Consider the following 243,545-nt stretch of genomic DNA (forward strand, 5'->3'; position numbering starts at 1 on the left):
AAGTAGCAGGGTCCCTGGTCCCAGACTGGCCACCCCCTTGACAGGTGAACCCCCACCTCTGTAGCCAAAATGATGGGGGTGTCGAGGGCCTGGCAGATCCTCTGGTGGGAGGCCACCTATTAGTGCAGCAGGCCTCCTGCGGCAGGGGTCTGAGGGCAGGGGTCTGCAGGGCAGGGGTCTGAGGGCAGGGGTCTGAGGGCAGGGGTCTGCAGGGCAGGGGTCTGAGGGCAGGGGTCTGCAGGGCAGGGGTCTGCAGGGCAGGGGTCTGAGGGCAGGGGTCTGCAGGGCAGGGGTCTGAGGGCAGGGGTCTGCAGGGCAGGGGTCTGCAGGGCAGGGGTCTGAGGGCAGGGGTCTGCAGGGCAGGGGTCTGAGGGCAGGGGTCTGCAGGGCAGGGGTCTGCAGGGCAGGGGTCTGAGGGCAGGGGTCTGCAGGGCAGGGGTCTGAGGGCAGGGGTCTGCAGGGCAGGGGTCTGCAGGGCAGGGGTCCGAGGGCAGGGGTCTGCAGGGCAGGGGTCTGAGGGCAGGGGTCTGCAGGGCAGGGGTCTGAGGGCAGGGGGAGGCGTCTGCAGATGGCAGGCGAGCCCAGGGAGGCAGGGTGGTTGGACTGCTGAATGCACACTGATTGAGGGTAAGCAGGTGCCTTCACGAGGCTGCCAAGTGCACTGGTCTCGAGCAGGGCTCCTACTTGCCCTCAAGCACAGACCATCGAGGGCGCCACTGCCCTCACTGAGGCCAGGCCCTGCAGCCTCGGGGAGAAGCCCGCTCCGCTCCGGGGGCTGCTGGCTGAGTGCTCCTGTGTCCTGAGGAAGAGCCTTGCAGGAGGAAGGTGGGCTTAATCAGGAGAAATTCAGGGAGGTATAAACATTTCTTTATTTGAAAAATATGAAGAGAAACTACACCCTTTCGAACGTGACTCCAAACAGAAAACGTGCACTCGCGACAAATGGAGGGAAATCACTCAAAATTGCAGCTTACAGTTCGGTCTGAACCCACCCGCGCTCAGTGCAGAACGTTACTGACGTTCTATGACTGAGGCTGGGACAGCTAACCATGAAGTGGCTGTCACCAATCCTGGGTCAGAACCCCCAACCCCAGAGCTGACCAGCACCGCTGCATTCTTTTTGGCAGCCAGAGGGCACTCTCTGTCTAGGACTCGGCTTGCTCGGAGTGAGGCCACCCCCCCCCCTGCCCACAGCACTGGGTCCCACCCATGTGTATGTGGCAAGTATGGAACACCCACCTGGGCTACAGAATGCTGCCCCACGGTGAGAACTCTGGCAGGAGAGAACAGGGTGGGACCAATGGCCCCCTGCTGGTGCGGGACAAATCTCTGAGGTTTGTGACAATGGCCTGACTGCTGGGTTCCCACTCTGGCCTTTGGGGTCAGGGTGGCCAAAACACAGAGACAGAGCAGATGTCCCGGTAATTTCCCAGAGACCACTCAGGGCAGTGACCGCGCCTATGGCTGCTCCCAGCAAGATTCATAAACCATCTCTTCCCTTTCTGCAATGGAAGCGGGAACGTGGGGCTCCCTGGAGTGAGCACATGTCCAGGGCTGCTGGCATCACCCCGTTAGCTGATGAAGGCAGCGATGGCCACCACCTGCAGGACGGCTTCCAGGCTGTGCAGCGTCAGGCGTGTGGCACTGAGGACGGAGTCGGCCCACAGCACGAGGGTCTGCCAGAGCAGGAAGTAGACACACAGCAAGGCACCGGCCACCGTGAGGACCAGGCTGGCGGCCAGTGGTACCTCAGCCTCTGTCAGGTTGCCCTTGGTGCCTGCAGAGAACAAACATGGTGAGTGCCAGGCTGGGGACGACTGTTCCAGACCCACAACGCCGGTGCGCCTGGGAGGGCAAGAGGCTGCAGATCACCAGCACGCTCCACTCCCAGCACAAGGCCACCACACAGGACTCAGTGTCAGGAAGCGGAACATGGAATGTGCTCCTTGGTGAGGAAAACCAGTCTCGGGGTTGGCTGTGGTGGGACAGGGAGGTCTGGCTTCCTGAAACCTGTCCCAAGTGCATTCTGACACTTTTCCCTAATTCCAAATGGACTGAGGGTATTTTGTTTAAAATTTCGAAAAATATTTTACTCTGGGCAAAGGCCAGCCTGAATAATTTAATGCATACTTATAAAAAACAAAACTGCGTGTTTTAGAAACAAATGGGTCCATCATGGAAAATGCTGGTCCCCAGCTGCAGCCAGCTGACTGCACGTGCCCAGGGCACTGACAGCCCGCCAGGGGGGCACATGGAGAGGGCAGGCAGGCAGATGCCCACCTCTGGTGCCGTTGGCCACCCGACCATGCACTCGAGCCCTGGCAGACACTGAGGCCCAGCATGCACGCAGCAGGATGGCCGAGCTGGCCCGTCTCCCCTGATGACGACCATGGGCAGAGCTCGGCTTCCCTGTGGGCCTCGGTCTCCTCGCTGCTATCTGTGCGTGTGTGGGCGGGACGTGCAGAGGCCCTAGAACTGCCGGCAGAAGCAGGACGGACAGTGTGGTCACAGTGCTGGTGTGCACGTGCCTGTGGCACGGAGCCTGAAGCCCCGGCCCCTTGCAGTGAACTCTGGGGAGGGGCAGAGGGCCAAGGTGACGCCGTGCGTGTGTGTCTGCGCTGCTGGAGCTCCTGCACCAAACCATATAGGCGCCACTTTCCTGCTGGGGACAGGACAGAATTTTCTAGACTCTTCTCCAGACCGCTGGCCAACGGAAGGGGCAGCAGGGGTGAGGGAGGAGGTCCGGCTCCGACTGAAGTGCTGTGACCCAGTGGCTTGTGCAGGACGTGCTTGCCAACCGGAAGCGCCTGTCCCAGGACGCTGCCGTCTCTTAGACAAAGCTTCTCAATAAACTAATTAATATTTAACAACACTGTAAGGTGAGCCTGAAAGCAACTGGTGAAGCAGTTAAACCCCGAGCGTCTCTAAGAGCCATACTCTAAAATGACGCCTGTTTTCAAGATTCACAAAGCTAATTCTGTCCTAAGTGACTTCCAATTCTCACGACCATCAACTCACCCAAGTACAAGCGAGTTGCTTCCAGAATCCCCAGCAGGAACAGCAGAGTCAGGTCGAGGACCAGGTGACTTGGAGGATAACTGAAAACCTGACCTGCAGACAGTGGGCAGAAGACCAGAGCTCAGGTTACGTGGCAGGACAGCTCTACCAGGCCTTTCCGCCCCCGACTTACTTTTGTACGACTTACTTTTGTACGTGACCATCAGGAGCGTAGCTAGGAAGTAAAGGGCGCCATAAGCAGCACTGAGATAGAGCATCATTTGCAGGGGGACCGAGGACAGCTGGCAGGTGGTTAAGGACTCGCCCAGCAGCCCTGGGGGGCGGGCGGCAAGAGAGGGTGCTGCCCCACCTAGAGGAGGCGTGCAAACACCCAGGCACAGCTCAGGTACCCGCCGGTGGCCATGGTGCGCGGACACCATCCATGCTCCTCCTAGTGTCACAGGAGCAGCGGTCCAGGTGGGCTGGAGGGCGGGGCTGGAACCTCCCCCAAAGGGACACCTTGGCCTAGAGCAAGTGGACTGGGCACGACCTTGGAGACTGCAGCACTCTGGGCTAATTGGGTGGTGTCACCCCGACCATGGCCCCGGTGACAAGAGAAGAAAAGATTTGTTTTCTTTCAATAAAATATACTTCTCATTTGGAAGGCAGTTAAATATCCGCCACCCACTTTCCGGAGCTCTGTACCACCTCACATTTGTTCATGCTACAAGGAGTCCTGAAGCACAAAGCGAGGGCATCATTTCCCTGCCCCTGCTGGGCCACCACAGGAGGTGCAAACCAGCTGCAGCTCCACTCCCAGGCCAGTGCATCAACTCTCGAAACCTGTTAGTGAACACCCTTCGGCTTAAAAGTGGAATTGCCACTTAGAATTTATAGAAAAGGGGGCTGGGGGTAAAGGGGTAAAAAGCAGGAGCCGAGAGATGACTTCAGGGGGGGAACCGCGGAGGACACAGCAGCAGGATACGGCCGTGGAGGAAACGCTCCCTGGAAGAGAAAGTGTCAGTGAGGCTGGAGCACCGTAGGCCTTGGGAGTGAGACATACGACCCCAGCCTCACTCCCCTCTGCTTGCACTATGGAAAGAAGCCCGCATGCATTTGGGCCTGCAGCTAGCTACCTTTCCATAACCTCTGTGCCCGCCCTGCCAAGGAGGACCAGACAATCTGCTTCTCAGAACCTGAGCCTGGAGACAGCATGTACCTGGGAGCTCGGGAGCAGAAGCAAAGCTCGGCTCCACCTGAGGCCAGACCAGCCAGGTGGGGCACATTCCCGCTCCTCAGCCGTGCCGGCTGGAAGGAAGATGCCGTGGAAGGCAACCCAAGGCTTTGCCCATCCTCTGTGGTTTCCGCATTATTTGTCACACGTGTATGAGATGAAAACCCTTCCTCATTCAGGTTACAAGTTTTTCCATCACTGATAACAGACATTTTGCTTTCCTCTGGAACTGTATTCACTGCCCAATACCCCTCCAAAAATAAGAATTTCCTGGGCTCAGTCTCTTTAAATCGTGCCTTTCTGGGATGTTCTCCCATCCCCACAGCAGCTACACACGTTTCTTTAGGCTGAGATGATCTTGGAGTGAGCGGAGCGTCTCTGCACGAGAAACAGTCCTCAGAATCGGACTCATCTGTGGTCAAACTTCCTGTCTGAAGAGGCTCAAGCTATTTGCACATCGAGGCATGCTGACACACCAATAAAGATTTAGAACTTGGCAAACATCCCGGTAGGAGATTCCAGCTGCACCACGGTGAGAAGGCGGGCTGTTCTTGTTCCGTTCCACTTCCTCTCTAGTCCAGAGGGGGCTGGAGAGAAGCGCCTGGCCCTGGTGTTTTTGTGGAGACGTCAGATCCCTGAGCAGATCTGGGGCCCTCTGTGGACCCTCACTTGGGTGGGGGCCGTGAATCGGGCAGCATAGGACACTAGTGACAGAGATTCAAAGCTGGGCTTGGAGAGCTGGCACAGGCTGGGGTGGGGGGGAGGGGCGGTAACGGGGCTCGGAGCACTGTCTATTCGCCTCCCGTTACAGGCAGGGTGCACTGACACCCAATCTGTTCTTTTCCAGGCCCAGGGTGCTGAGATCCCTGTCATTATTTGGGTGGGTTTCAGGTTAATTGGGGTTTTCCTCTCTGTTGATCCTTCTCTTCAAGGTCAGCTTCAGACACACTTCAAATCTATTTGCCAGTTGCCCATGTTATAGATTGAAATTGTGGGGCTCAGGAAAAAAATACTGTATAAAACCCTTAAGCAACGAAAGATTTAAATAATTAACATTAAGGGTAGCTACAATCGGCTATGCTGTTGTAACGATTTCAGACTGACAGGAGCTCATCTTCACTAAATGTAGCTGGGGCTTTTAGGAGTTCGCATTTTTTTGTCCGTGATTTCATGTAATGGCAACATGGCTGTGAGCGGGTGTGTCAGAAGTGACCTGTGGGAGTAGAACAATGCTTTGCGGAAGTGATACACAAGTGTGCCAAGAGATCCTGTTTGGCCACAAACTTCGTTTTTCACCAAATGAAAATCCACAACCCTAATTACTGGTGGCCCCGCAACCCCGTATCCAGAGCTCTGAGTCAGGCAGGCAGTGGAGACTGCTTCACTCGGGATGGCCTGCTTACTGCTTCGGTTTATTCCTTCCTCGCATGACAGCTGCGCGTTGGAAACCGGACGTTTTTATCTGACCGGGTGAATGCTGAAACAAACACAGTCCCCAGGCTAGAGTAACCCAGCCCACTTTTTATTACACACGTGGTGAACATAAACGCTGTTAGCTGACTGAGTGGTCAGTACTTTACAGGAGACAGAGAAGGGTACGCAGCATGGTGACCCGAGCAGGGCACATCCCAAGACAAGGGGGGCCCACTGGCTCCTGAGCTGGGCGTGTTTCACGGTGTGCGTTAAAAACTCATAATTTGTCCCACACACCAACGTTTCAGAGAAGTGTACAACTGAAATATATCGTGCCTGTGACCAGCTTTCAAACCAGGGGTTTGCCACGGCGACAGGGTGCCCCTCTCGTCCTCCCCGGACCCTGCGACAACCTGCTTCGCACTTGCCGCTGGCCTTGCTGCCCCTGCAGGAATTCTCAGCAGAGCCACACAGTAAAACAGCACCACCACCCCCACCCCGCCCCGTGCTCTGCTCCCAGGGCCCAGCGCCAGGGTGGAGCCGCAGGAGCGCCGTGCTCCCCCGGAGGTCGCACACAGGGCTGGCCCGAGACCACAGACTTGCACCCCAGTGTTCCCTGCAGCACCAGTCACCTCCAAAGTGGAAACAGCAACAGGTGGGGGGAGCACCAAAGCGCGGCCCGTGCACGCAACCGAACACTGTTCAGCCGTGAGGAGGGACGCAGTTGCGGGCACGGGGACAGCCCTGCGCAAAACGAGGGCGGCGCAAGGCCCAGGCGCCAGAGCGGCCGGACCCCGGAGGGCGGTGGGGCTCCCAAAGAGCCGCAACGACCAACGGCCAGGCTGCTCAGCTGTCCAGTTCCACCGAGAACCAAACCACACCGACCCCTTCCCCGGGACGGCCTCCGCGCCCGCCCGGGACCCCTCCCCGAGCTCCTTCCAGGATCCCCCAGACCCTCGGGGAACCGCGCCGCGCACCTTACCTCTCCGCGCAGCCGCCATCTTGCTCCGGCTCCGCCCGCCCAGTCCGCCGAGATCCCGGCAGCCTCTCGGCCCCGCGCCGCTCGCGTCCCTTCGGCCATTTTCGCCTCTGATCTCGAAGGGGCCCGACAGCGCCGCTTTTCGAGACTTGACTCGGAGCTGCGGCCGAGGCCCGATTAGCCGGTCCGGCAGCGCTCGGGCACTTTCGGACAAGAGGGAAAGGAGTCGCGGCTCGGGAGGACGGGGGCTCGGGAAGGTTCGGCTCCGTTCGGCTACGCTCGGACGGACTCGGCTCCCGCTCGCGGTGGGCCGGGCGGAGCCTTTGACGTGAGACTCTCCTGGCCAGGCCGCGCTGCGTCGGAGGCCGGCGAGCGTCGGTCCCACGGTGGGCGACCCTGTGGGCCGGGGCCGACGGCCGGCGCGGCCTCCTAGGCGCTGAGGAGGGCTCGCTCAGAGCCTCTCGGAAACCCTCGTGCGGCCTCGGACCAATTCGGACCGCCTCGGCTCCGCACTTCGGGCCGTTTCGGCCCTCCTCGGTTCCGGACTCCTGGCCGTCGGCTCTGCTCGACTGGGCCGCTTCGTGCGGGTTCGGCCTCTGCTCGGGCGGCCTCGGCTGCGCTCGGCCGTCGGCCTCAACTCGGCTGGGCGCGCGGCTTCGGGTGGTCTCGGCTGGGCTCGGCTGGGCTCGGCTAGGCTCGGCCAGGCTCGGGCGGCCTTCCTCGGGCGACGCGCTTCGGGCTCCATCCCGACCTTCGGGCGGCCCCGGCCGGCGCCTTCGGACGGGCTCGGTGGAGTCCGGATGGAGGACTCGGACTCGGCCGCCAAGCAGCTGGGCCTGGCCGAGGCGGCAGCCGTGGCGGCCGCGGCCGCTGTAGCGGCGGCGGCCGCGGCCGCGGCGGGAGGCGAGGCGGAGGAACGGGTGCTCAGCAGGGACGAGGACTCGGAGGAGGACGGGGACGCCGAGTCGGAGCGCGAGACACGGCGGGTGACGGCCGTGGCGGTGATGGCCGCCGAGCCCAGGCACATGGACATGGGCACCGAGGCCCTTCCTGGCCCCGACGAGGCTGCCGCGGCCGCCGCCTTCGCAGGCAAGTGCCGCCCGCCCGCGCGCACCTGCCCCGCACGCACCCCGCACAACCCGCCCACACCTGCCTCACACGTCTGCCACGCACCTGCCCTGCAAGACCAGGCCACAACTGCCCGACGCACCTGTTTCCATACGGGCACGTGCCCGCCCACCCTCCCTGAGCACCTGCCTTACACCTACCTGCCTTGTGTGCCCGGTCGTTCCTGCACACCTGCCCTGCTCGCGGAAACCTTTTTCCTTGTGCCAGTCCACCCCTCGTGTTCAGCACTCTGTGCTCTTTCTGGAAGCTTCTCGGCATCTGCTGCTTGCCCTGCCTGTCTGCTCCATCTGTCCTGGGTGCTTGTGACAGGCAGGGGTAGAGGTCACACATGGGTCCTGTCCTAGCGGAACCTGAGGCCTGGGGGTGGGCACCTCTGGACACCCTGAATTCTAAGGGCCAATTCAGGTGTGACGTGAGGGCTGGACAGCAAGACTGTGGTCACCCAGCTTGGGAGGGCTGGCAGCTTCCTGAGGCAGTGACCGCCAGAGGTCAGCTGCCTGCCTGTCCCTCTTCTCCTTTATGGATCGTCCCAGGGGAAGGCTGGCACAGGCTGCTGGCCCATGTTTCATTCCTTGCCACACAGAACATTCCCATTCTCAAGTTTTGTGGCCTACGGAGCCCCTGGCAAGTGGTTCAAAGCGCCCCTTAGAGGTAATCCCAGACGGTGGCCCAAAGGAGGTAGAGACTTTCCTGAGGGTGTACCCCTTCCCAACTGGAAGTTCCCCAGGGACCCTGGAGGACTTGGTACTGAGTGTCCCAACCCTTGGAGAGCGTCTTGAGCTCTGCAGGTTTCAGAATCGAACAGCAGCTTTCCGGTCACGGTGTGTGGTCCCTGTGTGTGTGCACGAGAGGGTAAATCTCATTCGGTGTCCATTCAGCCCATAGGTGGGGCTGGCAGGGGCCAGCACCCGTGGTCTGTGTCTGGTCTGTTGGGGGTCCTCGGAAAAGGGAAGGAAGAAGGCTTGTGGCTCTTAGGTGCAGTTTTCATCACTAAGCTGGTTTTAACATTGGGATTTTGAACTGAAGTTTTTCTTCAGGTGTTTGTCCTTTTTGCACATTTTTTTCTGAATGTGGACATGTGATGTCACCCATCACAACATCAGGGAGCTATATTGATGTTTTCCTGCAGAATTTTACGTAGTTGTGTTTTGCATGTGTTAAATCGGTAAAACTTTTTGTCATGAATTACTGAGGTTCAGTAGTTTCCAGGTGTAAGTAACTCAATAGGACACGTTGCCTGCTGTGGCCTCCTCCTTGGGCAGAGGGCAGCTTGCCTGGTCTTTAGACTGAGGTGTGTCCAGACAGGGGTCCCTTCTGCATGTGCTCACTGGGAGCACAGCATGTGGTCTGGTTGTGGCGACAGATGCAGGATAGGTGTGTCCAGTGTAGTTGATGAGTGTGGGTTAATGGAATGTGCAGAAGTCTTTCCACGAGTATTGTCAGAGCACCTCCCACGTGCCAGAGACTGCCTTGGGCATTCTAGAATGCTGTGTGACCTGAGGGGGCCACTGCCTGGTCACGGAGGAGCATGGGTGAAAGGCTCTGTAGAGGTGCTGTCATGGCTGAACAGTGTGGGCACCGTGAGCGGGCAATGAGCCGGTGAGGGAGGGTTTGGGGGTGACAGGTGGGAGGGGGGATGTAGGGCAAGTGGGGTGCAGCACACCTGTGGACACGGCAGGGGGCCAGGGACACAGGCAGGTCACCTGATGGTGTACAGAGTAGGTGAAGGGGGGGGCAGGGCCACAGGGAGGGGAAGACCTGCGGGATCCCCTCCGGGAGGGGTATCCTCCCTGAAGGGGGGCGAAAGTGGGAGGGAGCTCCTGTAGGTGGCGCTGCTGTGTGATCCGTGAGCCTTTGCCGCCTGCGGTTTCCTCCTAAAAGCGGCCAGAAGCCAGGGAGTTGGGCAGAGCCTGGGGCGGCCCAACGGGCGCGGGGCATGCTGTCTGCGCGGCTTTTCACTGCCGGGAACGGCTGTCCTGGGAGGCAGATGCCGCTTCTCTCCTGGAAGAACCTGATCATGAGACTGGTCTGGAAGTACTGGTTCAGCTTTTGCGTGAAAGTGTTGGAAATGCAGACACCTTCGTGGGGAGCCCCGTGGTCGGCCGCGTGGGAGGCCTCTGGCTCTGACTGCACACTGAGTCAGGCTCCTGTGTTGCAGAGGTGACCACTGTGACGGTGGCCAATGTGGGCGCCTCGGCGGACAACGTCTTTACCACATCGGTGGCAAATGCTGCCTCGCTTTCGGGACACGTTCTGGTAAGCCGCCCAAAAGCACCCCAGGGCCTGCTTTAGCTGCGACCCCATAAGGGTGGCCCATCTCCCCAGAGCTGGGTGCCCAGCGCCAGGGAGGGCACAGCTGCCATGCTGCTTTCAGGGCCTTGCCGCTGGCTGGGGGAGTGAGAGCTGAAGTGGACCCAGCCCATGAAGTGTGGGTGGGCAGAGGTCCCCTTCCCAGCTGTGTGGTCAGGGACAGTGCTCCTGCCTCCTTGCCCGATGGCCACACAGTGGCCCAGGGGTGGGAGCTGCCAGCGTCTGCCCATGTCCAGCCTCTCCTGGTCATGCAGTTCCAGACACTTGACGGGTCCATGCCTTTGCGCCCCGCAATCTGCACTCGTCACCTATACAGTCCCCTGCCTGCCACACGCCTCCTCACACGCTGTGCACAGCTGGTCACGTTCCCAGCAGCGTTTGTGCCCAGAGCCAGAGCCTTCTGTGACTGTTGCATCACCTGGTTTATCTTTTATATTTGAGGCCTTCCGTGATTTGGAGGGACAGCCTGTTTGCAAGTGGCAGATGCCAGGGGATGGGCTGTCTCCAGCAAGGGGTCTTTTCCTGGAGCCTTTGCCAGAATTGTTCCTTACGGTTTCTTTTCAGCCTAGAGGGCACACCTGGGAGGTGCCCGCTGGCAAAGTTATTGTCCTCGGGATGGCAGCAAACAGAAAATTCTCCCTGTAATCACAGTGGGGGCGGGGAGTGGACACAGACTCAGTGCAGGTTTAAGAAACGCGGTTTATTTCTTGTGTCAGGATGCACTCAGACCGCTGCGACGCTTTTGTGCTTCCAGCTGGTCACTCCTTTGTGGCAGCAGGTTCCGTCCCGTCTGTCTCCGCAGAGGGGAGTCCCAGAAACTACTGGGGTCGTGTGGGAAACTGACAACAGGGGAGGGGTCTCAAGTGTCTGTGTGCTCGCCTGCCTCGTAAGGAAAACACTTTGATTCTCAAACGAGCAGAAAACAGTCGTTTTCCAGTTGCGAGCCGCACGTCCTCAGTGGTTGGGCACGTGCAGTGTAGACACGCTGACAGGCACTGCCCCAGTGTGTGCGCATGCGTGCATGTGCTATCAGGGCCCCTCGGCTCCATGATAAACTCCCACCCGCACCTGCAGGTGCGAGGAGGTCTCACTCTGGCCTGGCTGGTTTTATCCTCAACCCGAGAGCATTTGACCATCCCAGAATGCTGGCTTTGGGCAGGTGGCTTGGAGGCCTCTGGCCCATCCAGAGCTGTCTGAGCAAGGCCCTGATGGCTATCTGAGGCGGGTGCCTGGTGGGCAGCGGGCTGGGCCTCAGCTCCAGCGGGGACAGGAATGGGGAGGGCGAGGGGGCTGGCCCAGAGGAAATTGGCGGGTCACGGTGGCGTCCAGCTGACGAGAGGTGTGCATGCCATGTGGTTTGGGAGGCCCTGGTGTCTGGTGGCTGTGGGTGAAGGGCCTTGGAAGGGACCTGGCGTGATAAGGGGGTCGTGCTCCAGGCCTGGCAGTGACTGTAGACTTGGCCTTGGAAACCCTCCCTTGAGACCCATGGTCTTACAGGAGACGCGTGCGTGGACGTTGGGCGCCTCCTGTTTCCAGCAGGTTTTTGTGGAACACGTTTGTTCTGTAACTTTCACAACCAATGTGGAGCATTTGCTCAGGTCAGCCAGACCTAGCATTGTCCCTTCTTGTCCTTGGCTGTGTGTTTAAGTGACATCTTTGCAAGAGACCCACGAGGCATGGCAGGCATTCGCTTGTTGGTTATAGTTAGCAAGAACCTCGCTGTGGGACCATGTCTCACTGTGAGGTGACATGCCCCGTGGCTGTCGCTGAGACAGCTCATGGCCTGTTCCCGCCTACAGTCTGGTAGGACCGCCCTGCAGATCGGGGACAGCCTGAACACGGAGAAGGCCACGCTGATTGTGGTGCACACGGATGGCAGCATCGTGGAGACCACCGGGCTGAAGGCGCCCGCTGCTCCCCTCACCCCAGGTACCGCCCTCCCGACAGTGCACCCCTCAGCTGTGCGGGCTGCTCTGTGCAGTGGCTTAGTTACGCTTGTGGGAATTTGGGGACGTCAGGTGTGACTGAGTGTCCATGGGAAAGTGGGCTTTTCCAGGCTGAACGAGTTGCCCCGAGGGGAAGGGCAGCACCTCCCGTTGGATGGTCCTGAACAGCTGGAGAAGCTGCTGCCAGAGCCAGGCTGAGTTCTCTGGACTTTTCTGGTTCATCTGGGTGCGTTCGGAGTCTCTCACTGTCACCATGCTTTCTCCGCCAAGGTCCTCAGTCTCCTCCAACTCCTCTAGCTCCCGGCCAGGAGAAGGGCGGCAGCAAGTACAACTGGGACGCGTCCGTGTACGACAGCGAGCTGCCCGTGCGCTGTCGCAACATCAGCGGCACCCTGTACAAGAGCCGGCTGGGCTCTGGTGAGCGGCCGGCGGCCACTGCTGCCTCTGCAGCTCGACAGCCATGCGGGGGATGTGCGAGCGGGAGGGAGAGGTGGGGCAACACCCACGGCCTAGTTCCTGCATCAGCGTGGTGACCTTAGACAGCCGTCACCAGCTCAGGGGAATGTGGTTGAGTCTGCGGTGACCATGGACGTGGCTGAGAGAAGGGAAGTGGGCAGTTGGCTTCATAACCTGTGGGTGCCAGTGGTGAGGGTGGTGAGGTCACGCAGGCCTGGATGGAGCGTCCGAGGAGGGGCGGGGAAGGACGGTGCCGGGGCAGCAGCCAGAGCTGGCCGCAGGTGCCGTGGTGCACGCCAATAGCCGTCCTTGCCGTTCCAGGTGGCCGTGGGCGCTGCATCAAGCAGGGGGAGAACTGGTACAGCCCCACGGAGTTCGAGGCCATGGCGGGGAGAGCCAGCAGCAAAGACTGGAAAAGGAGCATCCGCTATGCGGGGCGGCCGCTGCAGTGCCTCATCCAGGTGCCCGCTCCCTTCCTGTCACGGCAGGAGGTGCCCAGCCCCAGGCCCCAGGCGAGCTCACACTAGGTGTCAGTCCCACTCCCTAATGGCCAGTCACTTACCCTCTGTCTGCTTCCCGATGTTTCCAACGGGGTGACGGTGATTTGCTGTCAGGAGTGGGTGACCAGGCAGTGGGTCCCGTGTGACTGCAGGCGACTTCCAGACAGCTGACTTCCTTGCCCGTCAGCTTACCCTCCAGGGCGCAGGTTTCTCAGTGCTGTTTCAGCTTTGCTTCCGGGGAGTTGGTAAAGATATGATGCGTGGAAGGAAGGAGGTGGGAGCGAGCATGGAGAGAAGGTTCTGGAAATCGTGGTTCTGTCTTTAGGAATGGTGGCTCAGCAGTAAAACTGACTGAGCTCTCGCAGCGCTGACAGCTCACACGCGGGCCCCTCTGACATGTCCCCATTCACTTGCAGGATGGGATCTTGAACCCTCACGCGGCTTCCTGCACCTGTGCTGCCTGCTGTGATGACATGACCTTGGTGAGTGCCCAACATGACCTTGGTGCGTGCCCGCCATGACCTTGGTGCGTGCCCGCCATGACCTTGGTGCGTGCCCGCCATGACCTTGGTGCGTGCCCGCCATGACCTTGGTGCGTGCCCGACATGACCTTGGTGCGTGCTGGAGGGTGCAGCAGCCCCCCCCCCCACCTTGGATAGAGGCACGTCCTTACCTCTAGGTTCATTGGTCCCATGTCCCTGGCACCCCTTCGGATCACCCAGGGCTTGTTAATAGTCTCTCGCTCAGCTTCTGCATTTCTGGTAGCTGGTACCGCGATGGGGGCACGTGGGCGGGCGGCCCCTGAGTCGTGTTCAGGACACTGCATTTCCTTATGTCACGGGAAGCTCCTGTAATGTCACCATCTGAACCCAGAACCAAGCCCTTCCTGTGGTTCCAGCATGTTTACGTGCAATTTCACACTCTGTGTTTTGACATCCGTTCCTGAAATGCTGCCTGTGCTCACTGGTCAGACAGTGTTGAGTCCTCAGCAGTGTCTCCTTGTCCCAGACTCTTTACTGTTGCAGAAAGAATGATTATTCCCGTGGGTTTTTACACAGATTCACGAGTGGGACACTCACATGGAATGTATGAATATGCCAGCTTTGTTTCAGCCTCCTCGGTGTTGACTGTTATATTGAAATGTTAAAGTGAAAAGCTGCTTTACGACACCTCCTTATTTTATTTTCATTGCTCATCCGGTTCGTTATAAGAAGCTCTGAAAGAAAATTTAATTGGAGAGACACGCCAGGTTCTTGAGTGGAAGGCTGAGTATTCTAAACTGTCTAGTTCATGGATGACTAAATATGATTCTAGTGGAGTAACCGGGGGGTACTTTTGTGAAACTATAATGATTAAGTTCGTTTGCAAAAACTAATCGGCAAGATTGGCAGAGATCTTGCTGGAGTGAAGGGGGCCCTGGCTGCAGTCCGCAGGTGTCAGTCTCACAGAACACCAAAGGACCTGTGCACGGAATGCTGCTGACGGGAGTCGGGGGCCCAGGTACTCGGAGCGAGGTGCTGTGTCCGCAGGCTGGAGACTGAGCACGGTAACGACACTGCTTCTCCCCACACTGACCTACAGCTTGAAAGTCCCAGCAGGATTCTTCGTGGAGACAAACAAGCTGACTCTGGACTTTATGTGGAAAGGCAAAGGAATGGGGCAGCCAAACCAGTTTTTTGAAGGAAGACTGAAACTAGAGGAATCACAGCATGTGACCTTATACTTGCTATTTCCTTACCGCAGTCACACCACGTGCGGCTGGCGGGGGAGAGAACCTCAGATCGGGGCAGCCGGAGGCCACAGGGGACTCACCGTGTTCTTTTCAGCACATGGCGGGGGGACAGTTTATTGACACAGAATGAACCTCAGCAAGATCTCACACTTCCACAGGCAAATTCAGAATGGATCACGTCTCCGTATGTGAAAAATGCAACTGAACTTTTTAGAAGAAAATCTGGGAAAATCTTTGAGGCCTAGGGTCTCTTAGATGTGACTCCAAAAGCAGGATTCGTAAGACAAAAACTTGGTAAATTGGACTTCGTCACATGGAAGGACCTCGGCTCCCACCTCAGGAGTGGGGCTGCAAAGAGCTCCATGGGCCTGCTCCCCGAGAATGGCACAGCTGGTGAGTTACAAACACCTGCTGGGTCTCTGGAAGGCCCGCAGGGCACTTGACAAAGTCAGACAGGCCAGGCCAGGCCCTGCCCCTCCCTGCCCTGCCCCAGGGAAGGGAGCTCCACTCCAGACGGATGTGGGCAGAGCACGGGACCTTGTCCCCAGCTCCCAGGCAGGGTCCCAGGCATCGCGTGGGGGGCTCCCCTCCTCACTCCGCCTCTTCTCAGAGGCCAGCTCTGCCCCCACCGTCCTCACCCCAGCGTGGAGGACCCTGCATGCGGTCACTCTGCTAGATGGGTCCGCTGTCCCCGCCCCCAGCTTCACAGCTCTCAGAGCAGTGCAGGTTTTGGAGGTGCTGAGAGGGGCCCCCGTGCTGTGACTGCTCAAAGTCGCTATATAGATCGGCAGGAGGCCTGGAGAGAGGAGTTGCTGTAATACTTTTCCTAAAATGTCCGGTTTTCAACAAGAACAAAACATGCAAAGAAACAGGGAAGTGTGAACCATACAAACCACACAGTGGAAAACAGGCCAGGGGAGGCGCCGCCTGGGAGGGCCCGGTGGCCACAGCAGAGGCGGCTTCCGCGGACCCTCTTCGCGTCCAGAGAGCAGCAGAAAGCCACCGCTGGAGGACTGGCGGGGAGGTCTGGTTAGCTCGGGCTGACCCGCGCTGGAACAGCAGGGTCACTTTCTCACAGCCCTGGAGGCCACTGTCCCGCCACACGGCCTCAGCTTTCATCACCTCCTGCTCCAGACACACCACCAGGGTCAGGCCTGGGGACGCAGTCTAGTCCATAGCGGAAGGCGTGACGAGTGTTGTTTCATCAGACGGGAATTTCAACAGAGACGTGGATGTTACGCAGGAGCCACTTAAAAATTCTGGAAGTAGAGGCGGGACGCCTGGCGGAGCTCACGGAGACACTGCTCGAGTGCCAGGAGCCTGCGACAGGCTGTGGTGTCATGCACCAAGCTGGGGACATGCCGTGGCGCGGTCGTCCTTGAGGGTTTGCAGCCATCAGGCCTGGGGCCTTGTCCACGGGGGCTCGTCTGTTACGTTCATCGCTTCCTCTGTTGTCACTGGTCCACGGGGGCTTCTTGCTTAGTCACTGCAGTGCCTCTTCCTTCCCTGTGTGTCTGGGGACAGAGCCTCTGCTGGACTGTCACCATGTGTAGGGTGGAGGTATCCCCTCCCTTCCCATCTGACTCTTCTCCTGGGAATTCCTAAACATTTGATATGTTGACGATACTCTTTCTTGTTTTCAAGCATTGTTACTCACGTATTCTTTTTGAAATTACCTCGTGTCATTTTGAGGAATTGGTGGCCTAAAGGGAAGTGTGAGGTCTGAGTGCAGCTGGCTGTGGGGGGGGGAGGGGGCAGCCCTGCTGTTCTCTGGCTCCCCCGGAGACGGGTCACCAAATCAGTGGGAGGCACAGACAAGCTAGGGTGTGCCAGCCTGCCCACCGCCTCTCTGCCTTCCCCCCAGAGCGGCCCCGTCCGGCTCTTTGTCCCGTACAAGCGGCGCAAGAAGGAGAATGAGCTGCCTGCAGCTCCGGTGAAGAAGGAGGCGGCCAAGAACATCACGCTGCTGCCAGCCACCGCTGCCACCACCTGTGAGTTCCCACAACACAGAGCTTCCCTTCCCTTTCTCCTGCACTTGTGTCACCACGTAGTGCATGAGCTGTGGGTCCTCTGGGCCAGCAGGGTCTCAGGTCGTCCCGCGTCCCCTTCCTGTCCCGCCTGCACCTCGGGTCCAGCCCCTGCCGGGAGGACCGCCCTCTCCAGAGCCCGTGCCTGGCACACAGTGCACTCAGGGAGAGGTTTCCTGATGTCCTGGGTGCCTCACTCGCCCGCCCGAGTATTCCCTACATGGCCCAGGGCGGCTGGGGGCCATGGTGCCATCCCAGGCCTCCTGGGGGCATCAGTGTCACACCTTCCTGGTTTTCGGTTTTGGCAGCTCTGACTCACTCCTGCTGTGTGTCCAGGAACTGGGACAGGGAGAAGGGAGGGAAAAGCTGGCTTCTTTTTGAAACCACAAAACGGGTGGAAAAGCTTTAGAGACATGACAGGCAGTGACAAGAGAAACGGTTGGCAGGTAGCCCGCTTGCTGGGGGCTTTGCAGAGACCGGAACCCCGACGCTTGATTCACGGGGAACGTCTCTGAAGCCACCTGCATCCAGCACTCTGGCCGTCCTGTGGGCTGTATGCAGGGCCACCTGGACACGGCTCAGCCGACGCACGGCGACCTCAGTGCGGTCGGCCCAGAGGACGTAGGGCAGCGATGCTATGGCGGCACCACTGTTTTTATCTCCAGCTTTGATGAAAGTCTCGTTCTTCGTTCGAATGACAAAGTAGTTTTGAATTGTTTTTAATCTTGTTTCTGTTTTCCAATTCGGCAATACAGTCACGTGTTCAAAATTCAGTGTAAACTGTGTGTGGTACAAGGTCAGCCATCTCTGCTGAGCCCCTGGTTGTGTCCCCACGGGCGCCCAGAGTCACTGGTTTCTTCCGTGTCCTTGCAGAGGTGACTGGAGCGTGTGCGGGAGGCATGTGCTGCGTCCACGCCTGGGCCCCGGGCCCCTGAATCTTCTGGGATCTGTGCCATGGGGCCGGCCGCCTGGGCCCTGCCGGGCCCACCATGTGGTAAAAAGCACTTCTGCTTTTCCAGTTACTGTGACCCCCTCAGGACAGATCACTACCTCTGGCGCGCTGACCTTTGACCGGGCGTCCACTGTGGAGGCCACCGCCGTTATCTCGGAGAGTCCGGCCCAGGGTGACGTCTTTGCGGGAGCCACAGGCAAGTAGTCTGGGCAGTGCCTGACACGCACATACATCCCACCTCACCCCTGCTGACTCACGGGGGTAGCTGGCCTGGCATGTGGAGGGGCCTTGAGCAGGGGGTCTCATTGGTAGGGAGCCAGGCGGGCACCAGGCAGGTGGGAGGCGTGGGGGTGGGGCAGGCAGGGGCCCCTCCATATGCCAGGCCGCCTAAGGATGGGGTGATCAGCTGTGACATAGCCCACCTCACCTGTGACACAGCCCACCTCACCTGTGACACAGTCCACCTCACCTGTGACACAGCCCACCTCACCTGTGACACAGCCCACCTCACCTGTGACACAGCCCACCTCACCTGTGACAGCCCACCTCACCTGTGACACAGCCCATATCACTTGTGACAGCCCACATCACCTGTGACACAGCCCACATCACCTGTGACAGCCCTCATCACCTGTGACAGCCCACCTCACTTGTGAGACAGCCCACATGGCCTTTGACAGCCCACATCACCTGTGACAGCCCACTTCACCTGTGATAGCCCACATCACCTGTGACACAGCCCACATCACCTATGACACAGCCCACATCACCTGTGACAGCCCACCTCACCTGTGACACAGCCCACATCACCTGTGACAGCCCACTTCACCTGTGACACAGCCCACATCACCTGTGACAGCCCACCTCACCTGTGACAGCCCACCTCACCTGTGACACAGCCCACCTCACCTGTGACAGCCCACCTCACCTGTGACACAGCCCACATCACCTGTGACAGCCCACCTCACCTGTGACACAGCCCACCTCACCTGTGACACAGCCCACATCACCTGTGACAGCCCACCTCACCTGTGACACAGCCCATATCACCTGTAACAGCCCTCATCACCTGTGACACAGCCCACATCACCTGTGACAGCCCACCTTACCTGTGACACAGCCCACATCACCTGTGACAGCCCACCTCACCTGTGACACAGCCCATATCACCTGTAACAGCCCTCATCACCTGTGACACAGCCCACATCACGTGAGAAGCTAGGAAACACCGTTTGGTGACTTCACTCTAGACCAGGGGTGTCCAAACTTTTTCAACTTTTTTTACCAAGGGCCATATGCGGTAAAATACACAAACAGCCGGGCCACTCACTCAAGGTGAAGTACGTATTGCCTCACCTGGTTTATTTAAGTAAACTAAATATATTTTTGGAATTTGCTGCGGTCCAATTAAAAATGGGTTGCGGGCAGCAGTTTGGACACCCCTGCTCTAGACCATGTGTCCAGGGCATGTAGTTGTGAATATTCTAGCACCCACATTAGGAAAGCAGAAAGGCTGTGGGAATTCATGTTTGTGCCATATTTTGTTCCACCCCATATGCCCCAAGAACTGTCGCTGCCACTGTTCAGACCCATCCGTCCCCACGTGGCGGGGGCTGCCCTGAGGGTGCAGCTGTGGACAGTTTGAGGTTTAAGGTCTGTGCAGCCAACAGCGGGGTCACGAGGCCATCTTGCCCTCTTCCCATGACAGTGCAGGAAGCCAGCGTGCAGCCCCCATGCAGGGTGGGTCCCGCGGAGCCCCACTTCCCCGGGTACCAGGACAGCTGCCAGGTCGCACCATTTCCAGAAGCTGCGCTGCCAACAGCTCATCCCAAAATCGGTGAGTTTGGAAACATTGAGCGCGCATGCCAGCGTCTGTCCTCAGACTGTCTGAGTGAGGAGGGAGCCCTAGATCAGGGCGGGGCCACCGCCCGTCGGATGAGGACACAGCCACGCTGGTCACTTGCATGTCGTGTACAGCGGCCCCTGCCACGCGACAGGCTGCTTGCCCATGGAGCCCATGTCACATGAAGCCTGAAGCCCCACCGGCCCTCAGGAGGAAGGCGGTGGGTCTGTCCTCCCTGTGTGGACACGTGTCCCCAGGCAGGGCCTCGGTCCCCCCGGAGCTACGGTGAAGGTGCTGACACAAGGACATCCCACTGCATTCACATTGCGCTTTGACTTTTCGTTTTGCATTTTGGACACATTTCGGTGTCACTGCAGTCTTTAAAGGGAGCGTCATAGCCCCAGGTGTGGACCTTTGTGTTCCTACATGTCGCTGTCACAGACCACATGGCAGATTGAACCGTGTTCACAGCTTCAGGAGGTCATGACCTTCTCGTGTCACTTGCTTGTCTCATTCTCTCCTGCTGCCCATTTAAACTCTCCATCCTTGAGGCTCCCTCACTTCTGCCCCTTCCCCTCACCACACCTCTGGCAGCTGCCCACCCAGGTAAGCGCCGGGGCCAGGCCACGTCCGGGGAGCCCTCCCTGTGCACACCAACAGCCATGGCTGCTTGTCCCATGGCCCGCTTGCTCGTTCACTGACTCATTTCAGTGTGGACTGTGGTGTCCTGTTTTAGTCTCTGGGCTGTAACCCGTTACTGCTGTCATGCGGGAGACCCTGCTCGCTGCGCCATTTGTCGTGCGGGGCAGCCTGCGGGGTCTCTGGTCCCGCTCCCCAGATAAGAACGCAGGATATGGTGAGGCTGAAAAGGAACACCCACGGAGCCATGGGTAGGGGAGTCATACCACTATGGTCTCACTGGAGGCTGGGTTCACCGGACGTGCGACCTGCTGTCCGTTTTTCTGCCAACCGACCGACAACTCTCCTCCACTCTCCTCGACTCTGCTCCTCTCCTCTCGGCTCTCCTCCGTAGCTGCAGCAGTTATGTTAGTGGCTAATTGGCTAACTGGCTACAGCTGAAGGCCAATCAGCCACAGCTGATGGCCATCTACTACCCGAGCCAGCACTCTTCCGCGTGAGGCTGAGAGCCTGGAAACTACTCTCTGGGGCTCTGTCCCCACACTCCACCCCTACAGGGTCTCGCCTCATAATCTACGTGACAAGCGTCTTCCGCAAGGATCCCTGTGCCATATTAGCCTACTGACACCTACGGACGAAAAGAAACAGTAGTCTTAAGGAACCAACAATGGCAAATCCCTTCTATCTGGGAGGATACATGCTAGCTTTTTGTCCTGGGAAAGGAGGGTCGCTGCCACTGGCACCTTTCCCAGTTTGTGGTACCAGACCTTTATGGCAGTGCTTGGGGCCCCTTGCATAGTTTCAACATGTAACAGAACAGGGGACCCCATAATAGGCCATAGTGAGAGCACATAGTTTCCTCGCAAAATCATCCCGGTATTGGGACCTCTGTATACTACAGTCACTTGCGGTGGCCACTCAGCCACCACCCATGGAGTCACTTGCAAATCATGAGTCAAACCGGCCCCCCATGGGGCTATCAGGCCCAACCATCGACAGTGGGGGCTTTTGACCTGCCAGGGCCAAGTCCATTGCATAGTGATATGTCCCCAGGCGGACAGTCAGACGATCCATTAAATCATGAATTGAAGGCACTGCAGCGTGCAAGGGTGGCGTCACCTTATTTAACTCCCTATAGTCGACAGTCATTCACCAGGTCCCATCTGGCTTCTTGACAGGCCATACTGGGGAGTTAAAGGGACTGTGCGTTGGCCTCACAATATGTGCCTTCTCCAATTCCAATATTGTACGACCAATCTCCTCCTGTCCTCCTGGCAGGCGATACTGTCGCACTGTAACCACGCGCCAGGGCTGTGGCAATACCTGAGGAGGGTGGTGAGCATGCCCGCGTGTCACCACTTTCACCACCCGGATCCGGAGACGGAACTCTCCTACCGACGTCCGTAAGCTGAGGCCATGTAGCACGTCCACCCCTAGAATATTCTCCAGAACGGGGGAGACATAAACCTTGTAGGTACGAGGAGGGAGCCTTCCTATACCCAGTGGTAAGGAAACGGCTTTCACAGTCACAGTTTTTCCCCCGTAGCCATCAATGCAGATTGCTGGTCCGGGGAACAGTTCTGGGTTCCCATAAACGAGACTGCAGTCAGCACCAGTGTCCACTAGAGCCAAAACCCTCTGCACGTTAGAAAGGGACCAATGTATGGACAGTTCCACGTGGGGCCTCCGGTCCCTGCTCATCCCCTCTGACCGGGTACCTTGGCCCCACCCCTAATCAAGCTGCAAGGGGTCAGCCTCAAGCGGCTGCATGAAGTCCTGGAGGGACACGGGTCGCGCTTTCCCAGACTCCTCCTTTATGTTTCTCCGGAATTGTTGTTCCGGACGCAACTGTTTCCAAAGTTCCAGCAGGAGTGCATTGGGTTGTCGGTCTATTTTCTTCCTATCGACCCCTGCTGCCACGAGATCACACCACATCTGTGCGCGTGTTACTCTCTGAGGCCTGCGACCTCGCCCCTTTACCTTTGGTGTGGGCTTCCAGGTCTCAACTGTGCGGACCTCCTGTCTTAACTTCCTTTGCCTCCGGCTTTCAACATCCCCTAGGGTGGCCATGGCAGTTGTAACTTCATGGATCCGTCGCCCTACATACGGTGTAAGAATAGCAACCAAGGATCCAAAAGCACTCACAGGTGCAGTATCCAAAACCAGATCTCTCATGCTGGCTGTAAAAAGCTCGTCATCTGGGCCCTGCATGTTGAGGTTAAAAATAGCATGTCTCATACCCATTTCACGGATTATTTGAGTAAGTTCCGTATATGACTGCCATTGACTCACAGTATCTGGCAGCTCACCAGCCTGTCCCCATACTGTGCGTACCGCAGCCGTGAGCCACGCCATTAGAGAATGGTTGCCCTGGTTGTTGGCCAACCTATGGCAGTTTTGTAACCTTTGTCGCAGGGACGGATGCACTGTCACGAAGGCTAGCTTTTCCATCTCGCCTGGGGAGCAGAGAATGCTGTCTGCTCCCTCATCCCATAAACGTAATAGCCAAGCCGAGACTGGCTCTCCAGGGCGCTGTCTGTACCGCCTCCCCAGCTCCTGCAACTCAGTGGGAATCTAAGGGGTGTAGGTTGTGAACTCAGTCACAGCTGGGTTGCCAGCAGAAACGCCCCTGTGGCCCAAAGGTTGCTCACGTTTTACCCTTTGCTTCAAGATTGGCCGGGCTTGGGGGTTGGGAGCAACATTGCCTCCACTTGCTTCCTCCGCCTCTGCCTCAGAGTCTCCACTGTGGGGCCCCTCTTCCAACAGGCGGACCTGGGCTTCCAGCGCTTCCAACTGGGACACCTGGTATGGCACCTGGGCCATTTCATGAAGCGCATTTTCCGTGTTGAGACTCAAGGCCGTGAGGAACATCCAGCCCACGCGGCAGGCTGTAGCCTTCTCCTCCTCCGGCAACCGCTCAGCCAGAGCCTGCAGGGCCCTCTCCACACTGGCCGGAGAGCCGTCCATGTCCTCCCACCCCCCCTTGGGGGTCCAACCCTTGAGAACAGTGGCCACCGGACACCACACACTGTGTGGGGGCCACACATCCTCCTGCCCAGAGTCAGACGCCATTCCTACCTGGTCGGAATCTTGCTCACTGTGCCAGGTGTCTGAGTGGGTGGAGGCCTCGATGTAAGATGTCCACAGCCCTCGGAGCCTACAGCAGCAGCCCACCAAAAAGCCGGTAATGCCTGCTGTGGCAAACAGGGCGGCATGCCATCCGGAGGCTCGAGAGGACCACCAATTCACCGAGGGGTCACGTCTCTCCCAGGCAGACTGTGCCCCCCCTCTCTGGCGTGGCTCCTCATGGGCTTCCTGAGACTGCGTTTTCACACGCACAAACTGCTCTACCATCCCTCGGAGAGCCTTGGCCGGCGCCATACCCTGCTCGCTGCGCCATTTGTCGTGCAGGAGACCCTGCTCGTGCGACCTGCTGTCCGTTTTTCTGCCAACCGACCGACTCTCCTCCACTCTCCTCGACTCTGCTCCTCTACTCTCCTCAGCTCTCCTCCGTAGCAGTTATATTAACAGCTAATTGGCTAACTGGCTATAGCTGACGGCCATCTACTACCCGAGCCAGCACCTTTCCACGTGAGGCTGAGAGCCTGTAAACTACTTTCTGGGGCTCTGTCCCCACACTGCCCTGGATTTGGCCCCTAGTCCTTTGAACGTATCCCTACTTTCTGACACAATGAAGCGTTGGAGGTTCGTGTCGGGTTTCTGGAGAGTCCTGACCCTTTTACTGGGGACAGTGTTGCAGAGCCGAGGGCAGGCCCTGGTCATGGCTGGAGCGCTGCCCACATATGTCTTGTGCAACCCACGTAGTGGCCTCACGTTGGCAGTTTGCAACAGGCCACGGTGGGGCGTGTGGGGACAGAGTCCCAGAGAGCAGTTTCCAGGCTCTTGGCCTCACATGGAAGGGTGCTGGCTCAGGTAGTAGATGGCCATCAGCTGTGACTAGTTGGCCATCAGCTGTAACCAGTTAGCCATTAGCCACTAATATAACTGCCGTAGCTATGCTAGGGAGTTGGTTGGCAGGCAGAAAAGCAGATGATGGATTGCGGGTCGTGGGGATCCTACTTCGTATGTCTCACCCGGCCGCCATTGAGACTGGGGTGCAGGAAGACCCCTTGTTGGGGTACTGGCGGATGTTTGCTTTTGTATCTCCAACCCAGCCACCAGCGAGAGTATAGTGGTATGACTCCCCTACCTATGGCTCCGTGGGTGTTCCTTTTTGGCCTCACCATGTCCTGCGTTCTTATGGGGCGAGCGGGACCAGAATCCCTGCATGATAGGTGTGTACACCAGAAGTGACCAGTGCTGGAAGCAGGGCTCCTCCTTGGCGGCCTGTGGAATGCCCAGCAGCACACAGCCTGGGCACGTCTGACCCCAGCTTGTGTCCCGAGCCTCCAGGCCCATCTGAAGCCACAGGACCCATTAAGCTTCCTCCCTTTTCGTCTTTGTGACTTTCTTCTCAGAAAGGACAAGAGGGCTCAGTCCTGTCATTGGTGATCAGGTGACCTCACACGCCCAGGAGCCTTTCTGCATGGCCCGCAGACACGTGACCCAAGGCTCCCACTCATTTCTGTAATTCATTAACTTTGTAACGGGTGGGGGGACACTGGTGAACACTACATAAGTTTCAGGTGTATGTGTCTCTGTGCGGCTACAGCTCAACACCGCAAGTCTAATTTCCATCCCTCACCGCATGTGACCCCCTGTGCCCGCCCTGCACCCTGGTTCATGCGTCTGGTTTACTGTTTGTGTGATTTAATCTGGAGCCACTTCCCTCACCCTGTCATTGTCCTCTCGATGGTCCTGTGAAGGCTCGTGGCTGCCCTGCACAGGCACCTTTTGCTGGTCTGTGTGTGTCATCTGTGGACAGCCGGCTTCCAGCCTCTGCTGTGGAGCTCTGAAGTCCCAGAATGTCCCCACATTGGGAATGTTTCAGGAGAAGACCCTGTGACATTAATGCCTACGCTCCAGGATGTAAAGAGAAGTCAGTGGGGGAGTTTTGATGCCAGGAACTGCATTAATGTCTGCTTTTGTTTGGCTTTGGCCATTCCAGTGTTGACATCCTTGCCGGCCCTGGCGGTCCCGCCCTCCAACCCCAGCAAACCCATTTCTCCCGTGATGGTCAACGGGCTGGAGATGTCGGAACAGCGGCACTGGCTGTACCTGGAGGAGATGGTCAACTCCTTGCTGAACACGGCGCAGCAGCTGAAGACGTTGTTTGAGCAGGCCAAGCAGGCCAGCTCCTACCGGGAAGCTGCCGTGGCCCACGCCAGAGCCCAGGCGGATGCGGAGCGGAAGGAGGTAAGGGCGAGGCCGAGAGCTGCTGCTGCTGAGCTCTTCCCATAGCTAAGTGACAGCTGTTCCTGGTAAGGTGTTCCGGTTTTTATAAGTAAGATCGGTTTATTTCAAAGGGGAACCCGGTTTAGCAGCCAGCCGTCATTTTGAGTTCACCTGTGATGGACGCTGTTACAAGTCCAGGTCAGCGTCACACAGCACAAGCATCCTTTATTCTATTAAGTTTCGAGAAACAGCCTGTGTCTGTGGGCAGCCGCATGACAGATGCACGGCTCCCATCACTGGGTCCCCCTCCTCGGCCCGAGCTTTCTCCACCTGCTCTCAGCCCCACGGCGATAGTCTCCTGGCCCCTGAGGCCCCATCGTGTTGTCTCACTGCGTTCTTGAGAAGTAGTCCTGTGTGTGGCGTCACTGTTGACAAAGCCTCACACCCAAGGGTGTTACTACAGTGGAAAAGCCGCTCACTTGGCCCTTTGGCTACTGTTTCTACATGGCTGCTGCTTCAGGCCGAGACCTAGGGGACAGGTGGCCAACACCAAACAGGTCACCGGAGTTCCAGTAGGGTGGACAGCAGGCCGTGGCCATGGGCTGCTTCTCGGCTCACACCCAGCATGGGCAATGCTGTGAATTATTGGGGGTGGGGCGGCCTCCTGCAGGACGGCTTCCCGGATGGGAGGGGGGAGGTCAGGGAGGATGAAACGCTGGTGCGTTTTCAACGTGAGCATCTCACAGTCAGTGTGGGTTTGGGTTTGTAAACAGAAGTGAAATTGATTATTTCTTCCCACATCTACATAGGAGAATTTTTTTTTCACTTATTCTCAGTTTTTATTTATTTTTAATAGCTTCTCTTTAGTTCAGGTCTTTTTAAAAGATTTTATTTGGGGAAGGGGAACAGGACTTTATTGGGGAACAGTGTGTACTTCCAGGACTTTTTCCAAGTCAAGTTGTTGAACTTTTAATCTTAGTTGTGGAGGGTGCAGCTCAGCTCTGGGTCCAGTTGCCATTGTGAGTTGCAGGGGGCGCAGCCCACCATCCCTTGCGGGAGTCAAGGATTCGAACCAGCAACCTTGTGTTTGAGAGGACGCACTCCAACCAACTGAGCCATCCGGGAGCTCAGCGGCAGCTCAGCTCAAGGTGCTATGTTCAATCTTAGTTGCAGGGGGCACAGCCCCCCATCCCTTGCGGGAGTCGAGGAGTCGAACCGACAACCTTGTGGTTGAGAGCCCACTGGCCCATGTGCGAATCGAACCAGCAGCCTTTGGAGTTAGGAGCACGGAGCTCTAACCGCCTGAGCCACCGGGCCGGCCCATATTCTTAGTTTTTATAGATCAGAGGAAAGGAGAGCTTTTGGGGCCTTCATTTTCTAAGTGATTTCTTAATATGTGAATAATTGTTTTCTTTTACAAAATTTTTTATATTTCACTTATAGTTGACATGCAGTGTCATGTTAGTGACAGACATTTATGTAACTTATGAGGTGACCCCAAGAAGTCTAGTGCCCACCTGACACCATAGCGATTAATTGGTTTTCAAGAAAGAAAACCATTGCTTCTACTCCTGAAGAAAGAGATAATTTAAAAATACTTAAAAATGTATATCCAAACTAATACCTACTTAGTGCTGAATTTTATAGAGAGGAGAAAAGCATGAGGACAAAAAGAAAATTATAATTATTTACCTGAATTATGTGGGTTCAGCTCTGCATCTTCGTAGAGGCCCCTGGCCTCTTTCTCCGTGTGATGTCAGGGGTTTCAGTGTGAGAGCCCAGGACGGGTGCCTGTCACCATCACTGGAAGGCCTGGCCGCGTGCAGATAACTGTGAGGCTGACACTTATGTGTGACGTGAAAACAGAGAAACGAAACCAAACCGGCCAGTGGCTCCCACACCTGAAGTGGGCCGACAGCAGCTGACTCATCAATGGAGAAATGAAACCAGCCACACACACAGGAAACAAACTGTGAATTTGATGCTTTTTTATAGCAAACTTGCCTTCCGGCCAGTTACTTACATGGTGCAAACTTCTGTAGCCGAGATGTTTACGGGGAAGATATTGGACGGGGTCCCGACACCAAGTGGTCCGGCCGGTGCTGGGACCTGCGTTGGCCCCTCTGCGAGGCCTGAGTCTGCTGACAGGGCTGGGTCTTCCCTGAGGTCCGGGGACGGTCTGTCACGCTGAGAGGCACTGGCCCAGCACCGGCCCACGTCTTAGTGTGGTTTCCTTCGCTCTGCTTGCTTCCCCGCTGGCCACGTGGGACGACCCTCTTTTCCTTCAGTTCCCTGAACGCGTTCGTAGTGGCTCCTTAAGTCTTAGCTGATCCCAGCACTCTGCTCACCTCGACCTGCTTTTCCCCTTGAACAGAGATGCAAGTTTCCTTTCTTCACGTGTCTAGTAATTTCTGGTGGTTTGCTGGACACGGGTTTATTTGTGGTGGGACTGTTGGATTCTGTCACCCTCTCCTGGAAAGGGTCGGGTTGGTTCTAGGGAGTCCTTGGGTTCCTAGCTGGTCCTCTCGAACTTGTGGGGGCTTCTGACACTTTGTTAGGTGGGTCTGTGTCACGTTCCTCTGTCTGACACTCTCTTCATCCTGCATGTGGGTGGTGTGGCTTTCCTGGGCTTGGGGCTGAGGTGCTTGCTGCCCCCCAGCCTCCTGCTAGGGCTGCAGCCCCCACGCTGTGCAGGTGGGGGGCCTCGTGGAAAAGCCACCGCGCCTCATGTCCTGCAGTCCCTTCTTTTCAGGGCCAGATCCTCTCCGATTCTGGCCTGCTTTACGTTGCTTTCAAGCCATCACGTTTGTGTCACATGCAGTCGTGGCTGGGAAGGTCCGCCTTGCACAGGCAGCTCTCGTGCTCAGCCGCTAGCCCCACGTTCTCCTCTCCGCTCCTGAATGACTCGTGGCAAGTGTGCTGCTGGGTAATGATGTTTTATGATTTCATTTCTAAGTATTTGGTGTTCATAAATATTGTTCCGGTCCTGATTTGTAATTACTTAATTGCCTGTGGTTTTTGTAATTATAAACAGTGTCTTGATTGTTACTGCACATTTGTATTTCCACGTTTCTGATCGTAGCCCTAACGTGCAAAAGGAAAGTGCACAAACATCTCTTCGTTGATATGTAATTTACACACCATGAGTCACACTGGAGCATCGCCACTGTCTAATTCCGGAACATTTCATCCTCATCCCCCAAAAAAGACCCCGGCCCCTGAGCCCCCCTCCCAACCTCCCCGGCCCTGGCCGACACCCGCTGCTCTGTCTGTGGGCAGGTCTGTTCAGGCGTTTCACGTACACGTGATCTCACACCGGTGGCCTGTGCATCTGGTGTCTCCCTGAGATCCATGGTTTAGCGAGGCCCGTGCCCCCTTCACGGCCGAGTCACACTCCCATGTGTGGACGGGCCACAGAGGCTTTTCTGTTCAGCAGTTGGTGGACATTGGGTTGTTTCTGCTCTCTGGCTGCTCTGGACACGTGTGTACAGCTGTTTGTGTGCACATGTGTTTTCACTTCTCTTGGGCAGAGGAATTATCAGGCTGTTTCCACAGCTTTGTGTGTGGCTTCCAGCTTCTCATAGCCTCACCGGATCCTGTGGTCGCCCGGTTTTCTGGTCCCAGCCGTCCTTCTGGCTGACGGGCTGTGTCGCGGTTTGGGCTTGCGTTTCCTCAATGACCTCTGGCACTGGGCTTCTTGTCACCTGCTTGTGGGCCACTGTGGACCCTCTTTGGAATACTCTCTCTTCAGATCCTTTGCCTGTTTTCAATCGCGTTACAAATCAATGTAATATGAAAACGGAGCTTACTGTATTGATTCCTAGGTGTTACTGATCACGTATCGTGTGGCAGGCCCTGTGCGAACTACTGATCAGGTGTTGATGGTTTTTGTAGTTTTTCTCCCAGAATCAGAAGGGATTTGGGGATCATTTGATCCCCAGGTGGGGAGGAAACCAGCGATGTAAAGGGCAGCAGTGGGGTCATCCGCTCGTGCCCACAGCCCAGGCCGCGCAGAGGACAGCTGCCGGGTCTATCAGGCTGCCCTTTGGTCCGGCAGGTTCCTTCTGGGAACGGCAGGTTACACAGCTGCCCCAGGCACGTCTGGCCATGAAAAGAAGGAGCGTCTGATGTGTCTTCTAATTGTATGTGGAAGCAGAAATCAGAAAACAGACACGTGCATCCTTACTTGGATGGTCCCTGAGTCATGGGTTCCCAGCACACCTGTGCCCCGCGGTTGCATTCTGTGGGCCTCCCTGGGGACAGAGGGACGGGCAGCGTGGGACACTCGGGTTGGTAGCTCCAGTCGTGCAGGAATCTGAACTTTGTGCTGCTGAGGAAGCAAAAGAGGAAAATACTCTTCACTTCTTCTTTCCATTTCCTTTGCTGACCACTGGGCCTTTCTGTCACAGAGTGAGGTTCACGAGTAATGAGACCCTGCTCCCTCGGTGCCCATTCTCGTGTGGGGGGTGGCAGCAGGCGCATGCCGGCAGAACGGCAGGTGTGCTCTTCACCCAGATGGCATGTGACGTTGCGCCCTGCGTTGTCCCCACATAGAACAGCCACAGCTCACGGCCACTTTGAGCCTCACCTCACACTTCGAGGGTCCAGAAACTGAATTCCTGTTAAGGGCTGGCAGGTGGCAGTCGCCAGTGCAGGAAGGGCTGACATCCGCATCCCTTAGGTCAGCTGAGAACACTGATGTGGCTGGATAGGCAAGGTCCCACCCCTGAGAAGCTGGGCTTTGCATTTCATTTGTAACTTCATGTGTTTTGAATAAAGAAATGCAACACGAAATCCCTTTATCCTTAAAATCCTGTTTGCTAAGACGGCTAAAGCTGTTAGGAGAGGGTTCAGCCAGGCCACCCTGCCTCCCCCAAAAGCCCAGTCACGTTTCAGCCTCCTGAGCCTTTGATTGGCTGGGACTGACTGCTACAAGCATGTTTGTCCTTTGTCTCGGCTGTAGATGTGATGTGACATTCTCAAACAATTTCATCGAAAGCTGAGCACATAACCTGATGAGACGTGTCCATCCTCATCTCAGAATCATAGATCACGTGGCCCCGTGCAGCCCAGACACGTGGACACACTCCTCTGGGAACCCTGACCAACAGCTCTGCATGCAGATGGGTCAGCCACGCAGCACTGCCTGTTTCACCTTTGAGCACGAGGTGGCAGGTCTGACCTTCATGGCCTGGGATGACCACAGCCCCTGGACGCCGGGTTCTTGTGAAATGATGGGCTCTCGAGTGAGTCGACTGCTTGGAGAGTGCCCTCTCCAGGGGTCTTATAGGGGCTGGGGGCTCGGAAGTGCCGAAGGCCCCAGCCTGAGCCGTGTATCAGGGAGACCCAGAGTGTCCCTTGAAACATGCTGACTGTGGTGACCTGGGGGTGCCAGTGCGAGCACGTGTGTAGTCCAGGTGCGAGCACGCATAGGTGCCAGGCGTGAGCACACATGTGGTTTAGGCGTGAGCACACGTGTGGTCCAGGCGTGAGCACATGTGTGATCCAGGCACGAGCACACATGTGACCCAACGCACGCATGCATGTGGTCCAGGCATGAGCATGTGTGTGGTCCAGGCATACGTGCTGAGTGGTTTTCTGTCGAGGGCCTTGCTGTGACATGAATGACATCAGCCTACGTGGGTGTGAATTCCCCATACCTGAGCCTACCCCATTGGAGAGCGGCAGAACTTCTTATGCCATTAAATGTTGTTGCAGGTACTCCTGTTTGATTACAACATTGGGAAGAGTTCGGGATCGGAAAGGCAGATCCTGGGAGCTTCGAGTGGGAGAGGCTGCGAGGACCCTTCCCCCACTGCCTTCCCAAGAGTGGGGTGGGTGGGGGACAAAGGCGGGACAGGGAGGGCTGCAGGGATCAGAAAGGGGTCACGAGCCCGTGGCCGGTGCAGGGGCTGGCTGCCCGCTTCACCTTTTGTCTGTGATTTAAAAACCCAGGTTACACAGCTGAGACTGCCAGGGAGGTGGTTGCAGCTCCAGTTGTGGCTGCTGCATTCATGTGTGTGGTTAGCGTGTGGAGATGAATCAGGACGGAGGGAAGTGCCCATGGCAGGGCACTGCGTCCAGCGGGGAAGGCCGCAGGGTCTTGGGCCACCTGCCACCACAGTGTTTGTGGGGGGCCGCCTGCCCACACGCCTTGCTCTCCCTGGAGCCAGCTGTGCAGTGGCTTCGTCTACTTTTCCTCGAAGTGGTTTGTCATTCAAAGTAGAGGGGAAGAGAGTGCATAGGGCCACACACCCACATGGTGCCACCATGTTGTCTGACGTGCACAAAGATACTGCAGGCGCTTGTGACTGGAAAACAGCAGTCACAGTAAACACAGCGTTGTGCAAAGAAGGAGACTGAAATCCAGAACGGAACCCTGGGAGTCTGCTGTGTTTGCACACACGTGAGGGAAAGTGGGGGGCAGTCAGCAGCGCCAGTCTCCATCTTGGAGAGCTGACAGCCGGGCCACCTCGGCAGCCAGGGGCAGGCCTCTTCCCTGTGAGGTCCTAAATTTATGGAAAGCAAAGGTCCAATCACGTGACTTAGAAGGAAAGGACGCAGAATGTCCATTTCAGACCCAGGTGGGGCAGGCCGGGGCTGCATGGTGGCCGCTTGGCCCAGCCCGCCTGTGTCTGCGCCTGCTACCGATGCTGGGGCATTCTGTCCCCATGCTGGGTGCTCTGCGCGTGGTGCAAATGAGGTTCCTGGAATTTGGAGGAAGGCTAATGCAGACGTGCTGCTCGCTCCACCTCCCGGTCAATGACTGCAAACCCTGTTGGATAGAGGAGCTGACTCTGGAGGTGACAGGAGAGGGCACGGCGGCAACGCTGGGGACGGGACACATGTCAGAGCCCTGGGGAACCCTGGCCCCCACCCTGAGGTCCCCTGTGTCTCCCGGCACTGACCGGCTCTTGTGTCCTTGCAGCAATCCTGTGTCAACTGTGGCCGGGAGGCCATGAGCGAGTGCACCGGCTGCCACAAAGTCAACTACTGCTCGACCTTCTGCCAACGCAAGGTAGTGCTCCCGCCCATCCGCCGTGCCCCCTGCCTGCCGTGCCCCCGTCCATCTGCCCGCAGTGCCCCCTGCCCACCCACCATGCCCCCCGTCTGCCCACTGTGCCCGCACCATCCTCAGCTGCCCAGAGCCCTGTCCCCTTGGGGCGGGCCCTGCTCGCCGTGGCCCTTGACCTCATGCTGCTGGGCACCACCCCTGATGCTCCTCCTAGACTGTGAGCCTTGGGGTGACCGGACTCCCATCTCTGTTTCCGTTACTCAGCCTTTCAGTCTCAGGACACAAAAGGGCACGTTTCCAGCATGGCCATCACTAGCTAAGCCTGGCCGAGGGGGAGCTGGGCAGGGGGCAGCCCTTCAGTGTCCCCTTCGTGGCCCACTTAGAGTTTCCCACACTTGAGATGACACCTGGGGTGGACGAAAAGTAGGGAGTCTGGTCTTTGGCGTGGCCCACGCTGCCGGTGCCACACAGCCTGTCGCCCGGCCAGGGATTGCCAGCTGCTGCCTCTGGAGTACTTTCCATTGTCAACAGAAACCCTGCGGTCGCAGGCTGGGCAGGAGGGGTGGGATGACCGCAGGACCAATGTGTGGATGTGGCTGGAGGAATGCGTGCCCGGCCAGGGGCACCCCAAGACCTGCCCGGGCCCCTTGGGTGCTAGGGACAGGAAGTGGAACCACAGCTTTCCTTGCTGCATCACCAGCGAGCTGGAACTGAACGGTAGCCTCTGTGCTGCCGGGCTGTGCCGTGCGGGGCTTGAGAGGGAGCCATTGGCATCTGAGGGGCTGATCTGTAAACGTTCCCTGAACTTGAAACATTGAAACATCGCAGGAAGACCCTGGGTTTGCTCCCCATGGGGTGGTTTTCCAGGGTTCCATCTGTGGCCAGTGAGCTGCAGTCTTGGACATCTGCTCGCCACAGGGACAGGTCAAGTTCTAGGTTTAATCTTGGCAGAGGCCATGCTTCCCTGCTAAGGGTGTTTCCTTTATCCTCCTTTCCTGACACATACGTGCCCTGGCTTTCCTCACATAACCTGACCTAAAGTGAGTTTCCAGAACCTCAGTGCTCATGCTGGGGCCGCAGTGAGCACGGGATGTGGAAGGAGGGGGCTGCAGTGCTGGGTGGCCTCCGTGTGCCTCCTGGGGGCTCCACGCGCTCCTGGAAGCTCTTGCAAAGGCTGGTAATGGAGCTCAGTGATCGGGCTCGTCTTCTTATGCTTGGGCTAGTTTGGGGTGTTGCCTTGAAGACTTCATTTTTTTTGCAAATGTACATGAGGGCGTGTGAGAGAGCGAGAGAGAGAAACATCCTCACTGAGCATAATTTACATACCATAAACTTGCCCGTGTTGAGGGCACAGTTCAGTGCCTTCATGAATTTGAAGTTGTGCAGACATCACAGCTCAGTTTCAGAACTGCCTGTCCCAACAAAACACCCGCAGGCCCAGCTCCGCCTCTGGCGACCACGAAGCTACTTCCTGTAGATTTGCCTTTTCTGGGTGTTTTGTGCAACTGGCATCTGGGCGTCGTAGCCTGTAGGTGCTTCGTTCTTCTGGCTGAGTGCTGGTCTGCGGTGTGGACGCCCGCGTCTTGTCTCTGCGTTCCCACTCTTTGACTGTTGTGAACATTACATACGAATTTGTGAGGGTGGGCGTGCGTTTGTCTGTCTTGGCGAGGAGTGGATTTGCTAGATCACATAGTAAGTTGATGTTTATTAAGAAACCGTGAAAGCAGCAGCTCCGCTTTGTACCCAGTGGGAGTGGGCGGGGCTCCGGCCTGGCCACGCCCTCCCCATGCATGTGACTGGCTGATTATAGCTGCTCCCCTGGGGGTGAGGTGAGTGCACACGCTTAAGGAGCATTTCCCACCACCAATGGCTTTGAGCATCTTTTTAGCTGCTGTTAGGCAGTTGTGTATCTCTTTTTGGGGAAATGTCTTCTGAAATCTTTTGCCCATTTTTAAATTTGATGGGTTTTCTTATTATGAGTATAGAGAGTTCTGTGTATATTCTGGGCACAATCCTTCATCAGATATGTGATTTGCAAACATATTCTCTCTGCCTGTGACTTATCTGTCTGTTTCCTTAATAGGGTCATTTGCAAGGCAAACGTTTTTAACTTTGACGAAGTTCAGTTTATCAAAACAATTTTTTAATGGAGATCATGCAGTTGCTCTCATAACTCTGGACTTCTGCCTAGCTCAAGGTCAGGAAAACCTGTTCTGGGAGCTCAGCACCAGCTCAGCTCAAGGTGCCATATTCAATCTTAGTTGAATGGGGCAGAGCCCACCATCCCTTGGAGGCAACCTTGTGGTTGAGAGCCCACTGGCCCATGTGGGAATCGAACCAGCAGCCTTTGGAGTTAGAAGCACAGAGCTCCAACCACCTGAGCCTTGGGCCGGCCCTGTTTGTTCTTAAACATTTATAGTGTTAGCTCTTACGTTCAGGTTTATAATCCGTTTCGAGTTAAGTTATACGGATGGTGTGAGACGCCATGGTCTGGAGCCCAGGCGTGCGTGTGTGCATGCCTTAAACATGCTGTGTAGATTTACACAGTCTATTTTCAGGAGATTTTCAAATTAAACTTTTGTTCTTTTGATATAATGGTTTCAAGTTTTACCTTTATTATAAAAACGAGACACACATATCGTAGAATGTGTGGGAAACATGGGCCAGCACAGAGGTTGTCGTCAGGATTCTGCCGTCCAGGCGTCCCTCATGAACATTGCACACATGTGTCTGTTCTTCCAAGTGCGTGTTCACTCATTCATGTCACATCACTTTGTGCCAAACCCTGGCCTCGCCATCAGTCCAGGTTACGTCTGTCTTGACTGATGACATGGCCATCCTTCCCTGGCCATCAAGCCTCTTGAGAGCCCTGGTCCAGGCTGAGGCCCCTCGCGTGGTGGGGACACGGGGACAGGACTCACCTGGAGCTCAGCTCCATTTCCCATCTGTGAACAGGCGGATGGCAGCACCTGCCCTACCTGGGGAGCGGGGCAGGTGCTGGGGTCCACTCCGGCCTCCTGTGAGCCACAGCCACCAGGCCCTCCTGCCGACGCAGCTGGTTCCAGCTGTGTTTTTTCATGTTTGCAATTATGAGTAACACCGTGGGCAGCCCCACCAGATGCAGATGTTTCTCTGCGTGTCCGGTTATTGCTTTTTTAGATCCCTGAACAGGGGCAGTAGCATCAGCATGCACGCCTTTCGGGAGTCTCGGTGTTTCAAGGCTCATCCTGGCTGTCTTCCTTTGGAGCGGGTCCCACAGACACGAGGCTGGGCAGGCTGGGCTGGGAGCAGGCTGCCCGGTGGGTTGGGCACACGCTCAAGTGGCTGCAGCCTCGGTGGACCACCATCCCAGGCTCGGCGCCCATGTGCAGGCTTCTCTGAACCGAGGTGACGGCTCCTGGTAACACAGGGTGTGTCCTTCTTGCAGGACTGGAAGGACCACCAGCACATGTGTGGCCAGTCGGCAGCCGTCACTGTGCAGGCGGACGAAGTCCACGTCACCGAGAGCGTGATAGAGAAAGTCAGCGTGTGAGGGCTCACCAGGCCCCTTCTCTGGTGCCACGGGGCTGTCGCAGGCCCAGGACCCCTCGAGGACGGCGGGGGGATGTTGAGAAGTGAAGATCTTGCCGGCCAAGTTATGAACAGGCCTTTGACCTGTGCCCTTGGAAGTGAACTTGTGCTGCCCAGAGGCCCTGAGGAAGGTCAGGGCAGTGGCCAGTGGGCGGGCCTTTTCACGGTGCTTTTTTATCTCTCGGATCATGAGCGTCCATCTTACCCACGGGGTGTGGTGTTCTGTAACATGCGTGTACATACATGTGTCCCAATAAAGTTGATGTCCCTTGCCCCACCTGGTGCAGTTCCAGCCCCACCCCCCCAGACGCCTGGGAGATGGGGCTTCAGTTTTCCTGATCAGGCGGTTGACCGTTGACCCTGGGGAATGGCGAGGCGCCTGCTGCATTTTTCCCACCCATCTGTCAGTGAGGTGCTGGAGCGGAGACGGCAGCTCCAGGTGGCACTGTCCCTGGTACACAGGTCCCTCAGACCTCAGAGCCATCATCCAGTCTCTGAAGTGACTTGCTCTTCAGTGGCCAGCAGGCGATGACAGCCTGTGTGTGACCCCGAAGAAGAGGTCTCACGTCTTCCCTTTAGCACATATCACACCTGATAACTGAAGACCACTCAGAGGCAGGGCTGCCTGGCCTCCCCGCCCTGACCACATGGCGTCGTGGTGCTGGTGGGTGGCCTTGATTCTCAGCGCCTGCCTGGTGCCGTCCTAGCCAGTGGGCGGGACACCTCTGAGGGTGTCGTGTGGCCTGTCTCAGGGCAGCTCCTCATCTCTGCGCCTCCTTACAGCCTGGACCCAGCTGCCCCAGGAACCTTGTGGAGGGAGGTCCAGGGGGTCATCGCCGGGCTGGCACCTGGGGGATTCAGCACCAGCCACGTTTGGACATCAGGCTTGGCTGGCCCTGGAAACGGGAACTGCCCCACCTGCTGAACAACAGTGCTGCTGAGGAGCAGTCTCCCCACGTCTGGAAGCTTCCGTGGGCTTCCAGGAAAGCCCTTGTGGCCCTGGGATCCTGGGAGAGCCATTGCACGTTCTCTCTGCATGGAGGAGACTCAGAGGCTCGGTCTGTGCTTGGAGGGAATTCCCACAGCTGAGGAGACACCCTGCGGGGGCTGCGGTGCAGAGCCTGGCGGCCACCAAGTGTCATCCAGTTTACAGGCCTTGATTGATTCTGATGCTGCCTCTGAGGCAGTTTCTGTGAGCTGTGTGTCGGCCACGTTCATGCCACCGGGGGCATGAGAATTCTCCAGCTCTGCACCTTCAGACTCCTGCTTCCAGAAGGTTCTTCCAAGTTGGTCATGCATTGGAGACTTGCCATTTGGGACCCTGGCTTGGGAATGAGCCATGGGGGCCAGGGCCGTCCTCCCCGGAAGCCCTTTGCCTGTGCTGCATTCGGCCCCACGGACTAAGCTAGCTCGAGTTTCTTTTTAACAAGTGCTGGTGAAGTGGCTGTGCCTTGGCATTTCACCTTCCTGCCTCCATCATTACCTCTGGGAGCCGAAGGCTGGAGAAGCCTAGGTGGAGAATGTTGGGAGTCCAGTGGGGTCTGAACCTGGCCCCACCGGGCACCCATGACTGGCCTCACCAGGCCCCTTCCTGGGAGGTGCACGGTGAGTGTGTTCTTCAGTGTGCAGCATGCACAGAGCCTCATGAGGTTCGCTCAGCCGAAAGCCACATGTGCCTCAGCAGGAGGCAGCTGGCTGCGGGGCCTGCACCCCAAGAAGGAATCCCCCCAAACCTGAGAATGCTAAACAAGCAACTGCAGGTTGGTGCACAGCCAACAAGACGGGGTTCCAGGTGCCCACTTGGCGGGCAGCTGAACACAGCACCCTCTCCATGTGTGGACCAGACACCGCAGGACAGTGATTCCCTGGGCCGGGGAGGGGTGCTCCTGCATTGTGGGCAGCTTACCCTTCCCCCTTTTCTTTAAAATAGAAGCCTCAGGACCACACGCTTTGGGAGCAGTTTTCCAAAGTGCCATCTCTGGGTTTGTAAAGCTGTGTCTACGTAGCTTGGCTATTGGGTGGCTTCTGGAACTTGTTCTCCAGACGCTGGGGGTTCATCGGCAGGCAGGGTTCTGTGTCAACGCTTCTGATGGCATCTCTTACCAGACATAGCCTGAGGGACATACACAGGGCCGGCTTCTGTCAGCTGGTACAGGCCTCGGCCCTTCGGGCACCCCAGGCCCTCCAGTCCAGAGAGCTGCAGGCTGGGGTGGCCTTTGGCATGGGTGGGCCCAGCAAGCGAGCTGGACCAGTGAGGCGCATCCAGGTCAGCCGGGCTCTGCAGATCTGCGCCTGGTCCCCATGGCTACTTTGTCCCCCTCTGTGGGGCTGCAAGAGTCTGCATACAGGGCTGGTGGGGTGGGGTGTGGCCACCAGCAGCTCCCAGCCCATCCACAGCTCAGCCCCCGAGGGGTGTTGCAGGTCGCAGACTGTCAGGAGCATGGTCAGGCCTGTCTTCACATATAGGAGATGGGGACACGGCCTCAGTTCGTACAGAGCCTGGGTGGGGTGGGCAGAGCCGCAGGTGTCCGCAGATGGCAGGTGTGGTGCTGAACGAGGTCCCCTTGGCAGCTCTGCTCGCTTAAAGTAGGCATGTGGGGCCTGCTCTGTGCTGGACCATGGCAGGCCCCGCAGGCACGTGTGGCTTGAGCGTCAGGCCGGCAGGTTGTAGGCTGGTGTGGAACTGAGGGGAGCAGAGCTGGGCAGCGGGGCCAGCAGCTGGAGTCCAGGAGAGTCTGTCACTCCAGCCCTGCCAGCAGACTGACAGCCCCAGTCGACCCCTGTAGCCCCAGTCTTCAAGTCTGAGGTTCCAGGGCAACCACTGCCAGGCCTAGGGCAGGTGTCTGTGCCCGAGACAGCCAGCAGGGCTCAGCTGTGCTATCTGGGGCCCCTCTCTAAGTACTGGGGCTACTCCCCAAGGTGGGGGAGACCCAGAGTGTTTGCTGCAGCTGTTCTCACACTCACAGGCAAGAAATTGCCCCAAGTTCAAGCAGCTATCAGAGCTGGGGTCCTTCCCACGTGCCCCTCCCCACCCCCACTGCCCCTCAGACCCTGTGTGAGCACAGATATGGCGCCCCTCGTCAGTCCCCAGTCCAGCAGGAGATGGAGTGATCCTCATTATTCAGATGGGGACAGGGTGGCCATGAGCAAGCCTCCAAAGTGATGGGGGTGGTCAGGGAAACTCAGAGGAGGGGGCAGCGCAACATAAGCAGGAGGGTAAGCACCACTGGCGAGTGGGCCCCGCCCCTCCACACGAGGCATTTTAACTCCTGACTGCCGGATGCTGTGGACCTCTCAGCTGTAGTTTCTCCCGTTATTGCGCACAGATAGCCCTTAGACTGGGAGGGCCAATGTGAGTCCAGGTTGGGCTTCCTTGTTAGAGGGGCCGAGGGCTGCACCCTCCTCCCCAGGGCTGGGGGGGCGCTGAGCACAGGAGCAGCTTGGGTGGTTCTGTCAGGCCTTGAGCCCTGAGCCCCCTCCCTCCTCCAGTGCCCTGGACATGGCCACTGGGCAGCGGATGGCTGAGTGCCCTGTGGGCCCACTCTGAAGTGCACTCCGGGGAGGAGGGAGGCTGCCCGGTGGGCCTGCTCAGCTCCCCAGGCCCTTCTCCTTGGGGGTTGGGCATCTGGTCAGGGGCTGGCAGAGAGCATGCTCTGAAAAGGCAGCTGCCAAAATGGTGGGTCAGCTCAGCTGTTTTGCAGGGACAGTGGAGGAGGCCACCTTGGCTAGTCCTTGGAGAAGCAGGGGCTACTGCTTGGCCCCCAGTGGTGGCCCAGAATGCTGTCAGGGGCTGGGGAGCTGCAGCTGGTGGCCAGTGTGGGGGAGGAGGGTGTCAGTAGCTGACAGGTCCCTGCAGTCAAACCCAACACCCCCCACCCCACCCCAGGAGCAGTGCCAGTGCCCCCACCTCACTCTGAGCCAAGAGAGGCTTTGTGGGGTCTATTCTCTGGGCTTCTGTTCTCTGGGAAGGAAGGAATTAACTGGCAAGAGGGTCAGTGGGGGCCTGGGCTCCACGTGGATTGGAGGCTCCAACTCCTTGCCCCCCTCCTGCCCAGCCCCACTCGCTATGAGTCTTCTGGGTGGATGTTTTTAGGAAGGAATCCATTTTATTACAAAAGCGCCCCCTGCCCTTGCTGGGGGCTTACCCCCCCCCAGGCAAGGTGGGGAAGTCGGAGCGGATGGGGTGCGGTGGGGTCTGCTCAGCAGCAGAGACGCAGGGCTTTGCGGAAGACCGTGCGGAACTCGACGTTGAAGACCGTGTAGATGACCGGGTTGATGGCGCTGTTGACGTAGCCCAGCCAGGTGACAGCGCTGACCAGCCGCGGGGGCACAGCGCAGGCGGGACACAGCGCCCGGGTGACGTGCACCACGAAGAAGGGCGTCCAGCAGACCAGGAAGGCCCCTGGGGGAGGGGGCGGGGGCGGGGCGTGAGCCAGGGCCCCTACTCGGCCCGGCGCCCTGGGCGCTGCCACCCTCCCCTCCGCCGACCGGGGCAGGTACCCACCGACCACCACGGGTAGGACCCTCATGGCCTTGCGCTCCTGGCCCGTGATCTGGACGCCCCTCCTCCTGCGGGCATGCTCGGCCCGGATGGCCTCGGGTGGCGCCAGGGCCTCAGCAGGCGGCGGGCCTGGGCCGCTGGGCCCGCGGGGCGCGCGGCCATGCAGTTTGGTGCGGCGGGCGGCTTCCCAGCGTCGCAGGCCCCGGAACGTGGCCCAGTAGAGCAGCAGCATGAGCGGGCAGGGCAGGAAGAAGGAACACAAGGACGAGTAGACCACGTAGTCGCGGTTCTCCAGGCGGCACACGGCGGGGTCGCGACCGCGCGCGTCGTTGAGGCCGCACAGCACGGGCGCTGCCACTGCCGCCGACAGCAGCCACGTGGCACCGATGAGCAGCAGCTGACGCCCGCCCCAGCTCTGGCTGTTGTAGCTCAGGGGCACCGTCACCGCCACGAACCTGCGGGTAGTGCTGTGAGGGGCGGGCCCGGGCGAGGGGCGGGGCCAGGCGGCGAGGGGCGGGGCCAGGAGGTGGGCGGCCCACCTGTCCACGCTGATGGCGCACAGGTTGAAGATGGAGGCGGTGCACAGCATGACGTCCATGGCCATGAGCGCGTCGCACAGGCCGGGGCTCAGCAGCCACACGCCGCCCTGGACCTGGGCGGTGAGGAGGGTCAGGGCAACAACAAGAGACACGAGACCCGCTGACTCCCGGGCCAGCAGTCCTGACACGCCCTCCATGCCTCCTTTTATTATTAGAACAGAGAGAGGCGTGGCTGCGGCCCTCGGAGTATCACCGCCTGAGGACCCTGAGCTCTGATGATGGGGAGCTCAAGGTATGGGAGGGGGGCACTCCGGGCAGGGGAAGACCTGGCTGCCCTGGAACGAAGCCCACCGCCCCTGTTTCCCCCCGGGGCACAACTAATGGTCCACCTGTCTGGTTAAACTATCACTGCTCTGGGACAAGTGACTTCACTCTGTGCCCTCACCTGTAAAATGAGGGTGATGATGGCACCCACGTAAGTGTCCTGAGGATAAATGAGTTAAAAAGTATAAAGGCCTAGCACCCCAACCAAGGGCAAAGGAGCAGACAGCCCCCGCCCCCCAATCCCCTTCTGCTGATTTCGGAGGATTAGGCGCTTAAGAGCTGTTGCTGTGACGTCTGTCTGCAGCTCTGAGGGCATGGCAGGTGAGGCATGCCCTTGCCTTGCTAGCCTGTGCCCCAGCCCTGCCTGATCCACTGTGTCCACTTTAGAAAAACCAAGCCTTCCCTCCCCCACAGCCCAGAACACCGTGTCCCCAACACAGCCCTAAGCAGCTTTTCTCTGCCCAAACCGCAGAGGAAACAGAGCCGGCACCAGAGGGGACCCACGCAAGGGCCAGACCTGGTCTGGGGTAGAGAGGCTCCTGGCCCCTGTTGTAGGCAGGGCCTAAAGCCCACACCTGCCCCCCTTCTGCTTTCTCCCCCAGGCCTCCCCTCCCTCCCCCGCAGCTCCTGGCAATTGAGTGTCCTTCTTGCTGTGGGCTGAGTCTGGGCATGAGTGAGGGTCTCTCCTTCCATGGGGTGCACTAGTATGTATGTTGCCAGCCTCACGTGGCTGTGGCGTTGTGCAGTGATGTGCAGTCTCTGTGCCCCAGGGAGAGCCAGGAGGGGTAAGCCTGAATCTGCCTGTCTGTCCAGCTGGCTCTCCTGGGGAATGGAACCCAGCTGAGGGAGGTGGGTGGGTGTGCGGACTGCCAAAGTCGCCTGTTTGTGGGGTCCTTGGTTTGAAGGACAGAAACATCTCTTGAGTAGCAGAGGTTAAGGCAGGAAGGAAGAGAAGAGAGGGACAGGAGAGGGAGGGCGGACAGACAGACAGCAAGACTGGCAGATGGACAGAGAGATGGGGGAGGGATAGGTTCAGAGGCTCCGGTTGTCTTGCTACCAGGCGCAGCGGCCCTGCAACCGCCTCAGCTTGAGACTCCAGAGAAGGCAAGCTGCCTGGTCATTCTGAGTCCTCACGTGGACCGGGGCAGGGGACAAAGGAGCAGGTGAGAGTGTACCAAGCGGTCGTGGTTGCACTCACCTCAGAGTAGACGAAGAGCGGCAGCACGAGCAGAGCGAGTAGGAGGTCCGCGGCCGCCAGGCTCGCGATGAAGTAGTTGGTGGGCGTCCGCAGGGCGCGCTCGGCCGCCACGCTCACGCACACGAGCGTGTTCCCCGCGAGCACAGCCCCGATGAGCAGTATGCCCCCCACCAGCGCCGCTGCTGCCCCAGGCCCCTCCAGTCCCGCCGGCGCCCCCGTGCCGCCGCCGGTGCTCTGCCCGCGTCCCGCCAGCAGAGCGTCTGCGGCGCTGAGGTTCCCCATGGCGCCCCGGCTCCACGCGTCCCAGAGGGAGCTCAGCACCGTGGACAGTGACCAGGTCGCGAATCCGGGAGCCCCGCCCCTTGGGCCCGCCCCAGCCTGGCCTTGAGCCTCGGGGTCCCCCCGGGCTCGGTGGGCCCTGGGGAACTCCAGGATGCACTCTATGTGCTCATCTTGGACTTTTGCGCCGCGGGAGACGGGCCGATGGACAAATGCAACGGCTCAATGAGATGCGAATTAAGCGAGGTGATTTGCACAGGCGGGCCCACCGCAGGATTGGGGGCATGCGTAGGTCTGCGCCAGGAAAAGCCCACGAGATGAAAGGTCGGCGGGATCATACTTCGAGGTTCGCGCGCACCCACGCCAGCGCCGTCCCATCCGGCCGCGGAGACCCCCGGGTCCCTACTTGCGCCCAAGTTGGGCACCCCTCCCCAGGGACGCTTCTGGAGGCGCCCCAAGGCGGAGGCGGATCGGGTTCTCACTCCATTCCGTTCATGCGGCATCGGGAGAACATTCTTCTCAGGCTGGTTCCCCGAGGGGTGGGGAGACTGGAGCAGCCCGGGCTCCAACCGCAGGACCCTGGGGCTCAGGCGCCTCCCCCTGGCGATCCGCGGTGCGTGAGGCACAAGGTCCACACTCACCCTCCCTCCGATACCCCTCCAACCCAACCCTCTCCTACCCTGGCTCGGCTCCCCAGAGTGATTGCAGACCCGGGCCCAGGGCCCTGCATCCCATTCCTGGAAGCTGACTCTCATCTGGTTCACGGGACCACCCTCAATCACCCACCACCACCGCCTCACCCTCCACCCTCCAGGCTGACAACTGAGTGGCCAATCCCACTCCATCACCTCGGAGCCTGTGACCCTGAGCAACTGTGTGCCCCTCAGCCTGGGGTTACAGGCCTGGGAAATGGTGCCTACATCACAGCCACAGGTGAACTAACACCAGCAAAGGCACAGGAGAAGACTCAGGGAGCTCAGCAGTGCCGCTTCACAGAGGAAAGAAAAGCCCCCAGTGAGAAACCTCTCACCCTGCACCCATCACACCTACAAACTCACCTGGCCCATCACCCACCTCTGCCAACACAGGACTGTGGGAGCCTGGGAGGCTGGAGGGAGGGTCACAGGTCCACGCAGATAAGACTGTGTGGGAGCAGACCCATGGCTGTGCTGACAGCCCAGCCCCAACTGTCCTCTGTCAGATCATAGACGTGCACAGAAAGAGCATCCAGGGAAAATGTATTACAGCAAGAAGTCTCTATAGACTTCCTGAAATTGCCATGACATGCGGCCTGCAGCCCCGTCATTAAAGGGGCCCTGAGTGTTGGTCCAGCTGAATGGCTCTGTGGGACCCTCTGGTTCGGGCACCTGAATAATGCTGGCTTCCTCAAAGGAGATGGGAAGTGCTCCCTTCTCTCCTATTTTCCTCAGTAGATTTCATGAAATTGATATTAACTTTTTCTTAAGTGTTGTAATAATTGGCCAGTGAAGCCATCTGGGCCTGGAGTTTGTTAGGTGGGTTTTGACGGTGAAGTCACCTTTTTTTTTTTATTAACACATCTATCTCTTTAACAGACTATGTCTTCTGAGTGAATGTGGTAGTCTGTCTGCCAAAAATTTGGTCTATTTCATGTTAGTTTTCCAATTTATGGGCCTAGCGTTATTTATAAAGTTCCCTTATTATCTTTTTTATACCTACTGTAAGGTCGCTGAGGACAACACCCCTTTCATCCCTTATATTATAAAAGAAACATTGTATGTTTCTTTTTTTCTTGGTCAGTCTTGCTAGAGTTTTATTAACTTTACTGATCTTTTCAAAGAAACATCTTTTGTTTTCATGGATTTTTTCTGTTTTTTGTGTGTTTGTTTTCAGTTTCATCGATTTCTACTCTTTATTATTTCCTTCCTTCTGCTTGCTTTGTACTTAATTTGCCCTTTTTCTAATTTCTTAAGGCCACTCATCTGAGACAGTTCTTTTCTAACATAAGCATTTAATGCTTCCAATTTCCCTCTAAGACACATCCCACACGTTTTTGTGTTTACAATTATGTTCAGGTCAAAATAATTCCTACTTTCCTTAGACTGCTGCTGTGACTCATGGATTACTAAAACTATGTTATTTACTTTCCAAATGTTTGGAGATTTTCCTGTTATCTTTCTATTATTTATTTCTAGTTTGATCCCATTATGGTGAGGAAAAAATGCTTTGTAAGACCTCAGTTCTTTTAAATTCATTAAGGTTCATTTTATAACCCAGAATATAGTCTATTTTGATAAATGTTCCAGGCACGTTAAAAAAAAAAAAAGTGTATTCTGCTGTTATTGCATGGAAAGTTCTGTAAACATCAATTAGATCAGGGAGGTGCTGCTCAGATCAGATCTGTGTTCTTGCTAATTTTCTGTCTGTCTTGTTAGTTACAGAGAAAGGCGTATTGAAATCTCCAAGTATAACTGTAGGTTTTTCTATTTCTTCATCCAGTTCTATTTCTCCGTGTCAGTTTTTGCCTCATGTGTTTTTGATGACTTGTAAGGTGCCTATACACTTAGAATTGTGGCCACAGGGGCTCGGAGTCAAGGGCTGTACACCAAGGGTCTCGAGGGAATTTGGGGGTGAGGGAACTGGCGGTTACAAAGACGAATACATTTTTCCAAGCTCATAGACCTGCACATCAAAAAGAGTAACTGTAAATAATAAATTAAACTTCACAAAAGGGGCAAAGTTAGAATGTGTGTGATCCCAGGTTGCAAACAACAGTTTCAGCTCGGCAAGGGTGGTGAAGCCGAGGCAGCCCCTCCTGGGAGAAGGATGTGCCCTGATCCTCCCAGAACCTCTGCTCAGTGAAAGGTGGGCTGCGAGACGGCCAAGGCTGTGCACAGCCTGAGTGGCCACGCTGTCCCCCGGGGCCAGTGAGTATGTCTGTAACCCTCCAGAACAGGACAGAAGTCAGAGTTGTGGGACCACCGTCACCCTGGTGGTGACGCTTGGGCAGGTGTCAGAGCTGGTTCTATCAACATTTCTGGCAGAGTTTTATGGGATGCTTGAAACATTTAAGAGAATGTCGTTTCATTTGGTGCACAAGACTTGTTCAAAAGTTTAAGAATCTGTTCTTAATCAACAGAACAAGTAGATGGAGCATGAGCAAGGGTACAGAAGAGTCTGAACAAACCATCAACAAGCAGGTGTGTTTGGCATTTATGGCATACTCCATCCAACAGCCGAGGAATGCAGAGCTCCTCCAATAGATGTGGACCATTCACCAGGAGAGATAGCATTCTGCCCCAAAAAAGGGAATGCATCACATTTGTAAAGAATGGAAATCATACAAAGTTCTCTTGCCATAAAGAAATAAAACTGGAGACCAAAAAAATAACAGGAAAATGTCCAAAAATTTGGAAAGTAAAAAACACGATTCTAAATAATCCATGGGTCAAAGGCGATATCTCAAGAGAAATTAGAAAATATTTTGAAGGAAAATGAGAACACATCATGTCAAAAGTTCTGGGATGGAGCTAAAGCAGAGCTCAGAGGAAAATTCATACCATTAAATTTGAAAATGAGAAATGTCTCAAGTCAACACAGGACACCAGTCAAGCACCTAAAGATGAAGAACTGCAGGGTCCTACTGACTGATGCGGGAGAACATCTGACGAAATTCAACACTGTTTATGATAAAAGTGTTCAAGCAAGAGATAGTCAGGAGCCTTCTAGACCTGATAAAGGGCATCTTCAAAACCCCTACAGCAAACCTCCCAATTAATGATGAGAGACTGTGTGGGATCCACCTAAAATCAACACAAGACAAGTATGTGCACTCCCAACACATTTATTGGGCATGGGACTGCTGTTCTCGCCAGCGCAGTCAGGCGAGGAAACCAGGTAAGGAAAGACATAAATAACAGACGTCCAGATTGCATCGGAAGGAGTGAAACTGTCCTTATTCACAGATGACATGACTGTCTACGTAAAACCCCGAGGCAGCTACAAAAAGCTCGTAGGACCTGTAAGTCAGTTTAGTGAGGTTTCAGGGTACAGATCAGCCCCCAGAGATCAGTCGGGTTCTATGTGCCAGCCACGAGCAGTGGGAAGCCCTCCTTCCACACCCCAGTGGAGAACTCAGAGTTGGTATGAGTAACTTCAATTTGACATTTAAATCTTGGTGAAAGCACCTCCCCCCAAAAAAGGACTAGAGAATATTTTCTGTGCTTTGCTTATTCAGAGAATGAAACTATCAACTATCAAGATGAACTAAATTCTTAGCTGTGCATATAATGTGTTCCTTCCTGCATTCTATTCTGGAAATGTGAAGCTTCTTATTCTTTCTTAGAACCCTGGGCCCTGAAATTGGCTGTTATTAGTCCCCGTGCCCCATCCCCCCACACACACACAGAATGATGCCCTATTTGAGGCTCTGAATAGCCATTCACGTAAGTGAGGACCCAGCTTAGGTTGACGTCTTGGGAACCTGTGGGGCCCTCGCTTAGGTCTATGGGTGGAAAGTGGCATTCTGTCATTGTAGCTTGTGTCATATGTTGTCTCTAAGCAATGTCCCAACTGGGAAGGCGAGGTTTGGGTGCACTGTTCACCTCTCTCCTGGTGCTGCTGGTCCATCAGGCTGCAGAGCAAATGGCTGTCTCGGTGGTGGTTCGTCGCCACCCACCCTGGAAAACCCTTGGCACACCACCCCATCTGCCCAACACTTCAGCACGGCCACCATCTTAATGAGGAAGCCTCAGTGTGGCTCTGTGAGGACGCAGAAGGAGTCTGAGTGGTGGGGACAGTGGGTGACAGCGCTTTCGGATGAGAGGAAGGCAGTTACAGAACCCTCTGTGACAGGAACACTAGGACACAACCCATCTCTGCTTGGCTGCAGCCCTGCCTGGCTTCTTCCACTCAGAACTTGCCTCTCTCTTGGTCTGTCCCTCTTGCTGGTGACTGCTTGTGACCACATGCAGTGCGACCCATCGCTCTGGCTGTGATGTGACCACAGAGGGGCAGTATGAGGGAGTTGTTTGGGGTGATGGAGTTGTTCTGTATCCTGATTATGGTGCTGGTTACACGGATCTGTACATCTGTCAAAATTCATTATTTTGCTATATATTAACTTTACTGTATGTTAATTTTTTAAAGCCCATTTTATTGCATGTTAATCTTTTTTAAATGGGAAGATTTTTCTTACGAAGATCTGCCTGGTTAACTGTTTGAGGTGCTAAGAAATTCAACCAATTAAATTAGTATTTGGAGCTTGGAACATTCTCATGAATGCAATTCATCAGTCAATGGTATTAAAGTTTAGAACATTTCAATCTGCTAAGTTTGTGCAAGAACAAGTCACACCATCTGTGTAAAAACACATGCAAAGAAACATCAGCGAGGGAACACAGCACACCTACCAGACAGGCCACAACCCAGAGCCCCAGTGACACTGAGTGCTGGCTGGGAGGACATGGAGCCCCGGGAACTCCCACCACGGCTGGTGGGGGCGGGGTGCAGATGGTGCGGCCACTTTGGAGGACAGGGTGGCAGTTTCTTACAAAACCAAACACACTCTCATCATGTGATCCAGCAATCGTGTTTCTTCGTATTTACCCAAATAAGTTGAAAGTCACGTCCCCACTAAAACCTGCACACAGAGATTGTAACAGCCTTACTCAAATTGCCAAATCTGGAAGCAACCAGGAGTCCTTCAGCAGGTGATGGATAAACTGTGGGACATCCAGACAGTGGAATCGAATTCAGTGTTGAAGAGAAATGAGTTCTGAAGCCAGAGAGGACATGGTAAAGTCGTGACTAAGAGAAAGAAGCCAGCCTGAAAAGGCCACATGCTGTGTGATTCCAGACGTAGGACATTCTGGAAAAGGCAGAACTATGGAGACGGTAAAGATCAGTGGTTGTCACAGGTTGGGGGGGAGGAGAGATGAACAGACGGAGCACAGAGGTTCTTAGGGCGGTGGGACTAATCTGTGTGAGATTGATTGTGGGTACATGTCACTGTACATCTGTCCAAGCCCCCAGATTGTACACCAACAGTGACTCCTGATGTCAATTATGGACTTAGGTAATAACAATGTATCAATACCGGGTCATCAACTGTAGCAACTGTAACAAATGCAGAGCACCAGTGCAAGATGCTGGGAAGAGGGGAGGCTGGGTGTGTTTGAGCTGGGGGAACTATTGCAGCTCAATTTTTCTGTAAACCTAAAACTGCTCTAAAGAAGTCTACTAATTATATTTAAAATGCACGTAAAGTTTAACACAAGAACTAGTTTATAACTTCATTTACTAGGTTTGTGATTTCTATTTCAGGATTTAATGCATACAGGATTTTAAAAAGCCTCGCTTTACTTAATCCCTTATTGATTAAGCATCAGGAGCCCAGCTGCCTCCCCTTTCCGCGTCTCCACCTCCTATCGCCCCTGAAACAGGCTCAGGTCTCCCCCGCCTCGAAAAACAAATGGCGAGGCCCCCAGGCTCGGATCTGCGCCCTGCCTGAAGCTCCCCTCCGCGCAGCCCCCCCACGGTGAGTGGCAGTGAGGTCACCGGTCGGCGCTCGGCCTTCCCCGACGCCGCCCCCTGCCCAGCCGCGCGCTCCGTGTGCCGGGGCCTCTCCAGAGGAGCCCGCGGCCTCGGGTCGCCTCGCCCTCTGTCCCAGCCTTGACCCTCCTGAGCTCATCTCCAGGCTCTGCACAGACGTTCCCGCCGCGCATCCGCGCCACCGCCCCGCCCGGACGTCCCTCCTCCCGCCCCAGCCCCCGCGTGCCCGCGAGTCCACGTCCGGCTGAGCCCCGCCAGCACGCCGAGGGGCGCCGACACGGCGCTGGGGGCGGGCGACCAGCCGGGTTGACAGCTGGGGGGGCGGCCCTGACCTTCCCGCGGATCGATGGGGGAGCGGCCCGGGCTCGGTGGAGCCAGGGCGGTGCTGACGTCCCCGCCCCCCGCCCCCCGCCCGGCGCCGCTATAAAGGGTGGCGCGCGGCTCTGGCAGTGGCCGCAGCGCTTAGCACCCCGGCGCGCCCACCATGGCCCCCGGGGCCCTGCTACTGCTGCTGCTGCTGTCTCCGCTGCTCCAAGGCTCTGCCGGGCGCCCCGCGCCCCTCAGGTGAGTCCACGGTCCCGGGGCCCACACAGCTCCTTGGGCCGGCCTACCGGCCCTGCGTCCGCCCCACCCCTTGCTTGGCCCTGATCCGCTGCGGCGCCGTCATCCCCTCCTCAGGGCCCCGCGACACTCGGACGGGACGTTCACGAGCGAGCTCAGCCGCCTGCGGGAGAGCGCGCGGCTGCAGCGCCTGCTCCAGGGACTGGTCGGGAAGCGCAGGTGAGGCCGGGCCTGGGGCACCCCTGAGGGGCAGGCCCCGCATGGGGGTGACCCCCAATTCCACGACTAATTCTGATTTGGGGCGGGGGCAGCGAGCAGGACGCGGAGAACAGCACATCGTGGACCGGGTCTGCCACCGAGCCTGCTGAGGTCCCCCTCTGCCTGCTGTGGTCCCATTCTCCTGTCCTGCAGGCCTGGTGAGCCCGCCCCCACCACCAGAGCTCCGCCCCGACCGTCCCTCTGGTCCCCTGGGGCACCCCGTGTCAGCAGTGGGCCAGGGGTCGGGGAGTCAGCGCTGGTGACCTGAGGAGGCTGGTTCACCAGGTGGGCGGGGGTCTCCACCTTCAGGCCCACAGCCCCTAACCCCGCTGTCTCTGCAGGATGATGGCCCCGAGGGACCCCCTGAATCAGGCCTGGTCTCCCCGGCTGTCTCTTGGACTCAAGTCTGGGGTCATGGTTTCAGAGCCGGCCATCCCTGCTGAGACCCAGATGAGGTCCTGAGGAAGAAGGAACCTCCCCTCTACTGACCCGGGGCGCGAGCCTGGATGGGGCAGGGTTGGGGGGAAGGAGGGGGTTGCACTTGGCACCAATAAAGGAAGAATTCAGACCCTGGCCTGGCGAGCGCGCTGTGTGCACCGTCTCCACGCTGGGAGACAGCCTGCCCGGCAGAGCTCACAGGGGAGGAGGTCCTGCCCTGGAGCCCAGCACGGGGCCACGCCCAGCTGCCCTTTAAACCAGAGAAGACAGTGAGCGCCTCACCTTCCTCTTTCCTTATCTCTGGCATCAGGGCCACTTCCTGTCCCATCGACTGCACTCCCCAGGGCCCCGCCCGCACCCCTTGTCATCCACTCAGCAAACATTCAGGGACTCTGAGGGGCGGCTCAGGACGTTCCCCAGTTCCTGCCCCAGCCGCCGTGTGCTAGGTGTGTGGAGCAGGTGGGGGGAATGTTGAGGGGGTGAGGAGGCTCAGGCTTGGCAGGAAGAGGTGACAGGCAGTGGGGCTGTGTGTGTGTAGGGGGGTTACCAGGAGGCTATGAGTCCACGCAGGAAGCCAGGCGTCTGGGCTCTCTGTCCAGGGTTGTGGTCTTGGACAAGCGGCTCGACCACGCTGAGCTTGTGGAGCAGGGACAGTAATGACACCCCAAGAAGTGCTAGGGGTGCAGGAGGCTGGTTAGGCACGTTGCAGGCAGAATTGCTGTCACCAGCAGAGAGAACAGGGAGAAGCAGGTGCAAGTATCTGAAGGCGAGAAGGGATGCCCCACTGTCACACAGCCCCTTCCCTCCCTCCTGGCCCTACCGAGTGGCCTCTCCGTAGCCACTGGGAGCCTCTCCAGAATCAGCCTGCTGTCGGGCACCAGAGCTCCAGAGCTCCCGGGGACCTGAGGTGCCCCTGAAGCGCTGCCATTTCCATCACTGTGTCCCTGCCCAGCCCCACCGGGAGGGAGCTGGCCTATTTGCAGGACAGGCAGGTGTGTCCCCAGAATACAGCTTTTTCCTTCCAGATTTAGACGGTCAGTGTGGGGAGAAGGGACGGGACTGGAGGGGAACCTGGGGTCCGAACCACGGGGCTGCCTAGGACTTTGCCCCAACGTGATTCTGGCAGAAGAACCCAGCAGAGGCATCTGGAGTGGGGACAGCTCAGCAGACAGAAGCCAAAGGCCAGCCCCTTCCCTGTCCTCAGTCCCCCAGCCCTAGATTCCCTGAGTCCCTAGCCCCCTGCCCCCTGCTCTTGCCCAGCCTCTCTCATTGGCCCCCGCGGGCACCCACACCGCCCACCCCACCCAGGCCCATGTGTCCTGAGCATTCTGTGAGCTCCTTTCCACCTTATGTCTTCGTGACTGTGGGTTGAGCCCCCGTTGGTACCTGCATGTCACGTGGCTCCTGCCAGGTAACCACAAGATCTCCCTGTCCTAGGCCTGGTGTGGGCTCGGCCCGCGGGAGCCCCCTAGGTGGAGGCCAATCTAAAGGATCATAAAATAGGCGGTGCCGGGCAGGGGTAAAGGTCGTCCGGCAGAGACTGCGCCAGCCAGCACAGGCTACTCAGAGGGTCCCGGTCGCCAGCCGGGCTTAGACTCTCCCGCTGGCCCCAAGATGGGGTCTTGGGTCCTGCTGCTGCCGCTGCTCACGGCCGTAGCCCAGGCCCAGGGTACATGCGGGCTTGGCTGGGGGCGGGGAGGGGGGGTGCGGACGGCGGGCAGGTGTTGAAAGGCACTGACGCTTCTCTACTTTCCAGTTTGCTCTGTGGACAATACCTTCTTTCAAGTAGAGGAGAATACGGAGCCTAGTGGGCCCTTGGTGGACATCAACATCCCTGAGGGCCAGCAGGTGACCCTCGGACCCTCATCCACCCCCTTCGCATTTCGGATCCAGGGCAGCCAGCTCTTTCTCAATGTGACTCCTGACTATGAGGTACAAACGGCAGGACCGGGAGGGGTGGGCCCATGGGGTGCCTGGAGCTGCCAACCCCTGTGGGACCCATGCAGAGAAGGGTTTTTGGGAGTTCTGAAGGCTCTCTGTCCCCCAGGCAGTGACCAACCCCTGTTGGGCCCCAAGGCTTGGTTGAGAGCAGATGCGAGGGGCCAGGGCCCTTGGAGGACAAAGCTGCCTGGGTCCCCAGTGCGCTCTGGACTTAGCAAAGATGACGGGGACCTTGGGCGAGTACCTGCCTCTCTGGCGCTGTGTCCTCCCCTGGGGGATGAGAACAGTGTGCTGTGACCAGCTGCGCAGGTGACCACTAACACCTCTCCGCCCCCACAGGAGAACACAATACTGCAGGCACACCTGGAGTGCAGAAGGGGTGACACCGTGGTGAGTCAAGCCCTGCTCTCTACTTCCTGGGTGGCCCCCATGTCCCCTCCCTTACCCTGTGACGTCAGAGTGCTTGGACCTCTGTGCTCTGCCTGTCCAGGGTTCCTCCCCAGTGACCTCACCCAGTGGTGTGTTTTCAAGTGTCACTCCTGTGCTGGTGATGCCCACACTTCCTCTAGCCCAGACCGCCCTGAGCTGCAGACTCGCAAACCCAGCCACCCTGACAGGACATCACACCCCCAACCTGAGACCCCATCTGGGGAGGCACCTCACCCTCCAGCTCAGTCCTGTCCTCTGCCTGCCCCACGTCCTCGTATCAGCATATCTGTTGGCTCTGCCTCAAGCTGGGCCTCCTACCTCCATGCCCGACTCAGGCACTGGCTACAAGCATCTCCTTTGTGGAACCTTCCAACTGGTCCACTCGCTGCCCTCTCGGCCCCACCCACCCCAGTCCACTGTCCATGTGGCAAGAGGAGCCAGCCCGTGGAGCCCTGCCCAGAACTCGCGAGCTGTTGTGCCTCATCTGTCACTCAGTTGTCACCCCCTACCTTATTCTAAGTCACAATGCTACCCCCTCGCCCCACACACCTTAGCCCCTGACCCTGACTCACCTTTTAGGATGGAAAGTTTCAAAGGCACACACAGTGGGCAGTGTCACAAGCCCCATACACCTGCCAGCTCTGCAGGGAGCCATTGAACCCTGTGGGTGCCCTGCCTACAAACATCTCAAAGTCACTAAGATAAGGATCCTTTTTACACATCACACACCACTGGTTCACACCTGAGAAAAGCAGGGATTCGGTATCACAGGACACCCGGGAGATATCTGGTCAGCGGCTCTGTGATAGGTGCAGCAGGGTCACCCTGTGCAACTGGTTCATATTTCTTAAGTCTCTTTCAATCTTTGGGTCCCCTTTCTGTTCTCTTTTTCCTTTGAGGCTTAGGTTTTGGGATATTTGACTGCCCTTCTGGTCCCCTCTTTGGGGGTCTGGCACCCCAGCACCCGAGTTCCTTCTCTGCAGGGCACTCTTCACCTTCCACACTTTACAAATGGCTTTTTGTTCTTTGTCTGGGACCCCTCTGAGCAGAGGGCTTGGCCTTGTGATGTGCCCAGCACTTGGGATGAGCGGGGGCCCCCAGAGTACCCCTCGGGGGGGACCTGTGGGGAGAAGGCTGACCTGCACCCCGCCCCCCCAGGTGACCCAGCTGCGGGTGTTCGTGTCCGTGTTAGACGTCAACGACAACCCCCCTGTGTTTCCCTTTGAGGTCAAGGTCGAGAGGGTGCCGGAGGTGAGTGTGAGGGAAGCCAGGGCCGCCACTGGGGGCACAGAGGGCTTGTGGGGGCTTGACCACGGGGCTGGGTCCATGGCCAGAACCATCCCCTCCGGCCCCCAGGACACTAAAGTGAACAGCACGGTCATCCCCGAGGAAGAGCTGGAGGCCCAGGACCGTGACAAAGACAACGTCTTGTTCTACACCCTCCAGGAAGTGACCCCGGTCAGTCTCCCTGCCCCAGCCCCAACTCCCCCCGCCATTAGCGTCCTCCCAGGGTCTCAGGATGTGCCCTCCACCTCCCCAGGGGGCCAAGAGCTTCTTCTCCTTGGTGGGTGCAAACCGCCCTGCCCTGCGGCTGGACCGGCCACTGGACTTCGACAAGTGGCCGCACATGACCTTCCAGCTGCTGGTGCGGGTAAGTGGGCCACCCTCACTCTGAGTCCCGGACCCAGAAGGCCCCACCCACACTGCCCAGCCCTGGCTCCTGGGCTGATTGGCAGGACTTGGCTGTTGCAGGACACCCGGGAGGAGAACGCGGTGCCTAGCCACACGGACAACGCCACTTTGGTCCTGGAGGTGCAGCCAGCCGACCGGCGGCCTCCCTGGTTCCTGCCCTGCATCTACTCTGACAATTATGTCTGCGTCCACGCTGAGTATCATGGGGCTATCCCCACAGGCCACAAACTGGTACTGGGGACAGGGAGGGCAGGGCCACGTCCCGAGCTGGGTCAGGGTCAGGGTCAGGGTCTGCCGGCATCGGGGGTGGGGCCTGGGTGCCATGCAGCCAGTTCTGTTGTGATTTTCAAACAAATGTGTGAACATTCCTTGTGATCCAACCTTGCTCGACCACTGTGGTGGTGAGTGGCCAGCAAACTCCTCTGAGATTAGAGTAAGGGGGACGGCCTGGCTGTCCTGGGGGAACAGCCAGGGACCCAGTGAGGGGCTGGGATGCTGGGGGGCCACGCAGCGCTCAGCAGGGGCAGCTGCTCTTCTGACCATCCTGCTCGTGCCATGAGGGGCACACTTAGGCACTGGAGGGCAGGGTCTAGCTCTCCACGCAAGTGGCCACGTCTCCACGTCCCCTGCACCTGTCAGCTCCTGAGACACACACTGTTCAGATCAACCGAATGTTTGGGCAAAATGACTAACTGACAGCGGGTCCAAAGGGGTGTGATGTGTAATCGTGCCCACGACTGGACTGTCCGGCAGGCCCCTGTGGGGGTTCAGGCCTCCTTGAGGGGAGTTGGAGGGGTCGAGCTGGGGCATTCACACCAGTCCCACAACGTCCCCACCCTCTGGGTCCTGCAGCTGGGCCCCCTCATCCTGCAACCTGGGCCCATCTACGCTGTGGACGGGGATCGGGGCATCAACCAGCGAATCATCTACAGCTTCCTGGAGGGTGAGTGGGGACCACCCCCAGCTTCTCTCTCCATACAACCCGGACCCCATCTGCATCCCCACCCAGGGGGACATGCCATGTGGGCAAAGCTAGTTGGGACCTCAGGCCTTCCAAGCGGACAGGACTAAACCCTCCCACTCCCCTCCCAGGAAACGAAGAAGGCAATTTCGTCATCAACGCTGACTCAGGCAACCTCACCATGACCAGAAGCGTCCCCAGTCCCAAGACCTTCGTTTTTCTAGTCAAAGTGGGTCTCCTGACCAGGCCTCCACAGGCCATTCCTGAACCCTAGGCCGCAGGGCTCACCGTTCAAGGACCCTCTGGTCACTGCTGCTTCCCCCTGCCCCCAGGGCGAGCAGGCAGACCACGCCAGCTACTCGGTGACAAAGGTCAGAGTGGAGGCCCGAAATGCCTCAGGGAGCCTACCCCGTTTCCCACTGAGCCTGTACCGAGGCACAGTGGCTCTGGGCTCAGGCGTGGGCGTGGCTGTCAAGGACGCAGCTGTCCCCTCCCAGCTTCTGAGGATCCGAGCCCAGGACCCTGAGTTCCCGGTAGGCCCTGCCTAGGTCTACCTGGCCTCTCCTCTGGGGTGGGTTCGGGGGTTCTGGGGGCCCAGCGCTCACCAGGACTGTGTCCAGGACCTCAACTCAGCGATCACATATAAAATCACCAACAACTCCAACTTCCGAATGAATGGGGAGACTGTGCTGACGGCCGCCCCGCTGGCGCTGGCAGGGATCTTCTATGCGGAGGTGAGGAGTGGGTAGCATCTCTAAGGGCAGGGGTTAAGGGGAGACCTAGGAGGGACAAGCCCCCTTCCTGCTCCAGGTTCAGGCCAACAACACAGTGACATCAGGCACAGCATCCACCGTCATGGAGATTCAAGTATCGGAGCAGGAGCCCACCACCCCCACAGGTGAGCCTGGGGACCCAGGTGACCCTTAAGGGAGGGCTTCTTGTCACAGGCATGCTGGGAGCAGAGGCAAACCCAAGCTGTGTCCCTGGCCCCTAGGCCCCCCTGTCCCCCCCACAGCCCCAGAGGCTGGAGGAACAACCCGGCCCTCGACCAGCACCACTTCGGAAGCCCCCAGCCCCCCAGGGCCTACTCAGGGATCCTCCACGACCAGCTCTGAGGGGGGCACTGGTCCGCGCCCCACCCCAGGCACAACTCTGAGGCCACCTGCCTCATCCACGCCTGGGGGGCCCCCCAGTGCTGGAACCAGCACCTCCCCCCCATCAGCCTCACCCAGCGGGGGCTCAGCACAGACCCCGAAGCCAGGAACCTCTCGGCCGACGTCCCTTGGGTCTAGCAGGACTCCCCAGCTCCCAGGTAGCAACCCCAGATGCCCTAGAGTCATACTCGCGCTCCCTGGCTAGACAGTCCTAGGAGTCACTGTAGGGCAGGGTGGCCCAGGGTGGCCATGCTGACTGTAAAATCCCAACGGGGCTGGTGACTCTGGTCTGGGTGGAGACAGACAGGTCCTGGGGGCCCCAGAAGGTAAACTGGGGAAAGTGCAGATTTGGGACCACTGAACCCCACAACTCCCAGGCCATCCACTCCAGTGCCCCCAGCACTTCCCTCGCCTCACTCTGGGTGGAACCCCCGCCTCCCACCTGGAGCTGCTGGCACAGTCCCCTCTGGCCCTCCCTCCCTTCAGCAGCCTGGCTTGTTCTGTGTCCCCAAGCCTGGCGCAGGTTGGCACGGACCGTGCTTGGGTGCTGCGCTGACAGTGGCTGGTCCTGTTGCCTGCAGGTTCGCCGGGGACAGGAGGCGTCACTGGGGGTATTGACCAGCCAGGTGGCAGCCATGCTGAGGACCAGCGCTTCTCCCAAGCAGAGATGGGGGCCCTGGGAGGGGTGCTGGGCGGGCTGCTGCTCCTGGCTTTGCTGGCCCTGCTCATCCTCATCCACAAGCACTACGGCCCCCAGCTGCCCTGCTGCTCTGGCAAAGCTCTGGTGAGGCCTGGGGACGGGAGGGGGGGGGGGGGCAGGACAGGAGAGGCAGAAACCAGAGGCAGGGATGTGAGAGTGAGGGCTGTGACGGGAAGTGGGGAGGTGGAGAAGCGGCAGGATGGAGACCAGGAATCGGCCGGAAAGCTGGAGAGCAAAAGTGAGGAGGTGTAGACACCACAGGCCAAAGAGAAGCAGAAAAAAGGGGAGGAACTAGTGTGGATCCCTGTCCCTGGGGAGGGAAGGGAATGATGGGTCTGAGCCCAGGCGGGGATCCCGGTTGACACCCTGACTCCCTGGCCCACTTCCCAGGAGCCCAGCGGCTTTGACAACAAGGCCTTCCTCCCCGACCACGAGACCAACTGGGCGCCAGCCCCCAGCCCCGCCCCCGACTGCGCCCTGCCCGCGGACCCGCCGGCATCCCAGTTTCCCGAGCCTCCCGCGCCCCCCAGCCCCCCGCGCCCCGGCCGCGTCCCCGAGTCCCCCGCGACAGCCAGGGATGGAGGCGGCCCCGAAGGCGTGAGGTCCATCCTGACGAAGGAGCGGCGGCCCGAGAGCGGCTACAAGGCGGTGTGGTTCGGCGAGGACATCGGGGCCGAGGCCGACGTGGTGGTCCTCAACACGCCCGCCTCGGACGCGGACGGCGCCGGCGACTCCGGCAGCGGCAGCGAGGGCAGTGGCGACGAGGACGCCGACGCGGACCTGGGCGGGGGTCCCCACGACGAAGTGCCCAGCGCCGACTCTACCTACATGTAGTGCCCCCCCCTCATTGTGTAGAATAAAGTGACATTTCCGAATCGCGGGCGAGGCGTCGCTGGCGCGGGTGGTGGGGCGCGGAGAGGGCGGGCGGGGCGGGCCCCCTGCCCCGAGCGCGCGGGCACCGCTTCCCGTAAACCACCTGCTATGCCGCCAGCCGCGGGGCTTCCCAGGCTCCGTGCCAGGTGGCGGCGGGAGTTCCTCTCGGAGTAACCGCCGCGGGAGGAGGGCGCCCTGCACTGGGGAGCCCTCCCTCCCGACCCAACGCGGAGATTCTCGGCGGGGGGCGGCTCAGGAGCCGCCCTGAAGAGAAGTCGGAGAGCAGGGTCCAAGGACCTTCGGGGGGGGGGGGCACAACGTTGTGGGGTCCCGCGGGAGCAGTAAGCACTCAGGCTCCCAGACAGTGGCCTGTGGCGCGAGTAGAGCGCCGCCCAGTGTGACAGGAGTCGGGAGCAGTGGCCAGGCCCTGGGCTAGGGGCAGCGGGTGGGACCGGTTAGTGCACCACCAGAAGCTGGGGGGAAACCAGGGCCACACAGTGGGGGACAGCCCCGTCCACTGGACTTCCGCCCTCACCTCCACCGCACTGTCCCTTGTGGGTAGGTCATCGTTTTTCCTAATGAAATAGCATCACTAATTCCTTTCCGAATGTTTTCATATAGAGGGTGTTTGAGTATCTTGCCAAGAACCCAAGCCGTACAGCTGCCGCTGGTCGCACGCCCTTCTCTATTTACCCTCTTTTTCCCGCAAAAAGAGGTGCCTGGTTTTCTTTGGGGTCCGGGGAGTCCTCAGCGTATCCCATTGCCCCCACTCCCACCCCTGGCCCCCGGTGTGCAGGGGGTGCTCCCAGAAGGAGAGGAGCGACCGGACGACGCAGGAGCTGAGGCTGGCAGGCAAGCGAGACCGGCCACTCCTGCCGCCCCTCCGCGACCGCCTTCCCCGCACTGTCCCTAGCCGGGGCCTGAGCCTCCACCCAAGAGCCTGCACCCGGGCTCGGGGAACACACCGCGCGCACCCCCTCCCACAGAGAAACATCTGCCGCAGCGCAGGACATCCTCGGCTGCACCTGGGCCCAGAGGCCCGGCCCCGCCCCGGCCCCACGCCTACCGCCCCGCCCCCTGTCGCCTGCCCATATAAAAGCGCTGGTTCCCGTCATCCCGGGGAGAAGAAACTTCCTGCCCCGGCAGCTCCGGCTCCAGGTACTATTCGGGACCCCAACCCCCGCGGAGTCACATGGTGCATCTCCGGGTTCCAGGTGGAGGCGAGGGTCGCTGAGGACCGGCGGGGGTGCTTTTGGGACGGGGAGGCGCCCGCCTCGCAGCTGAGGGTTAGGTTTCGTTTTCCGTCGACGCGCGGTTTCGCTTTCCCCACACCCAGCCCATGCAGCGACTGTTCCCGTCTGTCTCCGCAGGTCCAGCCTGCCCGTCCCGCAGGCCTGGACGCTGGCTCAACACCTGTGACTTCACGTGTGCGCGCTGCCACATCTCTTGTCACACCCATCGCCACCTTTGCCAAGAAACCCACACCTGGGCAACGTCGTGGACATAAACCTTCAACCCACATCTGTGACCCCAACACCTGTAACAACTGGGCCACACTTGTGACATCGGGCCATACTACCTGTGGCGACACATAAGCAGCCCTTCCCTCACCTGTGGGAGCACCTGACTGCCACTCGTGATCACAACCCCTCGCAGTGGGATCATGGCTGCGGCAACAGACAGGTGAGAGCCTGGACCCTCCTACCCGGAGCCCAACCACCGCACTCAGCCGCCGGCTCCCTGACCTGCTGTCTGCTCCGCCCGCAGGGGTGCCCCGCGCGTGCGGTTCGCAGACTGGCTTTTGGACGAGGTAAGCAGCGGCCGCTACGAGGGCCTGCGGTGGCTGGATGCGGCTCGCACGCGCTTCCGCGTGCCCTGGAAGCATTTTGCGCGGAAGGATCTGGGAGAAGCCGACTCGCGCATATTCAAGGTGGGTCCCCAGCTCCGCCCCGGGTGGGAGGGTCAGCCCAGGCGCAGGCCCGCGCTCCCAGGCCCACGCCGTCCGTCTCGGTCCCCAGGCCTGGGCCGTGGCCCGCGGCAGGTGGCCGCTCAGCAGCGTCGCAGGCGACCCTCCGACACCTGAAGGCGCGCTCAGGGTCGGCTGGAAAACCAACTTCCGGTGCGCGCTGCACAGCACACAGCGCTTCGTGATGCTGCAAGACAATTCGGCGGACCAGGTCGACCCGCATAAGGTCTTCGCGCTCACCTCGGAGATGGGCTGGAGAGGTGAGCGCCCGGGACGCCGCGCTCAGGAAGGCCGGATGTGCAGGACAGAAGAATGTGCTGCGCAGAGCATTAGCACTTTGCTCTGTCGAGGGGCCGTCCCCGGGTCAGATCTGGGCAAGGCGGTTGGTGCCAGGTTGTTAGGACGAGCTGGTGGGGCCTCTTGGAACCAGTGAAGGGAGTATGTGCCAGCAGAGTGTTTCAGGTTCCATTGCTTCCCCCACCCCAATTCTCCCTCAGAAGGTCCAGGCATTAACCAGGGCGAGGACCAGGCCCTTGAAGATGCCCCATATATGAGGGTAAGGCGGCTCTGCCCTCCTCGCACCTGGGTGGGGGCTGTCACCGCTCACTGGCTGGGAGCTGCTTATGCTGGCACTGTCTTCCCCTGTAGGGTGAGCTCCCCGGGCCATGCCTGGCAGATGCTGAGAGGCCGAACCCTGCGCCCTGTGCCCCAAACCCTCTTCCCAGCCCAGCTGGCTCTGCTCGGGACCTCCTGCTTCAGGCTCTGCAGCAGAGCTGTCTGGAGGACTACCTGCTGGAAGGTGTGCAGGAGGCGGATCCAGGCCCCACAGAAGCTCCTGGTGAGGGGCTGTTGACGGGGGTGCCCTGGGGAGGGGAAGGCAGGCCAGCAGTCCCTGGGGGTGGGAGGGGAATGTCCAGCAGGGATGGTGCTGGCCACAGCGGAGCCAGTACAGCTGTTCCCACTGTGGTTGTCCTCAGATCCAGAGCTCCCTAGGGGGGAGCTGGACGTGCCATGGACAGTGGAAGTGGCCCCCAGCCCCAGGTCACAGCCCCAGGCCCAAATGACAGGTGAGAGGAGCCAGGGGATGTGTGGAGGGAGGGAGGGACTGGGGGACCAGGTGCCAGCTCAGGCCTTCCCCCCCACACGCAGGCCCAGCCCAGGAGCCCTGGCAGCCCCCCCAAGAGGTGGAGCCCTGCACCCAGATGTCAGTGCCCAGCTGCCCACAGCTCGGTCTCTATGCAGAGCCCAGCCTGGGGGCCCTGGATGTGACCATCATGTACAAGGGCCGGACGGTGCTGCAGGAGGTGGTTGGGCGCCCAAGCTGCGTGCTCCTGTATGGGGCCCCTGGCCTAGCCACTGAGGCCACAGAGCCCCAGCTCGTGGCCTTCCCCAGCCCCGCCGAGCTGCCGGACCTGAAGCAGCTCCATTACACAGAGAAGCTGCTACAGCACGTGGACCCGGGCCTGCAGCTCGAGCTCCGGGAGCTTAGGCTGTGGGCCCGGCGCCAGGGCAAGTGTAAGGTCTACTGGGAGGTGGGCGGCCCCCTGGGCTGTGACAGCCCCTCCACCCCAGCCCGCCTGCTGCAAAGGAACTGCTGCACGCTCATCTTTGACTTTCGCACCTTTTTCCGAGGTCAGTGGTGCCCCTGGCGTAACACGCTGCCCCTCCCCGCCCCTCCCCACACTGCTCCTCCTCCGCTCACCAGAGCCCCATCCTGCAGAGCTGGTGGAATTCCGGGCTCGCCAGCGCCAGGGCTCCCCACACTACACCATCTACCTGGGCTTTGGGCAGGACCTGTCAGCCGGGAGACCCAAGGAGAGGAGCCTGGTCCTGGTGAAGGTGAGAGCAGGGTCCCACCTAGGGGAGGCGACTACTGCTGCATACTGCCTGGCCTGGCCTGACTGTGCCCTCCCCACAGCTGGAGCCATGGCTGTGCCGGGCATACGTGGAGCGTGTACAACGGGAAGGCGTGTCCTCTCTGGACAACAGCAGCCTCAGCCTCTGCCTGTCCAGCACCAACAGCCTGTACGATGACCTGGAGCGCTTCCTGGACTCCATGGAGGTGGAGCAGCCCGCCTAGGGCTGCCGGGGCTGCCCCAAACCCAATAAAAAGAACCAAGAACCTGTGCTGGTGTCCTGAGCGGCGGCGGGCTTGGGGCTGGGCCAGGGAGGGAGGTGACCACCCACCCACCCACCTGGAGGCCTCCCCTCTTCACAATGAAGAAACACACCACACACTTTGGAGCCAACACACTCTACTCAAAGAACACAAAGCGCGGTTCCAGGTGTGCCAGGGAGGGTTGCACCTGGGGCTCCCCAGCCCCACAGGACAGCCGTCCCTGGGCTGTGCCCAGGGCCCATCCCTGGCCTTTGACCTCCGACGACACTGCATTCTGCCCCACAGGAGGTGGTGAAGTTGGGTGCACTTGAGCAGTTATTTACAGAACAGAACGAGCAAAGTGGGGGATTCCTAAACAAGCTGAGCCCTCTGCCCCCAGAGACGACTGCTGATCAGCAAAGGGTTCACCCTTCCAAGCACTGGGTCAATGGAAAAGTTTCTAAAGAGAATCCATTTCTGATAAATTAGCACACAGTGAAACAGTGCAGCTATACATAAAAAAGTCCAGTTTAAACGGAGCACAACAGGTGCCCAGACCACATGTGACACAGGAGTGCTGGGTGTCCCCGGCCAACAGAACTACTCGCGCCCTGGGCCCCAGCGCAAACTGCCGTCAGCCGTCAACGCCCGGGGCAGCGGGCTCCTCACTGGCCTCGGGCCGGCGGTGTTTGCGCATGTGCCGGTATTTGTCCACGTAGGCGCGCACCAGGTTTCCCACCTTCACAGGGTTGATCTCCCCACTCTTGCTGTGGCAGATCTGGGGGGAGGGGACACAGTTACCCAGATGTCCTCCGCGCCCCATGTTCAGAGGTCACAGCCCACATCCCATGGCTTCTGAGCCTCCCACTGAGAAGCCAGCGTGTCATGGCTCAGCCTCGGTCCCTGTCCTCACCCGGCACCGACACTGCTCCGTGCCACGCCCGCACCCAACACCCCGCCCCCGTCACCTTCTGAACGGCCTTGCGGAGAATGTCCTTGTACTCATCCTTCGTCACCTCCCTCTTCTGGTAAAAGGGCTTGATGGCCAGCTTCACCTCCTCCACTGCCCGCTCCTGCACGTGCAACTTCTTCATGTACTAGGAGCAGGGATGTGCGTGAGTGCCCGCCCGTCCAGGGCTGCATGGCCTGGGCAGACCCTGAAGGCCCTTTGGCACAAGGCACGGTGCTTCCCGCCGTCCAGCCCGTGCCTCCCCTGGGGGAAAGGGACGGGCCTCACCTCCTCATTCTTGGCCTTCTCTGCGGCTGGCCGGGCAGTGGCTGTCCTGTCTTCTGAGTTGTTGGTGGCGGCAGCATGGCCAGCAGGCTCTGAGGCTGTGGTCAGGACCGTGGGCACTGGGGCAGGGCTCTGTGTCACCCAGCAGCCCGACAGGGGAAGGCTCCCCTGCAGGATGAACTGGGGCGTGGGCTGGCTGACTGGTGCATAGGGCGGGACGCTCGAGGGCAGGACCGGGGCGGGAGGCAGGTTGGGGCTATAAACCTGAGCGAGAACGTAGTCCGCTGAGCACAGTTCTGATGCAACAGCGCCCCCAGCACGGTGCTCCCCACCCTGTCTCCCAAAGCACCAAGACCCAGGTGCAAGGCCAAGTCCCTCCAGCCCAGGCACCCACCTGAGTGGGGTCAGCGTCAGGGAAGCCAGGCTCTGGAAGCAGGTGACCGGGGGCAGGGGGCTCAGGGAGGGGCGCCTGCTGGGGGGCCGCCATAGGGCCCCCATCTTCAGTTGCCCAGGTCTCTTCATGGGGCTGCTGTGGCCTGTAAAGTTGAGTCCCTGAGGGCAACATGGGGGTGGGTGCTTGGTGGCTGCCCCAGCCAGAAGGCTACATCCTGTGTGGAAAATTCCAGAACAGCATCCCAGCAGCAAGGACCAGTGGCCGGGCCCCAGCCGCCTCCCTGAGCAGACCTGCACCTGCAGTGTGACCCAGGAGCCCAGGCCCCAGCCCACCCGACGTGCCACAGGTGCACCCTACTCACAGAGGGCTCTGTCCTCGGCTGGGGCACCGCCCGCCGCCTCCTGAAGGTTCCAGGTGACTCTCTTCACTGGGGCTTTAGCCCGCGGCCCGGGGGTCTGACAAGGGCCTCCCAATGCGCCGGGCCCTGCGATGGCCTGGGCAGAGGCCTGGGCGGAGGCCGGCTGCAGCGAACGCGTCGCCTGGGGCCCCTCTGCCCAGGGAAGGGGCTGCACAGCGTCTTCACCATGGATCACCGACACCTCCCTTCTGATGACAGCCATGGCCAGGCTGGCATCCTGCTGGCTGGCCGGTGACACACCGGGCTGGGGGGGCACGGCCCGCTCTGGGGAGGAGTCCGTGCTCTCCGGGGAGGGTGGGGAGCTCATGTCATCCAGCTGCATGAGGACGCCTTCACTTGCAAAGTCGTCAAACACATGCCCTGCCTCAACCGCGTCGCCATAGTCCAGGTCCCCCAGCGGACACGCAGCCGGCACCTCTGGGACGGGGGCCTTTGGGGGAGACTTGTTGGCCTCAGCCCCTTCTGGTGAGGCATCAGCTCCCACCAAGGCCAGCGGTCTGGCTGGGGGCTCCCTGTCCGGCCCTGGCTCCTCCTGGGGGGGGGGCACTGGAGAGGCCCCCTTCACCGGCAATTTCCTCTCCAGGGAGCGGGGCCGCAGACGCTTCTCGCGGGAACGAGGCCGCCGGTGATCCCGGGACCTGTGCTCTGCACTCGGGGACCGGTGCCGCCTCCTCTCACGGGAGCCCCGCCTGTCTCGGGGCCGCTCACGGCTCCTGTCCCTTGCACGGTGGGGCCTCCGGGCCCTCTCCAGGCTGCTGGGGGGAGAGCCCCATCCCCGAGCCCTGGACCCCGACCGCCTCCTCTTCCTCCTTCTGCTGTCATGATGCTCAAGGGAGGAGCTTCCAGGGCTGCCTGAGCGGGACCGCCGCCGACCTGGGCCCCAGGAGCCCCGGCTCGGCTCCCTGCCCTTGGCCTTCCTTCTCTTGGCTCGCTCGCGGCTGCTGGAGCGGTCACTGGAGGACCTCCGGCTCCTGGCCTTGGGCCGCTGCCTCTTGGCATGGTCCTCACCCACCGCTGGTGACACTGACCTCGAGCTCCCATTCCGGGAGCGGGAGTGGGAGCCGGAGCGGGAGCCGGAGCCAGAGCGGGTCCTCCGGTGCTCTCTGGCAGGTGCCTGCTTCCTCCTGGCTTTCTTCCGGCTGCGGGAACTAGATGTGGAGCGGGAGCGGGAGTGGGCTGGGGACCGCAGCTCCACGACCCGGTGGGTGGTTGTCGCTGGGATGTCCGGCTCCACCACAGTTACGCAGGTCACCATCCGCTCCTCGGAGACAAAGAAGCTGCTACGGGGTGGCAGGTCCTCGTCCTCCCAGGGCTCCTGCGGGGACGGCCTTTGTGCCTGGGGGGCGGGGCCTTGGCCCTCAAGAGGCCCGTCCTCGCCCAGCCCATCGGGGGGCTCCTCGCCCTGGAGCTTGAGCATGTTGGAGGTAGGCCCCCTTGGGGGCTCGGGTTCTGTCCCGGAGCTGGCCTCCACTGTGTAGGAGGTGACACAACGCACAGTCTGCAAGGGCGGGGCCTGGGGGCTATCGATGGAGATGGTACGTGTGATCTCAGAGGGCAGGAGGCTGGAGCCCAGATGCTCTGGGCTGCTGCCAGCAGAACTGGAGTCGGAACCCGTGGGGTCAAAAGGGTCATAGATCTCACTCTTGAGTTGCTTTGCCTTCCTGAGGGAGAAGAGGGGCGAAGGGCTCTCCTTCCTCTGTGCCTTACTGCCCACAGGCCGGAAGGTGTTGCAGAAGCCCGGGCTGGCGAGTCTGCCGGAATGCGCTGTGTTCCCGGGAATGTTGATCCGGAAACTCTGGAAGGTCGAGCTGCTGCCCTTCCCTCTGGAGGGTCCCAGTGGGGCGGGGGGCTGGGCGCCGCCCCTGGAGTGCATGCTGGGCTCCTGTGGGCCCCTGCCGCTGGGCTCGCCCTCTGCCCGGGCACCGAGGCCAGGTTGCCCAGGGCCCTCCCTGCCTGTCAACCGGCTGATGCATGAACTGGGGATCTCGACGCGCTCTCTGCCTGCCGGGGCTGGGACCTCATCCGCCCACGAGCTGCCACTGCCACCCCTGCTGATCTTTGGTATCCTCGGCAGCTCGGAGATGTCAGTTCTCCTGGGTGCTGATTTGGGGACCTGTCCTAGCCCGGCACTGTTAGATGGCAGGTTACCGTTTGTGATTTTCGATGCGAATCTCAGAGGAAAAGCGTGCTTGCTGTTGCCAGTAAATTGGGGGGTGTCACGTTGTTTAAAGCCAGGACCGTTCACGTCTGACACAGGCTGACCCTGCCCTGATCGAGGGGTCACTGAGGAGTCTGGTCTCACTACGGCCCCCGATGTGAGCACAGGGACACAGGAGGGGGCAGGCCTGCCCTGACAGTGCAACCCCTGGCTTCTGAGGCACCCTGAGCGTGGTGCTCCAGGCTGCAAGCCGTCCCCAGGCCCAGGGCCTTCTCCGCCTCGGGAGGGACCAACCGAGTTTCGCTGAAAAGAAACTGGCGCTAAAAGACAAGAAGGCGGACAGCAGTCAGGCCTCACCCCTCCTCAGGAAGCTCAACTGCTTGCTGAACCTTTAGCGAAAGACTTGCTTTTAAGCTACACTTGAAATCCCTCCCATGTGCTCTGTGGGCAGGACACTGTACCGAGCCCGGGGGTGGCTGCTGTGGGGCTGCCCTTCTGCCTCACTGCCACACTGCTTATGGATCAGGACGTGCCCAAGCCACCATGGACACTTCTGAAGGCGGTGCGATGGGGGGTGCTGTCCATCTTCACAGTAACCCTTGTCCGTCACTGGCCCCATCCCCCACGGCAGGCCTCCCCCCTGCCCCCCCCAAAAAAAAGCCTGCCAGGGCCCAGATCAGTGAGAGGGCTCTGGCGGCTGGCTAGTGAGAACAGGCCAGCGGCGTGACAGCCACGGGGGCTTGTGGGCTGGCCTAGACACTGTCGTCACCTAAGTTATCTGCTCGTGCACCGTTCAGAAAGTGATGGAAAACAAACGGGGCAAACTCTGAGGGCCTCGCGAGTGGGGACGCATGCGGTGGGCTGCCGCGGGGAGCCGCCTCACCTGCTTGCCTGGTGCTGAGCGACCCATCGCGGTGGATGGTGACATCGGAGCTGTCCATCAGCAGCAGGCGCTGGCCCGACAGGATGCTGCCCAACAGGTCGGGGACGGGCACCTCGTCCGGGTCCGGCTCAGTGGCAGGAATGCCTCTCCTGCAGGCAGAGCAGGCGCTGCCATCGGCTGCCCCCACAGTCCCCTCAGTCCCCCCTCCCCGAGTGAAGGGAACAGGGTGTTTGGGGCTGAAATCATCGGCACCACTGATGGGCAGGAGCTGGAAGGTGAGTCTCTACTGGTTTTGCTGGTTGGTTCTTTTTTTCCTGAGGGCTGATATTAGAAAAGACCCAGCAAAAAGCACAGCACAACAGCTTGACTCCCTGCCTGGTACCCCCTGCTGGTGGGCTCTGAGGCAGAAGTGGGCAAGCTGACAGCCCCGAGGAGCTGTGGCCTGCCACCAGCCGCACCATCGTCCCTGCGGCTATAGCATTTCCTCATTGAGAAACCGAGGGGAGGGGCCAGAGCGGTCTCTGTGTCTGGGTGGCTGAGCCCCACGCCAGGACCACTGTCCTAAAACCCACCTGGAGAGCCCCATGGAGACAGGCCTGGCCACGGGCTGGTGAGACCGCAGGGCTGACCGGGACAGAACCCTCCTCTTGGCACTCAGAGGGGAAGCAGGGCTGGCAGACGGCTCTTCACTGCTGGAGGGAGGACACAGGCCGAAGGGAACAGGTGACCCATGCCCGAGCCCAAAGGGACATCTCCTAGTCCATCAGAGATGACATAAGAACTGTGCTACGTGGCAGCACTCAGGACCAGATGGCAGGACTGCATGGGCAGCAGCCCAAGCCTTTGAGTGGGGGTGGGAGTCGGACTTTGGGTGAGGGGACGAGGACGCTCTCCACACCACCTAACTGAGAACGTCTCTCAGGCAAGGATCACCACCCTCACTTTACAAATGGGAACTCTGGGTGCTAACCACGCCCACTATGGGGGGGGGAGGGTGACTGCCCACTGCCACCCGAGCACGGAGGGAGGTGACGCCTTGCTCCCTGGCTGCAGACGGCGCCTGCACAGGACATCCCCTGCGGTCACCTGTCGAAGGGGTCCAGCTCGTAGGGGTCTCCAAACAGAGAGAGAGGGGCAACCCCGACGTCCGCACGCATCACCCCCAGGGAGGGTTCTGCGGGCTTGTGCACCGACAGGATGCAGGCCCCATGCATCGGCATCCGGAGGCCCAATGTCCTTGCAATGCGACAACGAGCTGTGACTTCATTCTGAACCACAGTAATGAAGAAAAAGAATAACTGATCAGCGAGACTGAAATCGAAAGGTTCTAGAAATGTGGTTTTGGGTAAGAAATGTTTACATCCAACACCAGCTGAGTGAGTCAGCGCCAAATCAAAGCCACTGGGCTTCGTGATGTTAATCAGAGTCTTGGGGGGGGGGGCTTCACTCACCAGAGCCAACAACGTACCCCAACAACTACTGTGCCCTGACCGCGGGCCTTTACGCACTGTTGCAATCAGGCAGGATTTTGTTTTGAGCAAAAACTCCACAAAGAAAGGGAAACAAACCACCCAACTGTCGGCTGATCTGGCAACTGTGTTTTAACAACCACTTGAGGAGCAGACGTCGCAGGTACAGACGCTCCCGGCACAGCCCACCCACGTGTGGGCAGAGGTCACGGGAATGTCCTGGCGGGGACAGCCAGGCCCCCAGCTCAGGGCGTGAAGGGGACTGGGGCCACACACTGGCCATACCTGTGGCTTTGACTCACTGCAGGAATTTTGTGTGAATGAAGCCACGTGTTCAAACCCTCCATTTAAACTAGAATACATTTGTACACAAATCTACACTACGTGAATTTACACTGCCTAGGCCATGAGTGTAAATTCACACAAACACACTCGGATGATGGCTGCAAGTCCATGGATTAAATGTTCCAAATGTCTGGTCCAGGACTCGCAGAGGCTGTTTGGACTTTAGGAAAGGGCCACACGGCAGCCGCTTGGCTACAAAGGGGTGACCCAAGGACAGGGAACAGCCTGAAGTGGACAGTGTCACACACATCCGCTCCGTCACCTTGGCCAGGACAAGACAGGCCGCTTTGCAGGACTCCTGTGCTGGTGTTTTCCTCTCAACTCACCCCAGCGACTCCCGTACCCCAGGCACAGTCAGCGAGCTTCCCTGACAAGCTGGTGGCCTGGGCCCATCTGCTCCACCCCACAGGGCCCACCCCTCAGGACACCCAGATCCAAAGGGTGCTGGAAACCTCTTGTCTCCGCCTGCCTCGAGTCTGTGCTACAGAAACGTCCATCGGGTCAGGACACCCCTAAGCAGCACAGAGAGGCTGTTTCCAGGACCCCCTGCCCCAACTGCACCGAGAAATGGCCTGGCCACATATGAAGCGTACCTTTGGCTTCTGCCCCTTTCTCTTCCTCACGCGGCCCTGGCGTCTCTTGGACCTTGTCCCGGAGCCCCTGCTTCTCACGGCCGGTCTGCGCTGGGTCTTCTTTCTGCCCAACACCTTCTTCCGTCTTCCTACAAAGAAGACGTTGGTTGGTGCCCCCCAGTGTGCACCAGCCCCGACCACCCTTGTGACCCCCAGGATGTGCATACACACTGCCAGGACCTGGCATGGGGGCAACCACGTACATGCTTGGGGTCTTCAACAGAAACATAACCCACACCTTAAAGCTTTTACTTCCCCATGGGGGGTTGGGAGAGGCAGCCGCGCAGAGAAGGCCGAGTGACTCTACAGTCCACTTTGGTTTGCAGGTCCCACTTTGAGAACCAGTACATACTTTTGCAGAATCATGAAACAAAATGAAATGAGAAGAAACAAACCTTGACAGTCCAGAGTACAATGATGACTGCCCCTGGCTCTGTACCCCCTTAGGGGTCTAACCAGAGAAGTACTCGCCCAAGAGACGTGAGAACATGTGATTTCCGGGAGCGTTTCTGGCAGCACATATCCTAGGACTGAAGCTGCAGAGCGCCCCGTGTTTGGCCCTCAGCAGTCACCCTGCGATGTTGCATGGACTGCTGGGGGGGGGGGGGCTCCAAGGAGGACAGAGGGACTGGCCTGTCATGTGTGCTACCAAAGCTCACCCACACATCTGACCCCATGCACTCGCCACGGGGCTGAAATCTCAGGGGTCCCATGGAAGGGCGCTACCGAGAACTCCGCGGCCCTGAGGCCTGGTGACTAAACACCAGCCGGGCATGGAGAGCCTCGTTTCTGACAGCCACACGGCTGGGCAGCAGCTGGCGCAGGACAGCCTCCCCTCACCATCCAGTGCTCAGTAAACCCCGGGGTACCACACACAGAAACACGCCCACCCCCTTGGGCAACTTGCAAACACCTGAACCCCCTGAGCCTCCAGGAGGCTGTGGATGGGCAGGGGCGGGCCGCTGATGGCTGACCGTGGGCGGGGTGGCCAAAGCTGACGGTGGGGGGGGGTGTCACAGGACACTTGGGACAGAAGACCCCCACAACCCAGAGGGCACAGACACACGGGGTGCTGCCAACCGCCAACACAAATCTTACTGGGCTCTGGATTCAAATAAACTATTTTTAAAATTCTATGTCACTTATGACACAATTAGAACTTTCGACACCAACTGGCTGTCTCACGGCGCTAAGGAGTGGCCACTCGTTTCCTCAGGTGTGACAATGGCACTGCTCTTCAGTTAAAAAAACACTCCGTTTTAGGGATCCCCTGAGAAATATCAGGCAAAATATCCAGGTCAAATGACGACGATGAAAAGGAGCTGCTTCCAAATAACGTGGGGGAGGCAGGGAGAGGCCAACGGGCCAGGAGCTGATGCGGGCTCCGCTGACACCAGGGGCCTGAGATTAACTCCAGAATCTGTGTGACCTGACGATGGCCTTCAGCTCTGTCCCCTGGAAAGGGCGAGAAACATGCACCCCCGACAGAGCCCTGCGAGCTCTGCTGTCACTAGGCCGCTCAACACATGCACAAGTGACAAGGTTGTCACAGCACCAGTGGTGGGGCCACAGGGCACATGGGACACGCCACAAAGACCCATGAGCCCAAGACGCCACGCGCCCCTGGCGTGGTGACAACAAACGCCAAGCACTTGAGAGCTGGCAAGGATGGGCAGTGTGCTGGGCTCAGGCTACGACTCGGACACAGCCCGTCACACGCCGACCCCAGAAATGAACACTCTTGCACAGGAAAGCTCACAACCACGTGCCACCTGCAGGTGAGTGGCTGACGAGTCATGGTGAGCTCACCCCAAGGAACAGTCCTCCACAACACAGAACAGCAAGCACAGCACAAGACACCCAACTGCAGGATCATGCCACCGCTGAGCGACCGAGCAGGGCCACTCAGGATTCAGGCTGCCTGGTGTACGGACAGGCAAAACCAACCCAGTGACAAACAGGACACCAAGACGCCATGGGGGCCCACCTGTGGGGTTAGGGGCACCTCTGGGAGCAGGACTGGGTGGGGCGGGGGGGCGCGTCTGTCAAACCACGTAGAGTGGATGCACCTCTGTGACGTGTATCTTAATAAAGTTGATTTTTAAAAGCCCAGGTTATTCCTGTGAATAACACGGGAACCTGTGCGTCCACCCTGATTTACACAATCAACGGGAGGGAAGGCATAGGCAGAGCCATAGAGCGTCAGCAACGTGATGCTGGGCACACAGAGCAGGACCCACGCTCGTGGCAAAGCCCCGCCCAGGCCGGGCCTGTGAAGAACAGGGAAGAACGGACTCACCGGGACTTAACTACCAACTAGGGCTAGAACACGTTAAAAGCACAAGATCACCCCTGATTGAATTCTGTCAACTGTCCCCGCAGGGAAGCCTGGGCCGTGCTGTCACCGGCACGGCGCCGCATCCCTCCACAAGTCCTCAGAACGCTTCAGAACTGATTGCAGGGAGAGCCCCGCCCCAGCGGGAAATTGTTGGGGGGACCTGTGTGTGGCCTGCTGCTGTCAGGGACATGCACGTGCCACAGCCAAAGACAGCTTGCCCCGCTCACTTGTTTTCCTTCTCCGTTTGGCGGGGGCTCGCGGCGTCGTGGGCCGCTGATACACGGCGGTGCTCAGGCCGGAGGCGACGGCTTCAACGGTCTCGTCAAGCAGAGAAGATATCAGGTGCCTCGGGACGTGCTACACAACACAGGAGGCGCCGGTCAGCAGGGGGGCCACAGGGCCCAGCAGAGCGAGCGCCCTTTCCCAGTGAGGACGCCAGGCAGTGCCACAGCAGAGGCAGCACCACCACTGGGCACTGGCGGGAGCCCTGAGCCCACCCCGCCGAACCAAGTGCAGAAGCTGAGGTCCCCAGCTGGCATCACCCTCTCGCTTCTAACAGACCCAACTAGTGAGTGATTCCCATGGGCAGGGACCGGGGGGCAGGCCTGGGTGGGAGGGTTGGAGCAGCTTCCCAAGAAGCAGGATAAGGGTGAGAGCCGAGGGGACTGCACAGCCAGGGCCACCACAGGCAGAGTCGAGCCCCACAGCCTGCGGGGGAACACACACGGGAAGGGGAGGCAGACTGGACAAGGTGAAGGGCAAGGGGATGCAAGGGGGACACAGGGTGGAGGCATCTGCTCTGAGGATGGGTGGTGGGAGTGGCGTTTGGGATGATAGGCAGTCTTCTCAACCCATCCCAACTCAGCTACGCCCCACAGGCAGCCGCCTGACCGCAGGAGTCAGCCCGCCCACGGCCCTGCTGCTAACTGCAGTCACTTCTAGGTCTGGGGTGCTGATGTGGAGGCAGAGGTGACAGCAGAAGCAGGGCCCTGAGGGACGGGGACCACCACCTGGATGCCCCTGGCAGTGGACATGCGGTTCCGGTTCACGGTGGCTCGGACGCGCTCACTCTGCCGTGTCCTGGCGATGGCCCGCGTCCGCCCCGTGCGAGGCCGCAGCCGGCTCGCAGTGGGTACCACGTCAGCCAGGAGCAGGGACACCTCCTCCTCAGTCACGGGTTCGGCATCTGGGGACAAAGGAGACCCTGGGCTGCTGCACAGCTGCATGCCTTACCCGTAGGACTGGCTCGGCTGAGTGGCCATGTCCCCTGCTCCCACCCAGGAGTGCCCTGGCCTGCCTGCTCTGGACCGTGCTCCGACGGAGGCAGGGGGTGCCTACCTGAGGTGGGGGCAGCAGCTTCGGAGATGGCACACTCCGGACAGAACCACTCGTCCACCGGCACCTCCTGGAGAGGGGGCTCCAGACATTCCATGTGGTACCTATGGGGGCAAAGGGCCAGTCAGGCCCGGCAGCTTGAACGCCAGAAGAGGGGTCCAGATGCGCCCAGGACAGCGACACACCTGATGACAGACAGCGGCCCCATGCCCACAAGTTGACGGCATGTACAGACGGGGCCTCTGGGTGTCAAGCAGGGTTAAATGAGGTCGTGAGTGGGGCCCTGACCCTCAGGCGAGGAGGGACACAGAGCGAGGGACATCTGCAGCTAGGAACTGACCTGCCAGTCATCCAGCCTGCACTCCACCCAGCCTGCTCAGAGGTCCCCCCAGGGGACACGTGGAGGCCAGCCTGCTTAGAGGTCTGGCACTTCACACCTGAGACCCTGGTCTTCTAAACCAGCGTCCTGCGTGGACAGATCGCTACGGCAGACTTTTGGGCATCCCGCCCTCCAAAGCAGGAGACGTACTTCATGGAAGGACCGGGCTAAGAAAGCAGCAGTACGACCTGGGTGTTCCATGGCCGACTGTCTCATGCCCACCTTCACCTGGGAGGCTGGTCTCTAACAGGGCCAGTTGTCCACTTGCTCCCCACACCTTTCCCTACTGCAAGCGGCCTGGCGAGTACCTAACACTTCACAGTCCAGTCTGAGCTGAGGGAGAAAGAAAGGCCGTGTTTGCTGAAAGTAGGGTTTCCAGGTGGGAATTCCTGCCCGTTCTAGGAATTTTTTTCACTTTCCCGAATCACAAGAAAAGTTGGTCGGGAAATCAGGAAAATGGGCTCCTTGAACCCAGTAATACGCACAATGGAAAATAAACGTACTACTCACAACGTATCTCTTAGACATTTTTCCTATTTATCGCTAGGGTTTCTGGGTGGGAATTCCTGCCTGTTCTTGGGAAAATTTTTTTTTTTGGCTTTTCTGTTCCCGAATCCCGACAAAAGTTGGTCGAGAAATCGGGAAAATGGGCTTCTTGAACCCAGGTGGTTGGTAGTATTGGCTGTCACTTTGTAGAAACAATTCATTGTGGAGAACAGAAAACAGCTTATATCTCGGGAATGGGGACGGGAAAAGTGAAGAAAATTCCTGAGAATGGGCAGGAATTCCTACCAGGAAACCCTAGCTGAAAGTAACAGGAATGCTATCCACGTCTTAGCTTCTATCCAGTCTCCAAGGAAAGGAGTGCAGGGAAGCCGCTGCTGGCAGGGGCCATGGGGGCGGAACTCTCCAGACTTCCTGCCATGGCCCCGGACAGCCCTGAGCAGGCAACACCCAACGCGGACAGCACGCTAAGGCCCAAGGCCCCGAGCCCAGATTCCATTCCGTTTAAGGTCCACGCCTGCTCACGGTGCTGAAACGGCTGAAGGCCCGGCGAGACACAGATGGACAGGAGGGGATCGCCCTCCATGAGCCCTCCTGGGACCCCATTCAAGGCCCAAGGAGGACGGATGTGGGAGCAGGGGCAGGACCCCTGCCTAGGACAGCAACAAAGACTGTGGAGCACCCCCGAACCTCACGGCGACGCCCACCTGAGAAGCTCCTCCCCATGGTCTCAGGAACAAAATCAGGAACAGAGAGGTAGCATCTCATGCCTGGACCTGGTTGAGCCCATGTCCTCACCAAGCTTCAGGGGCTCGAGCAGAGGCCCCAGTGCATGTGACAGGTGCCTGGCCCAAGCAGCCTGCACCCACCGCCCACCAGGACAGTGCTCACTGCCCCACCTGCTCAGAGACTGGCAGCTCCCAGGTGGCCAAGACCTGCCCTCCCAGTCAACGCTAGGGCCACGGCTACGTGGCCCAGCAGGTCCTGAGGTGTCTCCCTAGTGAATAAATACCTTTACGTTAGATTTCAAGTTTTTAAACACCTGAAATGATCCACACCTTAGTTCACGTACTAGTGAAAGAATGTAGCACGTTCACGCACTTACAGACAGCCTATGATTCCGTTTTACAATGAGTAATGGGATAATTTTAGACTTGTGATTTTTAAGCTGAAAGACTAACTAAGAAAATTTAGCAGACGGCAGATATTAACATGTGAGAGTGTCTACAAGTGTGAGAATCCCGGTATTTATCAGAATTAAGGTTTCAGACCCATCAGAATTTTCATGTACTTGACTTGTTTTATCTGTGAAATGATTCAGGCACATAGAAAGAAACTCAATGTCAAATTTATATGTGCACTTTACAACAGTGAAAAAAACTTCACGAAGTTGTAAAAACTCCCGCAATCACTGCTAAAAGTTACTAGAATTAAAACCAGATCTTGATGTAAAGAACGAACAGAGTTAAGAATGACAGGCTTGGTTAGAAAACTTAAGGAGAAACCTCAGCTCTGCGAGTGAAAGCTCCAACAGCCACACGCAGGCTCACCAACCGCCCGAGGACACAGAAGGCACATGACTTGGGTACTCGGCAGCCATGAAGGCACAGTCAGTACCAGGCCAGAGACAAGGGCCACAGCAGGATGAGGCCGTCCCCACCCTCCCGCGCTCAGCCAACTGTTCCACGCCCTCCCTTCCCGTCGAGCCAAGCTTGGTCCTGGGTGCTGGACTGCCTTCCAGGCTCAGGGTCCCCGCAAGGCCACGCTGCTCCAGCTGTCTGCTCACATGCAGTCAGCACTCACTAGGCTCAGCGGTGGAAGGGCACACACTGCACTCTCAGGTATGGGACCTCAGGCCCCACTCCTGTCCCCAGATGCAGAGCACCCAGTGCGTAGGGCCAGGCAGCAGCAGACACTGCCACTAGGAGACCCGGAAGGCCACCCTCACCAGGTCGAGTGAACTGTCAGCTAACATGGCTGCAAGCTGAGAGTTGAGAGAAAGGAGGGGGCACAAGACGTCCTGTGAATGTGTGAGCCCAAAGCATGGGGGCCAAGCCAAAGCCTGGGACAGTCTGCATGGAACAGACACGAGTGCCCAGGGCCTGTCCCCCTCCTGGTCACCAGGGCTTCTGCCTCTTGCTTCACGGCCCAGCTCTCAAAACTGCTACTGGTTGCCCAAGAGAAAGTTCCAGATCTGTGGCCTCCCGGGATCCCTTCACTCCACTCAGGGTGTGTGCCCCGCGGGACTGAGAACAGTTTCCTCAGTTCTTTCACCACCACTTTACAGCAGAAAAGTTTTTCAGATGTACAAAAAAGAACCCCTGGAAGCTTACTAAGGAAAGGGCCTGACTAGAACCAGGCAGATGACACGGTGACAGGCTCCTGGAAGCCAGGGCCTGCTGGACACGGGCCAGTGGCAGTACGGCCAGGAAGCACGAGAGAGACAAGCAGACGTGTGCAGCAGCCACAGGAGCCCCTCCTCCTGACCCTGGCCTGGCAGAAAGGCGGGGTCCAGCATGCACTGCACCCTGGGCCCCAGGCCTGCTGGCCAGGCCCCGCCCTGATTTCTCAGGTTTTCCTTGCCTTTTTTCTGTCTTCGTGTATTACGTGCATCTCTGTGAGCAGCTCAGAGTATTTTGGGGAAAACGTGAGCGTATAAATGCAACAGTAAAAAGAACTGGGGGGCCAGCTGGCTACCGACTGTGTCACGAAACATGGCGCTGAGGGCGGGCAGTGCAGCCGCAGACGCAGGGACGTCCCGAGAAGGGGACAGCAATGCCGCGTGACTTCCCTCTCACGGGCCAGGGCTCAGCAGGCCACAAACTGACTTTCTACACATCAGGACTTGGCAGAGAGACCACCTCCCTCCGCTTCTCCAGCTCCAGGAAGGAGTGCCAGGTGTGGGTGGGCAGGCCAGCTGGTGGGCCCCACACTTACCCAGCGTCACAGCCGTCACAAAGGAGCAAGCGGTCCTCCCGGTCACTGCGGCCACACACCTCGCAGAAGGTGGGGTCTTCCTCCTCCTCCTCTCCGGCTCTGGCATTCTCCACCGGAATCTGGAGGCAGACAAGCACTGCTACTCCCGCATGTGGCAGGTGGACCCCCACCAAGTCCAGACACATGTGGGTCTGCAGTCAGCCCAGAGCAGACGGGTTGGCTTCTGCAGACTTATCCACGCTCAATGGACCCAGGGTTCCGAACTAACAAGCATACAGCGACTTGATGTTTCCTGACCATTTCAGGGTAGTTAACTAGGAAGAAAAAACTGATTCGACAGAAAACAGTGGCACCGTGGCAAGGCCCCAGAGCAGAGTGAGCGCCAGAGACAGCCTGGTGCTGAGGCTGCAGGGAGCCCGCCCCACACACTCCGTAGGGCACGCACCGCCTAACAGATGCAACTACCGTGAGAACAGGAAAGCAACACTCAAACAGCAGGTCTCAATCTTTCGAGAATGGTCACAATCAAGCACACATGGAAACACAGCTACCAGACACGACAGTCACAGCTATGCACTGAGAACGCCCATGTTACAGGTATTCTCAGGGGCATGAACAACCAGACTTCCATTAGTCAAGCCTGACACGTGCAAGGCCTAAGGACATGCCCTCTCCAGAGAGGATGCCGCCTCGCTTCCTGCCCACCTCCACTCCCAGCCCACCCCGAGTAACAGCCTCCACTGCTCACTTCCTCCAGCTGTGTCAGCAGCCCCCCAGGGGACCCGCCCGAGACAGCCCTGCCAATGTCCTTGAGCCAGGAAGGACTCAGGGCCCTCCCGCATGCTGTCCCTCTCCAGCTGGACTCTTGCCCCTGCATCTCACACAGGAAGAGCTCAGGGTGCACATACTGAATCGGCAGTTACTCCAGGAAATAAAGGTCGCCTATGTGGAAACTGCCAACACGCCCAGAGGTCTCAGCTGCCCGAGGCCCAGGCCCCAGGGAAGGAGACCAGAGTGCCCGTCCAGGCACGTGCAGGCACCTGGACAGCAGAGCCAAAGCTGCCACCCCCAGCAGAAGGAGAGCACTGTGCACCCCGCCCGGAGAGCCAGTGTGCGGCTACGAGGCTCAGTGCCTCTTCCACGCTCACAAGATCTAGGCCCGTCCCTGGGAGCCTCTGGTGCTGGCCAATGACAGCAGGTGAGTCACACAGGAGGAAAAGCACCAGCAGGCCCTGGAGAGCAAAGGAAAGCGCCCTCTGGTTCTGCCCTCCCAGAGAACGACTGCGGCCAGGGCCCTTCAGCTTGGTCCCAAGAGCACTGCCTCCTCTTCCGAGTCTGGGCTACACTGTGACCTGGCCTCCACCAGGGCCACCATGGCTCTGGAGGGGGAGAAGCTCTGGGATGGGAATGGAGAAGAAGTCCGGGCATCCTGCGATGCCCCGCCTGCCTTCCCCCAGGACCTACACAGGCCAGCATGGCTGAGAATGGCACTTTGGGGAATTTCTAAAAAGCATCTGGCCAGTACTCACTCATGTCAGGGAGGCAAACACCCTGTGAAAGTGTGTTTTCCCACGAGACAAGGACCAACGCGACGGGCACAGGACAGGGTGGGCTTCTGTGCTGCAGCATCTACACTCACCTTCCTCAAGACTTTACCGCCAAAGTGGGCTCGGATGCAAATGTACTTAAATATAGTGCGGTCGACGGGACAGGAGTTGGCGTTCTGGAAGAAACAAGAACCAAATCAGAACCACTCGCACTAGTCACACGGTCCTCAACATAAACACAGCACCAAGAACTCAGAAGCTCCTGTCACACTGGAAACCAAGCATCTACCACCTACGTGCCAGGCCCTCTGCTGAGTTGCTGGGGACACAGCAATGAGGCAGAAATCCCTGCCTCATGGAAAAGGAAGGAGGAAAGGCTGGCTGCACGCACGCACTGGCATGGCAACACATGCTGCGGAAACTAAATGGTTGGACGAGAGGGAGTGTGGGGCACAGAGGGCTGACTGGCCACCCACACCCTCCCCTGGGGCCTCTGCTCAAATCCGTGGCCAATGCTTCTGTGAGACTGTTGGACATTTCTTAGTAAATTCTGAGGATTTCCTTACGTAGTGTGGACGCTCATCAGATGTTGCTGCACATATTTCCTTGCCTCTGTTAACAGCGTTTGGACACACGTAAGTTCCTAGTTTTACATCGTCTTCGTTAGGTATGTTGCATACACCAAATGCACTTACCTCTGTAACTTTGATGAGTCCTCACAAACTTATGCCCCATGTAGCCACCACCCAAGCCTCCCCCCAAGTCCACTCCCCTGAGTTTCGGTGTCTCTCGCTCAGCACAGGGCTCTGGCCGCACATGTGCTCGCTGCCCCCACCCCGGGCAGGCCTCTGTTCCCGTGCTGCTTCCGGTCTGGGAGCTGCTGTGCACGTGCTCGGGTGTCAGCGGGCGCACCGGGTCCTCCTCGCTGGCTCAGGGCACCGGTGCGCTCACAGTGGCTGCAAGTGTCACATCCCTATCTGCCTGAGGAATACCCCGCTTCCCCACATGCGGACGGACGGTGTGCTCAATCTTCCATCTGAAACCCCCAGGGGCTACGCAGTGCTGTCACCTTGTGGTGACACAGTGCAGGTCCTGGGTGCTCTGTGAGCGGCTGTGAGCCAAGAGGCTCCTTCCCTGGTCCCCGACCCGGGAATCTGGGAGCCATGTGCATGTGCATGGCGTGAGCTGGCCCCTTATCCGTCTCACACACGTTTACAGAAGAACCCCCTCTCGGAGACATGAGGTGTCGCCCGCCGTCCGCTGCGTACACCGTCTCCTCCAGGCCTGGTTTCCATTCTTGCAACAATTCCAGCATAATCACTAGAGTTTAGAAATCTTAAAATCCAGGAGGTGATCTCTACGTTTCAAAATCAGCTTGGCAATTCTTGGTATTTTCTTTCTCTCCTGAAGGAATCCCACGACCATCAAGGGCCCCGGACACTCGGCCAGGATTCTGCTGAGCCTGCATCACCACTGCCCCCCGCTCTAGAATGAGATTTCCAGAAAGCGGGCCTCCTTCACTTGGTCTCAGCTGCTTTAGAAAAGTTATTTAAATGTCCAACACATCATCTTTTCATGACTTAGCTCCAAGTGCACTGTAATTTTCAATCTTTGTCTACCTTGGATCCAGCAATCATGCCGAACGAAGTATTCCAACAGTTCACTTGCAGAATATCTACCGGGGTCACCAAAAAAATGTACACAAGTGGACACTTTGGTCAACGTTGTTCTGGCAGTAATTCGCCGTCATCAGCAGTGTCTGGATGCTGATGGGAACCACTTTGAGCACCTCTTGTCATCGCCGAAGTCAAACGTGACTTGTATTTATCTTTTGTGATTGGTACATATTGAGTATTACAATTTTAATAGCTTTTTCCTTTCTTAAAGCGTGTCTACCTTGTTTTGGTGCTCTCTGTATACTGATGGAGACAGTCAGCCAACACCCTGTCAGTTGCTCGTTAAAGGAAAGCCTCGCTTGTCCCCCAAATCTGATCTGGGCGGCAGCTGCACCAGCACAGAACAGGAACTAAGGAGCAGAGGCAGACACACGCCTCCAATGACACCGCAGGCAGCCAGCAGCCACGTGGCCATGTGGACGGCATGAGTGACGTCTCGGTCCTGGGTCACACACACTGACTGCACAGGGATGCTTCTGAGCTCTCTGGGAAAAAGAGACCAGCAGGCCTAGGTTTTAGCAGCTGTCACTTCCGGTCTCATTGGGTCACACCACAGTATGGAGATCTGCCACCTTCAGTGTCCTCGGTGCAGTTACAGGTGGGGCGAGAGGATGAGGCAGAGAAAGAAAGGTGGAGGTGATGCTTCTTGGAGATGGCGACGAGCACTGGGGCACGTGTCACTTGTCTTTGTACTAATTCTGTGAAATTTTTCACAATAAAACGTTTAAAAAGTAGGCAGGGATCCTGCTCCTAAAGTTCGCCATGAAATCCACTGCAGGTTTCTGGTACGCTGCCATCATGTGTTCCAGGGATGGCCCTCTTTCTCTGTCACCACGACCCAGCCCTCAGTGGACTCTCGCTTGCTGCACCTCGGCAATGGCCGCACGTGCACTCGTCCCACGGTCACCCAGGGCCCCACCTCCTCGTGCAGTGCACACCACCCACAGCCCGAGAGCCAAGAAGGCAGATGCAGTGAGGCCCCAGCGAGGACTGCGCCCCAGTCCCCCGTGCTGCATAGCAGAGGCCAGACCACAGGGCTGTCCTGAAGGAAGAAGAACCCCAAGAGAAGCCGCCTCACCTTGGACCACTCCACGATGCAGTCCAGGCAGAAGTAGTGGGCACAGCTCTGTGGTGTCCCCACGGCCTGGTCCCTGAAAGCATTCAGACAAATGGGGCAGCTCTCGGCATCGTCATCAGAGTTAAGTGCTCCGCTGGCCTCCAGGCTCCCCTGAGGACCTGCCACTATTTCCAAGTCGTCGTCATCGTCTTCAGAATCTTCAGGACCTTGAGAAAGGGGAAACACTGTACCTGCGTGAAGTGAGGACAGGGAGCGAGCGGCCGCAGCTACCCTCAGGAAAGCAGGTCCCCAAACCCCACACTTGAGGGACCCCTTTCCCACAGCTCTGCCAGGTGTGACCGGCACTGGCACCTCACCTCAAGCTGCTTCCACGCTCAGGGGACACCAGCGCAAGCCCACCCTGGGGCAGAATCCGAAGCCCGGAGGCCGGGCCGCCTGAGGCCAGCCCACAGCGCTGACAACTGGCTGACCGCTGAAGTCCCTTCTCAAAACACAGTGGGAACAAACCGCCTGCCTTCAAGTGACACTGCCCGAGAGGTCCCTGATTTTTATTGCTTCTGGGATATAGACAGCACAGGCTCCTAACTAGGCAATCTGGCACAGAGTGCTGGCCAACCTCTGAGTCGGAGAGGCTGAGGCTGGGGCAGGAGACACTTTCATGGCAGCCAACATTTGCGCTTCCGGGGCTGCCAGATGGCTCACTTGGTTAGAGCGTGAGCTCTGAACAATAGGGTTGCCAGTTCGATTCTCACATGGGCCAGTGAGCTGCGCCCTCCGCAACTAGATTGAAGACAATGAGCGGCCGCTGAGCTTCCAGACGGGCGAATGGGTGGCTCAGCTGGTTAGAGTGCGAGCTCTCAACAGGTTGCTGGTTCAATTCCCACATGGGAAGGTAGACTGTGCCCCCGCAACTAAAGATTGAAAATGGTGACTGGACTTGGAGCTCAGCTGCGCCCTCCACAACTAGACTGAAGAACAACAACTTGAATCTGATGGGCCCTGGAGAAACACACTGTTCCCCAATATAATTTATTTAAAAAAAACAAAAAACATTCGCGCTTGCTTGTCTCTCGCTCCCAAGGTCCATTAAAATAAAGACACATGTGCACGTGGATGGACGTGCAAGTGACAGTGTGGCAGCAGGGTCCTTACTGGCCCCCAAGCCTGCCCGTCCAGTCCCTCTGAGCGTGGGCAGCACCAGTGCCCACGGTCCTGCTGTGACGTGGCTGAGAGGATGGGCTCAGCCCATCGTGCCAGCTCTCCAGAGATGTTCACAGGCCCTGCTGCTGTATAGGCAGGGGAGGGGTGGCCACTCAGAGCTCAGGGTGCTCCCCGCCCGGCGACGGCCAGAAGCAGGACTGTCTGAATCCTGAGCCTCAGGTGGGAACCATGGCCCCACAACTCCTTGACGTCGGCGGGCGACACCGAGCAGAGGGACAGCCACCCGCATGTGAACACTGAGCCACGAGACACCCTGTCCCGAGTAGTTATGTTCGTGGTGATTTGTCACACAGGAGGAAACGAATAAACTGGTGTTCACAGAATGCTGGAAGCTAGCTGGCGGCACGCAGAGCAGAGCAGAGCAGAGTGACGCTGACTCTGCTCTACCCTCCGGCTGTGCTGAGGGCCAAGGGGGCAGGAGCAGGTGAGGCTGGAGGACCGGACTCCTCCTACAGGGCCCCGGGAGGCTCCAGAACTGAAGGGAAGGCAGAGCTGGCCATCTGAGGGCCACCAGGACCTAGGCTCATCTCGGACCACAGAGCAAGGCCTGTGACGCCTGAGGGCAGGGACCACCAGACCGAAGGCAGCAGACACAGCAGGTGTGCAAGGCCAAGCCATCGACCTCTCCCGACCTTTTCTCAGGGGCTGCTGGAGACTGGTCCCCACTAGACCAGGGTGCTAGTCTGGCATGGAGGCCAGCCTGCAACCTCAGTGCAGATGAGGGCAGGGTCTCCAAGAAGGGCACGCTCACATGACGACCACACTGACAGAGATGGGAGCGGACTGGGGCCTGGCAAGAAGATGGCAAGGCTGAGCATGGAGGGCTGCATCCCGAGCAAACCAGGCGTGTGTCCAACTCCCTGCAGGACACTGCCCACAGCATGGAGAGCTGGGAGGAGCAGGTAAGAGTCCTAAGGTCTCATCTTCCTGGTAAGACCTGAACAGATAAGACCTGAAGTTGGAAACTCAGCAAAAGCAGTACAAGCAGGCGATGTTCAGGAATAAACGCTCGGGCGGGAAAAGCGGTGAGCTGGGAGAAAGGGCTTCGGGGAAGCGCCTGGCCTGCAGGGCTTAGCTCACGCCCTTGGAGAACTCCTTCCTCGGCACTGAACCACGCCTCCACCAGGTAGATGGGGCTACTTTTCCTGTGTTTCAAAGACTCGGGCCGGTGGGGCGAAGGGGGGTTCAATCAGTTTACACCCTCAGCTACGACTGTTGCCTGCATGCCCTCCCTTCATGTGGGGCCCCTCGCGTCCGCAGGCCACATGCCCAGGAATCCTTCCCTCCTGGGCATTCGGCTCTGTGCCAACTGCCCCTTCACAGCCCTCACCCCCAGCCCCACGCCCACCACTGTCCATCCAGTCCCAGCTGAGATGTGCCTTTCTCTAGAAGCTTCTCCTCGCCACCCCAAGTGCAACAAACTCTTCCCCAATCTGTGATGGCCAGTCCACCCTTCCTGCTGTCTATTATCCAGCGCCCCAACTGCTTCTTTAGGCCACTGTCTTTGCTGCTAGGTAACGGGCTCAGGGACAGTGAAAACGCGGATGAGCTGGCTCCTGCCCTCCATCCAGCCCCTAACCCAGATTCTCTGGACCCAACAGGCCCTGACACCTTCACCTTCAGCCTGGTCGACGCCCAGTACCTGCACCAGAGTGCTAAGTACTGGGGCCCGCTGCAGAGGGAGCCAGCACCTCAACTCAATCTCAGGAATGAAAAGAGCCACACGTGTGACCCACTCTCAGGACACTCTCACGTCCCTTTCAGAATTCAAAATCTAACTTTGAAGAGTATATCACTAACACAAAGTCACAAACTCACACTGATCGGCGCTGTGTCAATCCTGTTCCTTCATGGGACATTACTTTCTGGAACATTCTAATGCAGATAACCACAGCAGCTTAGAAGACTGTGATGGACAGATCATGGGATGCTTTAGGACTTGATGACTATGTCAGCAGGAAAGCAGTGGTGAGCCAAACCACCAAGGGCCGAGTGTGCCCTCCCTCTGAGGAAGGTGATCACAGCTGCCTGGAACAGGGCGGACCATCCCTGGGACCTTGCAGGCCACGCATCAGCCAGGGTGGCTGGAGTGGACAGCAGAGGGGACACCGCAAACGCACCCAAAGCTGATAAGCATGGCCCTCAGGTGGCACAGCTCTCCCTTTACAGCAACGTTCCCGTAACGTAAGTTCAAGGCACAAACGTTAACCAATGAAACCGTGCCAGGAACTTCTTAACAAAGTCACTTCATGCACTTGCCAACTGTCTCGAGGGTTCCAGTCAACAGAGTAGGAGGAGGAGCCCCAGGACGGCCCACTGACTCCTGGCTGGTGGCAAACCTGCCCTGTGCTGGGGGTGCGGGGCGCTCCTTCTGTCAGGTCCAGCCTAGTCGTGCTGTCCTGCGTTCTCAGACATTTTACGCTCCCACCCTCACCAGAGAAGAGACCCATCAAATTGTGTCACCAAACCGAAAGGAAGGATTACAACAAAAGTGAGCCATCGCCCCAACGGAAGGTGAGGACTCGCTGCAGGGACCGGCAGACAAGGCCCGCTGCGCAAAGCAGCGTGTCCCCCCACTGCTCACACCCCTCGTTGGCCAGTGTGGGTAAGTCAACAACTTCACTGAGAACGTTTAGAACACTGTCCCATCACAGCAACAGGAGACACAAGGAAGCTGCTCAAACGCTGGCGCTCTCACCAGAGCCACCTTCCAGGCTGCCCTCCTCGTCTTCTCCATCGGAGCCGTCGCTGAGCTCACTGCCCGTGTCAACCTGAGAGGCCCCACTGTCGCCGTCACTGCTTTCTTCTAGAAGCAAAAATACAGGCCCCAGGGCAGAGTCACAACCAAAGCAGCAGAGTGAGGGCTGACACACAGGTGTCACCAGGACACATGCCAAGGGGGCTGCCAGGAGCTGCCCAGCGGGATGGTGAGGGGGCTGCGGAGACATGGGAGGAAAAGCAGCACCCTTTCACTCTATTCGTATCTGTATGGCTTGCAACAAAAATAAGACAAAAGAGGGACGATCGGTTGGCTCAGTGGGTAGAGTGCGGTGCTCATAACATGAATGTTGCTGGTTCAAGTCCCACATGGGCCAGTGAGCTGCGCCCTCCACAACTAGACTGAAGACAACAACTTAATCTGAAGCTGATGGGTCCTGGAAAAACACACTGTTCCCCCAATATTCTCCAATAAAAATTAAAAAAAAAAAAAGAAAAGAAAAGAATGTACCACTTCTGCAACTTAAAAGCAAAGAGTAATTCTAAAAAAATTTAAAGACAGATGGATAACAGCTAGACAATAGCCAAAACTGAAGTCAGCTTTTGCTGCAGCCAACAAACCTGGCGAGAACAGGAGGAGACCCTGCTTCCCCTGGGAGGCGGGAGGCAGGCCGCGGGCATACGCACGCACGAGGCACGCGCACGCAGCGCGGACGGGAGAGGCGGCCGGTACTCACCAGCATCACTGGCCAGGGCAGCAGCGCGGAGCCTCCGGTGTCCACCCAGCCGTGGGCTTTGGTCCACAAGCTCGTCCAGGCTGTCGTCATCCATTGCTGGACATCAGAGTTAGCTCTGAAAGAAACCAGTCAATAAGGCCCCACTGTGCCGGGCTGCAGAGCTCCCCTGGGAAAGGGTAGTCACTCTGTACATATCACATCCCTGATGACATGTGTCAATATGCAGGACAAGGAGGCTGAGCTGAGAGATAATACACACAAAGCTTCCCTACCGCAAAGCTGTGCACACAGAGAAAGACACGGGTTCTCACCTACAAGGGAGGGCACTCAGTCAGACTCAACTTGTCATCTAATTTAGCCTCAGACTGGTGGTGTTGGAATGAAACGGCTCACATGGAGCTGAGGCAAAGCAGGGCTTGGGGGGGTGGGGGGGTTCCAGAAAGTCCTAGGTGACAAGCAGGGCCCTCTCAGCCAGGGCTGGCATGCCCGGCCTCCTCTGGCCTCGCCCCAAGAACACCTCCGGGTCATCACGGGTCAACACTGCCCAGGAGCAGAGGTCGGGCTCCGCCTCTCAGTGGCCATGTCCTCTCCCTCCTGGGCTCCTGATCTCCACGTGGGGACCCCTGTCCTGCCTACTCTGCAAGGCCACAGCCAGGGTGATGCAGATCGAGACAAATGACCTCCCAAATGTAGTGAGACACAATCCTGCTACTACTCCCCAGGGCCTCCAACCAGGGTCCCCAAATAAGAGCCCTTCCTCATCAGTGTCACTCACCCATTTCCCAGGTGACCCTTAGAGGAACCCCTCACAGGGAGGCATTCAGTAACTCAACGGGACAAAGTGGACACAGTCTTCCCTCTAAGTCCAGTCTCCATGGTCAGAGGGAAGGGGCCCAGAACCGACCAAGGCAGAGGGACAAAGCAAGGACCAGCGGAAGGTGGGCTGGGCCAGCAGCGCGCCCAGGAGCCAGGCCAGGCTCTCATTCCCGGGTCCCACATGCAGGCAGCTGGGGGAGGCAGGCTGTCACCAGCACAGACGGTCCCAGAGAACCCCCTGAAGGGGCCAGGGCCGGATTCAGAGCCAGAAGCCTCACTTCCCATACAAAGCCTGACTCTGGGACAACAGTGAGGGAGGCGAACTGGACAAAACTGTCAACTGCCACATGTTGCTTCTACCCGGACACAGTCAACTTAGAGGGTGTTTTGTGGAACCCCTAAAGTTAAGCAAACCAGCCCCAGTCCCCCTTGACGAAGACTCTGCACCCCCAGTGCTTGGTGACTCAGTGACGCAGCAGGACCCTGCCTGTCCTACGTCCACGGTCTGGCCACGACTCCTGCTAGAGACACAGCTGACAGACGTGACAGGGTCGCAGCCATCAGGAGCACGGCACCTCTCCCGTGGGCGCCATGGCTGCAGTGCTCAGGTAAGAGCCTGTCAGTCTCTAGCCACAGCTATGACCGTTCCCACACCTGGACTACAGGTAAGCTTGGGAAGCCTGCTCAGTACCTACCCTGCTCTGGAGACACAGCCTCGGACGGAGGTCAAGCTGCACCATGAGCCTACCAGTGAACGCTTCGGACAGCAGGAAATGCAGCCCCAAGGCACTTCGGGGCCAGCGGGGCACGCGGCGTGCTCTAGGACAGACCTCACCGTGATGAGACCGTCACGTGCACAAGGTCCAAGGTATGACAAATGACCCCTGGCTTCTCCCATGACGCAGTGAGACGTAGGCCCACCTGTACGGGGCAGTGGCAGGGCCTGCCTCTGAGGACACTGAGGCCATGATGAGGTTTGGCACAGGGGGCTTGCCAGCCATGCCAGCTCTGGAATGAGGCTGGCCTCGATGAGTCCCTGCCCCTGTGGGGCCCAGTGCTCCTTCCCCAGGAGCTTCCCCGGGAGCTGGTACAGTCCAAGGCCTCCTTACAGCCCTCTGCCAGGGTGGCGGGACACTTCCAATTGTGAGGCCGAAATCTCTTCCTGTATCGTCCCACGACAGTAAGTGCTGGCAGCACCCAGCTTGAACACACCTGCCCAGACGGACTCACATTCACACCTCTGCTTGTATGTCCAGACCACGGGCCAGGAAGCCATTTCTGCAGGGCAGCCCACAGCCCCTCTCAGCTGCTGGCCATTTTGGGGGGCACTCAGCCTCTGATTTGCGGGGGCTGGGAAGGGGAAATTAAACCAGAGAGAGTATCTCCCTCTCTCTCCAAACTCAGGGACCCAAAGCACCCACAATTCCAACCATTGTTAAGGAACCGAAAGAGCCTCTGCGGTGGTACCTGGCAACTGTGCCAGAACAGAACCTGCGTGCCCATCGCCAGGCTCCGGCGAGCCTACCAGGCCAACTTGTCACTCTTTATTCACCATCTGCTACAGAGGCCACAAGACGTCAAAACTGTAAACTGCAATGGAAGTCGAAAAGCTAGAGCCCACAGAGCCCTTTGTCCGGCTGACCTGCCACCAAGAGTCCACACTGGAGGGCTGCTGAGACGCGTAAAGCCAGACTCGCCCTGTCGGGGCTTTGCCAGCGGCCTGGTGCAGAGAACGTGCCAAAAGGTGCCAACTGTTATTCTGACTCATTCTTCCCACAGGAGAAAAAAGAAAAACGAATGGTCCAGGGACAGGGGAGATGTGCTAAGTCCCAAGCCAAACCTCACCTCAGCTCAGTGCAGGCGGCCACTGGCCCAAATGCGGCTCACCAGGCAGATCACTATGCTGCCGTCGTAGAAACAAGAAGAGTCCACCAACTCCAAAGCTGCTGTGTCACATGGGCTAGCTACTTAACCTCTCTGGGCTCAAGTCTATCCATCAGTAAAACAGGAAGAACAATACCTACTCCCGAAAGGCTGTTGTGAAGACTACATGAATTAAGGACTAGGAATCCATCCCATCAACACGGGCCGTGGAACGCAGACGAAGCCGACGACCAGGAGCTGGAAACGAGTTAGCAAAGGGTCACACCGCTCGGAGAGGGGAGGGCGACAGCGCAAGGGGCGGGGTGTCACAGAAAGGGCGAGTGGGCTCCCAGCCGCCGGGACAGGAAGGTGGCCACCCCGGAACCCAACTGGAGGCCGAGGGACCTCCCAGCCTTGACGCGAGGCCCTCCGCGCCGGCCGCGGGGTCCCTGCCGCTGCCCGCCAGCCCGACTGCCCGCCCGGGGCCAGCGCAGCGCAGGCCCCACAGCGCGGGGCAGGCCGCAGACAAAGCGCGCGGCGCCCGGAGGCGGCCCTCGCGGGCGGAGCGCGACGGGAACCCCAGGGCCAGCGCGACCGCTACACGTACCCAGAAATTTCACGGCCCGCCAGCCGCTCCCCGGTGCCCGCCGACGCCGCCGGAGCGGGAGCCAAGTCTAGGCCCGGCCGCCGCTACCGCCGCCGCGCGCTCCCCGACCCGGAAGTGCACGGAGCCGGCTTCCGGGAACCTCCCGCCCCGCCCGTTGGCGGGAACCACTGGAACCTGGGAAAGAAATAAAGGCCTGAAGTGGAGGAAGACGCCGCTTCTCGCGGTCGGGGCCTCGAGGCATTGAAAACACTGTTTAATTCTGGATAAAGGTCCAAGAGACCAGTGTCCTTGGAGAACTTGTGGTGTGTAAGCCCGCGCCAGTGGGCTGTCTCTGGACCTCCTTCCCCACACTGGAGCTGGTACAGTCCGACCCTCCGCCGGCCGCCCAGGGCCAATGGGAGCGGTTTTCCGGCACACCTGGGGCCCCGCCCTCAGCCCAGGCCCCGCCCCCGAGAGCGAGTCCCTGCCCCCGAGGGCGGGCCTCACGCGCCAGTCGCTCTGGGACCCGCCGAGGATGGTCTGGCGGCGCTCCGGAGACAAGCAGCTTTGCGCGGTCCGTTCACTCGTGGACCGAGCACTGATGAGCCCTGTATGCGCAGCTCCTCCAAGAGCAGAGCGCAGCGAGGACGACAACCCCAGCCGCGAGTCCCGCCGGGTCCGTACACACGGAACAGTGAACACTGTAAATCGTGCACCGCGTGGTGCGTGAGGAGCTGATTCGTGTTGTGATAAATAGACTAACAGGGTGGGAACCGGCGCTCAGGAGCCGGGTGCCTGGGCCATAGTCAGTTAGGTGATGAGGATGGACCTGGCAAAGCCGGAGCGCTGAGTGCAGACAAGCCGCTGGACCACAGACAGGAGGCCTGCGTGGCTGGACCAGTGCACGGAATGGCCAGAGGGGCCGTCATGCAGGGCCAGAGGCTCTGGGGCGCTGGAGGGTCTTGAGCAGGATGACATGCACTGGCTTACAGGATCCCTTGGGCGGCTGGGTGGGAACAGACTGGAGCAGTCAAGGCCGACGGCGAGGGTGGGGGTGGGGTGGTGGGACCAGTCTGGAGGCCACTTCGGTGATCCCCGTCGAGGGACCATCGTGGCCCAGGTTCAAGATAAGAGCCATGCTCAGGGGAGACCCTGGGGGAACCTGAGGCACACACTTGGGACATCCCAGAAGAGACATTGAGTGGGCAGCCTAAGATTGGAGTTGGGCAGAGGTTGCCCTGGAGATAAAAATATGGGAATTGTATTGTGCTGGGGGTGGGCAGTGGAGGTAACAGCAGAGGACCCCGTCTGAACCTCAAGCCTCCAACGCCGAGGTCCAGAATCTTCAAAGGAGACCAAGAAGGAGCACCAGTGGTAGGGGCTCGAGGAGAAACCCGGAGAGGGGCTTCTGGAAGCCAGGGGAAGAAGGCATTCAAGGAGAAGAGCAGTGGAAGGTCCCTGGTGACCATCAGGACTGCAGTGCGGGGGGGGGCAGAGCACTGGAGGGAACCGGAGGCAAGTACTCTGACAGCAAGTGCCAAAGACTTTCCAGTGACTGCTGCACAGGGAAGGGACAAATGGAGGTAGCCGAGGACTGGCCAAGAGAGGGTTTAATTTTTTCTGTTTATGATGAGAGAGATAACAGAGTACTTACAGGCTCTGGAAAGGACTTTGCAGAAGGAAGAATGGAAGGTGTCAGAGACATGGGGGAACCCACAGTGAGTCCTCTCTGTGAGCCAAAGTGGTAGGACCTGGTACAGCACACAGTGCCTCTTGGGTCACCTGCCAGGTACTTAATCCGGGCACTTGGGCTCACCAGAGCTCAGGAGAGTTTCTCAACTTCTCTGTGCTTAGTGTCCTGGCCATTAAATAGGGATGTTCAGGGCTGGATGGGTGACAGCCGTTTGATGGGGTCCAGCACTGTAAATGCCCTGCACAGGCACCTCCCCCTTCAGCTTGAAGCTTGGCATGTGCTGACTCTTCCACACGTGCCTACCTGCTGAAGACCGTTAGCTGTGTGGACACTGCCCATGACAGTCCATCTGGGCACCCCGCTGGAGCTCCTGGCAAGGAATTGGACTAGCAGCTTCTGGCCAAATTGGAGTCCCCTTGGAGAAGGGCCAGTCCCTCCCACCTTCATCTGCAGCTGCTCCTTGGGGCTGCTGGAAAATTGTCATGATAAACACATGCACCCACGATGAGATGCAAAGAACACTTGTTCAACTGGCATCCTTGGGCAGTGTACAGCCTACCCAGTTATGCCAACCTGTGCATCTCAGATGTGACACCTGTCTCCAGGGAGCTGCTGAGAACTCCTGGTCTGGGTCGAAACTGAACATAAGTGGTACCTCTTGAGAGCCTAGGCATATATCTGTACCTCCCATTTGCTGATGCCCCCCCCACACGGTGACACACATATCTCACCCTCCCACACATATGTGGATACCTTCCATATATACCTCCCATCAGTACTGTCGTCTCCAGTGCACACTGACTGGCCACCCACCTCCCACCTCACGTGCTAGTGCCAAGCAATGACACATATGTGCAGTCTGCCCGCATGGCTCTCACAGACCTGTACCTGAAGGCCTTGCTGTGCTGCTGGTGTGTGCTGCCACCTCCTGCCCCTGCTCCTCGCAGGCACAGGCAGGCAGACATGGCAAGCGTGCTTCTCTCATGTGTACAGGAGGGTGGAACTGGGGAGGGAGCTCCCCCGGCTCACTCCAGCCCAGGCCAGCCCTCTCCCCTGTCATCAGGCCTGCATGCACACACACAAGGCCAGTGCTGGAAGAGAAGGCAGGGCTGTGTTCCCTGACTTAGGAAGGCGGTGTATGAGTGTCTTGGGGCTGCCATAACAAAGCACCACAGCCTGGGGTCCTCAAAACAACAGAAATGTATTGTCTCCCAGTCCTGAAGGGCAGGAGTCCACAGTCAGGTCGACAGGGCCCCGCTCCCTCTGAAATCTGCAGGGAGTACCCTTTCTTGTCTCTTCCAGCTTTGGGTGCTCTGGGTATCCTTGGCTTATGACAGAATCACCCCGCCTGCCTCCATCTTCACATGGTCTTCCTCCCTGTGTGTCTTTGTCACCTAAGGACACTTGTCATTGGATCTGGGGCCCACCCAGGTAATCCAGGATGACCTCATCTCCAGATCCTTAATTTAATTACAGCTGCAAAGAACTTTTTTCCAAGAAAGGTCACACTTATGGGATCCAGGCATTAGGAGGGGGACACATCTTTTTGAAAGGCCACCACTCAACCCACTACAGAGGGTAAGAGACGCATTTGGAACTGCCAGGACTCCAGGACTAAGGGAAGAGCTGGGGGTTGCACCAGCAGGGCAAGACAGGAGCTAACGCCAAGGCACCCTGATTTCTAGCCTCTTCATGTCCCTGAGTCCCAGACATCTTCCCTCCAAACCTCTGCCCTGTCTGCCCAACCCCAACCATGCCCTGTCTTGGAGGTGTGGGTCTCCTCAGGGACCCAACAGACTCCAAGGGGTTCCTTGAAGAGCACATGCTCCAGGCCTTGTTACCCCTCAACTTCTGAGCCCGTACAACTGAGCAGGCTCACCACTCCTCTATGCTCCCTCCCCATCCACACATGGCCACAACCCACAGCATGCTGCACCAGGCTTCACGCTCCTGAACTCCTGGGCAGGGGCACACGCTGCCCTAGAGCCCCAGCACTGGGCAACAGTTTTGAAGGAAGAAATTAAGTGACCATGAGGGTGGGAAAAATGGGCCTTTGCTGGGTTCGTGGCAGCTGGGGGCTGTGGCTCAGCTCACATGGGATGCAGGTAAGTCACTGGGGACAAGGAGGACAGCAGTGCAGTGGTGAGTTGGAGGGCAGGAGGGCTGAAGTGGGCCAGCCAGGGGCCAGGTGGCTGGGGCTGAGGACCCAAGGACCATGGGGAACAGAGGGGCCCTTTGGAGCTGCCTGGAGCCCGGAGAATGGGGTCTCCAGGGAGGATCAGGCTCTGAGACAGGTGCCAGAGACCGGCTCATTTAAAGGAGGAGGGGGAAAAGGGGGAACTCTTGCTGAACTTGGGAGGGGCACAAAGGGCTTATGAGGACCCGTGCCAGGAACAAAAGGGGAGCAGGCATCTCTCTGCCCTATTAGGGGTCTGGATGTGAAGAGAAGGGGGCCAGGGGCCAATGTCCCATGGCTGCCACCTTGGGGTTCCACTCAGGAGTCGATAACTCCAGGTCTGAAACAGTCCATTCTCTTGATTTATACCTTTCAATGCAGCGCCCCGCGCTCCGGACTCAAGACTCCGGGCCTTCCGTGCTGACATATCCCACGGGAGGTACCTAGGGTCCCCAGGGCCGGCCGCAAGGGTGGCGAGGCAAACCTGGCGGAGCTGGAGCCCCCGCCCCGCCCGCCAGACCGCTCCAGACCCGGCGGGGGCGGCGCGGGCAGTACGTGCGTCCCCAGGCCGAGGCCCCTCCTCGGTCCCAGCCCAGGCTACGTGCGCGGAGCCCCGCGGATTCCCGGGGAGGTGCCGTCCCCCGCGCGGCGGGAGGGGAGAGCGCCTCGGGTCGTACCACCCCACCGAGTCGGCGGGGGAGCGGCCGGCTAGGCAGCAGCAAAGTGCGCCAGGCCCCGCCCGGCAGGTGGCGGCCCCGCCCCGAGGCCGACGTGCGGAAAGGAACGCGCCGGCCGCGTCCGCGAGGGGCTGCGCGACGGTGGGCGTGGCGCCCGGCCCCCCCGCCCTCGCGCTCACTGGCTGCGGTGCAGCGGGGCGGGCCCAGCCCGGCCAGTCATTGGCCGCGGGACCCTCGTATTTGCATATGGGCCGGGAGCGGGGCGCGGGCGCGGAGCCGCGGGGGCGCGAGGGGGCCTCGGCCGCTGCCGAAGTTGGGCCGTGAGCTGGCGACGGCCCCGCGCCGGAGTCACAGGTGACGCTCGACGGGTCCCAGGACGGCGGGCGGGGGCGCACCTCAGAGGCCCCCCTCCCCTAAGGACTGTGGGGGCTCGGAAACCCAAGTTGGAGAGGGAGGGATCGGGGTGCGGGACGCCCCCTCCGCCTGCCCGGTGGTCCCTCCAGGCGCAGGGCAGCCACTGCCCACCGCACACTGCGCTGCTTCGGACCCACTGTGCGTGTGACAGCGGCTGATCTGTCCCTGGGCAGCGCGACCGCCCCGGCCCCTCTGTGACCCGGCTCAATCGGGCAGGGGGAGGCTACACCCGGTGGGAAGGCGCGCGCCAGGGAGGGGGGTGGGGGGGTAGAGGGACGAGGCCCTATGGAAGGGTCCTCCCGTCTGTACTGAACAGACACCCAGGGGCATGGGGGAGAAGGGGGAACATTGCGGGGGCGCAGGTTGGACCAGATGCCCTCTTGGAGGGAACTTTCTTTTCCTTGCATGTCACAGGGTGCCAGGATGTGCACAGTTCCTGGGATGGTCTCCTGGATGTCACGGCAGGCATGGGTGTGGTGGTCAGACACTTCGCCATCAGGATTGGAGCCTCTAGGACCAGCCTCCTGAGGGCACCTCTGGGAACTTTCTCAAGAAAGATAGTGACAGTTTTGGCTTTTCTGTGCATTTCTACCACTTCAGCATGATCACTAAGGGAGTGAGGACAGCAGGATCATTTGTGGTGCCTAGCAACACTCCCCTCCGGAAGTGGCCTGCCTTCTCCGCTGGCTGCTTACAAGGCCACGGTGGACATCTGCTGGTCAGCTGCTGATTGTGGAGTGGGCCTAGAGCAGCTTCTGGGCCTACTGGTGCCATGATGCCTGCGGCAGGCCCTGGGTCCTCTCCGAGCTTGATGGCTGGAGCTGGGTCTGCAGTTGTCCAAGAGGCCTGAGGGACTTTCATGGACTTGGACTCCCTTTGGAAGGGCCCTGGCCCAATGGTCACTGTGGTGTCACACCCAACAGGCTCAGTGGGGCCAGGTTCTGCAGGTGACTGTGGGGAAGCTGTGGTGCCCTTGGGGTTGAGAACCAGTGAAGCTGACTTACTACAGGTGACCCTCAGTGAACCCCGGTATGCTCAGCCAGCCCGAGGGCACTTCCCACGGGGGGGGGGGGGTGTAGAAAGGAACACTGAGGACAGTAGGGGCTCCAGCACTATCCGTCAACAATGCCTGGTCCTGAAAGGCAACGGTGACCAGTAACCAGGGTCCTCACACTACGCAGGGTCCTGTGTCAGCTACTGGGGGTGCTGGCCTGGCCTGGCCCTGCCCTGAACTGGACATGTGGGGGGAACTGGGCCTTTTCTCACCTCAGCACAGTTCACATCGTTTTCTACACTTTAAAACTCAAAAGTAAACTTTTCAGCCTCTCAAAGGTTTGCTTAGTGATCTGAAGCACTTCTGCGACTTTTTGGTGGAGTGGGATTTTATCCACCCGAGCAGTCACAGGCGCCTGGCTGCCCGAGGACCCCCTCTGATGTGGAGAAGAGGGCTCGGTAGCTTGCTCAGAGCCAGTAGCAGGCCAGGGACAAGCCCCTGGCAGGCTTCAGAAGAAACAGGTGTCCCTGGGAAAGAGACACAGACCGGGGGTGTGAGCTCCACCAGCTCTGTGCCTGCTTCCCTTGAGAGGTTGGGACACTTGGTGGGGAGCTCGTGACACCAGGGAGGGCTGGGGCTAGTCCTGCCCTGTCCCATGAGTGTAGGATGGTCCCTGGATGGCACCTGGCTTTGCCCTTGCTGGCCTGTGCACTCAGCTTGGGAGGTGACCCCATGCAGGGGCTCAGGGCCGGTGCCCGGAAGTCCATCCAAGCTCCCTGAGTGTGGGTGAGGGCTGCAGGTGAGGGGAGCAGGCCCCTCGGACCTGGTGGTGATTGCCCACAGCCCTCAGCTCCTCCACCAGGGCACAGCCTCGTCAGCCTTTCCACTCGGGCTGCTCCCCATGTGACCCTGTGTTTGGGCCTATCTGGAGCCACACGTCAGGCCAATCCAGGTCCCCAGGAACAGGCTGCTGAGTGTGGTTGGGCTGGGAGCTTTGCAGAGAGGAAGCCTCGGCTGGCTTCCCCGACACCAAGGTTGGAAGTCTCCTGCCACTTGACCTGTCCAGCCACTCCCTGTGTCTGCGCCCCCTCAGGCAGGGAGTCCCCAGTCCTTACTCCCCACAAGCTGTGCTCTTGGCTTCCTTGCTCCTCACGCTTAGAACTTCATGTCCCCTATGGTCTGCCCCAAAGAACTGGGGAGCACCGGGCCTGACTCAGGGGCCACCCCAGGAGACAGCTGACCCCATCCTAAGGATGCCTACCCCAAAACAGCGCCAAGACCCCTATGATCTGCCATGTCCCCGTTCCATCTCTCAATACCACCCATTGCTGCACCCAAGACTTAGAGCCCCCCACAAATTCCAATCGTAGCCACAGCCCTTGGGGCTGGGAGGCTGGGAGCCTGCAGCCTGGCCAAGGTCAGGACAGATTTGGACACCTGCCCTGATTCCAAGGCTGCAGCCACGCAGCAGAGGCTTCACACCCACCTGGGGAGCAGAGTGGCAGCCACACCCTCACAGGGCCCACAAAGCTTCCTGGGCCCGCCCCACGAGCTCACAGACTCAGTTAACCTGACAGGCAGGTCTGGTGTGTCCTCGAGTCCTCACGTCCAGGAGCCACCCCAGAGTGGGCGGCAGCTGTGCTACTGGTGAGCAGGCCAGAGGAAGGGAGGCCAGTGGGAGAGGCATCCAGAAACCTAAGCCAGGGCTGAAGCTTCTTCAGGCCCCAGACCACCCATGTCCAGCAGCAGGTCAGGCTGTGGAGGAGAGCCCCTGGGGGTAGGTGAGCATAACAGACTGAAATGTGAGGCCCTGGGAGCACCGGTCTTGGATCTGACTGGCCACTGACCCTGGAAGAGCCCCTTCTCAGGAGCCATGGCTGTGGCCAGCCCTGGGCAGCTCAGGTACTCCCCAGGCACCCTGAGTGGAGTCTCAAGGGCTAGACCCCACAGACCCTGCCCAGCGTGGCCTCACGACAGTCAAACCAGTCGGCAGTTTATTGAGGTTTGAGTGTCGCAGTGGGGGAGGCAGCATGCACACATGTGGTGAAGAAATCTCCCACGTGAGCACATCCCCACTGACTGAACACAGTGTCCATGACTCTGCCATCCCCAAAAGGAACCATGGCCTTTGGGACCTCGCAAGTTCTGAGCTGGCCATGCCCCAAGCTTCTCCAGGGGGCTTGGCAGAGTTGGCAAGGATTAAGGCGAGAGTCCCCAGCCTCCCCCTGTCCCCTGCAGCAGAAACCTCAGGGATCCGAGGTCTCGGGCCCAGGGCATGAGGGCTTCCAGTTGCACGGGGGAAGGAGTCCTCTACGACCACCGACTCTTCTTCTCTCGTCCAGGCCGGGCTGGCCTCAGCTGCCATCGCTCATGTCACCAGAGCCCAGGGTTGGGCTGGCAGTGGGCATTTACACTGGGGCAGAAGCTACCTCCAGGAGTTCTGCCTTATGGGGGCAACTGTGGAAAAGACACAGGCTGAGAGGCTGAGGAGTCACAGGAAGACCTCATCCCACCCCAGGGGGGAGACAGACGTACCCTCTGGGCTCAGACTGGACAGTAGCGCAGGACTCCGGGGGGCTCCCAGGAGGGGCTTTTCACTGGTTGGAGGCAGAAGATCCTATGGGGAGAGCAGGTCAGTGTGGAGCTGTGCGCGGGTGCCCCACGGACCCGGCTTCCCTCCAGAACCACTGACCTGTGTGCCAGGAGCCCTGTCTGGCTGTGGGGTCAGTGGCAGTGCAGCCCCCGTCTGCTGGATGAACTGCTGCAGGTTACACTGACGCAGCTCCCGGTTCAGCTCCTCAAGCTCCTGGGCCTGGGCCTGGAGCACATGGGACCGCAGCGGGCACAGTCATGGAGCTCCAGGCCTGGTGCTCTCCCTCATGTGATCAGAAGCTAACACCCCAGTCCCCTGAGTCAGGGCTGAGGTCCCGTGAACTCACCTGCAGGGCATGCTCCGCAGCCTCCAGAGCCCTGCTCACCAGGGCCAAGCTGCCCTGCAGCTCCGCACTCTGCCGCTCCTGGGCAGCCAGGTCCTGGCGCAGGCGCTCCACAGCCGATGCTGTGGGCGATGGGGGTCCAGGGGCCTCTGCGGCCAGGTGCAGCTTGGCCTCCAGGGTGCGGGCCTTGGCGTCCAGGGCCTGCAGCCGGGCAGCATGCTCGGCTGTGGCTGCGCTCAGCGCCTGCAGGCGTGCCTGCCCCTCACGCTCCCGCGCCTGCTCCCTCCGCAGCTCCTGTCCCCAGAAGGCCTCCTGGCCCAGCTCTGCAGCGTTCCTCTGTACCCTCTGCTCCAGGCCCTGCAGGTCTGCCCAGCAGCCTGGCATGGGGGCCACTGGGGCCACAGGCTCAGGCAGCACAGGGCTGGAGGCCAGCCAGGGGCAGCCCAGGTTGAAGGTCAGTGCTTCATGGGGTTCACGGCTCAGTGCCAGTCGCGGCTTCGGGGGGAGACTGGCACGGATTGGGCAGCGCTCAGGGGGTGGGCAGCTGTCTGAGGAGGGCCTCCCAGCGAGGCTGGGCCCTGTCCGCCTCAGGACAAACTGGACATCACTGGCAAACTGTCCACAGGTAGCCTGGGCACCCACTGGACACTCCTGGGGCTGCAGCTGCCGCTCCTTCTCCCTGAGACGCTGCACCAGGACAAAGCGGCCCGTCTGGCCTGGGGTGGGGGAGAGGGGTCAGCCTACATCCCACCACCCAGTCCACTGGGATTCAGGTATGGGGAAGAGCAAGAGGGATCAGCAACCGGTCCCACCCTCCTTGAGCGAAGACGGGGCCAGAGGGCCAGGCCCTACCCCAGGTCTACCTGTTGGGCCTGTCTGTCCCTGAGGGGACTCACCTATAGCTTGAGCTAGTGCGATGACCACTTCCTGACAGGTGGTCTGCTCCGAGACCCCACACACCACGCGCTGGACGCCGTCCACCCACACCTTCAGCTCCATGGCCGCAGGTCCTGAGAGCATCCCTGACTGCAGGCGAAGGCCAAAGAGTCAAGCTGCCTAGCGCCACAGCAGCCTGGTCCTCCTCTCCTGCTCCTCCAGGCCTGCCCCTCACCCCCAGAACTGGATCAGGGCAGCCGCCCTGCTCTTCGGTGCCCAGCCCTACCCGCGGGCCACGCATTCCTGGGGTGGGGGTAGTCAAGACCAGCCCCCCTCCAAAGGGGGAACCAGCCGCCCTCCCGGAGCACTCGGGAGCTTTCCCACTCCCTAGCTCCTCTCGCCCCGCCCCGCTCCCGGAACAAGGAGAATCATTAACCAGATGCAGGACTTCCTGCCCCTCCAGTCACCTGGCGCAGAGGGCACTGCCCCTCCCGCGGGGTGCCGTCCCCAGGCACCCAAAGGCGGCGGCACGTGAACTCGGCACCCCGCTGCCATAGGAACGCACCCTCCCCCGCGACTCAGACCTCGGCGGTCCGGACCCACCGAGCCTGGCGCAGGCAGCCCGCTCCCACTCCCGCCGATCGCTGCGCTCGCTCCGGAGGCCGCCAACCCCGCCGCGGGGCGGGTGCAGGTGCGGCGTGATCCCCACGGGAAGAGTTGCCGCCCAGGCCGGCTCCGCACTCAGCAAGCTCCGCGTCTCAGCGCAGCTCACCTGGGCTCCCGCCGGCCTCCGGGATCTGGACTCGAACCGGCTCCTTTAGAGCGCCCAGCGCGGTCTCAACCTGCCTCCTGCCGCGCAGCGGGAGCGCCCCGGCCCGCCACTCCATTGGCCCTCAGCCCGTGCGCCCAGCCCTACGCGCCTCCATTGGTTCCTCGGTGCGCCCCGCCCGCCCCGCGCCCACGTTCATTGGCCACTTTTTATGTGCCCGCCCCTCCCCTCCCCATTGGCTTCCCGCCCGCCCCGCCCCCGGCGGCGCCCAGGTGTGGGCGGGGCTTGGCGGCTCCGAGTGGCGGGTGGAGTCGCGGTCCACTCCCGCCCGGACTTCGGGTCCACTCATGCCGGAAGCCCGCGAACCACGCGGAAGCGCGTCCCAGCCCGCAGCTCGCGGGCGGCGCGTGGGGCAGGTGTCTGGCCCCATTCCCCGGCCCACTTCCTCGGAAGCCGCCCACTCTGATGAGTCTCCTGTCTAGGGAGGGGGCGCCGGCCTGGGACCCCGAAAGCCCGCCAGAGCCCAGAGGGCCCCCTGCCTGATGGGCCCGTCCGACCCCGCTCCCTCAGGGCCCGCGGCGGCCGTCGTCGAGACACACAGGGCTGGGGGGGGCTGTGAGCCCCCCAGGAGAGGGGGTGGAGCTGGTGGGCCGCTGTCCCTCTCTGGCTGCAATCAGGTTGACAGCCCTTGTGGGGGAGGGGGCCCGCCCCAAGATTGCCGGAGACAAGGACCCTGGGCTCCTTGTGTGAGGTTCCTTACCCCCACCCCTTCCTGTCCCCAGTGGGGCCCAGCGCCCTCCTGAGCTGCGGACAAGCTCCTCTGCCTGGCCAGTCCTGCTGTCCCATGGGAGAGCCTCAGCAAGCTCATCAGCTGTGGCCCCTCAGTCTCAATGTTCTGGCCGGCACTGAGCCTGTCTGCAGCGGTCAGACTGGGCTGTGGGGGGTCTTCTTGGCCTGCCCCTGTCCTGCCCCCATCTTGCCCAGCACAGGAGGCCCCACAGGAGCGGAAATTGAAAGTCTGAATAAATGAATGATGAATGAAGGAAGGTGAGGTGGGGGGCAAAGGCTTGAGGGCACTTGTGGTTAGGTCTGGGGCCTCAATTTTGCTCCAGAGTAGAGGGAACAGTTGTCATGGTTATGGGAATGTCCCCAGGGCACCCTGCGGTGGCCGGGGTGGTGGAGATGGACAGGGAAGGTGAGGTTTCTGGCGTGAGCGTCAGCCTCTGAGGGCAGAGGCTGTGGAAGGCACTCGGTTGGGAGTTAAGAGTTCTGCTGGCCCCTCCCCCAGCTCCCCAGGGCTGTCCACTGCTTCCTCTTCTGCTCATCAGCCTGGCCCACTGAGACCTGCACTTAGGTCCTGCTGGCTCGTGGACACACAGAGCAGCAATGCACGCAATCAATCGCCACGGTCAGGCTGGGGAGGGACCGTGGGAGCCTCCCTCAGGGTTGGTTGGGGGTGTTGGGCTGAGCGCTGACCATGGCAGGCCCTGCTGGCCACTCTGTGGTCCCCTGGGCCTGTGGAGATGAGTTGGGCAGCAGCTCAGCTTCTCACAGCTTCTTCTTCAGGCTGGACCAGCCCCCAGGAGGAGGTGGTGGGCCCTGGTCTGGGGTCTCCCCAGAGGCTCCTGGTAACAAACAGCCCCTCCCCTTCTGGGTGCTGGTATCCATGGCAACGCCATAGAGCCTTTCTCTCCCCAGGCCTGCCTGGATTTCAGGCTTCAGGTGAGTGCTGGGGGTAGGGCTCTGGGTCTGGGGGGACATGGGTGTGGAGGGCAAAGGACCAGCACCTCTGGGGACCCTTGCTGTAGGCTGGGGCAGGACCTCAGGTCCCAGAGAGCAAGGGTGAGATGGAGGAGACCACGGGGAATGTAGAGAGCCAGGGACATGTTGCCTGGGGGTGTAAACTGCTGCTCTGGCTTGGTCAGAAGCGCACAGGTGTGGTCACCCACATGACCAGCAGTCTGGTGTCCTATGCGGTTGAGACACACACCCACACCCACCCACCCCAAACACACACGGGCCTCCATGGGCATCTGGCCATGGAAGGAGAGCCCCGCAGAGGTACCCAGGATGCAGGCAGACAGCCCCACCACCCCTCTCAGCTCTTCCAAGAACATCAAGAATGGCCCCCAAGTCTTGCCAAGAGGCTGGAGAAGCCGAGGAAGGTGTTCTCTCGTCCCTGGTGGACAGGGAGTCAGTCAGTGGCCACCTGGGGCCTCCAGCTGGCACGCCTGCAGACCTGGTGACTCCCACATACCTGAAGGACACCAAGCCAAGCTCCACACCAGTAGTCTCCATCAACCTGCAGTAAGGAGGGGATGGAGGGGGGGCTGGTCAGCCACTTGAGCCAGGCCAGCCAGAGGGCAGGGCCTGATCAGGCAGCTGGGCTGCAGGCATTGCAGGCTGTCCCCTGAAAGCCTGGACCCCCACACCCGGGGGCTGCTGTGGAGGCACCGGGAGCTGGAGATCCAGGCCTTGCGGTGTGCCCTCCAGAACCGCCGGGACGCCCGGCATGGCCACATCCTGCAGGAGGTGGCTGGACTTCCACTTGAGAGGTCAGCAGCAAAATACTAGTCCCCCAGCCCTGGCCTGACCCCAACCCCAACCACTGATCCTGACCCTTACCCTGACCTTTGTCTCTAGGCCTAGTCCTTACCTGTCCCTAATCCCCAACCTTAACTGTGAAAAAGTTGATACACTGTAAACCTGCCCGGACCATAACCCTGAACGTGGGTGCTGAACTCCACCCAGACCTATCAGCCTGACCGGGCCTGGCCAGACCTGGCCCAGCCACACTCTATGCCGTCCTTGGCTACTTACCCAGAGGTGGGGGGCACTATCACCCCTTCTCCCAGGAGCTCTTGTGGTCAGGAAAAGCTCCTGCAGATCCAGGTCCAGAAGCTGACTATGGAGTTAAAAGAGCAGAAGAAACAGGCCCAGCTGGTGAGGCCTCAGGAAGCAGGGCCAGGGTTGGTCTTGGGGGCGGGGTCTGAGAAGGCCCCACCCACCTTTGGACCCCACTGGAGCAGGAGAAGGAGCATTTGGAGAAGCAGTTGCTGCAAAACAGCACGGCGCTCCAGCAGCTGGAGGCTGAGCTGCAGGCCCTGCAAAAGTCTTGCCTCCTGCATCTGGCCCGCTCCTCCTGGCTGGGCCGTATGCTACGGTCGTCTACTGGCAGCGTGGAGGTAAGCCTGTGCACTGGATCCATGCTGCTCACTCACGTCCCCTTCCCAGACCTCCTTGGACTTCCCTGATAGCCAGGGTGCCTGGGACAGGGAGGATGGAGCCCCTGGCCCTGCCCACCTGGCACTTAGCAGGTGTGTGCCTCAGGTCCAAGGGAAGAGGTGCCTTGCAGGGAGTGGTGCCCTTCTCCCAGGCTGTGCCCACTGGCCTCCGGGCCCCCTCTTACAGGTGGTGACTGCAGAGACCCTAATGGACCTCAGTGACCTATCTGAGAATGATGAGGCTTCCCCTGCTTCGGAGGTGAGCAGTGTCCCCCACATTCATTCGTGGCTCTGTAGGCATGCAGGGGGCGGGGGGCACATGCCTGTTGCGTGCGTCCTGGCCAGGGTTTCCGGCTGGAGGATGTGGACTGGAACAGCATCGCCCATCGATACCCCAACCTCTTGACTGACATCAAGTTGAACTTGGATCACAGGTAACTGGGCTGGACAGGGACACCCTCAGGGGCCCTGGGAGGGAGGACTTGCCTTGGCTGATGTGGACCAGAGTCCAAGTTCCACCCTTAGTGTCCCTGGAAAAGTCATTTGAACTTTGCAAGTGTCAGTGTTCTGATCTGTAGAACAGGGACGCAGGGAAAGGCTCCTGGGCTATCTGTGTCCTGCCATGAGCCCTTTCCCGGGCCGGGTCCTAGAGACTGGGACCACAAGTTGGGGTGCTCTGCAAGCCTTGGGAAGGCTGGATGGGGGCAGGGCTGGGGTCCAGGAGTGAAGCCAAGCGGCCAGTGAGCAAATGCTGGCCCACAGGCACCCTGGGCCCTGGATGCCCCCAGAACTCCCACCAGCCCCACCACCTGACGACCAGGGCTCAGAGCTATGCGCACAACACATGGAGCGGCATCTCAAGAATGTGGAGTGGAGCTCTCTGCCATTGGGGGGCACCAGCAGCTCGGGGGACACCAGCAGCTCTGGGGGCGCCAACTCTGACTCTAGCAGCCCCCAGCGGGACATGAGGTTTCCAGTGCATGTGACAAGGCACCCGCCCCAGGCACCAGGCCATGCTTCTGAGCAGACAGAGTCGCAGGCCAGGAGCTTCCACAGGGGCTCACAGGCAGAGCCTGCAGGTGGGGTGGGGCGAACTCCCCTGGTTCCTTCCTTCTGTCCTGCAGGGCTGTGATCTCTGCCCAAAGCCCTAAACGGGGTCCGCAACCGCTAGGCCTTCTCTGTACCCACAAAGAGGCCATGGCGGGGGGCCTTCTGGCCTCATCTCCAGGGGTTAGGATGCTCTTGGAGCCCTCCGTGCTCTGGTTCAATCTTCCCCCCAAAAAAGTACTTTGAACAATGCCTCAGCCCCTGGGTCCAGCCACCCCTCCTGCCCTGAATCTGACCCCCCTGCTGCTCCTCTCTCACGTGGACCCTCAGGGCACTGCAGGCCAGCTGGCCTCACAGATGTCCCCAGTGGGTGCTCCATATGGGGGTCCCTCTCACGGACAGGCCTCCTTTCCCTAGATCTCCCAGAAACCCACTCAGAGGGCCTGGGCAAGACCGTCCTGGTACCCAGGTTCTGTGCAACTCCAGACCACCGGCAGCCTGGGCACCGATGGAGGTGAGGGAGTGCGGCAGCCCCAAAAGCAGGGCCAGGAGCTGGTCTCCCAGCGGAAGGGGGGCAGACCTGCCCAATCGACTCGGCCCTTCCTCCCCCAGCCAGACGAGCTCCTGCCTGAAGATCGTGACCGTGAGCCGTCGCAAGAGGTTCGTCCGCATCTTCAACGAGTCACAGGAGGAGACCGCTGACCTGGGTGGCTTCACGCTGCAGCAGCTCTCGTGCCACTCCCCCGTGCGCATGTATCGCTTCCCGCCCCACACGCTGCTGGCCCCGCGGCACCACATCACGGTGCGCCCCCGCTCCCCGCAAGCCCTCGCGTCCCCGCCCCTCACCCGCCCCCTCACCCTCGCCCGGCGTTGTCCCCAGATATGGGGCGAGGGGCCTGACAGCAGCAAGAAACAGCCGCCGTCGTCCCTGGCCCAGGAGCCTATCTACTTCCACTCCAACCGGGGCTGCGTGACTCTCCTCCTGAGCCCCAAGGGCGAGGTCAGTGCGGGTCCCGACCGGGGGTTGTGGGGAAGGTATCGCGGGGTGGGGTGACCGCGCGCCCCTCCTGCCCACAGGTCCTCAGCGAGCACCAGGCCCCGCACTGCGTGACCCCCGTCTCGAAGATCTTCGACGACGATACCGACTTGTCCATTGACCGCTTCCCGCTCCCGGACGCCCGTCCCGGGGCCAACATCTGCGAGCAGCGGTGCACGTCCCGACCCCCGCCCTACGGCCCGGTGCGCGAGACCCAGGCGGGGCGCCTGAGGCCGGGGTGGGGACCGCTACCTCGCCTCCTCCCCAGGCACCGCCCCGCAAGAGTCGTCCTCCCACCCCCACCCCCGACCCCTGACAGGATCGTACCCCCACTTCCGCAGGCCCCGCCCTCGCCAGACCCGCCCCCCACACTTATTCAGGACTTCTCTCAGACCCCCACTTCCCCGTGCCCCGTCCCGCCAGCACCGCCCCTTTCCGCGGGCGGGCTCTGGCCCTCACGACCCCATCGGCCCACCATGACGCGGGCCGTGTTGCCGCGCTTGAGCACCAGCAAGCTCTTCCACCCGCCGGAGGTGCCAGCGCGGCCCGCGAGCGCAGAGACCCACGTGCGGAAGCTCCTGCCCGCGGTCCCCCGTGAGCGCGCCCGGGGACGCGGAAGGAGGGGCGGACGCGGAGGGAGGGGGCGGCCGGCGCGAACCCCCATCATTCTCCCACGCAGAGGGCCGTCTGGGCATCACCGACTGCCAGGCCAAGAAGGAGCACAGGCTTCGGGTGAGTGCCGCGTGCTGAGTGTCTGGGCCAGACCCCTCCCTCCCCAGGCCCCGCCTCTCGCCCCGCCCCCGCTCTGGGACCCCGCCCCTCCAGCGCAGTGCGCCGCTCAGTTCCCGCGCCCCGCAGGTGTGCAGGAAGAGCGTGGACCGGGGTTGCCCGATGGTGGCGCTGTCGGTCCAGAGCACCGCCGAGAGCAGATTCGGTTTCCGCTTCCTCAGCTGCCCGCCCATCACCGCGGACGCTTGCGGGCGGGTGTAGGGCCAGTGTAGGGCGGGCAATTCTGGCGCCTGCGCTCACCGGCCGTCTCCGTGACTGCGGCGGCGGGGCCAGCGCGGGAGGCGGGAGAGAGTCGTGGGAGTCAAGCAGTGCCAGCTGCATAATTTACTGAACCAACGTCACCTACGAAGTAAACTGCATTTCTGTACACCTGAGTCGAAAATGATTCGCTTGGTTTCTGGGTAGCCTGCCACCCCCCAGCCCCACAAATCCTCCAGGGATGGGAGGCCTGGTTACACTCTTTTCCGCCTAGGGCAAGCGCCTCTGCTGAAACAACAATGGCCCAGCGGTGGCTGCAGGGCCTGCCAGGGGGTGGACAGGCACAGCTCGGCCACCCAGCCTGGGGCCCACCCAGCCTCTTCCAGGCCTGCTCCTCTGACCACTGCCCCCGGTTGGCCAGGCCCTGTGGAAGCCGTGGGCAGCTGGGCCAGCGGTGGGGAGCTGGGCTAGCGGTGGGGAGCTGGGCTGTTCTGGGCTCTCATCTGTGCGCCCTCCCTGGTGGTGCAGGTCCCCACTTCCCTCCACTGAGGGGCATCTCCTGTGCCAGGCCCACCTCCCACCCCCCCCAACACACCCACCCAGATGCTCTGGGTTCCATGAGGCTCCCATCACTAAGGGGGGCCCCTTGGCCACAGTCCTGGGCGGCTTGGCAGTGGGTGGGGTTTGGACTAGGGGTGGGATTGGGCTGGGGTGATAGGGTTCAGGTGTGGCAGGCACCGGAGGGCTGGGTGTCTGGCTGCTGGATCCGGTGCTGGCTTTGGGCCTGGACATCCTTGGTTTCTAGGGCTTGGGCCTGAGGCCCCCTTCCAGGGATCTCAGAGCAGCCACTGCAGCCAGCCCCTGATCCAGGCCAGGCCCCGAGCTGCCCAGGGCTCTGAGCCGACGCCCCCGGAACTGCAGGTCTGTGGACCCCCAGGGACTGCTTGAATCAGGTGGCATGGGAAACTTGGGGGGAGAGGGGACCAGGTTATAGCCCAAGGTCCTGGAAAGCTCTGGAAAATAAGAAAAGACCATGTCAGACAAGGTCCCCCCTGCAAGGAATCATCAGGTGGGGGTCATCACGGGCAGAGCAGCAGTGTCCACTGTGGCCCCTCCCCTAACCCTTCACACCCCCTCCCCCCAGTCAGCACCTCTGCCCCACTTCCTGTGCTCCCTCATCTCTATGACCTCTGAACCTTGCTTGGGACAGGACCCACCTCTGAGGAGGCAGAGGCTACAAGGCCTGGGCTCTGGCTTTGGGTCATTGGGTTCTGCCCCAAGGGCCTGCTCCCAGGCTGGTGGCTCTGCTGTACAGCAAGGCCTCAGCTCCCACAGCAGGGCAAATGGGGCAGGTGTGGCCGTAGTCACCTGGACCCAGCCTGGAGTGGGAGCCCTGGGACTCCCTTTTCCTGAGTCTCCACTGTCACCACTCCCGCCACTCATGGCTGGCCCTTGATCCCCCCCCCACCCCCAGGAGCAGATCTCAGGACCCGCCCTCTCTGGCCTCTCCTTCCAGGCAACAACCATTGCCTTGGAAGAGCACAGGCCCCCTAGCCCTGGCCCTGCTCCTTCCCGGCTCCTCCTGATGCCCCCCACCAGAGGGTCATTTGGCCACCCTCAGCCTGTGCCCCTGCTTACAGTGGCCCCTCTCCGGGCTCACCCACAAGCTGTTCCACCAGTCGGTCAGACCCTCCTCCAGGAAGCCTCCCGGCCCTGCCTGCTGGGTGAGGCTTGTCTGCCTCACAGCCCTGGGTTTGCTGCGCTCAGCACTGTCACTCAAGCCACCCCCAGGAGAGGACACCCCTGTCCCTGCCCCTCTCAGAGCCGGGTGAGGAAGCGGGGCTGATCTGAGATGAGGGCCCCATCCTGACACGGTGTGTGGGGACTCTCAGTACCTGGGGCCAGATTCAGGGGGCTGGGGGAAGTCTTGGGCCCGGTCTCATCCTCTTGCTCTTCAGGGCCCTTGTGTGGACGCTGGCGGACTTGAGCCCCTTCCTGCCAGGACTCTAGCTGCCTATGAGGGAGGAGGCAGGGAGAGGGAGAGAGGCTGCAGCCCTGGCCCCCCCAGCCAATCCCAAATGAGTGTGACCCTGGATGGTACCCCAGCATCAGGCTCCCAGGACTAGCTCCTCTGGCCATCCTGAGGACCAGTGACTGCTCAGCCACGACAGCCTCAGCCATGACCCCCCCCAAACAGAACATACAGGGTAGGTGGAAGGGCTCAGTGCAGGGGAGGCACCCACCGCAGGCGCAGGCCCCTCCAGGCCTCAAGTCCAGCCAATGCCAAAACGTCACGGCTGTCTGCAGGTTCAGCCAGGGTCAGGCTGTCTGCAGGACAGGCATTGGTGGCCAGGCCTCCCAGCCTTTGTGAAGGCAGCTGGTCTGTGGGCTCCCAGGCCTGTGAAGGGAAAGGGCTGGTCTGGGGGCTTGGCCTTCGGGGTGGGGGGCGAGGTGGGCAGTAGCCTGGGGGCAGAGAGACATTTATCTGCGGGGGGGGGGAGGGCTGGGGCCCTGGCCCTGGAATGGCTGTAGCGTGGCACAGTCAGGTCCGAATACTGGTCCACTCTGGAAGAGCCCAGGTGCACTGGCAGGCAGGGCGTACCTGGCACTGGTGCCGACGCTCTCGCAGGCCTTTGGTGGGGTTCCCGCAGAGGACTGGGCCGGCGCCTGAAGAAGAAGGTGTGGCTGGGCCTGGTTGGGGCTGATGGATGTAGGGTCAGTCCACGCTGAGGTGGGTCAGTTACCGTGGGTGAGGTTGCTGGCGTCATCCCCTCGGGCCAGGTCCTTGGGAAGCAGGTCTTCGGGTAGGGGCCCTCCGGGGACCAGTAGGGCCAGGGGCCAGGGCCCAGGGGCCCGGGGCTGGGTCTCAGGCATGGATAGCTCAGGGCCGAGTCTCCAAATGGGGTTTCCATGGGGACGATCTGGCCAAGGGTCAAAATCAGAAGTTACCAAGACCATGTCAGCTGGCCAGCCTAAGAGTCCCCCCACCACGAAGACTGTCCACAGACCAGGGGGCCCCACCAGCCAACATCTGTGTGTCCTGAAGCCCACAGGTGGTGGGTGGGTGGGGAGGCTCCTGGCCTGGAGGCAGGTGTGCAAGCTCTGGGGATGAGGGGTTAATGCTGAGAAGTGATGTGACATGCAGCTGTCCATCTCTGGGAGGAAAGGGGCACAGGGCTGGAGACCTCTTTGAGGCTCAGTGGGTGAGACTTCCAAGCCAGGTGGGGCGGCTGCCATACCCAGCGTGGGGAGGAGGCCATCGAGGATCCTGCCCTCCTGGATGGCCGCCTTCACCATGAGCCAGTCCTGGTCCAGCTTCCGGGAGGCTGGCGGGCTTGTGAGTGTGGCTGGCACGTCGTCCAGCACTTGTATCTGGGGGATGAGCCTCCGCACCTCTGCCCGGTAGTTATAGCCCAGCGGCACCTGAGGGGGAGGGGCGGCAGGCCTGTGTGGGTCGGCCCTTCAGGCCAACAGTGTCCTGGGGACACATGCCCCAGACCTACTGTGGGGCGTGGCAAGGGAGCTGGGGTTCGTAAGGCTGCCCTACCCTCCCAGGCTGCTGGGTCACCAGGGACATCGGGGACTGTGCGCTGTCCCCCACACGATCTCACTGTCTAGCTTCATGGCCAGTGCCCCATGGTGCCCTCTGGCCTGGGGAGCTGCTCTGAGCTTAGAGCTCGGCCCAGTTGGCCAAGCAGCAGCTAATAGGCAGGTGGTGTAAGCAGCTGAGTGGGTTCACACAGACCTGCAGGGTAGTGTGTGTGTGTGTGTGTGTGTGTGTGTGTGCGCGCGCGCGTGTGTGTGTGTGTGAGAGAGAGAGAGAGAGAGAGAGAGAGAGAGAGAGAATGGTTCTATATGGAGATGCACAGAGCACACCTGGTTCCACGTGGCATGTGTGCACGTGGCCCTGTGGGGGCCTGACCCTAGCCCAGGAGAACACACTGGCAGCTGCCAGGCCTCCAGCGACACAAGAGAAGCTCAGGGGCCACGGGGCCCAAGCCCAGAGCGCCTGCCCTGCCTCGCACACTGCTGGCTGGGTGCCCACCGCACTCACCTCGTTGTGGGGGTCTGGCCGCAGGCACACCAGGTTGCCCTCCAGGGTGAGCGTGGCCAGCCTCGGGCACAGCTGCAGGTAGCACACCTGCCCCAGGTCCTCCACGCCGTTGCCCTCCAGGTCTAACATCTCCAGCTGCTCCAGCAGGCACAGCGGGCTGAGGTCCGAGATGCAGTTGTAGGAGGCATAGAGCTCCTGGGGGGCACAGGGGCCTCAGCCTGGGCCGGCCTGGGCCCCCCTCCCCCCCAGCCCAGGGCGCCGCATACCCACCTTCAGGGCCGGGAAGAAGCCGATGCCGTCGAGGTCCCTCAGGCCACAGCGAGTCAGCCACAGCACCTGCAGGCGGCCCAGGGAGGTGCCCAGGTCTCTGCAGAGGGCAGGGCCGGGTGCTCAGTGCTCTGCTGGGCTGGACAGCCTGTCTGCAGCCATGACGGCCCTGTGCCATGCCCGGTGCCCAGCCACCACCCATGTCGGGCTGTCTCCAGGTGCAGGGGCAGGTGTGACCGTGGCTCCTGGCACTCTAGGCCACAGGATGGGCTCTATACTCCCCTCCCCGCCTTCCCTCCTTGCTGTAGCCCCCTAGTCTGGGCACAGGCAGAATGCCCCACCTTCTCTAACCAGGCCTGAGTCTGGCCGAGGGAGGTGCTTTCGTGTTGCACAGCTCAGCCCAGCCTCACCTGCTGCCCGCTGCGGGGGTGGGGTGGGCTCAGCCAGGTGTTCTCCCTCCCTTTGTCTCCCCTGGCCTTTCTATGGACAACTCCCCCAAATTACAGCCCCACCCTGGCCAGCTGTTCTTGCAAGGCCTCCCCCACCCCTTCCTGGGCCAGTCCCCTGCCCATGTCCGATCCTCATCCTTGCCACCCCCCGTCTGCTGCTGCTGCCCTGCACGTGGGCAGGCCAGAGCTGTCCACCTTAGAACAACAATGAGGGGCAGACCTTCTGGGCCCCCTGCCTGCAGAGTCCTCTCGACCTGGGTGCCCCATATGTGCTGACAGGTCACGGACCCACTGCTGCGTATCCTTTGATCAGCGTCTGGGGTGGTCTGGAGGTTATTTGTTTGGCATTTTCTCTTCTCCATGCTCCCTCTTCTCACACCTGGAGCTCCGCCACTCACCTGCTGGTCCTGAGAGCGGGTCTCCGGTTCTCACCTCTTCTCTCCCTTCCATCTCTGCCTTTTCTCCTGTTCTCTGGGAGACATCCTCGTCTTCCAACGTTGCTGGGAACGGTCTTGCTTTGGCCGTCGTGTGCTTCATCCCCAAGTGCTCCTCCTCGTGCTTGTTTCTGACCTTTCTCATAGCACGCCCTTCTTGTGTTGGAGATGCAAGGAAGCCGCGTCTTCTTCTGTGTCTCTCAGAATCTTAGCTGACGATTTGTGGGCGTTTCACCGCCCTCCCTGCTCTGCCCTGCCTGTTTCCTCTGGGATCCACTGGCTTGGCTTTGCCCTTTCCCTCTCAAGCTGCAGGTACCCTAATCTTTTAACTCATACTATTAATAGCTTTTGGACACTCAGACTGGGAGTGAGGGTTTGAAGGGCTGCTTGGAAGCATTCAGCCATTAGGGACACCGATGTGGGGGCTTCCCCACCGGATTTTTGGGGACCCGTCACAGGAGGTGGGCTGTGTGACTCCCGAGTGCACAGGTCTCCTGGGGGCTGGCTGCCGTGTCTGCCTGCATTCCAGAAGCGCACCCCATACCTTCAGGCCTCCACACTTGGCACTTGCTCTTCTCCCAGCTTAGAAGGCTGTCTCCTCCCCTCAGTCATGTGAATATGGCACCTTCCCTCTGAGACATCCCACTTCTGCCTGGCGAGGCAATTTCCTCAGGTACTTCTTCCGGTTCTCAAATCCCCTTGCGCCTGTGTCTCATCCACTGGCCAACCTGTCTGTCTGTCTTTAAGTCTCTGTCTGTTGTCTTCCGCTCCACCTCGGCTGTGTTTCTTTGTCCTTTAATTCCACGGACTCCACGTTCATCCCCAGTCTATTGCCTTAAATGGCTTTTCCAATCATCTCTGAATTGGCTGAAATGTGTGACTAGTAGTTTCTTCAAGAGGAGCCAATCAAACCATCTCCCTTACTCTCCAATTCATGCAGAAATGCTGGCTGCCTTGTGCTTGGACAGCCCTTGGCTATGTATGAAGTTCTGGGCTTAGGCCTTCTCCCCACCAGGCTGTGCAGATATCTTTGAGTGTTTCTGTGGAGAGTCTGAGGAAAACTCCCTTGTTTTTGTCCTTAAGAGAAGACTTGATCTCTTTTCTTGGCTGTCCCCAAATTTTATTTTATTTTTTTTTAACTTTTATTTGTTTTTCCAGGACCCATCAGCTCCAAGTCAAGTTGTTGTTTCAACCTAGTGGTGGAGGGCGCAGCTCACAGTGGCCCACGTGGGGATCAATCCGGCAACCTTGTTGTTACGTGCACCGCGCTCTAACCAACTGAGCTAACCGGCTGCCCCCCCCCCAATTTTATCTTTATCTTGAAGTCCAGTAACTTTATTAGGACATGTTTCCACGTTGGCAATTCAGTGTCATTTTTTCACTCTGTAGATGAAAGTTATCTTTTATATCTGATTAGTTTTCTTTAATCTTTAACTCTTCATTCTGTTGTGTTATTTTGGTCTACTCCTTCAAAGAATATAATTAGGTATATGTCAGACCTCCTCTGGCTGCCCTCTGACTCTGGGGTCGTTGAAGCCCCATTCATGCACATTAATTTTGCTCATCTGTATCATTCTTCTCTTCCCACACAATGTCTTGTACTGAGTTTCCTGAGGATCTCGTTCACGTTTGTTTTCATTTCTGTGATGGTATTGTTGTTTCCTTGCATTTCTTTTCAGAATCTTCACAATTCTTTCTGCCTGGTACCTGTGATCCACACCCAAGACACACCGCCATATCTAGCTGCAAAGGACTCGGGAAATCTCAGGATTCCTTTGCACAGCTACCGGCCCAGTTGAAAACGGGGAACCCTACTGTTGTAGAAGACTAAAGATTGGGGGGTAACTCATAGATTTTGTCTCATTTCATATTGAATAGGAAAATTACCAAATACTTGGAACTAATGACAAAAATCAAAACATACACAATATGTGGAACCCTGCCTAAAGCTGTACATAAAGAGAAATGTAGACCTTCAGTATAGTTATCAAGAAACTGGAATGAGGGCTGGCCCGGTGGCTCAGGCAGTTAGAGCTCCGTGCTCCTGACTCCGAAGGCTGCCGGTTCGATTCCCACATGGGCCAGTGGGCTCTCAACCACAAGGTTGCCAGTTCAATTCCTCAACTCCCGCAAGGGATGGTTGGCAGCGCCCCCTGCAACTAGCAACGGCAAGTGGACCTGGAGCTGAGCTGCGCCCTCTACAACCAAGACTGAAAAACAACAACTTGAAGCTCAACAGAACCCTCCACAACTAAGATTGAAAGGACAACAACCTGACTTGGAGAAAAGTCCTGAAAGTACACACTGTTCCCCAATAAAGTCCTGTTCCCCTTCCCCAATAAAATCTTAAAAAAAAAAAAAAAGAGAGAAACTGGAATGATTGGAACAATTAAGTTAAGCATTCAGCTCAAGGAGTTAGAAAAGCACAACAGCAAATAACAAAAAGTGTAAGAAGATGTAATCAATTGAAAAAACATAGGAGATATCAACAGAGCCTGGAGATGAGGCTTTAAAAAATTAATAGACAAGCCTCTGGCAAGACTGATCAAGGATAAAGAGAGACAATGTAAATAAGTATATGGAATTTAAAAACAAGAATAGTTATAGACATAGCAACAATGTAAAACAATAAAAGACCAGTATGAACAACATATATACTAACATTTTGAAAACCCAGACAAAGCTGGCACCAAAAGAAATAGAAAACTTGGTTAGACTAATAACCATTAAAGAAATGAAATGGGGATTACTGCCTCCTCCACAATGTTCTCAGATCTGGACCAGTTTTAAAAGTAAGTTCTAATGAACGATCATGGAATAGACAATCTCTGTCTTCTGCAATCATTTCATATACAGGAAGTTTCAAAATGTAGACTAGTCGGAAAGAACAGTGAAGGGAGATTCCAGAACCAGAGGCGTATAACACTAGGGAATTAAAGGCCTATCACTCATGAAAACTGATGAGAAAACTGCCAAGCAAATATTATTTAAATGTTAGTCATATTACAATAATTCGGCATTATCAAGTAGTGTCACTGCAGGAATGCAAGGGTGAATCACCATCACAGATCCATGTGAGGAGCCCAGGACACTAACTAATAGACTAAAAGAGAAATATCAGTTTCTGACATGTCAGCAGATGCAGAGGAGCTGAGACACGTGGCCATTAAGACCAGGAGCAAGACAGGAATGCTGCCAGTCTCACTGCTCCTTGTAGCACTGTGGTTAGCAGGTGCTCGCCAATGCTATAAGACAAGAAAAAGAAACATGAGGATTGGACGTGAGAGACGGCACTCATCATCTGCTGGTAATGTGATCATCAATACAGAAACACCAACGGAATTAAGAAATTATTTGAATTAGTGGGAGCGTTTGGCAATACTGCTAAATACAAAACAAAGGTACAATACTGCCAGATATAATAGACCCATTTATAAATAGCAACTGTTTTACTGATTTAAAAAAATCTGTTCTCAATCGACATAGTGTTTTTCTACCTTTGCAACAATCAACCAGAAAACACAATAGAAACAGAAGTAGTCGTGTTTATAGAAACGCTCTAACTACGTGGGAATTAATGTGGTTCAGGTTTCAGGGAGCCCTGGGTTCGGAGGGGCTGGTGTCCTGCCCGTCCCTGGATAGCCCCCTCCAATCGTACTTGCATCCCTTGCTAGTGGCTGGTGTAGGAGAGTGTACACATGACACAGTTCTGGCCGAAGACACCAGGAAGAAGGCTGGGAACACTCTGCTTGGTTTTATAATGGACACAGGAAGCACATTCCCTGTGAGGGGCTGAATCGCATCCGCCCCCATTCCTGTGTTGACGTCCTCACCCCCCAGCACCTCCGAGTGCAGCCTGATTTGGAAAGAGGGTCGTGGCAGATGATCAAGATGAGGTGACACTGGACCCGGACTCACATGCAGGGGGAACGCCGCGTGAACACGCGGGTAGAGACGGGCTGATGCATCTACAAGCCCAGGAGCCCCGGATCGCCGGCCACCACCGAGGAGGAGCGGGGAGCGACATGGGTTTCCCTCCCAGCCTCGGAAGGAAGCAGCCCTGCAGCCCTTTGATGTTGACCTCCAGCCTCCAGAACTGGCCGTGGGGCCCATGGGGCTTTGTTGGGAACCCCACCAATGCTCAGGGTGCCCGTGGCCACAGAAGCCACCATGCAGTGTGAGGGACCCAAATGAGGGTGAGGGGTCACCCACTGGGGTCGGGGTGGCTGGAAGAGCCAGCCAAGCTTCTTGTCTGCCCCCGGGGAGGCAGGGCCTCTGCACTGTCCTGCTCGCAGAGGCTCTCTCAGGGCTTGCAACAGGCGGAGGCCCACAGTGCACCCAGAGGGAATAAATAACTTCTCATTGTTTAGGCCGCTGGACACAGGTTTTGGTAACTCGCAGCTGAAACCATCCTAACTGATGAACCGTGCAGAGAAGTTTAAGGACTTCAAGTGAAAGGAGAGCTGTCCTGTATCTGTGGGCACATGTCACTTAACAAACCCACCTTGGCACGTGAACCCTTTTTCAGTTCCATAAAACCAAAATTCTGGAAAGATTAGTGAGTGTGAAATCTGACAAACTATGAAGTTCAAATGCAAGAGCAAGTCTTCAGAACAGCTAGGTCCACTTGGATGGAGGAAAACCAAGATGAGGGTGTCAGGGAGTCCCACATTAACACGAAGCATACAGCGCCGTGGTGCTGGTGTGGAACCGCCCAGCAGACGAGACGCAGCCCGTGAACACGTCCAACACGCGACACGACACGTGGACCTGCAGGGATGGTGAACACCGGCCAGGTGGTGTTGGGAGAAGCCACGTGATCTAAGCTGCCCTTGCAGGTCAGCTGGGTTACAGACTGCACGTACAAAGTGAACCCATGAAGCAAACAGGAGGGAACAGTCTCTCCAGGACCTTGGGGTCACACTCAAAGCACTGGCTGGGACCGACGGGTTGGAGCAAACCAGAACTGCATGTTTCTGTGTAAGTGAAGTTGCCACAGTCAGCGTTAACAGGAAGAGGCGGGAGGGGGGCAGGAGTCTGGCAAGGGCTATGAGGCACCCAGGCTGTGCAGAGAACTCCTACCGTGTTTCCCCGAAAATAGGACCTAACTGGAAAAGAAGCCCTGCATGATTTTTCAGGAGGACGTCCCCGGAACATAAGCCCTAATGCGTCTTTTGGAGCAAACCTTAATATAAGACTGGGTTTTATTTTCAGGGAAACACGGTAGGACCTAACGAGCAACAGGCAGAACCCACCTGAACAGGCAGTGCTCTGGCAAGGGAAGCGGCCTGACCCTCAGTCACAGGAGAAATGCTCGCAACTGAGAGGGAAGCCTTCCGTTCAGTTACTTTAACAATTTCAAAATTCGCCATGGAGGCTTAGAGATTGTGGGTGTGTTTTTCGCCGCCGCAGAGCTAGTACCAATTAAATGCTGGAGAAGCACAGGGGGCCAGCTTGGGCCTCGCCTGCTCCTGCCGATGGCTGGAAAGCAGCCCCACTTATACAGGACACTTGTCTTCACACCAGCGACATGTCCAGGGACTGAATTCCGTCTCAGCTTCTGATGGACGGGCGGCCAGGACATTAAAATGATGTTCCAGCCTGATAATACTGCCTGAGACTTTAATGCGTTTACATCTCTACTGGTTTATTGGATCGTCATATTTAATTACATGGTTTCCTTGTACACATTTTTGTTCCCATCACTGGCAAACACCGTCTGGCCTTTTTGGGATTCACTAACGGAGAGGATTTAAAGATCCATGACATTTCCTCTGTTGTCATCAAGGAACACAACACCTTTCCATAACCTTTATGATCGAATCATTTTTCTTGGAATTGTTTTTTTCCCGTGTTTCCTTGGAATTGAGTATTTTGTTTTGTTCCAGATGGTATATCATATTTCTGGATTTTATAATATCTTTCACTTCTTTTTATGGTTTTCATCCTTTATATGCTTTTTATGTACTTTCATTGGTCTTCGAGCTAATTTGTAAGCCTAACAATGTAGGAATGAGTCTTTGTTAAGCTCAAGTAGTGACAGCCGTCAGGGTATCACTTATGCGTGTATTAAAGGTTTTTCTGAAGCCCGTCTTCCAGACCCTTCCTCGCAGGGCACAGTGTGAGGCAGGAGGCTGGGGCCACCAGCTCTGCCCACTGAACACCAATGCCCTGTGTCCAGGCTTCCAGTGCTTTGTGAAATTCTCTTCAGTGAACATCAGTATAAATGAGGAAGATCAGGGACACATGGAAAGTGAGGTTGCTTAGGAACTGCCCATATCACCTCACTGGCAACCACTGGATGGGGCCCCGGAGGCCTTTCCGACACCAGGAGAATTGTCTGTAACTTGAGTGACCCATCCCCCGCGGCGAGCCTGGCCGCCCACAACAGCGGGCCTCTCATGAAACCCGTTGTGCTCAGAGGCCAACAATGAAGGGCTCTCTTCCTTCCAGCCCCACGAGCTCAACCCACCCATGAACCCGCCCTTAGTTGTGGGTTCCACCTTTCCAGTCAGGGACGGAAGTGCTGCTGTGTTGCACATGGGGTCTGCCCGCAATGGCCGCGCCCATCTGCTCTTCTCCTTATGTGTTCAAGGCACCAGCGCGATCCCTAAGATCCCAGCCCTCCTGGTGCGGGGATCCCCCAAGCCCTGAATCCTTGGTTGGTATTGGGGTGTCCACCAGAGCCCTGCTGGTTGGGGACCCTTTGCTGAAGGTCAGTGGTGCCTTCCGCACCAAGCATGGTGGTCCTTGGAGACCTCATCATACACACCACTCGGCCTGACCCCGACCTCACACCATGGTGTCCCCCTTGGCAGGTGTTTCCAACCGGCCACAAGGATGGCATACGGCTGGCAGGACACCAGGGGCCTCTCAATGGGGACCCACCCGAGATAGACCTCAGCCTAACTGAGCCGTCCTGTCCCGTCAGCCCCTGTAGGACCCTGCCCCCAGGCAGGGTGGGGCACCCTCTCCCTGCCCCCGTGGTCCCCAGGAGGGACACTCACCTCACAGAGTCCAGGCGGCTGCCGTTCAACTTCAGTTGGCTGAGGCTGGGCAGGTACAGCCCTGTGGGCCACAGGGAGAGGTTGGAGGCTGCCCACCTGCCTGCCTGTACCCTCCAGAGGCATTGGCGCCCCTTGGCCCTGCTGCCCACTGGCCACTCTAAGACCCAGTGGCACCAATTCTGTCTGCGATCAGGCTCGAATGAAGCAGGAAGGGCAGGGTGTGCAAGGTGCCCCTGAACCAACAGGGTCACACGGGAGGCCACCAGGCCACTGGACTCCGGGGGGTCCAAAGCTTGGGTCCTGCCCCCAGCCACCTTGCACGGCCCGCCCATGGGCCCCAGACACCCCCAGACCATAGCCTTCAGTGCTAGTAGCACTGGGTGCAGGGCACAGGGATACCTGGCCGGTGTCCCTGCCCACAAGTCCCCAGGAAAGGGTTCTGAGCTACTGACTCCTACAAAGAACAGGGCCCTGGCCCTGTGAAAGTCGCCAGTCCCTGGACAGAGGTGCAGGGTGGGCCCGTGGGGTGCCCTGGTCCAAAGACCAGAGCCTGGCGGGCATGGCTCGAGTGAGCTGGCCCTGACAGGGGTGGGAGTGGACAGGCAGGGGCTCTCACCGAAGTTGCCCAGGCTGTACTCGCGTGTATCGACACACATCTCCAGCGTGCTGACCAGCCGAAGGTCAGGCATCTGGGCCAGCGCCCGCTGCAGAAGCCGAGGGCGGTCAGCACTGGGCACCGGACAGCGGCCTCTCCCTCCCTCCCACTGACATCACTCCCGCTGGCCTCGGGGCTGGAGCAAGGGGCAGACACTTTCCTGCCTTGTCCATGCTAACCGGCCGTGGACGGCTCTGAGTGCGTGTGACATGAGCAGAGGCTGTACTTCAGCTTGGCAGGTGACACCACCGCCAGGGAAGGGCCTGCCCTGGGGGCCTGTCTCCAAGTGAGACCCACGAAGGAACCGATGCGGCCGGGCCAGTCGTGCGGAACGTGGCCGAGAACCCTCACCGTGGGCTGCCGAGCGGTGTTTGCTCGGAGCTTCAGCACCTCCACGGCCACAGCTGACACACAAAATGCAGGGCCCAAAGCAACACACCTATACAACGTGACACTGGATTTGGGACTGCGGTGGAGGAGTGACGTTGACAGTTACTAGAGTTGGAAAGAAGGGGACCATGTCATGCGACAATGGAATTTTTGCTGAAACAGTGGCAGAAAAAATGCACATGATGAACTTGTGACATTGGGCAGAGAGGCCCCAGCAAGGTGTGGGCAGTGTGAGCGGCCACGGGCCCCAGCACCGGATGAGGTGCCTCAAGAAGCGCGTTCAGAGGGGAGTTTGCAAGGAGTGGCCTTGAACTCCGACCAGCAGAGGGAACAACTGAGAAGGGCTTGAAGTGAGAGTGACCCCATCAGACTCAGCCTCAGGGAGGAGCCCAGGACGGGCCCACGCGCCACTATAGCCCCTGGGGGTTCTCAGGAGGGGAGAGTCGGGTCCCCCGGAAGCCCCAGAAACCAGCCCAGGCGTGGCTTTTAGCATTTCACTTCCGCGGGAATTGAACCTGTTAAAAAGCACGTGGGCTCGGGGCCACTGGCTGCGACCTGGACGAGGCTGACCGTGACCGTCTGGGGCAGACATGTGAACCACGTCCACACAGCCAGGAGCCGGTGGACAAGGAAGGAGGCCCCAGGGTGGACAGGAGCCACGCCTGGGACAGAGTGGGCTCTACCCATGGTGCATCCCTAGCACATAGCCTGGCAAACGTTCAGCCAGTGGGTGTCGCAGTGACGGTCCGGAGCTCCCCGCCTCCCTTCTCAAGTGGTGAGTGGCCATTCCCACCAGTGCAGGCTGGCCGTGGGGCCACGTGGACGTCTTGCCTGCTGGGTTCTCTGAGACAAGTCCTTCAGAGGTGAGCCCGAGCATGTGCCTGTACTCGGCCTGCTGCCCACGCCCAGATTTCCACCACGAGGGCAGCCCCAGGCTCCATCAGCCTGGGTCCTAGCCGGACCCCAACATACCGCCTGGATCAGACTCCTGCAGACCCTTAAGCCTGAGCAGGGACGCCTGCCATTGGAGTCAGATTCTGGGTGGCTTGTGGTCAGCGCCACGTGGCCACAGGTGACACGGACAGAGACCCTAGGGACCAGGCGTTGTGGAGAAAGTCCCCCAAGGCCAGCTGCAGACAGCCTTTGAGTCACCATGATTCACCCAGGAGAGGCCCAAGGAGGACGCAGTGACCACACCAGCCCCAATGCCCCCACTTACTCGGACACCGTCCCCCACGAATGAACATGACATGCAAAGGAAATGACAGACACCCCCGTGAGCAGCAGGAATGTCTGCAGCAAACACCACCAAGAAGCCCCCTGGGCTCACCGGACCCACCTCACAGCTGCCTTGCCGGAACCTGTCCCATCTCCTCAGCTTTGGGGAGGGGCGAAGTCACTTACAGCCCCGAAGGGTTCTCAGGTGGACCTGCTTGGTCTGTCCCAGCCTGGCCTGGTGCGTGAGGCCTCTGGTGTGTGGTGCTGGGCACGCGACAAAGCCAGGTCCACCTGTAGGCCCAGCAGGTGCCATGGGGGTCGCTGCCCTGCTGGACCCTCCTCCTGGCACTCCCTGGGCATGGTCAGGCTGGACCCAGTGACACTCTGTCCTGCTGTCCAGGGTGGGAATGAGAAGGATGGAGCCCTGTCCCTGGCACTCTGTCCCCAGCCAGTTGCTTTGTCCACCACAGGAGGCTCCCGCCCATGCACAGACCAGCCGCTGCCCAGAGCCCCCTCAGCGTCAGGCTGTTTTCAGTGTAGCCCAGGCTCCCTACAGCCACAGGGGGGTCTGGGACAGGACCAGCACCCCAGCTCTGTGGACCCCGGTCCCTCCAACGTGTCTGCCTGTCATCTCTGAACCCAGACCTCAGAAGCACTGAAGGTCAGCCTGGATGGGGCCACGCTCTGAGCCTGCCTGCTCCTGGGGCTGGTCAAGCTGGGGGGGTGGACCATTTCTGATGGGACAACTCATGCTGACAGCTCCATGATGGACAGGGGTACTAAGAAGGTGTGCCTGGAGGGCCACATACATCCAGGGGCCTGTGGGAGGGGCCAGTGGGGGGGAATGTTCCACCCACCTGCAGGGACCAGTATGGACCAGTATGGACCCTTCTCCAAGTTGGTCAGGAAGGTGGGCGGGGACCTCAGGCCGCCAGGCTGCATGTTGGTGTGTACGTCACCAAGGAGTCTCCAAGGAACCCCTCCCCCTGTGCATGTCACCCTATGTAAGTGTGGGAGTGGCGAGGGAGGCCCTGGGCAGTGGCAGTGTCCCCAGCCAAAGGCGCACAAGGAGCATGGCCAGGAAGCAAGGTGGGGGTGCGGGGAGGTACAGGGCTGCCCAGTGGGGTCACCAGGTAAGCAGCTGCAGTCACAGGGCTCTGCTGGGCCCTGCTGGGCCTCAGTGGGGTGGGGGTGACAGTGACCCCTCACCGCAGATTTGGGAGGAAGCCTTCACCCTAGCAGCTCGTGGTTTCACTTATTCCTGGCCCTTCGCACCTAGTGTGCCCTGTGCTTGAATGTTTGCACCTCGCCTCCCAGCAGAACGTCAGCTGCTCGACGAGGGGTCCCCTCTCACATTCACAGAGGGTCCTCCGAGCACAATGGGTGCTCAGCAAATACTTGTGGGATCTTGCCTGGCTCAGTCCCTTCCATGGCCTGAGTGCTGGGGACACAGTGGGACAAGGGCATCCATCAAAGAGAGAAGGCCAGAAGGGCCAGGGACAGAGGACAGGCTGGACGTCAGCGCTGGAGTGTCACCGATGCAGGCCCCAGTCCCCCTGCACTCACCAGTCGGGCAGGTGACAGGTACTCCTCCACCAGATGCTCGCTGCGGCCACTCCCATGGCTGCCAGGGTCCTTGCTCTGCGGGCGGGGGTTGTGCTGGCCGTGCCAGCTCAGCTCCCGCACTTGGACACTGGCCAAGCTCGGCCGACGCCCTTGGGTCCTGTCCATTCACATGCAACCTGCCAGGATAGGCAGAGGGCTAAGCCTTTGCTCTTCTCTGATCAGCATCACAGCCCCTACGTGTCTCCACACACAGTAAACCCCCCAAGCACCCCCCACCCTGGAAAAGGCTCTGTCCACCTGGGGGCCTCACGGTCTCTGCCCTCAGCCTCAGCTCACAGGCCCTGCCTGGGCACGTCACCCTCCTGGTGTTTCTCCCCATCTTTCAGGAGCCACATGAGGGGTACTGACGCCAGGTCCACCCATCTGAGGCCCCACTGGGCGGTGAGCCTGGGGGTGCTGGCCTCAGGTCATGCTTGGTTAGCCGCCCACTGACCAGTAACAAGCCTCGGCCTCGGACCCTGAGCTATGCATCCTTCACCTGATGGTCCCTGAGCCTGGGGGGGGGGAGTGTCCCAGGACCAGGCTGGTGGGCATTTCCCCCCACCCTACCCCTGTGCCCACTGACCTCCTCACCTGGAAGCAGCTGCCTTTTCCCACTGTGGGTCAAACATCTGGGCAAGGGGGGTAGCATGTGGTCCAGGTGACAGCTGCAAGAGAGAGTTGCGTTGGCCAGTTCCTGGCCCAGGTCACCTGTCCAGAAATGAGCAGGTGCAGAGGAGGTAGGGACTGGCAGCCTGGGACATGACCCTCAGGTCCTTTCTACCATCCTGACAGGGGCCCTGGCCCAGGTGACAAGGAAGATAGCCAGGTGGGTGAGTGACGCTGGGTCGTTCCAATGCAAAGGCCTGGGCGTCATTCACATCCCCACTTCCCTCTCACCTCTCTCCAAAAAGAGTCCTGGGTCTGCTGCCCTCACTAGAGGACCCCACCAACGTGCCCCATGGGAAGACTACCTATCCCTGCCTCAGGCTTGCCAGCCTCAGGCTATGGGCTGGTCAGGCTGTGGCCCTGGGTTGCCCACGGGCAGCACTGAGGGCTGAGCCCACCATCTTCCCCCCTCTGCACCCGAGAGCTGCTGGTCAAAGGTCCTGCCCACGACTGGGCCCAGAGTATCTGTCCAGTCTAGTCCAAAGGTCTTGGGCTCCAAGGAGCAGAGCCTGGTTAGGAGGTTGTGGTTCCCCTCCAGACACTGTCCCCTCACATTCATGGACTGGCCCAAACCTGTCCCCAGCCTGCCCTACCACTCTGTAAGCCCCCAAGCTGGACAGCTGGGGGCCTCCCCACAGCCCTGGCCTGGCTCCCAGGGTCCCCTCTACCTCTCCATCCTTCACCGCACAGGGAGGGGCTCTGAGGACAGGGTCCACTCCCCACGAGGTCCCCACCATGAAACCCCGTCCCTGCCTCCAGCTCTCCCCAGGGGCAGGGTTTGGGGCTCCTCCCGTCCAGTGACTGGGAGCCCCTCAGAACACAGCCAGGGATTGTAGGTAGGGTCCTCAAGAGACCAGATTTGACATCTGGGGACATCACTGAGTCCCTCACTGGCTTTGCTGCTTAATTCTCGCTCCTGCCTCTAGGCCTGTTTCCCCTCTGGCGCAGGGAGATAGTGAGACTTGAGGCCTACGACCCAAAGGCACACTGGGGTCTTACCTGAGGGCTCAGCCCCGGTGCCCCGGCCTGTGGGGCTCGGCCCTCGGCGCCCTCCGCTACCAGGCTCTCTCGGCGACTCGGGGTTGTTCTTCCGGCCTCGGGGCTTCGGGCCTGGGCGCCCTGGCAACACAGGCAGGACCTCATTTGAATAATCAAATATTTATGAGCCGCGGGAATCTCCCTGGCTCTGCGGGGCCGAGCCACACCCCTTAGCAACGGTTGCTATGGCAGACCAGAGGGAAAAGGCATGGGACCCTCCCCCCCAGGTACAATCCCTCACGCACGTGGGCGCTCCTCGATTGCGAGGGGTGCTGGGGCGCAAGTGAGAAGCAGTCAGGCTAGGAGGTGGGGTACCGACCCTCCAGGTGTCAGCCACCTGCAAAAGCGATCAGTGGTGGAGAATTGCGCCCACCTTTCTCTGGTGGGAGGTGCTGTGAGGGTCCTTCCGAGGACGGGATTTACCTCCGCTGACAAGTGTGACCCGATGCCAGGACAAAAGGAAGCGCCGTGGGAAAGGACCCCCTGAGGACCAGGGCAGTGAAGACCTGGACACCTGGTGGGGAGGCCAGAGAGTCCGTGCCCACAAGAGACCCCACCACCCCCTTTCATTTATCTGCCTTTGCTTCGTGTCTGCGAGCATGTGGAGCGATCCCAGAGCCTCAGCACAGTGCAAGGCACAGCCAACCCGACACCGCCACGACACGTGGGGTCGGCCCTGTAGTGCGGGTCCCCACGGGGCCCGCCACGGTCAAGGCCTGCAGTTGGGTGAGCTCCAGGGAAGAGCACCGGCGCCGGCGCCGGGAGAGGGATGGAAGGGGTGCTGGCTGAGCAGAGCAGGTTGAGCATTCTTTCTTGTAAATAAATAAGGAGAATGTGTTTATGCGTTGCTTAGAAATTTTTTAAAATGTTACAAACTTGCCTTTTTGAGTCTTGAAAGCAGCAAACATATGCACGTTTGTGCTTTGGGTAGGGGGAGACTTAAGTTCGTATCCCTATGGCAATTTTCCGATTGGGTTGGCTGGGCACCGTTTGTTAACTGGGCCACAAGGTGAGCTTCTGCAGGGCTGGACATCGGATTCGGGGGGGAGCTGGGCGGGCCGGCGGTCTGCAGGGCTTGCCCAAGTTGGGGGAGGCTGGTGGTGAGGGGATGCGGAAGAGGACCCCTCCTCGGAGCCCGTAGCGGGGCTGCGCGCTAGGCAAGTGAGAAGCAAGACCCTCGTACGAGATAAGATTGAGCCGGACTCACAGCTCCGCGGGCTCAGATGCCCGCGCCCAGCCCAGGCGCTCGTGCTCCTGCAGCTCCTGCCTCCGGGCGCCCCGCCGTGCCCCGCCCAAGATCCCTGCCGAAGCTGCCAGGCGTGCTGGGATGGAAGAGGCGGCCGTTCCGGAGCTACCTGCGGGGGACGGGGTGCAGGACAGCCGGGTCCCCAGCCACTGGAGGTCCCAGGCTCCTGGCGCAGCCCGGGCCTGCTGCTGGGGCCCGACCCTCGCTCCGGCGGCCCCTCCGCCTTCCCCAGGACCAAGCCCAGGGGCGTCCGCAGTGCTGACCCTGCGGGCTCCGCCCTCCCTAAGGGCTGTTTCTTCCGCTACAGGGCCCCCTCGGTGGACTGCGCCGCGCGGCGCAGGGAGGGCCACGGGGGTGGCGGACGCGGCTGTGCGCGCCGTCGAGGTGCCCAAGAGCCCGGAGCAGGGCTCCCGGAGCAACTCAGGGGGCTCGAGCCGGTAGCCGGCGACTCCGCCCCAGTCCACACACGGCCCCCGGCCCGCTTCCCCTACGGCCCCTAGCTTCCCGGGAGTCCGGCTTGTTCCTGGGAGAGCCCCGGCCCTCCCCGGAGAAGCCGTCGCCCCGGAACTGTGGACCCCAGCGCCCTCGCTCTCCTTCCGCGCCCGCTCAGACAGCCCCCAAGGCCGCGGCCCACGAGGGCCACCCAGCCCGGCACCGCCCTCAGCGCCTTCCGCCCCCGGAAGCCCCGCCCGACCGCGGCCTCTGACGGGCGGGCCGCTCGGCCAACTGGAGCAGGGAAGGGCGGTACTAGGGCGTGGTCCTCTGCCTCCGACCAATGGTAGGCCGCGCTGGGCAGACGGACGGGCGCAGGGCGGGGCGTGCGCGGTCCCGGCTGAGTGTCCGCCGCCCGCGCTTGCGCCGGCCGCCCGCAGCCGGAGCCGCACCCGCAGCGGACGGAGCCCATGCGCCGGAGGAGCTGCGCGCCCCGGTGCCCGCCCCCGCCCGACCCGGCCCGGGGGGCTGTCGCTCCAGTGAGCGGTGAGTGCGGCGGGAGGCGGCCGCGGCCGGTGGGGGGGCGCTGGAGTTGGGGCAGCAGGGCCGAGCGGCCCGGGGCGGGGAGCCACTGTCCTCGCCGAGCGCGCGGGCGCGCGGGGGCGCAGGTGAGCCGCGGGCGGGGTGCTGCGGCTGGGGGCTGGGGGCTGCGGGCGGCAGGGCGGCTTGGGATGCCACTCGGCCTCGGCAGGCCAGCTCTTCGAGCTCCGTGTCCCTGGCTCTGTCCTCCTTGGGACCCCACAAGTGCCCTCAGGAAGGCTGTGGGGTTCCCCTGCGCCGAGGCCCACCCGTGGCCATTCGCTAGGAGGGGTCTCCCACCCGCCAGAGTCCCAAGGACCCCTCCCAAGAGCTCGGGCACCCTGCGGCCATCACACCCAACAGGCGAGTCGGGGTGTAGGAAGTCCACTGCTCACAAGGGCACCCTCTCATTAAACATCAGAAATTGAGGACACCCCGGATGGATGGGGGCCTTGGCCCCAAACCCTTTTTCTGTCCCACCTGTCTCCCTGCCCCTACACCTCCTGTGGGTGTTTTCTTGTCTGTGAGTCAGTGCTTACCAGGGACCCTCAGCCCACATGGCCTCCTCACTCACCTGCCCTGTTTTCTCAGAACTTCTCATGGCAGCAGGCCCCATGGGTTTCCCTTAGTTTAACTTGTGTGGGTCTTCTCCTTGGAGAGTAAGCTGAGCCCAGGAGGGCAGGGGGTCTTTCTGCCTGCCAGTCACCCTGTGCCTGGAACAGCTCCTGGCATGCCGTAGGCACTCAGTAAATACTTGTCGAATGCACCAACATGCCCAGTGGGGCCTGGAACCTGTCGTCGGTTGGCACTGGCCTGCCTGGGCACGCTGCTGTGTGCTCCTCCGTGGCAGGACCTGTTCCCTTAGGGAGGAGGACTGGTGACCTCAGCCTGGGCGCCTCCAGTTCAGGCTTTCTGTCTACTCAGCAACTTCTAATTTGGGTGCGTGGTTGGGAGATGCTCTCGGCTGTCAGTCTGCCCTTGGGGGGCCAGCTCCATGCCTCTCACAGCCATTAAGTGCAGCTGGACGCATTACCCCTGTCCCACCCCTGGGCTGCAGGAGCCACAGGTGAGCGGTCAGCCATTGTTCGGCTGCTACCCTGATGCCTGAGGCTGGGGCCCAGGGGCCAGGCCAGGCCTGGACAGACTGGCCCGGAGAGCTCGAAGGCCTGCCTTGTGGGGCCTGGCATGGCTGATGGTGCTCCCTCGGCAGGTGGGACAGGACACCCGCACAGTGCCTTGTGCTGAGTCCCTGGAGGCGCCATGACGGAGTATAAGCTCGTGGTGGTGGGCGCTGGTGGCGTGGGGAAGAGTGCCCTGACCATCCAGCTCATCCAGAACCACTTCGTGGACGAGTACGACCCCACCATCGAGGTGAGCGGGGCCAACTCCCCGCCCAGCCCTAAGCCTGACACAAGCTTGTTTTCTGCCCGTTGCACCGAGGGGGACCCTCGTCCTCGGACCTGGGGGCACAAGAGGTGCAGGGAGGGGCTCGTGGTGCATATACTGCGTCCCAGGAGGGGTGGAGGTCCCTGAGCAGTGTCCTCGCGCAGGACTCCTACCGGAAGCAAGTGGTCATCGATGGGGAGACGTGTCTGCTGGACATCCTGGACACGGCGGGCCAGGAGGAGTACAGCGCCATGCGGGACCAGTACATGCGTACCGGCGAGGGTTTTCTCTGCGTGTTTGCCATCAACAACACCAAGTCCTTTGAGGACATCCACCAGTACCGGTGAGCTGCCAGCACCCGCGCAGGCCCTGTCCCTTCTGGCGCCCTAGACGCAGCCTGCCGGAGGCTCACACCATCCTCCTTGCAGGGAGCAGATCAAGCGGGTGAAGGACTCGGACGACGTGCCCATGGTTCTGGTGGGGAACAAGTGTGACCTGGCTGCACGCACCGTGGAGTCTCGGCAGGCACAGGACCTGGCCCGCAGCTACGGCATCCCCTACATCGAGACCTCGGCCAAGACGCGCCAGGTGAGCTGGCTCCCTGCCCACCTGTAGCCAGGGCCCCGCCCGCCCCACCAGGGAGCCGTGCTCACCGCCCCTCTCCCTCGACACAGGGCAGCCGCTCTGGCTCCAGCTCCGGGACCCCGGGACCCAGCGGCCCCTCGCGCTGTAAGTCTCCCGGGACAGCAGGGCAGCGAGGGAGGCCAGGGCCGGGGTCTGGGCTGCAGCAGGTCCAGGGGGAGGTGGAGGTCCCTGGAGAGAGCTGCCCTGAGCCAGGCTGGAGCGGTGACCCTGGGGCCCAGCCCCTTTGCCCCCAGAACTCCCCATGGGCCTCTATCGGCCCTGTCCCCTTAGTGGGCTGTGGGGACAAGGCAGTAGCTCACATGGGCGTGGGCACAGACCTGGGGCCTCCCTGCCCTATGGGGAGCTGCTGAGGAGCAGGTGTCTGATGGGGGTCCTGGGGCTGTGGGGTGAGCAGACCCGGCTCCCTGCTTGTGGGTGCGGGCGTGGAAGGGGCTGGGACTCTGCCGGAGCCCGTGGCGGGGTCCCTTCATCTCTGGGCCTCCCCCCTGAGCCGGCCCTTTTCCCCAGGGTGTGGAGGACGCCTTCTACACGTTGGTGCGTGAGATCCGGCAGCACAAGCTACGCAAGCTGAGCCCGCCAGATGAGGGCGGCCCCGGCTGCATGAGCTGCAAGTGCCTGCTCTCCTGAGTGCCCGCCCGTCCCCTGTGCCCCCCTCCCACCCCATGGGCGCAGGCCTGGAGGTGCCGGATGCTGGGGGCAGGGAGGAAAGAAGTGCTGCCAGAGTCCGGCCAGCCCGGGGTTGGTGGACAGAGTGACTGCAGACCTCCCAGGACGCTTTGTACAGACTGTCGTGAACTGATGCCACCGGTGCCCCAGCTGTTACTCCTCCCAGCCATCTTGGCCCGTCGGGCACTGGTTGAATGCAGTAAATTATTTGATGGTCTTGACCCTGGCGTCTGGCCGAGACTGGGCGGCTGTGGTGCGTGTCGCCTCCTAGGAGGCACGGTGCCACCCTCAGCTCTGTGTGGCGCGGCAGAGGCGCTCTGCCTCCCGGGGCGTCCGGTGCCTTCAGCAGAGCCCTGGCTGGTCTGCATTTCACCACAGAAACTCTTCACTGACCTTTGACTGGCGAGGGGCAAATGGAGACCAAGGGCACATCCCATCCCCCCAGGAGGGGGGCTTTCTTAGAAAATGCTGAAACTAGACGGGGCGGGGGTGCTGGTGTCTGCCACTTGGGAGGCTGCCACCTCCAGATGGGTTGCAATTCCTGAGCTTTGGGGACCCTGAAAGGCTGCTGATGACCAGCAGGAAGCGGGACCCGGCCTGTTGGGTTGGTGCTGCACCACCAGTGTCCCCAGCCCAGCCGGGGGCAGCAGCTGGCGGGTTCTTGGAGCCAGACTCTAGTGTCTTCGACTTGGCCTTGGGCCTCTGCCCACTCCGTGCTGTGTGGCCGTTTAGGGCCTGAGTCTGGCCAATCCTGCTGCCCTGTGTGGGAATGGGGCCAGCCTGCCTGCAGCTGCCACCTTGTCACTGGAGTGGCCTGCTGCTCCCAGAGCTACCTCAGGTCACTGGTGGCCACATACTGCTCTGAGAGGGCTCGCCCTGCTTTAGGCCAGAATCCAGGACTGGCAGGGCCACAGGGGGCTCAGTCTTTCTCCTGGCTTTGCGGGGTGCTCATGGCACCCCTGCCCACCCACGGCCCATGTGCAGGCCAGGCTAGGCCGGACCCCTCTGGCTCAGGGACTAGGACTATGTGAGGGGACTGCTGTCGTCGGGAAGGCCAGTGTGAAGAGGCGGGGTCGGCTGCCGGCTGGCAGGGGTCTGGGGGCACCACTCTTCGGACCACCCTTCCCTCTGCAGACCCTGGCATCCAGTTTCCTGTGGATGTGTGTGGCAGCGGGAGTGTCCTGGGCCCCACGGTTCCATCTTTGGCAGGCTGCGTGGGGCCTGTCACAGGGGCCCTGGGGTGGCCCAGGCAGGTGTTAAAGGGAAAGAGACCTAGTGTTGTGGCTCAAAGCCGATGTCTGGGGCCCTCTGCCCACAGTCTTTGGGTTCACTGTCAGGTTTGGGGGGAATTCCATTGCCCTGGCTGCAGCTGGTCCCCAGAGCTGCCCTGTGTTGAGGGCAGGTAGGCTAGACGCAGAGCCTCTGGGCCTCCCAGGGGAGGTGGGCAACTTTGGGCCCTGCAAAGGCCGCCTCATGCTGCCACTGTCCAGCCTTGGGGACAGCCTGGCCGGGGAGGGCCAGTCCTCTTTGGGGAGTGTCTGGGTGCTGGGGACACTCACTCCAGGCCCAGAGGCCTCCTGGGAACATCAGGCTCAGTGGAAGTGAGCAGACTGGGCGAGCCTTTGCCGCGGGCCATGTGGCCCATGCTGCGTGGGCCCCACATGTCCTGGTGGCTGCCCTGGCTGGACTCTGGACAGCTCCCCCGGCGTCTGCCCTGATGCCCCCAGCCCTGGCCTGATTTTCTGAGTCTTAGAGCAGAAGAGGAGACGCAGGGGACCTGGGGACTCTCCCCACCATTCATTGCCCCAGGAGGGGACCCTGTGCTGGACCCCACCTGGAGTGGGGGGTGGCATGTCGTCCTCTGTAGCTCGGCCGTTGATGCCAGATGGTGCCTGGGCGTGGGTGTGTGGTCAAGTGGGAGGGGTCCCATTGGGGAGGCCCAGGCCCCCACCTGCCCTTCAAGTCACCTTGCATAGGTCCTGCTGTGTTCTGATGGGCACCACATGGGGGGGTCCAGCTCTGCCCCAGGCAGTGCCATGGCAGGGGAGGCGGCCAGCAAAGGGCCCCCAACGCTCCACTTCTCAGAGGGTGCCCTGCCCCCATGCTGCAACCTCTGGCCACTGTCCCCACCCTGGCACATGGGTCACTTGCTTCCGTGCGCCCCGAGGACTGTGCCGTGGCCGTGAGCACGCACTCGCCCTCCAGGATGTAGGCGTCCCAGAGCATCAGGGTGAGCGACATGGGGTCTGTGGGGCAGCAGGTGTCAAGGGGCAGCCTGTGCAGAGACCGGCCCAGCTGCCCCTGGTCTGGGCAGTGCCCCTGAGCTGCATCCAGCCGTCCCACAGCCCCCCACCTGGTAGGCCACCCAGGTGGGGACGTGGCTCCTGGACAAAGGTGTCCCCCAGCCCAGTCGGTTCTAAGGGCTAGGCCAGCCCGACTGCTAAGCTGGGGCAACAGACTGCCCCAGGTGAGCAGATGCTGGCTGATGGGCCGGGGCTCGTGCTGCCCTCTGGGAGCCCAGGCGGAAGCCAGGTCCCCAGGGGCTCCTTGAAGGCAGCTCAGCATCCTCGGGAAGGGTCCCGGCCCTGCACCTCAGCCTCAGACGCCCCTTGGGCAGGGCCCGTCCTGGGCAGCCTCACGCTCACCCATCAGTGAAGCTCTGCAGGAAGCACTGGTGATGTAAACCCCAGTGGACGCCTGCTCCTTGTCCTGATGGTGGGCAGTGGTGCTCAGGGCCGCCTGGCTGGTGAAAACCCCTCCCGATTGCAGGGCCCCTGCGGCTGCTCCCAGGGGCCGGGGCTCCAAGCAGCCCCAGATACTCTGCCTGGGACAGCCGGTACTGCTGCAGCTTTGGGGTTGCTGGTGATGCACCTGGAATGAAGAAGCCCCCAGGCCCCCCAACAGATCAGAGCCTGTGCCAGGCATGCAGGGTCAGGCACTGGCAGGTGCCCCTGCTGAACCAAGGCGCCCTCTCCCATGCAGTGGCCCCACTGAGTGCCCACGGCCCCGAGGCCTTGTGGGACACACTCCCCAAAGGGCAGTACTGTCTCTGGTTCTGGGGAGCCGGGGGCTGAAGGCCCCCCTCACCGAGGCCCAGAGTGGGGGTTCCCTCTGCTGAGGGTCAGACAGGCGTCCCATCCCTGGCACTGCCCCTCCCCACATTGGCCACAGTGGGGGTTGTGGGGTCCCAACATGAGGGGCAGAGAGTGCTGGCCACAGGGTGGTGGGGGTGCAGCCATCCCTGGGCTCAGAAGTCAGGCGGGGGCACATGGGAAGGGGACACACTACTGTCTGGACTTCCTCTGGCTGTGGTCCTGGAGGGCAGCTGGGTGGGCGGCCAGGTGTGAGGCAGGTGTGGGATGTAAGGTAGTCCTGAGGATGGGGCTGGGGCGGCGTGGGGGATGGTGCGCTTTGCTGATGGGCGATGAACTGGGTGGGGATCCTCGTGAGCCCCACTGCAGGGGAACTGCAGGGAGGCTCTCCTGGGGTCTGAGTCACGTCCTGTGGCAGGCCCTGGCCACCCACCATACCTCTTGTCGAGCATCAGCTCGGCCAGCGCCCAGAAAGCGGCGTCCTCACGCAGGAACGTCAGCAGGATGCCCGTGGCCTGGCTCGTGGCCCTGGCAGTTGCTGTGGAAGGACACCCCCTTCCCTGATACCCGTGTCCCGGCTTTCAGCAGGCTCCTGGACAGACTCCAGCCTGGCCCAGGCTCACTGGGCCCAGGGTCCACCTGAGATGCACCATGCCAGCCCCGGCCCCAGCACCACAGCAGCCGTGCTCTGCAGGTGTCATCCTCGGGGTCCCATCAGTGAGGCGTGCGGGCGGCGGGGTCTGGAGAGCACACCATGAGTGCAGGCCGTGTGGCCTCAACAGGTGTTTCTCCAGGCAGCTCCTGGGGACCACTGCCTGCCTGCTGCACTCTTATGGAGTCGGATCAGGGTTAATGGGGACTTTGTCCCTGCTAAGTGACCGCTGCTGTGGCGGCGTGGGCTGTGACGGCAGTGATGCTCACGGATGGCCCTGCACTGACTCATAAACTGCAGATGGAGAACCAGGGCTGTCCTCGTCTGAGGGGAGTGGGACCCAGCCCTTCCCGTCTCTGCTTTAGGTCAGACAGTCACCACCCTGCATCCCTGTGACAGCGTGCACTTGAGTCCTAACTCGTCCGTCCCGTTTTGTGACAAATACACGATTTTAAGACGCAAGGGCCCAGGTCAGCACGCAGGGCATGGGGACACTCAGGGGTTGTATGCGGAATAGGCCGAGAGCATGTGGGACAGGGCTGCCGCCTGGGAAAGGGGACAACTACTGGCTGGTTTCGTTTTGTCTGACAAACCCTGATGACAAAAACAGGTGTGGCTCAGTGACATCCAGGTTACATGCACCCTTAACAGCAGGAGGCAGAGGTGAGCCCCAGTCCTTGGTGCCACAGAGACTGAGCCGTTGCTGAGCCTGCGGCGCCCTCTGTACTGCGTGGGTGTCGTGTGTGGCTGGCCAGCTGTTGGTTGTGTCACAGCCCCGCTAATCAGACTGGAAGCAAGACTTGTCATTCTTGGAAGAAAACAGGTCATGTAACTTACCAGCCCCCAAGCAACTGCTGTCTACAGAGTCAGTTTATTTTTTCAGAGAAAGTCACTCAATTTTTTCTGAACCATAAACTTTAGGATAAAAGAAAGGGAATCAGCCAAATACTAGTGACGTCTACAGGGCACCTCAATGCTTTGCATTTTTTAGCATAAAGTCTATACAACGAAACACCAGTTTCTCAGGAGGCCAGTTTGACAAGTTTGATTTCCACCGTTTTCTTCAGTTTGCACACGTTCGAGTTCCGTCTTTGGGACTTCACACCGTGTCATGTCTGCACCGCACAGCACCCTCGAGTGCCCCTGGGGGTCCCATGCTGCCGGCCCTGCTCCCCCTGCCCCTTCCACCCCTTGGTTGGCCTTTTCCAGAATGTCCTATGAATGAATCCTACACAGGTCTGGCTCCCTTCACTCAGTCAAGTGCATGAAAGTGTGTCCATGCACCGAGTGGGTCCACTGTCACTCCTCATTGTCACCGACTTGTCTCCCATTCCTGGCCGAGGGGCACCTGGGCTGGCTGCTGTTCCAGTTCTCAGCCATCACCAATACAGTAGGAACGTTCCATGCAGGTTCTGTGTGCAGATGTTTTCAGATCAGTTGGGTAAACCTCTGTGAGCGCTTTGAGATTGTATGTGACGCTGTTGGGTTTTGCCAGAAGTCACCATCCTGTCCTCCAAAGCGGCTGCCCCGCCCACCCCCCATCCCCACCCCCAGCCTTGGTGGGGGTTCCCGCAAGCTCCACATCCGCCGGGCACTCGGTGTCGCCGGGGCTCAGGGTTGGGGCCGGTCCAGTAGGTGTGCGCCGCTCCCTCGCTGTTGTGGTACCGACTCTTCTTCATGACTATTTGCTATGTATATGCACATACATGACGTGTGTGCACGTATTTATTCTTTGTGGAAGTCGGTTAGAGCTTGTGCCCATGTTTTATTGGGGCATTTGTTTTACCAAGTTTTGAGAACTCTTGGGTCGAATCCCGCCTGAGTCCTTCTTAGATGAACGATTTGCAGGCGTCCTCTCCCCCTCTGCAGCTTCCTTCTCATCCTCGTCCAGCGTCTTTGGCCGAGTGAAAGGTTTACGTCTAGATAATGCCTGTTCTTTAGTTTTCCTTTCACGCAGACAGCCCTTTCCTCTGTGCCACGCCGCAGCCTCTCAGGCACCACAGAAGGAGTGCCCGCACCCTGCCAGAGGCTGGCGGCTTGGCGTGGGCTCGCAGGCCCAGCAGAGCCACACGCATTCATCCGCTGTCCACAGGCTGCTCTCCTGGGCAGGAGGGGCCACCATCTGGCCCTTTCTGGAAACCGTGCTGAGTTGTGCCCAGCTCGTCCTCACACCCCGGGCTCCTGTCTGCACTAGGCCCGCAGGTGGCAGCCATACAGTGATGGACACTTGGAGTGGTGGCTCTGGGCTCTGAGGGCTGGTGAAGGCTGAGTCCCCCTGGACCCAACCTCAGAGGTCAACAGCGACTCTCTGGGTCACGGGGCCCCCTTGTGGAGGAGTGTCGATGCCTTGTCGTTGGCAGAACGACGGACGTCGGGCGGCCACCTTGGGGAGACACATCCATGGCTGCCTAACCGCCCCTCCACCTGGCTCCCTCTGTCCTCCAAGGTGCAGGGCTTTGACGAGCACCTGCCAGGCTCGTCGTGGGTGCACCAGAAGCTGTCCCGCAGCAGCTGCACTGCCGCCCTCCCATGGTGTCCCTGGCAGGCAGGGCTGTCACCCATGCAGCCCTCACAGGCTTCTTGTTGGGACAGGCTGTTGAGACAGCTGCGGGGTGGGCGGGCGATGTGAACACCGAATGGGGGCACAGGGACCGCAGTGACACGATGGTGACGATGTTGTGGTCGTGTGTGACAAGGGTTGTCTACACATGGGTGACACCAGGTGTCCTGAGTTTGGGGTCGCACACTTGCCTCTGGGGGAGGGTGTGGAGAGCATGGGAGACTGGCTGGGCCTGGCTGATGCAGCCTGGGCTCACCATCCTCGTCTGTGTTGTGAAAATCATGGAAATTGTCCAAAATAAGAGCGAAAAATGCAGACATGTGACTAAAAACATCAAAACTGGGTGTCCCCATGACCCTCATTCAGTCTATCTGTGTCCTGGTCCAGCTTGGTCTCTGCTGCCCGGCCCCTCGCTGCACGGCCCTTGGGCCTGTGACACATACATGGGGCTGGTGCCACTCCGGGCCTGGCCCCAGCACCTCCCACCCACCTCCCCACCCCTCTGCGCCTTGTTCTTCCGTGGCTAGGGCAGTGCCACCCCTTAGGGCACAGCTGGCTCAGTGACTCCAGGAGTCTCTCATCCTACCCCTCCCAGTAGTTCCAGACCCAGGTCTACTGCACCCAGCAGCTTTATTTTGTCTGCTGCTGTCACCTCCTCTCTCCTCCAGGGCCCTCATATCCCCTGGGCCCGTATCCCCGAGTCTCCTCACTTGCTCCATAGCAGTTGTGGACACGATGTGGTTGTGGAAAGGGGCATTCACGACCGGGGCAATCTCAGAAGAGCTGGGTGGGCCCCTGGGCTCCTTCACACCCTGTGGGGCAGAGCCCGGGGAGCCAGCAGCAGCCCCAGAACCTAACTGCCACCCCACCAGAGTGGCACTGGGTAAGGCCTGCAAGTTCCACACTTCCATAAGCAAGGAAACACAGACAGGCTGGGAACGAAGGAATAATGGCCCGACTTGCACAGGACTGTCTGTAGAAAACCTCCAGGTATCAACAAAAGCGCGCCTGGAACACCTGAGCTCAGTGGGCTCAGGGAACATAAGGCCGACCCACCAATGGACATGTGGAAGCCAGAACTACAACGTAACTGTTGTACAGTCAGTGCCCAGGAAAGGAGGAACTTAGGTGTAAACTTGACCAGATGTGTACACAACTGTATGCTGAAAATTGCAAAAAATGCTGATAAAAGAATCACAGACGACCCAAACAGACCGGAGATGCCCTGCTTCACGGGTGGAGACAACAACATGCTCGCCCTCCCCAGCAAAATGGGCCGCGGAAGAACTAAGCGTTTGTTCAGCAAAGACCCCATTAGGCAGGTGAGAGGGTGGCTGCAGCTGGGACACAGTGTTTGCAGACCCACAGCCAACAAAATACAGAAGGAACTTGGGGCGCACAACAGTCACCACCCCAACATTCCAATCATAAAATAGGCAAAACAGCTGCACAGTGCACCAAAGACGGCTGACAGGCCCATGAGCTCCTGCGCTCCCAGCCGCGAGGGGCCACTGCTGAATCTTGGTGGACACAGGAAGGCGCAGTGACAGCAGGGACGCGGAGCAGCGGGTCAGCCAGCCATGCTGGTGGGAACAAGAATAAGGGCAGCCCCCAGGAAGCAGCTGAACAGCCACCGTCCCACCCAGCAGTTGCTTGCTTGGGCACTGACCGCAGAGAAATGACAACTTGGTCTACACAGACCTCTGCACGCTGTCTGCCGCGGCCCCTAACGGAACCACCGAGATGTCCTTTAGCGGGGAACACGGTGCACCCAACCCGAGGACACTTGTCAGCAGCAGGAGGGAGGGGCCACTAAGCAAAAACATCCAGAGAACCGGGCTGAGCGGAGAAGCCAGTCCTGGAGGCCACACACTGCAAGACTCCATGTATGTCTGACAGTTAAGTGCATGAACTCATCCTAGAAAAAGTGCCACATACCTCACTGCTGAATATCACTACAGTCACCTTCGAAGGACTCCCCTTGGGAAGCTGTGCACTGACACCAGCGCCTAGTCCACCCTTCAAAGCAATTTTGGATCTCTTTCTGGAATGGCCATCAGGGCTGTCATTCTATTGCCCTTGGTGTCCTGAATGCCATCAAAATGTCTCCCTTTCAATATTTTATCCTTGGGTAAAGAAAGAAGTCATTGGGGGCCAGATCAGGTGAGTAGGGAGGGTGTTCCAATACAGTTATTTGTTTACTGGCTAAAAACTCCCTCACAGACAGTGCCGTGTGAGCTGGTGCATTGACGTGATGCAAGAGCCATGAATTGTTGGCGAGAAGTTCAGGTCGTCTAACTTTTTCATGCAGCCTTTCCAGCACTTCCAAATAGTAAACTTGGTTAATGGTTTGTCCAGTTGGTACAAATTCATAATGAATAGTCCCTCTGATATCAAAAAAGGTTAGCAACATTGTTGCAGTAAGTTTGCAAACTTAATTGTCAGACCTGGTATGCCACTCTTGAAATGACAAAATTACGAAGATGGAGAATGGACTGGTGGGTGCCAGGGGTTAAGGATGAGGGTGGCAGGAAGGACCCTGGAGGTGACGATGTCCTTGTCAGGGCCACATCCTGGTTGAGAGTCCACTGCACACGCGGACATCTGCTGTGGCTGTTACCGGGGAGGCTGGGTGAAGGGTCTTCCCTGTATTATTTCTTACAGCTTCAGGTGTATCTACAAGTTTCAAAGAAAAAGCTGAATTAACAAACAAACGCGCCCCACCGTCCTTCCTGTGCAGCCGCTTCAGCCCCCTCGGGAGCTCGCCGCCGGGGCTGCACCCCCATGGCCCTCAGGGGTGGCAGGCCATGTGCTCACACCCCGAGCGCTCCCGTCCCCATCCTGAGTCCTATAGCTTCCCTCAGGTATCCTGTTTGGAGGTCATCCTGGATACACGAACTCTTGGTCTTTCGGCGCTGGCCACACGGTCATCTCCTCAAAGAGCAAAACAGAAGGAAAGGGCGCCTCATCTTCCCCAAGACCTTGTTCCCCGCAAGGCCGCATCCAGAAAGCAAACCCTGGAGCCAGCAGCCCGGGCACCAAGCAGCCAGTGCTGACCCACAGCTCAGGATGGCTTTTCAATTCACAGCTTCCATGAGAAAAGTGACGTCACCCAACGTGAGCCTTCAGGAAAACGAGGGCGGGAAGTCCCGGCAGCTAAAGAGCAAGCTCCAATTTGCCCTACGGTCCACCAGGAGCAGAGCTGATACCCGCACAGCCTGGCCGTGGCAGTCACAGCTTGTTAAAGGACAGAGGAAACTGAGTGAAGAACCTGGGTGGGGGGGGAACCAAGACCTCCCACTGGAAGGGGCATCTTGTCCACAGGGGTAGGGGTGGGGGGATAAGTAGGGGAGAGGGAAGGAAACCACAGGAGCCGAAAGTCCAAGCAAGCACAGGAACCGTGCCGGGGGACAGGGGATGGCTCCCACTCAGGCCCGGCACTGGAGGACGACGCCCAGCGCAGGACCAGCACTGGGGACGACGCCCATCCATGCATACAATTTTGCATATATACATAAATGAGATCTTTATTTAGTTCTAAAACCACAGCCTTTCCTCCTTTCCATTCTGTGGCTTACACTGTGCCTCTGCCACCTGTGCACGCACCAGCACACGCGCCCTACAAGAAAACTCATGCACACGGCATGCTATCCTTCCTGACATACTCTCAGCATCTGCAGTAACTGCACAAGCCCAGCTGTGTGCAGCCTGGGCACACACAGCAAGCCGACCGCTGGTTCACAGCACGGGGTGCCACCCACCCGCACCCTCCCTCCCCAGCTCAGTAGGACCTCCCTGGTGGGCAGGCTTCCACCTGGCCTGTGTGGCCCAGAGCGCACACTCGGACACTCGCTGCATGAGCGATGCTTAGTGTCCGTCTGTAACGCACAGTGAGGCTGTACATGCAGCCATCCTCTCCTTCAGGGCCTTCCCAAGGCCCCACGTTGCTGTCGCCACAGGCAAGGCTACACCTGCGTCTCTGCACCTGCATCACGTATGCAGGCTTCTGCAGGATGTTTATCAGACGCTGCCAAGTGCTCTTCACACTGCCCCGCTGGACATTTCTAACAACAGGGACATATTTTCCTTTGATGAGTTTTGCTTTTGGTGTCAAATCAGTGAACTCTGTCTAACTTCAGGTTACTAAGACTCTCCTACGTTTTAATCTAAAAGTTTTATTGTTAATATTTTATATTTAGACCTATGACCGATTTTGTGTTAAATTTTTGCAGAAGTTATGAGGTTTATATTGATTCTTTTTTTTTTTTTTTTTGTATAGGAATGTCCAGTTGCTGCAAAACTCTTTGTTGGTAACACTGTTCTTTCTCTCTCAACTGCCTCCGCACCTCTGTCAAACACCAATCAGCTGTATTTGTGTGGGTCCCTTTTTGCACTCTCTATTCTGTCCCATTGGTCTACTCCTATGTGTCCTCCTTCACCAAAACCACACTGGTTTGATTACTGCAGCTCCAGAGTAACTTTTTAAATTGGGTAATGTGATTCTCGCACCTTTATTCTTCTTTTCCAAAATTGTTTAAGCTATTTCAGTTTTTCCAACTTTGCATATAAATTTTAGAATCAGCTTGTGTAGATCTACAAAAAGTCCTGCTGGGATTTTGACTGGAATTGCGATTAATCCACACATCAATTTAAAGAGAACTGATATCTTTACTATGTTGAGTCTTTCCATCCATGAACATGGTCTATCTCTCCATTTACTCAAGCCTTTTACATTTTTTCTTCAGAATTTTGTAGTTTTTATGTACAGATCCAGTGCACGTTTTCTGTGGATCTATACCTAAGTACCTAATCTTTCTGAGCTATTGTAAATGGTATTTTAAACATTTCTTGTTTCCAATTATGATTTTTCTGTCACAATCTTGCATTCTGAGATATTGCCAAACTTATGTATTGTTCTACAAGTTTTCTTATAGATTCCTTGGGATTTTCTACACAGATAATCATGCCATCTGTGAATAGTTGTATTTCTTCCTTTCTGGTCTATGTACTTTTCTTTTTCACTGGAGTAGCAAGGACTTCCCGTATAATGCTGACTAAGAGTGGGAAGAGTAGGTTTCTTTGTCTTGTTCCTAATTTCAGGGGGAAAACATCCAGTCTTTTGCCATTATGTGTGACGTAAGCTGTAGGGTTTTGTAAATGCCCCTTATTTGGTTGAGGAAGTTCCTGTTTTACTGAGAGTTTTTATTATGAATGGGTGTTGGATTCTGTCAAATCATTTTCTGCATCGATTGATATGATGTGTGATTTTCCTTAATAAAGACCATTAACATGACAGATTATAATGGCTGACTTTCAACTAATGAGCCAACCCTGAATTCTCAGGATAAACTCTACTTAGTTGTGGTGCATTATTCTTTTTTTTATATACTACAGAGTTTGATAATTATATTTTGTTGAGGATTTTTGCATTTAGTTCCTGAGGAATATTGGTCTGTGGTTTTCTTTCTTTTTTTTGTACTCTTTGGTGTGGGGATCAAGGTAATGCTATGCCCATAATATGAGTTGGGACATGTTCCCTCCTGTTCTATTTTCCGGGAAGAGACTGAGTAGAATTGGTGTTACTTCTTCATTAAATGCTTGGCAGAATTTGCCATTGACACCATCTGGGACTGGAGATTTCTTTTTTAGAAATGTAACTACAAATTCAATTTTTAAAATGGCTATAGGACTGTGATGTTGTGACTTATAATCAAAACGTACTTTGGCTTTCCTCCACAATTGGCCCACAGCTCCCCGAACACTTGGGATTTCCTAAGTGATAACAGCAATGGGAGCATCTTTTGTTACAGTATTTGGTCTTTGCCCTTAGTTCCTGAAATTGCTTCAGAGCCAAGAAGGTGAGATGGGTGTCTCCTTGTTCATAACAAGCTCCTTTCAACCACACCTGAGTTTATATTAATGAGGGGATTTTTGGAAATCCCCTAAGGATGGGGATTGGTCGCCAGGGGAACCAACCGTGATTATAGGGTTGCAGCCTCCCTAAAAATCCAAAAGGAGGGGGCTCAGAGAGCTTCCAGTTGGGGAGCTAGAAAGAAAGCATCCATGTGTCAGGCCCCAGGGCCCAAACTCCATGGGGACTAAAGCTCCTTTGTTAGGGACCCTTCCAGACCTTGGCCTGTGTATCTCTTCACCTGGCCGTTCATTCGTAGGCTTTAAAATCCTTTGTAATAAACTGGAAATCTAGTAAGTAAAATGGTTTCCTGAGTTTCGTGAGCCACTCTAGCGAATTAATCGAATCTGAGGAGGGGGTCATGGGAACCTCTGATTTATAGCCAGTCAATCAGAAGCAGAGGTGACAACCTTGATTGGCATCTGAAGTGGGGGCAGTTTGTGGGACTGAGACTAACTGCGGGATCTGGTGCTGTCTCCAAGTCGATAGTGTCAGAATTGAGCCAAATTTGTGGGATATCTGGTCATATCCATGGAAAACTGAGTTAATTGCTTGGTGTTGTTGAAAAAATAAACACACACATATTGTAAGGACCATTCCAGTTATCTATTTCATCTTGAGTGAGTTTTGCAAGTTTGTGGTTTTTGAAGAATTGGTCCATTTCATCTAAGTTGTCAAGTTTATGTAGTGCTGTTCTTTGTAGTATTCCCTTCTTGTCCTTTTCACATCGTCATGGCCTGTATTGATATCTTTTCTTTCCTGAGATTGGTAAATCATGTCTTCTTTCTTTTATTCTTGTCTGTCTTATTAGAGACTTATCAATACATTGATATTTTCAAAGAACCAGCTTTTGGTTTCATTGATTTTTCTCTGTTGTTTTTAATTTTGTTATCTGTTCTTATCTTTATTATTTCCTTCATTCTGCTTGCTTTGGGTTTACTTTTTGGTCTTCATTGTCTTGTTTCTTAAGATGGATGCTTAATTGATTTGGGACCTATCTTATTTGTAAGGTAGGCATTTAGTGCTATATATTTCCCTCTAGGTACTGCCTTAATCTGCATCCCATGAATTTTGACATTTTGTTTAGTTCAAAATATTTTCTAATTTCCCCTGAGACTTCCTCTTTGTATATGTATATGTGTATATGTATATGATCTATAAACTATTTAGGATTGAACTGGTTAATTTCTAAATTTTTGGAGAATTTCGTTATCTTTTAGCGAGGGATTTGTAGCTTAATACCATTATGTCGTAGACCATATATGATTTCAATTCTTTTAAATCTGCTAATGTTTGATTTATGACCTAAGCTATGGTGTATCTTGGTGAATGTTTCATGTGCACCTGAAAATAGTGTGTTCTACTCTGTTGGGTGGAGAGTTATACATGTATGTGTGCATGTGCATGTGGATAGGTGAGTGCTGACGAGCCCTGCAGCAGGACGCAGCCACCACACTGGGAGCCCAGCTTTCATACCTGAAAAAAGAAAAGCCACAGGTTCCTCCTCACAGCTTCCTCAGCTGCAAGAGTGGACTGTTGCATTTCATTTCTGGATTACACCTCTTGTACGAGTATCTGTTTGTGGGTGTCTATTTTCCCCAAATTATGAGAATAGGTTCCCTAAGTTAAATAATAAGCAAGCATTTCATACACGCATATGTGTGTGTGCGCGTGTGCGTGCACATCCCCCCCAGAAAAAGATTTATAAACACATCTTCACCTTGGTTTTTTCACTTAACATTTCTTAATTATTCCATATAAGTACATATAAAGCTGCTTTGTTCTTTTGAACATATGCATAGAATTCTGCTGTTTAGAAGTACAATAATATGAATTAATTTTTTAAGCACATGGATGTCAATCTGTGAGGGTATTATATTTACATTTAGTGTCTCTCTCATTCTACCTTTTGTTTCAATAGTGAAAAAGCAAAAAGGGAAAGGCAGATAATGTGTGATATACAAAGTTAACTCCAATGCTTTGATCTTAGGTGATGCTAAATTGAGCAATAGGAAATAGTCTGAGTCATCTGGTTGGCCTTTCCAAAATGAAAGTTCCTGATTTCAAACATCCCCACCCATGTTAACCCATGCCAATTCATTGGATCCCTAGCATCTTTCATGTCTTTAAAAAAAAAATACTGTACTTGTATTTTTAAACTTACAAGTAATAAATTCATATAGGGTCATTGTTAAATATTTGAACAATTAGAGTAAAGCAACACTTCAAAGGTGGCCTCCACGTCCGGGCGGGCCTCTGAGAATCACCACTGAGGTCTGCTGTGCTGACTCTTTTAGTTAGTATGAATCCTAATTCTCTGCATGAATCACATGTATGTACACACACATGTAGTGTTCCCTATCACAGTGAGACACACATCCTGTCCTGGGACAAGGCTGCTTCATCGCCCATGTAGGAAGTAGACCACCCTATTCTTTTCATCGGCGCACAGTGTTCCATGTGACAGATTTACCTGAACTTAATTTACTGTGTTAGGCTTCCAGCTGTTGGCTCTTGGCTCCACCTTGTGCTGGCTGCTGAATTCCAGGGTAGGAAGCCCACAAACTACACTGCAGACACTCACTTCTGGTCAGGTTCCGCCCGTGGAAGGTGCTAGCAGGAGCTACGAGTGGAGGGAAGGGAGAAGCCCTGTGCTCTGCTTCTGGCAGCGCTCTCCGCTGGGGGACTGCCTGCAGGGGATGGCGTGCCCCTGGCCTGGGTGGGAGTCCTGCTCGCCAGCCTCTCCTTCAGAACGGCAGTGGCTGTGGACTCCTGGGTGCTGGGCACCCCTCCACTCTGGGTGGTGTCTCCTGCCTCTCTCTCCTCCAGCCCTTCCAGCTTTTAATGACCAAGTCCCCACTTGATTCCTCTCTGCTTGTCACATCTGAGGGCCTTCTGTCCTCAGGACTGGACACGGGCACACTGACCATTCTCCTGCTTCTGGATATTGGCATTGTTTCCAATTATCTTCTGTTACAAGCAATGAGGTCATGAACACCCTTCTATGGGCTTCCTTAGGACAGACACCCAAAAGCAGAATTGCTAATAAAAACACACAAGTGTCCTAAATTTTGATCGATATGCAAGGTGTCCTCCAGTGAGCTAGTATAAATTGGCATTCCCATTTTCACTGGATGGTAACACCAAATTCCCTAAACTCTCGCCAACCATAAACAATAAGTCTTTAAAATTTTAACTGATGAGCCAAAGGCAATGTATTCTTGTTGCTTTACTGTGCATTTTCTGACGACCAGTAGAACTGAGGGCCGTACAAAGTCTCTTGGCCAGTTCCATTTCTCTTGTGCACTGTGACTTCATACTCATTGTCTATTTCATATGGTGTTGCCTTATTGTTACAATTAGCACATTCTGGATACCAGTGACTTGCTGTTATATAGGTTGCAAATACTTTTATCTGACTTGCCATGGGTTTTTAATTTTTAATTTGGCTGTATTCTAGTTTAAAATTTTTATTTAGTCAAATCTGTCCCTTTGTCCTCTGTTGCTTCAGGTCTTGTGTTTTGCTTCAGTAAACCTTCCAGCGCCAATGTATCCCAAGCAGTAGTCTGTTTTCTTCTAATTCCTTTGTGCAGCTTCCTTACTTCTGTGTATAGCACCAAGTATATTCCCCAAGTGAACCTGCCCCTAAAACTGTTCAATTGTCGTCCTCCTGACACCCCCACTCCCCACTGGGCTGCTTCCTTCATTGTGATCCAAATCCCTGACACACCGAGACCTAACAGAAGCTCCCGCTCTGTTGCACATCCTGTTCTGACACTAGCTCCATCACAGCAGTGGGGCTGTGAGCATGTGCTGTAGTAGCTCTCAGTTTTTAATGAGGTGCTGCCAAGTCTCCTTCGTTGCCTCTTTTTCAAACATTACTTGGCTTTAACAGTTTATTTTCCAGGTGAACTTCAGAATCAGTGTGTAAAGTTCCTTTTAAAACTCTAGATGGGATTTTCCTTTGGCTTGCACTAAGGCTCATTTGAGAAGAATTGATATTTTTACAGTGTTGATTAATCTCATTTGGGAATAGGGTATATTTTATATTTATTTCTTGGGAAGTTAAACATACGCTCCTTCATGTAGCCTACAGATTTATTAGGTTGGGTTCTAGGCAGTGTATGAGCGTCATTGCTATTGTGAATAAAATCTGTTTTCTACTGTATTTCTAATTGGTTACTGGGTGCCTAGGACGCTTTGATTTTCATACATCCAGCTTGTATCCAGGCTCCTTACTCAATTCTCTTACTAGTTCTAAGTCATTTCTCTTGGACGTTCTTCATAGGTACTCATTTCATTTGCAATATCATGGGCAAATCATGGTAGCTGGATCTTTTTTAAGAGGTGGATTTCTGGGCCGGCCTGGTGGCTCCGGCGGTTGGAGCTCCGTGCTCCTAACGCCGAAGGCTGCCAGTTCGATTCCCACATGGGCCAGTGGGCTCTCAACCACAAGGTTGCCGATTTGACTCCCCAATCCCACAAGGGATGGTGGGCTCTGCCCCCTGCAACTAAGATTGAACACGGCACCTTGAGCTGAGCTGTCGCTGAGCTCCCAGATGGCTCAGTTGGTTGGAGCGTGTCCTCTCAACCACAAGTTTACCGGTTTGACTCCTGCAAGGGATGGTGGGCTGTGCCCCCTGCAACTAGCAATGTCAACTGGATCTGGAGTGGAACTGCGCCCTCCACAACTACGATTGAAAGGACAACAACTTGACTTGGAAAAAATCCTGGAAGTGCACACGGTTCCCCTTAAAAAAAAAAAAAAAAAAAAAAAAAAAAAAAAAAAAGAGGTGGATTTCATTTCTTTATTCTCATGCTTTGCATCGCTAGAGTCTTCAGCACAATGCTGGACAGTGCACCAGGCCCCCGGCACGTTCCAGGCTGCGGTAGGAACGTTCCCAGTGCCTTCCATTCATTTCAGTTTCAACCTGCAACCAAAGCTCACTCCAGGAACTGTCACACTTAAGCAGATGCTTTCTAGTCTCTACTGATACTCAAAGTCCACATCACACACAACACAGCTGGTTGCCATCCTCATAACGCAAGTCTTACTTCTTAGTGTCCATGACCCCACAACAGTGGCAGCCTGAAACTTATCTAGGCTAGGGGGACTCTAAGAAAAACAATACAAAATTATGAATACAAAATTAGGTACAGAAATGAATATTTATTTAGAAAATAATCACAATTTACATATCTAAAAAGCTGATTAATACCATAAACAACAAATATTATTTTTCTAGACTTTGTGATTTTTATCCTATAAATCCAGAACAATAACATAACATTTGTATTGTGTGAAATACCTCTATGATGTGTTTCTACTACATTATCTACTGTATACTCTTTGAGCATTTCTTCAGATTACATTTTCATAATAATTTATACAGAAAGGTTGACTGAATTAAAAAATGTTTTTTTCATTGATGTTCACAGCTTCTTATTGGTCACATCCTGTACATTTAAAATTCACTGTAAATTTGGGAAACGCTCGATCAAATTTACTCCACATACAAGTTTCCACTTTCTTAAGAAGTGTCAAATCTTAAAAGTTCTTCAAGGATCTCTGAAGCAGCTCGCCACCCAGGTCCATGCGGGTTGTGTGATGGGCTCACTCATCACTGTCATCAGTATGAAGTGTCAAATCTGGGAGAAACGCACATCTCTTCCCAACATGCTCACTGCCTTCTCCTGTCTCCATTAACTGAATTATCCAACAATTCCAGACCCTCTTCACCACTTCTATTTGACATTTGTCTCTTCCTCTTAGTAAATGACACGATCTGAAAAATTTTCTACTATTGTTTGTGCCTTGAGGTCTCAATAATTTCTACTGGTATCAGTGTTTCATATTTTATTATCTAATATTTCCCTGTTCTTTAAAAAACAAACTTAAAGGTGGCAAAAGACAGTTTGTCCAAAGCAGGAATGTGTAGTTTCTTATTTATATTGAAATATCGCAAAAAATCTGTACAAATGCAGTGAGGATGACACATTCTTAACTTGGGTTTTTCCACATCTGTGCTCCTGTGGAACATTTTCCACATCTGAGACACCCTGTACTCCTGGCCAGAGAGGAAGCATAATGGAGGAGTGGAAAGAGGCTGACTGAGTTAAAATGCTTTAACTTGACAACCTATGATGATGGAACCCTTTGCTAGGTCCCTCTTGGTGCCCTGGGGGGGCCTGTACAAGTGAGGGGTGCCAAACCCCACTGGCTTCAGGCTGAACTGGCACCACCCGTTGGCCTCCCTGGGCCACTGGCAGCTGGCTTTGACCCCCTAGTTGACAGTGAATGCTGGATCCCCTAGTTGTCCAGGGGTCAGCTCTGGGTCTTCCCCCCACAGCATTAAGTACCCACACCAGGTTGTGATGGCTGCCCCTCATTCATCTCAAAGCCCAGTTGGTAAACCCCTGGGTGTCTCACAGGCATCCCCAAATTACTATGCCTAAAACAGTTCCAACCCACCCCTAGGTGGTCGTCTCTGTCCTCCCCTCTCGTAAACAGCCCCACGACACCCTCAGCTACTGAAGCTGACACTCTGAAGTGTCCGTTCCCCTCACCCTATAGCCAACCCATCACCAACTTCAGTCCACTGTGCCTTCAGAACACTGACTTCTCTTTCCCTCTCCCCACTGGACATCCTGATGGGGTCCTGCTCACCCCTGCCCCTGCTCTCTCATAACTGAGCCCTAGCTGTGCCTCAGCAGCCAAAGGCCATCTGTACAACTCACAGGCTGGCTGGCCCCACCGCCACCCTTGCTGGACCCTCAGGGGCTCCAAGAAGATGGGCGGGCTCCGTGAGGCCCCCTAACTGACCTTCATGGCAGCCACTCTGCACCCTGTAACTGGAGTGGTCTGACTGTGTGTTCAACACCCAGACAAGTGGCGGCTCAGAGCAGATTTGATTTTAATTAGAAAAGGAAATCAATGTGATGTTTCTTACACACTGGTGTCATTACCAGCTCCAGTAAGGCCTGTGTCCTGAACAGAAAATCAATTCCCCTTTCTGGCCTCCCCAAGAGCCTGGGACCTGCTCTGTTCTGAGTTGCTAACTCCATGTCAGCAACTCTCACATGCAAAGACACTGTGGGTCATATCTGTTTTTCAGAAATACCTATTGCTGAGCTTCCCAAGGGCTTGGAGTGGAAACCCAACTACAGGCTGCATTTCGTACTCCTGAAAAGAGGGAGGGTCCCATTTCCTGAGATGGTGGAAGAGAGGGTTCAGGACACCCCTCTGCTGAGAACTAACGAGCCGGGCACAGTATTAAGACAAAACCCCATACGCCTACTAGAACTGCTACCAAGGCAGTGAGGAATTGTGAGGCTAACACCCAGAAGAGGGCTCAGTCCGAGGCGAATCACCAGAAGCATCTGCTGAATCAGAAAGCAGTAGCTGCGAGGCTGAGAAGCTGACCAGAACTTTCTACAGATTCCCAGGGCTGCAAGAGAAGAGTGGATTTCAAGGCCTGTGTGAGGAGGCTGGGCCCCCTGTAAGTTCCACAGGCTATGGGTTGGATCCTGGAAGAGCTACACCCCAGAGAAAGAGTAAGCAGGAAAGAGACCAGCCCCAGTAAGAACTGAAGCTGGACTTAAGTGATCCCAACCCCGTCAGGATTAAGATGCTGTGATTGCTAGTGTGCCTAAGCCAGCCGTCTGCTGTGGAAGAAGAGAACATCATCCAGTGCATCGTCCAATCATCAAATTCTCTGATTTCCTAAACATAAAACGTGCAACACTCACCAATAAAAAGTAGTCAGGCATGCCAGGAGGTAAGATGCGATGAAAGAGAACAGGCAATAGACCCAACAGGGATGCAGATAATGGAGCGATCAGACAAAGACTTTAAAATAACTACACTTAATGTACTCAAGGAGCCAAAAGACGTGATTCACAAATTTAGGGAGGGGGGAGACCTGGAAACAAAAACAAACAAATAAATGAAAATTCTGAAACAGAAAAACTAAATTTAAGGACTCAATAAATGGAATTGACAGCAGATTAGATAGAGATAAAGGAGAATTAGTGAACTAGAAGGCAGGTCAGAAAAATTAGAACGAAATAGAATCAAAAGGATATAAAATCTAGTAAAGAGCAGAGGAGACATGCGGGATACAGTGAAAAAGGCCAAGCATATTTTTAATTGGAGTTCCAGATGAAGAGCAGAAAGAGAGTGGGAATCCCACATATCTAAAGAAAGAAGACCTGCGAATTTCCCCAAACTGAAAAAAGATACCTACAGGTTCTAGAAGCACCACGAGCATCGAGAAGGATAAATGCAAGGAAAAATACATCCAGGCAAAGTACAGCAGTGTCGCTTATCTTCAGGGGATCCACTCCAAGGCCCTCAGTGGACTCCTGAAGTCACAGACAGTACTGAGCCCTATATACACTGTTTTTTCCTACACACATATACCCATGATAAAGTTTAATTTATAAATTAGATACAGAAAGACATGAATAACAATAACTAATAATAAAATAGAATTATAATATACTGTAATAAAAGTTGTATGAATGTGGTCTTCCTCTCTCTCAAAATAGCTTATACTGCACTCACCTTTTCACTTAAAGGAAGCATTTTATGGCCTTCCTTTGGCACATCTGAATTCCCAGCATTACTAGTCTTACGCTTTGGACCATTATTAAGTAAAATAAGGGTTAAACACAAGCAATGCGATACTGTAACAGTCGATCTTATAACTGCAAAGGCCACTAAGTGGCTAATGGGCAGGGGGTGTTTACAGCACAGAGACACCAGACAAAGGGAATGATTCACATCCTGGGAGGGGCAGAACAAGATTAGAACAGCCCACAACTTAAAACTTATGACTTGCTTATTTCTGGAATTTTCATTTAATATTTTTGGACCATGGTTCATCACAGGTAACTGAAAGGACAGAAAGTGAAACCGTGGGTAAGGGGGGGACTGCTGTATAGAACTGCTGACTGAAAATAAAGAGAAAATCTTTAAAGCAGCCAGGAAGACAAGCCATCTTCAAAGGAGCAACAATAAGACTGACAGAAAGTATGGAAGTCAGAAAACAATGGAATAACATCCTCAGAGTGCTGACAGAAATAACTGCAAACCTGTAATTCTATACCCAGTAAAAATGTCCTTCAAAAACAGGGGACACACAGAGAAATTTTTCAGAGAAACAAAAACGGGGAGAATCCATCACCAGCAAACTTACATACAGCAAATGCAGTACTCGACGGAAGGTATTCTTCAGGGTTTCTAACTGTTCTGCTCAATGTCGAACCCTCAGCACCTACAACACAGCCCAGCACAAAGGCGCTCCTCAGTAAACACTGAATGGGTGCACTTAGGAAGACAACTGTCAACAGTCACTGACAACGTTACGGGATGAAGCATGACTCAGATTACAAATGTTGCCGTAATGAATAACGTTGACTCTTTCCTGCAAAATCACGTCTGTCCACCTGTCAGTCACAGTACATTTCTCTCCAGCCCTACGGCTGTTGTGCAGAAGCTTGAGACCTAGACTAAGACTTGGCTCCAAGTCACGGAGCCCAGGCCCTGCCCGCCGCGTTCACGCCACGACCCGGCCCCGAGGGGCGAGCTCAAGCCCGGAGGCCGCGTCCTCACCACGTCCACATCCGCGGCCCGCTCACCGCACGCGCCCGTCGGTGCATCAGTCCCAGCGCAGCCGCGCGCGAAACCGGGAGGGCCCCGCCTGGCCCGCGGCCCCGCCCCACCGCCACGTGGGCGCGCCGAAACCCACAGCTCCGCGCCGCAGAGCCGGCGCCCGCCCCGCGCGAGGTCCAGCCTCCGCCGACCAGACCGCGCCCCCACCGCTGGCTGCGACCCGGCGGCCCTCGCCCCGCTAGGCGCGCTCCATCCCCCGTCGTAAGTGGCCGTCTCCCTCCTGGTTGCAGGCCAGTGACAGTCCGCCGTCGTCTCGAGGTCAGTCACTCCCGCAGTCCGACAGCCCGTGCGCCCGTCCGCCGGCCGGCCAGCCTGGGGTCAGCCCTTACCAGCGCCGGCCTCGGTGGGGTCGTCTGCGGACGTGGGCCGGCTGCTGCTGCGGCCCTGCTGCCCCGGCTAGACGGGCGCTCGTGAGGCGGGGCGAAGGCGGGTAGGCGCAGGGACTGTGGGCACCAGGCCACCCGGGCCGGCGCAGCGAGGTGGGGCCGCGCAGGCTGAGGCCGCAGCGCCGCCCAGCGGACGTCGGCGCGCCCGGAGGACGTCAGAGCGCCCGAGTGCGCCTCCGCGCGTGCGCACCCGCCACCAAGCCTACTCCCGAGGCACGCTGGGAGTCCGGCGCGGAGACGTTGTCTGCGCTTGCGTGGTCCGCGATCGGTAGGTCTTTCCCAGCGCAGTCGTGAGGTCCGCCCTGATCCCCTTGTTTGTTGGTGCCCAGCAAGCTACTGTCCCAGTTGGGTCACACTTCACTTTATTCCCGCAAAGAACCGACGACCCCGGCAACCGGTGGGGTCCTCATCCCACGTCCGCACTGTGCTGCCCCCTGGCGGCCACGAAGATTAGGCCAGGTCCGCCGGGAGCACTGCGACGCTGGTGGGGGAGATCCCAGTCGCCCGCCCAGCCAGCACGCTGTCGCTGTGCGGGGCCCTGCCTGCCCCTGCCCCGCCACTCCGGCATCCGGATTCCCTTTCATCCTGCGTTATTCCCCCCTTGCACGTCCCGCATTCTAAATACGATTAATTTAGTTTTGCGTTCCCTTCGTCACTCGAGCTTGAGCTCCACGAGGGCGGGCTGAGGCCTGTGCCCTGCTTCGCCCGCCGATACAGCCCGAGAGCTGTGCCTGGCACACAGCAGGTGACCAGTAGCCGTGGGTTGAATCGATGGATTCCTGCGTGATGGGGACTCGTGGAACATCCCTGTTCTAACAAGTGCACAACTCAGGAGGGGACGCTCTTGAATAAGTAACTGCAGCCGCTTGGCAGACACTCGCGGCAGCTCTGGGCGCCCGCGGAGGTGACCTGCTAAGGCAGTGCCCACCTCAAGAGGTTTTCAAGCGTAATGCTCCACGTCCTGATGTGCAAGTTTAAAACATGAAGCAGTGCACCCTCCAGGGTCGTCCGTGTCAGTACAGTTTTGTTAACTGGCAGAGTACGGATGTGTTACACATTATTTAACCATTTCCTGCTTATAGACATTAGGTTGTTTCCAGGTTTGGGCAGTTACAGAAGGCTGCGAAAAGACGTTTTGAACGTGTCTCCTGCGTTCATACATGAATAGGGCTCTTGATTGATACGTAGAAAGGGGTGCGTGCGTGTTTTACAGAAGCCAACTCGCGCTCCCAACAGCCTGGCTGATTACAGTCTCACCCACGTCAGCACGTCCACAACAAACACTCGCCAGTCTCTCCCACTTCCAGTCTGGTGGCAAAGAAGCGTCAGGCATTTTGTTTCTGCCCCGGAACCGGCCTGCTGCCGGGAGGAGGCGCAGGAAGCGAGACGCGCCGCGGCCTCGGCGGGGGTCGCCCCCCACGCGCGCCTGCGCCCTTCTTGGCGAGCTGGCCGGTGCCCTGCCTGTTCTGGCCGACAAGGCCGCAAGGCCAATCGGGGCCAGCAAGTGGGAAATCAGATGTGGACGCGGAGCTTGACGCTGGGCTCCCCGGAGTGCGGCGACTCTTAATTAGAGGCGACGGCTCGGCGCGCGTCTCGGAAAGAGCCGCCGGGACAGGCCCGCCCCGGGGCCAGTGCCGCCGCCCCGCCGGGACCCCGCCCCGCCCGGCGGCCCCGCCCCCAGTCCAGGCCGCAGCAGCTGGTCGGGTTTGCGGCGGCGCGGCGCGAGGTGAGTTGCAGGTTCTGGGGTTCCTGGGGTTCGAGGGTCCTGGGGTCCGAGCGGGCCAGGCCGCGGGGGACCTTCTGCGGCGCCCCCTGGCGGAGCGGGCGAACTCGGGCGACACTGCGGGCGTGTTCTGGGGCCCGAGAAGGGCGCGGCCGGGCGCCGGGGACCCTGTCCGAGCGCCGTCTGAGCGCGGCCCGTTTCTTCCTAGAGTGACCGCGCCGACCCCAGCCCGAGGCCACCCGGAAACACGCGGAGCCTCGGGCCGGCGCGGAGGGCGGCGGCGGCCCTGGGCGGCCTCGCGCGGACCCCCGTTCGCTCCCGGCTGTTCCCCGCGCCTCGCAGAGGTAACCTGCGGTCCAGGGCTACCTTGCTCCCGGCGGACATAGGTCGTGGGCGCTGCCCCGGTGAAGGCCCAATCCCATCTCCTGCCCTCAGGGCAGGTCCTGCTGAGCTGCTCGTTGTCACACTGAAACCACTGATTAGGGGCGTTGTTCTGCTCCTGGACCCCCGACTTGGGACCCTAGGAAGCAGCCCAGCTGGGGGACTGACTCCCAGTGAGGCGGTGGGCCTGAAATGTGCTTGTCCAGGTTTAGATTAGGGGCCTTTAACCGGGGCATCTTTTGGGCGATGTTGCGTGTTTTCATGGGGTTCTCAAAGGGATCATTGAGCCCCAGAAATTAAGAAGTGCCTTCCTGGCCCAAAGGCCCAACCAGGGGACACCCCAATGTCTGGTGAAGCCTGGGCCCGGGAGGGCTCAGAATCAGCAGGCCGGTCCATGACTGAGGATTCTGAGTCAGGGTTTGGGTGACCACACCCTGGGCTCCCAGCAGGGGCGGGTACGCTTTCGCTCACATGCTCTGGCTGTGGGTTGGGTAGACAACTCCTCTGTGTGACAGTTGGGTGACATGGCCAGTCCCAGATGCCCTCACCCGTTTCAGCAGGCCCATCTGCTGGGACCTGCAAACATGAATTTGCCTGCTGGCCGGCACCCAGGAGTGGAAGTGGAGCCTTGGCCTGGGCCACTCTCCCCTCTGTGGGCTCCATTCAGCAAAGCCAGGCAGTGCCAGGCTGGCACACAAACATGTGAGGCACTGTTCTCAGGAACCCGGGGGTCTCAGGGAGCCAGGACCTCACATGGGGCTGAGTCATCCTGTTGGGCAGGGCCATTTTAAAGGGCAGCTCAAATCGCATCACTTCCAGGGCTTTCTGCAGCTCCTGAATGAAAGCCAGCTCCCTGCATCTCAGCACCCAGGGCTCTTCTCCCAGCCCTACCTTCAGGGCCTCAGGTGTCTTCAGGCTCCGGCTGGTCCCTGGTGAGATTAGGGCCTTTCACCTGCTCCCAGCCCGCCTGCTGGACCTCTGGCTTCTCAGACTTGAGAGCGGTTGGCTCACTCCTCCCCCTCTGGTCTTCCACCTAGAAAGCTCCGCCTCTCTCATCATGAGTGTGGACATCCACTACGAGCAGCTGAGTGACGACCAGTGGAGGGAGCTCCTGCCTCTGATGCAGCAGCAGCAGGTGGTCAGGTAGAGACGCCCTTGCCCAGGTCCTTGCAGGGTTGCCGGTGGGCTGGGGGCCCACGAGTGGGCGTGCTGGGCTCTGAAAGCTCTCAGCTCGTGGACACACAATGTAGACTCTGTGTCACGTGGTGTGAAAGGTTATTCTTGTATTTTACCCAACCATGTAAAAGTGTGAGCCTGTTCCCAGGTGGGCGGAGCGGCCGGCCCGGGTCTCTGGCTCGGCTCCTTCCTCAGGGCCGCAATCATGTCAGGTGGCTGCGTGCAGGCATGGCCTGTCCCTTCGCTGCCTGTTCTCACACACAGCAGTTCCTCAGGCTTCACAACAGATAGCTGCCTGCTTGTCTTAAACTTGTTGGAAATAGACTGAGGTTCACAGAAGAGTTATGAAGATGCTTTGGGGGCTCCCTGTGCCCCTCGTCCCATGTCCCCTGAAGTCAGTGCCCCATCGCCTGGGCCACTGGTGAAAATGAGGAGCCCAGTACAGCCACCTTGACTCCGATATCACCAGCTTTCCCACTGTGTCCTTTCTTGTTCCAGTCAGTGCAGGATCCCACGGGCCATTTGTCGTCAGGTCTCCTTGGCCCCCTCCCATCTGGGACGGTCCCTGTGTCCCTCTTTGTCCTTGGTCATCTGCCTCATGGGTCAGCTCAGGTCTGGAGAAAGTCCCTCTGATGTCTTCTTGTGGTTGAGTCACATATTTTTGGCGAGAACACACAGAAAAGATGCCGTGTCCTATGTGGAATACGGTGCTGTGGGCTATATGGTCACTGCTGTCACGTGACCACCTGTTAGGTGGCGTCTGCCGCTTCTCCAGGACTGTTTTGCCCTTTGGAACGGGTAAACATGTTGGGTGATGTGCCTTGACTCTGCTCGTGTCCTTTTCTGTTCAGTGTCGCCTCCTGACGTTGGCCTCCCTCAGGGGGTGTTGCCAGAATGGTCACGACTAGGCCTTGGTCTGACTGGGGGTTTTAGTGTCTTTACTCCTTGCCATTTTTCATTTGTCCCCCGACCCCATGTTGACTCCATCTCCCACGCAGCTGGGTGGACTCTGTTTTACCGGGTCACGCTGCCCACGCTGCTCCTTGCAGGCCTGGCTGTGCTGACCGAGTCCCTCCCTGGAGACTGGCCAGGGCTTTGGTGTTGGTCAGGTGTGGAGAGCGCTGGGCGCCCCAGCCATCACAACCTGCTGTGTGACCGACATGATCGTCTGGGTGTCCTGTCCGCAGGCTTGTTGACTGTGGCATCACGGAGGCACGATGCCAGGACATGAGCTCTGCGCTCCGAGGCAACCCCGCCCTGACCGAGCTGGACCTCTGCAACAACGAGCTGGGGGATGGGGGCCTGCGTGTGCTGCTGCAGGGTCTGCACGACCCCGCCTGCAAGATCCAGACGCTCAGGTGAGCCACCGGCGCTGGGCTCCCGCCTTAGCCCGGGTCAGCACAGTGACCCCTCACCTTCCACCCTGGGCCCCCCTGCACGGTGGCGTGCCTATGACGTGGGGCGTGGCAGCCCATGACGCCATGTGCTGCCCTGACAGCCTCCAGAACTGCTGCCTGACGGAGGCCGGCTGTGGGACCCTGCCTGACGTGCTGCGCTCTCTGCCCACCCTGCGTGAGCTGTACCTCAGTTACAACCCGCTGGGGGATGCGGGCCTGCAGCTCCTCTGCAAAGGGCTCCTGGACCCCCAGTGCCACATCGAGAAGCTGCAGTGAGTGTGCCCCACCACGCCCGCCCACAGCCCTGCACCCACCTGCCCCTCGGGATTTGGGGGAGGGCCTGCCCTGGGCAAGCCCCTTCCCAACACATGGGCTGCAGGGAGCTTGGAGGAGGGGCTCTCGGGGACCTACATATGTTCCTCTTTGGTGACACTGGGGCTGTGGCCCCCTGAAAGGAGCTGGCAACTGGCCTGTGATCCCGCACTTGACTGTGGGACGGCCTGGCCACCGTGAACACAAGATGGACTCAGCAATGGAGTAAGGAGGCTGATCCAGGAGGCCCACTGAGGAGGCCCAGCGTTTGTGTCCTGGGTCCAGTGACTCCAACGCTTGGGGGGCGCTGGTGGTCAGGGGCAACCCAGGAGAGTCCGGGCACTGCTGTGCTGTCACTGCCCAGCAGCCCCTCCGGTGTCCATGGGCCTCGCCGCCACAGGCCACAGGAGACCAGACAGGTGCCCTCGGCCGGGACGGGTCTGGAGGAGGCTGACCGCCTGCCCGCCCGTCCCCAGGGTGGAGTACTGCAACCTGACGGCCGCCAGCTGCGAGGCCCTGGCCGAGGTGCTCAAGACCAAGCGGGACTTGAAGGAGCTGATGGTGAACAGCAACGAGCTGGGCGAGGCCGGCGTGCGGGCCCTGTGCCAGGGCCTGGCGGCCTCCACCTGCCCGCTGGAGTCGCTCAAGTAAGCGTGGGGCCTGTGGGGGCAGGGCGGGGATCGGGGCGGCGTGGGGCTCCCCGTCCCACAGCGCCCCCTATGCCCCCAGGCTGGAGAGCTGTGGCCTCACTTCGGCCAACTGCCAGGACCTGTGCGGCATCGTGGCCTCCAAGGCCTCGCTGCGCGAGCTGTACCTGGGCAACAACAAGTTGGGTGACACGGGCATCGCGGAGCTGTGCCCCGGGCTGCTGAGCCCCAGCTCCCGGCTCAAGACCCTGTGGTGAGTGGGCCTCTGGGCAGGTGGCCGCAGAAATCCCGAGTAGCCCTGCACCCGCCATTTGACTGGCCCGCCCTCCCTGCTCCCTCCCGGGGCTGTGGCCAGGCAAGGGGCCTGAGAGTGGCCGGGTAGCATGAGCAGTGTTCACGATTGTCACTAACTGTGTTGACACTGGGCTGGCATTGCCCCTGGTGGCCTGCAGTGACGTGTCCCCCCCACAGGCTCTGGGAGTGTGACATCACAGCCAGCGGCTGCAGACACCTCTGCCGCGTCCTCAGGACCAAGGAAAGCCTGAAGGAGCTCAGTATGGCTGGGAACGAGGTGGGGGACGAGGGTGCCCGGCTGCTGTGTGACACCCTCCTGGAGCCCAGCTGCCGCCTGGAGTCCCTGTGGTGAGTGCAGCCCGGCAGTAGCCAGGGATGAAAGTGCCCGAGGGGACCTGTGTGAGGAGGGAGACCGGGGCCCAGTGGGGACCGTGCCAGGGGCCGAGGACCTAGGTCGGCTGCTACACTTGGGAGCAAGGCAGGAGTAAGGAGGGGCTGTCAAAGTGGGGTGTCCCTGGAAAGTGGGAAGGCGCCGGTGTCCTGGGAGGGTGGGGCTGGGGGTACTCAGAGGCGGGGGCCGCAGTCCTCTGTGTCCGTGTCCACAGGGTGAAGTCCTGTAGCTTCACGGCCGCCTGCTGCCAGCACTTCAGCACCATGCTGGCACGGAACACTTGTCTGCTGGAGCTGCAGCTGGGCAGCAACAAGCTGGGGGACGACGGCGTGCAGGAGCTGTGCACTGGCCTGAGCCAGCCGGGCACCACGCTACGGGAGCTCTGGTGAGCGTGCTCCCCGTGAGGCCCTCCCCACGGTCACGGTCCTGCGCCTTCCTCCTCCCGCATGTCCTTGCAGCGTCCCTCTGCTTTGGTTAACTGCCGTCTCTAGTGCTTCCAGAATGAGCTCGGAGGGAGGACGTGGACCCCACTGTGCTGAGCCTCACCCATTGGGGCCCTTTGCATCACCAGCTTTCTCTGGGGCGGTCGTGTTCTGGGGTTCAGTGTTCTTTGCAGATGGGGGTCCTGGCTCATTATCTGAGCAGACACTTGGTCATGCTGAGAAGTGTCGTCCCTCTGATGGTGGTTTCCTCCTGGAGCCCTCAGGAAGCCACGGTTAGGTCTCCCAGACCAGGCCTTGCTTTGCTCTCTCCATGGCTTGCATTTCTGCTGCCTGTCACAAATTTTCTGTGTTCTGTGCCTCTCACTGGTGGCTTTCCAGTGACACCTGGCACCCTGGATGGAGCACAGGTTGGGGGGTGGGGATGGGCAGCCCTGAGCCTGGCCCTGCAGGCTGAGCCCGAAGGTCCCCCAGCTCCTTTCTTTAGCCTGTCCCCATGGCCTCTCCTTGGGCGGAAGCCTTTGTGCGCTCCACGCATCCCATCACCCTCCGCCCCACAGCTTTGCCCTTGGCCTCTGGCTGCCTCCTCTGCCCAACCCACGGGCTCGGCTCTCGGGTGGTGAAGAAGCAAGGAGTGGGGAAGGCCGTCTTCCTCCTGTTGTCCTCGCCTGGCACTGAACACTATCTTTTCCAGAAGGCCCCTGGGTGCCCACCTTCTGCCAGAGGAGGCTGGGACCCTAAGTCCAGGATATGACTGCTGTGCCACCTGCAGGGAGCTCTGTATGCACTTCCCACCTTCATGGTCCATCCGGGGCCACTGGGAAACCCACATACTCAGGCTGAGGTGTGGGGCACAGCGCCGTCCCCAGGGCTTGGTGTGCCACGGGCAGATGTCTCCGGGCTCTGTGGCATGGCGGTGTGGCCCAGGCCGCTTGGCCAGTCAGTGGCAGCCTGGGGGTGTGCCCTGTCCCGACCTCTGCCCTGCTCTCCACCCAGGCTGGGGGACTGCGAGGTGACCAACAGCGGCTGCAGCAGCCTCGCAGCTCTCCTGCTGACCAACCACAGCCTCCGCCAGCTGGACGTCAGCAACAACTGTATGAGCGACCCAGGTGTCCTGCAGCTGGCCGAGAGCCTCCAGCAGCCCAGCTGCACCCTGGAAAAGCTGGTGTAAGTGGCTTGGCGGGCGGTGTGGCCTGGCGGGATGGCAGGGGTGGGGGGCACGGCCGAGGCCCCGGCCCACTCCCTGCCTGCCCTCTGCACAGTCTCTTCGACATCTACGTGTCGGAGCACACGGATGACCGCCTGCGGGCCCTGGAGGAGAGCAAGCCCGGCCTGAAGATCGTCTACTGAGGCCCGGCCCCCGGCTCCCGAAACCCGCTCTGGCCCGTCCTTGCTCCACGGAGGGGGCTGGCCAGCTCCCAGGGCTCTCACTCCACTGTCTTAGCTTTGACTAGAGAATCGCTTTAACCTGTAAGAACATTTTGGACACTTTTTAATTATTAAAGCACTTTTTGGGCAGGAGGGTCCCTGTCCTTCCTTGTGGGGTCCCTGCTCCCGTATCGGAGGTGTGATGCCTTTAGGAGCAGTCCTGCTGCCCAAGACCGCCACAGACTTAGCTGCTTAAAGTAACCGTCTGGGCCGAGCCCCCAACTGGCTGGCAGGACCCAGGCCTAGTCCTGGCAGCCACAAAGCATTCAGTTCTTCAAGGTTTGGGAGGGAGGGCCCATAGGACACCGGGCATTCAGCCCTCAGGAGCCTGGCTCACCATGACCCAGCCTGGCATCGGTCAGCAGCTGGCCAACAGCCCATGTGCTACAAGCCCCTGCTGTGAGCTGCTCCCTGGGCACGGCCGCTCCTGCAGCCTCCAAATGGCTGGACCCAGATGCACTCCTGGCAGGCAGAGCCCACAGCCCTCTGGATGGGAGGGCAGGGTCCACCCTGGAATCTAGCTGGCCTCATCTTGCCGACACAGGTGACCTGTCCTGACTGGCACAATCAAGGGACCCGTGGGGCACAAGCAGCTTGCAGAGGCACTTCCAGCTCACTGCTGCACAGCCTTTCCAAGTGCCCAGAGTTTGGCCTCTAATTGTGACCCCTCCGTGCAAGGAGCCAAGGGTCCTTGGAGGAATGAATGGTGACCCCAGTCTGGGCAGGAAATGTACAAAGTGAGCCTGGAACGGCTTGAGCCGGAAACCATGGGTGCTGAGACCCCCAGACTGCCCAGGGGCCAAACCTGGGACAAGGGGAGCAAGGGACGCAGCACGCTGGCTGTGGGTCACCACCACCCAGAGTAGGGAGGCAGGGAAGGAGGGAGGTGGGGACCCACAGTGGTGACTGGGAGCCAGGCACCACAGCCACCGGCCCATGACACTCATCCACGGGGGGACACACTGCGGGTGGAGCTGAGGGCACCGGACACATGGAGAGCGTCCCTGCGTTGCCGATGGGTAGCAGCTTTTAGAGACCACAGCTAACTCGGCGGTGAGAACACAGCGAGCCTCTGGGGGGCAGGCTGAGGCCCGGTCACTCCACAGGCAACGCCCAGCTGATCGGGCACCCCCAAAGTGAGGGCGGCCTGGAGGGCAATGGAGCCTCAAGGGAGACAAACTGACTGGGGGCAGAGATCGCCGTCTGCAGCCGCCCTCCCCAGGGTTCAGGCAGTGGGGGGCACACAGGTACTCCATGGCCCATGCTCACATCCTCTAGGTTTGAGGGCAGGGTCCTCCAAGAGGCAGAACTGGGCCCCGCCCCAGGACTGGCCAGGCTCACCCTCTTCTGGGTGAGAGGGGGCAGGGAGCACCCTCAGCCGGGATGGGGATTTGGGAATTCAGGGCACTTTTCACTTGGGGCTGACTTTTTCAGGGTCCATCGCCACCCCAACTAGAACCAGCCCCCAGGCGCCCGCCTCCCATGCACCGCCAAGTGTACTAACGCAGCAGGTGGCGGGAACGTGGCGACTCTCAAGCCCCACTGGCTGGCTGCCCGCCCAGTCCTGCCCACTGGACTCTCCCGCCCCTCTGGGCGACGTCCCCGGGGAGGCGAGCATGGGGCAGGGTAGAGGTTGGGGCAGCAAGGATGAGAGCTGCAGGCCATCGTCAATTCGATTTATTTGTTCTGTTTGCTCATGGAGATGACCAACTCAGGCCAGAGACCCCACGACCCCTCTTCCCGACCAAGGGCACCAGGCCTTGGAGTTCCTGACCTAGTACCCCCGGTGACGTTTGCCCTGTCCACACGCCCTCCAGGTTAGCTGAGTTTGAGGAAGGCTTCTGAGGAAATGGCTCAGGGCTGCAGCTCCGGTGCACACCGTCTCCACCATCTCGGGTATCCGTGGGTCACTGTCATTGACACGTGTGGCCAAGGGGCCACTGGGGGCCAGTGGGGAGAAAGGGCCAGGCCGTCTGGCCCCCAGGGCTTGGTGTGGGCCAACCATACAGAAAGGGGACCCAGGGAACCCAGGGCAAGCCCCGGCCATGCCTACCAGCCTGAGAAGTCTCAGGAGCCAGCATGGAGCACAGATGTGTACGTGCGCACACACGCCACACACATGTGCACACAAGCACGCACACGTGCACACACATGCAACATGTACACGCACGCACACATGCCACACACATACACCAACCCGGGTCAGGGTCTCCTTCACGCCCTCCTCAGAGCCCCACTGTGCGCACGGAAACACCACGAGGGCAGGCTCCTGGCAGGAATCACAGGACGAAGGGACAGCAGGCCCAGGCCCCTGGCGGCAGCGAGGGGCAGCGTCAGTCCAGAGCCGGCGCCCCCTCCCTCTCAGCCTCCACTGGCCCGGTGGGCGCATCCGGCCCAGGCAGGGTCCCGTCCGTATTGCCCTCGGCGCTGCCCTTGTCACCACCACTCTGCTGCTTCTGCCGCCGTGTCTCCTTGTACCGCAGGGTGATGTCCCTGGGGGCAGCAGGGCGTGTCACCCCCAGCAGGCCTGCACGGCCAGAACAGAACCACGCAGGACCCAGGCGCCTCTCAGACCCACCCCGGGACACGGTGTGGCCGCTCCTCTGGGGCCCTGGCGCTCACCGCAGGAAGAAGCGCCAGACGGTCCAGGTGAACACCAACACGGAGCCGAGCGTCCAGCACTGGGCGATGTAGAAGGGCAGGGACAGCGTAAGTGTGTGTGGGTCGTACTTGACCACAATGAGCAGCTCCGTGGCGGTGATGGCGGCCACCAGCCAAGCCTGCTGGCCCAGCTTCTTGTGTGGCTTCCTGCAGAGGGAAGGGAGGGCACAGCTGAGGGGGCCCGGGCCCCGCCCCCACCCCCACCCCTGTCCTGCCCGCCCCTGGACTCACGGGTCATCCATGAAGTCGTAGATCTCCCGCATGGCCACGCCACCCACGTTCACGAAGAACACCAGCCGCAGCAGGACTAGGTAGTGCTCGGGGGGCAGCCACAGCACAAACTTCAGGTAGAAGGTGTTCAGCTCTGCCAAAAGAAACTGGGGGACACAGACCAGTGGGCACGGGCCCTGCCCCCCGGGCCATGCCCCCGCGGGCCGCGCGCAGGAGACCGGCCGCCTTACCACCAGGATGATGCCACACACGGCCAGCCAGCGGCGCAGGCTGGAGGCGGGCTTCCACTCAAAGCGCACCCAGCTGTAGGGCGTGAACTGGAAGGCAATCCTCTTCATCTTGCCCCTGGGGGCCAGACGGGTGCTCAGCCAGGGCGCTGAGCTCCGTGCCCGGCCCATGCCCCCAGAGGGCCCCACTCCCCAGTGACACCCACGTCTTTTCCTGGACTGTTCCTGTCTTTTAAATCCAAGTAGAAATGACAGAGCACCCGCACCCACTTCGTGAGCAGGGCGGCCTTCCGAAAAGGGACAGACTGCCCTCTGGCCACCAGGGGCCTTGGAAAGGTTCCCACGGGTCAGATCGCAGATGGAGATTATAGGAGGAAAAATCCTCGCCTGTCACCCTCCTCCCCAAAGACGTGTCATGTGGAGCCTGGCCTGGACCTCAGGGGCCACCTCCAGGCCCCACACAGATGCCCGGGCCCCACAGAGAAGGGCGGCGAGGAAAGCGTACTTGTAGGTCGGAATGTTCCAGAGGCCCTGCCACTTGTATGTCTTGAGGGACAGCCACTCGAGGGTCTTCATGCCGCAGTAGATGCCCAGCCCGTTGCAGATGAGCACGTCCATGATCCACTGGGGGCGGGAGGCAAGTGCCGGTATACCACCAGCTCTGTCATGCCTCATCTGAGGGGACCCTGCACCCATGTCCCTCTCCCCAAGGACAGAGTGGGACTGGGTAAAGGGGGGGGGGTGTGCTGAGACCACGCCCACCCAGTGGGCGTGGCTCCCGCCCCGATGGGCGTGGCCAGCACCTACGTGGTCCCACCAGCACTCGCTGAAGTTGGGCAGCTGGTGCTCCAGGCTGTACTCCAGGAACTCGAACATCACACTCACGATCGTGCACGTCCACCAGTCGCGGATCATCAGGGTCTGCGGGCCGGGGGACCAACGGGGATGCCCACTGCGGGTCAGCCCCATCCAGCCTAATGCCCACCACCCCGGTAAGTGACGCTCAGTGGGTGGGCAGCTGCCCCAGCAGCCTCGATTTAAGACTTTCAGGTGTGTCCACTAGAAGGCGTGCCAGGTGGGGGCCGCAGGCTCGCTCACTCAGGAGCAGGACGGCACAATGGTGGAAAACTCGTGGGGCCCCTCATGGGCCACCACCATGCCCAGGTCAAGCACAGGTCAGGGGCCCCAGTGGTTTTACAAACCCTCTAAACAGCTTGCTCGTCTTGCCCTGGCCCCCAGGCCCTTGCCCACTCCACTCAGACCACCAACCTGTGGCCGGGAAAACAGCCCCAGTCCCCAGGGCGGGCCTGAAAACGAGGGTATCCCGTCCGACAATCAGGTCACCTTACCTTCAGGTACCAGCCAAGAAAGTGTGCAGGTACAAAGCCGTCCAGCTTGTCCTGTGGGCGACAGGATGCAGGCCTCATACACGCCCCACCCCTGTGACAGCCCTGCCCAGGACCAGGTTGTGTGATGTCCCTAGCCCCCCATGCACATGGCTGGGGCCAGCTCCCACCCAACTCTAGGCCCCAGGGGCACCCCCAGAGCCTCTCTGAGGGACAATGCTGGGGTCTCGTACACATGCTGTCGGACCATGTGTGCACGACACACCCTGACGGCCAAGGAGAGCAGGGCCCAGCGGGGACCCGCCACCACCATGCAGTGTGCAGTGCCTCAGGGTCCAGAGCACCCACAGCACGGTAGCACCCATCCCAATCCTTAGCCGCTTCTGAGAGGTGGCGCTGGCCGGCCACCCCCTTCTGGGCGGGGGCTCTTGGGCCCGTCCTTACCCAGACGTTGTGGAAGGGGTCAGTCTCATTGTCTGCATCGTAGATGAGGCAGTTCCCCCCATAGTCCCTCTCCGGCAGCGGGACCCCCAGCCTGGGGTCAACATACTTCAGAAACTGGCGGCCGTCCTGGACAGTCTGCAAGGGCACCCAGGGAGTCACCGCCAGCGGCACACGCGGGGTTTGTGCTGCGCAGAAACCTCCACCAACCGTGTGTGCAGCACACCTTTCCCCCACGCGGGGCCCAGAAGACCGGGGGAGTCCCAAGTCCCAGGTGACGCTCCACACCCCCACAAGACCATGGTGTCGCTGCCCCCTTCCCCACGTCTGTGTGACACACTTCACACGACGTCAGGACAGCCGTTCCCAGACACGCAGACCCCAGCACTAGCCAACCACTCCTGGGATGGCACCTATGGAGGAGGACGACTCCCAGCAGACACAGCCTCACTCCTCCCTCTAGGCCCCTCTGGCCACCAGCTGGGGCTGCCTGTCCACCAGGAGGGGGTCCCACGCACCCATCAGCAGGACCCTGTCCCCCCAACCCCCACCCCAAGTAGCAGCCAAGGGACAAAGGGGAGGAGGCGCCAGGCTGGGCGGGCAGGTAACACTCAGACCTGCATCTTATCACATGACTGAGGGCCCCATCTCTGTCTTGGGGTCTCTGGGAAGTGACCCTCAGACTGTGACAGGGTTAATAACTGAAGTCACCCACTTGTGTTTTGGTGATCACAGGGTCTGAGGGTTATAAAGGCTGCATTCCTGAGTCAGTCGACCAGGTCACCGGGGGGTCAGATTCTCAGACACTCAAACCTTTTAAACAAAAAACTGGACAAACAGAAGCAGTCTGTAGCTGGGCACCTGAGAGCCGATGTGACCCAAGGAGCCAGCTCCAGACCCAGCCACGGCCCCAGAGGTCAAGACCGTGAACTCTCACTCCAGCTACAGGGCCCCCCTCGCTGACAGCTCCCCTGGATAAGGCCGCAGCCTGGGGAAGGAGGGCGTGAGAGCGAATAACTGTGCTTATAGATCCGTGCAGACACTGCGGTCAGGGCACACACGTCCCTGCGGGGTGGGGTGGGGTGGGGGGAGAGGGCAGCTGAGTGGCCTCAAAGCCTCAACCCCCCACCCCCCCGGGCAGCGTCCAGGTCTCAGTCCCTAAGACCACGTCCCATAAAGGACCAGGGCTCCTGGGAGAGAAAGCTGGTCACAGGGCTGGCAATAAATGCCCACAATGGGCCTGGAGCGGCTTCTGGTGCCAGAAAAAAGGGAGTGCTCAAAATACAAGACAAAACAAACCAAAATACCAAGAAGCCACAAAGATGGGGGCATGCGAGGCACACAGAAGCCAACTGAGAGCTCCCAATGGCCAAAGTGACGTGAGCAATGAAATCAGTGAGGTGGTGGTTTGTAAACCGAAGTGCAGCACAGACACCCATTAGTCACACTGTAAACGAAGAACTGAACTCGGTAACGAGCGTCCAGAACTCCAAACCATGTGCTGACGACCCCCATCCAGGAAGGTACCGAGGGACCTGCCTCCCGAGAGCACCCAGGGAAGGGACCTGACACCCCAGCCAGGGCTCAAGGGGCTTCGACACTGAGGGATTATGTTGACCACACGACCGCAATCCCAGTCAGCTCCCGAGAAAAACGCCAGACAAATCCCAATTAACCATGATACCAAACCCCAGGTCATTGCAGGGAGACGGCAGACGGCGTCTCTCGTGCATACACGTGCAGAGCCTCGGTAGAACACCAGAGAACTGTCCGGCAGCAAAGAAAGCGGGTCGGTCGCCACGACCGAGTGGGCTTTACACCAGTGATGCCGACTGGGTTCCAAATACTTCCTATTAATAACAGGAAAACCCACACGATCGCCCCAATGGATGCCGACAAAGCATTGGACAAAATCCAACACCCGTTCAGGATAAAAAACACTCAACAGGTTAGGAACCGAGGAGCGCTTCCTCCATTGGCCGAGGGGCACCTACCACAGCTAACACCGTGCTCCGCGGTGACGGACGGGAAGCTTCCCCTGCAGGCGGGGGCTCGAGCCTGCCCGCCCTCGCCGGCTCGGCCGACTGCGCCAGTTCCAGCTGGACAACAAAGCACGAAAAAGAAGGGAAGGCGCCAGCTCGGGGAGGAAGAGGCAGAACCCTCTGCGTGTGCACATGACGTGACCCAGGACCCAGGGAACACGCAGAAACCCGCCAAACAGCAGCAACTCTTCCAATAAGCAAGTGCAGTGAACTCACAGACACACAATCGATGCTCAGAAATAAGCAGAGTTTCTACGCCCTAATAACGAGCAAACCAAAAAGGGAACTAAGAGAACAGTCCCACTTACAGGACGTCACAGAGAATAAAATCCTCAGGAGTGCAAACACATACTCTGAAAACTACAATACGTTATGGCAGAAACTAAAGACATAAACAAACGTGAAGACATCCTGTGTTCACAGACAGGAAGACAGTCCTGCCAGACACGACCCTACGTGGCCCAGCCAGCACCCCACCTACTCTCATTGCAGAAGTGGAAAACGTAATCCTGAACTCCTGTGGAAATAAACGCAAGAGCACACGCGGGACCAAAACCAGTGACAAGGAGCAGTGGGAGGACACACACGTCCTGGGCTCACTGCCCGCTGGGGGCGCAGCACTCTGCCCCCCTCCCCCCAACCCCCCCACCGCCGGCCAGTCCTCAGCACTATCCAGGTCACCACAGGGGGACTGCGGTAACTCTCCCAGCCCAGAGGGGCCTGGAGACGTGAGCACTAAATGTTCTGTGGGAATCTCGGGCTCAAGAGGGGCATCAGGAGAAAGAGAGCGAATCTGAAAGTATGGACTTTAGCTAACAATGAGGTGTGGATGTCGCTTAGTTGTAACAAATGAGTCACATTCATGTCAGATGTCATACCAGGGGAAGCTGGGCGCAGGACTTATGGGAACGCTATGATCACTTTGCAATTTCATAAACCTGTTTTTAAATACAAGTTTTATTTTAAATAAATAAAATACTGACCATAAAAAATCAAGACAAAAGCTGGTCTTCCAAAACTCATGCAGATGGCCAGTGAGCACACGAGAAGGGGCTGGACACAGCAGCCATCAGCGCGTCCAACCAGCACCCCTCGCCCATCAGCACGGCTGCCATCCAAACGAAAAGTAACAGGGGCTCGCGAGGCTGTGGGGACAGCCAAGCCCTGAGCCTGCGGCTGAGTGTAAAACGGTGGCACCGCCGTGCAGAGGCACAGAACAGCCCACAGGAGCCCCGACCCCCAGACGAAGGGAAGTGTGTGCGCCGAACTGAAGCCAGCACCTGTGCCAAACTGCAGGGTCACTCAGGGGCACAAACAGTGAGCCCACTGAGGTCCAGAACCAAGAAAAGCAGGAACACTAGGCTCTCGGGGCTGCTGCGGACGCTCCTTCCCAGGACGTGAGGAAGCAGTGTGGTCGGGGACATGCGCTGACTGGTAACGAGGGGCCACAGGCGCCTTGGGGAAGACAGCAGTCTCGCCACACAGATGAGTTTTCCACAGCTAGAAAACACGACAGACCGCCAAGCACTACTCCCAATGTTAAGACACTTCATGAGGCTCGTTTTAAGGAAATGGAGTCCACTGATCCATATACTGGGAGAAAAAAGAAACATTCTGACCACCACAATCTACGCAGTGAGCTGAAGCAGCTGCCCGTCGTCCTAAGGGAGAGCTGGCAACTCCAGTGTGTCTCCAGGGAAGACACTGTGGCGTGTCCTGCCTCGGCCAGCAACGTGCAAGGCCGGCCTGGCGCTGCAGGCCACCGCGCTGTGTGTGGAGGGTCAGTCCAGAGCTCCACTCTCTCAGCAACTAACATGGGTGTGAGGGTGTCCGCCAGCACTACAGGGAAGGTGCATTAAGCGCCCACCGACTGAGACTCCAGCCAGAAAGCCTCCACGTGGACCGTGTCTGGAAGTATCCCAAAGGCCAGGCTGTGCTTGGGACACACAGTTCAGACCACAGTTCTCACCCTTCCCAAGGTGACAGCTGAAGCAGCACAGACCCTGGCCTCCCAGAGGAGCCAGCGTCTGATCCCAACACAAGTCTGTCTCGTCCCCTCAACTGTGAGCCACACAGAGGAAAACTGAAACCATGGGGACCATCTCAAGAAAACAAATCTGAGTGAGAGTGTGAACAGTCAGCTTCCACAAGAAGACTTACAAATAGCCTGTCTCCAGGCCCAGGAGGAGCAGCGGAAGAAACATGAGCCAGAATGAAAGGAGAAGAAAGCCAGGTTCTGGGAGCTCAAAGGGGCCTCGTCACGGCTGCAGATGAGCAGCTTTAGCATCCTGTGAACACTCCTTCATCCTCAACCTTTTTTGTAAATATTTGCATACCGTCCTCCCCACTTTGGTCACAAGATCTTTTTCTGCTCTTAACTTGTTTGTAACGTGCAGTGTCAGTGGATTCTTTATATGCCACGGTCTCTGAAAAGATGTTATTACCTTAAAGCTCACAAACTCAAAATGGTCTGAACCTAAGTCCCTGTACAACTCAGTTTTCTATAGGATTTTGACCTAAACTTTTAGTGTCACGTTCCCTCTGCTCCAACATGAACAAAGCTGCAGTTCCTTCCAGGCAGGAGCATTTACGTACCTGGAGGCAGCTGGCTGCACCACAGGCTTTAGCAGAGATCGGGCAATAACAAGTTATGTACAGGCTGGGCTGGGAGAAACCACCTGTTCACCCTCTAGAGTCGCCAGCAGTCTTAGTGAGACTGGGGAGCACAGGGGTCATTACGGCATCAGCGTTCTGCCTACATGACGTGCTGAGCCCGAGCTATGTGCGCCTCTGTTCTGATCACCTCACGTAACTGCCGTCCGTCACTCAATATACTCTTAAAAACAAAACCTCTACAGCTCATTCTAGCCTGGCTTCTTTGAAATTATAGAGGACCACACTGAAATTGGAGGAGGGCTGCTTTAAGGATTACGATGTGCTGTCAAACTGAAACCTTATCCAATTTATGGAAAAGACCAGAGTTGCTTCGCATCACATCCGTGTTTGCTGCATCTAAGTGGAACTTCCGAATTCAGCACTGCCTAAGATTTTCATTAAAACAATTTTCTCATGAAAACAGAACTGCACAGAACTCTTACACGTGTGCGTGTCCATATAAACTGGTGACACGTGGTAACTGTGCACAGACCAGCTTCCTGGATCAGTGCTGTCCTGTCTGTATGCCGTGTGACCACCGGGGAACTGGAAGAAGGGCACACGGGGCCTCCCTGTACAAGTTTTTACAACTTCTTGTGAATCTAGAATTATTTCAAAACAAGGTATTTTTAAAAAACCCTCAAAATTGAGATCTAAATGTAAAATCTACAACTATGAAACTTTCAGAAGAAAATAGAGGAGAACATCTTAGGAACATGGCCATGGCAGACAAAGAAACCTTACACACGACATCAGAACCGCCAGCCAGAAAGGAACGAATGACTATGGCTTCATGAATGCAGGACAAGCCAGCCTTGGAGGAAACGTTTGCAGATCACACATCTCACAAACAACCTTGTACCGGGACTATATAAAAAGCTGTCATAACTGAACACCACTAAGCCAATTTTTTAAAAAGGCAAATGACCTGACCAAGGGGATGTTTGCACAGCTAATAAACACACAGAAGCTGGTTGACGTGATCAGCCATTGGAGGAACGTGAATCACAACTGGCTAAGATGCTGCTCCCATTAACAGTGGTTGAAATGAAAATTCTGACAGTCCCAGGTGCTGACCAGGATGTGAGACGCCCGGGTCTCACAGGGCTGCTGGGAACGCTGTGGCCCAGCCCTCTGGGAGCTGTGTGGCAGCACCATAAGGTCTAGGCACAGCTGTCACAGACGCAGCAGCTGCCCCAGAGACAGCAGCCCAGGCGCACACGGACGGGGCAGGGTGACAGCAGCTCTGTTCACAACAGCCCCAAACTAGAAACAACTCAAATGACTCAGCATCTGGCGAATGGACACACTGTGGCACGTCCATGCCACCAAGACCGCTTGGCAACAAACAGTAGCGGAGTGTTGACAACACAAGCTTGGTGAGTTTCAGAGGCATCAAAGGTCGCGTACAGTTCTGTTTGTAGGAGATTCTCGAAGACAGAACTGGTGATGGAGGGGAACAAATCAGTGGTTGCCAGGGGTCATACGACTCTAAAGGGCTAACACGAGGGAGTTTGGGGGGATGGGACTGTCCTGTGTCCTAACTGTGATGTTTACACAAATATAAACCTATTAAAGTTCACACACCTATACACCTGCCCTAAAAAAGTAAAATTTACCCTCTGATGATAAACCACCAGCCACACACCAACAGTTCTGAGGTTGTAAATAGGAAAGTACTTTGTAAACTAAAGATCACTATCGAAATGTGTGTTCACTAAATTAAGCAGAACAAGGGATATTACTAAAATGGACATTACTGACCACAAATCCTGATCCAACACTTACTAAGGAGGCAAGCTTCCAAGCTGCACCGGCCATCTCCAGGAAAGTGTGCCAGAAGAGAGAAAAAGCACACCAAGCCATAACTGGCCAACCACAAAACAAAAAAAACAGAAAAAGAAACCCAGTGAGGATTGGCCCTGGGTCCACCTCAAACCCTCAGAGCACCTGTGTCGTGGGGTCAGACGTGCTTCTCTCCCCAGGTGTGGCCCCTGCCCAGATCTGGAGCACCTGCCACTCAAAGCGAAGGTAGCCTACCAGGCATCCACCCCTGAACCTGTCTGCCCCGCTCGGCCCTGCCCAGCTCGCCTGAGCCAGACCATCAGGGCAGGGCCCACACAGACACCCGGCACCAGAGGTCCAGGCCCACTGTGCTCCACGCTTACAACAGATTCTGCTGGAGGGTGAGTCTTCCGACAAACGCATCTTCCTGGACGGCCCCCTCACAACCTCTTGCCCACTTTTGTTGGTCCAGTCTTGCTTCTGTGGACCCAAAGAAGGCATATATCTGCCAAGAAGGACTCCCAGTGGTTAATGAAGCTCAAGTTCATAACCAGAGTCTAGCGGCCGTTGCTGACAGATGCCTGCCTCTCACACAATCCACATTTCAGGGTAGAGATACAGACTGAGCCTTCAAGCTCCTGCACTGTGCTCCCACTGTCTGAGCGACCCTAATAAGGGAGTTCCTGGTATGGTCTTTTGACCAATAGGCTGAGACCTGCCATGCCCAATCGGAGCTTCTGACCAGTCACAGTGGCAGACCAATCAGGAACCAGGGTGGGAACTTTATAAAAGGCACCCTCCCCTTTGTCTCCAGGACACACTTTAGATTTCTCCCAGAGGCTGTGTTTCTCCATTTTGCAAGTTGTTCACTTGTATAAAGTTTGTCCTTTTTTCCACAGAAAGTCCCCTCCCAAGCTCTGGAGGGGCTGACATTCAAAACCTTCTCAGTCACCTTTCACTTACCTGCGGGCCACATCATCACCTAAATTCCCCCAGTTTACCCCACCAAGAAAAGCCACTTACCTGGAAGAGGATGAAGATGAGAAACAGTTCGTAGACCACACTGACGCACAGCCAAAACCTCCAGTACGCTACAAAGACACAGAGCACACAGCATTAGGAGCCCAGGCCGCTGTTCCCGGCAAAGTCCGTCTCGCACGGAATCCTGGCCATGTGGCTCCTAGACACGTGTGCCACCTGTTCCGGGCCCCTCTCAGTCCCCAGCAGAGAGACTTTATAAAGCAAGACCTAACTCAGAAAGGAGCACAGTTTCTCCCTGAGTGCGTTTTCTTTCCTTTTCTTCCCTTCAGTCTTTAAATCTTTTCTTTTTCTTGCCTCACTGCAGCGGCCCAGGAGGCTCATAAACTGTGGCCCAGAAGCAGTGACAGCAAACACGCCTGTCCTGTATTTACTAGCAACGCTCCTCACCTTCCACAAGAGATAGGTTTGCAGTAGGTTTTTGGTGGATACCTTTGATCATGTTAAGAAAATCTTTTAATTCCAGTATGCTAAGTTTTTATCTTGAGTGAGTATGAAATTTTATTTTCCTGCATTTGAGACAATCAATGTTTTTCCTTAGTATTAATGTGATGAATTACATTACCACACTTCCTAATGTTAAACCAGCCCTGAATTACTGGGATTAAACCCAATTTGGTCACGGCGATTTGTTTTAGGAAACTATCTTCAATTCCAACCAGCACACTCAGGAACTTGTCCTGGTCACTATATTACAACACTGATTACATGCTTGAAAGTCAATGAGAGTAGCGCTTGAATGTCCTCACCACCAAACAAAACAAGCCTGCAACTGTTAAGAGGTGACGGAGGTGTTAACTAACCCTACTGTGGTGGTCACTTCACCACCTGCACACACATCACATCACCCTGTACACCTTACACTTTCACAATGTCCTGCGTCAACTATATCTCGATACGGCCGGGGGGAAAGAACTCAACCCTCAAAATTGCTTTATCAGCCAGGACTCCTCTGTACCACCTGCTTTCACACCCTCACATGCCAAGCTCAGCTTTTCACTGGGGGACGAGATATAACAGGAGAAGTCTAAAACTAGTCTAAAACGCAAATGATAACTTTTACCTTCTAAGAATCTTGATAATCCTACTTAATAAAGGCCAAGGTATCCATTTTCCCTTAGCTTATGTCTGTAAGAAAAGTCACCAGCCTACTATTAAAAACGAATTCACCTTGAATAAAAAAGGTGGTGCTCACAAACTTCTAAGACCCTGGACCAGGAGACCGCAAGCTGGGCCATGGTTGTTCTAGGAAAATCTTCCTGCAGCCAGGGAAGCAGACCGGAGGACGGTAAGTCAGCTGAGGGTAGGAGGGGGTACCAACGCCCGACGTCGCATCTCTCTCAGCAGCAGCTCACTGCACAGGGTGTCCCCATGAGTCCGAGGGCCAACCCAGCACCCTCAGGGAACTATGCCTCATGTACTGATGGGAAAACAGCCATGGAGATTCATGACAAAGCTGCCTGGCACAGGCAAGAAACACAAACGTGGTGCGTTCTTAGGGAGATTTGCTAACATAGTTCTACACACCGGATAAGCAGCTGAGGTGAAAAACTTATTCTTCAAGAGAAACAGCTCGAAGGCGGGAAGCTTAGAAAGTCCTCCCTGGTCCAAAGGCTTGTGGTGAACTAACTCGGGTCGCCCTCAACTCCAAGGCTGCTGTCCAGTCAGTGCCCAGCCCGTTGGCAGTGGGGCCGCCCCAGCCGCAGGTGCGCTCACATATCAGTCCCAGGGGATCGGAGACGGCGCCTGAGACTGCACTGTCTCTTCCCCCATCGCTGCCTGTCGCCGGAGCAGGCCCTGCGCCCCACCCCGAGAGAAAGGTGGGCAATCTTGGAATCTGTCACTCTCCCTGCATCGCCCACCAGGGCCCAGACCTGCCCACGCCCCCAGTTCCCAGCAGGCCCTCCCCACACATTCACACCCCCAGGATCTCCACTCTCTGCGACTCCTGGGGCTGGTTCCTGGATCCAATATGCGACGCCCCCCATGTTCTTCCTAAACATCGACTCTGAGCATCTCGAGGCCCCGGCACCCTCCCGCCAGATGGACGTACACATTGAGTGGACGCCTTTCTCTTGGACAACACACGTTTCGGCATAAGGACCCCTGCGCACCCTCTGTGGGCCAGAAGATCCTCCTCGCCATTCGTCTGGGTGTGCAGCGCTGACCACGGACTCAATTCCACTGTAAGCTGACTTGAGAAGTTGGAGGATGTCCTGCCAACCACAAGCCGCTTGGGAGCCGATGGGCTCCCCACGTGAACTACATCAGAGACTGGCAAGGAAACGTGGAGTTTACACAAAGCAACTAAACTGAAAGAAGTGCAGAGCAGGGCTCAGAAATGTCACGCTGCCCTCTGCACAGGGGACCTGGCTTAACACTCAGACGGCTCAGAGATGACCAGCATCGCAGACTGGACAGAGCCGAGGGGCCATCTGCCGGGACAAGCAGCTGCCCGCTGGCCAGTCTGGCCCGGCAGGGCCCTGTCTGTCCGGCTCAAGCTGCGTCCAGCACCTGGTACGACCAGGTGCCTTCAGCTACAACCCGCTCCGGCTGAGCTTCCAGCAGCTCTTACTCTTCGTCCCAAATCCATTCAACAAACTGAACTGCACCTGGGTTTCCACTGTGATTCTGGTGGTTTCTGTACTACTTCCTCACTTTTTCCTTGCTCTGGTTAGGAGTCCAAGCCCTTCTGAGGAAAGCCTGGACATGCAGAAGACTGAGAGACACAGGTGGTCCTGCAGCTCTGCACTCAGGGCCCCCCGCCCCCGGCATGGGCTGTGCCCTGCAGCTCGGGAAGCTCACCACTGCCCATGGCCAGGGACCGGGAACGTACCATCCAGCACCCATGCCCCCAACAGGCACTAAAAGGGCAGAGTGGCCGGTGAGGCCGTGGAGGGGCCCCCACACTGCTCAGGGCACCCACTGCGTCCCCTGCGGCCTGCGGACACATCCCTTCTGGAGGGCAATCCAGTAATCTCTCCCATGTGCCTGTTCACGCTCTGTACCCGCCACTTTCCTCCCAGGACTCTGTTAAATGAATCACCAGGTGTGTACACACCGAGCTCTGTGTGAAAATTCACCATAAAATTGGAAACCCCTAAATATACAATCATACGGAGTTGGTTAAATTAACTGTAGTACATTCCAATGATGGCTAAACAAGCAGCCATTAAAACCAGCTGTGAAATAAAAAAATAAAGAAACGCTTGTGTTAGACCTGAAGTGGAAAATGCATGATATAAACCCACACATACGATTCCAATTTTTTAAAGTTATGTATGTGTACACGCATACAAACACATCAAAACTTAACTGGTTCTTTTTTTGTGAGTAGTTTTTATTTTTACTTAATAACATTTTTTGTATTTTCCAAATTTTCTACAAGAAATACACACCCCTACTGAGACAGAAAAGAATCATGTTACTAAGTTGTGACCCTTTGGGAAGACCACGCCCTGGCCCCAGTGAGGCTGGGCCGGGGGCTGGGGGGGAGCGGCAGTCCGAGCACGCCGTCCAGCTGAGGTCCCGGGGTTGGTTAGAACTTCCCATAACTTCGAGGGGTGGGGGACAGAGGCAGGAGAACTTACAGGCAGGGCGGACGCCTCCCGGCCTGTGGCCCAGCCACCTGCTCGAGCCCACTGGACACTCCTGGGGCGCCTGGGTCTGGAGAGCGCCCCTAACCCAGACAGCTGCAGGGCCGGGAAGGAGCAGAGTGGCTGAGAGGGTCAGAAAAAACTCTAGCGGCTGAAAGAGGGGGAGCTTCCAGGTAACTTCAAAACGCACCCCTCACCCTCTTCAGATGACCACAGTGTGGGCCCGCCAGGAAGGGGCCAGGAAGAGGGAAGGGCAGGACATCCACACCCAGCACCACAGACAGAGTGACCGCTCAGAACAGAACCGCCACGCGGGCACACACGGAAAAAGAAAGGGCAAGTTACCTGGATGAGGTCTGGAAAATGGCCCGTCTTTAGCTTGTGTGACTCCAAAACATAAGAAAACCAAAATACTGGCCACAATACCTCTGCAAATAAAGAACAAACAGCCCTCAGTGTGCGTGAGCGCAGGTCCAAGCCAGCTTCTCCCAGGCAGGAGGCGGGACACCCAGGACGCCCACTGCAGTCACAGCCCCAGACCCCAGTGAGGCAGGGCGGTTGGAAGTTGGGCTTCGGGGGCAGAGCTGGGTGACTCGACAGCAGGGAGGGCTGGCCAGGCCAACTCCAGCACCACGGCCTCAGCAACCCCCACTGCAACTCCAACCGCCCGGGGCAGCACCACCGAGGGAGAAGACCCCTCCACCTGGGCTGTGCACTGGACACTGTACGTGCCGCACGTCAGCCACCTCACAGGGTCTCATCTTGTGGAATCCCGTGTGTACATATGTAATAAATTTGGTCATTTTCTCCTGCTAATCTGTCTCATGTCAATTTGATTAGTCCAGCCAGAAGAACTTGGAAAGCGGGAGGAAAGTTATTTTCCCGCCCCCAGTTTGGCAAGCCAGCCAGGGACACTCACTGGGACCCGGCCAGCTCCCTGGACTGCTGCAGCTGGAGGTCAGGGCCATGTCACAGGAGCTGCAGGCGAGCATTCTCACCTTAGAAGTCTCCTGGTCTCTGTCTGCGGGGATGGGTAGGAGCTATAAGTGGTTGAGAGACCTTTGTCTCTTCTGAATTTAGATCGGCAGGAAAAATATTTGTGCAGCTAACTTCTTGCACCTAGAGACTCTAGGGTTTTCTTTATTCTTTCCTCCCAGAGATGTTCTTTTTTCCCTGTGTCTTGCATGTCCTTTGTCCTGAGAAGGAACTATCATGGGGACAGAATACAGGCACAGGCTCCTATAAGCCTGTCGTTGGAGCCGGTCCCACAGGCTGGGGAGTTAAGGAGTTCTCTCCAGACCGCCGTCTGCGGAGACAAACTTGGCTATGGGTCCCCATCTAAAAACCCATGAGGTATTTCTTTCCTTCTCATTCTGTGTCCCGGGAGCTTGGCTTTGTGACCGAGGAAGCTAATCCTCTCCGGTCCCCACCATCAGCCAGGTGCACTTTCTGTGGTGCACCTGGTGGCCAGTGAGATAAGCTTGGGTTCCCAATGTGGCTCTGTCCAGCCATGCCAGCTCCCAGGAGAAAGTGTCATGAGGGGTCCCGGCCATAAGGGCCCTCTGTTGTCTCAGCCTTCGTCCCGTTAGTGCTGGACACATCCCAGCGCAGTCACTCCGGCCCGGGGCCACAAATTGGTGGGTTCGTGGCTGGAGCACCGGACAGTTTTGTGAGACTGGTTAAACCACATGCACCCCACCATCCTGACCACCTGGGTGATGAAGGTCTGTGCTGTCTCCATTTTGGGGAGTAAATTTCTGGGCCCCAGAGGCTGCACTGTCTGCGTCCATGGTACAAATTTATTCCAAGCCCAGGAGGTCACTTCCAGGTAGTTCCATAAAAAGGCTTATTGGTTTGAATTGCTGTTGAGATGAACAGATCCTACTGTCACTGCCCAGACACAGATCCTTCAACTATAAAAACTTCTAAATTGGAAATTTTTTAGAGCTCATACCATAACAGCAGTTTTACTGGTACCTAGAGAGACCAAATTATTAAAAAATGAACATAAAGAAATATAACTACGAGCCTTACAAACAAGAACCAGCTGGGGAAGCCTTACTGAATACTCTGTCTCTGCTTCCCTCCCTTCCGGGTCTTACAGGAGCCAGTGAAAACATCAGGTAAATTAATAAGAGGACGTGGAAAGGCTGAAGGGAGAATCAAGAGACTTGTCCCAAAAAAGTGAAAAAATTGTAAAGGGTATTAAGAAATAAGGTGAGTAAAGGAAACATCGCCAGGAGCAGAACAAAGAGGAAACAGAAAGGGAAGTGGCACAGCACTCACCGGACAGGGTGGGAGTCCAGATGGTGACCAAGAAATGGCATAAACAGAACAGACACTGACGGGTTCAGAAGGTTCTCACACAGCACCCCCAAAGCTTGGGCCAAAGGGACCCGTCAGTCTTCCAATGTCACCGGTAAAGCCTGCTCTATTTACCTCCGTTTGGAGAAATTTAAAAAGCCGTTAAGGCAGAGATTAGAAGAAACCCGACTAGCAGCCAGGTCGCGTAACGAACTTAAAGGCTGACGAAAGGACCAGGGCCTTGGCTGACCCCTCGCTGGGACCCAAAGCCTTCTGACTCAAGAGTGGGAAACATGGCCAGGGGAGAGAAGAGAGAAATGTCCAGGACTCCTTGGTATGGGAACTCGTGAACTGTGGTACCAAGACCCACTGGTGTGGCCTGGACTCATGGCTACGATTAGGTTAAAAGAATATGGAAACGTAAGGTTGGGAAAGAGTATGGAAATTGGAATGTTTAAAAAGGCTGTATGTTAAAAAAAAGTCATGTCGATTTACCTGTATGTTTTATGGGACACTGGCCGTAAACAATGTAAAACCAAAACCCAATGATAAAGTCCTACTGGAGGCTCCAGTTAGGAATGTAAGACTTTTTCAAAGGTTTTCTAATAGCTTCATTGAAAGCTTTGTTGCGCAGGCCGAAGGGACAATCAGAGATAAGAGATACCGAGGAGGCTGTGGGGCTGCCGTCACCCGTCCAGGTGGCCCTCTGCGGGGTCGAGGGCGAATGGAAGGACCACCGTCAGAGACTCCAAAAACCCAGGGGGGCCGCAAGCTCCTGTGAATGGATTGCCTCCTGAGCCCAGTGAGAGGGAAGCAAAACCTCACGGGTGCCACCCTTCAACCGGCTGCGCGCTCACCCCGTGGCTGCTGCCTGCCAGAGGCGTGCAGGCCCTCAATTCCTCCTTTTGGCCATCAGAGGGGTGACTGAAAGCAATGCCGTCGGCACCCTCCTGGGTCCATGCAATTGTTTAAGGCCACCAGAAACATTGTTTGTCCTGACTGAAACCTTTCAAGATAGCTGAAAGGACGCAATAACTTCTTGGTCGGAAATTTGGTAGAGCAGGAAGCCAAGCAGAGGACTCACAACCTGACGGGGATCTCTTAAAGACCCCTCCCTAAGCTACAGCGAAACTATGTCGCCAGAGGGAAGAAGGTTAGGGGTGATGCAGTTAGACCGGTAGGTCAACCTATGCTGTCACGTATGTAGGTTACAACCCAACTCCTTGGGAACGCTGGGCAATGTCCTTATCTTACAAATCTTTGCGAGACCAGAAATACAGCTCTGGGGGCAGTCCCAACCCACCTAGCTTTATCAGCTCCGCTTCCTAAGACTGAAGGAAAAAAATGGGAGACTGGGGTCTTTCTGAAAACACAAACTGCTTCTCTGGCCCAAGACTCCCTTGCCAGGATACACGCAAATTTTAATTGTCTTCCCCACAAATATTAATTATAAAATGCCTTAACCATCTGAGGTTAATGTATTACCCGTCTGACAGTGATTTTAAAACGAAGGCATCTGTCTGTACGTCCATGTGTGGTTGTGTGGTGGTTTCTACCTGCGATGACATTGCTAATTTGTAAAAGAGCTCTAATTAAATGCCTTAAACAAACAAGCACTTACATAAAAATTCTCAAAAATATAATAGAAACTAACCCAAATGCTTTTCAGGATCACATGATCTGAGAAATGTTTGATACTGTGGAGCTGGTCTGAGTTTTGGTTTGGTTAAAAAGGCATGTCTGTGGAGTTACCATCATTTAGTATAATACTTTCATTCCACCTGGGTTTACAAGTCAAATAAATTCATGTTACCTGTGCTGCAAAATTTGTCAAGAAGAAAAATAACTTAGGTTGATTAAATTCTCATAAGTAACCTAAACGTAATTGTTAAGAGCAAGTAAATTAAATAAATGTTAAGTACAATAGAGCTTTTTCAGGTGAACTCTTTATCAATAATTACATTTCATGTGTACTTGAAAATGGTTTCCTAAATCTCTTTGAAACTTTAGTTTTGCTAGCTAAATTAAATGATGGAAATTCAAAGAATATCCAGAGTATTTCCAAATAAGATAAAACAATAACGCATTAATTACTGAACATAGATTTATCTTTGGCTTCTTACCACAGAGGAACTAATATTTGGGTCTCTTAGTAAACATGTCTTGTTCCTCATTGAGAGACCATACTATGGAAAAGCATATATTCCTAAAATTATGGGATGTATTTATAAGTTAATTGATCTAAACAATACTGATGTGCCAGACAATTCACACTGCTTACTTCGTACTGTTTTCCCCAGAAATTAAAGTTTCTAAAGGTTAAGGATTCTAATACCATGTTTCCCCGAAAATAAGACCTAGCCGGACCATCAGCTCTAATGCATCTTTCGGAGCAAAAATTAATATAAGACCCACTATTATATTACTATTATTATACCCGGTCTTATATATTAAAATAAGGCCGGGTCTTAGATTAAGTTTTGCTCCAAAAGACGCATTAGAGCTGATGGTCTGGCCAGGTCTTATTTTCGGGGAAACACGGTATACGTAATTAAAGCTACAAATAACAATAGGGAAAACAACTGTGTACACAGGAAAAATAGGGTATGTTGTGGCTTTGAAAAGAGGCATGAGGTATGGAGATGTGTTTTTGTTAAGGGAAATGAAATTCTGTCCTGGTTATTGCTGAATGAGTATGAGAACAAGAGACAAACTAAAAGGGACAAAGAAAGTTGTAAAAGTTGATGGAAAAGAAATCTTGAGGGAGAATTCTACGTGCGATCAAGCTGGATAAGACTGAATGAAGGGTTTCAAAGAACAAGCTTTCATATTAGGGGCACAAAAACTCGATACCCTTCCATGTGCTGAAAGGACAGAGGTTTCCTGTACCGCTGCTCTGCTCCCGGTAAGACACTGTGGGAAGCTTTCTGCCCAGACAGCAAAGATTTCATGTCTCATCAAAATAATTTCCTGTTCTTACGCTGTCTTAATCGGGTCTTTGATTGTGTACGAAAACCGAATCATCTCAATACTGACAGCGAGCATCTATCGGAAATGCCCTTGCTTACTTTCCTGCAAAGGTGTCAGCGACAAAGCTATAGATTGTGGCACGCGAGGACGAAGCCCACTCTGCTTCTGCCAAAAGGTCCCTTCCTTTTCGAACCTGGTGCCAGTCTTTTGTCGTCTGGATGCCCTTGGAACATGGCAGTAGTCCGCTCCTAAGATGGGTAGACAATGGCTGTAAATTAAGTCCCAGTTGGGCAACTGGAACCCACGCCGGTCCGGTTTCTGGGCTCCCTGGCACACGCTGTGCCTCTGCCTCTGCACCCCTGCTCCACGCCACTGCACTCAAGCTGCACTTCGCTCCACGACCACTCAGTGTGGGTTACCGGCTGCTCTGGTGTAGTCTGCACACCTTCTAGATGGCTGGAAGCCGTCCCCTATCCCAAGGCTGATGCCCTCACAGTGACACAGAGACTTAGAAAAGGTGCTTTCCACTTGGGACACACCTTCCACAATCTGCAGTGATGGAGGCACCACTCCACCGGGCAAACCACGCGATCCGTGACCGAAAGTCTTGCCAACTTCCTGCAATTATCTTCGCCAGTCACCCTCTACCAATAGGCAAGGTCAAGAGAACAGAAAAGCCGGATTCAAGAACGAACCTTAACACAGGACTGAAGGAGCTGATGACACGATTACAATTTTTGTGACTTTTTGTTTGAAATATTGCTGGTTGTTTAGTTTTTGGTTTTCTAGATATCAGGAAAATTTTCTCTTACGCTAGCTATGACTTGGAGCAATTTGGTAAATTACACCTTTGAAGGCAGAATTGAAACATTTGTCTTTCTCTCCTTATTGGACCTCTCCAGAATTCAGAAACCCTCCATGAGCACCCTTATTTTCATGGCAATATTATTATCTACGTACGTTCCCTACAACCCCGCTCTCCTGTAACAGGACACAACTGGAAGCTGGTTAGATGCCAGGCTTTGGCTGGAGGGCTGCCCAGACTCAGATGTGAGCAGCTGGCTTTCAGGAACTACAGCTAAGGCTGACTTCTGGAAGCCAACAAAAGCCTTGGAGACACCCCGCCACCCCGCTTGCATGTTCCCAGCAGCCTCGCTGTGCTGGCACAGACGTCAGTTCTTGGCAGGTGTGGGAACCTCGAGATACTCTGGGGACCCCGAGAAGAGAGGGGCTCACTCGAACACGCGGGCACTGCAGGCGAAGCCCAAAGGCAAGTCTTTGCGCCTTGGCCTTTCTGGCCTCAAGAGGCCTTTTCAGGCCCAAGCTGAGACTCCTTGTGAGCGGTCCCGGCAGAGCAGGTGTAAGAGCCCGGACGGTGGGTTACCATGCCAGCGGCTCCTGTGAAATAGCAGGCCAGGTTCAGGGAACCCACATTGACTCTGCAAACAAGTTAATCCTAACTCAGCTATCTTTGGTAAAAATGGGGGTAGTTTAGAGAGAAATCTTATGTTTCAGTTATGCACTTTGTAGATACAAGTCTAGTGCTGCTCACGGCCTCCTGGGGTTTTTGTTCCCACCTGTAAATGAGTGGATGCTGATTCTTCTCGCTCCGTCCAACACCTGGCTTGGCTCTCGAACACTGTTCTCCCACCCTTTGACTGGAATCACTGGGAACTAAAACTGCCCTTTCCCAGTTCAGCAGGTGAGTGCGGGACGCCTGACAGCTCACCTGCCGACAATCCTCGTGCCTGCTGCAGTCACCAGAGCCATTCCAACCGCACAGCAGGAGCAGCTGTCCGACTCCCCCTGCCTGCCCCATGCCACCTGAGGGAGCTTCGAGACACACACCCAGAAGCCTCCGTGAATCATGCCTCCAGAACCCAGAAACTGGGTGACAGTCCGCTCCAGCCACTGGCTGGTTTTCTTTTTCCGCAGAGATGCGTGCTATTCAACACCTGGGTGCTTGCACCAGGGGCCTCCCTCAGGGACCACCTGCACCACCGCCTCCGAAGTGGGACACAGCTGTCGAACTGAGCCAACCTGCTCTCAGGACGGAGGCTGGCGGACCGGGATCTGGAGCAGCCATCAGCCCGTCTTCTGGAATGTAACCCTTCTTGGGGAGTCTAGTGGGCAGGGCTGAGGACCTTCGGAACAGGGTCCCCACTCTGGCATGCAGCTGTTCTGGGCTGAGGGTGATCACGTCCCTGACCACTCCCTGAGGAATTTAAATCAGCGGGCTTGCCAGACACAGCTCTCTGCGACCTGTCCACAGGGCAGTGCGGCATCTGACTACGAGCATCTGCTCTTCTCATCGTCTGCAATGACGTCTTCCTCATGCTTTGCTCACTATGTCCCCTCCTGTCCCCCGTCTGTGAGCCTTGCGTGTATGTGGGGTTCCCAAATGTGAACATGTAATTAAATTTGGTTGTTTTTCTTGTTAGTCTGATCTGTATCATATAAATTACTAGATTGGCTGAAAGAACCTAGGAGGGTAGAGGACAGTTTCTTCCTTCCCCACAGGACGTCCCACAGTTTATCCATCACCTGCTGAAGGACGTCTTGGTGACTTCCAAGTTTCAGCAGTTACGAACAAAGCTGCTGTAAACACCCGTGTGCAGGTTTGTGGGTGGACCTCCGTTTTCAGCTCCTTTGGGTAAATACGAAGGAGCACGATTGATGGTTCGCAGGTGACTGTGTGTTTGGTTCTGTGAGAGGATGAAACTGCACCGTCTGCTCTTCCAGCAGGAGGTGGGAGTTCCCGGTGCTCCACGTCCTCCCAGCACTGGGTGCTGTGTGTTTTTTAACCACCTGTGTAGTGGTGTCCCATTGTTAACTGGCACCTCCCTGATGACAAATGATGCTAAGCATCTTCCATGGGCTTATTTTCCATCTGTGTATCTCTCCTGGTGAAGTGTCTGTTCAGACCTTCTGCCTACTTTTTAATTGTACTGTTTGTTTTCTTACTGTTGAGCTTTAAGAGTTCTTTGCAGGATGGCCGGGTGGCTCAGTTGGTTAAAGCACAGTATTCATAACACCAATGTCGCGGGTTTGATTCCCACATGGGCCAGTGAGCTGCACCCTCCACAACTATATTGAAGACAACGAGCTGCTACTGAGCTGCCGGAGGGGCCGCAGGATGGCTCAGTTGGTTAGAGCGCGAGCTCTCAACAACAAGGTTGCTGGTTCAATTCCCGCATGGGATGGTGGGCTGTGCCCCCTGCAATTAAGATTGAAAACTGCGACTGGACTTGGAGCTGAGCTGCACCCTCCACAACTAGATTGAAGGACGACTTGGAGCTAATGGGCCCTGGAAAAACACACTGCTCCCCAACAAAATTTTTTTTAAAAAAGGTAAATTAAAAAAAAAAAAAGAGTTCTTTGCATATTTTGGCTACAAGTCCTTTCTCAGATATTTTCAAATATTCCTTACCAGTCTGCGGCTTGTCTTTCATTAACAGTATCATTTATATATGCACGTGTATTTATACACATACATGGGCGTCCCAAGTGTCACCAGCAGTACGTGGATCAATGACGTGGGCTGTATCCACATGGCGGGACACTGCCTGGCAGGGAGCCTGACCACTGACATACAACACAGATGTCACAAGCCGTCATGCCGAGTGAGGACGCGAGGCACAGGGCGCCTGCTGGATGGACGGCCACACTACAAAACTGCACAAAGGGCCGGAGGCCCTGTGGTGACAGGTCAGCGGGTGCCTTGGTCAGCCTGAGGGCAGATGGTGGGGTCCCCTCAGTGCTGGCAGGCAGGTGTGTTTGTGGACACTCACTGAGCTGTGCACTGTAACCGGATACGTGTCACACGAAATTGTCATTGATAAAGCTGACTTAAGAAGAAAACGAAACCCACCCCGCCCCCCCAACAAGTGACAGAACTTGTTAGACTCATAAAAAGAACAATGACACACAAGCCGAAATTGAAAGCTGAAGGAAAACAAACCTATTTCCTAAATTTTTAACAACATAGTGTTAATTTTTGAAAATAAGCATAAGCTGTAGAAAGTATTTTCTATGCAAGAGGCCTCCCTGAGGGCATTAAAAGCTCTGACATGACACTAATAAGTCAGGCCCAGCGGCCTCTCCCAGATCCTGGCAAGGCTGAGCGGGGGTTGCCCCAGGAGTGCCTCAGCACAGACGGGAGCTGCCAGCACATTGGGGGGGGGGGGGGGCACAGGGCTGCAGGTCCAGCTGGAGTCTTGGGGGAGAATGACCGAGCACAGCAACCCATACACCCACGAGGATGGCCCATGAAAAGTGGCGGCATCGCTGCGGCCCTGGAGGCTCCCAGGGAGAAGCTGGGGGCCTGTCCCAGGCACCAGCAGCAGAATCACAGGGCCAGGGGGCGGCTCCTCCGTGCCCCCGAGGTGGGCGAGGACCAGAGACATGAGCTACGAGGAGCCCAGGGTCCCGAAAGCACGGAACTTCAGAGAAGGGAAGGGCCGGGAGCCCCTGAACCTTCCTTCAGTGCACGTGCACTGGGGCTCCGCAGGGAGGGCTCAGGTCCCTGCTGTGCCAGCCGGTCACCCTTTGTGCTCACTGTCCCAGCCTCCTACAAGCAGGGACAGCTCAGGCCAGGGGCCAGTGCAGGGTGAAGGGCTAGGGACATGGTCCCCGGCTGCTGTCGGATGTGGGCAACACGCGGCCCTTCCCCTGAGGGGTCCAGGTCGGAAGGCAGGCATCTGCTGAATGAGAACCAATCCCCTGCCCTCAGGGAACACTCCGCGGACACCCTGCATGGGCCCACTCTTGCTGAGAAGTCACCTTCTTCCTTGTGACACTTCTTGCCCAGTGACATGAGAACTATTCATCTCTGCCCTAATTTCACAGCCACCTGGGGACAGCCCCTTAGTGTGACCAAGTCCTGTTTCTCAGTCCTCCCTGCCCAGCAGTGCCCAGCAGACACCACAGACCCTCCACACTGTGAAATTAACAAAGGAAGCCTCCCAGAAGGTTGGCTGTCACACAGTGGGACCCTCCACAGGAAGGAACCGCCACCTGCAGCCCAAGGAAAGGTGCACGTGGAAACCATCAGCTCCCAGGGCCGTCGCTCTCCTCCGACAAGCTTTCCTTCTAGGGCCCTCCCAACCTCCCCTTTCACATTACAGTCGGGCTCCTCGGGGTTTGCTGGACTTGCCGTGACTTTGCTATGGCTTGCTTGTCCAGGACTGCAATTCTTTGCTATTCCTGAATAAACCCACTTTTGTTGGTAAAATAACTTTTATTTTTAAAGTCGACAACACCCAGCTGCACAAATTACAATAAGACCAAGCTCTACTTACAAATGTTCTCTGGGCAAACAAGGGCCCCTGCCTCACCGCCCCTGGTGTCCAGAGATCCACGCTCCCTCCACAGAGACCTGCTGCCGAGGGCAGTCCTGGGGCCACCCACAGGGCTCCCTCCTCCAGTCCTGGACCCCATTTCCCATGCGCCACAGGCCTGCGGGCGATCGAGGGTGGGCAGGGGCGGGCCGGCAGCAAGCAGTGCCTGGGGAGAGACACCCAGCCTGGGAAAAGAGGAAGATGCTGACTGGGAGACGGTGGGTGGCGGCGGGGGACCCTACAGACAGTGGAGCCAAGAGCTGGTCTTCAGGTGAGGATGAGACCTGAGCACCTCCAGGGAGCAGAGCCCTGAGTCCAGACCCCCTGGCAGCCATTTGCAACCAGAAACGCCCCTGCTGCAGCCAAGGAGCCCGGGGGGTTACGAGACCACTGTGGGTGGCTCTTAGTGCCCACACAGACAGGAGGCCAAGGGCACTCCTGACGGGGAGCCACCTGGTATCTTAACGGGCTGCTGACACGGGCAGAGCACACTGCACTTCCTGGCAGATGTGAAGATCCTCCTTTTACAAAAACAAGGGCTGGCTCCAACGGGAGGGCTGATAAGCCCCAGCCCCATGAACCAAAGCTGACCAGTGGTCCCGACACTGCCCGGCCCCTAGCACCTCCTTCTGTTTGTCCCCACCCTGGTGGCGGTCTCCAGACCCCTCTGGCCTCCTCCACCATCCCACAAGAGCAAGTGGGGCCCAGGGCCTAGGCCTGGACAGTGGCAGCCGCCTAGGCCCCAAGATCAGGAGAGCAGGGGGGCTCCGTGGGCCTGGAGAAGGAGAGGCGAGTACATCCAGTGTTAGGGACCCAATGCGTGAGTGCTAAGAGCAGCTCATCACCCTCCCACACTTGTGCAACTGGCCCAAGTCCACGGGATTCAGGCCAAGGGCACGACCTGCCTACTCTCTGTCTGGAGCTGACATAAAAAGACAGTCTCCACACTCCTGACCCGAGATCATCTGCCTGACAGTCATCTCATGTCTGAAGCGGGTTTAAATTTTCCAAAAGCGTTAGTATCAACAGCGCGTACAACAATGCTCGCTGACAGGGGACCATCACCGGCCATCACAGAGACCCACACACCCCCAGACACAAACTCACAGGCTGAGTGACACTGATTAATAATGAGACACAGATACTGGGTCTTTGTTCCCCTTTCTGGCACAGAGGCCCTAAAGCCTTGGGATTTCCTGTGATGAGCAGTAAAGGGTCTTCCGTTACATGAATGAAGTGAAAGCCCCAAAGGAGGGGGACTGGTCGCCAGGAGGGCTCTCGGCCCCACCCCACCTCTATCCCTAACTTCCAGGAGGTTGAGTCCAATCGCCAGTGGCCAGAGTTAATCAATTGCACCTGCGCACTGCAGCCCCCGTAAAGCCCGGAAGGACGTGGTTTCGAGGGCTTCTGGTGGGCAGAACAGGAGGTGTAGGGAGGGCGGCGCCTGGAGAGGGCAGGGAAGCTCCAGGCCCCTCCGCACACCTGGCCCCAGGCATCTCGGCATCTCGGCCGACGGTCGTCCTGTTACAGCCTCTTCCCATAAACCAGCGACCCAGTGAGGTTCCTGAGTTCTGGGAGCCACTCCAGCAAATGAATCGAACCCACGGAGGGTCCTGGAACCTCCGATCTACAGCAGTCGGTCTGAAGCCCAGGCGATGACGTGGACTTGGGGGGTGCGGGGGGCTTGTGGGACTGAGCCCTTCCCCTGCGGGATCTGACGCAGTCACGGGTGGACCGTGTCAGCACTGAGTTACGGGGCAGGACACTCGGGGGCTGTGGGAGCCCCGCTTGTCCCTCCCATGTCAGAACTGGTGACCACAACCCCTCTTTAGGTCCTGTCCCTGGATCTGCCACAGCACATTCTGGTCTCGTGCGCAAACACAGCGTGGGCTGCAGGTTACAGGACAGACGGTCCCCTCGAGGGTCCCAGGGAAGTGGAAGAGCAGCCTGAGCACAGCGAGGGCCCACAGCGACCCGCCACGCCTCCTGCCCACTGGGCTGGGGGCCTGGTTACCTCTTGGTGTTGTAGGCCGTGTCCTGAGGCGTCTCTTCCAGCAGAGTCACGTAGCCAAGCACACAGGTGAGGATGAAGAGCACGGTTAAGGTGTGTGCGCGCCTGGAACCAAACACAGAAGCGTCAGAGCACAGGAAGCACAGTCACCACCCGGGCACATGGCCTCCGACGCAGAGAATGCAGAGGGAGTCACTGGCTGGGTGGGAAGGGCGCCGAGCTCCCAGCAGAGGCAGGCTGCTGCGCTCAGACGACACCAGGGCAAGCCCCTGCACTGCCGTCTGCCGTCAGAGTGACAGGGCAGTTGGCCAACTCGGCGAGGTTACGCTGAGATGAGCAGCCTCGCGATTCAATCAAGGACCACATCTGAGAGATTGGCGAGGACCACAGCCAAAGAAAGGGGGAGAGGAGAAGGGACACCGGGACCAAAAGGGAGAAGACATGCACCCGATGTGCGGTTCACGCGGGAGAGCTGGCGGAGGCGGCTGTCGGCGGAGAGGGGCTGGGCTCCAATCCCTTCTGTCCCCCCACTCTGGCTTGGCCTTTGGGGCCTGCTGGGGGAGGAAGGCCCACACCCGTCTGGCCCCAGGACCGCAGGGCACGCAGAGCCCATGCTGAGACAAGCCCGGGCCGCCCGGCCCAGCACCCGGCAGGTGCTTGGACAGACGACGCAACATTTCCGAGCCTCAGTGTTCTCATCTGTAAACGAGATGCTTCCAAGTAGGTGTGAAGGAGTCTATAGCCAGCAAAACACCCTCCAGATCTACACATTCTCGGACGGAGGAGTCGTGACAGGGCCCGGTGCCAGCAGGCCTGCTCCGGCGTTGTAAGGAGTTCCCCAAACAGACGGAAGAGGAGGCAAGAAGGACGCCAACCCACCAGGAACGAGGAAAGAGCAAAGCCAAGCAGAGAAACTGCCTGCCCTCCGCTGAGCTCTGTACAGCACGTGTGACCCCAGCTGCTGGGACACGGGCAGGGCCGGCACAGCCCACAGCTGGGGGCAGGCTGGGCGGATCCACGCGGACCTGGTGCAGCCAAGCTGTGATGCTGGGGCAGGGGAAGCCCAGGAGCATCACTGCAGACACCGTGGACATAACAGAAAAACAAGCCGCCAGCTAAAGTGGACACAAGCCAACGAGGTGGGAAAGGGACGGAGACTGGCCACCTGAGTGCAAGCATGGCAGCAGCTACATGCAAGGACCGACAGCACCACCTGAAAGACAGACTGTCACACAGGAATGCCACTCACTGGGCAGGAGCAAAGGTGCACAGGCTGCCGTGTGGGACGAGTCGCGCGAGGAACACCTGTCCTCATCAGGGGAGGCAGTTACAGGGACCCATGTGCCAAAGCTCACGGAATTGAATGCCCTCCGGAGTCACTATTAGTGTACAGTGGCTTCAAAGTAAAGACTCCAAAAAATTAGGAAACGACCGCTGGGTGCAAGGGCTGGACCCAGGAAAGTGTGCTGGGAGGGCAGGGCCCCGGGAAGCTGGGAGGCAGGCCCAGAGCACGACCGGTCCCACAGGCCTTCGAGAAGGCCCTCCCAGAGACCCAGACGAGGAAGGAGTGGGAGCCCCTGGGCCCAACTTCCATCGCCAGCAGCCCTGGGACGCGGCGGGCAGCGTCTCCGAGGGTGCAGATTTCCCAAGTACCCCATGAGCAAGCACAGACCCGGGGCTGTGTGCGGCCTCCTCCAACCAGGCGGGATGGGTCACAGGGCTCGGGTCCCAACACGCTGACCAACAGTGGGCTGGGCGCACAGGAGCACCTGGACGGAGGTGTCCACCAGGGAGACAGGACTGTCCCGGGACCCAGTGCCCGCCTGGAGGGTTCTCACACCGATGAGTGTCTGCGAGAATACGATGTGGTCCCGCTGGTCCCAGGGAAGCCAGGAGACAGATGGGCCCAGGACCCACCCATCCACACCACTTCAGGGCCACCAGCCACTGCACACGCTCCCTCAGGCCCCTCCCGCCCCGCACTGGGAAACACACGCAGCACACACGCTGAGGGGACGCGGGAAAGCCATCTGCCCTGCGTCCTAAGAAACGGCTCCACCCCCTGGTTTCTTTAACATTACTTTCCACAACACAGTGACCCTCCTTAGTCTCTTTAGGTGGCCCAGCCAAGACACACTCCCTGAGGAGCCCAGGGCAGCTCTGGTCCTGTATCTTTCCATGCTCCCAAAACACAGGACTGTCTGAAGAGTAAAGACCACCCTTTGTCCCTGATATCCATGTTCACATGTCACACAAACCACCCCCCGCTGGTCCTGGGGTAGCAGAAGGAGTAAGAAGGGTCCCGTCTGTCCTGTGGGGGCCGGAAAGGGCAGAGGGTAAAGGACCCACAGGGAGGGCCTGGGCAGCACAGTTTCGGAGCAAGACAGGCTTCAGGCTGCTAGAATCAGGTGCTACTGGAGAGTAAGACCTCTGTTATTAAATTAGAATGAAATCCATCTTTCAAAAGGCCTCCTCCCTTGCACAAAGGAAGCCCTCAACAAAAAGAAAAGGCAGCCTACCGAGTAGGAGAAAATATTTGCAAATCATACATCTGATAAGTGGCTAATATCCAAAAGCTATAAAGAACCCATACAACTCAACAGCAAAAAAAACTAACAATCAGATTAAAACATGGGCAGATCTGAACAGACGTTTTTCCAGAGAAGAGAGGGCCAACACGTACACACTGGTCAGCGTCAGTGAGCATCATGGACATGCAAACCCAAACCACACTGAGACCCCACCTGGCACCTGTCAGGACAGCTGTCATGAAGACAACAGATGACAAGAGCTGGCGAGGCCGTAGAGGAAAAGGGACCCTCGCACCCACTGCTGGTGGGACTGCAAATTGGTGCAGCCGCTATGGAAAACAGTATGGAGCTTCCTCAAGAAATTAAAGACAGGGGCTGGTCCAGTGGCTCAGGTGGTTGGAGCATTGTGCTCCTAATGCCGAGGTCGCTGGTTCAATCCCCACATGGGCCAGTGAGCTGCACCCTCTATAGTTAAGATTGTGAACAATGTCTCTCCCTGGAGCTGGGCTGCCGTGAGCAGCTGGTGGTCGGCATGAACTGCCACGGGCTGCTGAGTGCTGCCATGGGCTTCCATGAGCTGCTGTGAGTGGCCAACAGACTGAGAAACAACGGCTTGAATGGGTGGTGGAAAGAAAGGGGAAAGAAAAAAGAAAGTGTTTAAAAAAAAAGAAAGAAAACAGAAATTAAAGACAGAACCACCTTGTGACCCAGAAATTCCACTTCTGGGTATTTATCTGAAAGACAAACAAACAGAAACCCTAACTCGAAAATACTCATATATCTGCACCCGCATGTTCTGTTCCCTGTGGCACATTCACAGCAGCCAAGACATGGTACAGATGTACAATGGAGTATTACTCAGCCATAACAAAGATAAATCCTGCCATTTTCCACAACGACGATGGACCTTGAGGGCGTTATGCTGAGTGAAATAAGCCCGACAGTGAGACAAGTACCTGTATGATCTCACCTCTGTGGAACCTAAAAACAAGCAACAAACAAACTCATATACTGAGAACAGGTTGGGGGTTGCCAGAGGCGGGGTGGCAGGGGTCGGGGGTGGGAGAAATGGGTGACGGGGGTCAAAAGGTAAATAAATAAAGTTGCTTTCCTAACAAAAAATTTTTAAATCGCTCTACACATTTTCTGGGCTGCCCCACGGAGATGTTCAGAAGGCACCTCATTCATAGTTCTCTGAGCACCTCCCGACATAGTCACTGTCACAGCACTTGGGCGAGGAGAAAACAGTCGGCCTGATCTCACACAAGAAGAAATAATTGCACGTGTAGACATACTGCTGTCATTAAGACAAAACGGCCCCTTGAAGCACTTTAACACACAGCTGGAGGTGACAGAGTCCCAGGGGAGGCGGCACCCAGCCACTGTCACTCCCAGGCCCTGGCACTGGCTGTGGCCCGTGCTCTCTGTCCAGGTTTCACTGTTAAATTTAAGTTTCCTGCTTGGAGAGGAGGCATGGCACAGCGGAAAAACCATGGATCCAGTATCGGCTTTGCCACTCACTTGGTTTGTGACCTTGAGCGGCTTTATTCGCCACTCAGACTGTGTTCCCCCATCTTTAAAATGAGTAGAAGTGCAAACTTGCAAGTCTGGTGTAGAAAAGAAAAATAGTACCTTGTAAGTTTGGTGAAAACAAAAGGTTCCCTTGTCTGGCACACAGCCCCACTTCTACACGTGTGGCAGTAACAGAGGGACGCTTAGGGCAGTGTGGGACACTGCACAGGCAGACATGCTCGTGCCTCCCGGACGCCAGAACTGGCAGTGGCTCCACCCGCCTGGGGCCAGGAAGACAAGTGCACCCTTTGGTTTATGGCTAATGGATAACTCCGGGGAAGGTCTGGGTCCTGTGATCCGGGCACAGGAAAAGAGCAGCCGTAAACCCTGTGACTTCAGTCACTCAGCAAGGGCAAGGGTGTGAGGACAGCTGGCTCCCTGCCATGAGTGGAAAATACCCAGTTGACAGTCCCTCCTAGAAATGATCATACTCCTGATGCCAAGTGGGCAGCAAGACGGGCCTGCCAAACCTGTCAGAGAAAACACGGAGGCGCGGCCGGGAAATTGGAAGCACAGGACCAGAGGGCCTGTCCCGCGTGTGCAAGGGGCGCAGGGCCATGACACTGACCTTTCCAGCCCGCTGACCCGCATGACCTAAGAAGGCATCAGCTGGTGAGCGATGCTTCCCAGATGTGGGCAAAGCTGGCAAGCCCCTAGCCCACGACGACTGATTCGGCATCTTCCAGGACCTGGGGCATCTAGAACAGCCCCCCATACTCTCACGGCTGCTGTAAGACGAATGCTGACAGCAGTGCCCCGTGAGTCACCAGGAGTGCTCCCTGAGTGTCAGTGTCGTAAGACCAAGCACACAAGCGTTCCCAGAACATACAGCCAACCGCCCACCTGGTCCCTGACCCGGGCGACCTGCCCATCTTCCATCTACAGGCCACAGGCACGTCAGTGGCCCCTCTCCAGGGCATCAGGTCTCAAAGCATCTCCCACACAATTTTCAGACAACGTCACCGGGCACAGTTTCTCACTGCTCCTCTGCGTCTGCGGACTCTGGGTGTTCCCCACGGGAAACAAACCATGGTTAGCAGAAGCGGCAGTGTCCTAGCCATGTCAGAACCCTGCGGTCCTCATGTCCCCTCCCTTGGGCCCAGTTAGGGGGGGGCCCAGCACAGGCTGCAAGGCTCAGACTAAGCCTGAATTCGAGCTCGTGCCCTGCAGCTGAAAAGTAGAAACAGGGAAACTTAAAGCCTATGTACATAGTAGGCGCCACACCATAATCACCGGCCCCCGAAGGAGCCCAACCTTCTTTGAAAAGGAAAACCTTAAAAGCAAGGTTTTGAATCATGCAAAAGTTCCTGTGAGTCATTTTGGAACACAGAGTCATTTCCACAAATATACACTTTTAGTCTTTATAATTTGCTGTAACATTCGTTATTACAATTCTCTAAAACACAAAAATAAGAGCTTTTAAAGTTGTAGCAAGTCAGTGAGTAAAGACTGCAAAGAAGGAAGTGGCTAAGTCTGCAGGTAAAAGTAATTCCGCCAGGCAGGCATCTGGTCACCTGCACAGGTGAGGGGAGAGGCCCGCGATGCAGCAAAAACCTGCACGCACAGGCCCTGTCACCAGCCCGTGGGAGGCCCACCAAGCAGGTTCCTAAATCCAGCCAACCCTGTGGCACCCCCTCCTGGAAAGCCTTCCTGGTCCCCGTCAGTCCCCCTCCCAGGGAAGCTCAGGTACAGCTGGCACCTGTGGGTCCCACTCCCAAGTGCCCAGCATCCCAGTGGACAGGGACTCTGTCCAGGACTGCTGCTCTGTGCTTCTAAAGACACGGGCACTGGCCTCTCACGGCACAGGGGGAGGGGTACGCGCCCTGGCTTCCAGCGGCACTGCGACACTCGGCACCCCTCAGCTAGGGGACTGAGCCCTCTGCCTAGCTCTTGGCTGTATCCCCTACGACAGCACCTGGCACCCAGTAGGGGCCCCAAAAGTGTGTTGAGTGAATTCGAAACAAGGAAAGCAAGTCCAGCCACCGTGCTCCAGGGCCTGAGTCTCCAGGGGTCAGCACCTGGGCTTGAGAGGACAGTGCCCCCCATCCTGCAATCTGAAGGCATGTGACCCGAGCAGGACGGCTGGAGAGGCCCCGCCCACACGCATGTCCAGCATGATCCCACACTGCTGGGGTCACTAGCTCTGGGACCACACCCCTGTTGCCAAGGCACCCCATCCCCCTCTCTCTCCCAGTGTTATCTCCCCAAAGCAGGGCTGGTGGCACCCACAGGGAAGACGCAGGCTTTGCCCAGACACTGGGCTGCCCCCCACCCACACCTGCCATCGCCACGTATGTCTCCTGAGTCTAACACAAAGCAGGACGCTGCTGGGCCCCAGACACATGTATCATGAGGGTTCTCAGCATGTGAAGGCACCTGCCCCGGGAAGGACAATGACTCCCACCGGGCTCTCCCGACTCTCTGATCAGATCTCCTGGCAAATCCCACAGCTCGGCTCTCTGAAGGGCTGCTTCCCTGTGGCACTCCTCCTGCTATGACGCACGTGACCTTCCTCCTCTGATCTCCAGGGCCTACGTACCTACTACAGGACTCAAATGCCAGCACTGTCTGTCATTCAGCTGGATAGGAACTGAGCATCCAGCATGGAAAAGCCAAACGCTTCCTACCATAAAGCATGCTTTCTAGCAAACGGGGTCTCTCTCGCCAACAAATGAGCAAAGAGAAGCTCCGACAGGTGAAGGGCTAGACCAAGGTCACAGAGCCATGGAGCAGAGGAGCCACACCTGGGGTTCGCCAGCCCAGCGCTGCTTTCCCGAACCCGCGGACATCAGAAGTGCCAAGCACGCATAAAGCGCCAGCACGGAGTCCTCCAGCAGAGGCTTTGGGGGGACCTGCCCCTCCCCGGCGCCCAGAAAGCAGACTGGGGGGCAGCCTGACTCGGAGGCTCGGCTGAGACAGAGCCGCACAGGGCTGGACGAGCCGGCACGGCGAGGGGCAACGAGAGACCGCAAGAAGCTTTATCTGACCAACACCCACTCGACTCCCGGCACAGGCGAAGGTGTTCGTGCTGGTCACTGCCGCTCCGTCCTGGGGGGGCAGGAGACACCGTCACACGGCTCAAGCCGACGACGGGACGGAGGGCGGGGGGAACTGTGAACGGGGACGCCAGGAAAAGCCCGTCTGAAGTGACGTCTGAGCCAAGTGCCCCAACGATAAGGGGGAGCGGAGCGGAGACGCCGGGGGGCCGCCAGAGGCTGGGCTGGAGCAGCGCGCCGGCGCCGCGGGCCCTCAGGCACCCCCGCCCGCCCCTCTCGGCGGCACAGGTCGGAGCCGCGAGACCGGACCAGCCCGGGGTCGCTCCGGAGCCGCTTCCAGCCGCGTGCAAGCTGGCCACGCCCCCGCGACCCCGGCCGCCCGCCGCCGACCGCCGCCCCTCACCAGAAGAAGGTGTTGGTGCCGTCGTCGTAGACCTCGGACTCGGTGCTGCGGCGGCCCGAGGGCGCGCCTTCCGGCGGCTCCTCCAGCGACGCCTTGCCTACGGGCACAGGGGACCCCCGCCGCGGTACCCCGGCGCCCCTGCGCTCGCCCCGCCGCATGGCGCCTGGGCCCTGTGCCGCTCCGCCCCGCGCTTTGACCTCACGCACACCGGGTCACCGCGAACGTGCCGCGCACGGCGCTGGGAGCGCCGGGAAGGGGTCGCGGCGATCGCCGGCGGGGTCTCAGGAGAGTAGGGGAAGGGGGCGGTGAGGAAAGGGTGGGCGGTGCGTTGTGGGACTTGTAGTCCGCGCGCCTGGGCCGCGGGGCATGCTGGGCCTCGTAGTCTCCGACCTCATGGGTTAGATGCAGTGCTTGCTGGGAAGGATGCCGCCTGGTTGCTAGGTAACCGGAGCCGACTGGCGGGGTGGAGTGGCGTCTCTCCAAAACCGCCGGACACAGGGGCTCCCGTAGACCCTCCTCCCCAGGCTGCCTGACCGGAGCCTGGCCCCCAGCCTGGCCCCCCCAGCTTCGCCAGCGCTTTTCTGGAGCGCCTTCCCGGTGTAGTCGGCCGGTCCTCCTTTGGGGCGCTTCCCGACCCTTTATCCCACAAGCGATGGACCAGATGCCACCAGGAGCTCCAGAGTCTAGCCTATAGGGTGGATGGTGGTAGTTCTTTGGTGGAATCTCCTGAAATTGGGTGGACAGAATGGTGTGAACATGCCGAATTGGGGTGACTCCATTTGTTAATGTAGACCGGCCCTGCAAAAACATGCATCCCTGAGTCACTTTGAAAAAACAGTCTGGCAACTCCTCAAACAGTTACACAGAGTTACCATGTGACCAGCAATTCCCCTTCTAGCTATCTACCCAAGAGAAATGAAAACATACGTGCATACAAAACTTGTACACAAGAGTTCAAACAGCCAGTTATTTTTACCAGCAAAGTGGGTTTATTCAGGAATAGCTGAGAATTGCAAGCATGCACAAAAACTATAGGTAAGTCCAGCAAACAAAGGAGAGGAACCTTACTTTACAGAGAAAAAGGAAGTGGGGGGGGCTTTGAATTAAAGTCCATTGGAGGAAAGTGAGAGTTCAGGGTGGTGATGGCTGGTCATTGGCTGAGTTGCTAGAGTTACCACTGGCAGGGCTTGACCACTGGCAGGGCTTGTCGCGGGGTGAGGAGAAAAATCTTCCTTCCTCCTGCTGGGGCGGTAGAGACACATCTTGCAGGGAATGCAAGGTGTCCTTTCCTGTTGGGTCTGTAGGGTGTGTGACTGTGTTTTCCAGTTGGGTGTGTAGTTGACCTGCAGTGGCAGTGTGGAGGGGTCCCCCTTCAGGCCACCTCACTCACTTTAAATGAGGTTTCTTTCATTCATTTTCACAGCAGCATTATTCCTAATAGCCAAAAGGGAGAAGGGAGGTAATGTCCATCTACTGTTGAATGGATATACACAAAATGTGTATGTCCATTCAATGGGAAATTATTTGGCCATAAAAAGGAATGAAGTTGTGACACAGGCTACAACATGGGTGAACCCTGAAAATATGCTAAGTGGAAGAAGCTAGTCACAAAAGACCACATATTATATGATCCATTTATATGAAATGTCCAGAAGAGGCAAATCCATGGAGACAGAAAATACCTTAGTGGTCACCAGAGGTTGGGGAAGGGGGGCAGGGAGTGACTGCTAAAGGGTCCTGGGTTTCTTTTCAGGACGATTAAAATGTTCTTAAATTGTGCTGATGGCGGCACATGTCTGTGAACGCTGCCACTCTAAATGGGCAAATTGTATGGTATGTGAATTACACATCAATAAAGCTGTTAAGGGCCAGCCTGGTGGCTCAGGCGGTTGGAGCTCCATGCTCCTAACGCCAAAGGCTGCTGGTTCGATTCCCACATGGGCCAGTGGGCTCTCAACCACAAGGTTACCAGTTCTACTCCCACAAGGGATGGTGGGCTGGGCCCCCTGCGACTAACAACAGGCAACTGGATCTGGAGCTGAGTTGTGCCCTCCACGACTGGGATTGAAAGGACAACAACTTGACTTGGAAAAATCCTGGAAGTACACACTGTTCCCCAATAAAATCCTGTTCCCATTCCCCAAATAAAATCTTTAAAAAAAAAGAAAGCTGTTAAAATATATGTGTAAAAGCATATGTTTTCCACATTATTTGTCTTCCACCCAGCCCAGCCTATCAATCATGGGGTCTCACTGTGATGTGACCCTGAGTCTCAGCCACTGACCACTTTGTGGAGCCTCCCAGTAGGCTGGGGACCAACAGGCTACCAGGAAACACTGACTCTAGGAGATGTGCTGGTGTGCTGTGGGGCTTCCCCCAGCTTGCTGCTGCCCTCCACAGGTTCTTGGGCCCACCCCCTGTCCCGGGCTCCAGCCCCATCCACCTAGGGTCGCCAGGGTGGCCTGGGCAGCCAGCTTCTCTGTGGCCATCCTCCAATGCAGGTGCAAGTGACTGGAGGTGAGGCTGGAGAGGGTGGCCAAGCCTGGACTTTGGCCTCCATCCTGAAGGCCCCAGGGAGTCAAGAGATCAGCATTACCCAACTACACTGGGGTAACCAGGACGAGTCCCCAGGGCACTGGCCTTGCACAGACTGACATTTTGCATCCACCGCCGTTTTCCATCTTGCATCCACCGCCGTTTTCCATCTTAGTTGCAGCCCACCATTGCATGCGGGAATTGAACCGGCAACCTTATTGTTGAGAGCTCCACTCTAACCAACTGAGCCATCCAGACCGCCCCCCACTGGGACCAGCATTGTCCTGGGAAGTGATGCTGGACCCATGAGCAAGAAGTGCCCAGAGCGAGCCAGGTCCGGCCCAAGGCGTCTTTCTGCTCTCTGGGCCTGGAGCCACCCTTCAGGGCCCCTCTTCTCCCACCTCAACTGGTGACGCTTACGTTCGGGGCGCCGTCTTGGCGCTGCTAGGATTGATTACTGGGTATGGGTCTTTCTCCCAAACTGTGCCCAGAGCCCTCCTCCGGAGGCAGAGCGAGGTCCCCCGCGGCCTCTCCAGGGAGCAGAGGTCAGGCAGGGAGACCTACGCGACCCTCCCTCACCCCGTCTCGCGCACCTGAGGCTGGGGGGCCAGTCAACACCGCTGGAGCGGTGCCTTGGGGCGGAGCGACATCTGGGTGGGGCCCGGTGGGGCGGGGCTGGAATGGAGGGGTGGCCAGCATCCAACAGACCACGTGTTAGCAATGGCAGCGGAGCTGCCCTGTGCTAAGGAGAGTTCCCAACGCTTTACGAAAGTTAACTATTATTATCTTCACATCCCCTTAGGTTCTATTTTTATCTCTAGTTTAGACACCAAGAACCTGAGCCACAGGAATGTCGCCCATCCCCACACACACATGCCCCCTCCTCCCAGCTCCTTCCCTCGGAGCCAGGAGCCTCTCCCCTGAATCCCGTAATGCCCTCCCCCACACTGCACAGAGAGCCCTCCACCTGCAGCTTTGCACCTGGGTCCCGATACTGAGTCTCATCCCTTCTCAGTCCCTGTCCTGACCACTGTCCTTTATCCTGGTAGCTGCAGCCTTGCTTACCCCTCCCCCTCGGACACGCGGGGTGGGGAAGGTCCACTGCAGGATTTGGAGACCAGCCGCAGGGAAGTGGTGTGGGCCTCTGGGAAGGCGGTGGTTTATGGATGGCAGGTGACAGGAGTTAGCAGAGTGCTTTGAGGACATGGTCCATCGTAGTGCGGGTGACTTGCGAGGATTCGCATGCTGCAGGACTGGGAGGTCCCTCTCCCAGGGGAAGGGTGCAGAGGCCCTGACCTTCCTCAGCCGCGGAGATGACCCCCAGAAGCCCCAAGCCTTCAGAGCGAGGCAAGGGCTTTAAAAGTGTCCAGGTCTGGCCTTCCTCAAAGTTAGCTGGTGCCCGGCAACCACACCGCGGTCAAAGCTCACATGGGCGTGGCCTGGCCTCAGATCCCAATGTTCCCTTAGGCCTGCAGGATGTGTTCATGGTGGCAAACAATGAAAATATTGCCGGAAATGCCTTCAAAAAATATCCTTGCAGGGAAAGAAGAGAAAGCTGTGAAATTGTAAGGGAACAGCCACTGATATTTCCACTGGTGTGGTAAGTCTGTAAAGGTGAGTGGATTACAGACAACTCCACCCACCACATGCACACCTTCCACCTGGGGGTTGCCTCAGGGTTGATGGAGAAATTGCGTTCAACCGGGCTGTCGGTGGGCTGTTGATTCAGCACCGTGGGCTGTCCGCTCCCTAAGACAGAGGACAGGAACTATGAAAATTTTAGGCTCAGAGATGTTGGAGGGAGCAGCAGGGAACTCATGAGGCCCCGCTGCCTCTGAGAAGAGTCCTCGGTGACACATCCAGAGCATCGAAGTTGGGCATTCCTGGTGGCTTTATGACCCTAACTCCTCTTTGGGTCGGCCACAGCCCCCCAGTGGAAAGGGCCTGATGTACAGTGGAGAACCGAATGGTCCTCAGACCTGGGGAAGCAGGTACCAGGTACGCATGGCTCTGGAGTGAGTGGAAGAAGGGCAGAGCAGCAGGGTCCAGGGTCCACAGGAAAGAGCAGGAGGCCCATGTGGGCCTCGGCCGAAGTTCTCTGCCAACAGCCGGGGTGGCCAAGGCCACACTGCCTGTGAGGGGCTGGCCCAGCTCTATGGCTTCTTCACAAGATGCGTTGGCGACCAAGGCAAAGGTAAGGCTGATGCAGGGAAACCAAGTTCATAATAATAGATTTTTGCATATGATTATAAGTAACCTTAATAATAAGGTTTATGAAAGTGGTGTATGTTTGCTGTACAAAATTTGAAAAAAGCCAACTAAAGGGAGAAAAGCATAATTCCACCATCCACAGTTCGCATCATGAAGCAAATGCAAATGTCCAGTATTAAATCTACTCTTCCAGTATTTTAAAGCATTAACTTAGTTGAGATGAAAAATGTGCACCTGTTTGTAATCTATGCTTTTTCACTTCATATGAAATAAACACTTGCTATGTTCTCAGAAACTCTTTGAAAGCATAATTTTTAGTGGTTGCTTCCTCGGCACCTGACTAGACCACGTTTGCTCAGACATTTGCCTTTTATTGATAATCTACGTGGTTCACAACTTTTGCCTCAAAGGACATATTCATATATTTTTTCATTATTTTGGATTTTTTCCTTAGGGCAGTTTACAGAAAGTTAATGGCCCAAAGTGTAAACAATTTTAAGGCTTTTGATTCCTGTGGCTGAATGGCTTTCTGAAAGAGCTGTCCAGTTTTATCTCCAGATAGGACTAGATGACATCTGCCCTTATTTCCATCCTTCTCCAGAGGAGCAATTCCCCTTGAGGGACCAGGCCTATGCCTCCCCCTCCTCCCAGGCTGAAGACTCAGGCCCCGGGGAGGAGGACAGGACAAAAAGCAGTGTTTCTGCAGCCATAAGATTGGGAATGCTGAGTAAAGACATTGAAAGGGTGGGCAGCTGTGTAGATCCTTGCTGCCTACGTCAGGCTGCTGGTAGATTGTTCTAGAAGAATGAAAATGTAGACACACTGTGGGGACAGAGTCCCAGAGAGCAGTTTCCAGGCTCTCGGCCTCATGTGGAAAGGTGCTGGCTCAGTTATCAGATGGCCATCAGCTGTAATCAGATGGCCATCCGCTGTGGCTGGGTGGCCATCAGCTGTTACCTATTAGCCATTAGCCACTAATATAACTGCCCTGGCTACAGTAGGGGGTTGGCTGGTTGGAAGAGAAGCGCACAGCAGATTGCGGATCGTGTGGCTCCTGCTTCCTGTATGTCCAACCCAGCCGCCAGCGAGAGTATAATGGTATAACTCCCCTATCTATGGTTCTGTGGGTGTTCCTTTTTGGCCTCACCATATCCTGCGTTCTTGTGCGGGGAGCAGGAGCCGAGACCCTACATTACATGCAGAATTTCCTGAGCAGGTTCAGCTGGAGACTGGGGGGAGGCGGAAAGTCCAAGGGCTGGTGTGTAACGTGGAATAATGCTCACAGCCCTCACTGACTGTTTCCTGAACTCAAACGTGGCATTTGAGGCCCTCGGGCCTGTGGCAGACTGCTGGGTGCCCCCAGCGCCCTTCTCCCTCCTTAGGAAAAGTGATCACGCTCCCCAGGCTTCCTTGCAGTACGGTGTGGCCATGTGACTGGCCATGTGAGGGATGGAGCACCCCTCCTTCATCCCTTCCTCCTCCTACGGTCATTCAAGCGATGCCTGGATCTTGAGCAGCCATTGCGCACCAGGTGCTGGGACCAGGTGTTTAAAGGGGTAAAGCAACAAATTAGTCACTGGTCCTGGACTGGCCACTCCATCCAGACTTCACTCATGGGAGAGAGAAGTACACAAGCCTGTCTCAGCCATACCACATGGGGTCTGCCATCACACCAGTCACCGTGCACTATGAGTCTGCTCCATCAGAGGCACACAGGCCCTCTGCCCCACTGTTCATCCTGGCCCCTGCTGCTGTCACGATCTGCCATGGGATCCCCAAGCAGAAATGTGGGTGGAACCATTTTATCCCTAGGGGAATCCAGTACAAACATGTCAACCCTGGGTCTACGCCCCAATACCATGGGTGCTCCCTGCCCCCATGACATGGATACCCCCCATGACACTGTGGGTGCTCCCTGCCCCCCTGACACTGTGGGTACCCCCCGTGATACTGTGGGTGCTCCCTGCCCCCCTGACACCGTGGGTACCCCCAGTGATACTGTGGGTGCTCCCTGCCCCCATGACATGGGTACCCCCCATGACACTGGGTGCTCCCTGCCCCCATGACACCATGGGTACCCCCCGTGATACTGTGGGTGCTCCCTGCCCCCATGACATGGGTACCCCCATGACACTGTGGGTGCTCCCTGCCCCCCTGACACCGTGGGTACCCCCCGTGATACTGTGGGTGCTCTCTGGGCCCCCAGCTGCCCCATGCTGTTCAGTGTCTCTGGGTGTCTTGCCTTGCTGACTCCTGCCCTGTGTCCTCAGCTTCAGAGCAGCTTTCTGAGCCTGGGTACACACCTCCAGGCGGGGACAGTTGGCTATCTCTCACGGGACAGCACCCTAGGGTGGTCTTCCCAGCTGCTGCCCTGGGAGCACAGGATGTGGTTGAGACATCCCCTCAGTGGTCCGTGCAGCCCAGCAGGGCCACCAAATCCTCAAGACCCCAAGAGCTCCCCCTCCACCAGTTGTAGCCACAAAGCAGAGCAGGGCAAGAAGAAGACAGTTTGTTGTTTTTGTTTTTTACCACCCACCAGTCTCATCCTTAACCCTCCGTGCCCCAGTTTTTCCTCTGAGGGAATCAACTCTGGACTTTGGGGGGTCGAAGGAGGGTTGGATGCTGGAGGAAACCAGGGAAGGTGTGTCCTGGGTCAGGAAGAGTGAAGCTGAGGGGTGTCATGGAGAGGATCACGTGGCTCTTGCTTCCCCCTGGGAGGGGTTGTCAGTCTAACCCCGTCTTACAGGAACTTCCCTGTGCAGGTGAGGGCGAAGGCCTCAGGTGGGGGCGGGGTCCCCAGGAAGGTGTCGGAGGCCCTTGGGGACCAGCGGAGGGGCGTGGCCTCCTTCCTGTGCGCGGTCTGCTGACTCCTCCCCAACTGCTGGGTGGCGGAGGGACCAACGGAGAAGGAGACGGTGGCGGGAGGGAGGGAAGGAGAAGGAAGGTGAGTCCCACGCGGAAGTTAGGTAGGACCCGCCCCGCCGCCTCAGCCACACTCCGGTACCGCCAGCGCCGCGACCGACCGACCGCCTCTGCTCGTGGGACCCTGGGACGCAGAGGGGCGCCAGAATGCAGGTGACTCCCGCGCTGCGCTGGATCCACACCTGCAGCTCCTCCAGCCCGCCCCGCCCGCCTCACCTGAAAAGTGCCTGTGGGATTGCTGGAGCCCAGGCTGAGGGGAGGCTGGCAGTGCCCAGCAGAGCACTGAGGGTTTGGGGGAGGCGGTGGCTTTACTCTTCATCCTTGGGACCCACAGAGGATAGAATTCCTCAGGGAGCCTAGCCACCCCAGTGAGTGTGTGGGGCCGGGATGGGAAGGACATGTCTAGCCCTGTCCCTGAGCCAGGACTTGGGGGGTCGGACCCCCCAGACTGTGCAGCTGTCATCAGCAGCTGGCATCTGAGGGGAGGGGGATATGGCCTCCAGCGTGGGCCGGCCTTGGGTTGGGGAGCCCCAGGAGGCCAGCTGGGCCCTCTGTTCCCCGGGCTCCTTCCCCCGGCAGAGGTGGGGGCAGCTGTGGGCTGCTGGATTCTGATTCTGGTGGACAGAGCAGAGGCTGTGGGGGGCCCTGGGAAGGTGGGCTGGACAACATCTGGGAAGACATCCATTGTCCCCTCTGTGGGGGAAGAGGTCACGGGGCTGGGAGGAGACACATGCCAGGTGGAGAGCGAAACCAGCCTCCCACAGGCCTCCCAGGGCCCTCCCAGGTGTGGGCCAGGCAGCAGCCTCCTGCTCCACCTCTGCCCAGGGCGTCCTCAGCCCTTCCAGAGCTAGCTCTGGCGTCCTGGCACCCCTCGGCTGACCCCAGGCTCCCCTGACGGCCTGTGCTGGGGTGGAGGAGAGGCTGAGAGCTGGTTCAGGGTGGGTGGGGAGGCATTGCCTGGCAGCTGAGGTGAGAGAATCAACCCTTTGAAGGACAGATGCAGGTGCAGACAGCCAGACCTGCGCGCCCTGCCCTAGCTCACATCCCTCCCAGGACTCCCCGTTGCCCCCCACTGAAATCCAAGCTTCCCGACACCTGAGCAGTCCTCTGTGCCCTGCCTCACATCCTGGCAGCTCCCTTCTTGCTCTGTGCTTGTGCAAAGCTGAAGTGCTGAGGACTGAGCCGCTGGGAGGAGTAACTATCAAGGCCTTAAAGGTGCTGAGTTCTGAGTCTCTGGGAGTACTGAGCACCAAGTCCTGGGAAGTACTGAGTACTGAGTCCCTGGATACCTATTGCACACTGCCCCTCAGGGCTTATCCACACACGTTTCCCTCTCCCGGGAAGGCTGCTCCTGCGTTTCACCTCCTGCCAACCTCTTGCCCCACAAGGCCAAGCCCCAGGCTACCTGCCCTGCCCAGTAGGTGCCTGTCCCTCCAGGCCTCTGTCCACTCACACCACACACTGCCCACCAGGGCTGCACACCGGGCGGGCTGCTGCATCAGTGAGTGTCTGGGGAAGGATGGACAGACGGACACACAAAAGGATGAATTGACAGATGACAGAGAGAGAGTTGAAGGGATGGAGGGTCACAGGGGCCAGGGAGGGAGGGAGGGGCAGACGCCCTGCTTCAGAAGCTGAGCAGGCAGAGCCTGGTGGGGACTTGCTCAGGGTTGGTGGTCAGAGGTAGTGGTGACACTTTGGTCGAGGCAGGAATGTCCCCTCTGTGGATGATGACACTGCACCCTGCTTTTGGAGCAGTCAGGAGTGCCCAGGGGTGTGATGTGAGCCCTCAGGGATAGTGGGGGGAGGCCCCCACATATCCATGTGCAGCTGGAGTGATGTCACACGTGTGTGTTCCAGGTGGCCTGGCAGACCAGGCCTGGTCAGAAGTTGGGTGGTGATCCCAATAGGGACCTGTAGACCGAACTGGAAGGGAAGCACAAAAAGCAGGACTTCCCAGCCATGGGGAGGGAGGGTCTTTCTTGTCCAGAGCTGGTGGGTGAGCCTGGATGTTGGGGCTGGGAGGACCGAAGGGAGAACAATAGGGACCTTAGAGCCTGGTGCCGAGAGTGTGTACCCCCCATCCGTGAACCTGATGTTGGGGACACAAGTGTCCCCCATCCTGTCTAGCTGAGACTTTACTCTGTTCCCTGAGACAGAGGTGCTTCAGTCCTGCCCCTTTCTGCAAATCTGTCTGTGAAAGGCAGGTTTCTCCTCTGGCCCAAGACGGGGGAGAAGTTTCAGGTAGTCCAAGCCACACCTGAGTTCAGGTGTCTGTGGGCTGTCAGTAGGACAGCAGGGAGTGCCTGGATCGAGCTGGAGGAGGTGAGTGCTGTGGGGGGAAGGGAGATGGGGCAGGAGGAAAACAGTCACTTTAGGAAAGTGGAGAGCAGAGGGCCAGGGTGAGTCCCACGGACCGACGGGTGTGAGGATCCAGTGCCCGGGTGGGAGCTGCACTGCGCTATAGAGCACAGATGTGGCTGTCTCCGTGTGCCTGTGGTGCCTGACGCCTGGTGCCTGTGGTTCTGCCCTTGGACTTGATGCTGTTCCTGGCTCCTGTGACAGACAGAGAGGGGAGCAGACCCAGGCCCATCCTGCAGCCAGCATGTGGGGAGGGGAGGTTGGAGTAGGGTTGCAGCTTTAGCCAAACAAAATAAAAAACAGACACCTGTTAAACTGAGTTGCACATAGATAATTCCTTTTAGGACAAATGTGTTCCACGATAACAGTAAGTGGGACATACTTGTATTAAAAGGTATCTGTTGTTTATATGAAATGCAAATGTCACTGGGCTGCCTGTACTTTACCTGGCAGCCCTCTAGGGCAGACTGGCTGGGGCAGTCCAGTCCGGCTTTCTGGAGGAGGCGGGCTTGAACTTGGCAGGAATGTGGCTGGAGACAGGACAGGATAGCAGGTGGAGGGACCAACAGGGCCAAAGTCCTAGCAGTGGGCAGGATGGTGAGGATGGTTCCTGGGATGGGGTGTGAGTGCTGTGAGCCAGGAGAGGGGCTGGGGCCTCTCGGGGGGGGGGGGGGCTGGCACAGGCCATGGAAGGAGTGGGGCTTGGGGGCCATGATGGGGTTGGCAGTGCCCAAACCTGCCAGCAGTTGGCATGAGGCGGCGTACTCCAATAGACACGGCCCCGAGGGTTCCACGCACCTTTTCTCCTGGGATGCTGCAGGTCTCTGTCCCTCCGGGGTCCCTGTGTCACCCTGGGACTCTGCCAACTGGTACTTGGGCTGGGGTCCCTCTCGCCCATGCACACACAGCGTGCTAAGCACTGTGCTGGGGCTACAGAATATGTGGTGCGTGGCATCGGGTCCCATGGAGCCAACGCTGTCATGGTCAAGGCTGGAGCCGGGAGGTGACGTTGGCTAGGGGCATTCCCTGGGCTCTCGGCTCCAAAGTCAGCATCCTCTCCCTGCACCTCAGCCCCAAGGCTCCCCCTGAGTGACTGCTCTGACTACCCTGGTCCCCCACCCCTCAGCCACCTGGCTCCCCCAGCGTAGGGGCCCTGGGTCACTTTGTCTCAGCCCTCAGAGTTTGGGCAGCTTCAGCACGTTGGTAAGGATTCCTAAAGAGTTCTGGAGACAGCGGGGGCTCTCTGTGCCCCTCATCCCGTGTCCCCTGAAGTCAGTGCCCCATCCTCTGGGCCACTGGTCAAAATGAGGAGCCCAATACAGCCACCTTGACTCCGATGTCACCAGCTTTCCCATTGTGTCTTTTCTTGTCCCAGTCACTGCAGAATCCCACAGGCCATTTGTCGTCAGGTCTCCTTGGCCCCCTCCCATCTGGGACGGTCCCTGTGTCCCTCCTTGTCCTTGGTCATCTGCCTCGTGGGTCAGCTCAGGTCTGGAGAAAGTCCCTTTGATGTCTTCTCATGCTGAGAAGGGCTATAGGTTTTAGAGAGGGGACCACATACTGTCAAATCACCCTGACATCTAAGTGACATCACCGTGACCTTCGCTGCCTGGGTAGGGTGTCTGCCGGGAGTCTCCTCTGGAAAGTGACTCCTTGCCCTCCCAAACTTTCTTCACCCATCACTCAGTGCAGCCTACACACAACAAGGAGGGTTAGGCTTCACCCCCCCCCCCCCCCCCAGGGATAAGAATGTGAGAGACATTCATTCCTCTCCCACATAACTAATGATACTCAGGGAGAGACTTGGAGGCCAAGCTAATATCCATTTCCTCTCTAAGGTTCTGTCCACTGTCAGCATCTGTGTGTCTGTCTGTCACAGACATGCCAGCAGCACTTACCTGTGTGGGTTCTCATCAGACTTAGTTTTACTAATGTCAGTCCCATGTCACGTTGGTCCCCAATGCCCCATGTGAGGTAGCGGCCTCTTTGTGTTTCTGTTGCATGATCTGCCACCGTGTGGGGACAGCAGTGTCTTCATCCCCCACCCACCAATGGGAGTGGGTTATTTCCACAATTTTGATGTGACATGTGCTGCTGTGAGCACCCTGTGCAGGTCTCCCAGGATGGCCGGGCCAGGCTGTAGGATGGTCAGCTTTGTTGCCCAAATTCATGCGCTAGTGTGTGTGCCACAGCAACACACAGGTTCTGTCCACGGGCGCTGTCAGACTATGAAAGTGTCCGTGCCTGAGTGGGTCGAAGGGGGTGCCTCGCTGACCTGCATTTCCTGACCTTTCTGGGGTTCCTGTGTCTTCACCTTGCTGTGCCCGTCTTCTGTGAAATCCGTTTGCACCTTTGGCCCATGTTAAATTGGGCTGTCTGTCTGTTCTGACGGATTTCAGGAGCTCTTTGTATGTGTTTCCAAACAAAGCTTTGCTGCTAATTTGTGGTGCAGCCCCACGCCTCCTGGCCCTCACTGAACAGCTAGCCCACCTTGAATTCCTGACTTGGTTTCCTGCCTCCCCACCAGCTTTGTGTTCAGCCCCTCGGAGGTGGAGCACCTGACCCAGGGGATGCTCTGCGGTAGCAATGAGCCCCACCCTCCGTCTGCCCCTCACCACAGGGTGAAGACAGCGTCCAGATCCTGGTGGAGCCCGAAAATGACAGTCTCCCACTGATGGAGATCAACACTTGTAAGGTGAGTCTCTGCCTGGACCGGCCCCTCCTGGGCTGGTCCCTCGCGCTCTCCCACACCCTGCACAGGCCGTCCAGCCCTGGCCTGGATCCACACCTCCTTCCTGCAGACCGAGGCCTCTGAGCCGTGGGATTACGTCCTTGTGGTCAACCGTCACACCGACAGAGAGCGCAGGAATATCTACCTTCAGTTCCTGGAGAACCTTAAGGGAAAGGGCTTCCAGTACGAGGTGGGCCAGCTGAGGGCCGGGGCTGCCGGGTGCCGGGTGGGTCCTGGGCAGGTGTCTGGAAAGGTGGCCTGTGGCTTTGCGCCAAGGTGAAGGGGCCAGGCCAGTGGCTGTGGACAATGCGGGAAGGGTTCCGGGGTGCAGGACAGGGTCCCATGAGGCTCTGCCCCAGGTGAAGGACGACCAGAAGAAGGTGTTCTGTGGGATCCGAGCTGAAAGCTGGATCTTCGACCTGTACTGCACACTCCTCTTGGAGCCCGAGGATCAAGCCCCCACACAGAGGCTGACCCCTATACCACCCACCACCAGGTGAGAGGCTGGGCCAGGAGGCACCCTGCCCACCGTGTGCCAGGTCCAAGCAGGTGAGACTCCCAAGCGTGGCCTCACAGCTCTGTGCCGCAGTTTCCATACCTGTGAAAAGGGACAGTGACAGTTCTCACCTGTTCAGGTGTTCTGAAAGTCACGTGGGGCTATGTTCCCAGACTTAAAGGGTGTGCAGGATTTGAAGAGGCCAAGGGGACCCTCCCAGCCAGCCATCCTGGCTCTGAACCTGGATGCAGGTCCCCACCTCTTCACTCCAGACCGAATGCCCCTCCCCGGACATCTGTCCCTGGCCTCCCAGGCACCCAACTTCTCCTCCCCCTCCAAGCACCTGCTTCTGCCACTAACCGTCCCTCCAGCCCTACATGCTGGTCTGCCTGCCCTCCCCACATTCCTCCTCCATCACCTTCCCAGCTCATCCCAGGCCTTCCGAGCTCGGCTGGGACCTTGTCAGTGAAGACTGGCAACAAACACTCCTGGCATCTGGACTCCAGGCAGCAGACAGGCCTCCGGGGAAAATGGGGGCTGGACGGTCTTGGGGAGGAGCAAGGGGAGGACGATGCGTAGAGGCACCTTGATGGGGCCTGGGGGCCAGGCCGGGGTGAGTGCCCTGGGACCTCCAGGGGCCCACGTCTCACAGGAGGATGTTCCAGAGGAGTGTGGCTCTGTGGTCAGATGCTCGGTTGTGCCACTTCCTAGCTGTGTGACCTTGGGCAAGTTACTCAGCCTGTCTGAGCCTCAGTTTCCGAATAGGCAAAACGGCCCCAGGGGTGTAAGAGGATGCATGCACATAAGGTGCAGGGTGTGCTCTGGATGTGTGGGGGGTCCAGGTGGAAGGTGTGATGGGCGGTGGGGTTGGGCCAGACGTCTGGGGTCCTGGGAGTAGAGGGACTGGCCCCGAGAGAGCTCCATCCTGGAGACAGAGTGGCTAGACCCTGGGAGGATTTAAGGAGGTCTGGGATGGGCTCCCAGATGAGTCCTGGGTTCTGGGCTCTGGTTAGACAGTCAGGCAGGTGGGCTCCTCCAGGATGGAGAGGGGCTTGGGACCTGGCCAGACAGGGTGGGATCCACTGAGGTCACACCGAATCATCCTGAACCAGCTCTTGTGTTCTAGAATCCGAATTGTCCACTTCGTCCTAAAGAACACGACGGCAGCTGGTGGTGAGGACGGAGTGGGCAGGTGGCCCGTGTAGCGGCCCACCAGGAGGGGCGTTGACCTGGGGAGATAGGGGCAGGGTCCTCGCTCACCCTTACTCCCCTCTGACCCAAGACTTCCTGTGACTTTTAGACACACTTGGTGATTTGGTAAAGAAAGGGGTCTTTGAGGCCAAGTTCCCCCTGCACAAGGTAAGGGATGGGCCTGCTGGGAGAGGTCGTGAGGGCGGGAGTGGAGGGAGGAAGCTTTCAATGTCAGTCACCTGTGTCTAGGGGGAGGGAGACCTGAAGACAAAATGGGCCCGGTGGAGAAACATGTTCCAAAAGCAGCCCATTGATGACATCAGGTAATACTGCCCCCAAACAAATGCCCTGTGTGCCCACAGACACACCTGTGTGACCCAGAGACCCATCTGTGCCCCGCAGACACACTGTATCATCCACAGAAATACCTATGCACCAAGGACAGACACACCTGTGCCCCCACAGACACACTGTACCCCTGCACACACCTATGCACCCACAGACACCTGTGTCCCCACAGACACACCTGTGTGCGCAGATACCTGTACTCCCGCAGACACACCTATTCACCCACAGACACTGTACCCCTGCAGACACACCTATGCACCCACAGACGCAATATACCCCCAGTCACACCTATGCACCCAGACACCTGTGCCCCCATATACACATGTGCCCCTGCAGACACACCTATGCACCCAAAGACACAATGTGCCCCCACGTACACACCTGTGTGCCCACAGACACTGGACCCCCCCACAGACATACCTATGCACCCAAGGACAGACACACCTGTGCCCCAAGCAAATAGGTGTGTCTGTGTGCCCCACTTAGATACACTGAAACCATCAATACAGATACTCCTTGCCCCCCACATGTGGCATCCCCCACCCAGACGCTGGCCAGAGACGTCACCCCTTGTGGGGTGGCCCTGATGAGGCAGCTTTGCCCATAGGTGCTACTTTGGTGAGAAGGTGGCCCTGTACTTTGCCTGGCTCGGTTGGTACACCTACATGCTGGTACCTGCCGCCCTGTTCGGCCTCATCACCTTCCTGAGCGGCTTCTCCCTGTTTAACGCCAGCCAGATCAGGTGGAGGGCTGGGGAGGGGCGGGGCTGGGGCGGGGCCAGGGATGGGGTGGAGCGGGCAGGCGGCAGGGGCGGGGTCGGGCGGCAGGGAAGAGCCGCACCAGTCGGGTCCTTGCACCCCCAGCAAGGAGATCTGTGAGGCCCACGACATCTTCATGTGCCCTCGCGGCGACCACAGCCGCAGGTACCAGCGCCTCTCGGACACCTGCACCTTTGCCAAGGTTTGCTGTCCTGGAGGTCCCCGCCAGGCCCCGCTCGTGCGTGGGAAAGCCCGTGCCCCTGTACTCAGAGGAGGGGAAGGGAGGCTCGGGCCCTGCAGGGTGCACCTCTGGGGGTGGGGGATGAGGCACAGGAGGCCGACCCCAGCCCCTGCGCCCCCACCTCTCCGCAGCTCACCCACCTCTTCGACAACGAGGGCACCGTGGTGTTTGCAATCTTCATGGCTCTATGGGGTGAGTGGCTGAGGGCAGCTGGGGGCCAACCTGAGATCCAGGGCCACCCCAGATACTCCCCGGGACACGTGTGACACCCTCGTGGCTCCTGTTGCAGCCACAGTGTTCCTGGAGATCTGGAAACGGCAGCGAGCCAAAGTGGTGCTGCACTGGGACCTGTACGGGTGGGATGAGGACCAGGTGAGATGCTGCCAGGTGACCCAGCCAAGGACTATCTCTCCCAGAGCCCTGTGTGGCCACACCTGGTTTGCCGTGTCTGAGGCGTGTGTCCTGTGTCTGAGGCATGTGTCCCCGTGTCGGGCATGTATCCCCATGTGTGGCATGTGTCCCCATGTGAGACGTGTGTCCTGTATCTGAGGCATGTGTCCCTGTGTCAGAGGCATGTGTCCTCATGTGAGACATGTCCCCGTGTCTGAGGCATATGTCCAGTGTCAGAAGCATGTGTCCCATGTCTGAGGTTTATGTCTTGTGTCTGAGGTGTGTGTCCCCATGTGAGATGTGTGTCCCCATGTCAGAGGCATGTGTCCTGTGTCGGGGGGGGTGTCCCTATTTGAGGCATGTCTCTGTGTCTGAGACATGTGTCCTGTGTGTGAGGCGTGTGTCCTATTTCTGAGGCATGTGTCCTATTTCTCAGGTGTGTGTCCCCATGTGAGATGTTTGTCCCTGTGTCTGAGGCATGTGTCCCATGTCAAAAGCATGTGTCGTGTCAGAGGTATGTGTCTCATGTCTGAGGCATGTGTCCCCCATATGAGATGTGTACCCATGCATGAGGCATGTCATGTGTCAGAAGCATGTGTCCCATGTCAGAAGCATATGTCCCTGTGTCTGAGGCATGTGTCCCATATCAGAAGCATGTGTACCGTGTCTGAGGTGTGTGTACCATGTCTGAAGCATGTGTCCCTGTGTCAGAGGCATGTATCCCTGTGTCTGAGGCATGTGTACTGTGTCTGAGGCATGTGTCCCTGTGTCAGAGGCATGTGTACCTTGTCTGAGGTGTGTGTACCATGTCTGAGGCATGTGTCCCCATGTGAAATGTGCGTCCCGTGTCTGAGGCCTCCCGGTGCCCTCCCCAGGAGGAAATGGCACTCCAGCTCATTAATGACCCTCACTACAAGCTCCAGCGGCACGAGCACTCCTACCTGAGAAGCACCATCATCCTCATCCTGTCGTTGTTCATGGTACTCCTGGGGTCTGTGGGGGGCTGGAGACCAGGCAGGGCACAGCCCCCCAAGGCCCCTTGCCCTGACTGCCCCTCTGCAGATCTGCTTCATGATCGGCATGGCCCACATCCTGGTGGTCTACCGCGTCCTGGCTGCCGCCCTCTTCAGCAGCTCGGCCCTGCCCTTCCTGGAGGAGCAGGTGACCACGGCTGTGGTGGTGACCGGGGCCCTGGTGCACTATGTGACCATCACCATCATGACCATGGTGGGTGAGGGAGTGGAGGGGCAGGGGCGACGGGGGGGGGTTGTCTCCGCTGAGGCCCAAAGTGAGCCCTCCGGTCTCCCCTCCCACAGGCCAACAAGCGTGTGGCTCTGAAGCTTTGTGACTTTGGTGAGAGCAGGGGCCCACAGCCTCGCCCTGGCTCCCAAGGAGACGCGGGAGGCGGAGGGAGGAGTCCAGGCTGGGGCACCTGTGGCCTGGGTCGGGGCAGGGGGCTGTCTCTATCACCTCTCCCACCAGACGGCAGGGGCTCGTCCTAGGAGACAGGTGAGGGTTGCAGGTGTCTCTGAGCCGTCAGAATAGGACCAGGCCAGGCGTGGGACTGTCATGGGGTTAGGGATGGGCGAGGGACAGCCCACGTCTCATTCCAGAGAAGCCCAGGACCTTATCGGAGCAAGAGAGCAAGTTCACCATCAAGTTCTTCACGCTGCAGTTCTTTGCCCACTTCTCCTCCCTCATCTACATCGCCTTCATCCTGGGCAGGTGAGGGCCGCCCTCCAACTCCACTCTGCCCCCTAAAAGAGGGAAGGCCTGCTCTTTAATTTTTCAAATAATTCAGGCTCAGAACAAGTGGGAACCCAGGACAGGAAGCCCATGGTTAAGCACCCACTCTGCAGTCCCCTGCCCGAGGGGACACTGTCACCATCTGTGGGTCTGACCAGACGTTTTTACACCCATAACGTGCACACACTTACACAGTGGTTGTCCTGGAAACAACTATCGCTTTTTATGTGAAAACATGCTTGAGGCCTCTTCCCTGTCTGCGTGACTGGGGAGGCCTCATTTAAAACCACCCGTGAGCATTCTCTTGTGGGATGTGCTGGAACTCACTAAGCACTTCAGTGGGTAGACCTGTGGGTTATTTCCAATTTTGATTTTTACGACTCGGTGAACCCCCACATAACACACGGGCACACACTTGCCCTCACTTTCCTAATTAGTGAAGTGAACCTTTTTGGTTCAATCAATATACAGTTTTTCATCTTTTCTGAAGAAAATCATTGCTCCACTTGTTCTGTGTGTTTGATTACATTTTGTAAGGTACACGCATGTTGCCAGTGGATCCCAAACTCTCTACCAGAACTTAAAAAATAAATCTCAGCTCCTCCAGTCTGTTCAGAGACATCAGGGTGCCGTGACCTTCCTGTCCTTGGGGACGCCATCATGGTGTCTGTCCCTTCCCCTCGGGGCTGTGCCTAAAGACACAAGATGGCCCTTCCATCCACGTAGGACCACAGGTTTCCCAGTGGCTTCCTGGGGAGGGAAGGTGGGGGTCAGATGTGCTGCGCTCCGTCGTGACAGAGGCCTGAGCATGCTGGGCCTCTACGCGGACACCCTGCCCTCCGCCTGGCTGCCTCCCACGTCATGCGACATTGCAGTTGTGACTGCACCTCTTCTCAAGTCCCCAGGCTTCTGAATTTCTCAGCTGTGAGTCTAGGAGGGTCTTTTTCATTCAACACGCACCAGTCATCCCCACCCCTCCCCCACCTCACTGCTTTTCCCTCCACCATCACAAATGTGCTGTCACTTTCTGTCACATAATCCTCTCACCATCACATCCAGTTTCGGGTCTCCCCCTGCAGCTTCTCCCTGCTTGGTACTGGTTGTTCCCCTCCCCGCTGCTGGCTGTTCCTCTTCTCCCAAAGTACAAATGTCACCATGCCCTCCCCAGCACCCATTCTTGTGACCCTAGGCACCGTCTCACACACACACACACACACACACACACACACTCACTCACTCCTGTCTCCAGCCCAGACCACTCCCTGGAGTCCAGGCTCACAGCCCCAGCTGCCTCTCACCATTCCCCCTCCGATGTCCTGCAGGCACCCCAAGCCCGTCCCCAATCTCCCTCCTCCACGTGGCTGGGCAACAACCTGGGTCCCCTTCCGTGGCTTCCACCTCATCTGGCTGCCCAGGACACACCACACACATCTTTGTTCACTGTCTGTCCGGAATGGCGGCTCCCGCAGGGAGCGGGGCCTGTGCTCTGCTGAGTTCTCAGCCATATGGCAGGCCTGGCCGTAGCACACCGTGTGTTGCGTCCCATGAGAAGGAACTGCCACAGTTGCTGGGCTCGAGCCTCGGGCCCTCGGTTCTGAGGGATTTTTGTGCATCTTGTGTTTGATAACCTCTGCTGACGTTTCTGGAATTCTTTTTGTTTGGAAATTGGATCTCCTGGATTGACCACCTAATTGCCTTTGTTTTTTTCTCCCAGTTTTGTTCCAGCTTTGGGGGTTTTCTCTCAACTCTTTTCCAACCTTGCACTGGAACGTTTTACTTCTGCTCGCGTTCTAAGTTCCGGGCATGCCTTTCGACGTCTACAGGTTCCTCACGGCCACCTGGTCGTGCCACTGGCACACCCTGCCTGTTCTTGCCCGAGGATGATGCCTCTTTTTCTCCTGCTCTAGCATCACTTCTGTTCCTTCTGGCTTTCTTTTATGTTCTTTTTTGGATTGGTCTCTGATTTTGATGTAGAGACTTTCCTTAGATGTCCTCGATTCTTGGCCACCTGTCCATAACTGAGAAAGGCACACGCCAGTGGCTTTCATCTGAGCCGCATGTCTGTTGGTCCCTGAAGGGGAATCCCTGGTATCCTGCCTGGAGGAGGAGGGATACTTGTCTGTGCACTGGTAGCCCAGCTGGGGAAGGTACAGTGTGAGGGCTCAATGACCACTGGCTCAACCCTACAATCCAATTCCCTTCATCTGCGAGGTGATGCCTGGTAGGTGGTGTCAGCAGCCAGCCATTTTAATCGACAATTGGAGAGCACTGAATTTAGGTAGAGTGCTAAAGGGACCTCCAAAAATGCCATGCTCACCCACAAAGCCACCCACTGTGCACTCTATTGCACACTCCATCGAGGTGATGGGCAAAGGGTTTTTGTTTTTAAAGGTGCCTTAAAGAAAACTATCAGTGAGAGTCGGGCATCTTTGCAGATATTTCTTGACCAGCCTCTGTCTATCATCTTGTCTATTGTACAGAGTCTCTGTCCTCCCAGGGCCCTTCCTTGGGAGCCCCCTACTTTTCTCACTGCACTGGGTCAGCTGCCCTCTGTGCCTCCTGTATTTTTTGCTTTCCCGGGCTAGACCATCACTTCCTGGATTCCCAAGCCGCCTTCTTTCTTGCTCTTGGCTTTCATTTACCTAAGGAAATATCTGAGAGGTGAGCTTTCTGAATTCTTGTATGGCCAAAGATGTCATGATTGTTCCTTTGTACGGCTGACACAACTGGATACAGAAATCTAGCTTCAAAACGATATTCCGTTCTAGAACTTTAAATGCATTGCTCCACTGTCTTTGAACATGCCAAAGAGGTGAGGAGAAGTGCAGGAAATGTGATTTCTGTTCCTTTCTAGTGGACCTAGTTTTTTTCCTTCTAGAAGTTTTGGATCTTCTCTTTAAACTGGGGAACAATTTAGGGCTCAGTCTTTTCTTCATGCACTGTGCTGGTCAATTATTCTGTCCTTCCAAGAAAAAACCCCATCCTGCTGAGCTGCACTAAATTCTCTTTTCTTTTTATAATTTTCTCTCAGTTAAAAAAAGAAAATCTTCCCTTCACTGTCTCTTTGTGGAACTTCTGGTCCTCTTGGGTTTGTCCTCTGAGTTTCTCACCTTTTCTCTCACATATTCCACCTCTGTCTTTATAGTCAACATCTGGAGATTTCCTTCACTTTGTCTTTTTGCCTCTCTAGTTGTTTTAACAATTAAAGCCTTCATTTCCAAGTCTTTTTTTTAAAGGTTTTATTGGGAAAGGGGAACAGGACTTTATTGGGGAACAGTGTACACTTCCAGGCCTTTATTACAAGTCAAGTTGTTGTCCTTTCAGTCTTAGTTGTGGAGGGCGCAGCTCAGCTCCAGGTCCAGTTGCTGTTGCTAGTTGCAGGGGGCGCAGCCCACCATCCCTTGTGGGAGTCGAACCAGCAACCTTGTGGTTGAGAGGACGCGCTCCCACCAACTGAGCCATCTGGGAGGCAGCTCAGCTCAGGGTGCCGTGTTCAATCTTAGTTGCAGGGGGCAGAGCCCACCATCCCTTGCGGGAGTCGAATTGAACTGGCAACCTTGTGGTTGAGAGCCCACTGGCCCATGTGGGAATCGAACCGGCAGCCTTCGGAGTTAGGAGCACAGAGCTCTAACCGCCTGAGCCACCGGGCTGGCCCGGTAGCATCTTTTTCTTGTTTTTATAGATGCAGTCTTTTCTTGAGGATATCAATGGATTTTTCCTTCTTTAAGTTCTCTTCTGTTCCCTAATTATCTCTTGTTCCCTAAAGGGTCCAGTGTCTGTTTCTTCACTGTGGTTCTTCTCTTTTGCACAGCCGGTCTTCCTTGTACCTGAAGATTCATAGCTCCCCATTTATCTTGGAGAACAAAGGGTGGGCTGGGTTTTCCTGGGCAGATGGGCTAGGTCTTTGTAATAACTCACACTCATTGCACACTCACACATTCTAAGTGCTTCGTGTTCGATTCTAAGCTGCACAACAGCCCTATTGGGTAGGGCGTCTCTTCTCCCCCTTTTACAGATGAGATGACTAAGGCCCAGAGAGGTGAAGAAACCTCCTCAGCGTCACACTGTTAATAGGAGCGGAACAGATGGCAGCAGAGTCTGGTTGTCTCCACACACCACCTGATTGTGTGTGGGTCTGGGGAAAGGACGTGAATGCTTATCCAGTAGCCCATATTATTCCGGGACACATCTTCTTTATGTCATGCCATTTGTGTGTTCCTTTATTGTGTCCGTTTTGCAGGCCGTGCTCCAAAAGGCTCCCTCAGAATTAAAAAGGTACTCAGCTGTGATCTCCTTTACATGTTTATGGTTTCAACATTTTAAACATTGGAATCTTTTGATTCATGAGGGATTTATTGTGCTGCAAGGGGCAGAGGGAAGCCTGTTTTTTTGTTCCCAAAAGACCAGGACTCACTGTGTTGGGCTTTTTAAAAATTTTATCTTTGTGTGTGTTGTGCTTTATTGCCAGATGGGCCTGTGCTTGCTCCTTACTCTTCTTTCTTGCTTTTCCTTTTTTTATGGTCATTTACCCGTTTATTATTCTAGGTGAACTTTAGAATCATTTTGTCAAACTGCATCAAAGTTCTATGGAGTTTTACTTAAGATTGTGGTAGAATTCTAGTTTTTTAGGGAGAACCAACATGGATACTGGGTTAATTTTCTGTTGCTGCCGTAACAGATAACCACAGCTTCGTGGCTTTAAGCAATGTACAGTTGGGTAGACCAGAAAGCAAAAACGGGCCTCACCAGGCTGAAACCAAGGTGCCAGAGGGCTGTGTTCTGTCTGGAGGCACAAGGAGAGTGTCTGTTCTGCCATTCTCAGCTTCTAGAGGCCATCTGAATCCCTTGACGCCTGGCCCCTTCCTCCTCCATCTTCAAAGCCAGCAGCAGCAGTTGAGTTTTCATCCTGCCATTTCTCTGGCTCCCACCCTTCCCCATTTAAGGACCCTGGTGCTCACACTGGGACCACTTGGATAACCCAGGATAAGCTCCCCACTTAGGTCAGCTGGTAGCAACCTCGGTGCCATCTGCTGTGTTAGGTAACATAGTCATAGGCTGCAAGAATTAGCATGTGGTCATCTTTGGGGGCCCTTCACTCTGTCTCCCACAAACATAGTCCTGACTTTTCCCATCAAAGAATAAGGTTTCTATATTCACGTCTTTTGTTAATGTTCTTTAGTAGCTCTAGTTTTCTGCACATGGGGCCCACCGATTTCTTGTGAACTTCACTACCGCCGTTTCAGTGTTTGCTGGTGTGTGTGGCCGACTACCTTCTGCTGTGTCCCATGGGTCGTGTGGCACCAGGAAGTGAGTTGGCCTCGCTATCAATTCCGCTCCCTCTGAACACTGTCAGTTGATGTATGCAAGATTTTTAGTTGGTATATTTTGGTTTTCCGAGTACATGATCATATTTTCTAAAATAGGAATTTTTCCCTTTGCCAATTTATATTGTTCTAGAACCCTGTTGAATACCTATCAGAAACTAGAACAGGAGTACATCCAGGATTTCACCACTGGGCATGAGCCCAGCCTTTGGCTTAATAGAATTCGTATTTTTATCATGTTATGGACAGCAGGTGACTTAAACCCAAAGTAACCCTATGTGCACAGTTTCCATGGGGGGAAACTGAGGCCACTCCTCACAGGCCTTGTCTACAATGCACGACTGAGCTGGTGATCAGCTGACCTTCCCCGTGTGTGCGTGTGTGGGGCGTAAGCCTCTGCTCACCTGCAGTGCAGGCTCCTTGCCCTCCCCCCAGGCCCTCACACCCCCCCACTGCCCCTTCTGTCCTGCTCCACCCCCACCCCTTCAAAGGCAAGGTGCTGCCCTCAGCCTCACCATCCTTCCAGGATCAACGGTCACCCTGGGAAGTCTGTGCGCCTGGCGGGCTTGTGGAAGCTGGAGGAGGTCAGTGTGTCCTGTACGCTTTGCTGCCCTGTCCCTGAACTGCCCTCCCTCCCAGGCCTGACCTCCCACCCCTGCCCCTCCCGCAGTGCCATCTCAGTGGCTGCATGATGGACCTGTTCCTGCAGATGGCCATCATCATGGGTCTGAAACAAACGCTCAGCAACTGCATAGAGTATCTGAAGCCGTGAGGACCACCCTCCTTCCCGGGGCACCTGAACCTCGGACCCCTCCCTGATTCCCTGCCCTTCTCCCCACCTCCCAGAGCCAGCAGTTCCGGGGGTCCCTCCATCCCCAGCACCACTCACTGTCCCCACCTGCTTCTCATCACTCACAGATGGCTGGCCCACAAGTGCCGCTCAATGCCAGGCTGTGAGTCCTCAGACCCGGAGCTGAGGGACTGGAAGCACAACTATTACCTGAACCCGGTCCACACCTTCAGCCTGTTCGATGAGTTCATGGAGATGAGTGCGTGGGCGCTGGGGTGGTACCGGGGTCTGGGGGGAGGGGGTTCGGACGAAGCTGGGGGGCTGGAGGGGCAGAGGGCCTGGGAGCTCAGGGTGACGACCCCCACCCCAGTGATGCAGTACGGCTTCACCACCATCTTCGTGGCCGCCTTTCCGCTGGCCCCGCTGCTCGCGCTCTTCAGCAACCTCGTGCAGATCCGCCTGGACGCCATCAAGATGGTCCGGCTGCAGAGGCGCCTCGTGCCACGCAAGGCCAAGGACATCGGTTGGTCTGGGGTCCAATGAGATGGTTGCGCAGGGCGGGGCACACAGCCCCGGGGCAGGGGTGGTAAGGGGTGTTAGGACCTCACCAGTCTATTTGAAACAATCACTCTAAGCAGTGGTGGCCAGGCCAGCCCCCTCACCCAACAGACTGCCCCCAAGCACCCCCATCTACGAAGAGGGGGCCTGGGATGGGCTCAGGTCCCAGAAAGAGGCAGGGCCCTCCCTTCCGCACCAGGATGTGGCTGAAGGGCCTGCAGCCTCCTTGGGGGGCCCAGGCAGAAAAGCTGGACTCTGAGGACGGGGAGCTGAGGGATGGAGGGCCCTGCAGCTGAGGCAGGCAGAGAGCAGGTGGCCTGTCACTAGACTGGCCTCACTGAGAGGAACAGGTGTCAGGGACAAACAGAGAGGATGGGGTGATGCATATAGGCAGAGACGGAGCCCTGCGAGGGGCCCCAGGTTAAAGGGTTCCACCAGGGGTGAGGACCCAGGAGGTGGAGCAGGCTTGGGGGCAGCTGAGGGGTTCAAGCAGAAGAGCGGGACAGGGACCAGAGCCTGTTCCCGTCTATGTCAAGGACAAAGGGGTCAGGAGAGCAGAGGCTGGGCTATGTCCACCTTGGCCCAGGTCCCCTCATCAGTAGCCTGGCCCCATGACTGCAGTGGGGTGCCATTTGCAGAGGTGTGACAAGACCCTGGGATTATTCAGGTTTCCAGCCTTGGGAGATGGATGGGTGGAGGTGGGACGGGCTGTACCAGTGGTCATGGCTTGAGGAACCAGACCACCTCACTCCACTGCTGTGGCCCAGGGACCTGGCTGCAGGTGCTGAAGACCATCGGCGTGCTGGCGGTCATTGCCAATGGGATGGTCATCGCCTTCACATCTGAGTTCATCCCCCGAGTGGTGTACAAGTACCGATATGGCCCATGCCGAGAGGGGGCCCACCCTGGAGTCGAGTAAGGGGTTGCTGCCACACAGCCCTGGGAAATCTCACACTGTGCAGGGAACCCTGGGAAAATGGCCCAACCACAGCCCAGCCCAGGGTAGCCCAGGAGAAGCCTTGATGCTGTCAGCATTGCCTGGGGTGGCCCTGCCCTCCCGCACTGACTTGCAGACCCAGGAGTGCTGACAGGAAACCCAGTGGGGATTAAGGACCCAGAACCAGCTGTCATCTAAGTGGACACAACCAGCATGGCCCCCTCAGCCCCTGGCAGGAAAGGCAGCTGGTTTCATCCCCAGTCCCTTCAGCCTCCCCCAATGGCCCGTCTTTGGGGAATGGAGGGGTCTTCGTTGTGTTCCACCGTGATGGCCCCATCAGACAGGACTTAGCTCCAGGGAAACACCTGAAGGGGCCACACCCTGCCCTCTCCGCCCTCCTCAGCCCCCACCCCCAGACTCACTCTCCTCTTCCCCGCCAGCTGCCTCACAGGCTACGTCAACCACAGTCTGTCTGTATTCTACACCAAGGACTTCAATGACTCTGTCAAGATAAAGGGCTCAGAGCACATCACTGAGTGCAGGTTTGGACCCCCCCTCCCCCATTGGTGCCATCTGAACTCCTGACCCCTGACCTTGGTCCTTCCCCACCCCAGGTACCGGGACTACCGCAATGCTCAGGACCACAACTTCTCCGAGCAGTTCTGGGTCCTGTTGGCCATCCGGCTGGCCTTCCTCATCCTGTTTGAGGTAGGCCAGAATTGGGCACCTCAGGGTGGGCCGCTCTCCAGCCCTTCTTCTGGCCCCCGGGCCCTAAAACCCCCCTCAGCCTGCTTGAACCCCCCCACTCAGCCCCTGTCCCACCCCCAGCACGTGGCCTTGTGCATCAAGCTCGTAGCTGCTTGGTTTGTGCCTGACGTCCCTCAGAAAGTGAAGAACACTGTTCTGGTGGAGAAGTACCAGAGACTCCGGGACAAGTACCAGAGATTCCAGAAGATGTGGTATGGGAGGCCGAGGTGGGCAGGGTGGTGCTGGGTCTAGGGGACCACCACCAACTCCACTCCTACCTCCAGCTCCAGCCCCAAGAGCACAACCGTCTAGGGGACCCAGAGCTGTCACTGGCGCCCAGGAGCCGAGATTCAGAACCGCCACCACCACCTCCCACCACTGTCCAGGGCTGTACATGTGTGTGTGTTATGGGGGGGTGTGCTGTAAGAAGGCCCACATATATGTGGGTGTATGGGTCCTTGCACATGAGAGATCCTAGCAAGTCTGTATATATGGGCGCCCCGTGTATGCTTGGGGCATCTGGGCGCAGCACCCTTGTCTGATGTGTGAAGCCTGCTCCAACTGTTAGGGCTCAGGCTTGGCATGACCCTGATTTGAACTCTGGGTGACCACTGCCACCATACAGCTGTAAGGGAAGGGGGCTTCTTATGAAGTCACAACACAGGAAAACCAGCTGTTTCCTGAGCCTCCAACTTCTGGGCCCCAGATCCTGGTGTGTCAGGGGGCCCTGGCCCCACCTCTCTGGCTCCTCTCAGCCAGCAGAACTTTTTATAATAAAATGAAACCTCTTTGTGTCAACTTTTGGACCTCTGATGGATTGTGTCTGCCTTCTGGGCTACATGGGAAACAGGTCCAGATGGGAAAAGGTCTGGATGTGGTAGCCTCCTTGCCCCCCTCTGGGTTTCCATGAGCTTCTGAAGGTGAGGGGCGCCTTATGAGGCCCCTACCCTCCCTGCACGTGGGGTTTAGGGGCAGGAGTCAAGGCAGTCTTCCTGGAGGAAGAGGGAGAGGAAGTGGGGGGCAGAACCACAAAAGGTGCCCCAGGGGACAGTGAAATCAACAAGGAGTCCCGGGTGAACAGGGCACGGAGACTCTATGGGCTGGTTGGGCCGGTTTGGCCTCTGCCCCCAGGTCTGCCGGCAGCAGCTACCGGGAGCTGAACCCAGGACAGCCTTGAGGCCAGCCTTTGGCGCAAAGCGGGACGCTTGGGTCCGCCCTCGGCCCTGGCTGCTGGGCGGGGCTGCACCTGTCGCCGCCGCTGCGGCTGTCGCCACTGCGCACCTGGCCTAGGTGAGCCGCCACGCTCACGCGATCGCGCGAACCCCAGGTCTTGGCAGCAGGTGAGTGGCAGTCACAGCTCTGATCCACGGGGTTGAGTGGAGGTCGCCGACTCCCAGGAGTCCGAACCAGGCCTGGAGCTTGGGGGCCCGGGAGGGGAGGACCTTGCCCGGAGGAACCTCCGGGCCTTGGCAGGCGCGGTCCCGCAGGAAGTGGCTCGGAGTCATGCCGGCTGCCCGCGTCGCCCGGAAGCCCGAGCTGGTCCGCGTCCCGGCCCCATGGGCCTTCGCGCTCCGCTCCGCCCGACGAGGGCAGTGGCTTCCTCGTGACCTTTGCACAGGAGAGAGGGGGAGTGCCGGGGCGTGAAGGGACTCCCACCAACGCCCCAATCCCGGATCCCAAACCAGAGGCCTCCAAAGGCGGCGCGGGGAGGCCGAGAAACGTTCGGGACCAAGGCACACGGGTCGCCAGGCGCAGCTAGCGCCACCTGCGCGTGCCTGCCCTCCGTGCGCGCTCCCGCCTCCCGTGCGCGTCCCCGGCCTGCTAAGCGAGGTCTGCGCACCATCCGACCCGCCCCCCGCGCGCGCCCCCGACTATCTGCTCACCGCGCCTGGTTGTGGGGGGTAGTAAGGCCGGGCCCCACCCCGGAAGGCGGAGCGCAGGATGTGGGGTGTGTGGCGAAAGAGACGCGGGCGTCGTGGGCCGGGGAGAGCGCGACGGAACCTTTTATGCACGTTGTTTCCTTCAGGAGAGACGTCCGGGGCGCAGAGGGCTGCGCACCCCAGATGTGGGGGAAACGCTCGGAGACTATGGGGTGCAGAACAGAAAAGCCGACGGCGAGGCAGGGGGCCGTCTGTGAGGCTCGGGGCTGCAGCCCCACCGCGCGGGCCTGAGGCTGGAGGAACGGGGCTTTCTAGGGACCACGGGGTGTGGGGCCGAAGGTGCTGGGCGGTGCAGGGGACGAGCTTGTATTCGGAAAGGCTGTTCGCTGGAGTGCCTGATGCGATGTGGGGTTTTCTGCTCCCCTTGGAGAGTGGGCCTGGGGGCGAGGGAGGGTGAGGGTGGACGTTAGCACAGGGAGGGGCACCCAGTCGTGGCTGGGAGCTGGTGGCACACATGGGCACACAGCAGTGCATAGTATGTCAGGAGCTTTGAGAGGCAGCGAGGCTGGTGGAGGACAGGGGAGAGCTGGTGCGGTGTTCCCGCCTGGGCTAGGCTGGTGGCTGACCACTGGAGGTAACTGCGCCGGGGATGGGGGTGGGGGTGGGTTTTGGTCACAGGGCATCAGGAGGAGGGGCTAGTACCAGCTGTGGCCTGTCTCCAGGAGGCCTCATTCCAATTCTGGGACCCTCACCCAAGGTTCTTGAGGACCACAGTGGGGTTGGCAGTGCTGGGACAAAGTGGGATTAAGGATGTAGGGAAGCTAGCTGACGCAGTGAGGAGGCCCCATTGGTGGCCCTGTGTGGGGAGGCCAGGAACAGGGACTGCTTTCTGTGGGCACTGATACCAGCCACCTGTTGCTGAGCGCAGAGTCCTAGGTTGGTCTGGGGGCTGAGGGGTGTCGGTGATGACAACTGGAAAAGCTGGCTGACCCCACCTGGCTCAGAGCAGAGGCCCTCTTCTTCCTTATCTGGAAAAGGCGGCACTGTCCTCCCACCCCAGCCTGAAACCAAGGTCCACATGATAACAAAGCCCACTTGCAACTGCAAGTTTGGGGGCTACACATGGGAGGTGGACAGGGAGGGGGCCAAACAGCCCTGCTCAAGGCCCCATTATTGGCAGGAGTTTCCACAGGACCCCTCTCACCCTAGCAGGTCAGAGATCAGACACTCATCCGGGCTGCTCACTTAGGGGGGACGACAGGGAGACTCCCTCACTTCCCTGGTGTGGCATCGTTCGGGGTGTGCAGAAAGCAGGCCACACTGCCCAGTGCAGGACAGCCCTGACTGGGGGTCTACTTGCCAGGACCCCCTCACATTACCCTGGGCCCCAGCCCCTCCGCAACCTCCCCCCACAACCCAGGTCTGGCCGTGGGAAGCACGGTGCCTGGTGGGCTGGGGCGGGCCCAGAGGAAGGAGCCCTTGACTCAGTTACAGGAAGAGCGGGGGCAGGCGGGGCTGGCGGGGCGGGCGGAGCGAGAACCGCCAACTGCCCGCCTGCCTGCAGGGAGGGGGGTGGGTGCCTGGGTGGGGTTTAGGTTTAGGAGAGGATGTGACTGCAAGGCCAGGAAGCTACGGAAGGTTCGGATTAAAACACAAACAAAAGCCAGGTCCTCACCGTGCTTGGAGATGCGTCCAGAGCAGTCTTGGTGCTTGGGACTGGGCTGGGGGCCCCGCTGAGCAGAGTTTGCTCCCAAGCACACCTCAGTGACCAACATCCCATCAGGGAGGAAAGAGCCGGAACCAGGTGACTGTGCCCTCCCGCAGCGGCCCACTGCTGTTATGAGCCTGTGTCCTCATCCTCTGACGCCTTTCCTGGCCTGAGGCCTGTCCTCGGAGTCAGGCCTGGCTGAGGGGAGACCCGCAACATGTGTGGCATATGTGTACACGTGTGTGCATTGTGTGTATGTGCCTGTGAGAGCATGAGGAACAACATGAGGCTGTGTGTGTGCCAGGGTGGTTCATTGTGTGGGGGAGGTGTGCAGAGGCTCGTGACTGTCCCTCTGGAGAAGTGTTCCAAGTATGTGCTGGTGTGCCAGCTGTGTGGACCAGTGATGCAGGTGTGGGAGTGTGCCTGTGTGCACATGGGCCAAAGTGGGAGCTTAGTTCAGGCATGTGTGGGGAGGAGCTGGTGTGCAACAGACTGCAGAGGGAGGGTGGCACGGGAGGCCGCAGGAGAGGCCACCTCCTGGCCTCATGAAGGTCCCAGGGGTGTGGGCCCACTGTCCCACCCTGGGCCATCATGGTAGCCCTGGGGCAGGTGAAGGTCAGCCAAGGGCCCCTCCCAGCCCTTGTGTAAGGTACTCAGAGGGATGCTGTGCTGGCATCCGAGAGGCAGCCAGTGCACAGTGCTGTCTGTGGCCAAAGTTACACGTTAACTCATCCTGTTCTTGTTTAACTTGCTCCCTGGGGATGGTGGCAGCCTCTGACCCATCCTGGCACCCTGACTCACCCACCACAAGGACAGAGAGTGAGTTCTGCCTGGCCCTTGGGGTCCAGTCTGCTTGGCTGAGGAGCCCGTGGAGCCAGGGGTGGCACCGTGCCCAGCCTGCCCGAGGAGGCCCTGGACAGACCATGGCAGGTAGACGGGTCAGAGAGGGATGGGCACGGGCCCCAGTGCCACCTGCACCTCACTGGCTCCAGGCTGCCATGTTGCCTGGGCTCTGCTCGCCCCTCCCCCACGGCCCGCAGTCCAAACCCCATGCTTAGGATGGGCCCTGAGCCCTCTCCTGCCCAAGGCCTCCAGACCAACTCGTGCAGGTGGATGCTGCTAGGGTCCCTGGGGGTGGGGCAGGGAGATGTGGGTTGCTGGGGGACCAGACCTCCCAGATGATGGCTGTCTTCTCTGACTTCCTGATAATGCTCCTCAGCCCGATTTTAAGATGAGAAAGTTTGGGTCTCAGGGAGGTGGGAAGTCTTGGCCATGGTCAGCAGGGGGTCCTGGAACCCCTGGCTCCCATCCCAGGTGTAAGGTGCTGGCATGCCCAGCACCCGAGTTCCCCAAACGACTGGTATCCACACTCGCTGCAGCCCTTCTAGAAGAGGGGGCAGGGCTGAGTGAGGGCTGCAGTGACTGGCTACTTACGTGGAGCTCATGTTCTGTGTAGACAACCAGCCATATGCTGGGCCCTGTCCTCCGTGGGACTTGGGGAAGAACATGGCGTCTCCACCCACAACACATGCCCCTGGCTGTCCTGTGTTTTCCCTGGCCCACAGATCATCTGTTGACAGTGGCAGCCCGGCATCCTGGACCTGGCTAACCCACTGGGTCTTCTTTCTGCAGGTGTCTGCGACAGGACCCCTGACTTCCTCTCCCCTTCTGGAAACCAGGTCTTGGGGCCTGCCTTGGGCAGTGTGGCCAGCCTGAACTGCACAGCCTGGGTGGTCTCTGGGCCCCACTGTCCCCTGCCCTCAGTCCAGTGGCTAAAAGATGGGCTGCCACTGAACAATGGAAGCCACTATGACCTCCATGAGGCCTCCTGGTAAGAGACCGTGCAGTCCAGGGCCAGTGACCACCCTGGATGTACCAATGACCAGTGTAGTGTCCTTTCATACCTACACCCTGGTCTGTAACCACCTGGACAGGGGCTGGGAAGTGACTTGGGCAGAGTACCACTCTGGACACAGACTGAGGGCCAGTGACCTTAGGGACAGATAGGGACTCACTTTGTAGACTGCCCAGGGCCATGGGTGCCTGCAGAGTCCTAAGGCCTGAATGAGGTACTGGCCAGAGGACCCCCCAGGACCCGGGCCCAGGCTAGGGTGACTGTCGCTAAACAGACCAACACTCACTCTCGGTTCTGCCGTTTCTCTTAGCGTGTGGCCAGAGGGCTGCCCAGGAAGCTCAAATCTATAGCCTCTCCGGGTGAATCCCAGACAAATGGGGCTCTGGGGCGTCCACTGATGCTCTCGGGCCCCAGGTGAGAGGGTGGGCCTGGTCTTCCCAGGGTCAAGGCCAACTTGTCAGAGGTGCTTGTGTCCAGTGTCCTGGGTGTCAACCTGACCCGTGCTGAGGACTATGGGGCCTTCACCTGCTCGGTCCAGAATGTCAGCTCCTTTTCCTTCACTCTTTGGAGAGCTGGTGAGGGGGGTACACTGTGCTCGTGGGGAGCAGGGAGGCCTGGGGAGGGGCCTGGGGCGCCTTGAGGCTGGAGGCTGCTGGGTGGGGGTACAGTGGCTGAGGCGGCAGCTGTCCCCAGGCCCGGTGAGCCACTTGGCCGCAGTGCTGGCCTCACTCCTGGTCCTGCTGGTCCTGCTTCTGGCCGCGCTGTTCTACGTGAAGTGTCGACTCAACGTGCTACTCTGGTACCAGGACACGTACGGGGAGGTGGAGGTGAACGGTGCGTGCAGTGGGTGAATGGGCCGCGAGTCAACCACCGGGCTTCCCTAGGCTCAGCCTGGGCGGGGGCGATAAGGAGGCATCAGCCCTGGAGAACTCCAGGGAGCACACATTCCAGGAAAGGCGGACTCCATGCAACCCAGGAGGGCACAGAGCCAGGGTCCGCAGAAAGGGGGCAGGCGGCCTGTATCCTGGGACCGGGTTCCACCTGGAGTCCTGGACTGGGGAGGGGACTAGGTGTGGCCTGGAGGTGGGGTGTGCGTCTGGGGGGCGGGCCTGGGCTATGTGCGCGCGTCTGGAGAGGGCAGAGGACCCCAGAGGACAGCGCCTGTAGGTGGCGGCCCGGGCCTGGAAAACGGCCGCGCTGACTCGCCGCTGTCCTCAGACGGGAAGCTCTACGACGCCTACGTCTCCTACAGCGACAGCCCTGAGGATCGGAAGTTCGTGAACTTCATCCTGAAGCCGCAGCTGGAGCGGTGTCGGGGCTATAAGCTCTTCCTGGACGACCGCGACCTCTTGCCGCGTGCAGGTACCACGGTGCCCCTCCCCGTCCCCGCCCTCCCCGGGCCCAGACCCCGCCCCTAGAACCCCCTTCTCTCGTCGGACCCCACCTCTTCTCGCGCCCCGCCCCTGTGGCCCCTCTCTGGGCCCCGCCTCCGGTCCAGTCCCCGCTCTTCTTGTCCCGCCCCCCGTCGGGCCCCGCCCCCGCCAATGCCCGGTTCCCGCAGAGCCCTCCGCAGACCTGCTAGTAAACTTGAGCCGCTGCCGGCGTCTCATCGTGGTGCTGTCGGACGCCTTCCTCGGCCGGGCCTGGTGCAGCCACAGCTTTCGGTAGGTCCCGTGCGGGGTTCGGGGGGGCGGGGTGCCGCACCCCGCTGACAGCCCCGCCCCGCAGGGAGGGCCTGTGCCGGCTGCTGGAGCTCACGCGCAGACCCATCTTCATCACCTTTGAAGGCCAGCGGCGCGATCCCTCGCACCCTGCGCTGCACCTGCTGCGTCAGCACCGCCACCTGGTGACCCTGCTGCGCTGGAAGCCCGGCTCCGTGGTGTGGAGGGTGGTGCGGGATCTGGGGCAGGGCGGGTCCTGTGGCGTGGTACCCAGAGAAGGGGCCTCCTTTGAGGTTCCAGGAGCCAGTGAACGTGCACTGCCAGGTGTGCTCCTTGGGGCCAGTTGACCATGGGGATGGGGGGGGCTACTAGTGTTTGCATCCCCCCCGGGTCCCCGTGTGTTCACACGCGCTGACTGCCTCACCCTGGCCCCTAGACGCCTTCCTCCGATTTTTGGAAGGAGCTCCAGCTGGCACTGCCCCGGAAGGTACAGTACAGAGCGATGGAAGGGGACCCCCAGACCCGCCTGCAGGATGACAAGGACCCTATGCTGGTTGTGCGAGGCCGCCTTCCAGAGGGTGGTACCCTGGACCCGGAGCTCGACCCCGACCCCGAGGGGGACCTGGGTATGCCCACCTGGGCCCACCCTTGACCCTGAAAAACAGCCAGGCTGGAGGGGGGCTGACAGGGCGGAAGAGCCCAGAAAGGGGCCCAGGTGGCCGGGACTCCTTCCTGCTGTTGGTGGATGGGCTTCACCCCCCCAGAACCCCCTCACTACCCCTTTCCCAGAGGCGCTTGGGCCTCAGGCCTGCCTGAGAGCTTCCAGGACGTCAACTGTCACTGCCCAGGAGGGTGAGCAGGGAGTGAGTCCAGCAGAAGGCTGGCTGTGGGCAGCCCAGCTTCAGGTGGTACCCCCTCCCTCCCCAGGTGTCCGAGGGCCTGTATTCGGGAAGCCGTCAGCTCCACCATGTGCAAGTGGGGTCTCGCTCGGAGAGGGCCGGGGTAGCGAGGTGGACGTCTCGGACCTTGGCTCCCGCAACTACAGCGCCCGCACGGACTTCTACTGCCTGGTGTCCAAGGACGACATGTAGCCCCCTCCCCCCACCTGTGTCAGAGCCACAGGATGCCAGGGACAACTGAGAGTGGGACCTGGAGCCCAGCCTGCCTGCAGCCCTGGGACCCTCGGGGAAGGGGAGTGGCCCTTCCTTGTGCCAGAAAATAAAGTCGTTTTGGATCCTGCCTGGGCCTCAGTCTCCTCTCCTGGGTCAGAAAGAGGGTACACAGTGTCCTGGGTGGGGCACCCCTCCCTCACTTCCATCTCAGGGCTCTTGACCCCTCTCTTTTCTCGTCCTCACAGCCACCTGGTCACCAAATTTGGCTGTCCACTAAAACTCTCCTTCTCTCCATCCTGATCCAGCTCAGGCATGTCTCTTTCCATAGCCTCCTTAGGTGTCCTTGCTAAGGGTTGTGGCTGTCCCCAGCCCCCCACTGATCCAGACAGGTCCTTGGGTGAGTCCCCTTAGAGACTTCAGGTTCTGAGCTTTGTAGAAGCCCTTTGTTGTGAAAATATCAGTGGGGGCTTCACAGCCAAGTGGCCTGGTTCTGTGAGGTGGGGGAGGGGTCTCAAAAGCTAATGGACTCCAAGCCTCAGAAGGACAGTGTAACAGGCCCTGGTCAGAGCACCGTCAGCCCAGGGGGGCAGGGCAAAGAGAGGTGTTGGGTGCATTTGTCACATGAGCACAGCCCAGGGGGCAGCACCAAAGGCCAGGGGGTCACATCACAGTTGTCTCAGGAGTGGTCAGTCCTGTGCACAAAGCCCCCAGCTCTGCTGCATTGTGCCTCGGGTGGCACTGAGGCCTCTGCTGTGTGCCCCATCTCCTCTACTCTGGGCCAGCCCTCTCCTCATGGACACTTCCTCCTCCCTGACCTAGAGAGGCCTGTGTGAGCCCAGAGGCAGGTGTGGTTGTGGTTGGGGATATTGGGGAGTCCCTGGGGGTCAGGCCAGCCAAAGAAGCATGCGGGGCTGTGGCTGCTGTTCACGACCACCTTTATTCTCAGCGCTGGCTGTTCTGAGGCTCTGCTGGCCCTGGCCAGCCCCACCTCTACCCATGTGACCTGGTCACCACCCCATGCACCAGAGCAGCCTCAAGCCCTGCCCTTCTCCCTGCCCTGCTGAAGCCACGTCCCCAGCTGCAAGCCCCCATCCCATGTCCTCTCCCTGGTGACCCAGGCCCTTCAAAGTTATACACAAGGCTCCTAGGAGCTGCTCCTGGGCCATCAGCCTTCTCCTTCAGGCTGGCGACAAGCAGCTCGGTGCTGAGCCGTCCCTCTGAGGCTGGGCCGAGTCGTACTCTCCTCCAGGAAGGCCTCGCCTACAGGCCCAGGAAGTCCTCCTTTCGATAGCCCTTCTGCAGTGGAGGGGGCTGAGTGAGAGGGCCCTCGGGCCAGCCTGCTTCCCACCATGCCCGCCCCGGGGTGCTGGCGTGGACCCTGGTCTCCTTGTTCCAGTTTCCCTCCCCCTGGGTCTCCTGCTCTGCATGGTTTCCGAGTCCCTCCCCCATGTCCTTCCCCCAGGTCCCAGGCCCATGGCCCTCTCTGCCCTGGATTGCCAGAACATACCGCACGGAAATCTCGGTGGAGCTTGTTGTATTGCCACAGATTGGCCAAGAGGCTGGAGGCTGCCCGGGAGGACTTCTCACTGTCGGGGCTTGGGGGACAGGGGCAGGGGTCAGCAGGGGAAGGCACTGCCAGAAGGTGGGGCGGGGCAGGCCGGGGGGAGCCCTCACCTGTCCCGCTTCTTCTTGATGAAGACCAGTTTGCGGAGCCCGTCAAAGTAGAGCAGGTCTCGGGCGGCGATGGGGCTGACCACCACCAGGTTGTTGAGCACAGCTATGATGTTCACCAGCACGTCGGCCGGGGCAGACTTCTCACCCACGCTGCCCGGCAGCTTCTCAATCAGGTGACTCACTACCTTGGTAGCTGCGGAGGCCAGGAGGTCAGTGTCAGCCCCACTCCCAGCCCCAGGGAGCTGGCGTGCCTGCCTGTCTGTCCACCCAGCTCCAGCTGGCCAGAAGCCAGCCCAGCTGTGCAGCAATAAAGACCAAATCCAGGGGCGAGCCCGCCGGGCGGGGTGAGGGCAGAGCCCGGGCTGCAGGACGCCTGACTCACACATCTCGTCCTTGTTCCTGGCATTCCGAGACAGGTTTCGGATGAGGCCGGTCAGCGAGCGCAGCTGGTGGTGGTCAGCCGTCCGAACACGGTCCAACAGAGGGTTCAGGATACGCTCCTGCTCCAGGGCCAGGCGGCTGAGCACGCCTGCCCACTGCAAGTGGGAGAGGGCTGCTGAAAACAGGTCAGGTGCCAGCGCACCCTCTTTGCGTGCGTCCTCAGTGGGGAAACTGAGGCACGACTGGCCTCTCTGCCTCTGCACCCCAGTCAGAAGCCTCACCAAACCTGACTCTGGCCAGAGCGCACCCTCACCCACAGCTCAGACCTCCCAGGCCCCTGTCCTTAAACCCAGTGCAGAACCTGAAATCTCAGGGCCCCAGGCCTATCCCATCTGGGACGCTGACCTCGCGCTCCTCGCTGCTCCCAGGCATCCAATCCTTTCTCGTCCCTCCTGCCCAGCTCAGAGGCCATCATTCTCTGGTCCTCTGATGTTCTGGCTTATCCATGAGTTTGCATTTGTCCCACTATCTCTCCCCCAACAGACAGTAAACTCCTGCAGCAGGGGCTGCCGTCCCCATTCACCCGTGTGACCACAGCACGAGACCAGGTGTGGCCCTCTCACCCTGCGATCGCCGGCGGTGATGTTCTGCAGGGCCCCAGCGGCCGCCTCCGTGGTGTGCCGGTTGAGCTCACAGCGCTGCAGCAGGCGGTTGTACAGGCCCACGATCTGGGGGCTCCACAGCCACTCCATGCCCTTGGGATCCTTAGACACCTCCGCAAAGGTGAGGGCATCGGCTGTGAGGGGTAGCTGGACAGAGGGTGCGAGGGTCAGCCAGGGTCAGGCCGGCCCCTGCTCCCGCCGCCCAGGCCGGTGCCCACCTCTCGGAGCCGCCGGCTCTGCGGCGTGAAGCAGCCCACCACCTCGCCCGACGGCGCCCCGGCCACATCTCTGCGACCCCGGCCCTCCAGCCGCTGCAGGGCGGACGGCGGCATCTCGTCATACAGGCGGTAGGACAGGTTCCTCAGCACGCACACGGCGTTCTCCACGCTCTGCGGAGGGAGGGCTGCGTCAGAACAGGCCGCACCCCCCAAGCCCCCTCCGCACCTGACGGCCCTCACCTTGTCCTCACACTTGCCCACGTCAAGGGCGTGGTTAATGTAGGTGACCAAGGCGTCCACCAGCCCGTGGCACTCGCGCATCTTTTGGCGAGTGGCCTGGGAGGCCGAGCTGAGGTTCCTGTGGGTGGAGGCAGATCAGAGACCCCCACAGGGATCCCGGGGAAAAGCCCACCCCCACGGGGACCGGAACCCAAGGGCTGAGGTCCTTCGTTGCCCCTCCCCTGCTTCCCCTGAGGTCCCTGCTGGACACTGCTGGCCCTGGTCCCATTGCATGACCATCTCCATCCTCTCCTGGAAGCCTCCCGAGGAGGTTGTGAAAGTCAGACCGTGTCTCTAATTTAATGAAACCTGAACCTGCAGCCCCCAGAGCCTCTCGATGTCAAACTGGAGGCAATACCTGGCGACTTGTCCCACTCCTGCATCAGCACCCATGCCTTGCTTGGTCTGTCCACTTCTCCCAGCCCCCTCGCTGGCTCTGCTTGTCATTCAGACGTCCCCGGCACCCGCTCTTTCGTTCACCATGGCCATGGTCTGGCCCCTGCCCAGCGCACCTGAGAAAGCCTGTGGCATTGTAGAAGATCTCGGCCTCAGAGGCGTTCTGCTGTATGAGGGGTGGCCCCCCGGCCCCCGAGAGGGGACTCAGCACCAGGTCTGTGAGCTGCTCCAGCGTGTCTCGGGCCAGGCGGTCCTTTAGGTGGTCGCTGGAGGACAGGTTCCACAGGATCCCTGAGGCAGGTGGGCCGAGGCCGTGGTCAGGACAGCCCACCGACACCCTCTGGCTCTTCTGGGGATGGTGGGAGGAGGTACCTAACCTCTCCCAGGGCTCCACCTGACACTGTGAGCCTCACCCAGAACCCCGCTGGGGAAAGCCAGAGTGTGACCCGCAGGGTCATGGGGCTGCAGTGGAGCCTGGGGACGTGGGCCCCAGGTACTGGAGGCCGGCCCCAAGAGTCATGGTGGGGATCAAGGAAAGAGACAGCACAGGAAGGGACAAACACAGAGACAGAGAAGAGAGAAAGGGACAGAAAGGCAGAGCGAAGGAATGGGGATGGCAGGGGACAGGCAGGACTGGCACCTGTGACATTCTTGCGAAGCTCGTCATCCTGTTCGCGCAGTGTCCGCAGCAGCTCGAAGATGCCGTTCTCCTCCACCAAGGCTAGCTTATTGTCCGCGTTGTCATAGATGAGGTTACGCATGGCGCCCGTGGCGTGGCGCTGCACCTCCTGGTTGGCGTGGTTGAAGAGCTTCACCAGCCGGGGCACAGCCAGGAGGCTGCGGGCCTGACAACACAGGCATGTGGTGTGAGCACAGGTGTGTGCAGGTGTGCAGAGGTGTGTGCAGAGGTGTGTAAATGTACACAGATGTGTGCAGGTATATGCAAGTATATATACAGAGGGTGCCAAAAAAAGGTATACACATTTAAAGAAAGGAAAATACTATGTTAAAATTGTAATACTCAATATATACTGATACCAAAAGATGAATACAAGTCACGTTTGACTTCTGCAATTACAAGAGGTACTCAAAGTGGTTACCATCAGCGTAATTTTAATACAGCTTTTTCCTTTCTTAAAATGTATATACATGTTTTTGGCACCCTCTATATATATACCTGCATACATCTGTATATATCTGCATACCTCTGCACACACCTGCACACTTCTATACCGGAGGTGACAAAAATATATATATATATATACAAGTGGACGCTTGGGTCAACATTGCTCAAGCAGTAGTTCGCCATAATCCGAAGTGTCTGGATGCTGATGGGAACCACTTTGAGCACCTCTTGTAAATGCAGAAGTCAAACGTACTTGTGTTCATCTTTTGTTACCGGTATATATTGAGTATTACAATTTTAATAGTTTTCCTGTCTTAAGATGTGTATATATGTTTTTGGCACCCTCTGTAAATGTGTGCAATTGCATACAAATGTATGCAGCTGTGTGCAGAGGTGTGTAGGTGTGTGCAGAGGTGTGCAGGTATATATAGATGTGTGCAGGTATATGCAGAGGTGTGTGGGTATTTATAGATGTGTGCAGGTGTATAAGATGTATGCAGGTGTGCAGCTGTGTGCAGAGGTGTGTAGATGTGTGCAGAGGTGTGCAGGTATATACAGATGTGTGCAAATGTATGCAGGTGTGTGCAGAGGTGTGCAGGTATATATAGATGTGTGCAGGTATATGCAGAGGTGTGTGGGTATTTATAGATGTGTGCAGGTGTATACAGATGTATGCAGGTGTGCAGGTGTGTGCAGAGGTGTGCAGGTATATACAGATGTGTGCAAATGTATGCAGGTGTGTGCAGAGGTGTGCAGGTATATATAGATGTGTGCAGGTGTATGCAGAGGTGTGTGGGTATTTATAGATGTGTGCAGGTGTATACAGATGTATGCAGGTGTGCAGGTGTGTGCAGAGGTGTGCAGGTATATACAGATGTGTGCAAATGTATGCAGGTGTGTGCAGAGGTGTGCAGGTATACATAGATGTGTGCAGGTGTATGCAGAGGTGTGTGGGTATTTATAGATGTGTGCAGGTGTATACAGATGTATGCAGGTGTGCAGGTGTGTGCAGAGGTGTGCAGATGTATACAGATGTATGCAGGTGTGCAGGTGTGTGCAGATGTACACAGATGTGTGCAGGTGTGTGGAGGTATCTATAGATGTATGCAGAAGTATGCAGGTATGTACAGAGGTATGCAGATATTTATAGATGTGTGCAGGTGTATACAGATGTATGCAGGTGTGCAGGTGTGTGCAGAAGTGTGCAGATGTACACAGATGTGTGCAGGTGTGTGGAGGTATCTATAGATGTATGCAGAAGTATGCAGGTATGTACAGAGGTATGCAGAGGTGTGCAGATATTTATAGATGTGTGCAGGTGTATACAGATGTATGCAAACCATTCCCTGCCCCCTGTCCTCTGCATAGAAGGCTCTGGGCAGGATGGGGTCTGCTCAGTCAGCTGGGGGATCAGGGAGGGGTCGTCAGGGACTAGAGGTCAGGAAGGGGTGAGGGCCAATCAGGGTGGCCAGTAGGGGTGTCACAAGGCAGTCACCTGCTTCTTGGCCACTGCATCGCTGTAGCACTTGTGCTGGATGTAGGCTGCCCCCAACACCTGCAGGTTCGGGTCTGAGGCCATGAGGTACTTAACTGCTGATGGCAGGTCAATGTCATCGAAGCTGCAGAGGCAGGGGTCCAAGGTCAGGCTGACCCTGGGGCTGGGTCAGGGCCCTGGCAGAACCCCACCTCCCATGCCGAGCCAGGCCAAGCTCACCCGCTGCTGAGTCTCTGCAGGGTGCGGTGGCCGCTGTAGCTGTCCAGCCCACGCACATCCGGCAGGTGGCCAGAGTCACCCAGGCTGAGGCTGAGGCTGCGCACGGATGGCGCTCGGGTCACGGGCTCCAGGATGCCCCCCGGCATCACCCCAGCTCCCCCACGGCTGCGGTGGCTGCTCTGGAACCGCTGCAGGGTCCGCATGGCGGGAGCACGAATGGTGCGGATGGGCGGTCCCTCAGCGGCCTCCGGCCAGTCCAGGCCCCCTGCCCGGCCAGAACTGGAGCTGGTCTGGCGCTCATAGGTGGTGGCCGGCTCCAGATGGTCTGACAGCACACTGCAGTGGTCGTCCAGGCCCCCGGGCCCCAGCCGCAGTGAGCGTAGGGACAAGGTGTCATAGTCCACCCGGCTCCCTATGCCGCAGCGCTCGTGGAAAGACACAGGCCGGGGGGGCATGGGTAGGGCGGGTTGGGCTCCCCCGTATCCCATAGCCCCGAAGGCACTGCCCCCGTTGTGGGCAGAGCTCAGCCTCCGACTGCAGCTCAAGTCCACAGCTGAACGGGAAGACCAGGAGGCTGGGCTGTAGGTGGGCTTGGCGATGGGCCGGAAGGTCTGTGGGCAGGGCAGGAAGCCAGTGAGGGGGTGCCGGGGTCAGGCATGGCCCTGGCAGGATAGGGCCATCCCTGACCCCGGAGCCCCCAGCCTCCCCCAAGACCTCCCCCATGTGACCACAGAGCCCAGACTCTCCTGGCTGGAGTGGGTGTCACTCACCGAGGTGCTGTCCCCACTCAGGCCCTGGGAGCGGGAGCTGAAACCAGTCTGCAGGGTGTGGTACTGGCCCCGGAATGCACCTATGGACAGGGATAGTGGTAGCCTGGCCGGGCCAGATGGCCAAACACTGGCCTCCTGCCTCCCCTTCTCGATCCTGGTCCCTCCTACTGCCTCGTCTGTCTCTGCTGACGTCAGCCCTAGTGTCCCTCTCCCACAGCCCCCTGCTCCTCCAGCTATGCCAGGGGACACATGTGCTCACCCCGATGACCTCCCTGGCCCCTGGGCAATGTGCCAGGGACTCCTGCATCAGGTCTCCACTCCCTGCCAGGGAAGTGTCTGGCCTCCTCTCCCAGGAAGCCACACTGAACGCCTGGGAGCCCATCCTGTGCTGTGCTCACATGGGAGGGGGGCTTTCCTCACCAAGAACAGTCTCCCTGGACCACTCTGCCCTGAGGGGCAGTCCCCTGTCCCACTTGGCAGAGCCACACCCACCCCCTCCAGCCACACACACAAATGGAGTGCACTGGCGTGGCTCAGCTCCGTGGTGAGTGGACAGAGGTGGAGAGATGGGGAGACGAGGGTGGGCTGGCCTGGTTGTTGGGAGGATGGGTGGAAGGTTGGACACACAGACTGGTGGGTTAAGGGACAGTTAAGGAGGGAAGATGGAGGGTCAGATGGATGGTGGACAGATAACTGGGTGACATGGGGTAGACAGACAGGTGGGTGGGTTATGGTTGGTCAGAGGGGTGGCTGGACAGACAATGGGTACATAACAGGTAAAGGCCAAACCAAGGCAGAGCAGTGGTACAGATGGGTGGGGTAGGCACCCGGGTGATGCCAGGGTCCCTGCTGGGGCCACTTCTGTGGGGACAAAGACTCACATCTTCCCAGAAGGCCGGGCAGAGCAGCTCAGCTAAAGGGACTCTGGTGGGGTGAAGGGAAGGGCCCCCCCAGCCTCTGCCCCAGACCCACCCTGGTTAATGAGGCTTCTGGGCAGGGGCTATTAACCCTTTGACGCTACTGAGGCTCAGCCTGAGCGACACGCCCCCACCCCAAATTATAACTTCCTCCCCTAATTGGCAGGGTGGCCAGGGTGGTAATTAACCCCTCCCTGTCCATCCACCACCCCATGACCCCTAGGCGCCAACTAGGCGATCAGCAAGACTGAGGCCCAGCAGGGAGGACCCAGGAACCCAGGCTGCCCTGGCATCCCGAGGCTGGCTGACCCTCATGTGAAGCTCTGTGGACTGGGGTCTCAGCCAACATCCTGGGAGGTTCATCTTACTGTCTAACCTTGATCTCTGTTACTGTGGCCTGGCAAGGGAGGAAATGGCATTAACACTCATGCACACACAGTACACACACTCACATGCGTGCATATACTCACACACACCAGTGGAGCCAGGATTCCTGCACAGGGCGGTCGGCCTGGCACTGAGGGGCCCTCCCTCACGCGCTGTTCTCACACACTATCTGGGTCACTCTAGCGGGACCTCCCCTGCAATTCCGCAGGGGACCCTGGTCAGATGGGCAGGCGGGTGGCAGGAGGGTGGCTGTCGTCCAGGATTCCCAGACCCCGCCCCTCCCGTTCCTGTCTGCTCATTCCCGTGGGGCGTGGGGGTGGGGAGGGACGCTGAAGTCTGGGCGTCTGTGTCTCACTGGGACTGACGGGTGTGTCTGCCTGTCTCTGGGACTGTGTGTGAGCCTGTGTCATGTGGGACCGGACGTGTGCATGTTCCGGGTTGGCCACCAGAGATGGGCCTGGCTGGCCCGCCATGTGCCAATCATTTCGGGGGCTCAGGGCTGAGGGGACAGGTGGGCCCAGCCAGGCTCAGCCAGGAGGACCTTGGGGTCCCTGTGGGGTGGTGGGAGGCCCCACCCTGGCTTCTCCCACTCCCGGTGGGGCGGGGCGGGGCGGGTGACTCACTACAGGCCTCGGTGAGTCAGGGCTGAACCCCCTGAGCCATCCACACTGCGGCCTCTGGCCCTCGCACCACCACACCCACTAAGGCCACTTCTGCCCACCACCACCATCCCCAGTGTCCTGCCCAGTGCTCCCCCTGCCCACACCCGCCTACCTCTGGCTGTCCCAGAGACACCGTCATGCTCAGCTGTCCCGTTGTGCCTCGGCTGCTGGCCCAGCTGCAGGAGGCGGGCTCGGACCTGCTCCTGGACTCGGGCAGCTCGCAGACGCTCGGCCTCTGGCCCCTCTGTGCCCCGGCGGTCCAGCTGCAGGTCTGAGGGCAGCGCCAGGGAGCACACGCCGGCCTCCGGCTGCAGGGCCGACAGCAGGAAGTTACCGTCCTGCATGGCGGCAGGCGCGTGGGGCTGGGGCCGCCTGGCCTGGGTCGCTGCGGCTGCCTCCAGCCTGAACTGTCTTCACTGACTCTTCCTGCGGGCCCCAGAAGTCCCCTCCTGGCTGGCCTCGCCCAGAGCCCAGAGCTGCCAGGTGACTGAGGCCTGCCCAGCCCTGGGGGCGGGGACACCTGGGCCAGGTGGGAGGGAGGGGCCATGGCATGCTTAAGGTGGAATTTGGGCGAAAGAACAGGCCGCATGGCCCTCCTTCCTTCAGTCTGTCCCAGGACAGGGCGGCAGGGGTCCGGGCCCATCTTTGTTCCTAGCCTGTAAATGCCACACCGGGCCCTTTGGAGCAGGGGTGGGCTAACCAGGCCCCATTGTCCTATAGTCAGCCACTTCCTGAAGTCTGAAGGGGAAGGGTTCTTCCTCTCTGGGGGCTGGGGATTCTAGGCAGCTCCAGGGGCCCATCCCTGAGGCAGGGGTCCTTATCAACAGCCACTATTAAGAGTCAGGGGTCAGTGCTAAAGGTCAGGGCTGAGGAAAAAGGGCTGAGGGGGGAGCTTTAAGGTGGAACAAGGCCCTATGGAGCCCTTGATTTGGTCCTTCGTGCCTGCAAGACCCCAGAATCTCACCCCCTAGGGTATGACCCTTTAGACCTCAAGCCTGAAGACCCTGGAAGTGGCCTCTGCAGAGGTCTGGAAGGGCTGGCTGGACCCTCTCTGGTACCCCTCCCAAGCTCCTGCCCCCCAGGCCATGGGGGTGGGAAGCCTTCCCAGCACGTGAGTCAGGGCTCACCAGGGCTGTGAGGGGACTGGGGCAGGCAGACCTGCCCCAGGGGCTTGACTCAGAGGGGCCCCCCTCCTCAGCTGGTGAGGCAGGAGCTGGGTGTTGGGGGAAAGCCCAAGAGTCGGGACAGCAGGGACTAAGGGGTGCTGGAGTCGGGGGTGGAGGGTGAGGGAGAGGCCCAGGCTTGCCCCAGAAGGTCTCCATGAGCCCCTCCCCCAGCTGGGCCTGCATGCTCTGGGCCTCCTGGGTAGGCCTGGTAGGCCCGGCATGGATGCAGGAGACCCCTGGTACTGAATGGGGCTGAGTGCTGAGCCCAGGAGGGCTGGAGGGGTGGGGGACTTGTGTACCTTCTGGGTTCCCTTCGGAAAGTCACCCGTGAGCCACCTCACAGCCTGCTCTCTCCCTACCGCCTGCCTCCAGGCCTTTCTCCCACGGTTGGCCCTACACCCACCGCCCTCTCCCCTCCCCCTGAATACAAGTGCCTTAATCTGCGTCAGTCCTGGCAGGGACTTGGTCTCAGGTGGGAATGGGGGAAGGGGTGGCCTGGGGTGAGGAAGGGGTGGGGTCAGTGTGGGGAAAAGGGGGTTGATGGGTGGAAATCAGAGGTCAGGGTGAAGCCTGGGCTGGAGGGGGTGGTGCCCCGGTGGAGACCTACCCCGTTAGTGGTCGGGACACTGGGGACCCCAGAGCTCATCCTGGAGGCCACTGCTGCCTGCTGAGGGATCCTGGGCTCCATCCCAGGCACAGTGAGTTCATCCAGGAAGGTGTCTCACTGCGGACAAACAACTGTGGGGGCACCTGAGGGCGGGGTGGGAACGCCCGAACACCCAGCTCATCAGACCGGTCGCTTTCCTGGGAGACGGGTTTTGTGTGGAAAAATCCTGGGAGACAAGTTTGTGCGGTGCTGAGCGAGCCTGGAGGTGCCGCCTGGCCCAGGGCCTGGGGCCTACCCGCCCTTTGCTGGAGGCCCACTTGGGGTGCACCTGGGCCCTCGGTGGCCAGCCTGGCACATGGTTGAAGACAGGCTACAGGCCTGGGTCTAGCAGGCTTGTGGGGAGGCCCCACGTGGGGGGTGTTTTGGTGGGGTAGCAGCCATGGGAGGGAGAGGAGTCCTGGGGAGCAGTTTTCAGTAGCCTGCAGGGTCCCCAGAGCCAGTTGTGGTGCTTCCCCTCTCCTGTTGGCAGGGAGGGCTGTGGGTGTCCTAAACCTGTGATGAGCGTCCTCAAGGACAGGTGGACCCCTCCCCATGGTGGACCTCCTGCCTACCTCAGTGTCCCAGGAATGCCTGGAATCCAGGACGCACTTCCTCTGACTGCTGTAGGGTGAGTGTGAGCACCATTGCCTGGACCTGAGCCCACTGCCCTCAGTCCGACTCAGAGCTCGACTGACCCCGCCCCCCCCCAAGCGACCACCCCTGAACACCAGGTTTCTGCTCCTCCCTCCTCTCCCTAGATCCAGTGTGTGGAGAGGGGGCTGGAGGATTCAGCAAGGCTTGCTGGTGGGTTTCCAGGAGGAGGCAGGTCTGTAGCAGAGGGAGCAGGATCACCCCGGGAGCTTAGAAGACAAACGGTAGGGCCCTTAGTGAGGCAGGGCCTGGGAATCTGCATTTAATCCTCCAGGTGGCTTTGGAGTACCATCTAGGTGATAATCTGGAACCCCAGGGCCTCTGAGGGTAAGTGAGCGACTCTCTTCCTGGGGGGAGCCTGAACTCTGCCCTGGGGAGTCCAAAAGAATAGGGAGGCCCGAGAGGGGGAGGTTGGCATTTATACCCCTCTATCTTACTGGGCCTAACAGATGGGCTGCGGTGCCTCCCGAAGGAGGGGCCACCCCAGGTGGCAGTTAAAAATGCCTCTGGGGCCAGCCCGATGGCTCAGGCGGTTAGAGCTCCATGCTCCTAGCTCCGAAGGCTGCCGGTTCGATTCGCACATGGGCCAGTGGGCTCTCAACCACAAGGTTGCCAGTTCAATTCCTCGAGTCTCGCAAGGGATGGTGGGCAGCGCCCCCTGCAACTAGCAATGGCAACTGGACCTGGAGCTGAGCTGCACCCTCCACAACTAAGATTGAAAGGACAACAACTTGACTTGGAAAAAAGTCCTGGAAGTACACACAGTTCCCCAATAAAGTCCTGTTCCCCTTCCCCAATAAAATCTTTTAAAAAAAAAAAAAGTCTCTGAAAGAGGGGTTGGGGATAAAGAGCAGAGAGTGGGGAATGGGAGGCTTCAGGGCCCAGGGCCAAAGTTGGGGAGGGATAGAAGGAGCGGGCTTAGGGGACCTGGAGCTGTGGGAGGGGCACAGAGGGCACCTCCACACCGTGATCGGGAGCCTGGAGGGGCCTATTAGGAGCAGAAAATGGGGGGAAAAACTCGATGATGTTAACAGCAAAATAATATTCAAAACAAAATTCAGAAGCGTGCTGGAGCACCGAGAAGTAGACGCCCGGGGGCCACACAGCCTGCAGAGGTGGAGATAGAACCACGCAGCTCCCGCAAGAGTTGCGGGACCAAGTGTGGGGGCCAACTCGCTCGCGAGGCCCCCAGGGGCGCGGGACTTGCGGCCTCTCGGCTCTTGGGCTCCAGCCCCGCCCGTCAGCACTTCGTGCTGCGCCCACGCTCGCAACTCTTTATACTTCGGATGGTCTTGGGCTCCCGCCAAGTCCGGCCCAGTGCCGGCCTCCTCCACGGAGCCGAGCCTACCTGAGTTTGCGCCGGTGGCCCCGCCCCTAATCCTTGGGGACTCTGGGTGGGACAAACACGACCTCCTTCCATTCACCTCCCGCCTGGTACCTGTGACGCAGAAGGGATACTGGTCC

General features: G+C 58.0%; 17 protein-coding genes and 1 long non-coding RNA gene across 59 annotated transcripts; 10 read left to right on the forward strand and 8 right to left on the reverse strand.

The window, feature by feature from the left end:
* Positions 1 to 850: 850 nt before the first annotated feature.
* TMEM80 (transmembrane protein 80) lies at positions 851 to 6,767 on the reverse strand. Of its 3 annotated transcripts, XM_019714726.3 has the most exons (5): positions 6,627 to 6,767; positions 3,983 to 4,002; positions 3,206 to 3,299; positions 3,019 to 3,111; positions 851 to 1,777 (listed from the first exon to the last, which is right to left on the reverse strand). In XM_019714726.3, the coding sequence occupies exons 1-5, from the start codon at positions 6,643 to 6,645 to the stop codon at positions 1,572 to 1,574; spliced, it is 432 nt and encodes a 143-aa protein (XP_019570285.2). In that variant the 5' UTR covers positions 6,646 to 6,767; the 3' UTR covers positions 851 to 1,571. The 3 variants fall into 3 exon arrangements, with proteins under 3 accessions (XP_019570285.2, XP_074193097.1, XP_074193095.1); XM_074336996.2 differs by lacking the exon at positions 6,627 to 6,767 and adding an exon at positions 4,217 to 6,598 and having other exon boundaries at positions 3,206 to 4,002; XM_074336994.2 differs by lacking the exon at positions 6,627 to 6,767 and having other exon boundaries at positions 3,206 to 6,598.
* A 516-nt stretch (positions 6,768 to 7,283) lies between these two features.
* On the forward strand, positions 7,284 to 36,309 carry DEAF1 (DEAF1 transcription factor). Of its 5 annotated transcripts, none has more exons than XM_074336990.2 (12): positions 7,284 to 7,712; positions 9,910 to 10,007; positions 11,861 to 11,990; positions 12,278 to 12,424; positions 12,785 to 12,924; positions 13,380 to 13,445; positions 16,560 to 16,686; positions 17,742 to 17,870; positions 19,383 to 19,511; positions 25,225 to 25,472; positions 32,380 to 32,469; positions 35,894 to 36,309. In XM_074336990.2, exons 1-12 carry the CDS (start codon positions 7,424 to 7,426, stop codon positions 35,996 to 35,998), a joined length of 1,698 nt encoding a protein of 565 aa, XP_074193091.1. In that variant the 5' UTR covers positions 7,284 to 7,423; the 3' UTR covers positions 35,999 to 36,309. The 5 variants fall into 5 exon arrangements, with proteins under 5 accessions (XP_074193091.1, XP_074193088.1, XP_074193089.1 ...); XM_074336987.2 differs by having other exon boundaries at positions 12,305 to 12,424; XM_074336988.2 differs by lacking the exon at positions 32,380 to 32,469.
* A 3,400-nt stretch (positions 36,310 to 39,709) lies between these two features.
* DRD4 (dopamine receptor D4) lies at positions 39,710 to 42,960 on the reverse strand. 2 transcript variants are annotated; one of them, XM_019714729.3, is made up of 4 exons: positions 42,599 to 42,960; positions 41,077 to 41,189; positions 40,541 to 40,992; positions 39,710 to 40,438 (listed from the first exon to the last, which is right to left on the reverse strand). In XM_019714729.3, the coding sequence occupies exons 1-4, from the start codon at positions 42,878 to 42,880 to the stop codon at positions 40,236 to 40,238; spliced, it is 1,050 nt and encodes a 349-aa protein (XP_019570288.2). In that variant the 5' UTR covers positions 42,881 to 42,960; the 3' UTR covers positions 39,710 to 40,235. The 2 variants fall into 2 exon arrangements, with proteins under 2 accessions (XP_019570288.2, XP_019570286.2); XM_019714727.3 differs by having other exon boundaries at positions 40,541 to 41,189.
* Positions 42,961 to 49,142: 6,182 nt separating this feature from the next.
* Positions 49,143 to 50,795, forward strand: SCT (secretin). The gene is made up of 4 exons (XM_019714813.3): positions 49,143 to 49,972; positions 50,087 to 50,188; positions 50,281 to 50,385; positions 50,569 to 50,795. The coding sequence occupies exons 1-4, from the start codon at positions 49,893 to 49,895 to the stop codon at positions 50,687 to 50,689; spliced, it is 408 nt and encodes a 135-aa protein (XP_019570372.1). The 5' UTR covers positions 49,143 to 49,892; the 3' UTR covers positions 50,690 to 50,795.
* A 150-nt stretch (positions 50,796 to 50,945) lies between these two features.
* CDHR5 (cadherin related family member 5) lies at positions 50,946 to 58,417 on the forward strand. 5 transcript variants are annotated; one of them, XM_019714808.3, is made up of 15 exons: positions 50,946 to 52,334; positions 52,422 to 52,597; positions 52,946 to 52,996; positions 54,194 to 54,286; positions 54,392 to 54,493; positions 54,576 to 54,686; positions 54,788 to 54,958; positions 55,580 to 55,670; positions 55,820 to 55,917; positions 56,021 to 56,221; positions 56,309 to 56,422; positions 56,499 to 56,586; positions 56,683 to 57,000; positions 57,424 to 57,626; positions 57,933 to 58,417. In XM_019714808.3, the coding sequence occupies exons 1-15, from the start codon at positions 52,280 to 52,282 to the stop codon at positions 58,374 to 58,376; spliced, it is 2,316 nt and encodes a 771-aa protein (XP_019570367.3). In that variant the 5' UTR covers positions 50,946 to 52,279; the 3' UTR covers positions 58,377 to 58,417. The 5 variants fall into 5 exon arrangements, with proteins under 5 accessions (XP_019570367.3, XP_019570368.3, XP_019570369.3 ...); XM_019714809.3 differs by having other exon boundaries at positions 56,704 to 57,000; XM_019714810.3 differs by having other exon boundaries at positions 56,833 to 57,000.
* Positions 58,418 to 59,494: 1,077 nt separating this feature from the next.
* Positions 59,495 to 62,507, forward strand: IRF7 (interferon regulatory factor 7). Of its 3 annotated transcripts, none has more exons than XM_019714713.3 (10): positions 59,495 to 59,573; positions 59,786 to 60,098; positions 60,183 to 60,345; positions 60,434 to 60,641; positions 60,879 to 60,937; positions 61,030 to 61,219; positions 61,359 to 61,448; positions 61,531 to 62,013; positions 62,102 to 62,220; positions 62,300 to 62,507. In XM_019714713.3, the coding sequence occupies exons 2-10, from the start codon at positions 60,079 to 60,081 to the stop codon at positions 62,459 to 62,461; spliced, it is 1,494 nt and encodes a 497-aa protein (XP_019570272.3). In that variant the 5' UTR covers positions 59,495 to 59,573; positions 59,786 to 60,078; the 3' UTR covers positions 62,462 to 62,507. The 3 variants fall into 3 exon arrangements, with proteins under 3 accessions (XP_019570272.3, XP_019570274.3, XP_019570273.3); XM_019714715.3 differs by having other exon boundaries at positions 61,030 to 61,180; XM_019714714.3 differs by having other exon boundaries at positions 60,882 to 60,937.
* A 112-nt stretch (positions 62,508 to 62,619) lies between these two features.
* On the reverse strand, positions 62,620 to 89,906 carry PHRF1 (PHD and ring finger domains 1). 11 transcript variants are annotated; one of them, XM_074337007.2, is made up of 19 exons: positions 89,769 to 89,906; positions 89,323 to 89,419; positions 86,483 to 86,597; positions 85,726 to 85,833; positions 81,807 to 82,012; positions 79,145 to 79,228; positions 77,506 to 77,624; positions 73,689 to 73,789; positions 73,361 to 73,536; positions 72,578 to 72,707; positions 69,974 to 70,101; positions 68,653 to 68,834; positions 68,139 to 68,255; positions 67,567 to 67,715; positions 64,469 to 67,003; positions 64,108 to 64,265; positions 63,717 to 63,977; positions 63,448 to 63,576; positions 62,620 to 63,257 (listed from the first exon to the last, which is right to left on the reverse strand). In XM_074337007.2, the coding sequence occupies exons 3-19, from the start codon at positions 86,574 to 86,576 to the stop codon at positions 63,114 to 63,116; spliced, it is 4,821 nt and encodes a 1,606-aa protein (XP_074193108.2). In that variant the 5' UTR covers positions 86,577 to 86,597; positions 89,323 to 89,419; positions 89,769 to 89,906; the 3' UTR covers positions 62,620 to 63,113. The 11 variants fall into 11 exon arrangements, with proteins under 11 accessions (XP_074193108.2, XP_074193106.2, XP_074193105.2 ...); XM_074337005.2 differs by having other exon boundaries at positions 68,139 to 68,258; XM_074337004.2 differs by having other exon boundaries at positions 81,807 to 82,030.
* A 4,610-nt stretch (positions 89,907 to 94,516) lies between these two features.
* On the forward strand, positions 94,517 to 96,038 carry LOC141572310 (uncharacterized). Its single transcript, XR_012497694.1, has 2 exons — positions 94,517 to 94,647; positions 95,122 to 96,038. It is a non-coding gene; the product is annotated as an uncharacterized LOC141572310 (long non-coding RNA).
* Positions 96,039 to 97,673: 1,635 nt separating this feature from the next.
* RASSF7 (Ras association domain family member 7) lies at positions 97,674 to 103,747 on the reverse strand. Of its 2 annotated transcripts, XM_019714731.3 has the most exons (8): positions 103,291 to 103,747; positions 103,103 to 103,187; positions 102,540 to 102,584; positions 99,534 to 99,663; positions 98,641 to 99,353; positions 98,394 to 98,519; positions 98,237 to 98,318; positions 97,674 to 98,158 (listed from the first exon to the last, which is right to left on the reverse strand). In XM_019714731.3, exons 1-8 carry the CDS (start codon positions 103,488 to 103,490, stop codon positions 98,127 to 98,129), a joined length of 1,413 nt encoding a protein of 470 aa, XP_019570290.3. In that variant the 5' UTR covers positions 103,491 to 103,747; the 3' UTR covers positions 97,674 to 98,126. The 2 variants fall into 2 exon arrangements, with proteins under 2 accessions (XP_019570290.3, XP_088645961.1); XM_088789835.1 differs by lacking the exons at positions 102,540 to 102,584; positions 103,103 to 103,187; positions 103,291 to 103,747 and adding an exon at positions 99,800 to 100,090.
* On the forward strand, positions 103,681 to 106,745 carry LMNTD2 (lamin tail domain containing 2). Its single transcript, XM_074337012.2, has 8 exons — positions 103,681 to 103,765; positions 103,852 to 103,940; positions 104,269 to 104,585; positions 104,971 to 105,067; positions 105,166 to 105,355; positions 105,434 to 105,553; positions 105,631 to 106,321; positions 106,448 to 106,745. The coding sequence occupies exons 1-8, from the start codon at positions 103,715 to 103,717 to the stop codon at positions 106,588 to 106,590; spliced, it is 1,698 nt and encodes a 565-aa protein (XP_074193113.2). The 5' UTR covers positions 103,681 to 103,714; the 3' UTR covers positions 106,591 to 106,745.
* Positions 106,688 to 126,299, reverse strand: LRRC56 (leucine rich repeat containing 56). Of its 2 annotated transcripts, XM_088789834.1 has the most exons (15): positions 125,570 to 126,299; positions 124,736 to 124,876; positions 124,324 to 124,443; positions 123,250 to 123,323; positions 122,617 to 122,792; positions 119,404 to 119,491; positions 118,788 to 118,848; positions 110,901 to 110,997; positions 110,631 to 110,825; positions 109,816 to 109,999; positions 109,321 to 109,497; positions 109,179 to 109,243; positions 108,820 to 108,974; positions 108,472 to 108,590; positions 106,688 to 107,589 (listed from the first exon to the last, which is right to left on the reverse strand). In XM_088789834.1, the coding sequence occupies exons 5-15, from the start codon at positions 122,779 to 122,781 to the stop codon at positions 107,378 to 107,380; spliced, it is 1,518 nt and encodes a 505-aa protein (XP_088645960.1). In that variant the 5' UTR covers positions 122,782 to 122,792; positions 123,250 to 123,323; positions 124,324 to 124,443; positions 124,736 to 124,876; positions 125,570 to 126,299; the 3' UTR covers positions 106,688 to 107,377. The 2 variants fall into 2 exon arrangements, 1 of the variants encoding a protein (XP_088645960.1); XR_016018449.1 differs by lacking the exon at positions 108,820 to 108,974 and having other exon boundaries at positions 107,454 to 107,589.
* Positions 126,300 to 126,439: 140 nt separating this feature from the next.
* HRAS (HRas proto-oncogene, GTPase) lies at positions 126,440 to 129,537 on the forward strand. Its single transcript, XM_074337013.1, has 5 exons — positions 126,440 to 126,586; positions 127,830 to 127,990; positions 128,170 to 128,348; positions 128,434 to 128,593; positions 129,158 to 129,537. Exons 2-5 carry the CDS (start codon positions 127,880 to 127,882, stop codon positions 129,275 to 129,277), a joined length of 570 nt encoding a protein of 189 aa, XP_074193114.1. The 5' UTR covers positions 126,440 to 126,586; positions 127,830 to 127,879; the 3' UTR covers positions 129,278 to 129,537.
* Positions 129,538 to 151,283: 21,746 nt separating this feature from the next.
* Positions 151,284 to 159,875, forward strand: RNH1 (ribonuclease/angiogenin inhibitor 1). Of its 4 annotated transcripts, XM_074337015.2 has the most exons (11): positions 153,012 to 153,319; positions 153,525 to 153,660; positions 154,735 to 154,840; positions 156,061 to 156,231; positions 156,372 to 156,542; positions 157,059 to 157,229; positions 157,312 to 157,482; positions 157,701 to 157,871; positions 158,129 to 158,299; positions 159,351 to 159,521; positions 159,617 to 159,875. In XM_074337015.2, the coding sequence occupies exons 3-11, from the start codon at positions 154,755 to 154,757 to the stop codon at positions 159,702 to 159,704; spliced, it is 1,371 nt and encodes a 456-aa protein (XP_074193116.2). In that variant the 5' UTR covers positions 153,012 to 153,319; positions 153,525 to 153,660; positions 154,735 to 154,754; the 3' UTR covers positions 159,705 to 159,875. The 4 variants fall into 4 exon arrangements, with proteins under 4 accessions (XP_074193117.2, XP_019570336.3, XP_074193118.2 ...); XM_074337016.2 differs by lacking the exons at positions 153,012 to 153,319; positions 153,525 to 153,660 and adding an exon at positions 151,284 to 151,861; XM_019714777.3 differs by lacking the exons at positions 153,012 to 153,319; positions 153,525 to 153,660 and adding an exon at positions 151,295 to 151,465.
* Positions 159,876 to 161,444: 1,569 nt separating this feature from the next.
* Positions 161,445 to 196,239, reverse strand: PTDSS2 (phosphatidylserine synthase 2). Its single transcript, XM_088789837.1, has 12 exons — positions 195,931 to 196,239; positions 188,432 to 188,533; positions 176,150 to 176,232; positions 172,194 to 172,261; positions 164,692 to 164,826; positions 164,251 to 164,301; positions 163,709 to 163,822; positions 163,407 to 163,525; positions 162,905 to 163,019; positions 162,675 to 162,820; positions 162,405 to 162,590; positions 161,445 to 162,275 (listed from the first exon to the last, which is right to left on the reverse strand). Exons 1-12 carry the CDS (start codon positions 196,086 to 196,088, stop codon positions 162,116 to 162,118), a joined length of 1,437 nt encoding a protein of 478 aa, XP_088645963.1. The 5' UTR covers positions 196,089 to 196,239; the 3' UTR covers positions 161,445 to 162,115.
* A 7,318-nt stretch (positions 196,240 to 203,557) lies between these two features.
* Positions 203,558 to 223,014, forward strand: ANO9 (anoctamin 9). The gene is made up of 24 exons (XM_074337019.2): positions 203,558 to 203,751; positions 208,580 to 208,654; positions 208,761 to 208,880; positions 209,050 to 209,186; positions 210,313 to 210,359; positions 210,487 to 210,545; positions 210,627 to 210,700; positions 211,333 to 211,467; positions 211,589 to 211,685; positions 211,856 to 211,916; positions 212,014 to 212,096; positions 212,990 to 213,094; positions 213,177 to 213,341; positions 213,431 to 213,467; positions 213,728 to 213,839; positions 219,711 to 219,768; positions 219,855 to 219,952; positions 220,103 to 220,233; positions 220,345 to 220,497; positions 221,300 to 221,447; positions 221,910 to 222,011; positions 222,084 to 222,177; positions 222,298 to 222,428; positions 222,501 to 223,014. The coding sequence occupies exons 1-24, from the start codon at positions 203,746 to 203,748 to the stop codon at positions 222,526 to 222,528; spliced, it is 2,256 nt and encodes a 751-aa protein (XP_074193120.1). The 5' UTR covers positions 203,558 to 203,745; the 3' UTR covers positions 222,529 to 223,014.
* LOC148756001 (uncharacterized) lies at positions 222,965 to 225,871 on the reverse strand. The gene is made up of 3 exons (XM_088789916.1): positions 225,772 to 225,871; positions 224,100 to 224,533; positions 222,965 to 223,824 (listed from the first exon to the last, which is right to left on the reverse strand). Exons 1-3 carry the CDS (start codon positions 225,869 to 225,871, stop codon positions 223,363 to 223,365), a joined length of 996 nt encoding a protein of 331 aa, XP_088646042.1. The 3' UTR covers positions 222,965 to 223,362.
* On the forward strand, positions 223,417 to 230,559 carry SIGIRR (single Ig and TIR domain containing). Of its 13 annotated transcripts, none has more exons than XM_074337025.2 (10): positions 223,417 to 223,556; positions 226,576 to 226,734; positions 227,437 to 227,635; positions 228,101 to 228,234; positions 228,353 to 228,493; positions 228,878 to 229,021; positions 229,221 to 229,323; positions 229,388 to 229,547; positions 229,757 to 229,946; positions 230,248 to 230,559. In XM_074337025.2, exons 2-10 carry the CDS (start codon positions 226,728 to 226,730, stop codon positions 230,409 to 230,411), a joined length of 1,242 nt encoding a protein of 413 aa, XP_074193126.2. In that variant the 5' UTR covers positions 223,417 to 223,556; positions 226,576 to 226,727; the 3' UTR covers positions 230,412 to 230,559. The 13 variants fall into 13 exon arrangements, 9 of the variants coding, with proteins under 9 accessions (XP_074193126.2, XP_074193130.2, XP_074193127.2 ...); XM_074337029.2 differs by having other exon boundaries at positions 229,388 to 229,538; XM_074337026.2 differs by lacking the exon at positions 223,417 to 223,556 and adding an exon at positions 223,784 to 224,046.
* A 791-nt stretch (positions 230,560 to 231,350) lies between these two features.
* Positions 231,351 to 241,472, reverse strand: PKP3 (plakophilin 3). 2 transcript variants are annotated; one of them, XM_088789838.1, is made up of 14 exons: positions 241,392 to 241,472; positions 239,731 to 239,926; positions 237,653 to 237,732; positions 236,883 to 237,493; positions 236,664 to 236,787; positions 234,683 to 234,887; positions 234,159 to 234,333; positions 233,608 to 233,725; positions 233,368 to 233,538; positions 233,111 to 233,296; positions 232,489 to 232,642; positions 232,107 to 232,299; positions 231,940 to 232,027; positions 231,543 to 231,728 (listed from the first exon to the last, which is right to left on the reverse strand). In XM_088789838.1, exons 1-14 carry the CDS (start codon positions 241,470 to 241,472, stop codon positions 231,693 to 231,695), a joined length of 2,418 nt encoding a protein of 805 aa, XP_088645964.1. In that variant the 3' UTR covers positions 231,543 to 231,692. The 2 variants fall into 2 exon arrangements, with proteins under 2 accessions (XP_074193133.1, XP_088645964.1); XM_074337032.2 differs by lacking the exon at positions 241,392 to 241,472 and having other exon boundaries at positions 231,351 to 231,728; positions 239,731 to 240,104.
* Positions 241,473 to 243,545: the final 2,073 nt, after the last annotated feature.

This window comes from Rhinolophus sinicus, chromosome 14, assembly GCF_057876585.1.
Source record: "Rhinolophus sinicus isolate RSI-liver-muscle chromosome 14, RSI-T2T, whole genome shotgun sequence".
Classification (NCBI taxonomy): Eukaryota; Metazoa; Chordata; class Mammalia; order Chiroptera; family Rhinolophidae; genus Rhinolophus; species Rhinolophus sinicus.

Coding starts and splice junctions, on each gene's coding strand:
- TMEM80 (XM_074336996.2), bottom strand. CDS start 3,437: ATGGTGTCCGCGCACCATGGCCACCGGCGGGTACCTGAGCTGTGCCTG. Junction 3,112..3,205: donor CCTGATGGTCACGTACAAAA/GTAAGTCGTACA, acceptor CACTGTCTGCAG/GTCAGGTTTTCAGTTATCCT. Junction 1,778..3,018: donor AGCAACTCGCTTGTACTTGG/GTGAGTTGATGG, acceptor TGTTCTCTGCAG/GCACCAAGGGCAACCTGACA.
- DEAF1 (XM_074336990.2), top strand. CDS start 7,424: ATGGAGGACTCGGACTCGGCCGCCAAGCAGCTGGGCCTGGCCGAGGCG. Junction 17,871..19,382: donor CGTCTTTGCGGGAGCCACAG/GCAAGTAGTCTG, acceptor TTCCCATGACAG/TGCAGGAAGCCAGCGTGCAG. Junction 25,473..32,379: donor CGGATGCGGAGCGGAAGGAG/GTAAGGGCGAGG, acceptor GTGTCCTTGCAG/CAATCCTGTGTCAACTGTGG.
- DRD4 (XM_019714727.3), bottom strand. CDS start 42,880: ATGGGGAACCTCAGCGCCGCAGACGCTCTGCTGGCGGGACGCGGGCAG. Junction 41,190..42,598: donor CGCTCTTCGTCTACTCTGAG/GTGAGTGCAACC, acceptor CTCACCGCCCAG/GTCCAGGGCGGCGTGTGGCT. Junction 40,439..40,540: donor GGTCCTACCCGTGGTGGTCG/GTGGGTACCTGC, acceptor CCCCTCCCCCAG/GGGCCTTCCTGGTCTGCTGG.
- SCT (XM_019714813.3), top strand. CDS start 49,893: ATGGCCCCCGGGGCCCTGCTACTGCTGCTGCTGCTGTCTCCGCTGCTC. Junction 49,973..50,086: donor GGGCGCCCCGCGCCCCTCAG/GTGAGTCCACGG, acceptor TCCCCTCCTCAG/GGCCCCGCGACACTCGGACG. Junction 50,386..50,568: donor TCTCCTGTCCTGCAGGCCTG/GTGAGCCCGCCC, acceptor CTGTCTCTGCAG/GATGATGGCCCCGAGGGACC.
- CDHR5 (XM_019714808.3), top strand. CDS start 52,280: ATGGGGTCTTGGGTCCTGCTGCTGCCGCTGCTCACGGCCGTAGCCCAG. Junction 52,335..52,421: donor GGCCGTAGCCCAGGCCCAGG/GTACATGCGGGC, acceptor TCTACTTTCCAG/TTTGCTCTGTGGACAATACC. Junction 54,687..54,787: donor CCTTCCAGCTGCTGGTGCGG/GTAAGTGGGCCA, acceptor TGGCTGTTGCAG/GACACCCGGGAGGAGAACGC.
- IRF7 (XM_019714713.3), top strand. CDS start 60,079: ATGGCTGCGGCAACAGACAG. Junction 60,346..60,433: donor CCGACTCGCGCATATTCAAG/GTGGGTCCCCAG, acceptor CTCGGTCCCCAG/GCCTGGGCCGTGGCCCGCGG. Junction 61,449..61,530: donor GCCCCAGGCCCAAATGACAG/GTGAGAGGAGCC, acceptor CCCCACACGCAG/GCCCAGCCCAGGAGCCCTGG.
- PHRF1 (XM_074336999.2), bottom strand. CDS start 86,576: ATGGATGACGACAGCCTGGACGAGCTTGTGGACCAAAGCCCACGGCTG. Junction 77,625..79,144: donor GCGGTAAAGTCTTGAGGAAG/GTGAGTGTAGAT, acceptor GTCTGCCTCCAG/ATTCCGGTGGAGAATGCCAG. Junction 63,577..63,716: donor AGAAGGCCAAGAATGAGGAG/GTGAGGCCCGTC, acceptor CCCTGCTCCTAG/TACATGAAGAAGTTGCACGT.
- RASSF7 (XM_019714731.3), bottom strand. CDS start 103,490: ATGGATCCAGTGCACAGGCTTACCTCCACGCTGCCAGTAGACGACCGT. Junction 99,354..99,533: donor CGCACTAGCTCAAGCTATAG/GTGAGTCCCCTC, acceptor CCCCCACCCCAG/GCCAGACGGGCCGCTTTGTC. Junction 98,159..98,236: donor GTCCAGTCTGAGCCCAGAGG/GTACGTCTGTCT, acceptor TCTTTTCCACAG/TTGCCCCCATAAGGCAGAAC.
- LMNTD2 (XM_074337012.2), top strand. CDS start 103,715: ATGGACCTCAGTGACCTATCTGAGAATGATGAGGCTTCCCCTGCTTCG. Junction 103,941..104,268: donor AAGTTGAACTTGGATCACAG/GTAACTGGGCTG, acceptor GCTGGCCCACAG/GCACCCTGGGCCCTGGATGC. Junction 105,554..105,630: donor TCCTGAGCCCCAAGGGCGAG/GTCAGTGCGGGT, acceptor TCCTGCCCACAG/GTCCTCAGCGAGCACCAGGC.
- LRRC56 (XM_088789834.1), bottom strand. CDS start 122,781: ATGGACAGGACCCAAGGGCGTCGGCCGAGCTTGGCCAGTGTCCAAGTG. Junction 119,492..122,616: donor ACCTGTCACCTGCCCGACTG/GTGAGTGCAGGG, acceptor CGGCTTCTGCAG/CGGGCGCTGGCCCAGATGCC. Junction 108,591..108,819: donor TGGAGGGGCCTGCGCCTGCG/GTGGGTGCCTCC, acceptor CCTCCCTCATAG/GCAGCTAGAGTCCTGGCAGG.
- HRAS (XM_074337013.1), top strand. CDS start 127,880: ATGACGGAGTATAAGCTCGTGGTGGTGGGCGCTGGTGGCGTGGGGAAG. Junction 127,991..128,169: donor AGTACGACCCCACCATCGAG/GTGAGCGGGGCC, acceptor GTCCTCGCGCAG/GACTCCTACCGGAAGCAAGT. Junction 128,349..128,433: donor GAGGACATCCACCAGTACCG/GTGAGCTGCCAG, acceptor TCCTCCTTGCAG/GGAGCAGATCAAGCGGGTGA.
- RNH1 (XM_074337016.2), top strand. CDS start 154,755: ATGAGTGTGGACATCCACTACGAGCAGCTGAGTGACGACCAGTGGAGG. Junction 156,543..157,058: donor TGCCACATCGAGAAGCTGCA/GTGAGTGTGCCC, acceptor GCCCGTCCCCAG/GGTGGAGTACTGCAACCTGA. Junction 159,522..159,616: donor TGCACCCTGGAAAAGCTGGT/GTAAGTGGCTTG, acceptor CCCTCTGCACAG/TCTCTTCGACATCTACGTGT.
- PTDSS2 (XM_088789837.1), bottom strand. CDS start 196,088: ATGCGGCGGGGCGAGCGCAGGGGCGCCGGGGTACCGCGGCGGGGGTCC. Junction 163,823..164,250: donor TTCTTGGCTGGTACCTGAAG/GTAAGGTGACCT, acceptor CCCGGCCCGCAG/ACCCTGATGATCCGCGACTG. Junction 162,276..162,404: donor GTCTGGCGCTTCTTCCTGCG/GTGAGCGCCAGG, acceptor TGCTGCCCCCAG/GGACATCACCCTGCGGTACA.
- ANO9 (XM_074337019.2), top strand. Junction 211,686..211,855: donor ACACCTGCACCTTTGCCAAG/GTTTGCTGTCCT, acceptor ACCTCTCCGCAG/CTCACCCACCTCTTCGACAA. Junction 212,097..212,989: donor ACGGGTGGGATGAGGACCAG/GTGAGATGCTGC, acceptor TGCCCTCCCCAG/GAGGAAATGGCACTCCAGCT.
- LOC148756001 (XM_088789916.1), bottom strand. CDS start 225,871: ATGTTGGTCACTGAGGTGTGCTTGGGAGCAAACTCTGCTCAGCGGGGC. Junction 224,534..225,771: donor TGGACGCATCTCCAAGCACG/GTGAGGACCTGG, acceptor CCTCGCCCCCAG/GCCCACTCTCCAAGGGGAGC. Junction 223,825..224,099: donor ACCCCCCACAACCAGGCGCG/GTGAGCAGATAG, acceptor TCCTGTGCAAAG/GTCACGAGGAAGCCACTGCC.
- SIGIRR (XM_074337020.2), top strand. CDS start 226,350: ATGAAGGTCCCAGGGGTGTGGGCCCACTGTCCCACCCTGGGCCATCAT. Junction 226,735..227,436: donor CCCTGGACAGACCATGGCAG/GTAGACGGGTCA, acceptor TTCTTTCTGCAG/GTGTCTGCGACAGGACCCCT. Junction 228,235..228,352: donor CTTCACTCTTTGGAGAGCTG/GTGAGGGGGGTA, acceptor AGCTGTCCCCAG/GCCCGGTGAGCCACTTGGCC.
- PKP3 (XM_088789838.1), bottom strand. CDS start 241,472: ATGGAGCCCAGGATCCCTCAGCAGGCAGCAGTGGCCTCCAGGATGAGC. Junction 239,927..241,391: donor GTGTCCCGACCACTAACGGG/GTAGGTCTCCAC, acceptor TCGGCCCTGCAG/CCGGAGGCCGGCGTGTGCTC. Junction 233,297..233,367: donor AGAGCCGGCGGCTCCGAGAG/GTGGGCACCGGC, acceptor CCCTCTGTCCAG/CTACCCCTCACAGCCGATGC.